The 237,816-nt window shown below is 51.3% G+C and overlaps 5 protein-coding genes, 2 long non-coding RNA genes and 2 other non-coding genes across 20 annotated transcripts; 4 read left to right on the forward strand and 5 right to left on the reverse strand.

The window, feature by feature from the left end:
* Nucleotides 1-2,361: 2,361 nt before the first annotated feature.
* On the reverse strand, nt 2,362-53,067 carry MOK (MOK protein kinase). Of its 7 annotated transcripts, none has more exons than XM_004754668.3 (11): nt 52,849-53,067; nt 32,282-32,396; nt 21,735-21,824; nt 20,261-20,331; nt 10,024-10,102; nt 9,856-9,904; nt 7,913-8,088; nt 6,330-6,431; nt 5,229-5,402; nt 4,648-4,762; nt 2,362-3,213 (listed from the first exon to the last, which is right to left on the reverse strand). In XM_004754668.3, the coding sequence occupies exons 1-11, from the start codon at nt 52,853-52,855 to the stop codon at nt 2,857-2,859; spliced, it is 1,335 nt and encodes a 444-aa protein (XP_004754725.1). In that variant the 5' UTR covers nt 52,856-53,067; the 3' UTR covers nt 2,362-2,856. The 7 variants fall into 7 exon arrangements, with proteins under 7 accessions (XP_004754725.1, XP_004754724.1, XP_044929885.1 ...); XM_004754667.3 differs by having other exon boundaries at nt 7,913-8,091; XM_045073950.1 differs by lacking the exons at nt 32,282-32,396; nt 52,849-53,067 and adding an exon at nt 30,602-30,753 and having other exon boundaries at nt 7,913-8,091.
* Nucleotides 53,068-60,961: 7,894 nt separating this feature from the next.
* TRNAI-AAU lies at nt 60,962-61,035 on the forward strand. The gene has a single exon. It is a non-coding gene; the product is annotated as a tRNA-Ile (tRNA).
* A 3,305-nt stretch (nt 61,036-64,340) lies between these two features.
* On the forward strand, nt 64,341-81,506 carry ZNF839 (zinc finger protein 839). 5 transcript variants are annotated; one of them, XM_045073964.1, is made up of 9 exons: nt 64,573-64,705; nt 64,986-66,268; nt 70,662-71,474; nt 73,967-74,197; nt 75,888-75,980; nt 76,670-76,819; nt 79,407-79,523; nt 79,668-79,803; nt 80,503-81,506. In XM_045073964.1, exons 3-9 carry the CDS (start codon nt 70,701-70,703, stop codon nt 81,378-81,380), a joined length of 2,379 nt encoding a protein of 792 aa, XP_044929899.1. In that variant the 5' UTR covers nt 64,573-64,705; nt 64,986-66,268; nt 70,662-70,700; the 3' UTR covers nt 81,381-81,506. The 5 variants fall into 5 exon arrangements, 2 of the variants coding, with proteins under 2 accessions (XP_044929894.1, XP_044929899.1); XM_045073959.1 differs by lacking the exon at nt 64,986-66,268 and having other exon boundaries at nt 64,350-64,705; XR_006604900.1 differs by lacking the exons at nt 64,986-66,268; nt 79,668-79,803; nt 80,503-81,506 and having other exon boundaries at nt 64,341-64,705; nt 76,670-77,690.
* Nucleotides 81,507-87,234: 5,728 nt separating this feature from the next.
* LOC101672330 (cyclin dependent kinase 2 interacting protein) lies at nt 87,235-110,944 on the reverse strand. The gene is made up of 5 exons (XM_004754658.2): nt 110,827-110,944; nt 99,679-99,847; nt 97,083-97,212; nt 89,687-89,816; nt 87,235-87,712 (listed from the first exon to the last, which is right to left on the reverse strand). The coding sequence occupies exons 1-5, from the start codon at nt 110,831-110,833 to the stop codon at nt 87,510-87,512; spliced, it is 639 nt and encodes a 212-aa protein (XP_004754715.1). The 5' UTR covers nt 110,834-110,944; the 3' UTR covers nt 87,235-87,509.
* On the reverse strand, nt 90,737-90,866 carry LOC123390584. Its single transcript, XR_006605131.1, has one exon. It is a non-coding gene; the product is annotated as a small nucleolar RNA SNORA49 (small nucleolar RNA).
* Nucleotides 110,945-110,949: 5 nt separating the features above from the next.
* On the forward strand, nt 110,950-208,271 carry TECPR2 (tectonin beta-propeller repeat containing 2). The gene is given in 21 exon segments (XM_045073976.1): nt 110,950-111,085; nt 122,877-123,167; nt 139,905-140,033; nt 140,643-140,774; nt 144,426-144,583; nt 152,455-152,767; nt 153,791-153,923; nt 157,211-157,525; nt 158,348-159,345; nt 160,896-161,058; nt 161,061-161,078; nt 163,531-163,704; nt 165,545-165,725; nt 166,785-166,926; nt 169,663-169,903; nt 170,632-170,721; nt 172,288-172,521; nt 180,325-180,473; nt 205,401-205,542; nt 205,992-206,141; nt 206,465-208,271. Coding segments are annotated over 20 exon segments (4,233 nt in total). The 5' UTR covers nt 110,950-111,085; nt 122,877-122,948; the 3' UTR covers nt 206,617-208,271.
* Nucleotides 208,272-214,058: 5,787 nt separating this feature from the next.
* On the reverse strand, nt 214,059-216,918 carry ANKRD9 (ankyrin repeat domain 9). 2 transcript variants are annotated; one of them, XM_045073979.1, is made up of 3 exons: nt 216,685-216,918; nt 215,642-215,706; nt 214,059-215,174 (listed from the first exon to the last, which is right to left on the reverse strand). In XM_045073979.1, the coding sequence occupies exon 3, from the start codon at nt 215,131-215,133 to the stop codon at nt 214,168-214,170; it is 966 nt and encodes a 321-aa protein (XP_044929914.1). In that variant the 5' UTR covers nt 215,134-215,174; nt 215,642-215,706; nt 216,685-216,918; the 3' UTR covers nt 214,059-214,167. The 2 variants fall into 2 exon arrangements, with proteins under 2 accessions (XP_044929914.1, XP_044929915.1); XM_045073980.1 differs by lacking the exon at nt 216,685-216,918 and adding an exon at nt 216,134-216,347.
* On the forward strand, nt 215,757-231,641 carry LOC123390291. The gene is made up of 2 exons (XR_006604904.1): nt 215,757-215,920; nt 231,367-231,641. It is a non-coding gene; the product is annotated as an uncharacterized LOC123390291 (long non-coding RNA).
* Nucleotides 231,642-233,460: 1,819 nt separating this feature from the next.
* LOC106006033 lies at nt 233,461-237,503 on the reverse strand. Its single transcript, XR_001179832.2, has 3 exons — nt 236,959-237,503; nt 236,683-236,737; nt 233,461-233,975 (listed from the first exon to the last, which is right to left on the reverse strand). It is a non-coding gene; the product is annotated as an uncharacterized LOC106006033 (long non-coding RNA).
* Between the last annotated feature and the right edge of the window lie 313 nt (nt 237,504-237,816).

The raw sequence follows: 237,816 nt of genomic DNA on the forward strand, positions 1-237,816 counted from the left end.
CCAGCATTCATCCTGGGATCCTCTGGGCTGGGCTCCTTTTTCTAGAAGTGACAGGTGGAAATCTGGGCATGAGGACAATGGTCACGTGTGTTAAATTTCAGGCTCTGTTGGGTTGGACGCCCCAAACGTGCCCCCGCTCATATCCCTCCTTTCACATCTCTGGAGGTGGGCGGTCCTGGCTCGGCCCCTGGGCTCGGGCTGCGGGGCGAAGCTGTCAGATGGGCCCCGGTTTGCTGTCGATGCGCCTGGAGTGGGAACGGATTTATGGCTCTTGGACCAGGTAGTCCAAGGTGGCTTCCAAATGCCTTGTAGCTGTCCTCCCCCACCCCTGCACACCCCCCTCCCAACTCCACTCCTGCTGCGGACACTGGCAGGTCCCGGGCAGGGGGTCCCAGGCCAACCCCAAGTTCCGTCACCCTCGGAAGCCAGGGAAGGCTCAGCACGACTTGGGTTCGCTTTTACTTGCTGCCTTGAGCTTTCGTACACGTCTGGGGCCGGTGAAGGCGTGCTGCCTGCGAGGCGACGGGTCCAAGGGAATCTAAGAGGGGGCCAAGGCTGCGGGCCCCGGAGTCAGTGAGCCTGCCAGCGGCCAGAGGAAACGCGGCAGGCCCACGAGTGTCCCCGGTGCTGGGGGTTGGGGGGAGCAGGGAGCAGCCGCGCTCAGGTCCCTTGGGTGGCGTCACCTTCGCTCTTTCTACCCCACAAGCAGGTTCACACGTGAAGGCGCTGTCAACGGGAGCTCTGGGACCAGCACCCCAGGCCGCACCTGCACGCCGGGGCAACCGGGCCATGTGTGCTCATGCCCTCTGGGGCTCAGGGCAGGAGGACCCTGTCGGGGAGGAACGGAGGCTGGTGCACTGGGCTTTGTCGCTTGGGAAGAGTGTTGCCCGCAAAGGCTCACCTGGTCTTCAGGTCCCCTCCACCACCTTCCCAGCCTGGAGCTAGCGGAGACCCACCAGGGCCTCGAAAGTGGGTGGAGGCGGCCCCTGGCACGGGCCCAGCACAGGGCCTGGAGGCCAGGCACAGCCAGAGCCATTCCGGCTGCCCAGGGACCGGCTCCCACGCTGAGGGCGTCTGGGTGGGTGCCGGGAGAGCGTGGCCCGCTCCTCCGTGGGTGCCAGCGCACAGGGGGCTGGACTGCCCGCTTTGGGGCCTGGTGTGGCTGCGCTCCGGGCTCCGGGCTCCGGGCTGCCTGCCTCCCAGCCTTGTCCTCCAGAGACCAACATGAAGCCAAAAGAGCTTCAGTGGGTGGACAGGTCGCACCCACAAGGGCCTGGCCTGCCCCAGAGAGGCCCTCAGTGGAGACAAGTCTGCTTTCTCAGAAACGCATGCGGGAGAACTTGAAAGATTTTCCTCTTGAATTTTATACACTTACAGGGGTAACAGCTTTCCTAAATACACAAATTCTTGTCAGTCCTTAAATGGTCCTTAGCCAGTCCTCGAGGACAGGAGCATGCCCCGTGAACCACTGCCCGTCGGGGGCCCGGTTCTCCGGCAGCCTCCTCGGCCTGGGTTCAGAGTGAGGGCACGCAGGCCCTACAGGGCCCTCTGCAATCCCAGGAGTCTGCTCCTGTCCCCCCGGGCCTCCTGCTGCTCAGCCCCAGCGCCACCTGCTCTGGCCTCCTCCTCGCCTCAGCTCCCAGGGGCCCCGGAACTCCCAGGTCTTCTGCAGAGGCAGAGCAGTGCCCCCTTGACCCCCAGAGCTCCCACTACAACAGGGAATCTGGAAGCCTCTGCCAGGGTGTTAAATGGGCTCAAAGGAAGCTCTTTCCAGCCCCTCCTCATGTGCCCCCAACACATGAGGTGTCGTTTCTGGTGCTGAATCTGCCCTTCGGCCGGGCCGGCCTGGGACCTCCGGGCTGCCCCCGACCTAGCAGGCAGGTCAGAGGCGGTGGCCACTGGAGAGCGTGTGGAAGAGCATCACGGATTTGTCTTTAAAGAGGGAATAAGAAGACTAAAACTAACCTGGGAAATTTGCTTTCTCTTAATGGTGTACATTTGTGAAGATAAAACGAAGGCGTCACTACCCGACATCCCAAGACAAAAAGGGGCTCAGGAGGGGCTTGGTGTCTGCCCAGCAGGCGGGTCCGCGGCAAAGCTAAGCAGCATCTCTACTGCGGAGCCAACACCAGAGGCCGCGGGGAAACCGGTGCTCTGACGTGCCCCACACATGGCGGCCTTGTCTGGCCACAGCCTCCCAGGGCACGAAGGCCACGTGCACCCAGGCAGAGCCTCTGGCTTCTCAAGTGCCACAAAACTAAGCTGTACCAAAGCCTTCCCAACAAAATAGATTCCCACGTATGTTCCCAAGACTTAAAATAGAGAAATGCATGTTAGGACACATGTTTAACTCAGGAAATATTAAAATATCGCACTGATAGCTTATTCTTTAATAAAACTCCGACAGCATGATGTAACTGCGACATGCCCGTGCGACTGGTGACATCTAAAGAAGGCACGACGCGCAGAGCCCGTGCTGAAACCAAGCCTAAATAACACAGTGTATAAACTCCGACTTCTGTTTTGATTCAGATTAAAAAAAATTACAAAATATTCTCTGCCCCAAATCTCTCGGTTAGAAACATGAGAAGAAAGCCCGGGCTGAGGTGGTTTTACGGATGTGTTGGCTGGAGCACAGGACAGCCGCTTTCAGGACACCCGGAGCCGCAGGCTGGGGGTCCAGGCCGAGGGGGCACCAGCTGGCCGGCGGGGCCGTGCCTCCGGGGACGCCAGGCTCTGCGAGGGGGACACGCCAGGCCTCACCCCGCAGCCCTCCCCTGGGGGCTCGGTGGCGATCCACGGGCCAGCCTGGCCACACCCAGTCTCCGCTCCCAGGGGCGAGCCAGCGGGGGCCTCTCAGCGCCCCCCGCCCTTCCTCTGGATCGAGGGCAGGCAGTACTGCTTCAGGTCGGGCTTCGTGTCCTTGTGCGCATCCGTCTGTCGAAGGAAACAGACACTTGGCGGGGCCGGCCTGAGAACCGTGGGCCACGGGGAGAGAGCGCGATGCGCTACCTTCTGGCGGGCGCCAACACCCTCGAGGGGCCTCAGCCCCAGCACTTTCCTGCCGGGCCCCGGACCAAACACGGGGTGCAGCGCGGGGCTAGGATACGAGGATGGTTCGGTCACTCCCGAAAGCTTCAGTCTGGGCAGTTCCGTGACGTAGGCTGGGCCTGGTCTCTTGGGATGGTCCTCCTCTGGCTTTAGGAACTGTTTCTTGAAACAAAACACAGGGCAGATGAACGTACAATGGTGTCTCCTTCATGGAAATTAGGAAAAACAAGAGAGGCTCTTTTGCACGACTTCGGCCTAATGGAACTTGACCAAGAGGTGTGGCCATACGGCGACTGGACGGTATGCCCGCCACCCAGGCCCCCCGGAGCGTCCCACGGTAGTTTCACATGGAGTCCGCCCCGCGGGGCAGCTGACTGCGGCCTGGCCTGGCCTGACACGACAGAGGACACGGAGATGGTCACAGCCGCACTCCACGGGCCACGGCTGTGCTGGTGGCCCTGCTCTAACTCCGGGTTGGCCAGATCTGCCTGCCGTCTTGCTCTAGTGTGGCTGATGAGCTAAGAATTTTTTTACTTAAAAAAAAAAAAAAAAAAAGATTCTATTTATTCATTTATTTGAAGGGAGGGAGAAAATCTGTAGCAGATTCCCTGCCGAGCCCAGAGCCAGACGTGGGGCTCGATCCCAAGACCCCGAGATCACAATCTGAGCCAAAACCAAGAGTTGGACACTCACTCAACTGAGCCACCCAGGCACCGCTACATTTTCTAATAGTTGCAAATAATTTCGTGGCACATAGCAGATGGAATGCCATCGCAGTGCCCTAAGTCTTACTGGGAAAGAGCCCCACGGTTGGCTGATGGACCACCCACGGCACCAGAGAAAAGAGGGCAGCTGTGATGGGACCTTATGGCCCACAAAGTGGGGAAGGCCTCCCATGTGGCCCCTCTCGACACGGGGGGACTGTGGTGGGTGCTGGCTGGAGCGACACAGACAAACGTTTCCCTGGCGGTTGGGAGGCAAAATAAGGGGGCTCAGGTGGGCGGGGGCGTGTGTCACCATTCGGGGCCCGAACTGCTGAAAGGGAGCCACCTCCACCCTTAAAGGGAAGGCCTGGGTAGAAAAGCAGGTTTGGGAGAAGAGAGTGGGGGATTGGGTCTGAACCACTCGGCCTATTAGCCGAAGGGAACCTTCAGCAGGCGGCTGGAAACAGCAGTCTGGAATTCCAGAAAGCAGCCTGGCAGCAGACATGTCAGTGACCTCAGCTCCTAGCACGAAGTGACACGCAGAGATGCTGGGACGAGTGACCAAAGGGCTGGTGGGGCCCAGTGGCGGGGGCCACGTGGGGCGCTCACCGATGGAAAGACTGCGGAAGGAACTTGTTGATTCTAAAGCAAATGATCTGTGGGCGTGGGGACCGGTCACCGGCTTGCCGGGTCACCCGGGGCCAATTTACCTTCTCCGTGTCCCCTGCCAGGGTCAGTCAGAGGGCACAGGAAGGCATGGGGTCAGGCCTCGAAGACGGGCACCCTTCCAGGCGGGGGCGGGGGGCACGTCCTCCACAGAGACACGGGCCACCCGAGGGCATCCTGGCCCAGCCACAACAGCCGTTCGCAGCTCACCACCTTCACTCAGTACCTGCTGGCTGTCCTCCTCGGCAACGTGCCAGAGGTTACTGAGTAGTTCTGAAGCCACGGGGCGCTCTGGAAAGAAAGCTCTTCTGTGGCCAGCCAGAGCCTGCTTCTCAGCCGCCCTGCAGGGAAGGGAGAGGGAGAGCGCGCGCCCCTGAGAAGGTGCCCAGCACAACGGCGCATCCCTCTCCCTGTTCCCAAGCTGGTCACCTCCGCCCTCGCCACTATGCTTGCCCTGGCACAGGGCCCTGAGGTGTGGGGTTAGACGCCCTCAGGCAGCTCCTCCTGTGCCAGGTACCAGCGTGCCCCCAACCCCACAGCAAGGTCCCCTGCTGTCACTGCTGTGCGCCAGGCCCCTCCTGGAGGTTTGATCACCGGGGCCTCAGCATCAACCTCAAAGCAGCCGCCGAGCCCTCCTCGAGCCCTGCCGCGGGCCACTGACCACCACCTCCTGGAAGGCCACACCAGCCAAGAGCAAGGGGGCCACCTCGGGGGTACCCGGTTCAGGATAGAGCTGTTCCCAGACCTACCCACCCCTGCTCCAACGGCCCAGCTCCCGCCACGACCCGGAGCTGCGCAGGTGCCCACCTCTGCTCCTGGAAGTAGGGGTGTCGCAGGGCCTGGTGGGCAGTGATTCTCTCATCGGGATCATAGGCCACCATTGCGTGCAGGAGGGAGAGGCATTGTGGGGACAGACTGGCTGTCAGTAGAGGTATTCCTGATCCCTTTTTAAAAGGAAAATCAAAACTCATAGCTCTCGACCTGTATTAAAAGCCCAATGATAATAAACGATCATGCCATGATCTAAAGCACGTGGCCAGCCGCCGTCATGATTCCACAGGGCCCTGTGCTGAGGACAGTTTATGCACTAAGCAGGGGTGCAGCCACACTGTTGTCCAAACCCAGAGACGTGCAGCAGCAGAGGGACGCCCTCTCATGTGAGCCTCAGACTCGGGGTGATGATGTGCCGGCATAGGCTTGTGAGTGGGAACCGACCCGCCACCCTGGCGCAGACGGTCACGGTGGGGGAGACTGTGTGGGCCCCAGCTGGGATTCCCCTACAGGGGATCTCTGTGCCTTCCACTAAGTTTTGCTCTGAACTTGAAACTGCTCTAAAAAATAAAGTCTGGTTTTAGAAAGGGGCTGGGGAGGAGGTCTGAGAAGTCTGTTGTGCCGTCAATGCAAGCACACAACTTTCCTCTGAGCAGACTAACAGCACGTTCCTAGCTGAGAAGAGGGAAAACTCGCGCCTCCCTGCCCGCCAGGGCCCAGGAGCCGCTGCACCCCAGACCACACCAAACCCTGACCCGTCGTGGCCCGGCTGTCAGGGCTGCTGACAGCGCTAGGTGACCGTCACACGGACGCCTCACCACGCACAGCCAGAGTGTGGGCACCTTCTCCACCCAAAGGTCTCTCAGTCCCGGGTAAATATTCGGAGGACGAGCCCTGCCCGCCAGGCCTTCAGCGAGGCCGACTGAACTCCTCCGTGCTGCTGGAGGGCGAGCAGTCCTGGCAGGGCCCCTGCGGGATGACAGCCCGGAGCAGCCCCTTCGGTGGCTGCAGGGACCCAAGCAGAGGGAGGGTCTACAAGGGCAGGAGAGGCACGGCCTGGTCCCCTCGGCTGGCGGCCACCACCAGCCCTGGCAGGGAGCAAGTTCCACGGGACTCTGGGGCGCACGCCACACTTACTGTGTGAACTTGGCGAGGGTCTTCCCAGGAGGCGTGCCGATGACATCATGGATTTTTGAGATCTGGTCTAGCTCATCAGCTCCGGGGAAGAGGGGCTGCAGACTGGAGAGCGGGACGGGGCTGCGGTGAGCACAGGCCTCCTCTGCCCGCGTCCCCCTCTGCCGGGCGGCTCGCTCACACGGAAACCCGAGGACACGGTCCCACCCGCGTGCTCCTGCCTGCAGCCGTGGGGTTTCCAGTCCCCCTTCGGCTCGGGTCTGCTTCTCCTTTCCCGACAGGGGGGTGTCCTTCTGAGAGGCAGCTCACGTTCCTCTGCACACCCTGGGGTCTCCGCGGTGAGACGCATCAGCCCCACAAGTCTCCTGTCACGGGAGGTTTTCCTACAAAACTCCACGGTGGGCCGGGTCTGGTTCTGGGGACAAATGAAGTCCAAGAAACATTTTGGTTTCCGGAGTGTTTATGGATTTTGGAATTGTGGATGAAAGCTTTTCGGCTTATATAAATAAATTCAATTTGCAGGACGCGCCACAAAGAGTTTGAGACGGGAGCCCTGCGTGGGAAAGCCACCATGTCCGTGGCTCCAGGAGAGAGGAGGAGCGTGCCGGCAGGCGGGGAGCAGCTCTGAGACGGGGCGGGCGGCAGGGCTGTGTGTGGCGAGCCCCCTCCCCGCACCAGCCATCATGTTCCCAGCACCGTAGTCCACTCCCCGGACGGAACTCAGCGCAGCAGGAAGGCCTGTCTCTGCCAGTACTTAAGCGTCCGTGAAAAGCGCCACTCAGCTTTCCAAAAATAACAAGTCGATTCTCAGCCGGTGTGTCCTGAAGGACACGCACGTCTGTACTGATGAAGTGGGCAGCTGAGCTGGCGAGAGCAGATGACCCGCGTCCTCGCCTAGGCACGTCACCCAGATGTTGAATTCACCTGCTCGTCCGTAACAGTCCACTCCGAGCAAGCGAACACCGGCCCACCTGCTCCGTGGGGCTCTTCCACCCCTAGTAGGGGTGAGCCCTACTCACCCCTGCGTGCGATCAGCCCACCTCCCTTCTTCATGGGCCACAGTTCCACCTGCCGACTAGGCACGAAGGCTGAGGGGCAGGGCTTTCTAGAATCCAGCTGTGCCACAGGTGACCCACCCTCACACCTGCGACCAGCACATCCTACACACTGTCTCAGGGTAGGTCCCAGGAGCAGGGACACTGCTCTTGCGCCCCCAAGGTGGACCCCAAAGGGTGGCAATAAGCACGTTTCTACTCTGGTCCTGAACTCCCGAGTCAACCGTCTCACTGGCGAAGCCGAGCAGGGAGCCCCGCCGGCCGCCGGCCAAGATAGGGAGGAAGAAACCGATGCTGTTCTGCACTTAGTCATGTGCGAACAGGACAAGTATTTGACGAAAAGGAAAATGAAAGCCGAGTGTGTTTTCTGTCACGTGAAATAGTCCCGTCGGCAGGACGACGGTGCAGTCTGTCTGGTAAAGGAAGGGCCTGGCCTGAAGCCACCCGGTGGGTAGGCCGAGCCTTGCCAGGCGGCCCGCTTCGGGACATCGGCCTGGAGGCCCGCGGGCACGAGGCGGGCCTCAGCTCTACCTGGCAATCTCGTAGAACACGCAGCCAGCGCTCCACAGGTCCATTTTGTAGGTGTAGAAGCCGTCGGTGAGGAGACACTCCGGGGCTCGGTACCAGCGGGTGGAGATGTACTCCGTGTAGGGTTGCTTGGAGTAGACGCTCCGGCAGGATCCGAAGTCCCCCAACTTCAGGACATCCTGCTGCAGGGACAAATGACATCTCACCAAGCAGCTGTTACAGTAGAGACCACTTCAAATATTTATGTGCCGATGGGAAAATTACGAGCACCGAAAGCAGCTTATAAAATACAAATGACTTCATGAGCACGCACGAGGGCCTCTAACACGTACCAGAGTGGGGTTTCTATCCAGTAGGTTGCGTTTACAAATATCCTGGCTCTGTTTTACAAATATTTCCAAATGTCTATAGGTCTTGGGAAATTTTAAGTCACAGCATGAGTCTACAAATGAATTAAAAACACCATAGTGGTTCGTTGGCTCTATTGTGTCTCTAACTTCCATCTGTCCAACTCTTCTGGCCCCTTTGTTCTGCCCCTGGGGATGGGGGAAGTAGTGGCCAGCTCTCTGGAGCCACGGGTTCTTTGGGTCAAGTCAGAAAGACCAGGGAGACATGTTTCAAGATATCTCTCCCATTTTGTTCACCCCTCACATTCGGGTAATAACATACACGATGTCAACAAATTTGGAGTCTCTGTGCCTACACCTATAGCAAACATTAAACGCAGCACATTTCCTAGCCAGGTTATCAAGGAACTTCATTCCAGGCTTTCACCTGATCCCATCACCCAGTGCGTCATGTCGGACCTCCAACAAGATTGTAAGTCTTGTTAAAAGGCAAGAAAAACAGTCTGGGGGACAAAGCAAGCATCAGAACCAGCTTCAGACATGGCATACAGTTAAGAATTTTGGAATGACTCGTCAGGGAATTTAAAATCTCTACAAGTGAATAGTTAAGGGCTCTAGTGGAAAAAGTAGATGATGGCCAAGTTCAGGGAAAATTCACATGGGAAATGCAAGCAGAGAGATGGAACCTCTAAGAATCAAAAGGAAGCACTAGAAATAAAACCACTGTGCCAGAAATAAAAAATGACTTTGATAAGCTCATCCACAGGCTAAACAGCGGAGGAAAGAATCAGCAAGCTGGAAGACACACCAACAGAAACTTCCAAACTGAAATGCAGAGACAACAAATGGCGAAGACAGAGAACAGCCAACAACTGTGCGACAACTTCAAAAGGTGCGGCACTCCACACTACGGTGTGGACAAATGTCAGAATGGCGACGTGAGGGACAAATTCAGACCAAGAAAGAACACATACTACAAATGCCATTTAGAGAACATTCTAGAAAGTGCAAACTAAGGCCTGGGGACAAGGGGACAGCGGACAGGAGGGATGACCAAGAGTATGAATAACCTTCCAGAGACAAAAGGTCTGTCTGCCTGGCTGTGATGATGGCTTCATGTGTGTACACATATCGCCAAACTTACCAGCCTTCACACTTGGAAATACATACAGTGGATGTGGCTGGAGTATGGGACAGACCTGAGTGCAAATCCTGCCTTTTCTGCTTTCACATGCACAGAGTTTGGAGTGATAATATGAATGGAGTTTATTTATCTATTATTTTTTAAGTAGTGTTTATACTCAACATGGAGCTTGAATTCATGATCCCGAAATCAAGAGTCACACACTCCACCGACTGAGCCAGAACCACACCCCAGCGGTTGATTTTTGTCTAGAGTAAGAAGAGAGTGCCTAAGATTATCTCCTTCCAGATGTAAAGTTGTATTGATGGCACTTATTAAATAAACCACTTCTTCCAACGGGGAGACAACAACAGTGGAACAAACGTGGTGTCCAGCGGACTGAAAAGCCTCCCGAGCACAAAGGCTTCCCATTCTTCCTTTCTTCTGATATAATTTTTTTATATAGAAGTTCTTACCTTTATTAATATATTTTCTGGCTTTACATCTCTGTGAAATATTCCATTTCTGCATTCAATATAAAAGGATAGAATTAATTTGTGCCTCATTCAAATTTTTACATTGAATTTTTAATGAATGTTAATACATTTTATCAATTTGGAGCTGCTAATTCTCCAACAGCATACCTGTGCATATGATCAAGGGATTTACATAACTGGTACATATAGTGCATAATCTTTTTTTCTGATAATGGGTGTCTTCTCCCTGTGCAATCAAGGAAATTGCCGATATGGTTACCAATGATATATAACCCATTTTCTGAAAACAAAAATAGAATCCAACAATTTTATTTAATGATGTGTGAAAATCTAAAAAACAACTTTTAGTAACTTCAGGAAATACAGAGTGCACACACTAAATCCACCATTTAAAGTTCTACATATTGAGGCGCCTGGGTGGCTCAATGGGTTAAGCCTCTGCCTTCGGCTCAGGTCATGATCTCAGGGTCCTGGGATCGAGCCCTGCGTCGGGCTCTCTGCTCAGCGGGGAGTGTGCTCCCCACCCCCACCCCGCCTGCCTCTCTGCCCACTTGTGATCTCTGTCTGTCAAATAAATAAATAAAATCCTACATACTGGCATGATCTCATGTAAAATCCCCCCTGCATGCCTTCGGATCACAACAGCAGTACAGAGTAATAAACACGTGCGCAGTTTGGTCTGATAAGCCCCACTCACTGCCCCCAGCCCCCACCGCTGGGGCAGGTCTTCCGGGACACGCCCTTCCAAACTGCTGAGATGTCAAGAATAACTTGGAAATCCAGGGTTTTCCTTGGCTTCCAGTCCGGAATTTTTAAGATTTTATTTATTTGAAAGAGAGCTTACTGGAGCGCAAGTGGGGAGGAGCGACAGGGACAAGCGGACTCCATCTCACGACCCTGAGATCAGGATCTGAACTGAAACCAAGAGCCACCATTTAACCAATGGAGTCACCCAGGTACCCCTGGGGATTTCCATCTTGAAGGGGGATGGATCACAGTTCCACAGAAGTGGGTTTTAAATGGAAGAAGACCCAGGACTGCTTTGAATTTCACAGGCCACTCTCCTCGTCAGGCACACCTGCTCCCCGGGCCGCCCGCCTGTGGGTTTTTGTGTCCCATGACTCTTAGCAACACACTCCCGCACGGCGCTTATCCTTGTTCCAGAAGATGGTACATCCTACTCGACTTTAATTTCAAAGGGGTGCGTTTTATTTTTGAATCAGAAAAACCACCATTCCCGCTGACAAGCCAGGAAGCCACTTTCCCTCTGTGAGTGCACATCCCCTTTGACCTCTTTGCTCCTTTGTTTGCCATTTCTGTTGACAAATTTATTCTTTTTCTCTCCCTAGACAAGAATATTTTCTGTTAATAGAAAGTAATTTAAATTGCAAAATGTCTAAGTATAATTAACTTTTGTTCATAATACTGTAATTTTTTTGTTGTTTCAAATAATTATCACCAACTTTCTAGAATTTAAAAGAACTAAATGAAGACTTAGTCCTCTCTCCCTAGCTTGAGTCATTCTGTAACTTTATATTAAATTCCTATCTGTTTAAGAACCGAAAGGAAGCAAAATTTCTCTTCACCATCACATGTGCCATTAGATGAAAAGCTTCCTGAAATCTGGTTCTTGTCCTGAACTAGCCCGGCACTCAGGACCCCTTCCTCCCAACGGGGGGCTCTCAGGCTACAGGGGCAACTGAGTCTCCCGGGGGCTCACAAACACCTGTGATGCTCCTCCCACCTCTAGGCATTTTGGTTCAGGAGGTTCTGCTCGGGGCTCCAAAAGCTGCCTTAGGAACAAGTTCCCAGGTGCAGCTGCCTGGCCTGGACCCTCACTTGGAGGGTCCACGCCCTACCACATCCCTCTTGTCCATCAAACGTTTCAGCCACATTCCCCTGTAGATGCTTCCACACATGCTTCCAAAGCTCTCCTGCTTCACCCCTGTGCTCAGGCTACTCTGTTCTAGAAGCACCTTCCGGCCACGCCCACACGCCCAGATCTCCCAGCACACACTTGTCAGGACCGTCATCCGAACTTGCACTCAGGAAGGTGGAGTCCTCCATGGAAAGTCTAACCCACCCAGTCTCCACCATCAACGACGGATGCTTTAAAATGCCGACTCCCGTGGGGGCCTCTTGGTGGCTCAGTTGGTTAAGCCTCTGACTCCGGTTCAGGTCATGAGCTCAGGGTCGTCTACTTGTCCCCCTCCCTCTGCTCGTGCATGTGTGCTCTCACTGTCTCAAATAAATAAAATGTTTTTAAAAATACAATACAATAAGATGGTGATTCCCAGCTGCAAACCCAGACCTAATGAATCACAAAACAAAACATATGGGCCAGGAATCTGCATTTCTCGGCTGCCCTCAGTGCCCCGAGTAAGCGCCCTCCTCGGTACTGACCCTTCCTTTCCTCTTTGTCCCCCCCCCCCACTCCGAGTCCTGCAAGTAAGGACGTGGCTCCCTCCACCCCTGTGCCCCTTTGTGAGAATCCCTGCCGACGTGAAGGGGCTCCTGAGGGAGGGAGGGGCAGTGTGAACTGCCTGGAACCTTGGTCTGAACAATCTCGGAATCCACACCCTTGACCAAGAGGGGGCTGACGATCCATTCCCTACAATGGTTTTTCAAAAACAAGATCCTAACTTTCTAGACCTGAGACTCTACCTGATTCCCAATAGATTCTTGTTCTCAAACATCTGGCAACAAGGATGAGAATTAATCAACCACTCGTAAGCGCCCGTGTACCCTCCTGAGCGCCAGCAGACCGTGACTAGTGCTTCCCTGTCTGCTGTGCCTATCCCGACCAAGTTAATTTCGGCTAGCTGATTTTTTTAACCAAATATCCTCACTAAGAAGATTCTAAAGAATGTCATGTACAATATCTGTCATGTAAAAAGTATTTCCGGGAACACAATGATAGGCTGTGGCATTGGCTGCAGGGGCTAACTAACTGAAGGAACGTGGCTACCAGTGTAGTCCACCCTGTAACACAGTATCTCGCACACACCCCCTCCCACGAGAGACCCCATCCGCAGGCCTGTGCCAGGCTCTCCCGCTCAGGCTCAGAGGGGCGTGCTGGGGTCCAACATGGCACTGGCATATAAATGGTCTACCAGCTACACCTTGGCCCAGAGGCTGCACCCGGGGCACCAGGCATGCACACCAGTCTGCATTATGGCACATGGACTAGGGTTAGAGACGCGGACCTTCTGGGGGTAGCAGGCGGGACATCAGCCTCAGCAGGCGCCGGAGCCATCCCCAACACCCCTCCCTTATCAACCACGGAAAGACTCAAGGACGGCTCCTCTGGTTCCACTCTAGGAAGCCAGCTCACCTTCAGCGAGCGCTGGACCTTCTCTGAAATCCCACTTCCTCACCTCTGCCCCGGGGGCGAGCACACAGGATGGGGAAGACCCGAGGCGGGCCCGTAGCGCACGCGCACTAACCAGCGTGACCGTGGTGGGGACGGACGAGGAGGACAGCAGTCGCTTCACTGAAGGCCGGCCAGGCGGCCACTGCTCTAACGGCGGCAGCGCTGCTGTACGGGACTCCCCACAGCCCCCCGAGGAGTTAGACGCTGGCATCATGCCCACTTCACAGACAAGGCCCAAGGCTCACAGGCCTGACCCAGACCCGCTATCCTCAGACACGCAGGGCAGGGGAGCTCTGTGCCGCAGCCACACAGCCCACCTGGGGCCGCACTTCCAGAAACCACAGCATCAACACTAACAGGCTGGTGGCATGGACTCCAAGCAACAAGAAGGCCGCATCGCTCTGAATGGCAGAGCCCTACTGCGTAAGGAAAATGAAGACATCGGTCACTGGGTCAAAATGTTCCAAGGAAGTGTTAGGAACGACGAAAGATTCATTTCACTGCCACTTTCCTTTTTATATAGCCATGAACATGATCTGGGTGGAAACTGCCTAAACAGACCCAAAGAGCTCTTTTCGCAAGGACAGAAGTAAAATTACCGGGTAGGTAGAGAGCTATGCGCCGGAGACGAAGGCCCGTGTTGCCGCTTCCGCTCGTATGTAACAATGCTGCGTCTTACAGTCGGTCGGTCAGGTTGATGTGACATAAAAATAACACCGATCTGATCCGACAGGGTGACATCTGTCACAGGTGATAAGACACACTGCCTAAGCTCTTCACGGAAATGAACCGTGCTGTGTTCATCACACTTCAAGTCAAACCACACTTCATTCCCCAATATCACGGATTTACTTCAGGGTGCCTGCCCGACCCCTGGTACAACCCTGGGACGCCTGGGTGGCTCAGTTGGTTGGACGACTGCCTTGGGCTCAGGTCATGATCCCGGAGTCCCGGGATCGAGTCCCGCATCGGGCTCCCAGCTGCATGGGGAGTCTGCTTCTCCTTGCTCATGCTCTCTCTCACTGTCTCTCTCTCTCAAATAAATAAATAAAATCTTTAAAAAAAAAAAATGAAAGGTACAACCCTAAGGGGACAAGGCCCGGCCCACTGGACCTGCGACAGCCAGCACCCCAGCAGGGGGCCAATGGCCAGGACTTCTGGGCCTGGCCCATCTGCTGCCAGTGAAGGCTCCCAGGGTCTGAGTGGCCACGTCTGCCAAAAGAAGAGGGGAGGGACAAGCAGACGAGGAGGGGCAGGGGACCACGTGGCTCCATGGGGGCCAGTGGTAGCCTTGACAGCCAGACCTTTCCCGGTTCCACCTCCCAAGAGGCCTGACTGAGCTTCCGGCAGCAGATGCAAGGTTTGACCATAAACTCCCTCTTTTGTATGGGAACCAGCTGAATAGCATGTGCTCCCTGTGGTAAAACCAACCTACAGCCCGTGATGTCTATAGCCACCAACTGGTAGATGACACCATGTCACACAGGCAATAGTGCTGGGCACTAGGAGGGCACCCATGCTGGAGCCAGCAAGGCCTCACTGTCTGAGAGTGAATGGTTCAGTGGCCAGAGGGGGACACACAATAAAGCAGCAGATACACGGAAACGAGAGCGAGATGCCACGGAGCGGGGCAGGGAAGCTGAGGAAGCCGGCACCCGAGGCTCCGAACCAGGCACCGCAGGGTGGGGAACAGTGACCTAGCCACTCAAAAAGCAGAGGAATTTAACTTGAAACAGTTAAAAAAAAAAATCAGATACAAGTTAAAATAAGAGATGCCTCTGGGGGCGCCTGGCTGGCTCCGTGGGAAGAGCGTGTGATCTTGATCTTGGAGTCGTGAGTCTGACCCCAGCTTGGGTGTAGAGATCACATAAACAAGGAAACAACAGACGCCGCTATAACCAGGTTACCGTCTTCACCAGCTTCTCCTAGCAAACTTCCAGACAGGCTTCCCAGCTGCAGGGGGCAGATGCTGGGCGCCGCAAGCACAAGCCCCCGAGTCCACCCACCAGCACGGCTCATGGCACCCTGGCACGCCAGCTACTCGCCCCCGCCAGGGGTGCTGCCCAGTGCACGGCGGGCAGAGAGGCTCCCCATCTCCGGGCCGCTCTCCCCTCGCAGCTCATGGTGCAGACCCATCCCGACCCCAACCTCGCAGGCCGGGCGTGAAAGCCCAGAGCAACGTTCCTCAGGTTGTTTGCGGCTGGGAGCTCCAGATGGGGCTGGGTCCCGCCTCAATCCGACCCCTCGAGAACGAGGCTTCAGGCCCACCTTGCGGGGCCAGCCGGGAGCAAGGGGGCATCCCGTGTGAGCGCAGACGGTGGTGGGGCGGGCTTCCTGGCTCCGGCAGAGGCGACCCAGTTCCAGAGCTGGTGGCGGCAACAGCAGCCTGTCTGTGCAGAGGCAGCAGCCCCTGCGACAGCCCAACCCTGCAGGATCGATTTCAGTAGCTGCTTCCCGGATGCCACATCCGGAGCGTCTCCTCAGCCTGACCGGTAACTCCGTGAAGCCGTCCAGACCACACACGTCCCTTGGGGTTAAACAGGCGAGAACAAATGCTGCTCATTGTCCGTGGTGGGAAGGGTCGACCGATACGTCCACCTATGGCCTGTTTGCTCTTTAAACAGTCTTTAAACAGAAACGTTCTCTGAAAAGCATAGTCTCTGAACTGATGCCGGTCCAGGAGCTGCTTGTTACTGGGTTAAGATATGACACGACCAAGAGCAACCGGGAACCTCTACGGTGATTCAGCGCTGCTGCGACATCGAAGCCCATCACCATTTTTCCAGTACTTAATTTTTATGTATTTTATAAAAGTTCTGGTCCACAACAGATTAGGGGGGGAAATGAACACACTAAAAACTGATGTTCCACTATAGATAGTTTTAGAAACACTGGTCTGTACACCAATCAAAAGATGCTTCTCCCTGCTTTAAAACCCACTAATGCTTCCCACTGAACATAGAATAACCTGAATTCTTACTCTGGCCCTACCCACCCCACTGGCCCCTACCTACCTCACTGCCTCTAACTCTTGTGCTCCAGCCACACTAGCCTCTTAACATCACAGTGGCCTCAGGATCTGCACTAGCTGTCTCTATCTAAAATACTCCATCCCCATCACTCTGTGATGGGACATGTTTTGTTCACTCAGAACACTTATCCCTGTCTTGAACTCTTTCTTGATCATTTCTGTACTCGGCGTCTCTCTCTTCCTCAGAGGGTGGGCCCACATGGGTGAGACCATGTCCATCCCCAATATGCCCACTTCCAGAGCAGCGCCTGGCACGTGGCATGAAGGAGACGTCCTCTCCCGCCTCTCTTGCCTACCCCAGCCGCTCTTCCAGGAGCAGCCCAGTCATCTCCGCCTCATCTGACACCTACTGGACGAAGAGAAAATTACCCCAAGCAATTCTTTTTCTCTAATGACCATGACTTTCAACCGGTTCCTTCTCTTCAACAGACTCTACACCCTCTATGAAAAAATGCATCTTCTCCTCTTCTCCTCTGCCTCCACCAGCCCTCGGCCATCACACGCATCAAGCAGACATCCCAGTAAGCACTGTGGCCATCCTCGAGCCATCAGCTGGCTCCTTGAAATCTGACAGGGCTGCCGTGAGAGCAGTCACTTAAGAGAAATGAACTGTCATTCTCGTAGGAAACGCTTTAGTGATGGATTCAGGTCTCAGTAAGTCAGTGCCGTTCTCAACAAGGACAGATAACTAGCAGGTGCACGTTCACTGGAGGGCGCTGAGTGGGGAGCCAGCAGCCCGGACCCAGGATAGTGCTGGAGTGGGATGGTTAGCGTTTCAGCCAAACTGGAGTATAAGTTCTGACTCTCCTATTTATTAATAACTTAACCTTGGGTTCTTACTCAATCCCTGAAGGCTCGATTTCCTGATCCACAAAACAGAGACGACGATGAGGGTAATGATGAAGATGGGGGTGATGCCGGGCACCTCGGGCTGTTGAGAGGCTGCGTGCGTGATGGTTAAGAAACCCCCGCTGAAAGAAGCTGGCCAAGTCTAAACCCCATGTCCACCACTCACTAAGTACATAACCTTCGACAAATTACTTCTCTCTCTGCTTCCGTTTCTCCATCTTTTAAAATGGGGATAGTAACAGCGTCTGCCCGAACGGCTGTCGTGAAGGTAGAATGAGTTAATTCCTACAAAGGGCTCAGAAGAGCGCCTGCCCAGTGGTCAGCCTTGAGGAACTGTTGGCTGTTACAGTGATCACTGTATTGCATCGCCGCTCAGGCAGGTTTTTCCCCTCACATTTTAACATCTCTGAAATCCCGAGGCAATACTGCCATATTTAGTATCTTACAGTGACTGCACGCCGGTTTCCCCATCTTTCCACATCTCTAAAACTAGGATACCCCTCAGCATCTTAGACCCTGTCCACTGAGCACAGCACTATGGTCTATGGAAGACACTCAACATTTACATGATGAGTCAATGTCTATTGATCTAAAATATAACATTCTCTCTCTCTCTCTCTCTTTTTTTTTTAAGTAGGTTGCATGCCCAGCATGGAGCCCAACAAGGGGCTCAAACTCACGACCCTGAGCTGAGATCAATATCAAATACTCAACCGACTGGGCTACCCAGGAACCCTGGAACATTCCACTTCCTACAATCTCTCTCTGTAGACAAATACTGTAAGAAATGGATTCGATTTCTTCCATGATATAATTCTTCTACTACTGGCAACAGAAGATATTTATTTCTAAACCAAGATTTCTCAAATGTCTAACTACATAGAAACTTGCTGGGAATGATCCCCGCCCCTTGAATTTTGAAATTTCACACTCTCAGAAGCAACAATCAGAATTCTAACATAAGGCACATCTCACACCAAGAGGCCTGCTACTAAATTACAGGAAGTGATTATGTAGGTTCATTAAGAAGCAAAATGTTGGTTCATTGGTAAGAAAAAAAATTATCAATGAAATATTAAGGTTTGGTGGTTGTTTCTCTTGATTGTATTGGGGGCTCTGTCCTGATGGACAGACGTACAGACAGGATCAAAGAGCACAATCTATGTCAGACAGAATATATGAAAAAATGTAATCACAGAACACCTCAGTTATCCAGACTGTTTGAAAAAGATGCTTAAAATGTGAAAATTTCAGGGGTGCCTGGGTGGCTCAGTGGGTTAAGCCAATGCCTTCAGCTTAGGTCATGATCCCAGGGTCCTGGGATCAAGCCCCGCATCGGGCTCTCTGCTCAGCAGGGAGCCTGCTTCCTCCTCTCTCTCTGCCTGCTTCTCTGCCTACTTGTGATCTGTCTGTCGAATAAATAAATAAAATCTTTTTTAAAAATGTGAAAATTTCAGATCAATAAGGTCTACTCCTTGAACTTCACGTGAAACTCTTCTCTATAGCCATCTCTTTCAGTGCGGATCTTTTCAAAACATATTCTTTTTTGGGGCGCCTGGGTGGCTCAGTCATTAAGCATCTACCTCTGGCTCAGGTCGTGATCTCAGGGTCCTGGGATTGAGCCCCACATTGGCTCTCTGCTCAGCGGGAAGCCTGTTTCCCCCCTCCCACTTCCTCTGCTTGTGTTCCCTCTCTCTTTCTCTGTCAAATAAATAAAGTCTTAAAAAAAAAAAACCATTCTCTTTCTTCACTTTCCTACTTCCTGTGTCATGCTACTGGCATGGCTTGCTGACCACCGCCTGCCACGAGCTTGGGCACTCTGTGGCGCCCCCCCGCGCCGCCTGCCCGCACGGCTCGTGCTTGTGCTGCTGCTGTTGCAGACGTTCTCACGCTTCATATTGTCGGTTTCCTCGCCCGCGGGGGGACTGTCACCAGTCACATTCTGTTACTGCTGATGGGCCACGTTCTAGAAGCTCCTTCTAACCAATGGCTCTATTCTTAACAGGCTTTAAACCAAGCAACCTGATAACTAACTTTGTTAGAATTGGACTTAAAACATAGTTAAACAGATCCCTGAATGATGAGCTTACCTGTGAATAAAATGCACAAGGTCTGTCACATAAACAGCATTTAGTCCCAGATACACGGCCAACTCCTATTTTTTTCAAAAAGATCCTAAAGTTTTTAGATCCAAAAGCTTTTCGCATCTACAGATGTATAAAACTTGCCTGTCTATGCTATTTATTAGTAATTTACTAAACACACATTTCCAATCACATAAAATATACTAGTTTGCTAATAACGCTTTTTTCCACTTTCCCACGTGGTAACCATTTTATTTGAGCTCTTCGTGTGCAACTAAAACTCTGTTCCAAGCCTTAACTAGTCCCTCACAGAATACGGAGCAGCCAATTTGCTTCCATGTGTCCAAGAAGCACAAGGCGATGTGTACAAGACCACGCGTCCGGGGCGCTACCCTGGGGCATCTCCGCGGCTCATGTGTCCCGACACCTGACACACCTGTGCAGCCGCCCCCCCCGGGGATACTTGCTGCACGGGCCGACTGTCTTCTTCTTCTGTCCAGTTTCCTGCAGTGACCTCTCGAAGCCTCCAGGACCAGCCCCAACTGAGGCCGGCTCAGGCGCACGCGCTCCCCTCCACAGTGCTTTAGTTCAGAAGGTGAGGCGCGAGCACCCTGGGGCGCGGGAGGGCCTGTGCGAGGATGCAAAGAGAAGGGCCACGCATCTCTTTGGGGGTCACGCTTGGGGGTAAGCCCTGCCTTGTTCTGAGCCGCAGAACAGGCCGCTGACCATGGCAGAGCCAGCAGAGCGGCCCCGGAGGGACCTGAGGCGAGGAAGGCCTGAGCGGTCTCTGCTGCCCCGGGAGCCACCCTCAGCCAGCTCCTGGCCAGCCTGAAGGCACAGGGCTGCACCCGTCCCACCGGCAGCCCTGTGCCAGGTAGACAAGAAGGCCCAAAAAATACCTCCCAAGTGCAAAGGAGCTCAGTACAGTGTATTTATAGGAACGCCCGTACTCTGGTGACTAGCGATTCTGAGGAGGAAAACAAAGCATATGGGAACTACAAGCTTTAAAAGGAGATCTTAGATTAGCTCACAAATTATTCTACGTACCTCGTATTAGCTCATAAATATTCATGTCCATAAGTTCACATATGAGTGCAAGAGAGCCAGATTTTCTGTCACTGAGGAAGAAAGCAGGTTTGTAAGAATGTTTTGTCTTAATCAGAAAACAATCAAGTACTTAACTCATTGGCAAACATCTCCGGTAGACATGAAGCTCTCCCGGAGCAAAGGCTGAAGGGTCCTGACTGAAGCAGGCGCTGTGATTTTCAGTCAGCACTTCAGGTGAAATTAACTTAAAATAAGAGTAAAACCTTCACTTGGAGCAAAAATTCTAAACACTTGCCCCCTTTGTAATGAGCTGTGTCTTAAAAATATAAAATTAATTACCAGCAGACAGGAGAAAGGAGGCTAAAGAGTTGGCTGAGCAAAACAGGAAAAAGAATTTAATTCATCTCCGTGACTGCAAATTTAGCTTTAATTTACCTAAACTCCTTCCATGTAATTGGGATAAATTATAACGGGGGAACAAAATCCACAAAGCGGTCAGGGGAAAAGGGAGAAAGATGGGTCACAGCAGACCTGTGGGGTGTCTAGGCCTTGCCCGGGCTGGGGACAGAGGCCTCGGGCCCAGTGGGTGAGCCCCGGGTGGAGAACATGTCATCCCAGCCCCCACTCAGGGCACATCCAGTGGGGCGGTGTGTCAGGAGGGCCACACGAGGTCCCAGGCACAAGTGTCCGTGAAACACGGGACACATGGGCAGCGTGCTGACAGCCACCCTGGCTGCTCCAAGCACTGCAGGCCCGGAGGCCACACAGCTGTGACAAGATATTTCACACGGAGTCCTCTGATTAAAACCTGCCGCACTTGAACTGTCAGAGACCTGGCTGGTTTTAAAGCAGCGGGGAGAGCCACCGAGGGGCTTCACCCAGCGTGCATCCCCTCAGGACCTATGAAAGGCCGGTCCCAGTACCCTGGGTCTGAGCTCCTGCAGAAGTGCTGGCATCTGGGGAAGAGCTGTGCTCTGCCTTCTCGATGGGCAGCTTAGCCTTAGGGAAGCTGTTCTAGAATTAGAACAGAAAAGTCCTCTGGATTACGTCAGCTGCAGGAAGGCAGCAGCTCCCACTGCCTGAGACGGTGCACATGTGGCAGCGGGCAGGGAGAAAGCGAGTGCAGCCCCAGGCATGCGACACCGGGGCTCTCCCACGAGGCCACCATCCACCCTTGAGGTCTCGCCCGCCCAGGCCGCTGTCTACGGAGAGGCCTCCCCGAGCTGCGCGAGAGGAGCCATCTGAATGCTGCATGCTCTGGTGACATGGAGTCACCCAGATGAAGGCACAGCAGCAAGAGGGATCAGTCACGCGTTTGTCCCAGGGAATAAATACAGGACTTAAAGTGAAATGAAAATGGTTACTCCCTGAGCCACAGAGCAAATATTTTAAACATCTACGCGGTTTTTCTTAAAAAGTGATGTAATCGTTGTTATCAAATTGAGATAATTGGTAAAGTCCCCAATATACTTACAAAACCACTTCGTGCAACGTAAGAATGTTTGGGTGCGGATTCAGGCGCCTCAGAGCTTGTATCTCCCGCAGGTTGTTCACGTGCTCGATACTATTGTGCAGGGAAAAGAAGTAACTCGCTTTTAATTTAGGTCAGCTTTCATTAGGGTTATTCAGTCATTATCTGTTACCTGCGATCACAACCGAAAACCTCACAAACATTTCAAGCAAGTTAATCGGCTTCCATTTCTCCCGTCAGCAGCTGAAGTTCAGCATGTCTCGTTCTGGTTATTATCTGATTAAAAACCAAGCGTCTTATAGCTTTGGACATACATTCAGATCTTCCCCACCTAAGCTCCTGAAAGAATACCTTGGTAGTTTCTTTTATGATTAATAAACATACATTGGGTGCCTGGGTGGCTCAGTCAGTGAAGCGTTTGCCTTCGGCTCAGGTCCTGATCCCAGGGTCTCGGGATCGAGCCCCACATTGGGCTCTCTGCTCAACAGGGAGCCTGCTTCCCCCCTCTCCCTGCCTGCCTCTCTGCCTACTTGTGATCTCTCTCTGTCAAATAAATAAATAAAATCTTAAAAAAAAAAAAAAAGAAAACCAGCTATCATACCCCAAAACATACTCTGCTTATTGTGACATAATTCTTTCCTGCCTCTATAGACACTTCACTCAGAAATAATGAACTAATAGATTTAGAAAGGCAATTTCCTCTGAGCATCACTAGCCTTTGTTCAAATAAAAAGATTTTTATCTTCAGAGAATATAAATCAACTCTGTTCTCTTTTAAAAATCATGAAAAAAATCTAAAAGACTGGAGTTAACTATGTTTTTTAAAGATTTCATTTATTTATTTAACAGAGATAGAAAGCACACGAGCAGGGCAGGGGGCAGGAAGAGAGAGGGAGAGGGAGAAGCAGACCTCCCACCGAGCAGGGAGCCCGATGCAGGGCTCGATCCCAGGACCCTGGGACCGTGACCCAAGCTGAAGGCAGATGCCAAATGACTGAGCCACCCAGGGGCCCCTGGAGTTAACTATTTTTCTCTGCCTTGGAGTTGCTTTGAATCTTGTGGTCAGGTGACATTCAGGGGCTTTTTTTTTGTTTTCACTGTCCTACTGGACACAGAAACAATCATGGGATTGAACACAGAGGAGTACAGGCAGCCTCTGTTCCAAAAAGAACCAATGATATCTGCCACAAATGGATTTTTTTTTCTGCAACTGGAAAAAATTCTAATTACCAGATCAAAGTCTAAAAAAAAGAGAGAGAGTATACATGAGGGGTGGAGACCTGAGGAAGAGGGGAGCAGAATCCCCCCTGAGCAGAGGGTCTGATATCATGGGGCCCGATCTCTGGACCCAGAGCATGACCTGAGCCAAAACCAAGAGTGGGACGCTTAACAGACTGAGCCATCCAGGCGCCCCGGTTTATCTAACTAATCCAATGTGTAAGAAGAAAGTCCTGGGGCGCCTGGGTGGCTCAGCAGGTTAAAGCCTCTGCCTTCGGCCCAGGTCATGATCCCAGGGTCCTGGGATCAAGCCCCGCATCAGGCTCTCTGCTCAGTGCAGAGCCTGCTTCTCTCTCTCTCTCTCTCTGCCTGCCTCTCTGCCTACTTGTGTTCTCTGTCAAATAAATAAACAAAATCCTAAAAAAAAAAAAGAAAAGAAAGTCCTTAAGCTGAAGGGAAAGAAGAAGCAGTTATATTAATATTAGACCAAACAGATTTCAAAATAAAGGTTATTCCTAGCTATAACAACTTCATGATGATGGGGCAGTACACAGAAAAGATAGGACGATGTGCTGAATAGGACGGCTTCAGTACACAAGCAGTAAAGACTGACGGTGGAAAGCAGAAGGAGCTGGAAGCTTTGGGACCCCTCTACATCACTGAGAAGGTCGGCAAAGATGCACAAGATCCTAACGGCACTGCTGGCCACCTTGACCTAACCAACCTTACACTGAACTCACATTTAACACCTAAGCACAACGTGCTCTTTACTCCGACGAATACGCTAGACCCAAAGATAAGTCTCAGTAAACTTTCAAACACAAAGACTTACAGAACACGTTTTCTGACCACAATAGCTTATGACAGTAAGCAAGCTAGAAGAGCCCCAAACATCTGCAAATTAAACAACACTCTTGTAAATAAACACGGGGAAAGAAGAACTCACAAGGAGAATTAAACACATTTTATTTCATTTATTTAAAACATTTTTAAATTTATTTATTTGACAGACACAGATCACAAGTAGGTAGAGAGGCAGGCAGCAGGCAGAGAGAGGAGGAGGAGGCAAGCTCCCTGCTGAGCCGAGAGCCCAATGTAGGGCTCCATCCCAGGATCCTGGGATCACAACCTGAGCTGGAGGCAGAGGCTTTAACCCACCGAGCCACCGAGGCGCCCCTAGAAAACATTTTAAACCAAGCAATAAGAAAACACAACATATCAAGATGCACAGAATGCAGGAAAACAGGGCTTAGACGTGTATTTGTGGCTTTAAATGCTTATGTTAGGAAGAAATGGTTAAAAATAAATTATCTGTTTTCACCTTAAGATAGACTAAGAAGAGCAAATTAAACCAATGTAGAAGAAAAGCAACACTAAAGAAGAGAAATTGATGGCACAGAAAACAGACAAAGAAGGACGCCTGGTGGCTCAGCCGGTTGCCGACTGACCCCTGCTTTTCGCTCAGGTCGTGATCTCAGGGTCATGAGAGCAAGCCTTGCGTTGGACTCTGCACTTAGCAGGAAGACCGCTTTGGACTCTCTCTCCCCCTCTTCTACCCCACCCCCACCCCGCTCTTTCTCTCTAAAAATAAATAAATAAATCTTAAAAAGAAGAAGAAGACGACGACAAAGAAGAAAATAGACAAATAATAGAGAAAATGAACAAACCTGAAGCTGGTTCTTTGAAAAGATTAATAAAACTGATAAACCTCTACCAAGATCAACGGAGGAAAAAAAATTATATAAAACACTACCACCACCAAACGATATCAGGAATGACAGGGACCATCACTAGAGTTAGATATTAAAAAGATAAGAGAGGGGGGCACTGGAGTGGCTCAGTTCGTTAAGCATCTGCCTTCAGTTTGGGTCATTATCCCAGAGTTCCGAGATTGCGCCCTGCATTGGGCTCCCTGCTCAGCAGGGAATCGGCTTCTCCCTCTTCCTCTCTCTCAAATAAATACATAAAACCTTGTTTTAAAAAAGATTTTATGTATTTATTTGACAGACAGAGATCATAAGTAGGCAGAGAAGCAGACAGAGAGAGAGGAGAAAGCAGGCTCCTTGCTGAGCAGAGAGCCAGATGTGGGGCACGATCCCAGGACCCTGGGATCATGACTTGAGCCGAAGGCAGAGGTTTTAACCCACTGAGCCACCCAGGCGCCCCAAACCTTTTTTTTAAAAAGGACAAAAGGGAGTATTATGAACTTTATGCCAATACATTTGACAATTTAAAAAGACAAACCCCTTGAAAGACATAATTACAAAATCCGACACAAACTTGAAAATCAAAGTAGCCCTATGTTTACCAAAGAAACAGAATTTGTTATCAAAAGCCTCCTCACCTGATGGAAGTGTTCCAAAATGGTATTACGGTGATAGCTGTACACCTGTATAGCTTTCCTTACAGCGGTGGACTTTCAGGGTATGTAAATTATATCTCAATGAAGCTTTGAAAACCTTATAAAAATCCAAAATCATTTGGTTCTACTTGACTCTTCAACATTCCATGGCCCTGATACACCGCGGAGCCCTATACTGCGTGGTGGGGGTGAACCTTCCCCACAAAGGAAACTTCTAGGCCCAGGTAATTTCACAGGGGAATTACTTCAAACATTTAAGAAATACTCACACGTTTCACAAAAGAAGGTTTGTGAGTGGCTGGTAAGCACACGAGTGAGTATCCATCATCACCAGTCACCAGGGCAGTGGAAACTAAACTAAATAAGGTACCACTCGCCAGGGTGGCTAACACCTAAGACTAACACCGCCAAATGCTGGGGCCATGCAGATCGGTTGTGACTCTCTTTCATTGTTGGTGGGGATGGAAGCAGGAAAAGTGCATTGGAAAAGGGCTCCGTCATTTCTTCCACAAAACTCCTACTCTTGGCTCCGGCGGTTCTATTCTAGGGAGTTGCATGAGAAAAATGAAAACCTAGATCCCAACGAGGCTTGAGCACGAGTTTTAACAGTAGCTTTATTCACAGCAGCCTCCAACCCAAACCAGTAAAAGTCCATTGCCAGGAGAACGGATAAACAGCTGGTGTGTTACTAGGTAGTAAACAGGTATAAACTACGGGCGCAACAGGGCAGAGGAATCTCCAAGACCTCCCGCTGTGCCAGGAGAGCGGGTCACCGGAGCATGGTGGGTGCTTTTGCTTTCGGTGGTTCCATTTAGTACGAACTTCTAGGAGAGGATGAAGGGAAAAACCCAGAGCAGTGACTGCCTGGGATGGGGGTGGAGAACTGCCATGAAGGAGTCTTTTAGGTGACAGAAATGTTCTAGCTCTTAATTACATGAAAGCAGCCATTTGCCAAAATCATAAAAAAAAAAATGTGCATTTTAACGTATGAAAATTCCGCCTTAAAAAAAAAAATGGTGCACGGACAAGCAAGTGGGAAAGCAGCCCGTTGGAGACGCACAAGAAATGAACATGACAGCCATGTTGATTCTGGCGGCCGGATACCTGGGGTCCGTTATACTGCTCTGTTTACTTTGTATACGTTTGAAATTTTCCATAATTATATTCTTTTTAAGTAAAAGAGCTTTTAAAGTGACTCATTAACTTCTTATCTTTGTTTTAACTTATAACCTTCCAAAGCAGAATTTATTTCTGCAAAAGTGATTTGAGGACCACGCAGTGATGGGACGTCAGGAAAACCGTGTGCCAAGTCAAGACCAGACCAGACCGTCTGCAGCAGTGAAGAGCGCCGCGAAGAGTACTGGTCCTTCCCTGGGTCCCAGGCTGGGCTCCACTGCTTGCCGGCTCGCGAGGAAACTCAGCTCTCCGACCAGGCTTCCCCAAGGCAATGACACCATCCATCTTTCCTCTCGGGCTTCAGTGAGGACTCAGGGCTCTACACACATAACTCGCCGGCACTGGGCCCAGCGCCAGACACGTGGCCAACAACCATTGTCCTCTTGTCATGATCCCTGCTATCGCCCGCCTCACTTTTCTAAAGTCTTGAAACCCCACTCACCTGCACTGCCCCACGGCAGGCTGATCTATGACTGTGGATCTCAGGGCTAGCGCTGCGCTGAGTGCCCACTGGCCTGACCCCTCACCAGGGTCCTGCGAGAGACATCCTCTGGGTCTTCGCATGGCACACACAGAGCAGCTGACACAGAGACTGAGGAGCTGTCCAAGGTCCCAAAACTTCAGAGCCCGAGCTTGTCCTTGTGCCGACCAGGAGTAGCCCGTATGTGTGTCTTACTGCTTCAGGACACCAGAGAGATCTTACAACTATCAGGACTATGGATTTTTTTTTTTTTTAAAGAAACCCATTCTGCTTCTTTACAGTATTTCTATAGGAAGAATACAAAATAAAATCATAGCAAAAAAGAAAAAGGGGGAGACCTGTAATGAACTGTTGCCCTGTGGTAAGGACAGGTGGAAACCAGGGTATCCAAAGGACTGGGTCACACCACAGGCCTCCAGCAAGTAAGTCATTATCTCCAAACTGAGCCTCTGCGCCACTCTGCCGGAGAACAAGAACAGAAGCTCAAAGTGCCTTCCTGACCCAGTACTAATGAACGGGCTTCTCTGACCTCACCCGGACGTCACATTAGCAACTATTACTGCAAACGCAGTCAATTTCTATTTTTGTAAAAGTGAAAGGAAGGGACTGGAAGTAAGACTTGGAGGGGGTGGGAGTCAGAAGCTCCAAATACCAACCTCATTCTGCCCGTGTGACTCAGCGTGATCTTCCTCATTTCTCATGCCACCCACACAACTGTGCAAGGTGACTTTGAGCATTTACTTAGGCGAGGATAAATCAGCAGAAATGCATTTTTAAAGAACCCAAAATTATTCTTCAAATGAATAAGATTACACTGTTTAATAATGATAGACACTCCAGGAATCCAGAAGCTAGAAATATTATTTTCATGGTTTAAAAAAATGCTTAAAAACCCCCATTAAACCTCTGGATCAAGTATCAGTGACACTAGAGCTTCCAACAAATTACTGGCAATCTCTTTCTTGAAGTGACCACCAAGGCAGTTGTCTTTCTTTTAGAACTTTCTTCTAGAAACTATAAGGTCATTTCTTCCTATAAGTCAGAAATAACAGTAAAACCTTTACTAGTGAAGGGAGCTTAGGAGCAATAGGGGTCAGTACAGATCACCAATGGTTAATTTTATTTATTTTGCTTTTTTTTTTTATTTTTTTTTTTTACTTTGAAATCATTTTAGACTAACAGAAGAGTTAATAAGATGGTACAGAAAATCCCCATAACCCAGCTGCTCCTAATGTTAACACCTTATGCAATATTTATCAAAACTAAAAAGTTAATATTGGTACAGTACTATTAACTAGACACTTTATTTGGATTTCCCTAGTTTTCCTATGAAGGTCTTTTTCTCTTCTAGGACCCAGGACACCTCATTATAATTAAGACCTCCGGTCTACGACACTTCCTGTCTTTGTTTTTTTACTACATCGACAGTTGTAAGGGGTGCCAGGCAAGTATTCTATAGAATGCCCCTTAGTTTGGTCTGGTCTGATGTATTCTCATAATTAAATATTAAATATTAAATAACTAACGGTTATGGATCTTCAGGAAAGAGCACCATGGAGATAATATGCTTGCTCTTTCAAACCCATTATATCAGAAAGTACATGGTATCAATATGTCTTACGACTGACGATGTTAATCATTTAGTTAAGGTGATATCTTCCAGGTTTTTCACTGTAAAGTTACTATCCTTCCCTCCCTACTTTCTATCCCTTAGAAGCAAGTGCAGCCCATATTCAAGGGCTAGGAAATTAAGCCCCATCTCCTGAAGGAAGGATTACCAAACCATGTGTGGACATATGTTAAAACCACCATAGTAATTAATAAATAGTTAGGGGGGAACTCATTTGAGGCTCTGCAGAAATCCTGTTCTTGTTAAGTTTCATCTACTTATTTTATTTAAGATTTTATTTATTTATTTGTCAGAGAGAGAGAGCACAAGCAGGCGGAGCAGGAGGCAGAGGGAGAAGCAGACTCCCCACTATGCAGGGAGCCTGATGCAGGACTTGATCCGAGGACCCTGGGATCGTGACCTGAGCCGAAGGCAGACGCTTAACCCACTGAGCCACCCTGGCATCCTATCACCTACTAATTTTAGTATCCATCAGCTTATCCTCTCTGAAGAAATTATTACTGTTATTCTAATGATGATTTTCTATTTCCATCATTCTTTCTATATTTATTAATTGGAATTTTTCTGAAAGGAAGAATTGTCCCCTCCTCCCAATTTATTTATTCACTCATTTATTTGTCAGTATGGACTCATGGTTATTTGAAAAGATAGATGGGAGGGTAGACAGAGAAAGAGAGAGAGAGAGATGTGTGTACATACAGACTAGTGTACAGATTAGTTCTGTCTGCTGAGTCCAGGGGGATCGACATTCCAAGAGCAATGAGCACATCTGGTGCCAAGATCTTGTTTTCTAAATACCTTTCTCCAGTAAAAGGAACCAGGGCTCGTTAGAGAAATGGATGATTCTAGGGGCAGGAAAAATACAAGATGAGCCTAGAGAATTTTGTGGCGCCAAAAATTAAAGCGTTAAAGAAGGAAAGGAAAAGAAAAAGGATGGAGCATATCAAGAGAACACAGGAGCCAACCTGAAAGAGCCTCCAAAGCCACAGCTGGGATAATCTAAGCGGAACAATGATTAAATAATGATAGTACTGGGTCGTAATCTCTGCTAGTTGTGAACATATGTATCAAGAGCAAATTAGGACTCACAAGAATAAACCCAAAACCCAGTTACTCTCAGGTTTGGATTACGTGGCTGGCAGATACCTGTCAAAACCAGTTCAAGACTCTATCGCTGACTCCGTACATCAAACAGCGACAAAATTCCACCAGCCCAGAATAGGTGTACTTCTTTTCAAGTAAAGCCAATACCTGAAATTATGATTTATACAACAGAAGCTAAAGCCTTGATAATCCCCTAAACGTACACAAAGTTTTAAAAAAAGCAACACTGGGATGCCTTGCTGGCTCTGTCCATGGAGCATCAGACTCTTGATCTTGGGGACCTGAGTTCAAGCCCCATGTTGGGTGTAGGGATCACTAACTAAACAAACGAACAAAACAAAATAAAAAGTAACTCTGATTCAGCAGTATTTTATTAAAAACCTTTACTTATTCTGAGTTTTTAAAAGAAAAACAGGTGTTGTAATCAACCACATTTTTAGATTTTATTTTTTAAACTTTTTTTTTAAAGATTTTATTTATTTTACAGATGGAGATCACAAGTAGACAGAGAGGCAGGCAGAGAGATATGGAGAAGCAGGCTTCCTACTGAGCAGAGAGCCCGATGAGGGACTTGATCCCAGGGTCCTGGGATCATGACCCGAGCCAAAAGCAGAGGCTTTAACCCACTGAGCCACCCAGGCGCTCCTAAATTTTATTTATTTATTTATTTATTAATCAGAGATAGAGAGACAGCGTGCACAAGCAGGCAGAGCCGCAGACAGAGGCGCAGACAGAGGCAGAGAGGGGGAAGCAGGCTCCCCACTGAGCAGAGAGCCCCATGCGGGGCTCGATCCCAGGACCCTGAGATCATGACCCCAGCCGAAGGCAGCGGCCTAACCGACTGAGCCCCCCGGGCGCCCCGATCAACCACCTTGTCAGTCAGGACGAGGAGCACTAACCTTCGGAACTCGCCGGGAAGGACGGCTGCAGCCGCCGCCCGCGCCGCCTGGCCCCGCCTCTCTGCTCGTTCCCGCCGGCCGCTCGCAGCTGGCGGTAAGGAGGCCGGCAGAGGCGACCCCGCTGCGCACCGTGGAAAGCACGTCGCGTAGACCAGCCTCTCCCGCGGAGCCGCGGTCACAAGACGGTAGTTCTCCGGCTAAAACTGGGCGTCCCGGCCCTCAGAGGGCTGCTTCTTGGAGGCAAACCTTTCTGCGTCCGGACGCCTCCACCTCCCTGAGGGGCGCCGGGGCCAGCACGACCGCAACAAGCCCCTCGGACGGCCGGTCCAGCGCGGAGGCGCGTCGCGTCTGCCGGCGTCTGTCCCGGCCACTCTCCACGTCACGACGGCCAGCCCCGCCGTCTGTCGGTGCGTCTGCCCCCCGCCCCGACGGTGGAAGCTGACGGGGGTGCCCGTCCCGTCCCGCCGCTCCAAGTCCCTTCCCGGCCAGCCCGGGCCGGCGGCGCGCGACCGAGCGGCGGGCCCGGCAGCTGCGCTCTTCGGCTCGCGGCGTCTGGAGGCCCCCCGCGAACGCCCGCCGCAGGCCGGTGGAGCCGCCGCCGCCGCCCAGCGAGCGCGGACGGAGAAGCGAGGCACAGCGGCGAGGCCGAAGACGCCGCGGCGGAGGGCGGTCCCGGCCCTGTGAGATCCGGATCCACATTCGGCTGGGCCGGCCTCGGGAGCTGCGGCGCGTGTCGGGCTGCTTCGGATCTCTAAGCGCCTCTCCTCGCGTGCGAGACAGCAGGGGGGCCGCAGACACCCCGTGGGGGGTCAGGAAGGGACACGTCTGTCCTCTCTCTGACGGGAGGGACGGCCAGCGCCCCAGATCTGAGAAACGCTGTGTGGCGCGAAGAGGCTGACGTCAAGGTGCAGACGAGCGCGGCCGCAGGCTGTGGGCCACGTGGCAGGCGCCTGTGGTGTCTTACAAGCAGCAGCCCCCGCTGAGAGACTCGGATTCCTGGGCCGTCACAGGCCGAGCGTCACGCCCGCCTGCTGAGAGTTTCCCGCTGCCGCGAGGCCAGCCTCCGCCTCCTCATCCTGACAGAGCTTCCTAGTCACGCCGCGCCCAACTCATGCCGCCCGGGAAGCAGCTGCGAGGCCGAGGGGATGAGGAGACGCTCTGAGGGCCGGAGCCTCCACACTGCTCCGGGGGAGCGCCCTGTCCACAGCGGCTCCTGCCCCCTCCCCGCCCCCCAGGGGATGAACGTGCCCAGCCCCGCCCGGAAGCGCTTCCCGCATATTAACTGCCGCACAGTTAGTGAGATCAAAAGCGCCTCCCGCACGCCGAGACTGAGGGCGCGGATCTAAGGGCCCCACATGCACGTTCCAGGAGCACAGCGGCTGCGTGAAGGGAGGCCCGCGGGGACAATGACATGTTCTGTGGCCGCTGACCGCGACACTGCAGTAAGCCCGGACGTAACCGTCATCACGACCGTCACCGTCATCATGACTATCACCGTTTCCGGAAGCAAGTAAAATCCCACACGCGAGCGGTTCAGAGGTCAGCCCCACTCCTCTGCCCGGAGGTCGCGGACTGCGTGTCACGCGGTGTCACATGAGTACGTGTTTCCCGCGACGACAAGGGGCCCTTCAGGCTCTAACCCTGCAGTGGCCAGGCGGCACACGCGGCCCGCCCGCCTACCTTTCGAAGCGCTGCTTCATCTGTTTGCAGGCGTAGTAGCCGCCGTCCCTCAGGCTCTGCATCTTCGTCACCTCGGAAAACGTCCCCTCTCCGATTTTGCCAACTGCTTTATAGCCTAGAACAAAACAGCCACAGGGATAACCGCTGTGTGTGCGAGGACTGTGCTCAGTTCCAGACGGCGGCTCTTTCACCCAGACGGTAACCCCAGGCCGGCACCCCGAGGACTGTTACTCCATTTTTCTTTTTTTTTTTAACTTTTTTTATTCAAGAGTGAGTAAGAGAGAGCATGAAAGGGGAGAAGGTCAGAGGGAGAAGCAGACTCCCCGTGGAGCTGGGAGCCCAACGCCAGACTCGATCCCGGGGCTCTGGGATCACGACCTGAGCTGAAGGCAGTCGCTCAACCACCTGAGCCGCCCAGGCGCCCTACTCCTACTTTCTAAGGTCTGGGGCTCCCCTCGGCTCAAGGGAAGCTGCCAGCAGGGGGAACTGCAGAAGAGGGTCAATGGGGCCAAACTTCCAGTTCCAAGAGAAGGAAGTACCGGGGATGGAACACCCCACAAGGTGACCGACCACAGCTAACACCCGCCGCATGACATACAGGACAGTTGTTCAGAGAAGAGTCCCAAGAATGCCCATCATGAGAAAATTTTGTTTCCTTTTTCCTTTTGATTGTATCTGCCGGAGGGGATGGGCGGTAGCTGAACGCATCGTGGTCATCATTTCTCCATCTGTGTGAACCAAACTGTCATGCTGCCCGTCTTACACTCGCACAGCGACACGTGCCCACTGTCTCTCAATACAACTGAGAAAAAAGTGAACAGGACTTTCACACATTGGGGAAAAAAATAGGCAGCTAGGTTGTGTATTGGCAATGAGCAGCGTCTCCTCCCTGGCTGTGCTCCCCCTCGTACAGTGGGGAAGCTCCCCGCCTGGACCCCGCCTGCAGGGAGAGGCTCAGCGCCCCGTCGGAGCGGAAAGCAGATGACCTGAGTGGCGAGGCGGGCTGGAACTCTCTAGCAGGAGCGCTCAAGCTCGGGCTCTGTGGAGGCGTGGTCTTGCACCAGCAGCCTCCGAACCTTCCCCAACTTTCCCCTGAGTGTCAGCCTCGGGGTCCTGCAGAAGGCCCAGCTGATCTGTGGCCGGCTCCTGGTGTTTAGCATTTCCTGACTTTGGGAAAGCAGCTAGCAGCTTTGCTGGCTTTGCTGCCAACGCCACCATTGCCACTCTGGCTCAGAAGACAGCTTCATAGTCGCCGATTCACTACATTAAATGCCATGCTGTCTGAAGTCCCTAGGGCAGTGGCTGTGTCTCAGACCAAACCCTGACAGGTGCAGGAACGAGGATCTTGAGCTAAGATGCCGGGAACAAAAAATGTAAGAAATACAGTCAGGTGGCAGACAGCAGGCTGGGGTGCTGGGGAGTCTGGCGTGCCACGCCGAGGACCCAAGTCCCTCCTGCGGTGACTGCTGCCTGGCATGCAGCAGTGTCTCCCCAGCCTGCAGGCCTCTGGAAAGCAGTGCGAAGGGCCAGGGAGGTGGGGCAATGTTGACTACTGACTGCCTCGGCAAAAGGGTTCCAGACAACAACGAGCTCAGCGCACAAATGCTACTTTTCAAGCAGAGATGGAAGGAACGAGAAAAACCCAAAAGGAAAAAGTCTTACTGGGTTGAAAAATTTTCTTCAGTCCAAGTAAGAGAAGAGTAAGATAGTAAAATACGTTGACAGAAGCAGTCTGTGAGACTTCCCAGTTGCACAAAGGGTTCAGCATGGCACCAAGATCACAGAAAGGCAGCTACTCCCCACCCCAGCCAGGCACTGATTTGGGGGAGCTTGAAGGGAGGGCCTGGAGATCGGGACGAGACACAGAATGCAAGGCCCCAAACAGGGCAGCCTTTCGAACTGTGTCTAGGAAAGAACCAGGAGTATGGAGCAGATCAGAACCTGTTAAACAGACCTGGACCACAAAAAGCCCCACCACCTCTGGGTCCCAGACCTACACGAGCACAGAGCAGACTTGTACAACAGCACAGCCCCAAAGGAGGCCGCCCCTTCCAACACCTCTCTTGGATAGGACACATCTGTAATGCCCACATGAGTTCTGATTTGAACAAACCAGTGATAAAAGATAGTATTTTTTTTTAGAAGTAATAATGTTTCTTAGAAACATGTATAAAAATGAAAAAAATTCTCTATTAGCAAGAAATACTGAAGTACTGCCAGGTGAAATAATAAGGTGTGTGAGATTTGCTTTAAAATGCTCCTGTGGGGGCGCCTGGGTGGCTCAGTGGGTTAAAGCCTCTGCCTTCGGCTCAGGTCATGATCCCAGGGTCCTAGAATCGAGCCTGGCATCGGGCTCTCTGCGAGGCGGGGAGCCTGATTCCTCCTCTCTTTCTGCCTGCCTCTCTGCCTACTTGTGATCTCTGTCTGTCAAATAAATAAACTTTTAAAATGAATAAATAAATAAATAAAATGAATAAAAAATAAAATGCTCCTCTACGTTCCCACTGGCCACTGCTGAACATGTACATGGGGACAGTCACTTGGAGGGCAGTCTGACATACCCGTTCCATCTGTAAGACATCCATACCCTCTGACACAGCAATTCCAAGTGGAGAAAAACACTTGCTCAAGTAGGTATGTTAGTTCAACATTATATTAATAGGGAAAAACTGTTGCCCCCCCACGTGGAACTAGATAAATTACGTACAGTTTATCCATATAATGGAATATATTGAATATATTTAAAAGAATGACCCAGATTAGGGGTGCCTGGGCAGCTCAGTCCATCAAATGTCAAACTCTTGGTTTTGGCTTGCGTCGTGATCTCAGGGTGGTGGAATGGAGCCCCATGTCAAACTACTTGAGAATTTCTTTCCCTCTGCCCTCTCTCTCTCTTTCTCTTCCTCTCAAAAAAAAAAAAAATTGACACAGAATATTATTCCCTTTAAGATAATACATTTAGTGCTCTGAGGGGTAAGGTTACCAGTGTCTCCACACCTAAGTTAGATATTTTCCATAATGACAGCACCATTTTATTAAAAAGCAACAATAAAAACTATAGACTCCAGGCAGGGATAAGAATGGCAAAATGTCATCACTGTAGAAACTAGGTAATGGTACACAGGAGGGCTCACTGTATTATTTTCTCTACCTCTGGCATGCTTGCAGCTGTCCATAATAAAAAGTCAGAATAACAAAATAAAAGCAGAGGAAATGGCAGTCGCTGCGGCAGCCACAGCGCGCACCAAGACAGCAGGCAGAAAAAAGGAAAAACCAAAACGCCCCCATGCGACCCCCCTCCCCACACAAGCTCACACCCCTCTGACCAGCCAGGAGAGAAATGAGCCCCCGGGAAATCTTAGCAGATAGAGATGATGGAAAAGCTACCAGGAAAGACTCCCGATGGGGAGCACCCACATAGGACTTGACGTGAGCGTGAAAAACACCTTTCTTGTGAAAGCACTGGAAACTCGGGGTTTTATGTATCCGTTATAGCACCTCAGGAGCATTACCTTAATATACCTGATATATAAATATCATGTCATAAAACAGAAGCAATGAGAGACTTTTGAGAATTTGTATTTATAAGATTTCACAGAAAAGTCATCTTTTGGGGGCGCCTAGCTGGCTCTGTCAGTGGAGCCTACAACCCTTGATCCCAGCTCAGGTCTTGATATCAGGGTCGTGAGTTCAAGCCCCACACTGGACTCTATGCTGGGCATGGAGTTCACTTAAAAAAAAAAAATCATCTTGTCATTCAATATTCAGTGACTTTAGTTACAAAAATTCAGCCTGTGCCTAATTTTTCAGAACAAACTTCTCCCTGTCTGAGATTTTACCTAATTATAAGTTACCAAATTAGCCAGCTCCTGTTTCATGAGAACTGGCGGAAGACACAGCGTCTTGCATCAGAGACGAAGGACCTTATCACTCACAGTAGAGCCGAAGTCTCATGGTGGTGACACGATGGGCCCAGATGACATGTGTACATGCAACCGACTGCTTTACCGGAGAGGAACCCAGGGCCAGTGGCCCAGCCCTTCTTGGGCAAGCAGCTCAGAGACGAATAAGCTTGCCATCTGGCATACTCAGCAAGAACTTGCAGGGAAGCTCAGGGCATAGAGCAAAGTGCTTCCCCCAACAGCTCATTACAGGGTTAATACTCACGGCAGCCACTGTTACTGAGACCGTACATGGTATGGTATTGTTCTTGCCTGTAAGTATTCCTATATATGTCATATTGACTTTACTGCTACCTTTCAATCTTACTCAAAATAACAATTTCAGTGCACATTTTCAAATATCTTAGCTTCAGGCCACATGAGATGAGAAAATCCTATTTGTAATTACGTATTTGTAGAAATTAGAAAAAATGCTTCTCCCCAAGAACAGCATCTCCCCATGTTATTACCATTCAAAATGCCACACACCGCCACCATGCCATAATGGCTACCACGGGAGGAAATAAGGACCTGTGACTGCTGTGCATCTGGGAGACGTCAGCAACTTGTGCAGGGGAAGACTGAAGAAACAATTGTTTAAGTTGCTCACAAAAATTTATTTTCAAAAGAGGACTTCTAAGGAGGGAGCTAGAAAGCACTGAGAGTACCCTAAATAGATAGGCCTTCTTCCTAACCCCTGGCACCTGTGACTGTTACCTTATTTGGAAGGTCTCTGCAGGTATAATTAAGTGAAGGATGTTGAAATGAGAACATTCTGGATTACCCAAGTGATCCAATGGCAAGTCCTTATAAGAGATACAGAGATAGAGCAGAATAGTGGTTGCCAGGGCCTGGGGAATTGTGATTCAGCAGGTATGGAGTTTTAGTTATGCTGGGTAAAAAAAGTTCTAGAGGTTTGTTGTACAATAACATGCACATTTAGCAATTCTATACACTTAAAGGTTTATTAAGAGGGTAGAACTCATGTCATTGTTTTTCACAACAATAAAAAAAGGGAGAGAGACACACACATAGAAGAGGAGGCCATGTGAAGACAGACGCAGAGCGCCAGAAGCCTCTGGAAGCTGGAACGGGGGAGGAAGGATCTGAGAGAGCACAGTCCTGCTGACACCTTGATTTCAGACTTCTGGCCTCCAGAACTGGCAGAGAATACATTTCTGTTGTATGAAGTCCCCAAACTTGTGGCAGCCCCAAGATACAAACAGCCCCAAGATACAAACATAACCAGTATTTTTTTAATCTAAGGAAAACTTTTTTTTCCATTAAAAGTAAATATTTTCTAAGTTTAACAACAGTAGCACTCGCTCTGAAAAGACTGATCTGCTTGACTACATAAACACATAAAACTCCAGCACCTGGGGGCGCCTGGGTGGCTCAGTGGTTTAAGCCTCTGCCTTCGGCTCGGGTCATGATCTCGGGGTCCTGGGATCGAGCCCCACATCGGGCTCTCTGCTTGGCGGGGAGCCTGCTTCCTCCTTTCTCTCTGCCTGCCTCTCTGCCTACTTGTGATCTCTGTCTGTCAAATAAATAAATAAAAATCTTTAAAAAAAAAAAAAAAAACTCCAGCACCTGAAAAAACACTATAAAAAAATGGCTAAGTCAACTATGAAAATGCCATACAAAGGACTGTTTATAGCAGATATAAGGAATATGGTAGCTCTGTAGCTTCTGACAGGGAAGAACCTTTTCAGATATATTATTAAACAAAAAAGACAAATTAAGGAACAGCATGTCAACTATGTTAACTTTTGTTAAAAAAAAAAAAAAAGGAAAGAAAGAAAAGTATACCCACAGTATCCAGCAGAACGGCCCCCCAACAGTGTCCCTGTCCCTGGAAATTGTGAATGTTAGGCTGCATGACAAGAGGGAATTAAGACAGCAGAAGGAAATGTTAAGGTTGCCAATGAGCTGACCTTAAAATAAGAAAATGATCCTAAACTTAGCAGGTAGGCCTTGTAGTGACAAGGTCCTTACAAGCAGCAGGAGGCGGCAGAGAGGACCGAGTCAGAGACTAGAAGATGTGGAAGGGCTGTAAGTCTAGGAACGCATGTGGCCTCTAGAAGCTGGAAAAGGCCCAGAAACAGACTCTCCTCCAGAGTCTCCAGAAGGCACACAGCCCTGCCAACAACTTGATTTTAGCCCAGTGAGACCCTTTTCACACTTCTGACCTCTAGAACTCTAATATAATAAATTTGTGTTTTTTTAAGCCATTGACTTTGAGACAATTTATTACAACTCATCTACACACAGAAGGAACTGGAAGGAACATAAGAAAGCGCCAACAGTGGTCACCTCAGGGGAGGAAATCTAGATGACTGGGGACAGGAGCTGAGAGGAGCCCCACTTTTCCCCATATGACCATCCGTGCTCTTTTAAAGTTATACTTTGTACTGGTATTGCTTTTTCAAAGAAATAATCAATTAAAAAAAATTTAAGGGAAAATGTGATGTTTCTCTCATGGTTCCTTTAAGGAAAATGGATTATGAAATTAAAAACTAAGCATTTTGTTTAATACCATCTTAAAGCAAATGGCAATCCGTGAAATAAAAATAATTTATGAGAAAATTTAAAATAACAAAATGTAAGATACCCCTTCACACCCACTAGAACAGCTAGAATGAAAACGTAAGCTAACAAGTGTTGGCGAGTGTGTGGAGAAGGGGGGCCCAGGGCTGGTGGGAGTGGAAAATGGTGTGGCCACTGTGCAAAACTGTTCAGCAATTCTTCACGATGTGAAACAGAGTTACTCTGTGACCTACCAATTCTACTTCCAAATATATACTCAAGAGAAATGGTCATTTACATCCAAACAATAACCCGTTCACAAATGCTCACAGAAGCATTATTCCTAGCAGCCGAAGGAGAAGCAACCCAAATGTCCACCAGCTAATGAACCGATCGACAAAGCATGGTCTACCCATAAAGGGAAGTATTATGCAGCCATAGGAGGAATGACATCCTGACACAAGCTACATCATGCATGAACCTTAAAAACATTATGAGAGAAGCCAGACACAAAAAGCTATTTATATGGAATGGTCTGAAGAGGCAAATCCATATGCACAAGGAGTAGATTAGGGGTTCCTGGGTTGAAGGGTGGTGAGGAATGGGGAGTGACTGCTAAAGGGGACGGATGCCTCCGGGGGACAAGGAAAACGCTATCAGAGAATTGCACGATGGCTGTTGGACAACTCAGTAAAAATACCTAAAATCACTGAATTGTACATTTCAAATGGGTGAACTTTATAGTATGTAAATTATATCTCAATAAAGATATTCAAACAAACAAACAAAAAAGATATTCAAACAGACAAATTTCTGGCATGGAAAGTCAGAACACTGGTTACCCTTGGGAGGTGGTGTCACTGGAACGGACCCAAGGGGACTCCCAGGATCCTGGTAGTGCGGAAGTTACTGGTAGTAACACGGGCGTGTTCACTTTATGTATAAGTGGACCCACAGTTAAACCTGTGTTGTTCAAAGGTCACCTTAGTCCTGCCATTATATAACACCAAGACAGAAACAAACAACCAGAAAAACAAGGCAAGTTTCGGGCCACAGGGTATTATTATTTTAAGACTATTCCCTTAGGAGTCGTGATCCCAGGGTCCTGGGGTTGAGCCCCAAGGCGGGCTCCCCTAACTCAGTGAGGAGTCTGCTTATCCCCTCCCTCTGCTCCTCCTTCTGCTTCTCCCCCCACCTCCCCGCTCATGTTCTCTCTGTCTCTATCTCTGTCCTCTAGACTTTGCTACATGAACCTTTTTCCTTCTTCATCTTGCTGTATGTCCTCTCACTGTAGTAAATCATAGCTCTGAGTAAAACCAGATCCTGAGTCCTGTGAGTCATCCTAGCAAATCACAGAAACTAGGGGTGGTCTTGGGAACCCTCTTCCCCAACGCTATTTATTCACACTTCAGCCTAAATAAGTCAAACATCCTGGAGGTACGACCACCTCCTGTGGATGTCAAGCAAGATTTATTTGGCATCTGCTACGCACCAGGCACGGTGCCACGCGCTGCGGACACAGAGATCAGTAAGACATAACCCTCACCTGGAAGACTTACAGTATGTTCCTCATGTCCCTCATGTTGGGTCCTTTTCTTCAATAAAAGAGAGGGAGGGCCACACACTTGTGTGTAGATAATATTAAGGTCAGATTAGGGACGTCTGGTGGTGCAGTCAAGCATCCGACTCTTGGTTTTGGCTCAGCTTGTGATCTCAGGTTTGTGGGATCGAGCCCCATGTCGGGCTCTGCACTTAGCGTGGAGCTTGCTTCAGATTCTCTCTCCCTGTCCCCCTCCTGCTTGTGTGCTATCTAAAATAAATAAAATCTTTAAACAATAAAAAATAAAGGTCAACCTAGTAAGTGCCCGTGTATATTATTGAGCACGTGGTGCTTTAGATTCTAATCTGTGGGACCCACCTAGTGGGCCTTAAAACAGATGTTTTTCCCTCATTCTGAAGGCACCGGCTCCTCTGTTACAGAAAGGCTCACGTTCCACTTCGCAATTCTCCCAGGAAGGCCCGAAACCCCTTAAAGGGGAAGGTCTACAATCTGTCCTCTTTGTGCCCTGTGCACTCAACAAATGAATTCGAGAAAATGCCTGGTCATGTGCCTTACTCTAATATTCCTATAGTCCCCCGGACACATAGGGTGGGAGGAACACCACTGACAAGGGAATCACAAAATTATGACTATTGACCAGCGGGCAACCAATCCTTTTCTATTCATCCCCATCTTTACGCTGAGTATCCCCAGGGCGCGCAGGTGACACACTTGCTTAAGCATCAGATTCGTGGTGGCGCCTGGGTGGCTCAGTGGGTTAAGCCGCTGCCTTCAGCTCAGGTCATGATCTCAGAGTCCTGGGATTGAGCCCCGCACCGCACCGGGCTCTCTGCTCAGCAGGGAGCCTGCTTCCTCCTCTCTCTCTGCCTGCTTGTGATCTCTCTCTGTCAAATAAAAAAATAAAATTAAAAAAAAAAAAAAAGCATCAGATCCGTGGTTTCGGCTCAGGTCCTGATTTCAGGGTTGTGGGATCCAGCCTCAGGCAAGGCTCTGCACTCAGCAGAGTCCGCTAAAGTTTCTCTCTTCCTCTCCCTCTGCCTCTCACATCTCCCCACCTCACCCACGCATGTGTGCGTCCTCACATTCAAAACAAATGAATCTTTAAATATTGGGTATCTCCAATCCCATTGAGAGGGACCTCTTGTCTCTTAGATACTTCCTTTCCCAAGTCAGACCATCCATATAAATGCAACAGTGAGATGAAGAGGATGAGGAGGATAAAGTGGCCAGAAGACTCCTTAAATTATCTTCTAGAAGTTTTATAGTCCTTCAATAAGCTGTATTTTAGGATATGTTTTTCCCAATCACATGCCAAGAAAGGATGCATAAGGTAAATTCAGCCTTATTCCGGCAGATCCCCGGAAACATAAAAAACAAACAAAACCAAGTTAGGTGATCATAGCTACCATTGCTGTGCTGTTACCATATGTTAAGCACCATTCTTTTTTCATTCTCACAATCCCTGCTTTTTTTTTTTTTAATTTCTTTTCAGTGTTCCAGAATTCACTGTTTATGCACCACACTCGGTGCTCCATGCAATACGTGCCCTCCACAATACCCACCACCAGGCTCACCCAACCCCTAATCCCCCTCTGCCCTCCAAAGCCCTTAGTTTGTTTCTGAGTCCGCAGTCTCTCATGGTTCATGTCCCCCTCTGATTTCCCCTAACTCCCTTCTCCTCTCCATCTCCCGATGTCCTCCATGTTATTCCTTATGCTCCACAAGTAAGTGAAACCATATAATTGACTCTCTCTGCTCGACTCATTTCACTCAGCATAATCTCCTCCAGTCCCGTCCATGTTGATACAAAAGTTGGGTATTCACCCTTTCTGATGGAGGCATCATACTCCATTGTATATATGGACCACATCTTCCTTATCCATTTTTCCGCTGAAGGGCATCTCGGTTCTTTCCAGAGTTTGGCTATTGTGGCCATTGCTGCTATGAACATTCAGGTACAGATGGACCTTGTTTTCTCTACATCTATATCTTTGGGGTAAATACGCAGTAGTGCAATTACAGGGTCACAGGGAAGCTCTATTGAGTCTCCACACTGTTCTCCAAAGTGGCTGCACCAACTTGCATTCCCACCAACAGTGTAAGAGGGTTCCCCTTTCTCCACATCCTCTCCAACACAAGCACCATTTTTAAAAATAAACTTTTAACCTTAGAATAGTCTTAGATTTACAGAAAAATCCACAGATAATATAGAAATCCCCATATACCTCATATCCAGTTTCACCTACTGTTTTTTAAAGATTTTATTTATTTATTTGACAGAGAGAGAGAGATCACAAGTGGACAGAGAGGCAGGCAGGGGGGTGGGGAGCAGGCTCCCTGCCGAGCAGAGAGCCCGATGCAGGGCTTGATCCCAGGACCCTGAGATCTTGACCTGAGCCGAAGGCAGAGGCTTAACCCATTGAGCCCCCCAGGTGCCCCTCACCTACTATTAACAGCTTACATTTGTCATAAATGAGCCCATACTGATACATTATTTCTTTTAAAGATTTTATTTTTTAAGCAATCTCTACACCCAACGTGGAACTCAAACTTCCAACCCCGAGATCAAGAGTCGCACCCTTTATCGACTGAGACAGCTAGGGGTCCTCGACACATTAACTGAAGTTCATGCTTTATTCAGATTACTCAGTTTTTACCCAATATCCTCTTCTGTCCCAGGATCCCATCTAGGCCACTGCTTTACAGCTAGTCATCCTACATCCTTAGTCCCCTCATGGCTGCGGCAGTTCCTCAGACCTTCCTTGGGTTTGTGACATGGACAGTTTTGAAGTCAATGGTCGGGTATTTTCTAAGATGTCCTTGTACTGGAATCTGTCATCATCTTCATCATTAGACTCAGGCTATGGGTTTGGGGAAGAAGACCAGAGTACTGTGGTGCCATATTGGCACATCATATCGAGGCCCATGTCATCAGTGTGGCTTGTCACCATTGACATTGACCTCAATCAACAGGCTGAGGTCTTGTCAGTTTTCTCCCCTGTAAAGTGACTTTTTCCCTCCCCCCTTCTATACTGTACTCTTTGGGAAAATTTACCACACATATTCTGCACTTTGAGTGGGAAATAATATTCCTGTGAGGACAGAGCATCCATTTAAATTATTTGGAATTCCTTTTTTTTTTTTTAACATTTTATTTACTCATTTGACACAGAGAGAGAGATCACAAGTAGGCAGAGAGGCAGACAGAGAGAGAGGGGAAAGCAGGCTCCCCGCTGAGCAGAGAGCCCGATCAGGGCCTCGATCCCAGGACCGAGACCATGACCTGAGCCGAAGGCAGAGGCTTAACCCACGAGCCACCCAGGCGCCCCTTTGGAATTCTTCTATATAAATAAACTTCTCTATATGAGAAGTTTGTCTATTCTAATTAATCATTTATATTATATGAACCTATAGATATTTATTTTATGCTTTGGGATTATCCAATACTATTTTATTTTGCTGCTTAAATTGTTCCAGGTTTGGCCACTGGGAGCTCATTCACAATTGTTCCTGTGTCCCTCTGACATGCCCCATCAATAAAGGGTTTGTTTTTGAGTATTTTCTTACTTCCTGGTACTACAGAATCCTGTGTATTTCCTGTCTCAGTCTGAGGATCAGCCATTTCTCCAAGATGCCTTTTATAAGAGAATGGTGTTTATTAAACACCAAGCTCTGAGTACTAGGAGTCAGGCACCATTTTACACTTAATCATTTCAACAATCCCACCCAACAGGGTACCCCATCAGCCCTATCTTACAAATGAGGTTAAGCAGCCTGCTCAAGGTCACATCAATAAACAGCAGGGCAGGGCTTTAAAAGCAGGCAGTCTGACTCCAGAAGCCATTTCCTGACTACACTACCACTGCTGTCCCCCAGGAGCAGAACACTGCCAAGAGGATGCAGATGAAGTCACACTGATGCACTTACTGGAGCACTGACCTTGGCAACAGATCCTTTTCAAAAGCTAACAAGGTCCCGAAAGGCAGAATTTGGGAACCCTCTGCCAACGATATAGGGACACATCCTCTGGGGTGAGGAACAGTGAACACACAAACTCCAGTTGCTGGTGGCTGACCCCTCATCATCAATGACCCGAGTACTGCTTGGTCTCTCCTGCTCTGATAACTTTCAGACTTCTGGTACCGCCAGTCCCTCCGGTGAGCTGGTCACTCAGTATTCCCTGATGTCGCCTACGCTGAGCTGTAACTTCGTGCCTTTTACAACATGAGAGGGTGGTTTAACCAAGTGGGAACAACCAGCTCTTAAAACTTGTGAAAGCACCTCCACTAGAATGGCTAAAATTAAAACACTGAAAATGCCAAGAGCTAGTGAAGATGCAGACTCAGCAGATCTCTCATACATGGATAATGGGGACAGAAAATGGTAGAGGCGCTTTAGAAACCAGCCTGGAGGTTTCTTATAAAGCAAAGTATCCACTTACTGTACAAACCAGCTTAAATACCTAACATCAAGGAATGATCTAATAATAGTTTCAACCACAAGCTGAAATATTATGTAGCCATTAAAATTATTCTTTCAGGGCACCTGGCTCAGTGGGTTAAGCCTTTCCCTTCAGCTCGTGTCATGATCCCAGGGTCCTGGGATCAAGCCCTGCATTGGGCTCTCTGCTCAGCAGGGAGCCTGCTTTCCCCTCTCTCTCTGCCTGCCTCTCTGCCTGCTTGTGATCTCTGTCTGTCAAATAAATAAATAAAATCTTTTTAAAAAATCATTCTTTCAAATAATATGTAATGATATAGGAAAATGTTCACCTATAATTTAAGTGAGAAAAAGATGGTAACAATCACACAAATACACATACACCCAAGAAAGGGAATGGGTATAAATACATAAAATACTTTCTTTTTTTAAAGATTTATTGACTTATTTTAAAGCAAGAGCACAAGCTCTTGGGAGGGGCAGAGGGAGAGGGAGAGAGAAACAAGTGGACCCCACGCTAAGTGCAGAGCCTGACATAGGGCTCAGCCCCAGGACCCTGAGATCATGACCTGAGCTGAAACCAAGAGTCGGACACTTAACTGACTGAGCTACCCAGGTGCCCCCATAAAATATTTTTTAAAGATTTATTTATTTATTTGAGAGGGAGAGAGAATGAGCACATGGGGGTGAGGGAGGGGCAGAGGGAGAGAGAGAATCTCAAGCAGGCTCCTCACTAAGCACGGAGCCTGATGCGGGGCTCGATCTCATGATCCTGAGATCATGACAAGCAGAAAGCAAGAGTTAGACGCTTAACGAACTGAGTCACCCAGGAGCTCAAAATATGTAAAATACCTTAAAGTATCTATGTCTGGGTGGGACTAGCAATGACTTTAGTCCTCCTCATTATTCTTTTCTATATTTTTCAATGTTCACAACGAATAAACATTACCTTAAATGTGTGTGGGTATGGACGTTATCAGGAGGTTTAAGAAATCAGTTAACACGTGGGCTAATCACCAACAGAAACATGAGCTCAAAATGAACTGTCTAGATACTATAACAGCCGTTTAAAGGGAGACAGACATAAGTTCATGGGAAGGATGAAAGGCAGTTACTGCAAGCCGGGCTACGGACTGAGGCATTCAGTTTGAGAAGAGAAGAGAAATTTCATTTTATTTTTTTAAATAATTTTTATTTATTTATTTATTTGACAGAGAGAGAGAGAGCACAAGTAGATAGAGTAGCAGGCAGAGGGAGAGGGAGAAGCAGGCTCCCCGCTAAGCCAGAAGCCAAATGTGGGACTCGATCCCAGGACCCCAGGAACATGACCTAAGCCAAAGGCAGATGCTTAATCAACTGAGCCACCCAGGCGCCTGGAGAAGAGAAATTTTACACAATACATCCTAATTTGTGTTTCATCACAGACAGGCAGACTTACTTAAAAAACAACCAAAACCACACCAGTCAACCATACACTTCGAAGTGGTTTAAGTAGAAACTCCCCATGTGTGCCAGCATCCCTGGCCGGCTCCAGACCATCATAACCAGCAAGTGATTAACCCAGCTGGGGCTCTGGAAATGGCCATGGTGGATAAAGGAGCACTTATTTCCCTAACGACTCTTTCAATAGGCAGAAGGGCTGGGTATAAAACAAGAATGAAAGTTAGGGGAGAGAAAAAGAGGAAACACCCTTATGAAAAAACACCTAGGGAAATAACTTCCTATTCTCTCCAACAGGATCTGGCATATTTTCACATGCCTTTAAAGTCAGATGAGGAACATTAAGAATTACACTAAGCACAACACACAGCTAAGAAGGGTACAGAACTGTGCTAGTGAAAAAACAAATCAAAACAAAAATCCTGCCCCACATTACGGGGAATAGACAAAATAAAGAGTCACCCACCCCCAAAAAAAAACCCAAACCCACACAGACTCAAGGACAAACAGGAGTTAAATAATATAGCTGTATGAAAGGGTAAAAAGAGGAAGGTAAACAAGACTCTTTGCATTACTTAATAGTCTATTCATTTTTAATAAACCAAGTCTTCTTCAAGTGGAATTTAAGCCCTATTTAATGCATGAAAATGGAGGCCAAATTCACTTTTTGTGAAAAGGAACACTTGTAATGCCCAAATCCAAACATTTGTATTTGAGGACTGCTTCTAAAGATCTTAACCAAAGATATCGTGCCTCTGCTCAGGTCATGGATGGAGCCCCAGCTCAGCAGGGAGCCTGCCTCTCCCTCTGACCCTCCCCCTGCTTGTGCTTTCTCTCTCTTTCTCTCTCTCTCCCTGCCCCCCCAAATAAATAAAAATTTTAAAAAAGATCTTAATCTAGGCAGGTGATAGGCATAAACTATGGGACTTCACCAGTGGAGGGATGAAAAGAATTGGGGGAGGTTAATTACGGAGGACACTCTCAACCAGAGTTAGGAGGAAGAGGATTCAGGCTCTAATCTCAATTCTCTTTGAGAAACTAAATAATTCAAACCAAATTGCTAAAACAAGGTCGGGGCACCTGGGTGGCTCAGTTGGTTAAGTGTCTGCCTTGGGTTCAGGTCATGTTCCCTGGGGTCCTGGGGTCGAGTCCCACACCTGGCTCCTTGCTCAGTGGGGAGCCTGCTTCTCTCTCTCCCTCTGCCTGGTACTGCGCCTGCTTGTGCTCTCTCTCTCTCATTATCTCCTTCTCTGTCAAACAAATAAAATCTTTTTTTTTTAAGATTTTTTTTTAAGACTTTATTTATTTATTTGAGAGAGAGAGACAGTGAGAGCATGAGCGAGGAGAAGGTCAGAGGGAGAAGCAGACTCCCCGTGGAGCTGGGAGCCTGATTAGGGATTCGATCCCGGGACTCTGGGATCATGACATGAGCCGAAGGCAGTCGTCCAAACAACTGAGCCACCCAGGCGTCCCCAAACAAATAAAATCTTAAATAAATAAAATAAATAAAACAAGGTCAAGAACCTTCAATGAAGATGGCTGTACCCAATTAATTACTTGGTGTAGGGAGGAAAATTGTGACCCAAATTACCAAACATCATGAAACACAAAAGGACATAGAGTTATTCATAACTGACAAAAATTTTTCATTTAAATTACATGCTTTGGGATGCCTGGGTGGCTCAGTTGGTTAGGCGGCTGGCTTTGGCTCAGGTCATGATCCCAGGGTCCTGGGATGGAGTCCCACATTGGGCTCCTTGCTCAGCGGGGAGCCTGCTTCTTTCTCTGCCTCTGCCTGCCGCTCGATCTGCCTGCTTGTGTTCTCTTTCTCTCTCTCTGACAAATAAATAAATAAATAAAATCTTTAAAAAAAATCACATACTTTAATGAAGTAAATCCACTGCTAGGAATGTTAACCCCTGATAAACGTGAAGAATAACTGAAAAAAAAATCTATGTTCGAACACCTTTATTGAAGAATCCAGCAAGTTACAGTGCAACATATTTAATAGAATCCCATACAGTTTGGGGAATTTGTTTACAGGACAAATATATATTCATGCATAGACACACACACACACACCACACCTATGTATGTATATATATATATATATATATATATATATGTACACACACAGAATGTGCTCAGAAAATTTATGGGAGTACACGTAAGAAAATGTATCTATTTAAAAAAGATTTTATTTATTTGAGAGAGAGAGAGAGAGCCAGAGCACACAATGGGGCTCAGGGGGAGAAGCAGAGGGAAAGGGAGAGAGAGGATCTCAAGCCTTCCCCACGGACTGCAGAGTCTGATCTAGGCCTCAGTCCCACAACCCAGCGATGGTGACCCTAGCCAAAACTGAGAGTCAGACGCTTAACTGACTGAGCCACCCAGGCACCCCACATCTGGGAAAATGTTAACCAGGATTGGCCCTGTCAAGTAGAAGAGGGTCCTGAGACCCACTTAAAACCTGTCACTGTTTCAATTTATCACAAAGACAGTATTACTTTTACTTAATTTTGTTTTAATATAAAGAGAAAAAGCTGCTAGTTGATGCATCTATTTATAAAAACCAAAGGTGAGATGCACACTAGGGAGAAAGAATAAAACAAGATTATTTGCAGTACCTTGCGACTCTGAGTCTATAAAAAATGCACTTATGAGACACACAAAGTTTAAACCTCTGCAGTGACAACACATAATTTAAAAAATTCTCTGTGATATAATTGGAAACTGTGATGCCTTCAGAATGTGTAGGACTTTTTCTCTTTTTATAGGTATGTTTTGAGTAATCCATTAAAAAGTTCAGACAGTAAAAAAGTTGGCACTCCCACTGGGTTAGATAAGGGTAGATTTTTTTCCAAAGCAGGGATCTGTCTTTCTTTCCCCTTTTATTCCCCCACCTTCCATCCACTGGGATAGCAAATAATAATTCACTTATAATTTACCACTTAACCAGATGCTAGGTAGGCTATGAGCTTTATAGAGTTGCTCATTTAATCTTTGACACACTCCTATAAAATAGGTATTATTATGCCCGTTCCTTTTTTTTTTTTTTTTTTTTTTTGAGAGGGAGAGGGAGAAAGGGAGAGAGAGAATCTTAAGCAGGCTCCATTACGCACGGTGCGGAGTCCGAGACGCGGCTCCATCCCACGACTCTGAGACCGTGACCTGAGCCAAAATCAAGAGTTGGACACTTAACTGACTGAGCCACCCAAGTGCCCTGGAAGATTTTACTTTCGCAAGAGGGCAGCTGCTAGATATCCCAGCCCACACGCTCATCTTAGAATGGCCTTTGTCACTCCCCCATCAAGAGGTGGGACCCGCATTCTCTACCCTCCAACCCGGGGGGATGCGAGGTCAGAGAAGGTAACGCTGCTTCCATCTCCCACCTTGGAATGCTGATCCTCAGAACCCAACTGCCACCCTGGGAGGAAGACCGAGCCATGAGGAAACAGTAGTGTTCTGGCTGACAGGACAGGCCACGGTCCCAGTGGGCAGCCAGCATCAATCGCCAGGCATGTGAATGAGAAAGGTTTTGGGTTTTTTTTTATTGACAGGGAGACAGTGAGAGAGGGAACACAGGAAGGGGGAGTGGGAGAGGGAGAAGCAGGCTTCCCGCTGAGCAGGGAGCCCGATGCGGGGCTCGATCCCAGGACCCTGGATTCATGACCTGAGCTAAAGGCAGACACTTAACCAACGGAGCGACCCAGGTGCCCAAGAAACTTTTGGGAGGACTCCAGCCCAGCCAGAATCTGACTGCGAGTGTATGAGAGACTCTAGGTGAAGCCTGCCTAGTTGAATCCAGGCTACCCACAGAACCTTGAGAGAGATTAAGATGTTATGTTAAGCCACTACGTTGGGGGTGATTTGTTGGGAAACAATAAATAACCAGAAAACCAGTTTAAGAAAGGTCAGTATCCTGCAGGAGGTTGCCATGTCTGCCTGGCTTTAAAGCCCATGCTCTCAACAGCTTCACTGAGTTTCTCCCTCCTCCCGACAACTGCCTATGATGCAAAACAAAAGGGAGAAGGGATCAATGATTAATACGTCCCTAAACACGGGGCAATGTCTAGAAAATAAAGTAGAACATACACCTAGAAAACCATAAGATAAAGGCCAGCATGATAAGCTGATATTTCTGCCCTGACTCTTTGACCCCAAGCTAGGAGTCCATTTTCCCCATTACTCGCTTTTTCTATTCATTCGATTTCCACGGCTCTGTCTCTGTGACCTCCTGTTCCGGAATATTTTCTCCACTGTTAAATATTTGCTAAACATTTAACTGATCAGTACTCACACCTGGGTGACAATAGTCCCCCCCCCCAATTCTCGGACTGTATTTTAGGGTAGAAGGCAGAATAAAGATGTAACACTAAACCAACTAATTGAAAACTACCAAAAGGGCCATCTAAAAGAACATATTGAATAATACCTACTAGATATATATATATACATATAAAACAATACCCAAAGGTTTAAAGGATACAAATAAAATGCAAGTACTTACATAAAATATTTGTTTATAATATGTATTGTATTTTGTTACAATATATAACATGCAGCGCTAACATTAGTGTTTAAAAGAGGGGAGGGGGCCCCTGGCTGGCTCAGTCAGCCAAACACAGGACTCTTGATCTCGGGATTGTGAGTTTGAGCCCCTCGTTGGGTGTGGAGATTACTTAAAAAGAAAAATCTTTAAAAAATAAACACACAGGAGCACCTGGGTGGCTCAGTCATTAAGCGTTTGCCTTCGGCTCAGGTCATGGTCCCAGGGTCCTGGGACTGAATCAAGTCCCACATGGGGCTCCCTACTCAGGGAAGAGTTTGCTTCTCCCTCTCCACTCCCCCTGCTTGTATTCCCTCTCTTGCTGTCTCTCTGTCAAGTAAATAAATAAATTCTTAAAAAAAAAATAAAAGAGGGGGTAAATACACATTTACATATGCTTCTATGTAAATATATAGATACACATTTATATATACAAACATACAAATGTAAAAGAAATCGTAAGAGTGGTTGCCTCTAGGAAAGGAGCAGGAAAGGTTTTGAGGCAAAGGTGAATAAATGGAATGATCAAATGATCAAACCTAACTTAAACAAAACTGAGACATGCTGACATCAGGCTGACATCAGACTCTAGATGGGACACACTGATAAGCACCCAACACCCCCTCTGACATAGTCCTGACCAAAATATTTAAGCTAATCATAAGGAAACAATCAGACAAATCCAAATCGAAAGATACATGGCCTGAATTCTTTAAAAAAGTCAAGAAAGACACATAAGGCAGGACGCTGTGCCAGATTAAAGGAGACCAAAGAGATATGACAACCAAATGCAATTTGTGATTTCTGATTGGATTCTGGAAAAATAAAAACACCTATAATGATATTACTGGGATAACTGGGAAAATTTGAAACATAGGCTGCATTTTGGACAACAATGCTATCCCAACACATTATTCGTACTGTGATTATGTAGGAGAACGTCCTTGTTCTTAGCAGATACTTGCTGAAAGCGGTGAAAGGCACTGGTGTCCACTACTAACTCTCAAAAATTAGGCGGAAGTAAATACTGTACGCGATTTAGAGAGCGCAAGTGAGCAAGCACACAAACAAAAGCCAAAACGTGCATCTAAGTGAAAGGTTTATAAATATTCAGAGAATCCTTCTTGCAACTTTCATGTAGATTCAAAAATTTTGAAAATAAAGAGCTGGGAAGGAAAAAAGGAACAGCGTAAAAAAAATATGTGTATACAAGTCCACGCTACAAGTAAAAGTGTAAAGCCTTTTGTAGGCCTGTATTCTAACTACAGCGTTGGGTGCATTAGTGAAAAAGATAAACATGTAAGCAATATCTACCAAAAGAAAAGAAGAATGTCTTGTAAAGGGCGAATGAGATGAATTAATTATTTTAAATATCTTTGTTCCACAATGTGTGCCACAACCAATCACTAACTGATACTGCGCATTCAAGGCAAATTTTACATTGTAACTGTATCTAATAAAATTTAATCTTTCCACGGGGGGGGGGGAATACTAGCCCATTCGAGTTGGATGCCTTTGAACTGCCCAATAGTCCACAGATCCAAGTAGAGGTAAATTGTGTACCCGTCACATATTTTCTAGGACGACCCTCTCCTTTCCCAACTTCCCAGCAACACTCACTTCACCACAAGGTTGTGTCAAAATCCCTATAAAAATAGTTCCCATAAAAACACAGTGTTTTACTGGTTCCCATAAGAACGGCTTGATCCCAAAAGCGAACAGCCCAGCTTTCCTCCCAGCGGTTCCCCGAACCGAGGTCGGGAAAATGCAGGCAGCCGCACAGTGACCGCTCACTACCTCACTGCCGAATGCCCAAGAATCTGGGTTTCACCCAGCATTTTAAAACAACAACAACACAACAACAACACCCTCAAACTTGTAACATAACCTTGTACTGAACTCTGCGGGGTGAGGGCGAGGAGAGGGACTCGGGAGGACGCTGGAACCCCCAGCGCCCCCACATCCAGCCCGAACCCCGTGGGCACCCTCTCCGGCCGCCCCGGGACGCTGGGGGTCCCCCCCCGCGGCGGCCCCCCGACCCCGGCCCTCCGGGTGGCCGCACAGGCGCGCCGGGGCCCCTGCAGCCCCTGCAGCCCCTCCTGCCCCCGCTCACTCTTCATCCTGGATACGGAGGCCGACGACAAGCCGTTGCCGACACCGGACGGAGAAGGAAGGGCCGGAAAGGACGGCCGCCTGCTTCCACTCCTCTGAAGCAGGGTCCGGAGCTAGGACCTCCGCGCCGGCCCGCGACAGAAAGCGTTAGGATACGGCCGCCATGTTGTGTCCCTGTCGCCCTAGCAACCGTCAGGTCCCGGACGCCTCGAGGCTGCCGCCCGCGCGTGCGCGAGACGCCGCGGCCGCGTCCCTCGGCCTAGGCCTGCGCGTGCGCACTGCGACCCGCCTCCTGGGTCTGGCGCCTGAGCAACCGCCCCAGCCGCTTTCCGGGACGGCTCCCGGCCTGCGAGGAGTGCAGGGCGCCCTCCGGCATCGCTATCCCCGTCCGGCGTGCGAATTCAGCCATTTGAGACCAAAGCCAGAGCGACCGTGGAGCTTTAACTAGGCTGGGGACGCACTAGGTAACTGTCAGTCCACACCCGCTCGTCTGCCCGCCTTTGAGCCCCCGCGTGGCTGTTTCTGTTGGGACCGATGCAGTGTAAGACACCCGCACTCTAACTATGGGCTTACGCGGAATCTTTCTCCAGAAACTCTGCGCCCACACACAGAGCATCCGCACAGGAATCTCCTTGCCCCTGACACTTGCCTGGACACAGGATATCTGCTAAGATCCGGAGAAAGATCAAAACATGACAACGTGCAATTTTTAATTCCTTCACGCTTCTCAGTCCCTCTCTCTTGTCCCTCCTTGAGGACATATTCTTCTCTGGAAGCCGGAAGCTTTCTCCTCTGGAAGCCACTGCAAGTGAGACCTGAATGCTTCCAATGGTGGCTCAGCCTTTCTTACTTGTCCCCTACTGTCCGGATCGCATCCTGGCCAGGGACAAAACACCTGCTCAGATGCGCTCTACCCCCAACCCTTCCTTCCTCCCTGTCCCCACGAGACACCTCGTGCACACCCTGCACACCCCTCCACCTTTTTCTACCCACCTCCCCTCTTGCTGGACGCAGCCTCTTCCAGCCCCAGGGTGACCAAGTCTCCACAGTCGCCTGTCGTTTACAGGATAAGTCCCCATTTCTCACCCCATATACAATCTCCATCCACCTGAAATCTTCTGGCCCAACCCTTTGCCCATCCCATCGTCCTCTGACGTCTTCCTGTCCAAAATCATTTTGGTTTAGAAAGTTATTTTTCCTTCCTCAAATAATGTTTTTAATATATTTAACGTACATTTAATTATTTTAATAACTATAAATTATAATTGTATAAATATATTACTTATTTAAATTATTGTATAAAATAGATATTTAATGTTTTGACTATCATGTTTAATATATAATGATATGTAAAATACAGTATGATGTATTATGTTATTTTATAAATTTGGTGGCTATTCTGTGTCATGGTTGCACCATTCCCTATTTAATTGCTCCCCTACTGATGGATATCCAGGTTGTTTCTAATAGTTTGGTCTTTCAAACATTGCTGTGGTGATCAACCCTGTACATACATTATTTCCCGTATGTCCAAGTGTACCTAGAAGAGAAATTCCTAAAGTGGAGTTTCCAAATCACAACTATCTACTTTGACATTTTGGCTTCTTTTTGAAAATGGAGTCAAACTCCTATAACATAGAATTAACCATTTTAAAGAGTGACATTTAGTACATTCACAGTGTTGTGTAACCATGACCTCTGTCTAGTTCCAAAATAGCTCCGTCACCCCAGAAAGAAGCCCTGTAACCATTAAGCAGTCTCAAAAACATGATGCTAAGGGAAAGAAGCCAGACACTAAAAGTCACATGTGTTTAAAATGATTCCGTTTATTGGAAAAGTCGAGAATGGGCAAATCTGTAGAGTCAGCGAGTGGATTAGTGGCTGCCAGGGGCTAGGGGGTGGGGAGAAGGAGGAGTGATGGTTCCTGAGGACTGGATTTTTTGGTATTTTGGTGTTTTTTTCTGGTGATGACATTGTTCTGGAATTAAATTACCCTGGTGGTTACACAACTTTGTAAGTCTACCAATAATTACCGAATTGCACATATTAAATGGTTAAGTATAATTTGTGGATTTTATCTCAAAATAAATTGAAAAAGAAAAAACAACGTTGCTGGTATTTTGTTGACGGTGCTATCTTCTTGGCTCTGAAGAGCCACATGTCATCCCTGCAGCCCGCTGGGATTTGATCTCTCCCTCCTTACCCCGTGTGGCCTTTCCTCTTATTTGGGGACTCTGTCACATTTCTCTTGTCTCTTCCACCTGTTGCTTCCACCCACTGGGGCTCTGAGCTCCCTGGGCGGCCCACGCGTCTCTCCCCCCGCGGCCGGCAGAGGGCGCGGCGGGACGGCCTCCGAGCACCTGCTAACCCAGGAGCCGGCGAATGCCTCGGGCGGGTGAGCCCCAGCCCCGTGTTCCCGACGGCCCGGGGCCGAGGAATTTCCCGCTCGTTTTCATTGCGGGCAAGTTCACTGCGGCTCTTGGGAGTGAAATTGTACAAACCAGGTTGGCCACCATCCTGCAGAGGAGCTCGAGCCCGCCGCGGTCGTCGGGCAAGCGGGGGCTGCCGGGCGTCCGCGCCCGCCGGGTGGCCCAGCCCGTCCCCCGGTGCGCAGCCTGCGCCTCCGTACCCGGAGGAAGAGGGCCTCCAGAAAGGAAGGGCAAAGGAGACCTACGGGGGACCTTAGCAGGGGTCTGCGAAGGCGGAATCAGCGCGATCTCGCCGACAGCGCTGGGTCCTAAGCTTTCCCAGCACCCAGATCGCCGGCCTTCGGGTCGTCGTGATTTGTGGACCCTCGAGTGCCCGCCAGACCCCCAGCGTTTCCGCGTCTGTAATTCTGGGGCGGGGCTCGAGAGTTTGCGTCTCTAAGAGGATCGGAAGTGATGCTGCGGCCGTACCAGGGACCCTATTCTGAGAACCGCTGGTCTAGATCATTCCTTCCTCTTTATTTAATTCTAAACAGACTAGGAAACTTCAAAGAGGAAAAAAAAGAAGAAGAAGCTTGTGAATTGGAACCTCCGGCACCTTAGAGCTCCGCTCCTGAAACTGCTCCAATACTACCTAACTACAGCCGCTCAGGCTTTCTGATTCATTTTATTTTATTTTTTTTAAAGATTTTATTTATTTATTTGACAGAGAGAAATCACAAGTAGATGGAGAGGCAGGTAGAGAGAGAGAGGAAGGGAAGCAGGCTCCCCGCTGAGCAGAGAGCCCGATGCGGGACTCGATCCCAGGACCCTGAGATCATGACCTGAGCCGAAGGCAGCGGCTTAACCCACTGAGCCACCCAGGCGCCCTCTGATTCATTTTATTTATTTATTTATTTTTTTAAATTTTTAATACTTTATTTATTTAGAGAGCACAAGCAGTGGGGAGGGGCAGAGGGAGCAGGAGAGAATCTTTTTTTTTTTATTTTTTTTTTTTATTTATTTATCAGAGAGAGAGAGAGGGGGAGAGAGTGAGCACAGGCAGACAGAATGGCAGGCAGAGGCAGAGGGAGAAGCAGGCTCCCTGCTGAGCAAGGAGCCCGATGTGGGACTCGATCCCAGGACGCTGGGATCATGACCTGAGCCGAAGGCAGCTGCTTAACCAACTGAGCCACCCAGGCGTCCCTCCTCTGATTCATTTTAAACTGTTCCTCGGACAGTCCATCCGGATCCTAGCGTTAACTTTTCCCTCTTTTCCAATATCAAGAGGTTCAGCCACAAGGCCATGGTTAACAGATATGTGCCCTGCTGCTGAGCCTCTGGAAATAGGAAGAAGTTAGGAAGAAAAATTAGAGATGACGAATTTCAAGCGGGTTAACAGTGGGAAGGTGAGCACAGGCCAACCAAACTAAAGATTGGTTCTACTATCTACTAAAGATAGTACAAATTGCGTTCATTTTGGAAGATAATAAACATGTCTCGAAGAACAGACACTAAGCTCACAGGGGTATGAGATAACAAGGAGGGAGCAGAACATTAGCCATTCAGATTAACATGAAGCACCGCCGGTAACAAGCTCCGTAAATGCGATCATGGTGTACTGTGTGATGTGGGTGCAAAAATAGCTCAACTTAAAGGCGTTCAGAACAACAGATGTAAAGTTTAAGAAAAGGTTTGTTAAAGGAGCATAGAAGAATTAAAATTCAGCTGTTAAAGCGATAGACTCACACCAGGTGACCCCAGGCAAATCCCCGGAGCACTGTCTTCTCACTTCTGTGAAATGGGGCTAACAGTACCCCCTCCAAAGGGTGTTCATGCAGATGAAATCAGATGTCTGTGACACGCTTTACAAAACCGCTTGATTTTGCCCAGATGCTCAGTAAATGTTGTTGACTGATCAAGCAGCATCATCCATTGGCACCGGCTGTTAGTTACCTGCCATGTGATTCGGGCCCATCCTCTCAGGAAACAAACCTTGAGTTCTGACAAGGGCGAGCCTGATTTTCAATGATTATTGAGCATGCAGGACAAACATTAACCCTTGATAGGGAAGAATTAAGCAGGCGGACTGACAGGTTGTAGAGGCCATGTGGCCTGTTGTGGGAGACCCGGAGAGGCCTTTGCCAAGATCACCCATTTGCTACGGGCTGTCCTGGGCCCAGACCCAAACTTTGCAGCTTCCAACTCCCTATGCTTCTGCGGCTTTCTTACATCTAAAAGAGACCTTTGTAAAAGCCTTACAATTAATGTACATACCTTAAGGAAGGACACTTTTAATTTTTTTTAAAGATTTAATTTTTGAGTTATCACCATACCCCACATGGGCTCCAAACTCACAACCTTGAGATTAAGAGTCACGTGCTCCACTAACCAAGCTATCCAGGTGCCCCCTGGAAGGACACTTCTTAAAAGTCTCTGGAACCAACGGATTTGTTATAGCAAATCAGAAGCAACATCTGAAAATCCTCTGTTTGTCTATTTTTCTTTTGTGTTGTCTAACAGCTTTGACACTGTACATATTGTACAATGAAGCATTTATTTCTGTGCCATCCCCTCGCGTTTCTTTCCTTTTCTTTCCAGAATCAATTGGCAAGAATTCAGCATCAACATTCAAAGTGTTTTGCTCTCTCCTTGTCTGTGGGCTCCAGGGCGCCAAGTCAAAACACAAAACGTAAAAAGAAGGTTGCAGGGTAGTTCAAGGAAATTGTTCAGAAAATAGACAGTAGACATAGGCCTGGACTGAAGAAAATGAGAGATTCGCCCTCAAAGTTTGGATCTCGGAAGAATGGTGTTCCAGAAAAAGTTAAAGAGGAGATTATCAAATCTCCCTCAGAAATATTCTTCCTCTGAAATGTTGCCAGAATGGAAGGGCATGTTTCTGAGTTGGAAAGTCCAACGGTACAAATTTAATACACAATGGATTTAACATTCATTCAACAAGTACATATTGAACACCTGCTCTGTGCCAGACACTGTTCCAGGAACTTAGGATCTGTGAATGTGGGGAAGGAAGCCACAATCGGAGTGCAGCATCCATGGGCAAGGGAATGCCAACACGGCCAGCCGACCACCAGAAGCTGGGAGGGAGGCATGGAGCTGATTCTTCTTCCGAGAAGAAGGAACCAACCCTGAGGACACCTCGGTCTTGAACGTCTGGCTTCCAGAGCGGTGAGAGAATAAATTTCTCTTAAATCCTCCAGTTTGGGGCTTAAGGCAGCCCTAGGAAACGAATACAGTATATCTTGATTTTCCTACTGAAGTTTCCAATTTATAAGCAGAATAACAAGTTTTACAAGCTGAGTTTAAAGCAAATGGACCATCTAAAAGAGCCCCCCTCTGAAACATTTAAAAACCTGAACAATAACTTTGTACCACTGAATGCTGATCGTGTATGAGTCTGCGTTTTCCCAAGTCAGAGAAAGGAAAGGTGGACTCGTCTGTCTTGCCAGAACTGTAGGATGGAGCGAGGGCGGGCAGGAGGAGTCCGGCGGAGTTAGGACCGCGCGGCTGCTGGAGGAGCCCGACCCCCGCTCACAGCCGACGCGGCGGTCTCGGGTGCCCCCTAGCGGCTGCGCTCCGTCACTGCGTCACCCCGCGGGCCCGCCTCCGCGCGGCGGAGGCCGGGAGCGCTGTGCGGACCCGCCAGGTGATTGGGGCCGCGCCCTCAGGAACCGAGCGTGGAGTTCCGCCGGGTCTGTGTCAGGGCTGGACCGCTAAGCGCTGATCTGAGCTTCGTTCGACAACCCTGGATCGACCCTCTGCTCGGTGCCGGTCACTCCCAGGAGCTGCGCGTGCAAACTGCAGGTTGCGGCCCTCCTGCAGTTAGGAAGTGAGCAAGCCTCGGGCGAAATACAGAGGAAAAGCGAGGCTTCTGAGTGCTGGCGGCGGGGGCCGGGGGAGGTGGTGGTCAGGGAGGCCTCACCGACGTGCGACGTTTAGGCAGCGACGTAAGGACAGGAGGGAGCGCGCCTTGGCAGTGTCCGGTGGAGGGAGGTCCAGGAAGGGGGAGAGGAAGTGCAGCGGCCCCAAGGCAGGGGCAGGGCCCGGCGAGCAAGGTCCAGGACGGAGGGTGGTGGGCTGTGGCAGGGGCAGCGGGGAAGGATGGGGGGTGGCTTTCAGATGGGTGTCGTTCAGATGGGTACAGGGTGCCCAGTTAGAGATGAATTTCAGATAAACAGCGAATACTGGTTTTGTCCCAAATATCGCACGGGACATAAATTATTTGCCAAATCTGGTAGCCTTCCCCGGGCTGGGCCAGAAGGGGAGGGCTCCAACAGAGAAATGCCTGCGTCTGACTTGTTCTAAAATGTGATTTTGCCATTAGCTCATTCATCCACTTTTTAAGTACAATCCCCCCCCCCCTTCCCCGGCCACGTGGAGCTCAAACTCATGACCTCAAGATCAACAGTCCGTGTCCCAGTCTCCAAACACCTGCCGGACCTGTCGCCCCCGGGACAGCTTACAACAGGGTGTCTCCGCTCACGTTAACAGCTGGGTTTGCTCAGCGGCGGGCTCCACGAGCCGGGCTCAGGGCCGCTCTCCTCACAGCTGCTTCCCTGAAGCCAGGGCACTGCTAACTGCGTGTGTGTGGACTAAATCCGGCTCAGCAGCCCTCCTGGGGGCAGGGCGAGCTGCCTAACCTCTTTCCAGGAAGACCTGTTCTGCTAAGACCCGCCTGACGGGGCTCTGCTGTTTGCAACAAGGGACAGGGGTGACACCTGCCCGGTTTGGGGCGGTCAGACCGCAGGGATGGAGAGTGTGAAAGCTGCATGAGGCTCCCTTCTCTTGGGGCATTTGCCACCGCAGCACGGGACATCCGAGCCTCGGGGACCAAGGGGCCTCTGGGACATGTGGTTGAGGGAATAGAGTTTTGTCTTCCCGGTTATTTTTAGCTCCTTTTTAACCCCTCCCCCCCCCCTTTTTAAACTCCCAGTGTATTTGTAACTCCTTATATTTCTAACTTTTTTTCCCAGACCCCATCCCTTTGGAGTGGGTACTGTCAGTGGCCCCCCCGGCCGCTGTTTTAGGATTTACTCCAGTGCTACTTAACGAGAGGGCAACGTGACGACATTTTCCAGACGTTAAAAAAGAGGGGGCGAGGGGCAGTGGCTCCCGCCGCGAAGGAAACACTGAGGAGCCACTGAAGACGACACTTGCGGTCGCTTCGGGAGGGTGGCCATGGGACGGTGGGTGCAGGAGAGGAGAAGCTCCATCCCCGGGAGCGAGGCTGGCCCGAACGCCGGATCGGTGTTCCTGCGGCCCCTGCGCGCGGCGGCCAGCGCGTCGGGAAGGACGCCGGGGCCCCGGCGCGCCGCGCTCTCGGGGCGGTGGGAGGCCGGTGGCTCTCCGGTCCCCAGCGGGCTTTCTGCCGTTTCTGAGCGTTACCGACCGCACCGGGAGCTCTCGGCCCACGAGGTTTCCACGCTGGAAAGTCTCGGGGACACAGAGTCGCGGCGCTCGAAACGCTGTTCCCCAGCCGAGGCCCGAGGGCGTCGGGTGTCGTTCGCCTCCCCGGCGAGAGCCCGGTTCTTCGGGAGAAGCCCCTCCCCCTCCTTAAAGAGCCGCGGTGTTTTCTTCTGGCCAATGGGGATGACGGCGGCCCTCGCAGGACCGGAAGTCCTTAGCCGGTGCCGGACCGCGCAGGCGTACAGACCTCATAGGCCGAGCAGCTGCGCCCCGACTCCGAGTGGCCGGTTAGCTCAGTTGGTTAGAGCGTGGTGCTAATAACGCCAAGGTCGCGGGTTCGATCCCCGTACGGGCCATGGGAACTGCTCTTTTCTGCTTTTTCCTTTCTTTTTTTGTTTTAACCCGTGCTCCCATTTCTCAATTCATTTTACCTTTTTTTTTTTTTTTTTTTTTTTTTAAATCCCTTTAAATACGCTTTTCGAGGGCTGTGAGCCGCAGACGGGAGAGAGTCGCGGAATCGTTCCGGACCCAGCCGCGAAGTTGGCGCCGGCAGCCCGCAGGGAGGAAGGGCAGGATCCCGCGCGTGTCCATCCCTCCAACTCCCCGCAGGCTGTGCACACCTGCCGCTGCCGTTGCATTTTGTTGTTGTTGCTGTTGTTGTTATTAGGATGCTCTCGGATGGCCCCCGCGCCCCAGTTGCTTCCTCGCGCAGAGCTTCTGCGGGCCCTCGGTGCAGGCTCCCGCGCTCCCGGTGTTCTTGGACTTGAAAGTCCAGGCCTGGGATCAATTGGACAAATGCTTACTGCCTGCCCTTCCTGACTCCAGCTGGGAAGCAGAACCGTGGAAGAGAGATACAGATCCCCACCACCCCGGAGCAGTGACCCACCAGTGACTGCCATGTTTTTAGGGAGGTCTTCTGCTTGTGGAAGCATCTGGAAACCTTCTCTTGCTGCTTTCTTGCTTTTCAGAGATGTCTTAGGCTTCACTTTTATTCCTCTTAGTTCTGCAGTTTGCAACCAGAAGGCGGCGGATGAATTTCTGTCTGGCGATTCAAGTCTCCAGGTGTGGTCAGACATGCTTAGTTTAACACAAAAGCCAGTTATTTTAGGGTTAATGCCATTTTATATCAGAGTCTGGCAGGAGTTCTAGCCATGTTTGAAAAATATCCAGGAAGGACGTCTATCAAATCTTTCATTCTTTTCTCAAATTTGTGGGAAGCTCTGATGGAATTCAGTAATAGCTCAGGGCCACAGACCCTTGGCAAGTGCTCAGAGCGCGTCAAAAGTGAGCACTGAATGCCAGTGATGGGACCCTTGTTCCTACCAAAGGTTAGTTAGAAGGAGAACTAGGGGCTGCTGACCAGTGCTGACACTTTGGATGTCACGCTCCAGAAATATGTGCCAGACCTGAAGGGGTCCGGAATAAAAATTATTTTGAGCAGAGGCCATCTGAATTTCTGAAAAGTCTTATCTGTCTTAAAGTAGATCCTTCCCAAAGAATTCAAAAGAATTCAATTGTCATGAAGTCCTCTTCCCTGGGAGCAATCAGGAAGGATGGACTCTTGTCACTGGAGAGATGTTGCCATCACACCTACACAGGCATTGTCACAAAACTCATATCTCCTATCTGCCCTGGTAAGGGTCCATTTATCTTTCCTAAAAGGTACCCGTTTTCCCATAAATGCCCTTCCCTGCTTCTCTTTCCCTATTAAGATAGTCTATAGGTCCCGTGTTCTACCTGCGCTTTGAGTTACATTTTTCTGTGAATTTCATAGGTATATGAATAAAAATGCACAATTAAATTTTGTCTTTTCTCTTGTTAATCCGCCTTTTTGTCACTTTAATTTACAGGCACCTAAAGACTGACCCTAATTGCATAGAGGAAAAGTCCCCCTTCATCCCTGGACAGGCTCAAAAACATGGTGAAATGGGGTACTCTGCTCCCAACAAGAAGGGCAGTTCTTGGCTTAGGGGCCAGAGGGGACCCTTCCGATACCTGAGGATGAGAAAATGAGAAAGTCTTTCTTTCAAAGTTGAAGGAAAGAATGAATGAATGAATTGAGGAATTGAAACAAATTCCACAAATCGAATCTCGCCTCTGGCCACCTTCATGAAGCCATTAATGAATTAAATTAGAACACTGCACGGAGCTTAGTGAATGCAACATGATTATTGATTATGATGATGATGATGGCCCTGTGGAGAGAAAAATGATCAGGTCTACCAGAAGCTTCTCGGACATCAGCCTGGGTTCCCAGTCTCCCCCTTTTTTGGGCATCAGGAAACTCACAATATTCTACTGTACATGCCAGTTTCCTTCTCCTCTTCCTGCCTAGACTATATACAAAAGGCAGGACACCCTGAAGGCAGGGAACCTGAGTCACCCAGCAAGTGCTTACTGTTTGTCACCCTATGGCCCTTCCTGGGGAGGGGAGCCGAGAAAGGAGCACACACCGGCAGCTGCAAGGCTTGGTGGGAAGAACACACAGAGCCAGGAGAGTAAAGAGGAGGGGGAGACTGGGAAAGGCTGGCTGAAGAGGAAGTGATGGAGCAGGGATGGAGGGGGCTGATATGTGGAGAGGGTGGGGACCTCCCTTTCCTTTCCTCCCTCCCCACTCCCTCCCTCCCCCACTTCCTACCTATTTACCCATGCATCACTTATTCCCTAATCTTGGGCTCTGGGTTGGGGCCTGTGTTGAGCACTGAGTAAAATATCATCTTGGCCCTTAAGGTGCGTCCAGTCTGGATGAGTAGGTGGACCTGGGAATAATTTGGAGTTGGGTGCACTGGTTAAAAATGCACAGTTTGGGGCGCCTGGGTGGCTCAGTGGGTTAAAGCCGCTGCCTTTGGCTCGGGTCGTGATCCCGGGGTCCTGGGATCGAGCCCCGCGTCGGGCTCTCTGCTCGGCGGGGAGCCTGCTTCTTCCTCTCTCTCTGCCTGCCTCTCTGCCTACTTGTGATCTCTGCCTGTCAAATAAATAAATAAAATCTTTAAAAAAAAAAAATGCACAGTTTGCGGGGGCAGGGGGAGAATCTGGGTGGCTCAGCCTCTTGGGCATCAGATTTGATTTCTGCTCAGGCCCTGATCTGGGTGGTGGGATTGAGCCCACTTAGGATTCTCTCTCTCCCTCTCCATCTGCCCCTACCCCCCTTAAAAGATGCACACTTTGGGGGCACCTGACCAATTGGTGGAGCGTGTGACTCTTGATCTCAGAGTCCTGAGTTCAAGTGCCACATTGGACAAGGAGCCTACTTAAAAACAAAAACAAAAAGCCCTAATTATTAAAAAAGAAAGAAACAAACAAACAAAACACACTTAGGGTCCCTGACAGATCTGTTAATCAGAAGGTCTTAAGGTGGGACCAGACCGGGTCTTCCGGTGGTTCTAAGGCACATGACCTTGAGAACTTTTGGCTAGTGTGATGCTAGACTAAAGGGCCTCTGCAACTCCAAAGACCTAATCCTGGGAGCCCCTGGGCAGCTCCTGGAAGAGCGATATCTGAAATTTAAATACATTTGGGACTAAGGAGAGGAAAAGTCTTCGGCATAGAGGCGAGGGGGCGAGGCCAGCTCAGGTCCCCGCCCACCGACGTTCTCGCCCAGGTGCGGTCGCCTTCCGAGGTGTCTTGGCCTGCGGGGCACTCGTAGTCCCCACCCACCCTTTCCCAGGTGACGCACATTGGAGCCGCCGTCGCTCGGCGGCGCGGGTTCGAGTCCCAGTGTCAGCTGCCATGGCGGACGCGGAGCCCGAGGCTGAGGACGGCAGCGAGGATGGCGGCGGCGGCGGCGGCGGCCGGGCTCCCCCCGGCCAGGGCGGCACCGCCGCTCGCGTGGCCCCGCTGGGCCCCGAGCAGCTGCGGCAGGTCCTGGAGCAGGTGACGAAGGCGCAGCCGCCCGCCGAGCCTCCGCCGCCGCCCTTCGTGCTGCAGGACGCGGCGCGGCGGCTGCGGGACGCGGCGCAGCAGGCCGCCTTGCAGCGGGTCCCCGGCGCCGAGCCCGCCCGCCCGCCGCGCCTGCTGCCGCCCCAGGTGAGGCGCCGGGAGGGACATGGGGAAACTGAGGCCCGGAGGGGGCCGAGGCCTCGCGGCGGACCCGGGCCCGCGTCCCCTCGTCGGCCCTGAGCCGGCCGGCAGGAGAGGCCGCGTCCGCCCCGACCTGTCACCAACTCCTCCCGCGCGCCCCTGCCTGGGACCCCTCCCGCTTCGCAGCGCTGCTCGGGGCGCCTCGGTGCTCCCCGGCGCCTCTCTCGGGCCTTTGTCATGCATCCCGCGTTTGCTGAGCACTCGCTGTGTCCCAGCACTGCCCTAGGTGCAGCAGGTGCAGCCTTGAACACGGCCCTTGAAGGACACAAGCAACGTTCTGGGAGTGACCAGGGGCTGCTTTAGAGGGAGGAGTCCTTAGGCCCTACACGGCCGCTGAGACCTGAATGCCCTGAAACGAACCAGCCTGCGGAGCTTTTCCGGTGGAAGGTGTGGCCCGCGCCAACGCAGGGGCCTGGGACAGAGTTAAGCACACTCTCTTAGTCCTAAGTCCTCTGGTGCAGGACTTACCAGCCCGAGAGGCAGTGCCCAGCACAGGGCCCGACATAGACTTAATGAAGGAAACACATTGAAAGCACTCCCTATACTACAAAACATTTCTCGGTGTTAATTATTTCGTGGGTCACACAGCTCTTGGCTACTAGGGAAGTTGGAACTAGGGCATGGTCTTCCAAGCCCAGAGGGTCCCGTGTAGCTCCTGAAGCCAGAGGTCCTTCACATCCTCTGTAAAGCCACATCCCCTTTCAGAGCTGAGGTTGCAAATGACACTGGCAAGTCTCACCCCCAAGTTGCTGGAGAGAAGCTGCTTCCACTGGAAGAAAAAGATGGAGAATAGAATCGACAGTGTTCCTTGTTGTCATTGTTGTTATGAACAGTCTTCATTGTTATTTTATTGTTTTTTCCACGGAGTGATTTTGGCTGCTTAGAGTTGTACCCACTTGGTGATCAAAACTGGGACGCTGTCTTGCTAAAGTTGGAGAAGACAGCTATGATTCTGTCCGAACGATTTCCTAGTGGTGTGACCTTGAGTAACCCAACCTCTCTGGGCTTTGCTTCCTTTATTTGCAGGAGGGACGGGTTATTGGACAAGCCTCATAGCTCACACTCTGCTGAAGAAACAAAGGTCTCATGCATAGGGGGCGCACAGCAAGTCTGGAGTCAGGAGGGTGACAGCGGCTGCTGTTTGCAGAGCCTCTGCCCCATGCGTGGCACCGTGCCAGTCCATGTCTCAGCAGGCTCATGAACGTGTTTGTATCAGCGTTTTACAGGGAGGTTGAGTGACTTTGCCCAGGTCTCCTAAAGTGTGGCTGCTCTCCACCTGTTGAGTGTGACCCCGGCTTTTTGGGTTTGGTCTGGCAACTTAAGAGTCCAAAAATGACAGTTTCCACAAAACCTAAGCAGAATGCAGCAGCATGCTGGTATTCCGTAGCTGATCTCATTGGGATGGCTTAAATTCTCCCTGGCTTCGCAACAGCGTAATTTTGCTGTCTGGTCACCTGAGATACCCTTTGAGTCCCCGCTCTTCCTTGGGAGGCCAGAAAAGCAAAGCAGGTGTGTACCGTGCATCTAAGGAGGTTTTGATCTAATCATCAAGGTAAAACATGACTCAGGCAACTTCTAAGCAAGGTCAGGAAACTAGAGATGAAGGACTGGTCTAAAGAGATGGCCTGAAGAGAGAGAGAAGTCATTTCTGGCTGAGGGGATCTGAAATGACTTTGTCCAGAAGGGTGAGTCCCAGCTGAAATACGGAGGAGGACAGGCAGTGGTGGGGGTGGGGCGGAACATGCATTTAGAAAACCCAGGCCTGTGGTTCTCTGTGTGTGTGTGTGTTGGGGGTGGGGTGGGTGTGGATCCGAAGGCTTAGACCAAATGCCCGCACTCCCATGGGCCAGATTCTGTCTCACGTCCCTCCGCATCCTCCCTGTTCCTGTGCCACAGAAACATTTCCGGTTCCTTCCAACGTGCCCCGCCCTTTTCCATGTGCCTGTGCATTCACACATTTTCCTTAGAAAGGTAGAAAGTCTACCCTTTTTTTAAAAAAATATTTTATCTATTTATTTGACAGAGAGAAATCCCAAGTAGGCAGAGAGGCAGGCAGAGAGAGAGAGAGAAAGAAAGGAAAGCAGGCTCTCAGAGAGCCCCATGCAGGACTCGATCCTAGGACCCTGGGATCACGACCTGAGCCGAAGGCAGCGGCTTAACCCACGGAGCCACCCAGGCGCCCCGAAAGTCTAGCCTTCTACCTGGCTGAAATTCTCTTGGCCTTCTTAGGTCCCCTCCCCGGGGAAGCCAGGCCCTCCCCCACCCCACCCACAGGGCCGCCTCTCCCAACTGCACTTGTCGCTCGGTGATGTCATTGTGTCCTCAGGGAGCCTAGTCAGCCTTCTGAATCATCAAGGGAGCTTTTGAAAAGCACAGATTTCGGGGTAGGAGGTCCTGATTCAGCAGGTCCAAGGGTGACGGGCCTGGTGGGGGAAGCTGCCCACGTCCTTAAGGATGAGGCTAGGACTTGGCTTCTGTTTTTTGTGTTTTTTTTTTTTTAATTGAACTATAGTTGACATACAGTGTTAAAATAGTTTCAAGTGGACAACGTGGCCATTCCACTAGTTTGTCCGTTATTCAGGCCCGACCACAGCAAGTGGGGTCACTGTCTGTCACCATACAGCGTGTCACAGTGTTACTGACTGTATTCCCTATGCTGTACTTTGCACACTCATGCCTTTTTTTTTTTTTAAATATTTGTATTTATTTGACAGAGACACAGCAAGAGAGGGAACAGAAGCAGGGGGAGTGGGAAAGAAAGAAGTAGGCTTCCTGCCAAGCAGGGAGCCCGATGTGGGGCTTGATCCCAGGACCCCAGGATCAGGACCTGAGCTCAAGGCAGACACTTAATGCCTGAGCCCCCAGGTGCCCGGACTTACTTATTTTATAACTGCTAGTGTATACCTCTTAATCCCCTTCACCTGAGTCTTCCTGCGCCTCACCCACATTGGCTTATGACACATAGTAGACGTTTGCTAAGTGACATACATACGTAACAAAGTATCGAGTATAATACCCATCAGGTAAACTAGTCTGAAACAAATTTAAAAATTAGACCAGTTTTGCCTGTTTTTTTTTTGTTGTTGTTGTTGTTTTGAAGATTTTATTTATTTGACAGAGAGTGATCATACATAGGCAGAGAGAGGAGGAAGCAGGCTCCCTGCTGAGCAGAGAGCTTGATGTGGGGCTCCATCTCAGGACCCTGGGATCATGACCTGAGCCGAAGGCAAAGGCTTATCCCCAAATAGTAGGATTTGGGGAGTGTGTGTGTGTATATTGATATTATCTGGTGATATCTCCAGAGGTTAGACATTCTAAGTGCTAGTAATGTGAAACAAGTATGATCGTTAAAAGATCATTGTCATTTGATCCACAGGTACCCCAGGGTTGGTCCTCATGGGCCCCTGGCACCAGCCCTGTACACGGCCTCATAAACTGGTACACTGAGTCATCTCTGCTGTTTGTGGTCGAGTAGCACGTAGAGACAGACAGATGGACTCCAGCTTGATTTCAGTGGGAGGTGTCATTTTCATTGCCCCTCCACGTGGTGTAGGGGTGATCCAGACAGAGCCTGTTGGTGGCCCCAAATCAGGGGTTCTCGACCAGGGGGCGATTTTGCCCTATGGAGGTGTTTGGCAGTGCCTGGAGACATCTTTGTCCCAAGCTGGGGGCTGCTGCTGGCGTCTGGTGTGTAGAGACGGATGCTGTCAGCTTTCTGCCATGCCCAGGACGGCCACCACAGCACAGAATGAATGGTCCGGAGTGGCCATTGTGCCAGGGTTGGGGAGGCCAGCTCTGGATCATGAGGTCGGACAGAGATGCTGATTATTTCTTCACTGTGAGGCCCTGAGCCTTGTCCATTTTGCTGCCTCTTCCCTGAGTCCATGACCCTTAATCTCTAGCACCTGTACGATTGTCCCCGGCACGTGGTCATTGCTCAGGGATGATTCGTGGGACATCATTGATGGCAGCCCTCCCCTTTGGTGGGTGCTTTGCTTCTGCAGACTGTGCTGTCTTGAACCCCCAAGACCTATTTGCACCTATGCTTTCTACCTGTTTTCTTGATGGCCTCCCAGAAGTGGATGGAGTTGCTACATCAAAAAAGCATGCGCATTAAAAAACATTATTTTAAGGTTTATTTATTCATTTTATTATTTTTTTTTAAAGATTTTATTTATTCATTTGACAGAGAGAAATCACAAGTAGGCAGAGAGGCAGGCAGAGAGAGAGAGAGAGGAGGAAGCAGGCTCCCTGCTGAGCAGAGAGCCCGATGCGGGACTCGATCCCAGGACCCTGAGATCATGACCTGAGCCGAAGGCAGCGGCTTAACCACTGAGCCACCCAGGCGCCCCTCATTTTATTATTTTTTTTAAAGATTTTATTTATTTATTTGACAGAGATCACAAGTAGGCAGAGAGGCAGGCAGAGAGAGAGGAAGGGAAGCAGGCTCCCTCCCAAGCAGAGAGCCGGATGCGGGGCTTGATCCCAGGACCCTGGAATCATGACCTGAGCCAAAGGCAGAGGCTTTAACCCACTGAGCCACCCAGGCGCCCCTATGTATTCATTTTAGAGAGAGGGAGCACACAAGTGGGAAGAGGGGCAGAGGGAAAGGGAGAGAGACTGAAACAGACTCTCTGCTGAGCGTGGAACCCAGTGTGGGGCTCAATCCCACAACCCTGAGATCACAACCAGTGCTGAAATCGTGTCAGATGCTCAACCAACAAAGCCACCTAGGCGCCCCCTAAGATTTTGTTAGATGTTAAGAAGTTGTTGAAGGTAAGCACCCCACTCCTAGGTGTGTGTCCTGGAGAAACTCACGCGTATGCACACACATCCATGAAGGTTCTGAGCACAGCGCAAGAGCACGAGGTTGGAGACACTTGTCCATCAGCAGGAGAGCTACACACCTCGATGAGGGTGAATTTCATACGCCGGATCAGGGAGTGAAAAACCTGAAAAAGCCCCACCAATTTGCAGGAGAGGATACTCACTTATATGAAGTTTAAAAACATGTCAAAACTGAACTGCATACTTTTAGGGGTATCTATATATATAATAAAAAATGCATGAGAGGGGCACCTGGGTGGCTCAGTCAGTTGAGTCTGACTCTTGGTTTCAGCTCAGGTCATGATCTCGGGGTCCTGGGACCGAGCTCCGTGCTCAGCCGGGAGCCTGCCTGAGATTTTCCCTCTGCCCCTCCCCACTGCGCATGCTCATTCTCTCCCTCTCTTTCTCAAATAGATAAATCTTTAAAAAAAAAATCCATGAGAACGATCAGTAAACTTTCAGGCTAGGGTGAAAAAGGAAGAGACCACGCAGATTAGGAGAAAGCAGAGAGCTTCCCCGTAAGGGTGATGCCCCATGCCTTGAGGCAGGTAGTAGGAACCTGTGTTTCGTTGCTTTTTAGCTTTTTTTTGTTTCTAGAATTTCATTAACTTTTCAAGAAAGTGAGCCTATGTATTGAATTGAGTTCAGTTTAGAGTACTAGGAATTCCAAGTCAACACCAATGTGATAAAACCATAAAAAAGGATATTTCTTATTGGGTCATGAAGTCAATTTAGTGGATTATGATTAGTATTTTTTAAAAAATGATGTGGAATAGATACTATCAGAAGGCATTTATGTACAAATGGTAAATAGTTTTGTGAATTTTAATTTATGTTTGCGTATGTTTCCGTGTGCACATGTGTAAAGCTTATCACTGGCCTGTCCAGAAAGCTTGAGAAAAACCATGGTAAACAGTATGGGTACATTAAAAAGATTTTATAACAATATAACAATATAAATATAAATATAAAAATTTATAATTTTTAGAAACAATTTCAATAATACATTTAAGATGAGAGCAGATTTGTAGAAATGTTGATAAGCATAATGCTTTTTTCTCCTTCTGTATTCAAGCAACTGGAAGCCATTTGTGTCAAGGTCACATCTGCAGAAATGAAAGATCAGGAAAGGCCAGTGCCCCCACTGGCCACCATCCAGCCCAAGCCAGCCCTGAGCCAGCTGCCCGCCAGGACTTCCAGGGTGCTGGGGCTCCGGCCGCAGCCCCTCCTGAGCACCGGGCCCCGGCCGCGCTTCCTGAGCAGCTCACTTCCCGTTCAGCTGTTGGTGCAGGGGCCCCTGCCGGCCCTCCAGCCCCTGGCTGCCAATGGACGGGGTGCCACACCGGCCCCTTCGCTGGCCCCTGACACACCGGCGCTCGCGTCTGTGTCCCCCAGCCCAGCGAATTTCTTTCTTTCCGGCTTGCACACAAAACACACCGAGAAACTCAAAAAGTCCTTAAAAGTGAAAACACGTTCTGGGCGGATATCTCGACCTCCCAAGTATAAAGCTAAAGATTATAAATTCATAAAAACGGAGGATTTGGCCGACGGGCACCCGTCCGATTCTGACGACTATTCCGAACTGAGTGTGGAAGACGACGACGAGCAGAGGGAAAAGCAGGTGCTCTTCGACTTGTCCGGCTGCTCCCTGAGGCCCAAGACTTTCAAGTGTCAGACGTGTGAGAAGTCCTACATCGGAAAGGGGGGCCTGGCCCGGCATCTTAAACTGAACCCAAGCCACGGCCGGTTGGAGCCTGAGGTGTTGATGTCTGAAAAAGCCAATGGGAGCGTGACTCGAGGCAGGACCGCTGGCCTGACGTCACCGGAGCTGTCCACACCAGCCCTTCGAAGCGAGGAAGGGGCCCAGTCGCCAGGGGCTGGCCCGCAGGTGATGTCTGTCTGCTGACAGTGGCCTTCCTGCCAATCCCGAAGTTTACCTCTGTGGTATCTGATGGGGTTTCGGGGGAAGGCTCAGGTAGAACCAAGATCCCCAGAGCAGGGCATCTGACAGTCCCCTGCCCTTGTCCCCACTGCCACCGACAAGCCAAGAGATGGGTGTCCTGTGTGTGGCATGTGGCGCAGAGTTTGCTGAGCGTGTTCCATGGGAACAGAGCAGCTAGTTCCTTAGATCTGGGGGTAGAACTAATCGCAGAGCCCTCTGGGCTGATGCTGACCCAAAAGCAGGCCTTGGGAAGGGTCTGAGTTGGGGGGCAACAGCCCACAGGGGCGCTTCCTGGAGGGTCAGCAGGAACATGCTGCTTCCGCAGGTGTCCCTTCGGACACTCACGGTCAGACAAGGCAGACAGCAGTCACCCTGAGTGTGTGTCACCACGTCCCAATTTACTGACAGCTGTTTCACATTCCTAAATGTGTGGTGTGTGTTCCTCTGCCGTGTGCAAGAGGTCACCCTCCCCCCTGTTGCTAGAACCTTCCTTCTTCCTTTCTGTTTGACTGGCAGTGGCTGTCGTTTCTGGCTGTGCTTGCGGCTGGGTGATTGTATTTGGAGATCCTAAAATGTTCGAGAAACCAGCATTGGTGGTTGCTCAGTGGGAGTTTGTGATTTTAGTGACTTGATGTTGAAAGAGAGTGCCTGTCTGCACTGGGCGCCTCAGGCCCTGCTGTGGGACAGGGTCCCTGAGGGAGGGGTGAGGCTGGCAGGGGCTCTGGCTTACAGATCAGCTCCTTGGGGCCGGAGCAGGTGTTGTGTGGGCCCAGCACATCCTTCCTGGGTTCTAGCGCTGGAACCACGGGACGACCCTGTGCTAGGATTCAAAAGTACTACCTCCCCCGTCGCATTCGCTTCAGTCACAGTACTCTTGGTTGCACGTCCCCTTTGGGCAGGAGTGTTTTCAATCTTCCAGGACCCTGCCAGGTGGGAATTAGACTTACAGGCTCTGCACTCAGCAGGGAGTCTGCTTGTCTCTCTCTCTCTGCTCCTTCCCCTGCCTGCACTCTCTCTCTCTCTCCAATAAATACATAAAAGTCTTTTTAAAAAGATAATGAAATCCTACACCACAGCAGAAGGAACCTGTAGTTGCTTGACTTCCTGAATACAGGCACTTGGCCCTGGACGGGGCGGCTGTCCAGATCGCCTGTGAGGAGTGCCTGGGGCTGCTGGAGTGGGGAGGGATGTGCAGGCCTGTGTCTGTCCTGTCCTCTCCCCGGAGCAGACTCTGGCAACTAAAAGCATAGACAGACCTGGCATCCATCCCGGAGTGCCACTGTGATGAAGATTTAGAGGGAAAATTCTTTAAGAGTTAAGAGGACACACTTGATGCTAGCTGCCACGTGAAGTGTGTTCCTTGTATTGATTTATCATCCCATCAGTCCTGGGAGGGATTACTCCGGTTTTCAGAGGGGAGTGGGCACGGAGTGAGGAAGTAGCTAGACAGTGTCAGGCCCGGGGACTCTTCAAAAGCCACGAACACAGTAGCTTCATGGCTCTTGGGGCCTGGGGACAGGGAAGAATGAATGATGCCAGTGGGTACAGGGGTCCTTGTGGAGCAGAGGCTGGGGGAGACATACATGTTTTGGTGACGCCTACACGTCCTTCTCAGTGTACAAAAGGCTGAACTATATATTTTTAAGGTATGAAATTTATGGTGTTTGAAAAATATCCAATAAGAGGTGATTTTTTTTTTTTTTTTAAGATTTTGTTTATTTATTTATTTGACAGACAGAGATCACAAGCAGGCAGAGAGGCAGGCAGAGAGAGAGGAGGAAGCAGGCTCTCCGCCGAGCAGAGAGCCCGATGCGGAGCTCGATCCCAGGACTCTGGGATCATGACCTGAGCCGAAGGCAGAGGCTTTAACTTACCAAGCCACCCAGGCGCCCCAAGAGGTGACTTTTTAAAGTCATGGGTAGGGGTGCCTGAGTGGCTAAGTTGGTTAAACCTCTGCTTTCGGCTCAGGTCATGATTCCCGGGGTCCTGGGATAGAGCCCCGCATCAGGTTCTCTGCTCAGTGGGGAGCTTGCTCCACCCCCCGCCTGCTTCTCTGCCTACTTGTGACCTCCGTCTGTCAAATAAATAAATTTTTTTAAAAATTAAAAAAAAAATAAAGTCATGGGTAATTATGAATGACCAAATTTCAGTTTAATTTATAAGATGACAGTGCTGTCACAGAAGTTCCTTATTTCATTTTGGGGAACACCCAGGGTTATGGTTTGTCAGCTCACTCAAACTCACTGGGTGTCTTAAAGGGGGACTTTGTGGGGAAAGTTTAAGATGCGTTGATTATAGTTAACGCATCTTGATGATGCAAAGAAGACCTAATTCAGCAAGCTCCTTGCTTTTGACTTGACTTTTTTTTGCCCTAAGGTCATCATTATGGTGTATAAAACTTTATTTTGTTTTTGTTTTGGGTGCACAATGCTATCTAGAATAGCCAGTCTCTAGAAGTTGAAGAGGCCTTGGTGTCTGAACCAGAAAACGGAAGTTACTCAGCCCTTTTGGGATCCGAGAGACACCTAGACCCCAGAAGTGACTTGTCCGTGGCCCTGACGGAGGCCAGCACAGCCGTCGTCGGGCGAAGCAGAGCAGCTCACCCAGCCAGGGGTGCCCGTGCAGCAGGGGTACAGAGCGCTTCAAGAGCCCGAGCTGGGCTCAAGGAGGTGCGTGGCTCCAAGACCCTATTCTTGAAACCCGTGTCTTTGGCCTAGTGTATGACAATTCACTATTAGGGTTCTGAATTAGAAGTGAAATACGCAGATCAACTAATCAGTCACCTGAAACGTAGTTGGATGGAGGTGCATGAGCTCAGGGACAGTATTACCTGAAGCGACTCTGAGCTTCCCCGTCTGAAATGACCAGAGGGCTTTGGGGATAGCAAGAGCTGCTCGCCTTTGCAAGTTTTGGAATGATCATAACCTTTTCATAGAAGCATTTAGAAAACAACAGAAATGGTTTCTGTTTTACTGCGAAGAGTTTTAAGGCATAAATATGTTTCAGGTTCTCAACCCTGGACTCTCTATCCCAGGCCCTTGAGAGTAGACTTAGTGAATGTAATGGGGTTGATTTAGAAAAGTGGAACCCTAAACGGAGCCAGATCACCTTTGGCTAGGATGTGTTTAGCTGCCGGTAATGGCCAGGTGAGTATCTTAAGGAAAAGAAGGGACACACAGCTGATCTTCAGGTTTTAAAAATATCTGTTGATAGATGAATTTAAACGTGTGAATTACCTGAATTTAAATTGAAAAAAGGAAAGAAGTGAAGGGTAGCAGGCAGCGCGAGGTGGCGGGTTAGTGAGACACGGGGTCAGGGTGCCCGTCGGAACCGGGGCCTCCACACTCACCCACAAGGGGAAGCGAGAGGCTTTCAGAGAGGAAGCGGGTTTCTTAGAAATCATCATGAGCTTGCATGCTCTAGCGGGAAACCTAAGCCCTGGTGAATTTGCTTTTCTCTCATTGGGCTGGTGAATTAATCCTGGGCGACTAATACTTGGGAGTAGGAGGTAAGGTAGTCCTTGACTTGATTCATCCCTTGACATCCAAATTCCCATCTGCTGAGCGCCCCGTGCAGTCCAGCGCAGCCGCCCGGCCCCGGCCCGCCCCTGGTTTCCCTCCTTCACTCTCTGCTTAACAGATGAGGAAGCCGACGGGTTCGCGAGCTCCCGAGCCCCTTCACGGCTCCGGTCTCTGCGATTGCTCCCTTCTCTCCCACGCCACTGTTCCCCTGGGTGCCCTCGGCCCCCTGCGGACACCCACGTCCTGCCGCTTCGCCCCGTTCACGTCTCCTGAGCCCCCGAGCTCTGATTTCAGACGGCGCCGCCGGGGCGTCTGTCCACCGCTTCACCTTCCACTTCCCACCCCCACCTTGTCCAGGGTCGGCCTGGGCTCCAGCTGGGAACCCGGACTCATTCCCGACTCCCCTTCCCCCTTCCCTGGCTCCTCCCCTATCTTGAGGACCTTGCCCTTCCGGCTTCCCCCCTCCCCGCCACCCCTGCGTTCAGCTGGGTCCTCCTCTTCCCCCGTGGCCTGTTCCTTGGCGGTGGTCTCCAGACCGCAGGCTGCCCGGGACTTGCTTGCTCTGGAGTGTCCCGGGAGAGTAGGGAGCACCCTTCCTGACGCAGGGCCTGGCACTCACTGTGCCTGGGGAGTCACGGGGTGTCGGACGTGCACCGCAGAGGGGGTCATAGCCTTGTTTGGGGGCAAACAAGTGAGATCCTCAGCACACGGAACACTTACGGGTAAGAGTTGCTTCATCGCTGAGATTTGGGGAAACTTTACATCTCTTCTGTTCTTTGTTGCACCGGCTTGTCGGCCACTGGGACATTCAGAGCTGTCAAATGCTTCCTTCCGGTAGTTTCTGCACCAGTGTGACCGGGACGCGCTGGTAGAGTTGGCGCTGCCTCAGCTGGCCCAGGCCGTGAGCGTGTACGAGTTTCTGCTGATGAAGGTGAGTCGCTCGGCAATTCCAAACGATGAAGGGTGATTTGAAGTTCTTTAGAAAGACATCCGTCACATTTATTTTAGAAAAAGCCAGACCATTTGGGATCCTTTCCGTTCCCCAGGACAGGGCCGGAGCAACTGCCCGCTGCCGCCCGCTGCCCCCCCCCCCCACTTCCGGCAGACACCTGCCTGGGGCCGTGCCTCCCCTGCCTGTTTTAACTTGGTGTGCGAGGCCAGAAACCGGTGGTGGCAAACTGTGTCCAGCCCAGGGCCCTTGTCACCTTTCTCCCTTGCCCTCACCCGCCTGGTCCACGAGGCTCTCCTCCCTGGGGAGCCTGTTCTGACAATGCAGGAGGCCCAGCAGAGCTGCCTGAGGACTGAGGACCTGGTGCTCCTCCCGCCTGTCCCCAGGACCTTTCTAGTCCCTTGGTGATCCCTGGCCATGCCTCCTCTGGAGCTCTGGCCCACCGTCCTCTGGGGCCATCACCCAGGCGGTGGTTTGCTCTCTGGCCTGTCCTGGAGTCCCCACTGAGCACAGTGCTGGGCACACAGGGGCTGTCACTGGGAAGTGGAGGAGAAGACAGGCCAGTGACAGCCTGAGGAGCTTGTCTCCTTCCCTCCTTGAAGCAGCTTTCTGTTCTGGCCGTTTTGTCGCCTCTGGTTTAAACCTTTCTTATCATCTTTATCTTCACCAAGGTTGAAACAGGTCATCTAGCAAAACCTTTGTTCCCAGCTGTGTATAAGGAATTTGAAGAGTTGCATAAAATGGTTAAGAAGATGTGTCAAGACTACCTCAGTGGTGCTGGTCTGTGTTCCCGGGAGCCTCTGGAAATAAGCAACAGTAAGGTAACAGGCTCACAGAGGAGGAAGTTTTGCTTTTACATTTGCCAAAAGAGGGATATCCATTTGAAGAAAAGAATGGTTTTGTTTTTAGTTATTATTTCAAGTAATCTCGACACCCACCATGGGGCTCGAACTCACAACCTTGAGATCAGACATCGCACGTTCCACCGACAGAGCCGGCCAGGCGCCCCAGAGGAGCATGTTTTCAGTAGGGACAGAACCAACTTCTTTTCAGCTCTCTCCCATCATGTAACATTTCTTAACTATAAAAGCAAATGGCGCTTGTCTGGGGAAACTCAGGAATGCGGAGAAGCTGACGGCAACTGGACAGCCCCATTGTCTTCCCTCCCACTGCTGATGTCGGGGACAGTGTGGTCGGTAGGCGTGTGGCTTCCGCTCACCGTGGGCTGGGGAGGTGACCGGGTCACAGACACGGACTGTGGTGGCTCTGACAGAAGCCTCCTTTCTCTGTCCTTGTCGTCATGCAGCGCAGCCTCTGGCTCTGTTGGGTTCTGGATAAAAATACGTTTAGAACGGCTGTGGTTTTACTTGTTTTGGATGAAACCTTTGCTGGGCACCACATGCCCTGTGTGGTCTGGTCATTTGGGGGTCCCCGCCGGGCGGGCCCCCTCGCCCCCACCTTGAGGCGGAGCGCTGAGCAATGCCGTGGCTGTTTACTCAGGAACTTGCGCACACAGCTGTAGCCGGCGCGCGGGGTCCCAGCCCACCGGGCTCGGCCGCTCGCCGCAGACAAAATCCACAGGCAGAGAGGCGAGTGGTGGGCACACAAGAAAGGACTTCGTGTCAGTGAGTGACACCAGGATGACCACGGACTAGTGTCTCAGAGTCTCCCAAGCCCTGAAGATCCTCCCAGGTCTGTCTAAGGAGAATGTGGGCCGAAGAGGGTGGCGCGTGCAGGGGGCAGCGAAGGTCTGGTGTCGCTGTCGTGGGCCGGTCAGGAGGGGTCTTCCTGGCTCCGGCCGTCCTTGTCGCTTAAAGGGGTAGTTTCGGTTCCCCTCACGGGATGCTTTGTCCTCAGGGTCTTGTGCTTGAGCCAAGAGGCAGCTGGAAAGAAGAAGCCGACTAGCAAGTTTGAGGTCCAGGGGAGCAGCCGCTGTCCTCGTTCACAGCCATAAGGAATACTTGGGCCGTGTTGCCCTGAGCTCTGTTGGCGGGTCCATTGGCCTGGTGACGGGTCCCCACCCGCTCCTGGCATTAGTGTCCCAGAGAGTATGTTAGTTCCAGAGCGAGCTGTCTTGAAGCGTGCTGAACACGGCCCATGGTTTTTTTGGGTTTTGGTTTGGGGGCTGTTTTGGTTATTAGTTTTATACAAATTCAATATTTAACATTACCTAATAATTTTTTTTTATTTTGTCTTCTTGAACTACTTATTATAGAAATATAATGCTTTTTTAAATTTTTTTTAAAAGATTTATTTATTTGAGGAGGGAGGGAGAAGCAGATTCCCCACTGAGCAAGGAGTCCAACTTGGGGCTCAGTCCCAGGACCCCGAGATCATGACCTGAACTGAAGGCAGACGCTTCACCGACTGAGCCATCCAGGCGCCCGTAATGGGTTTTTTCTAAGTCTCATACAGATGCCTTGGTGGGCAGGAATCACATATGTGGGCTTTTTTAGTTTTTGTTTTTAAACATTTTAGAATGTTTAGGGTAGGGGATGGGGAAGGGGGAAAGGAGAGAGAATCCCAAGCAGACTCTGTGCAGCCCAGCTCGGGGCTCGATCCCGTGACCCAGAGATCATGACCTGAGCCAAAATCAAGCATTGGACGCTCAGCTCACTGCACCACCCAGGTGCCCCTCAACTTACATGCTTCTTAAACTATGAGCTCAACAGGTGTGTCATCCTGCCACAGGGCGGACTGGACATGCGCTGCTGTGCATGCCCCTGGGGACCCAGCTTTGCAGGCAGCTCAGGCTGAGCCACAGCCTCCTGGGAGCACAGACAGTGGCAGGTTGGGACACAGGCTGGTTGGGAGGCACTGAACTTGAGGGGCAGTTTTCTCCCCAGACTCTGATCTGCTGTCGCTCCTTCCCTGCCCCTGCCCCTCCTGCTCCGCGGTGTTCCCGTCCTGCATCCGTGCATCAGTGACAGTTGTCACTTGTCTCCTTTATCGGATCTTCACAGACTCCCCCGGGCAGCTGCAGTCCCCCTGACAGGATCAGGAAGGTCCCCTTGGCTGGGAGCAGGGAAGCCGGGGCCCAGCTCGGCCCCCAGGGCCCCCACACCCTCATCCTTGGCACTGCCTGGAAGAGGAGGCCTTGTTCTGGAATGGGTAGGAAGGTAGCCATGAGCATTCGGAACAGGAGAGGAGTCAGGGGCGAGAACTCATGTCTGACTGACGCTGAAGAGAGCAGAGTGAATTTTTAAAAAAATTTCTCAGTGTCTGCTTCTGCGCTGGGCGAGCACAGAACCTTCCAGTGCTGGTAAGGACCCACCTTCTCCCCAGCTGTTCCGTCAAACCCCACATGCACCTTTGTGTCCATCAGTGTTTAGGGGCTCGCCGCCTGGTGGGGCCTCCCCGGCCCACTCGGTCCTGTACCTCGGGTTGACGTGTGTCCTTCCGCCTCAGGTGGCCGAGTCTTTGGGACTCACTGAGTTCCTGAGGAAACAGGAGGCACACGTGCAGTGCGGGGAGCCGGGCCTGGCCGAAGCGGAGGACGGCCACCAGCAGAAGCGGGGACACGAGGTGGGCACGCATGGCGGGGGCGCTGGGTGACCCGCCGAGCCCCCTGTGCTTTGACTTCCGCCGCTGGCGCTAGGCTCCAGAAAGGAGAAGCGCGAGCTTGCTTGCTTCTTCCTCATCTGAGCTGGTTGCCTCTCCCCTTCCCAGACTGCAGAGGAGGGACTGGCCTGGGCGAAGAGGACCAGAAGAGAAGCCCCAGCCCCGGCCCCAGCCAGCCCAGAGCCTCCTGCCGACCGCGGAGGCCCGCAGAAGCCCCCCGCCTGCGCCCCGGCCTCCAGCGAGGGTAAAGCGTTCGTGGCCCTGGGTTCTGACCTAAGAGAGCCTGGTTTCTCAAGTTTTGTCCCAGCCTGCCCGTGTTCTGTCATCCCCTCGGGTTCCCCGTGGGTCTTGAGGTCTGGGAGGCTTCCTCGGATCTCTTACCTAAATGAAGAGTCCCAAGTGCTGGTGAGCAGATCGCTCTCGGAGGGTCGCGGGGACACAGCTCGCGTGTGGCTTGGCTCTCTGAGGCTGGGCTCCAAGGGCAGTTGGGATTTAACGTGGGAAACAAGACCCACTCTGGTTTTTATCCTGCTCCAGCCAACCTGTCAACTAGACATTGGACACACGGCCCCGAGAGTAACTGTGCCATTTTCCAAGTCGCCTGATACCCTGCTTGATGCTAAGGTCTCCAGCGCCAAGAGGCATCCTCCGTTTTAGAACTCCCTACTGAATTCTGCGGAAGGGGAGGGCAGATGGGTTCTGGGGGAGCAGGGACACCCCTGGCCCCTGTTTGGTACCCGGCCCCCCTCACCTAACGAATCCGTGTCGCCTCTTGCAGCCTCCTCCATACTTGGAAGCTACCAGTACCGAGGACAAGGAGAGTCTAGGTTTCTATTTGTTTTGCCAGAAAATTCATTTGGATTAGCCTGTTTGGGACAGAGAGTGCAGTGAACAGGCCGTGCCACAGTACACGTATGCTTACCTGTTTTTCTGAACTGTTTAGGTTGTGCCCCTCACGTAAGTGGAAGCGGCTCTTACGACTCAGCAGAAAGCCACACGACGCTGGTTTCCAAGAGTGACAGAAGCGTGTTGCCTGCAGACCAGCAGCTCAAAGCCCTTACTGACTTAGAGGCCAACAGTGGGTCCACAGCTCCTGTTCTCTCGTATCAGCACGTCGGCGGGCCGAGTCTTTGTCCTCCGTTAGAAGAGCCCAGGACTCAGACGCAGGGACAGGTGGCAGCATTCTCTGAGGAGAATGTTCCGGAACACTCTCTAGCCTGGAAGGTGGGGGACAGCCTCAGGCCCCGGGCTCTCTGCAGCACCTTGACGTCCACTGGAGGAGCAGACTCCCTGCCGCCTTCTGGGTCTGGAAGCCTCGAGATGCAGGACTCCCCCCAAAGAGGCCAGCGGTCCAGCCCTAGCCACGTCCTGCTTATGGAAGACACAGGCCCTCCACCGGCGAAGGTTCTGTCTGTGGACACGGTGCCGGCTGACTGTGCCCACAGGACTGTGCGGGAGCGGGGGCTGGGCCAGGCGGGGTCACCGTCCTCTGACGGGGGTCAGGGAAGTCAGGCAGGGGATTCACACCCCTTCCCCTGTGGGCCCGAGGCCTGTGCTGAGCAGGGAGTACTGGAGAGTTTTATTGCTGTGGGTGAAGCTGTGGCTTTTGAAATTACCCACGGGTGCCATGAGTTGTTGTCTCAGGGACAAGAACCGCTATTTATTCAGAGCTCTGATGGGCTGATCTTGTCCCATCCGGGTTCCCTAGTGTCTGGGGAGGAGGACCTCGTCCTGGTGGCTGGTGCGGATGGGCCTGCCCTGCACACGGGCCCCCGGGAAGGGGCCCCCCCAGAAGGCACAGAGGCAGAAGCCACACAGTGAAGTCGGACCGCGGTCTGGACGTGTGGGTATTTTAGCTGGAGAAGGTCTACTTGAAGTAATGTATATTTTTCTATGGTGAATACGGATGCAGATGAAAGTCTTATTTATAAAGATAATGTCTTTCTACTTGACTGTCTCCCTTCTTCTGTGTCTACCGGCCTGGGTTCCTCTGAGGAGCGAGTCCCTGGAGGCCTCTGACGACTGCCACTGGTAAAGCCACCGCCTCCTTCCTCGCCAGCCCTGCCCCCCCCCCCCCCCAGAATGGTGTCCCCTTCCCTCCTGGGCGATCTGCTGCTTTTCTACCATGTCTGGGTTTAGGAACTACATAACCAAGGGGCCATTCTGGGCAGCACTGGGAGGGGAAAGAAAGTCGTTTCTGCTCGCGTGTCATGGGTGCAGGAAGCGGGACCCGTGGTGTCCGCAGCGAGGTGCCAAGCTCAGCCCCGGTCCTCGAATGTCTCCCCTGCTGCCACCTGGCCACGGCTCTTTGTTGACCGTCCCCCTTGGCTTTGTCATGGGGAAGGAAGGACAGGGAAGGCCCTCTGTCCCTCTTCAAGACAGCACAGGCGTCCTCTGCCCGCACTTGCAGGGGCAGTGCTGGGATCACAGCTGCACCCCCTCATGCTGCGCTCTTTCTGGGGCCTGCTGTGGAGGTGCAGGCTCTAGTCTCGGGCATTTTCCTGTCCTCTCGCTTGGTCTCAAAGCTGGATCCACAGAACAGAAGGGCAGTGTCCTAGGACCTAGTGGCTATAGCAGAGAGCCAGCCGCGGTGCCCCACGAGTGTCAGGCTCCCAGGAGGAGGCGGTGGTACCCGCTGTGGACTCAGGGACACTTCTCAGGAGCCTAGAGTGAGTCGCGTCCTGGGATCCTGGAGTGAGGACAGAGCCTCCTGACTGGGAATTGTTCACGACCCTCATCAGGCGAGTCACGCAACAAACCAAGTCAGGTCTGGACCCCCACTCCGGGGTCTGGACCCAGGCCCTGTCAAATACAAGTTTGTTTTCTATTTACAGGACATTCCCAAACCCCCCAATACAGCTTAATGTCACCACGGTGGGTGTGCTGTTACAAACAGATGGTGGAGTAAAATCTCCTTGTCCCACGAAGCAGGAGGCGCTGGCTGTGCGCCCGTGAATGTGACCTGTGCCCGTGGAGGGACAGCAGCTGCCTGGACTGACGGAGATGCCTCTGTGCTGGACACCTGTGCTGTACCAGCCAGGGCAGCATTTACAGGGTCCCTAGACAGATTTATAACATAGCTTCTACCCTGCAGTGCTGCGCGAGCAGACACACCTTATTCCATACGTGGCAAATGAAGAAAACTTCCTTTTTTTTTAATAAAGATTTTATTTATTTATTTGACAGACAGAGATCACAAGTAGGCAGAGAGGCAGGCAGAGAGAGAGGAGGAAGCAGGCTCCCCGCTGAGCAGAGCCAGATGTGGGGCTCGATCCCAGGACCCTGAGATCATGACCTGAGCCAAAGGCAGAGGCTTGTATATATACAATATATATAGGCATGTATATATACACGAGGCATGTATATATACAATATATACAATGTATATATATATATATACAATAAATATTGTATATATATATACACAATATATTCAATGTATATATACAATGCAGAGGCATGTATATATACAATATATATATGTATATATTTTTTTAAAGGTTCTGTTTCTCTACTTGTCACAGGGAGAGAGAGCACAAGCAGGGGGAGAGGCAGAGGCAGAAGCAGGCTTCCTGCTGAGCAGGGAGCCCGATGAGGGACTCAATCCCGGGACCCTGGGATCATGACCTGAGCTGAAAGCAAACTCTTAACCGACAGCCACCGGGTGCCCCATACATAGTTCTTATAATTTGAGATACTCAAATTAGGGGCAGGAGTGAAGAGGCATCAGGTCACAGACCCGGGGACACATACCACCCAAGCGACTCCCACGGGGTGACTGGTGTGGACTCCAGTTTCCAGCATTTGTCATCTGTCCTGGCACCAGGTCCCTGTTCAACTACTGTCATTCCTAAGTGCAATGAAAGAAAGCCCTCTATTTGTGTGTTCTCCGGAAAGCGCTGGGCCCTGCAGCTGCCCCGCCAGGCTCATCCACCTTGGCCTCCCCAGGGGTCACGGGAGTGGGGAGAGCTGAACCGGAAGAGAGCCTGCGGGGAGCCGGTCTTTAATGTCCTCTGAGGCCTACATGTTAAAGAGTAATGTCTGTTTCCAGCTAGAGGATAATAACTATGTCTTGTGAAATGCCCAAAGCTACCAGAAGTGCTGCCAAGCACAGCCGGCCCGACTTCAGCCCTCCACCCCTAGGCCAAGGTGAGCACTTTCTCCTTTTGGTGATTTACCTCCATGTGTCCAAGTTATGTCTCTCTCAAAGCTGTCTTGACTTATTCGTGTTCGATGGCTTCGTGGGACACGGGACATGGCTCGCACACCTCCCCGCTCCACCTGCGGGTGTCTCTGTATCACAGGGGGCATTAGGTCAGGATTTAATGCTCACGCGAACTATAAATACGGCTCATTGCTGAGTCTGCTGGTGTGCTGGGATGACTCTGACTTCCAGAAGCTTTCATTTTTCCTAGAGAGAACTGCCTTGGGTTTTTTCATTTGCTTCATATCTTGCTTGCTTTTCTGCCATTTGTTGTTGTTTAAATTCTATTTATTTATTCATGAGAGACAGACAGAGAGAGGGGGAAGTGGGACGTGGGACTCAATCCCAGGACCTCAGGATCATGACCCAAGCCGAAGGCAGATCCCCAACCGACTGAGCCACCCAGCGCCCCTGTGCCCTTTGTTTTTAAGCATAATTATATGTGCATATAGTTTAACGGGCCAGTTCTCTGAGACTTATGTTTTAAAAGAGAGCAGCCCCTCCCCTTCCTCATCTCTTGATCTGCTGTTCATATGGCACCAGGATCTCCACCGATGTGTCAGCTAACGCTTCCATCACACCACGTAACTATTACGTCATTTCCTCCAACCTCTTCGCATGGTAGCTACCTCCAGCTCTTGTAGCTGTGTCTTTGGCAGTTCAGCCTGTATCACTGCGTAACAGGCTAAAACTGTCACTTCGTGATCGACTGGCTCCCGGAGGCCGAATGCACCCATGCTATCCCCGCCACCATCACCGCCACCCACGCGCACACTTGCCAGCCTTCCCCTTGGCAGGGGATCCGCTGGCTGCTTCTACAGAGGTAGTGGGGGTAAGCGACTTGAAGGAGCTGGCATTTTATTTCTCCCTCATCTTCGTCCGTTCAAGTGGCTCTAAGGGAGTCACAGACTGAGACTCCCAGAATCAGCAGGGGCTCGCTGCTCAGTCACGGAGGCTGGAGATACGAGGGCACCGGCATGGCTGGGGGAGGGCTGTGTCCCAGCCGGCGCCTTCTCGCCGTGTCTTCACACACTGGAGGGGCCCCGGGGAACCCTCTGGAGCCTCTTTCATAAGAGCGTGGATCCCACGCATGGGGCTACACCACCCTGTTGTTAACCATCTCTGCTGGGGGTTACGATTTTGACATAGGAGTCCGGCGGGGACATGTGGAGACGATAGCACCTCCAAGTGAACACGTGAAGGCACTCTGGAACTTGAGTGGCTTTGCTGCAGAGGTGGCCCAGGCCCAGGGCCCAGGGGGCTTCCTCACTCCTTGGAGGGATGAGGGGGTTCATCACCCTCATGTCTGCTCCATCCCCCAAGATGTGAGGGGCAGAAGGGGCACACACGACTTGAGAACCAAATGCACGTCTCAGTCATGTGGCCACAGCTGGTGACAAAGAAGGTTCTGGAACCTACTAAGCTGGTAGCCGTGTGCTAGCTAAAACCCAGATGAAGCAAAAAATATGGAAGGACTACATGGTCTCTGCCGAACCCCATCTCCCAGGACGGTTAGAACTTTTGTGGGTCGGTCTGGAGAGGTGGGAGTAACAGCTCTGGAACCTCGCCAGCTTCAAACAATGGAGGTATGTGTCTCCTTGTGCAACGTGTCCCTCATAGGCCAGGGGACAGCACTGCCTCAGCACAGCCGGGTCAGGAACCCAGCGGGGCAGCCACATCTCAAACTCTGCCAATGGCCAACTCAGACAGAGGAAACCAAAGGGAGGGCTGCCCTCCCGTGGCCAGAACCTGCCCTGTGGTCACCCCCAATGGCAAGGGAACCAGAAGGACCAGCTCTCGTGGGTCACAAAGGCAGGACTCCAGGAATACTTGGTGACCAACGCAGACGGCTGACCCACTGTCAGGTCACGTTATTTAGGATGAGAAAGTGTGGTATGTTGTGACCACTTCGATGCTTTCATATAAGCCTTTGGGTTTCCTGGAAGCTGGTTTTTTTCTTTTTTTCCTTTTAATGAAATGTACTTACCATGAACTGCCCCCAGAACCCTTCCCTCAGGCCTGTTTCTGTGGACTTGCCCTTTGCAGGCTCCTTGGCTGTCTACTTTGGCAAGATACCTGGAGGCACAGAACCATGTCAACAGCCTCCATGGTTTAAATTTTTTTTTTTTAGACTTTTAAAAATTTATTTGACAGACAGAGATCACAAGTAGGCAGAGAGGCAGGCAGAGAGAGAGAGAGGAAGGGAAGCAGGCTCCCCACTGAGCAGAGAGCCCGATGTGGGGCTTGATCCCAGAACCCTGGGATCATGACCTGAGCGGAAGGCAGAACATGGTTTAGAAGCCTGTCAGCTCTCTAGAGACTTCACTGTTGTGTAGTGAGTGCAGAACTCAGCAAATTCAACCACCAGAGGGGTCTTCCTTTAATTTGATGCCTCTTCCATTTCGTGAGGCATCTCTGGACCAATGCCACTGGATAATTTGTCCCTTAGCTCTTCCGTGTCTGCTTGTCCTTTGCAATGTCAACCCTTTCCATGGCCTCCCCTGGACCACTTGGGGGTCTGAGGATAAAGTGTCAAGAACCCATGGAATGTTCTAGAAAGGCCTGCTCACAGTATCAAGTCCTTCACTGCCTTTTTTTTTTTTTTTTTTTTTTTTTTTTAAATAAGCTGAACTCCCAGCATGGGGCCTGAACTCACAACCCCAAGATCAAGAGTCGCACACTCCACAGACTGAGCCAGCCAGGTGGCCTGAAGAGCATTTATTTTTTTAAGTATGCCCGAAGCATAAAACTGCCAATGGATCTGGGGGCCCAGTCCTGCCCACCCGCCTCTGGGGCTCCTGACAACAGCCTGCCAGGCAGGGCAGCCTGGAGCAGAGCACCCTTCCCACTGCATGCTAACCGCGGCTTCCTGGCTGTGAGATGTGTGAGGGCAGCCTTTACAGTAGTGAGCCATCAGCGAGTGCCCCAGGGGCAGAGGAAGGAGATGCTAGGAAGTACTGCCTTTCAGTACTTTCTGACGTATCACTTTGCACAGCGAGGGAGGCTCACTTTCTCCCAAACGAAATCCCTGTCGTGTAGGGTCTTTACTGGAGCATTTGCCTCTTTGCCTGTTGCTGGGACACTGCAGCCTCCATGAGAGGAGGGCCACATCCTGGGTCACGTACCCCATCCGTGCTGTAGCACCAAGTTCCTCACGGTTCTGCGGGAAGCCAATGGTAGACTGGAGCCCCCAGGGTTGGGCTGCGGACGTTGTCAGACCCTAGCGCTTGTGCCTGGAAGAATCCCGTGGCCTGCCTCATCCTGTCTGCAAACACAGGCGACTGCTGGAGGTAGTTTTCACGAGCCGGTCTCTCTCACTCAGTTAGCTCTACGTACTCGTCAGCTGTAATTACAAAACCTACGTTTATTTGTAGAGAAATTTAATAACGGATAGATACAAAGTAAAAAATACTGAACCAGGGGTTTTCTATATAAATACGGCTAATTGACAAAAATGAGGTGACACAGTCATCCTGGTAGGGAACTCCTTTATTTCACGTGAGGTCCCCTTGGGTGACAGGTTCACAACAGGCGTGGCCAACATGGCAGGGAGCACGGCTCCCAGCAGTCTAGTGTTGGGACAGGCCACGGGGAGCCACTAAAGTGATCCAGTCCGGAAGACACTAAGGCCGGAGGGCGGCCGCGTCACAGCACTGGGTCTTACGTGAAAGACCGTCCATCATGGGAGCCACAGAAGCATCCGGCGGTCCGGAGCCTGGGGGCTCAGGCTTGGCTATGCCGGGACGTCACAGGGCCCGGTGCCCCGTTTCCAGCAGCATGCTTTCCAGAAGCATCGTGCTGTTGGTCTCCACATAGGGCTGGTGCAGCCACATTGACAGGTAGCTCAGGATGAGGTCGTGGTCTGCGGCGTGTGCAAGCTCTTCCGTGATCATGCGCTTCAGGAGAAGCTCCTTCTGGTACATGTCGCACAGCTTGCGGGAGACCTCGTCTGAAACCAATGTCTCTCTTTAGAGGCAACAAAGTCACAGAACCGTTCCTGCCTGGGGGTGGGTCCCACTCTGGAAAGCTTGTTGAGAACTAGACTCGGCGACAGTGCAGGGGTGAAGGAGGACCGGGCGGGTCCGGGTCACTCGGGCTCGTACCCATCAGTAGGGTCACTCGGGCTCGTACCCATCAGTAGGGTCACTCGGGCTCGTACCCATCAGTAGGGTCACTCGGGCTCGTACCCATCAGTAGGGTCACTCGGGCTCGTACCCATCAGTAGGGTCACTCGGGCTCGTACCATTCAGTAGGGTCACTCGGGCTCGTACCCATCAGTAGGGTCACTCGGGCTCGTACCCATCAGTAGGGTCACTCGGGCTCGTACCCATCAGTAGGGTCTCGGGCTCATACCCATCAGTAGGGTCACTCGGGCTTGTACCCATCAGTAGGGTTAGTGGCATGATAAGGGCCATGAAGTTAATGAGTAAGTCTAGCCTCTGCTCAACTCTTGGGTCCCGCGATGATTATAAACAGTAGGTTCACCTCAGACAGACAGTATTCCTATAACACATTACATCAAATGGTTTTACCCTTTTCTTCCTTACTTAAAAGTGAGGTCTCAAGGCACCTGGGTGGCTCAGTGGGTTAAAGCCTCTGCCTTCAGCTCAGGTCATGATCTCAGGGTCCTGGGGTAGAGCCCTACGTCAGGCTCTCTGCTCAGCAAGGAGCCTGCTTCCTCCTCTCTCTCTGCCTGCCTCTCTGCCTGTTTGTGATCTCTGTCTGTCAAATAAATAAATAAAATCTTAAAAAAAAAAAAGCGAGGTCTCAAATTGGCAACAAATAATGAGACCCTTCTTTTGAACTAACAAAGCTAATGGTAACTCTGAGGGGCGCCGAGGTGGCTCAGTCGGCTGAGCATCCAACTCTTGATTTTGGCTCAGGTCACAATCTCAGGGTCATGGGATCAAGCCCCATGTCAGGCTGTGGACTCAGCAGGGAGTCTGCTTCTCTCTCTCTCCCTCAGCCCCTTCCTCTGCTTTCATGTGCACACTCACTTTCTCTCTAAAATAAATAAATCTTAAAAAAAAAAAAAGTAATCCTGATCTTGTAGAACTTAAGAAATGAATTCCATGTTCCCAGAACATTCCATGTTCTTCTTTTGGGGGTTCAACTGACCTCAGTTTATCTTTTTTTTTTTTTTCTTCAGTGCTGGGCTTGAATTCATGATCCTGAGATCAAGACCTGAGCTGAAATCAAGAGTTGGAGGCTTAAGTGACTGAACCACCCAGGTGCCCCAAAACCTATCTTTCTAAAAAAGAAAAAAAAAAAATCTGTCTCCGCAGAGGCAGTAGAATTCGTTCTACCCTTTTTTTTTTTTTTAAGGTTATGTACTTGCTTTTTTAAGTAATCTCTGTGCCCAACATGGGGCTTGAACTCATGACCCCAAGATCGAAAGTCATAGGCTCTGTGGACTGAGCCAGCTGGGTGCCTTGACCACTTGGTTTTAAAGGGCTAATAAGGGGGCGCCTGGGTGGCTCAGTAGGGTAAGCCTCTGCCTTTGGCTCAGGTCATGGTCCCAGGGTCCCAGGGTCCCAGGGTCCTAGGGTCCTGGGATCGGGCCCCGCATTGGGCTCTCTGCTCAGCAGGGAGCCTGCTTTCCTCCCCCTGTTCTCTGCTTGCATCTCTGCCTACTTATGATCCCTGTCTGTCAAATAAATAAAATCCTTTTAAAAAAATAATAAAGGGCTAAATGTGTCTCTAAAACGCTTCATGTGTCTCTAATTACATTTAATATTCTTTGCTGATTATTAGAGGCAAGAAGAAAGGCCCATTTTAAGATGCCCCCAATCTCCTTTCCTTCCAATGGATCCTCTCGAATTGAACTTCAGACTCTGTTACGTTCTTCAAGTACCACGTCTCAAGAACACAAATGCTCTCATAATTTCTACTCCTGAGAATCAGTAAAAAGAGAACTACTTACAGAAATGGGCTGTGGGCCATGTGTGAAATAGGGGGGGGCGGGGCCTCCCATCCCGGTAATGGTAGTTCTCTAGCTCACAAACCCCCTTGGTGGTCGAGGACAGCTTTTCCATTTTCATCTGTATTTTGGCCTGAAAAGATATTAATTGGGAATATGAGAACCTTATTTGAAATCTACTGCAGTCTCAGATTCAGTAACTGTGAGCTTTCGAAGCTCAGAGGCAGAAGTCCGTTGAGACCCAAAGTCCAATAACTCAACACTGTTCACTCCACGCGCTGCACATTTCCAGGCAGCTGGAGGCAGATGGTGGCTACGATTTCTTTAACTCGGATTGCTTCAGAAAAAAGCCCTGGCTTTCCGGGCTGGAGAGAGAAAGCTTGCGGAGTCCCACTTCCCTAAGATTTCTGAAGGCGCTATTGTTTTAGCCCCAAGACGTGGAGGAATCAAAAGGCAGGCTCTGCCTTGATGGGGTGACAGGAGGAGGGTGTTAGATGAGTTCATTTCTGACTTTTATGAACTGCCTCTGAGTTTACTGAAACCTCAACGCCCGGTTTCCTTATCTGTAAAACGGTGGTCAGGAAAGGCAGCCCCACACCCTTGACACAGGAAGTGAGGAAAGCGGACACTGACGCGCCTGGGGGTGGGGTGGCCTTTGCAGGAAGCCCGGCCACCGCAGGGGACATGGACACCATCCCTGCTGCACAGACAAGCCAGCACAGTCCGCTCTGACAAACTGCCTACACGGCAGCGAGAAGGACGAAGTACTTGTGAAGAACCCGTTGGCGCTATGGAAGGATTTGTTACGTACAGGGACCATGTAACTAAGACTTCAGACGTCAGCAGCACAGACCCACTAAAACCACATTTCTGACCCCTGTGTATACTTCACCCCATGTGCACAGGCGTGAATGCACAGAGATCTAGAAATTGTCAAAATCTGAATTCCTTACACTTGGCCCTTCGGCCACTCTCCAATTACGCCGGATGTGGTGTGCGCTAAGTTCAGCTAACATTGATTTTTTTTTTATTTTTAAAATTTTTCTGACATGGACTGTCAGCTCAAGCTGTAGGCCCCAGGAGAACACAGAGTCTTCCTGGGGAGGGACATGCGCTTGGTCCTGTACCCTCAGGCAATGCCTGGGCCTTCACAGCAAAAGACCCAGGAGTAAGGCTGAGGGAGCCGCTAACATTGAATTTTTTTTTTTTAAGATTTTATTTATTTATTTGACAGAGAGAGATCACAAGTAGGCAGAGAGGCAGGCAGAGAGAGGAGGAAGCAGGCTCCCCACTGAGCAGAGAGCCCCATGCGGGACTTGATCCCAAGACCCTGAGATCATGACCTGAGCTGAAGGCAGCGGCTTAACCACTGAGCCACCCAGGTGCCCACTAACATTGATTTTTAAGGCACTATGCTCCTTTCCCAATCTTTTTAGGTTTGATCTTTCATGTGGCCCCACCCCAAAAGAGAGGACTCAGCATTTCTGCATTATAGCTGAGACAATTCTCAGGGCTGCTGAGCTAGGGAAGGTCAAAGCCAGCACCCCTGCACCACGCTTCCTGACCCACGTCTCTTGGCCAACCCACGTTCTCTGCATCCTGCCACCTAATTCAAAGAAAAGCTTGTAAATGATCGGGAGGGCAAGGAAAATCCTGGAGCCTGACACCGGCCGGCAGTGCCGTGCAGAGGTTGGTCATCAACAGAGAAAAAGACCACACGAGGTGGGCAGCCCTGAGCCGGCAAGGCACACACGGAGGTGCCCACTCCCAGGGCAACCTCAGAACACCTCCTCCCACAGAACAAACTGCAAAACGTTCGTCCACGTTAGGGAAATGGTGCCTCAAAGCCCCCTGCCACAGTCAAATTCATTAAAGACACTTAAAGCCAAGTCTGGAAAATCATTCTCTCCAAAAGCTAGAGAACAGGACAAATAATATGAAAAGCCTTATTCCATTAACTTCTGGTTTTGAACACAGAACGAGAACTTTTTTCCAAACCACTTCAAAATAGAATAAATTCCCTAGAGCAGAGCATTCCAGGGCCTGACAGCTGGCACCCAGACCTGGGTTTCTAAAACCATCCTCCAATCAGAGAAACGAGGGCTCCTTGGGGAAATGGCTGATCAGAGGCAGGGAATACACCAGATGCGCCTAGAATGTCTTGAAACGCTAGGAAGTAAGGAAGTGTTCAAAAAACCCCAAACCAAAAACTCACAATGATGGAAGCATGTTAAGAGGAGGAACAGGAGCCAACGGAACTCCTACGGGCCAAAGCAGGGACAGTCTGAGGACAAAATAAAGCAGTATTCTCTGACAGCCCAAGGTGGAGAACAAGTAACCACGAGTCCCCACTGCTAGAAATGAATGGTCCAGTAACTCACAGGCAGGGGGCGAGAGACATGATTTATGTACATGTTCTGCCCTCGAGGAGGAGGGGCAGAACTTCCCACTCTCCCAGTGTGGGCTGTGTGGACAGTGCGAAAGGAGCTCCTTTTACAGAGAAACCTGACAGTCACGTGGTCAAGGTCAACACCCAGAGTGATGGGTGTGGTCACACTCCCTGTCCTCGATGGGATGATGAGACTTCGTCTCCGTCTCCGCAGTCTCCCTCGAAAGAAAAACCCATGACCCTGGCCAAATCATGAGAAGGTCATCAGACAGACCCCAAGTGAGGGGCAGCTGCGAAATGCCTGACCTGTTGTCCTCAAAACTGTCACTGCTAGAAAAAACAAGCGAAGTCCATGAGACTGGGGCGGCCACAAGGAGCCGGAGCCGACGTGGTGACTACATTCACTGTGGCGTCCGGGGTGCAGAGAGGGCGGTAGGGAAAAAGGAAAGAAATGTGACTCGACTGCAGCTTCAGTACTGCCTCATGAATTACGACGGACGTGGCGTTCCAATTTGTGATTCATAGGATGGGCACGTCTGAAAAGAGCTGCAGGCTGGGGGTAATTTACGTAAACTCTCTGTCCTAAAAAATCAGGTGTCCCCAAAAAAAATAGAGAATAAATCCACGGAAGCAGGACACTGTGGCCTGGGAGACTGTAGAGACCAGGGTATCTGCCTCTTCCCAAAGCCACCGGGCCTTAGCATCAGCAACCCCGCAGCACGCAGTACAGCCTGTCTTCCCACTGGGCTACTAGCCTCGGGCCTGTGTGCGTCTCTCTCCTGCTCCAGAGGTCCCTTTGAAAGAAAGAAAACTTCCCTTCTTAGGATAAAGGGAGTCAGCCCCAGGCTCAAAGACTTCGGCGGGGAAGCAATACCCAGGTAACAGTGTGTATAATGTGATTTTACACTTGATCTTAGCCAAAAGACCGAGAGGTGATTATATAATGTGATTTTCAACTGTATTATAGAAAAACGTTAATGAACAGGATGGGATTAATATGAATTGTGAAGCAGGCCCAAGAGTGAGGCGTGCGTGTGCTGGTGCGGTTCCGCCCGGGAGCAAGCATAGTCCAGCCCTCTGGGCACACATTTCCCACCTTGGGCCACACCAGCTCCGCGGGAGCCCCTTCCAGCTCCGGACAGGACTTGCCACATTGTTCCCTGGTGGGAGCCAAAGCTTCTGCCAGTACCAGGGTCTCCTTTGTCCCCTGAGAGGCCTCAGAAAACCAGTGGACCCTTTTCGGTTCTTGGATAGCCTTTTGGCTGTGATGGCAGCTGTTTTGTCTGCTGGTTCCCCCTTTCCCGGGCTACAACTCCAGTCCCTCCAATAGCTTCTCCCTGATAATGCCTGCCCCCCCGACACCCCGCTCCAAACACGCACCATGCTGTCTCTGTCTGCACTGATGGCTGGGCCCATCATTTTGTTGGCTGTCAGGGACACAGCCCGGCCTTTATCTGAAGGTCCTGGGAACTCGGCTGACCACAAGCAGGTGGCCACCTACAACCCAGCGGCTACTTTCCCCTGGCCTGCCTCACCCTGGGCCTGAGCTGCAGGTCAGAGGGACCAAGGGCACGTGCCCCGCCTTTCCTCTGCTGCTGCTCAGTTCACCGAGCCTGCTGGCTGGGTTTTTCGGACCTTGACTCTCCCCACTAACGTCTTACCACGCTGTCCCTCCTCAATGCAGGTCAGTGGGGCAGAGAACAGAGTCCCAGGGCACCAGCCCAGCACTGGAGGGTGAGTGAGCCTAGGACAGACAGACACAGCCAATCCCTCCTGGCGTGCCTGAAATGAAAGGCACCCCCGCTCTTCCCCATCGGCCGCCCCTCTGAAACTTCTTCCTGCGGGGCCTACGTCTAAGTGACAGATGAGAGCGTGTGCTCGAACCAGAGCCAAGTGGCTCTTGAAAACAAAATCCTTTCAGATTTTTTTACATTTTATAAAAGTCACATCAGTATGTGTTGAAAATGTTTCTCGTTCCAACACAGCTTTGAGCTTCTGTGACAGGCTGTCTCCTGGAAGGGGACGAGGGATGGAGAGGCTCTGGCGGGAGGCAGTGAGCGGTCGGGGCCGGAGGGCAGCTGACTGAGCAGCACATGTGCTCGGCTTCTGGGCTCTTCACATTATTTTAAGACTGGAACTCAGCTACCTGGTTTCTTTTAGGAACAATACATGCACCTGCTTTTTGTTCAAACAAAAGTATGTATTTTTTTTAAAGATGTTATTTATTTGACCGAGATTACAAGCAGGTAGAGAGGCAGGCAGAGAGAGAGAGAGGAGGAAGCAGGCTCCCCGCTGAGCAGAGAGCCCGATGCGGGACTCGATCCCAGGACCCTGGGATCATGACCTGAGCTGAAGGCAGAGGCTTTAACCCACTGAGCCACCCAGGCGCCCCCAAAAGTATGTATTTTTAAAAAATCTATTTATTAGAGAGAAAGGGAGAGACAGAGAGAGAAGGGGAGAGCGTGCATGGGGAGAGGGGGAGAGAGAGAGAGAGAGAGCGCGCGCGCGAGAATCTCAAGCAGACCCGGCACTGAGTGAGAAGCGTGACATGGGGCTCCATCCCACGACCCTCAGATCACGACCTGAGCCGAAACCAAGAATCGGAGGCTTAACCCAGTGTGCCACCCAGGCGGCCCAAACACAAATACTTGCCATGATCAAACGGGTTCATTTGGGAAAAAGAAAACAAAACAAGTGGGCAGTTTTCCCCAACTTAGAACTTTGTCCCTTTCAATCGCGTATTTGGCCTGTGTCCGCTCCCCACTGGCCAGGAGCTCCATGTCCGGACCTCACTCGCCAGGGACACAAACAAAGACAGTGGACCTCACGTAGCCCACACTCTTAATTCTCTTGCCTTCCTGAGTGGGGGCCTAGACACGGAGTCGATGACGCCTGTCTCGTTACCCGCTCAGACAGCCTGCGGAGGGCAAGTGCTTGTCATCCCAGCACAAGCCCGGGGCGAGGGAAGGCAGAACAGGAGGATGACAGACACCTGATCATCTACTTGGAGAAAACTGTTTGCTATTTAGCCCCATAAGAATCTTAAATATCCCAAAGACACTACTGATTTCGATCATAAAAGGCCAAATTACCAAAATGTCCTCAAACATTTATTTTCTCATTTTAGTGTTCCTGAAACTATAATGCATCTTACAGTTGATGTGTCTAAAAGGGTAGTGTCGGGGCGCCTGGCGGCTCAGTTGGTTAAGTGTCTGACTTTTGATCTCAACTCAGATCTTGATCTCGGGGTTGTGAGTTCAGGCCCCACATTGGACTCCATGCTCAGTGTGGAGCCTACTTTAAAAAAAAGAAAAAAGGTAGTCTTTCTTTCCTAAAAAGTCTTCTATTTATTTATTTTTAAAGATTTTATTTATTTATTTGACACAGAGAGAGCGCAAGCAGGGAGAGCAGCAGGCAGAGGGAGACGCGGAAACAGACAACCCGCCGAGTAGGGAGAATGTCTCGAGACTCGATCCCAGGATCCTGGGATCATGACCTGAGCCAAAGGCAGACACTCAACTGACTGAGCCACCCAGGTGCGCCTCCTGAAAAACTCCTTTAAACCGACAGCTTTGGAACAGTTGGAATCCTAAATCTGAACAAGTAGTATCTTTAAGAAATACAATCACACTCCACATAATTACATTCCACATATTCTGTTTCACAGGCAAGAAGTCATGTCAAAGATCAGAAACATTTCCATCAAAGATTAAAAGATAAAGATTCTTCCATGTTCAGGGGTAAGTTCTAGTTACCCAAGTTCGAGTCTGTGCCCAGCGAGGAGATGTGGAGTTAAGTGTATGTTTGGTGGCAGGTGCGGTGGGTACTGGTAATGGAACCCGTCATTAGTTCGTTACACACTGAGAACATCTCTCGTGGGCCAGACCAGGGCCCAGACCGAAGCCAGCCCACACACTACTTTAGTATGGCTCAAGAGCTCAGAATGGGTTTTATATTCTGAAATGCTTCAGAGAACCGTGTAAAAAGAATATTCTACAACACATCAAAATTACGTGATATTAAAATTTCAGTGTCCATGAATAAAGCTTTATTGGAACACAGCCACACGGACAGAAACCTGAACTACGTCCATTTGGACATCCTATGACAGGAACCAAAACTACCCCCTCAAGCAACAACAACTGCCCAGAGCCAGCAAGACCCCGTGCGACCCTGCCCCCCAACCCGGCAATCACGATCAACGTTTTACCGCCCACCTGCACGTACCCACCAACCTTTGTCCCATGTCTCCTTACATAAACCTGCAAGTCTTTCCAGCACTTTCCAGAGGGTCATTGAGACGCTAGTCTGCTGCCCTCCCAGTGTGGGCCTCACCGAAGCAAAGTCCTTTCTTGTGCCTCCACCACTCGCTTCTCTGCCTGTGAGTTTTGTCAGTGGGGAGTGGCCGAGCCTGGTCTATTTGGGACCCTGGAGGCTGGTGCTCACGCGCCCCTGCGCGCCAGCTAGGCCGCCATTCACTTCTACATGGGGAGCCCAGTGATGATGAGACACGGTAGGGCCCACAAATCCCGAAATATTTACCATGTGGAGCCTTCAGAAGTGGGTGAGATGGGCGCCTGGGTGGCTCAGTGGGTTAAAGCCGCTGCCTTCAGCTCAGGTCATGATCTCAGGGTCCTGGGATCGAGTCCCACATCGGGCTCTCTGCTCAGCGGGGAGCCTGCTTCCTCCTCTCTCTCTCTCTCTCTCTCTCTCTGCCTGCCTCTCCATCTACTTGTGATCTCTCTCTGTCAAATAAATAAATAAAATCTTTAAAAAAAGAAAAAAAAAGAAGAGGGTGAGATGGACCCAGACAGCACATGGGGCGGAAAGAAGAAAGGTCTAGGACAGCGTCCTGGGGGGCACTGAGATTTAGGAGGCAAGTGCAGGAGGCTGAGGACAGCGTCTGGGGGACAGCGTCTCCCACCATGTGCACACCTGCCGAGCGCCGAGAAAGTCCCAAGTCCACCTCCCCCACCCCCCCACCGAGGTGCCAGGGGCTCTGGATCTCACCAAAGCCTCCAAGGTGGTCTGCAGCTCCTCACACAGCGCCTCGAGCTCCTTGCTATATTCTGGAAGCGTCTTTTCCGCATCTTCCCCGGAAGCTGGGCTGCTGCCCTGTAACTCTGTCTTATCTTCACTCCTGGACAGAAGGGAAAAGAGTGGAAACTAAGCACACCCTGAAAGGCACCTCGCTTCCTTACGGCAGAGCCCAGAAACTGCGATCTCCACGTAAGGGTGTCAGGCGCCTATTTGGCCCAGGTGTACTTCATGTGGATGCGATACAGGATTCCTTATTACTTATTATTCATTATCATTCCTTATTACTTCTGAGCCCAAGGAAGACGCCCAGCCGCTCTGCGCTGGAGGGAGTCGGCTGAAGGCCGTCCCGTGGTACCTTTGGCCTAGGGCTCCGTGCTCGGTGTACGAACAGGAACGCGACGTGCCCATTTCCCCGAGTTCACCGTCTGGGGACTGTTTGGTAAACCGAAGGCTGCGGCCTGTGGGGCATGAAATTAACCTAGTGGGGTCACAACACTTAGGAAAACGAAGCACGAACAGAACAGTCTCAGCTCCGCGTGCAGGAGGGCGAGTGGGCGAGGGCCGGCCGCGTGAGACCTGCGGCGGGAACTGGCCAGAGCCCGGGGCCAGTAGTCCCCTTACAGACAAGGACATAGGAACGCGGACCTATAACTTTGAGATAAGAAATGACACGTGCAGGACGTGCAAAGAATAACGAGGCCGACCCCCACAGGAACTGGCCGCCGCCGACAGTTTCCTCAGGACTCCTTCGTCTCTTTATGTTTTTATTTTCAATTTTATTTTATTTTTTCAGTGTTCCGAGATTCACTGTTTATGTACCACACCCAGTGCTCCATGAAGTACATACATTTTGGCGGGTGGCGGGGGAGGGGGGCGGCTGGGTGGCTTAGTGGGTTGAGCGTCTGTCTTTGACTCAGGTCACTGTCCTGGGGTCCTGGGATCAAGCCCTGCGTAGGGCTCTCTGCTCAGCAGGGAGTCTGCTTCTCCCTCTCCCTCTGTCCCTCCCCCTGCTCAATCTCTCTCTCTCAAATAAACAAATAACTAAAACATCTAAAAAATAAGAAATTATGGGGCGCCTGGGTGGCTCAGTTGCTAAGCGTCTGCCCTCGCTCAGGTCATGATCCGGGGGTCTTGCGATCAAGCCCCGAGTTCGGTTTCCTCCTCAGCAGGAAGCCTGCTTCTCCCTCTCCCACTCCCCCTGCTTGTGTTCCGTCTCCGGCTGCCTCTCTGTGTCAAATAAACAAATAAAAAATCATACTTTAAAAAGGACCACTTGGTCTTAAGTGAAGAATGATTTAATAAAAAAACACACAGAAGGAAAGAAATTGCTAAGGAAGAGGACACTCCTAGCTCCCTCTGCTCTCCGTCTCCCCGACTGCCGACACCCGCCCACCAAAGGCAGGGAGTGAGTTTCTCCACGCCAGGGGCCCTCACAGCCCGCAGACATTCTCGCAGTGTCCGCGCAGAAACTCCCTACGGGAGACGGTCCGATCCCACACGCCAGGGCTCGGCCCCGCGACACTGGCCCCGCTCAACTCCAGACACCAACGGCAAGTCCAAGGTGTTAGCTGTGTTTCTGACTATAATGCGCCGTGGGTAAGAGGTTCCCCCAAGCCGCCCCCTTGGATCTGAAGGATTTGCTGGAGCGGCTCACAGAACTCCGGAAAATGGTTTCCTTACTGGATCGCTGCTTGGTGACAAAGGATATTAAGGGACAAGAAAGAACAGCCCGATGAAGAGGAACACTTAGGATTGTCCAGGAGGGTCCTGAGCACAGGGGTTTGGTCCCTGTGGAGTCTGGGGGCCACCCTTCCAGCAGGGAGAGGTATTAACTATTTCCCAGAGCAAAAGCTCTCCCGACCCCATCTTTTTGGGGTCTTACGGAGGCTTTGTTAGGTAGGCACAATTGACTAAATCACTGGCCCCTGGGGACTCCTCTCCCCTCCCTGGGAGGTGGGGTGAAGGGGAGGGGCTGAAAATTCTCGCTCTCTAATCCCCTGCTCGTTCCGCGGGGCTGGCCGGAAGTCACCTCCCTAGCCTGAACTCAGGACACTCCTTTCACCTGGGTCATTCTGGGGACAAAAGACCAGATATTACAGAGGATGCTCCTAGTGCCCTTATCCATGGGGAAGTCGGAGGGGTTTTCAGACCTGTATGCCAGGAACCGGGAGGGAGACCAAAGAGAAGGAGCGCCCGTACTGTCCATCACAACGTCACAGAAACGAAGTACAAGGTCGTGAAGTCCAACCCTGCTGACCTCCCACCCAGCACCCACCCGTTGGGAAGGGGCCGAGTTTCTCGACCGGGCCCGTCCTTCCAATCCATTTCTATAATTTTATATACAGACATAACCGCAAACAGTAGGTAGCACCATTCTGTGTTTAAAATGGACATGCACAGTTGACGGGTGCGCACACCGTTTCACCACTTGCTCCTCTTCTCAACGTGAGGTCATCCGCTCATGCTGACGCGGACTGCCATTCCCGCCCTCAGAGACCCCCGGCGGACTCTGCCCGATCAGTAAGGGCGCGGAGCTTAGAGCACGAGGACCTCCACACACACTCACCGCACCCGGGTCTTCAGGTTGGCAATGCTGTTTGCAGTAGCAAAGCCCGCGTCGTTGAGGGTTTCCCATTTCAGGATTAAATTATGCCAATCAGCTGCATTGTCCTTAATTTTTCTTGTGCTGACAGATAAGACAGGTTTTCTGGGTGTTGCACTTCCAGGAGTGTTTGCTGACAGGGAGTAAGAGAAACACAATGATTACAAATTTGTGAAATAAAAAAAGGAACCTCATTTCGGAGGGAGGCAGGGAGCCGTGAAAGGGCGGCTCTCACACACGTGACTTGCTGTGGCCTGCACAGCCCGCAGAAAGGAGAGGAGAGGAGTTATCACGACAAGGGAGGCCACTCTTCACGTAGGAATTTCATTTCCTGCTTTGAAGGAAAAGAAGGCGCCTTCCCCCACCCCAGCTCCAGCAAGGGCTCACCCACCAACCACCCCTTGTAGCCGATGAGAAACCACTGCAAACCTCGAACTCTTGTTCTCCACGGAACTTGGGTTCAACCCTCCCCCACTTCCCCCTAAAACCTAATTAAAGCTGACCTTCCCCTGTCTCCTCCGACTCGCCTAGGATTCGTCACAGGGAATTGTCCTGAACTGCAATTTCTTTGCAATTCCTGAATCAACTCTTTTTTTTTTTTTTTTCACTTAGAGATGTTCTTTGCTCTGTTTAAAGTTTCTATTACTTGGCAGTTAGAGTGGGATCTGAAGGAGAAGACCCCACGGGACCAGGCGTCTGCATGGAGGCCTCGTACTCACCCCTTTGGAGAAGGGGTGTTTCAGATTCCGCGCCCGACTTTATTCAGGATCTGTTTGAAGCACTCACTTTCGCACCCCAGATTTTGAGTAATGGGATTTTGATTCTCCACACTCTCTACGGAGGGTCCTCTTTTTGGGACCCCATCAGGTTTTAGGTTTAAAAGCTATGGTCTTAGGGCCCCTGGATGGCTCAGTTGTTAAGCGTCTGCCTTCAGCTCAGGTCATGATCCCAGCGTCCTGGGCTCGAGCCCCACATGGGGCTCCCTGCTCAGCAGGAAGCCTGCTCCTCCCTCTCTTGTTCCCCCTGCTTGTGTTCCCTCTCTCGATGTGTCTCTCTCTGTCAAATAAATAAATAAAATCTTAAAAAAAAAAAGCTACAGTCCCTCCTTGTCTGCTTTACTATTATTTATGTACTCGTTGATTTGCATTTGAGTATATTAGCACAGTGCTGTACTGGTTTCGTGTGTTCCACCTAGTGATTCAGCACCTCCATACCGACCTAGGACTCAGCACAAGTGTGCTCCCTAATCCCCATCACCTGTTCCCCCATCTCCCCAGCCCCTCCCCCTCCCCCCGGTACCCATCAATGTGTTCTCTGTTGTTACAAGTCTTTTTTGTTCCTTTTTTCTGTTTGCTTTGTTTCTTAAATTCCACACATGCACGAAGTCACATTGTATTTATTTTTCTCTGGTGGACTTATAAAGAAAGGACACAACTCAACAACAAAAAAACAATAATCCAATTTAAAAATGGACAGAGGACACGAATACACACTTTTCCAAAGAAGACGTACGGACGGCCGACAGACACATGAAGAGATGCTCAGCATCACCCAGCATCAGGGAACTGCAAATCAGAATGGACGTGGGAAACGGAGGCAAAAGAAACGTTATTAAATTTCCTTACTACTTACAGCCCATGGGTAAGTGCTTAAAACAGGCCGAGTGACATTCCTCTAGGAAACCAGCTGCCTTGAAGCTAATCCCTTGCTAAAGGCATAAGGCAGTCTTCCCCTGACTCCCCTCTCCCCTCAGGATCCTGTAAGTCTTAAATAAAAATTCCTTTAGAAATTTCCTTTTTCTCTAACCCTGAGATAGATGTTGGCAATCACCCCTCCAAGCATATGGCCCACTGTTATACATCTGAAGGGTCTCATGGATAAGGTGACCTTTTCCCAACAACAGCTATCCCCCTCAAGGTCCTGGAAACCTTGCTTCCAAAATTCCTTAAAGACTTACACTGTCCCTGACCTCTGCTCAACTTGAGAGTATATAATGGGCCATTCCTCATGACCCCAGTGTGGCTCTTTCTGCCCATAGGTCCTGTCCCTGTGCTTTAATAAAACCACCTTTTTGGACCAAGAATGCTCCAAAGACCAAGATGTCTCAAGAATTCTTTCTTGGCCATTGGCTTCGAACCCTAACATCTTTCCTACATCCAAACCCACGATGAGATATCACCTCACACCTGTCAGAATGGCTGTCATGGAAACGACAAGAGGGGCACTGAGTTGGCTCTGTCAGTTAGGTGTCTGCCTTGGCTCAGGTCACCATCCTGGGGTCCTGGGATTGAATCCCACATCGGGCTCTCCGCCCAGCAGGAGTCTGCTTCTCCCTCTACCTCTGCCCCTCCCCTTGCTCATGCTTGCTCTCTTTTTCTCTCAAATAAATAAAAATGTTAAAAAAGAAAAGACAAGAAATAGCAGGTGTTGATGAGGATGTGGAGAAAAAGGAGCCCTCGTGAAGTGCTGGTGGGAAAGCATTTTGACTAAATGTACCAACTTCCCCAAAGATGAGTTCAAACTTCAACAGCCACTATGGGGAACGCTCGACCTCACCCCCCCAACTTCTCTCAGAACCTAATTAGAAAGCTCTGACTCTACAATTAAACAGACTGCATGGGATGCCGATTTAATGGGTACCTGGAGGCTTCTAACAGAATTTCAGGACTCTCAAGTCGCCTCTTCACAAAATACGATTCCAAATTAACCAAACAACAATTAAAGGAAGACAAAAGTCATCTGAGGTCCCTTGCTCCCCGCCTGTCCTCTTGGTCTCAGGGCACACAGCTCACCTTCACAGGCTCACGGCCACCCTCCCCGTCCCCCTGCACGGCCGCTCCTCTATGCCCTTGCACTTCCTCATTCCTCTGTCTGGACATCCTTCCGTCCCTCTCCCAAACCTATGAAAACCTGCCCCATTAAATTCAGACCCTCTGAGGGTCCACATGCGAACCCCCCGATTTCTCGTGTGACCTGGACTGCAGGCGAATTAAGAGCTACAGTCAAAGACTTCCCCAAAGTGAGATTTGGGACGCTCCGAGTTGCTGACGGTCCCCACAGATCCCCCCAGACTGGCTGAGACGGCGACACATCAGCTGGGTTTCTCAGATTCAGATCCGCGATTCCACAGGCCTGCTGTCCGGGACCCGTCCCATCACTCGATGAGCTCGCCACGCTGGTAATCCTGGGGAGGGGAGGATGTCCCTTCCGACCTCGGTCAGTACTTCTACATGACTAAGTTCTTCTTTTCAGCTTATCTCTTAACTCCGTAACTCTGGAAAAGAGCCAGCTGGCAGAGCAGCCCGTGAGGGGAACCGAGACTACCCCCTCAAGTGAGAAGGATGGCCGGAGCCAGGAAGACCCCTCCTGACTGGCCCACGACAGCGACACCAGACCTTCGCTGCCCCCTGCACGCGCCACCCATCTTTGTCCCACATTCTCCTTAGACAGACCTGAGAGGATCTTCAGGGCTTGGGAGACTCTGAGACACTAGTCTAGGGTCCTCCCGGTGTCACTCACTGACATGAAGTCCTTTCTTGTGTGCCACCACTCGCCTCTCTGCCTGTGGATTTTGTCCGCGGTCAGTGGCCGAGCCCGATGTGTTGAGGTGCCGGGGCCAGCTGCTCCACGGAGGGATCTGTAGAACCACAGATGGGGTCCTACCCACGCTTTGCTATATGATTGAGCTCCTGCAGGCACTAAATGCTTTTAGCAGCAATTCCTAGGGCTTTCCCAATCCCTGCCAAACACACTTGCTTCAGGCTTGTACTCAGAAACCCAATGAACCCATGCACGATGATCATAGTTGTCTCCGAGTTACTGTGGGGATTTTTTTGTTTAAAGAGAAAATCTTAGGCAGGCTCCACGCTCAGCATGAACCTGATGCAGGGCTTGATCTCATGACTCTGAGATCATGACCAGAGCCAAAATCAAGAGTTGGATGCTCAACCAAATAAGCCACCCACGTGTCCCTCCAAATGGTTTTTAAAGAAAATTCTGATCTTCCTTTAAACACCAATTCGACTTGGGTAGCCTGAACTCTGTGTTCATTACTGGGCAGGTCTTTCAGTTCATTACTGGGGTGACCTTCTAGTTAGGAGGACCAGGATGAAGGATGCCTGGGCAGCTCAGTGGGGTAAGCCTCTGCCTTCGGCTCAGGTCATGATCTCGGGGTCCTGGGATGAAGCCCCACAGTGGGCTCCTTGATCAGCAGGGAGCCTGCTTCTCCCCTTCTCTCTACCCCTCCTCCTGATGGTCCTCAAGCGTGCATTCTCTCTCTCTCTCTCATGCTCACTCTCCCTCTCTCTCCCTCAAATAAATAAATAAAATCTTAAAAAAAAAAAGAAAGCTTAATAAATTCCCCTGCCCTTGGCCATCCCAGTGATCAACTGCCTTTTTATACATGAATAGGAAGGGAATTCCTTGGGGTTACTCACCCCAAACACAAGGATCCCCATCGACCCCACAGGGCATTACGGCCAACAGCATGCCACGTGGCACCAGTCACCTTGCCTCAGAGCCATTCCTGCCAACACCCTTTTGGCTAAGAGCAGCCAGGAGACAGTCCCGGGACCCCCGCAGCCATCCCCATGCCCGACGCAGTAGAGGCCCCCCTCTCTGCCACCACCCCCCAGCCAGTCGTCCCCCTCCTGTGAAATCCTCTCCTAACCACTCCTCCCAGAACTCCTCGCTGCGGTCACCTCCCTGCTCGTGCCTGACTGACGCATCACCTCCTGACTCCCTCCCGTGACGACTGACGTCCTTTGGAGGACACTGACTTCTCATGGTTCCCTGATGGTTTTCATCTGAGAGGCAGATATGGCGAATGTTGTGCTGGATATGCACTTGCAAACGCCTCTGAAGGAACTGAGTGACACCATTACCTTTGGCCACTTCACCGCAACAAGCCGAGCCGTACACCCTCCCATGGCGGGCGTGCTTGCCAAGGGCACAGCTGCCCACATTTACGCTGACAGCAAATATGCTTTAGGAGTGGCTCACAATTTTGTAATGTCATGGAAACAGGCTGGCTTCCTATTTTTAGCAGGGAGAAAATTTTAAGTGGGTCTTACGTCCAGAATATATTAGGTGCTATATTCCTCACAGCTGCTCTGGCCATTATCATCATCATCATCATCATCATCATCATCAGAGAAAGGGCACGAAGGGGCCCGCATTGGGTTCCATGCTGGATGTGGAGCCTGCTTGAGATTCTCTCCTCCCTCCCCTGCTGCTTGTGTGCACGCGCACATTCTCTCTCTAAAAAAGACGAAGGAGGAGGAGGAAGAAGAGGAAGAAGAAGAAGAAAAAGAAAGAGGGGGCGGAATTAGAGTTTCTGGCATGACAGGACTCCTGCAGGGCTCAATCTCACAACCCTGAGATCATGACCAAAGCCAAAACCAAGAGGTGGATGCCCAACCGACTGAGCCACCCAGATGCCCCTCGCCCTCTCTTGAAAGACAGTGCCCTACTCACATTTCCCAATCCCCCACAAAAGGAGGAAAGCTTTCTGACTATTGCACCTGTCACCAGAAGCTCTGACCTGTTCACAATGTCAGACACCTATAACCTATATCCAATTTCTTTGTAGTCCCCAAATGCCATGGTAGATGACACCTGCAAGCCAACAGATGTCACCCACTGCTACTCTGACCGGCACTCTCGCACTTGTTTCAGCCTTTCCCCAGTCATGACTGTACTAACTCAGTTAAATCCCTGCATTTTTGCCATCGGTCAATCCCACATTCTTTTTCTTACGTAAGTGTGATCTCTCTCCCTGCACCCAAGGGAAATACAAATACGTTTATGCCTCTTTGCAAAGTTCCTATAAAAGACCCCTTCATGAAGGGATAGCCTCTCGCGGAATATCATCTCAACTCTTCTGATCCCTGGCTTGAAAAGGCTAATCAGGAAATTCCAGCTAATAAATCACACTCTAGACCTTAGCTGGGGTCCCCGCACACCACATGGTTTCATTTTTGTTTATAGGAACAGCATTTCCCAAGTCATATGAATGCTTAGTTGGCAACTTGGAAGTCAATGTTTATTGTTTATTGTTAACTTTCATAACAAACCATAGGCCTCCGCTGCCCTGCCTCATTAGGCTCCATGGCGCTCTTAACCAGGAACTTCTGGGGGCATATATCACTCCTGGTGTGGCTCTGTAGAGAGGCTTTTCCCTTTGGGTCAGAGTAGTGCCAATGAACACATGATCCGAAATCTCTCTCTACATTAGGAGAGGTAGCTGATTCCACAGCCAAAGCAAGAGTAGCCCAACGGTGATCATGGGACTTGTTGGCCGAAGGAGTTTGGGACGAGGTGCCCAGGTGGCTCAGTCGGTTAAGCCTCTGCCTTTGGCTCAGGTCATGATCCCAGGATCCTGGGATTGAGCTCTGCATCAGGCTCCCTCAGTCTGCTTCTCCCTCTATCTCTGCCCACCCTCCTGCTCTGCTCTCTCTCTCAAATAAATAAATAAAATCGAAAAAAAAATTTTTTTTAAAGGGGACGCCTGCGTGGTTCAGTGTGTGAAGCCTCTGCCTTGGGCTCAGGTCATGGTGTCAGGGTCCTGGGATCGAGCCCCGCATCAGGCTCTCTGCTTAGTGGGGAGCCTGCTTCCCCCTCTCTCTCTGCCTGCTGCTCTGCCCTACTTGTGATCTCTCTCTCTCTCTGTCAAATAAATAAATAAAATCTTTAAAAAATAAATAAAAATAAAGGCATTTTGGACAATCTACTTGCTGAATAAGGAGGCATTTGTGCAGAAATACCACCAGTTGTATCTAGGCAAACACCTCTGGAGAAACAGAAACCCACTTATACGAGATCAGGGAACAAGAGCACTGATTACAACGAATTACCCCAATGACCCCTGGTCTTCTGATCTATTTAGCTGGTTACCTTCAGGTTTGAGCTCCTGGTTTAGAACTATCAAGCTGGATTTGTTATATTATTTTTAATTCTGCCCTTTTAAAAAAAGATCTTATTTATTTACTTATTTACTTATTTGACACAGAGAGAGAGAGCACACAAGCAGGGGGAGTGGCAGAGGGAGAGGGAGAAGCAGACTCCCGTGCCGAGCAGGGAGCCTGATGTGGGACTTGATTCCAAGACCTCAGGATCATGACCTAAGCCGAAGGCAGATGCTTAACTCACTGAGGCACCCAGGTGCCCCAAGGTAGAGATTTTAGATGGGAAGGACTGAGGTCTCCCTCCTACCCTTTTTTGTCACTCACATGTGGCCTCAATGGCTTCCAGTCATTATGCACTTTCCCTCTGACACAGGATAGGACAACCAGGAAAGTGGACAAAACCACTAAATGCAGGCAGGAAAGCTGACTCTTGATAAAGTCATTTTTTTTTTAAGCAAATTGCTCAAAAGAGGGAAATGTGAAAATACAGGAAACCTCATTTAAAATGGAGTCCGAAGCCCCGGAGAGGCACGTGTTCAGGCACACACTACTTGCTGTAGCCTCCACAACCAGCAGGAGGAAGGCAGGCAAGAATGACTTCAACAAGTGAGGACATACTTCACAAAGGAATTTTATCTCCTGCGTTTAAGAAAAGGAAGGAAGAGCCCCCGCCATTCGCCCCGGCAATAAATGTACTAACCACCATCTCTCACTGTCTCACTGCAGCCAGTGCAGAAACCACACTGCAGAAACCACGACAACCTTGAACTCTTGTTCTTCTCGAATACATTTTTATTTACGATAACTCTCCAGTTTCCCCCTAAAAACTGAAGGAAAGCTGACCTTCCCTTTGTCTCTTCCAACTTGCCAGAACTCATCATAGCTTGCCTGTCCCATATTTGCTGTTTAAAGTCAGCAAATTTATGGTCTTAGTTGCAGAACACACAGACACACACACACACATATATGTGTTATATATGTCCTCACATATAACATATATGTGTTATATATGTGTGTGTGTGTTCTGCAACTAAGTATATATATGTATATATATATACATATACATATATGTATATATATGTATTTTTCCCCCTCCTATTAGAAAGAGCCAGATAGGGGCACCTGGGTGGCTCAGTGGGTTAAAGCCTCTGCCTTCGGCTCAGGTCATGATCCCAGGGTCCTGGGATCAAGCCCCACATCGGGCTCTCTGCTCAGCAGGGAGCCTGCTTTCTCCTTTCTCTCTGCCTGTCTCTCTGCCTACTTGTGATCTCTGTCTGTCAAATAAATAAATAAAATCTTTAAAAAAAAAAAAAGAAAAAGAAAAAGAAAAAGAAAGAGCCAGATAGAAGAGATGTACAGAGCAGGGTTTGTGGAAAGGGGTATGGAGTCTCTGAGCACACCACTCTCCTCAGATCTCCATGTGTTCACCAACCTGGCACTCCCCAAATCCCATCTTTGTGGGCTTTTACAGAGGCTTCATTGCACAGGCATGGTTGATTAAATCTTCGGGCATTGCTCATTGATTCAATCTGAACCCCTCTCCCCTGGGGCCATGGGGGAAGTACGTGGGACTGAAAGATCCAACCCTTTATTGATTGATTGATTGATTTTTAAAGATTTTATTTATTTATTCGACAGAAAGAGAGAGACAGTGAGAGATGGAATACAAGCAGGGGGAATGGGAGAAGGAGAAGCAGGTTTCCTGCCAAGCAGGGAGCCCAATTCGGGCTCAATCACAGGACCCTGGGATCATAACCCGAGCCAAAGGCAGACGCTTAATGACTGAGCCACCCAGGCGCCCCAGTTCCAACCCTTTAATCATGTGACTGGGGGGTGCGTATGTGTGTGTTTGCGCATGGGAACCAGCGCCCATCCAAAGGCTTCCCAAAAATTACTTCATCAGTATAACAAAAGACAACTTGCTCATTCTCACACGAAGGAAATACCAAGGGTTTTACCTCTCTGCCAAAAACAGGACAAAGACCAAATATTTACTTGTTAGTATAAACCGCAATCACACCTGTTATGGAAGTCCTGCCAACCAGGCAGGACTTCTCCAGCTTCTCCCGGCTTGCTCTCTATGCCTTAGGGCTAGCCCTGTGCAAGCTCTGACTTTGACCTAGAGTGTACCTGCTGGCCGTGTATGTCCCCACTCACTTGGCTAACTCCTAGAGTCCTTTAAGGCTCTGCTTATTTAAACATCCCTTCAGTCTTTATACGACTCATCAACAACATGCCAGACACAGGGGATGAAGGGACTGACTGAGGTGTACCAGGGCCATTTTCATGGAACTTTGCAAAGAGGAGGTGGATAATAGAGAACCAGATAACCATGATTGATTCAGATTGTGGTAAGTGCTACATGGAAAAGAAAAAGGGGTCTTGTATTACAGTGAACCCCTGAAGTGATGTCATTTAGGCTAGAACCTGAATGATGAGAGGTCAGCAGTAGGTCCTAATGTGAGAATGAGCACTGTGAGTCTGAAAAATTAAGCAAGACCAGCGTGTTTATGACGAGGGATAGAAAGCAGAAAAATGTAAACCTTTAGCCTGGAAGGCTGACCTTTAGCTTACCTAGTTCCAACAAAGATCAGATATGTGCTGGTTGCTTCACTCTTTTTTTTCCCCTAAGATTTTATTTTTTCATTTGAGTGAGAGAGGGAAAGAAAAGCACAAGCAGAGGGAGGGGCACAGGGTGAGGGACAAGCAGTCTCCCTGCTGAGCAGGGAGCCACACAAGTGTCCGGTCCCAGGAACCTGGGATCATGACCTGTGCCAAAGGCAGCAGCTTAACCTACTGAGCCGCCCAGGTGCCCCAGTTGCTGCATTCTTAAAAGGTCTCATGACTGCTTATAAATCTCACCAACAGTTAATATTGAACTGAATGAGAAGCACCAGAGAAATCTTGCTAAAGTATTTTTATCAGTAGAAATTCAAAGAAAAATTTATAATACTCCCAGCATGTCCCCTCCCTCTTGACCACTGAGCAAAAATGCGGCCTTTCTGCCCATGGATCCTGCCCCATGCTACCTAAATAAACTTGCTAAGTTGCACCATGCAACATCCCAATAATTCTTTCTTGACGTTTGTACTCGATGATCCCACATCATCTAAAATAGAATGGTGGTGGGAGGGGGATGGTGGAGGGGACAGTCAAGCAACTGGAACCTTAAAGACCAAGACAAAGAGTTTAGATTTATTCCAAGTCAGTGGAAAGGAAGCAATAAGCTCTGAGTAGGAAAGTGACATGATCTGATTTAGGTTTTCAGAAATCACTCCTTCCACAAGGACATCTTCCTGGACCTCCCAGGTTGGGTTAGGACTCATTGCCCTGGATATCTGAAACAACCTCTTGGGCTATCACTGACACTCACCAGCGTGGTATATTTGCTGGTGTAATGTTTATATTCCCCGCTGACCGTAAGCCCACCTGGGCAGTGACTATGTCTTGCTCCCTCTCCTAACCTCAGCACACAATAAGTGGTGAATAAAATGTGTTAAATGGAGAAATAGTCCTTATCACCTGCCCTATAAATTCTAAGGGTTTCTCTTCTCCAGGAGGGGCTCCTTGAGGGTGAAGACCCCGTCCGATTCATCGTCTGTCTGCTCCATTCCCAGCACGCACTTAGGAACCCAAAACACAGTTCTGAGTTCAAGAAACTGGGGCCAGTCGGGAAAGAGACCAGTAATGGGAGTCACAGAACAGAGCAGAGTGAGGTTAGCGGCCCTTCCGAGCCGCGGCCCCCAATCCGTTCACATCGCACACGGGATCCCTGCGGGGCTCTACCGCGCTGACCCACGTAAAGCACTTGGGACTCTCCTTGGTGCTCGCTGCGACAGCTCTGCGGCGGGTAATGCGGAGGGGCATTCAGGGGAAGGTTTGGGAGGAGCTGGGCATGCAAGGCTTGGCACGCAGTGTCCTCCGCTAATGCTGGCTGACAGTGACAGTCACGCTCTGAGCGCCGGGATGGGCAGACCCGCCTGTCCATACCAGTAGCTTCTACACGAGAAAGGAACCGAGGCTCAGCCAGACTGACTGGCTCCCGGGCGGACCGCGAGCCTGCGCGAGGCCGGCGGATGGGCTGGGCCAAGGCAGGGACCCCCGCACACTCCCTCAGGCCTCGGCCCCCGGCCCCCGGCCCACGTCGCAGGCCCAGCGGGGACGCGCACACCCTCCCGGTCCCCCGGACCCGGCCCGTTGCACGCACCTGCCATGCGTCCGCAGATATCCCGGGCAGGAGCCCGGAGCCCCGCCCACGGCCGCCGGAAGCGCGCTGACGTCCTTCCGGCGCGCGCCGCTGGCTCGCCGCCGCTTGTGGCTCGGCTGCTCCAGCCTCCGGCTGTCGCTGCGCGCAGCCGGCCCCGTTGCCCGGGGAACGGGCTCCCGGCAGCCCCCGCGGCCCGGAATCCGTCCCCGCCTCCTCCGGCCGGGCGGGGCCAGCGAGTCCTGAGGGGCCGCCGCGGGAGGTGAGTCCGGCGTCGCCGCTGTTGGCCCCGCTGCCCCCGCCGGCCAGCGCGCGCCCCTTCCTCCGTCTCCCCGCCGCCGCTCACGCCTCCCCCAGGCCGCGCTTCCCTGGCCTCGGCGCCTCAGGGTCGCACGACCCGTCTCGCCCCCGTTCCCAGCCCCCGCGTCGCCCGCGCCGGGTGGCCGAGCCCGAGTGCCATAGCACTGGCGGCGCCCGGCAAAAGCCCGCGGTCCGCGGTGGTCCACGGTCGTCCGCCCCGCCGGCCCGCCGGCACCATCCCCGGGCCTCGCTCCTCCCACTCGGCGCCTTCGCTCGCGTCGGCCGCACCCTGGCCCCTCATCCCTCCGCCGTCATCCCTCATCCCTCCGCCGTCGTCCCCCGAGCCCCGTCCCCTGCCCGCCGGCCCGCGGCTCCCACCGCCGGCGTCTCATGGCTGACTTTGCGTTCAGTCGCCCGACCCGGCCGGTCCGGTCCCTCCGCCGCGCACCGCCGCGGCCGGCACACACCTTGGCACGTACCCAGTAGGTGCTCAGGAGGTGGTCGTTAAATGGGTAAACGGAGGACGCCTGGTCAGTGCTCCGCTGGGGCGTGGGAGGCCGAATAGGTGCGGAGGCTTCAGGAATGGGGTACCCTGGAGTCAGACCCGCGTTCCGGTCACAGCACTTGCCCCTTCCTAGCTGTGCGCTCGGGGCGAGTGGTACCGCCTCGCTGCGCTGCTGTTTCCTCGTCGGTCGAAGGAGATGGTAACGGTTTCTGCCCCTGGGTTGGTGGGAGGAGCAAGTGGGTCAGTGCCTGTAAGTGCTGAGGGGCACAGCGCCTGGCACCTGACACACTTGAGTAAGGCGCGGCCCCGCTGCAGTTGCCCCCAGGCCCTGCTAACACTTCTCTTCCCCGCTCTTTGTTCTCCCTCACTTTCTTGCCGAGACTCAGGAATCTTACTCTGTTCTGTCCCTTCTGTTCCGTCTGTTGGCAGAATGTGGGGGTCCCAGCCTGGGCCCGCGCACCCAGCACGAGCAGAATCTGGGAGCGAAGCCCCTCTATTTTGTGTGGTCACCATTGTCTCCTGGTCTCCTAAGCTTTTTGCACTCTTCCACACCCAGCAGAGTGCACCTTGATAAGCTGCTGACCTTGTGGGTTTTTTGATAGCCCGGCTTACATCCCATGTTTGTTCACTCACCAGGTATTGTTTGGGGTCTGTTGTATGTCAGCAACGTTCGGGGTTCTAGGGATGCTGGAGTCCCAGTCCCTGCCCGCAGGGAGTTTTCTAACCTGAGAACCAGCCTGTGCAGGTATAGGGGTTGCTTTACCTCGGTCTTCAGGACTGGCTTTGAGACTGCGGTGGGGAAGATGGGATAAGGTAGTCTTCCGGAAGGGGTGGCCCGTAAGTAGCCTTCTTAGGTTTAAGTTACTTTGTAGCAATCTTGTCTTTTCCAATAGAATATGGGCCTCTACTGGACTTGTTTTCTAGTCCTCTCCTAGAAGGGTAACCCTTCTGAGTCTGAGGAAGTCCATTTTATATTGGCTTCTGTATGGTGTGGACCGGAGGGCTACTGGAACTGGGGGAAAGGAAGGACACGGCGTCAGACGAGCTCTGTTGACTGAGCTTGGGAACGTGAAGGAAAGATCAGCTAACAGTTATGCGTATAATGAAAACAAGCTTTGGTTCAAGCGTGGAGAGATTTCTAGATACTGCAAAGCACAAGGAGCTTGGTAGAATCGGGAGGGAGTAGTTAACAGTTCCGCGACTGCTGAGGTGGAAGTGAGCCATGGTTCAAAGTGTGTGTTCAGTTGAAACGGATGGGCCTGGGCTTAAGAGACCAGTGAACTTTTGCAAAATGGTGGCTGCAACTGAGGAAGCGTGGTCTTGTATTTTGGGTTGTCATCCTTGGGGAATCCTGGCATAGTGTTCTGAGAGCTCAGTTGACCAAACAGTGGTTGAGGGCTGGTTGTACCAGACACTGGTGGTCTTTGGAAGCTCTGCAAAGCATACAGACGAGAAGGCCATGGGTGAAGACTACTACGAGTCCATTAGAGAAGCTGGAAAACAAACGATGGGCTGCTGTGTGATGATGAGGTGCGGAATGTTCTCTGAGAGCCGAGAAGGACCAACGAAGTGTCAGAGGCAGTCTGTGAAGGTCTCCTAGGGGAGAACTAGCTCTTACAGTGTGTGTGTTGGAGGGAGCGGGAAAAGGAGGACCGGGTCTTTGCAAAGGCCTGCGGGTCTTGGCGTGTTCAGGGACTGTGGCAGGAAGCCCTTTGCAGCTGCACTGTGGAGTGTGTGGAAGGAAGAGCGGCCTGGCATCAAGCTAGACACAGACCGTTCGTTTTTCTAAAGCTTTATTTATTTGAGAAGAGAGAGAGTGTGGGGGAGGGGCAGAGGAGAGAGTCGCAAGTAGACACCTCACTGAGCCCAGACCCTAGATCATGACCTGAGCTGCAGTCAAGAGTCGGACACTTAACTGACCACCCCCCAGTGCCCCCAGACCATTTTTAAAAATGTTCTCCTCCCATGCTTTTGTCTGGCTAGCCAGTGACAGATGTGGCAGCAGGGAAATAACAAAATTTAATCTGGAGGGTAAATGACTGCTTCAGTCTCATTACGCTCAGCCGTGAAATTTTAACACTTGAAAGAATGATAGATGTTGTGGCCAGACTTTAAGAATAGACTATACAACAGGGACATTATTGTCTTCCTAGAGACTTGGGAGATAGTCCTTAAACCATTTGAGTAGTAGAGTGCTCGGGAAACTCATGGTTCCTGTAGTACTAAGTGAATGATTTAGACTATGTACTGATAGCCTTGCTCCAGTTTTGAAGATCTGCCCACCGAGGTGGCATTAGGGTGCTGTCAGTCAGCATGAAGATCCACTGACCCCCTTGCAGGTATAGGGGGTTGATGGTAGGTACCCCTGGGAGAGGGAAGCATCCTGACTAGAAGAAGAATGTTGCAGAGTGGTGTCTTGTCATTTTAATGGAAATATTTGTGACCAAGGAAGCACTATTGATTTTAAAGATTGGATGGGGAATATTCTTTTGCTGTAAGACCTGAAGTTAACATTGTATTATTCATTCAGCAAGTCTTTATTGAGTATCTACTCTGTGCCAAAGCTATTGTTAGGTTATCAGGGTTTACATTTGTTGCTTATATTTTCAGGAGTGATGATCATTAACCTGCTTAGCAAATAAAGGGAGTGAAGCTTGTGATGAGAGTATGAAGGATGTACACACAGTGACGTGACAGAGAGGAGGGGCCGAAGGACTGCACGCTGTGCTCGGGGAGGCCTTTGTGAAGGCAGGTTTGGAAGTGAGGAAAGATCACTGGAGTAAAGGGAATAGAGGCCTGAGTAGGGAGAGAGTGGGTCAGTGCCGCAGGAGCTTGGCAGACAGGTTGGGAGGGACAGGTATGTGAGGGACGGGCCAGGAAGGCTGGCCACGCAGAGCCTTATGTAGGCCACTGAAAGGCATTGGGTTTTTCTGGGAGCACTGGGGAACCCCTGAGGAATTTTGAATCAGATGGTAGTATGAGACCTACCTCTTTCTCTTTGGAAGAACTCTTATTAAAAAAAAAAAAAGACTTTCTTCAAAGCAGTTTTAGGTTCACAGGAAAGTTGAAGAGAAGGTGCGGATTTCTCGTATATCCCTGCACATGCTTGGTCTCCCCCAGTATCAACATTGGAACATCTTTTACAATTGACGAACCTACACTGACACATCATAATCAACCAGAGTCCGTCATTTAATTATGGGCTAACTTTTGGTGGCGCACATCCTGTGGGTTTGGATGAATGTGTAATGACATGTGTCTGTCATTATGGTATCAGTATTTCGCTGCCCTAAAAGTCTGTGCTTTTTAAATTTAGTTTATTCATCCCTTCCCCTCCCCGCACAGCCCCTGACGGCCATTGATCTACTGCCTCCATAGTTTTCCCTTCTCCAGAGCGCTGCATTGTTGTAATAATACAGGATGTAGCCTTTTCAGATTGGCTTCTTTCGCTTAGTAATATGCATTTAAGGTTCCTCTCTCTCTTTTCATGGCTTATAGTCCATGTCTTTTTAATACTGAGTGATAGTCCATCATCTGAATATACCGTTGTTTATTTATACATTCACCTACCAAAGGGTATCTTAGTTGCTTTCAGGTTTTAACAATTATGAATAAAGCTGGTATAAATATCTGGGTGAAGGTTTGTATATAAACATAAGTTTGCAACTCTTTTGGATAAATACCAAGGAATGTAATTGCTGGATGATATAATAAGATTATGTTTAGATTAGTTTTTTTTTTTTTTTTAAAGTAGGTTCAGTGCCTGGTATGGGGCTCAGACTCACGACCCCAAGATCAAGAGTTGCATGCTCTACAGACTGTGTCAGCTAGACACCCCAGATTGTTTAGTTTTGTAAAAACAAAACAAAAAAAAAACATTGTTTTCCAAAGTGACTGTACCATTTCACATACCCACCAGCAACGAATGAGAGTCCCTGTTGCACCACATCCTCACCAGCATTTGGTGTTTTCAGTGTTGGAGATTCTGGCTGTTCTAATAGGCATATAACTCATTTTAATTTTCATTTCCCTGATGACATATGGTGTAGAACACCTTTTCATATGCTTGTTTGCCATCTGTATATCTTTTCTGGTGAGGTGTCTATTAGGTCTTTGGCCCATTTTTAAATTGGGTTGTTTTCTTATTGTTGAGTTTTAAGAGTTCTTTGTATATTGTGGGTAGCAGGCCTTTGTCAGATAAATCTTTTGCAAATATTTTCTCCCAGTCTGGCTTGTCTTCTCATTCCCTTGAGATTGTCTTTTGCAGAGCTTTTTAGTTTTAATGAAGTCTAGCTTATCAATTATTTCTTTCATGGATCATGCCTTTGGTGTTGCATCTAAAATGTCATCACCATACTCAAAGTCATCCATGTTTTCTCTTGTGTATTTTTTAAAGATTTCATTTATTTATTTGAGAGAGAGAGTGAGAGAGAGAACAAGCAAGAGAGCACAAACAGGGGCAGCAGCAGAGGGAAAGGGAGAAGCAGGCTCTCCGTTGAGCAGGGAGCCGGACATGGGACTCAATCCCAGGACCCCCAAGATCACTACTGAAGTCAGACATTTAACCAACTGGGCCACCCAGACACCCCTCTCCTATGTTTTCTTGTAGGAGCTTTATAGTTTTGTGCTTTACATTTAAGCCTGTGATCCATTTTGAGTTAAATTTTGTGAAGAGTATAAGTTCTGTGTCTAGAATCTTTTTTTTTTTTTTGGTATGTGGATGTCCGCTGTTTCAGTATCATTTGCTGAAAAGACTGTCTCTACTCCATTTATTGCCTTTGCTGCTTTGTCAAGAATCAGTTAACTATATTTGTGCCAGTCTATTTCTGGGCTCTCTCTTTTGTTCTGTTGTTGTATTTGTTCTTTTGCCAATACCACACTATCTTGATTACTATAGCTTTATAGTATGTTTGGTAGTCGGGTAGTATCAGTCTTCTAGCTTTGTTCTTCTCCTTCTACTATGTTGGCTATTTTGGTTCTTTGCCTCTCTATATAAACTTCAGAATAGTTTTGTTGATACCCACAAAATAATTTGCCTGAGATTTTGATTGGGATTGCATCAGATTTGTAGAGCAAATTGGGAAGATTTCACATCTGGACAATATTGAATCTTCCTGTCCATGAGCATGGGATATCTTTCCATTTATTTAGTTCTCTGATTTTGTTCATGGGAGTTTTGTAGTTTTCCTCATATTGATCTTATAGATATTATGTTAGATTTATATTTAAGTATCTCAATTGGGCAGTGCTAATGTAAATAGAATTGTTTTTAATTTCAAATTTCATTTGTCATAGGTGGGTGGTATATAGGAAAGCAGTTGGCTTTTGTATGTTAAGTTGTAGTATAATCTTGATACAATTGCTTATTAGTGTCAGGAGTGTTTTGTTGATTCTTCAAGACTTTCTACATAGATGCTCATGTCATTTGCAAGCAAAGAGAGTTTTATTTCTTCCTTCCTAAACTGTATACTTTTTATTTCTTTTTCTTGTCTTATTGCATTAGCTGGAACTCCAGTATAATGTTCGAAAGGAGTGGTGACATGAGGTCTTTCCCTTGTACCTGATCTTTATTGGGAAGCTTTGAGTGTCTTATTAAGAATGATGTTAACTGTTGCTTTTTTAAACTATTCCTTGACAGCTTGAGGAAATTCCTCTCTATTCCTGTTTACAGAAGTTTTTAGGATGAATGGGTGTTGGACAGCTGTTTCTTCTCTTTCTCCTCCCTTTTTTTAAAGAGATATAGTTTACATACCATAAAATTTACCCATTTAAAGTGTACAATTCAGTGGTTTTTAGTATATTCCAGAGATATGAAACCATCACTACAATCAATTTTTTAAATTTTAAATATTTTTAAATAATTTTTTATTTTCTAATGAACATATATGTATTATTAGCCCCAGGAGTACAGGTCTGTGAATCTCCAAGTTTACGCACTTCACAGCACTCACCATAGCACATAACTTTCCCAGTGTCCATAAAGAACTTTGTCATTACTCTCAAAAGAAACCCCATACCATTTAGCAGTCACCCCACTCCCATCCTAGGCAGTCACTGATTTACTTTTTGTTTGTATAGGTTTGCTTATTCTGAGCATTTCATATAAATGGAATCAATATGTGGTTTTGTGTGTCTGTCTTCTTTCACTTAGTGCCATGTTTTCAAAGTTCATCATGTTGTAGCATATATCAGAACTTCACTCCTCTGATTCATATTCCATTGTATGGATATACTGTTATTTTGATGGATAATTGGTATTTTTAAACATTTTAACTTTTAAAAAAAAAAAGATTTTATTTATTTGACAGAGATCACAACTAGGCAGAGAGGCGGCAGAGAGAGAGGGGGAACCAGGCTCCCTGTTGAGCAGAGAGCCCGATACAAGGCTCGATCCCAGGACCCTGAGACCATTACCTGAGCTGAAGGCCAAGGCTTAACCCGCTGAGCCACCCAGGCACCCCTTAAAACATTTTTCTTTTTTTTTTTTTTAATTTTTAAAGATTTATTTATTTGACAGGCAGAGATCACAAGCAGGCAGAGAGGCGGGCAGAGAGAGAGGAAAGGAAATAGGCTCCCTGCTGAGCAGAGAGCAGATGTGGGGCTTGTTCCCAGGACCCTGGGATCATTACCCAAGCTGAAGGCAGAGGCTTTAACCCACTGAGCCACCCAGGTGCCCCAATATTTTTACTTTTAATATTATTACCTTCATAATATTTTTGTGTAGATGTATGTCTGTATGTGTTATTGTGTTTGTATTGCTGGGTTATGTGGTAACTCTGCTTTAACTGCTAGGCTTTTTCATAGTGGCTGCCTTATCATTTTATTTTCTACCGGCAGTGTATGAGGAGTTCAGTTTCTTTACATTCTTGCTAATATATATTATGTCTTTTTTTTATTATTATTACTATAACTATCTTAGTATTTAAAGTGATAGCTCATTGTCCTTTTGTTTTGCATCTCCCTGATGATTAATGATGGTGAGCATCTTTACTGTGCTTATTGGCCATTTTTATGTCTTCTTTGGAGAAATGTGTACTCAGATCCTTTGCCCATTTAAGAATTGTTTCTTTATTATTGAGGTTTAAGAGATTTTTTTTTTAATACATTCTGGGTACAAATGCATTATCAGATATGTGATTAATAAATATTTATCCCAGTTCTGTGAGTTGTCTTTTCAGTGTGTTGGTAGGGTGGTTTTTTTTTTAGGAGCACAGAAGGTTTTGATTTTTTTTTTTTTAAGATTTTATTTATTTATTTGTCAGAGACAGAGGGAGAGAGAGCGAGTGAGCACAGGCAGATAGAGAGGCAGGCAGAGGCAGAGGGAGAAGAGGGAGAAGCAGGCTCCCTGCTGAGCAAGGAGCCCGATGCGGGACTCGATCCCAGGACCCTGATCATGACCTGAGCCGAAGGCAGCTGCTTAACCAACTGAGCCACCCAGGCATCTCCAGAAGGTTTTGATTTTGATGAAGTCACAGAGTTCATTCTGACTGCTTTGTAAGAGCACAGGTCCTAGAGATCAGGTGTGGAAGCAGGAGAGCCGTCAGAAGAATGCTATAGAGGTTCAGATGCGATGTGTGATGGCTTCATCTTGGGTGTGGCCACAGAGATGGTGAGAAAGGGACAGGTGTGACATAGGTTAGGAAATAGAGTGAATGGAGTGAGGTGAGGAGTTGTTGTAGGGGTGAAGGAGAGGGAGAAGGAGAAGTCAGGGCTGAGCGCTAGGATTTGAGCTCGAAAAACTGATTCAGAATTTGATTATACAGCCCATTATCTGCCACAGATTTGTGATCATTTTTTTAAAAAGATTTTATTTATTTACTTGAGAGAGAATGAGTGAGAGAGAGCATGAGAGAGGAGAAGGTCAGAGGGAGAAGCCGACTCCCCAAGGAGCTGGGAGCCCGATGCGGGACTCGATCCTGGAAGTCCGGGATCATGACCTGAGCCGAAGGCAGTTGCTCAACCAACTGAGCCATCCAGGTGCCCTGTGATCATTTTTAATCTCTGCTGAGACCTGGTAAGTGAGGGAGGGATCCTTATACATTTTTGCAGCTGATAGAATTATTATTGATTGTGCCAAAGAGATGATTCCAGGGACTCTGACCTTCTATATTATCCATTAGTACCTACTAAGCCACCACAAATAAACATGCAATCCAAGTTAGAACAGCGTGCCTGCTCTGCAGCTGAGTTTCAGGATGAGTCCTCTGGCCCTCTTCGAACCAGACCTCAGTCTGAAATCCCCTTGCAGAGATTATGGAGCTGTCAGTTAATAGTATCACATCAAGTGAATTAATTTTTAAAATATAAATGTCATATTTTGACAAAGCTACTTTGTGGAAAATGCCTTTTAAAGGAGGAAAATTGTACCAGCTGACATTTGTGAACTGCTTAGTATTTCCACTTGCTTCCTAGGAGGCCTTGCCTCCTAAAGTAGAAAGTAAAACATTTTGGTTGGGAAATTTTTGGTTTATGTATACAGTGTGTCCTCTGCAGTTTTTCTATAGAGTCTTGAAAAATCACGTCCTAGGGGAGAATTTAATGACAGGGCAAGTGCTTGTGATTTATTGAGTGTGTGCCTGCGTGTCTGTAGCCATCTGTATACATAGCGCATCTCTGTGGGGGGGTGGTTATGAGTGGCATTTATTTAGTTCCTTGTAATTTTCCATATTCCAGTTTTTTTAACAGTAAACATTTATGACTGTTATAAAAGAAGATTTCATTTTAAAAACATTATGTAAATTATGCAAACTTATCAGTGTGTTTGCATGCACAGACTCATTGAGGTAACAAAGCCTTTTTTTTTTTTTAAATTTTTATTTATTTGACAGAGATCACAAGTAGGCAGAGAGGCAGACAAAGAGAGAGGAGGAAGCAGGCTCCCAGCTGAGCAGAGAGCCTGATGCGGGGCTCCATCCCAGGACTCTGGGATCATGACCTGAGCCGAAGGCAGAGGCTTTAACCAACTGAGCCACCCAGGCGCCCAACAAAGCCTTTTCTGCTCCTATTCTTCTCTGATACTTGAAGATGGAAAGAAGATTGTTGAAATGGGAGCAGTTTCCTCATCTCAGAAATGGAGGCAACAGTGGTCCTGAGCTCCTAGGATATGTTGTGAGGATGTCATGAGTTAGTGTGCTAAGGATCGTTTCTGTGATGTGACATCAGTAGCTATTACCGTTATTGCTGCTGCTGTTGGTGTTTTGGAGTTAGTGGCCCATGTCCTTGAATGACCTACCTCCTTTCCCTCGGTATCTGTCAGCAACTGTTCTCACGTGAGTTTGCCTAAAAGCCATTTCATTTCCATTTGATTTCTGCATCATGTGAACCTTGCCCACCTTTCTGGAATACTTGCATAAACCAAAGATTGGTCTTGCTCTTAAAAAGTTCTAAGTTTATGAGCTGTGCTGCCGTATGAGCAGAACCAACATTCTCATCCAGATGCCTGTTGCACTAGGCATTTAAAGCTATGGGAGCTTGGGCACATTTCTGAACCTCCCAGAGCTTCAGTCTCTGCTACAAAAGGGTATATTAAGTAAGTTTTCTTAAACATCACAGAGGGATATGATTCTTTTTGTTACCTTTAGGAGGGCTCTCATAAATCACCCTGCTTGCTTTACTGTATTGACTGTTGTGATTATCAAACAGAATAGGAGTCTGAGAATGTTTGCAACACTGGATATGCCATACACATCCAGGGGTTATTATTCCAGCATTGAAGTGGGGCCGTAGTGGCGAAAAGATATTTTGCTGGTCTTCCATTCTTGTCACTCATTCCTTCCTTGCAAATCTTCCTTTTGTATAAATCATTCAGCTATTCAGTAAATACTTACTGAGTGCCTCTGTTATGCCTGATCCTTTTCTAGGTGCTGGGGACTATAGGGTGAGTGAAGCAGATGTGATCCTATTCCTGTGAGCCTTACGGACCAGTGATGGTAGGGGGGTCAGGCAGAGATGGCCAGTCAACAGCAAAGAAAAAGGAGATGTGAGAAGGCAAAGCAAGGAGAGGCGAATAGACAGTACTCGGTGGTGGTAGGAAGCCCACTTTAGGGGGTGGGCAGGTGGGGTCTTGTGGAGAAGGGGACATTTTAGCAGAGACCTACATGCCGAGAAGAAGCAAAATCTGAGTCACATCTGGAGAAAGAGCATTCCAGTAGAAGGAACAGCCAATGCAAGGGCTCCTGGGTGAAAATGAATTGGGTGGGAGTTTCATTATAAGAGAACTTGGAAGTTGATTGGTCAACTCTATAGGAATAGAAAACCCACAGTTCCAAATCCAGCATCCCAACAAGTTTTTACTAGAGGGGCTTAGTCTCCATGGAACTGAAGGAGTGAAATACGCTTCCAGCTTGTATCAGGGACAAGACACCCATCTGTAAGCTGCTACTTGTCTGTTAGAACGGTGACTCTGGGATTGGAAGGGCCCAGGACTTGGAGGGAGAAGACCTAGATTCAGGTCTTGGCTGTGTGGTCTTAGGCAAGTCTTGTGACCTTTGTGTCCTTAATACCTTCCTCTCAAAGTTGGGGCCGACACCACTGATCTTACAGGTAGGTAAGGATTCAACGAGTGATTAAGCACATCATAAATTACACTGCGCTATGTGAGGACTGAGTATCCTTATTGAGGAAGTTTGAATTTAGAGCGCCAAGAGGTATTGGTCTCATGGTGGAACTGTTGTATAACTGAGTCTCTGGATGTCAAGGAGGCTGCAGACATCCAGCTGGGGGACACGTTTCTCTGCTGTCTCAGCAGTGAGTGTGTTTCTCCATAAGGACTGGTTCATTGTTCTCCTGGTACAGTGTCTTTCCTGTTGCTCTTTTCCATGTTCCGTTCCTCTTGGTGGGCTTCATAGTTCAGGATGTTTCCAGTGAAGCCTTTTCCACATTGCTCCGTTCCTCTTCTCATCAAGACCCACAGATTAGCACTAACCACATGAGGTTTTGTGTATCTTCACTGTTTCTTTTGCCCGTCTGGCTATATCATAAACTGCTTGAGAATAAGAACTGTTTTTAATGTTCTTCCCATTCCTCCACAGTACTTAGCACAATGTGAATTGCAGGGGCCCATATGCATTGAGGTGCCTGTTGAATTAAAATGCTCAAAAGTGATCTTAATGAAACCAGGTACTTTGTCCATTCAGTTGAGCTCCATGTACAATTTTACCCACCCTCAAGTTCCTTCATCCCACTGCTATACATGACTTCTTTTTGGCATGACTAGAGGTTGAAAGAATTATAATGCCTTGTTCTTTAGCCCCCAGGTTTCCCCAAATGCCAAGTAAACATTCCTTTTCCTGCCTGAAGATCATCTGTGACAACCTTGGCCATGGCATCAGTATCAGAGCCCATTACATTCAGAGAGTTCTGCCCCTTGTACTATCTCCTCAATGCCATTCCCACAAAGGTCCAGAAGGGCTTCCGCTCTATTGTGGTCTACCTCACAGCTCTCGATACCAATGGGGACTACATCGCTGTGGGCAGCAGCATTGGCATGCTCTACCTGTACTGCAGACACTTCAACCAGATGAGAAAGTACAACTTTGAGGTGAGTCTTGCTTTTCTTTACTCCTTAGCATGCAGTCACCATGGCTAACATTTAACATGCTCATGTGTTCTAGCATGGGATAATTTACTTCTAATTTGGCCTTAGTGTCTCACTCAAACAATACTTTAAAACCATCTTTAATTGAAGTGGACTGTAACTAAAAACACTTTTTTAACCTGCCTCCAAAAATCTAGCATCACTTTAAAAGAGAACATTTTAGTGTTCAACGTGTAATAGAAAACTTTGGAAGTAGGTATTTTCTTTTTGAAGTACATTGATTGACTCAGTTAAATAATCTCTAGTTTTTCTGCTGAAATTATTATAAAAAAGGGATTAGTGGGGCGCCTGGGTGGCTCAGTGGGTTAAAGCCTCTGCCTTCGGCTCAGGTCATGATCTCAAGGTCCTGGGATCGAGCCCCGCGTCGGGCTCTCTGCTCAGCAGAGAGCCTGCTTCCCCATCTCTCTCTGCCTGCCTCTCTGTGTACTTGTGATCTCTCTCTCTCTCTCTCTCTCTCTGTCAAATAAATAAATAAATAATCTTTAAAAAATAATAAAAAAATAAAAAAGGGATCGGTATCAATATTGGCCAGCTCCTAGAACAGATGTGTCTTAAATAAGATCACTTCTGTAGAACACTGCCGTTGGGATCTCAACTGACCTCTGTTCTTCATTGGCTGACTTCAGGCATGGCGTGTCCGTGCGTTGTAAGTGCTGGTAGGCAACACCTGTTGACGGATCAGCGTTGAGTTCACCCACTGAGCCAGTAGCTGGCGTTTATTGAGTATGTGGCTTTTGTGAGAAACTCAAGGGTGACCGACTTGTGGCTCCTTCCTCATGGCCTTGTGGGGCTCTATTCTGTGGTTAGTAGGCTTTTCTGGACTAAGACAAGGCTTTTGTGTTTAAGTGAAATGCTTACAAACATTTGTCTTTTAATAAATATTCAACTTATTAAAGTTTTATCTCAAAAAGTTAGTTTTTCTTGGGACACCTGGCTGGCTTAGTCGGTTAAGTGTCTGACTCCTGACTTCAGCTCAGGTCATGATCCTAGGGTCGTGAGATCAAGCCCCCACATAGGGCTCTATGCCAGGTGTGGGACTGCTTAAGATTCCCTTTCCTGCCCCTCTGTCCTACTCGTACATTTGCATGTCCACACATTCTCTCTCTCTTTCTTACAAAGAGTTTTTCTTAAGCCTTTATACTCAATTTAAAATAACAAAAATTTCTGGCATGCGTATAACACTTACTATATGCCAGGGATTCTACTAAACCTTTTTGTATATTAACTCATTCATTCTTGTAAAAACTGTATGAGCCAGATACTGTTTCATTGTCCTCACTTTACCAGGGCAACAACTCAAGCATAGAGAATTAAGTAATTTTTTTTTTTTTTTAATTTGACAGACAGAGATCACAAGTAGAGAGGTGGAAGGGGGTGGGGAAGCACACTCCCTACTGAGCAGAGAGCCCAATGCAGGGCTCAATCCCAGGACCCTGTGATCATGATTAAGCTGAAGGCATAGGCTTTAACCCACTCAGCCAACCAGGTGCCCCGAGAATTAAGTAATTTACCCAAGTCAGGCATTCAGTAAGTGATAGCACCATTGTCTGAAGTTGGGCAGATTGGCTCTATAGTTTATATTAATGTTCTTGTATAAAAACTGTTGCTCTTGCTTTTGTTTAGTTTGGTTAATAGCGCATGACTGATTAAATTCCCCAAACATTTAAGACCTTTTCATAGTTAATCTTTGAAAATATAGTTATGCATTAATATATCTAAAATTTCTCCAGTACTTCAAACAGTTAAGAAGGAAGACTTATGAATCTGTCAGCAAACTTGTAACAGCATAAACCAAAGAAAACCCTACCCAGATACCTCATAAATTGTTAAAAACAAAGAGAAATATTGAAAGTAGCTATGGAAAAATGACATATTACTTATAGAGAACAGTGATTTGAATGACTGCAGATTTCTCCTCAGAAAGCATGGAGGCTAAAAGACAGTGGTATAACATTTTTAAAGTTCTGAAAGAAAAGACTTGTCAATTTAGAATTCTTTACCTTGTGAAAATATCTATCAGGAAAGGAGGTGAAATAAAAGTATTCTCAGCTGGAGGAAAACTAATGGGGTTTACCCTTTTACCAGGGGTCTGGTCTGAAGTAATTCCTTGTGTCAGAAAGTCTTTTAGCCAAAAGAGAAATGATACCAGAAGGAGACTTGGAGGTTAGTAATGAAGGAAGAGGAAGAGTAACTCTCTAAGTAAATAGAACAGGCTCTTTCTCTTCTCTTGCATTCTCTGAAATAATTTGACAGCAAAAATTATAAAATTGTCTGTACTATAAGGGAACTCTATAGTGATAAGTTTTCTACATTCTACCTGAAGAGGTGAAATGTTGAGTCTAAATAAATTTTGGAAAGTTAAATACATAAAATTGTAATCCCACCACTAGAAAACATAGTATAGTAAAAATTACTATAAACCAAAATGGAATTTTTTTAAATGTTCATGGAAAATTTTTCATGGAAAATGATAGACCTAATTAAACCTAATTAAAACACATCAATAGTTATATTAAATGGAAATGATCTGTAAATATCAGTTAAAAGAAATGACTGGATGGGACAACTGGGTGGGTCAGTTGGTTAAGCGTCTGCCTTCGGTTCAGGTCATGATCCCAGGGTCCTGGGATCAATCAAGTCCCACATCAGGCTCCTTGCTTGGCAGGGAGCCTGCTTCTCCCTCTGCCTCTGCCTGCCACTCTGTCTGCTTGTGCTCGCTCTCTCTCTCTCTGACAAATAAATAAATAAAATCTTAAAAAAAAAAAAAAGACTGGAATAGAGAAAAAAATCATGAACAAACTATATGTTTTCCATAAGAAACTCAATTCAAACTTAACAATATAGGTAGGTAAAAATTAAAAGGATGAAAAGATATCATGTAAATACTAATTAAAAGGTCAGAATGACTATATTAATGTCAAATTTTTTTTTTAAAAGATCTTATTTTTCTGATGGAGAGATCACAAGTAGGCAGAACGGTAGGCAGAGAGAGGGAGAAGCAGGCTCCCTGCTGAGCAGGAGTCCAACATGGGGCTTGATCCTAGGACCCTGGGACCATGACCTGAGCTGAAGGCAGACACTTAACCAGCTGAGCCACCCAGGCACCCCACTGTCAAAATATTTTGAGCAAAGAAATAACCAGGGATAAAGAGAGCTGTTACATAATGGTAAAAGGCCCAGTTGACCGAGAAGCACAGCAGTCTTAAATGTGTATGTACCTTAACAACAGGGCTCCACGATATACAAAGCAAAAGCTGTCATACCTGAAAGGAAAAACAGAGGAATCCACGAGTCTAGTTGGAGACTTTAACACTCCTCTTTCAGTGGTAGAAGGATTTGACAGAAAACCAACAAGAATATAGAAGAACTGAGCAGTGTCATCAACGGACACTGTCTAGTTGACATTTAGAGAATGTTCCATTCAGCAGCAGCTGATGATGCATTCCTCGTCGGTGAACCTGGAACATTCACTGAGACCATATTCTGGGGCATAAAACATCTCAACAAATTCAAATTAGAGCAGACCTCTCAGGTTTTCTCTGTTTTACTTTGTTTTCTCAACTTTTTAATTGAAGTGCAATTTACATAAATACACAAATCTCAGTTATACAGCTTGATGAATCAGTGTATGTATTCATCTGTGTAATCACCTAGATCAGGATATAGAACATTTTCAACAGTCCAGTAGACTCCATGGTTTGGTTCCCAATCAGTGCTCTTCTGACCACTAACACTATAGAGTAGTTTTGCTAGCCCCTTAGGGGTTTTTTTCCTCCCCAAGATTTTATTTATTTATTGGAGTGAAAGAGAGAGAGAGAGAGAGCGCATACAAGCAGGGGGAGGGGCAAAGGGAGAAGCAGACTCCCCGCTGAGTGTGGAGTGTGGATCCTGATGTGGGGCTCACGTCCAAGACCCCAGGATTGTGACCTGAGCTGAAGATAGATGCTTAACTGACTGAGCCACCCAGGCATCCCAGCCCCTTAGGTTTTAATTCACTATTAGGTAATCTTTGGCATTAAGGTTCAGTGTTGGAGTGAGTGTGTGTGTGTGTGTGTGTGTTCCAGAAAGTATATTTGATGGAACTGGAATACAGAGCAGGACACGGAGTGCTGTGAGTTAAGGCCAGACAGGCAGACAGGGTTTCCCACATGAAACTGTAGGCTGGAGTCTGCTCCTTGGGCAGGGTCAGCTCCAGGACCCTTGTGGGCTTCCACCACGTGGAAGGTACTAGGGTTCCTTGCTCAGGTTGCATTACAACCCAGTTCTATTTTGTCTCATTGATCACCAGTTTATTGTCGTTTTTTTAAAATATAACTATATAACTATTTTTTAAATTTCAGCCTCCACACTCAAAAAAACTTAAGGGAACAAGTTTAGTGTTCCCTAGAATGAAACTACAATTACACCTAATTGTCTATTTTATAGTTTTACCTAGAATTAGCATCCTGTTTATCATATGATGAGCCCTATGAGCTTTGAAGGAAAATGATGTACTAGATAACCTTTGCAGGGATGACCAGAATTTGAGAGAATCTAGTACAAATTCTTGGAACCAGCAGACAAAGAGGGCACTCCAGGAAAAATCCTATATATATATATGTGTGTGTGTGTATATATATATATATATTTTTTTAAAGCTCTTTTTCTGTTACTGAGGAATCAGAAAAAAAATGTACTTTACTGGGGCCAAAATCCATTCTTGAGCAGCCCTGACTATCAAAAGTGTTTTTCAAGCATCCATTTGGTATAGAATACAAACCTAGAATTGTGGAAGATCACAAAAGGAAGTACAAAATAAAAATTGTTTTGGAAAGAACACAGAATTTGGAGTTAGATTATTAGGGTATGAAAGGAAAGCTAAGTATCTGTATATAGAACACACAGGGAAAGATCTGGAAGAGTATCCCTGAGTATCCATTGATGTGATACTCTCAGTCTCTGCGGGAAATGATAATGGGATAAGCTAAGGGAGGGAATATGAAGAGGTATCTTTTTGTTTTCTTTAAATACTGTGGAATTATTGGAATTTTTTGTTAATGTTTTCATTTATTACTTGTGTAAACACAACACAAAGATCTGTTCTGAGCTTTGGCTATCAGTCATTAGCTACGTGATCTAGAGATGGATTAACTAAGTTGTTGTTCTTGTCATTTTGTCTTCAGAGCTGGCTGGGTTTTTTTATTTATTTGACAGACAGAGATCACAAGCAGGCAGAGAGGCAGGCAGAGAGAGAGAGGGAAGCAGGCTCCCTGCTGAGCAGAGAGCCCGATTCGGGGCTTGATCCCAGGATGCTGGGATCACGACCTGAGCCGAAGGCCCAGAGGCTTTAACCCACTGAGCCACCCAGGCGCCTCTAGAGCTGGCTGGGTCTTAAAATAATGTGGTACAATTGCCATGTATTTCAGATAAAGAAATGGTAAGATTCCTGCTCTAGGCCACATAGCTGCTTGCCTAACCATTAGGCTCACTTCCTGTGAGAGAAGGCAGGACTTCCATAGAAGTCTGGATTCAGAAGACAATAGAAACCAGAATCAGGGTCTCTGGAATTTCCAAGTAAAAACTGAGAGAGGTATCAACTAGTTTTGTTTAGTGGAAATCTAAGATTTTATGGGAAGGTAAGTAAAAATAAGTCAGTTTACCCTATAATAAACCTGAGGATGGCATGGATGAAAGATCATGTTTTTAACTGAGGTTATGTTTCTGAAGAAGAAAGCAGACCTTATATATGCTAAATATAGCCTGTCATGTGTTTTCAAGAATAATGCTTTTAGAAACCTTTTTTTCTAACAGTGGGAGAGGGCAGATGGAGACATAAAAAGTTCTTCTAGCTTGTGCCAAAAGCACTAAGGAAATGTGAGGAGCTAATAGCAAGTACAAAAATGTTATAAACTTGTTAAATATATGATGTGACATACATAATAGACCAGAAAGATAACTTGACCTGAGCTTCTCATTTTCTGTTTTGAAAGTAATTGCATGATCTTTATTCTTAGCATTCAACAAGTTGTGGAAATTTCATGGATTTGCCCTCAGAACCTTTGCACTACCTACAGCCATGCTAGCTCTCATTTCTGCATCTTATCCACACTTGCTGTGTCTGTAAATTCATTCAGTTTTTCTCCAGTTCTTACTATGTACTAGCGCCATTTTAGGTCCGGGAGAAGCAATACAGACTATGGCAGGCAAGGTCCCTGCCTTCAGGGACCTTAGAGTCTAATAATGAGGAGGAGACGTCAACACACAGACAGACAAGAAGGGAGAAGCCTGGGGGGTGGTGAGGAGCACCAGCAGGAGTGGTTGCATTTTATTTTATTTATTTATTTTTAAAGATTTTATTTATTTATTTGACAGAGAGAGATGGCAAGTAAGCAGAGAGGCAGGCAGAGAGAGAGAGAGGAGGAAGCAGACTCCCCGCTGAGCAGAGAGCCCTATGTGGGACTCGATCCCAGGACGCGAGATCATGACCTGAGCCGAAGGCAGCGGCTCAACCTACTGAGCCACCCAGGTGCCCCCGGAGTGGTTGCATTTTAAATAGGACATTCAAGGAAGGACTCACTGAGCAGGTGACAGCTGAGCAGAGGCTTGAAGACAGTGCGCAGCTGTGCTGATAGCATCTGGGGTAAAGTACTCCAGGGGGAAGGAAGGAGCGGCCTGAGCATGGGAAATTGTCTGCAGTGTTTTCCAGTTGGAAAACTCATGCTTCAGAATGGTATGAATATTTCATTGACTTTTACCTGGTATATTTTTTAAAGTGATGCAGAAATGAGAGTTTTGGTCTCACCACATCAGCCAAAAGTGCATTTGACTCATGGCTTCCCTTGTCATTCCCTATGGAACCCATGATGTAAATTCTGGCATGTCTTTGGCATTACAGTATAGGGCCTCATGGGTCTACTTCTTAGGACAGATTGCTTCAGTTGATTGGCTAATGGTAATTTATTAAAATTGTATTTGCAACTGTAATGAGTCAAGAAGAGTGAAGATACTAGTGGAAAAAGAGCAAGATGGGAGACGTTGCTCTACCAGGTTAACAAGACTTACAGACCTTCTGTAATTAAGCCAAGTGTGGTTATTAGCACAGGAATAGATAAGGAGGTCAGTGGGACAGAATAGAGAAGCCAGAAAATCCACATATATATAACTCATAAACACTTGAGTTTTTGCAAAGGTGATATTAGAGTTTTTTAGTAAATGGTATGGGACATTTTGATGTGAGCATTTGGGGAGAAGTGAAACTTGATCCCTACCTCACTTCGTATGCTTCTTTCATCTTGGCACTTTAACTGTATTGTACCATCTCTCAGCTGCTGAGAGGCTTCTGCTGGCTAATTGATTCCTTTATAGGTAATCCCTCCCTCCCCCCGTTTTAGATCTTCTCTAGTGGTAGAGTCCCAGGCCCTAGGGACCTCCTGCAAGTCTAGTGGATGTTTCTTACTCCAGTTTGTCCTATGGAGTAAAGGAAATTATTCTAGAAAAGCAGTGTTTTTGTTTAACTTGTAGATCATTCAATAGTTACCTAATTATTTAAACTTTAAACCATGGTTCTTTGTTAGTAAAAGAGGGATAAAAGTGAAACAATTCTTAGAAATTTAATGAATTCATATCTTATTTGAGTCTTTTTAAATATTTCTAAGTATTTCACATCTGTTAGTTATTTGATATGCTAGCGGCTTCAACTGGAGGTTAAGCTGTGGCATATCAAAAGAAGCTCATGATGAAGCCTTGTCAGACTCCACAATTGCCAGGAGCTTACTCTCAAGGGGCACTTCCCCTCCATGCGGTTGTGTCTCATGTCTAGGAAGGGGAAATGGCCTGCCAAGGAGCCCGAGGAGCTTGGCTGGATGCTGTCCTAATGGTGATGTGTTTGTCCAGAAAATCGTTACTGGCGTCTTTCAAATCAGTCTTTTTTTTTTCCTTAAATTTTTAAACTAGATTTCCATTTGAGGAGATTAAGTCGCTACAGGGCAACAAGAAGTGCTCCCTAGCAACTTGGGAATGAGGAAAATGTTAGCACTAAACACACACTAGCTGAGATCTGAGATGGACAGAGTCTCCTTAAAGAGACAGAGGAGGCGCGCCTGGGTGGCTCAGTGGGTTAAAGCCTCTGCCTTTGGCTCAGGTCATGGTCCCAGGGTCCTGGGATCGAGCCCCGCATTGGGCTCTCTGCTCAGTGGGGAGCCTGCTTCTTCCTCTCTCTCTCTGCCTATGTGTGATCTCTTTCTGTCAAATAAATAAATAAAAATCTTTAAAAAAAAAAAAAAAAGAAAGAAAGAGAGACAGAGGAGTGGCCCCCAGCCCAGAGTGAAACTGAATTGTCCCCATATCAAAAGGAAAGAGGAAGGCACCTGGGTGGCTCAGTGGGTTAAGCCTCTGCCTTTGGCTCAGGTCATGATCTCAGGATCCTGGGATTGAGCCCCACATTGGGCTCTCTGCTCAGCGCAGAGCCTGCTTCCACGCCCTGCCCCCCCCCCCCGCCTGCTGGTGATCTCTGTCTCTCTCTGTCAAATAAATAAAAATCTTTTTAAAAAATTTTTTAAAAAAGGAAAGAGGATATGACTGAAGGAAGAGAGTGTATGGTTTGCTGTGCAACATGGGAAAAATCAGATTGAGCTACCTATGCGGTAGGGCAGTGGGGGGTCCCTTTGAGAGCTGTGATCTCTTTGGAATGGCTGCCCTCATGCTTGCAGTGGCTTGATCAGAAACGGCTCCGTGCTATCCGGACACCTTTTCACTGAAACTTGCTGCACTCCCATGTACGTCAGCCAGTGGTGGAAGAATGTACAGGTCATACCGACCTGACTGGTTTGTATGACTGTTAATTCATTATAAAATGATGAATTGACTTTTTGGCTTCAACTCTAACTTCTTGTGCATTAGGTGATCACAAGACACCCTCCCTGGGCACTAGACATGGGACCAGGACACTGAAGAAATCTGGGTCAGGGAGGTCAAGGGCCATTCATGTTTCTCCAGTTTGAATTTCTAGGTTGGGCACATCTGCGCACTGTGGTGCATGAGGACACTTGTGCACCTGCAGTACAGGGGTGAAAGGCAAGGGCATAATTAGCCCCAATGTCAGCGTAGTGGTTCTGGTGACAGGAGGGCCTGCAGTCAGGGAGAAGGGTCCAGTGGCTTCGAAGGTGTGCTTTTTTTTTTTTTTTTTTTTTTTTTTTAAAGATTTTATTTATTGGGGCACCTGGGTGGCTCAGTGGGTTAAAGCCTCTGCCTTCGGCTCAGGTCATGATCCCAGGGTCCTGGGATCGAGCCCCGCATCGGGCTCCCTGCCCAGCAGGGAGCCTGCTTCCCCCTCTCTCTGCCTGCCTCTCTGCCTACTTGTGGTCTCTGTCTGCCAAATAAATACACAATCTTTAAAAAAATAAATAAGTAAAATAAAAAGATTTTATTTATTAATTTGACAGACACCTGTCCGAGCTGACCACATTCTACCTCTGAGCCGCCTGCACATGTGTGCTTGGCTCATGGATTTGGTGATGAGTCTTTTCCGTGTCCTGGACCATGAGAGCCCCTGGAGGTAGCCCATCATTTGTGTCCTTCACAACAAGCACCATGAGGCCATAAGTAGACCCTAGATTGCTCAGTCTCTGTGCAGGTCATTTTAAACTAGCAATGCTTAAGTAGGGTACTCGATGTTATTAAGGCCTGCCTCTGTTTGCAGACTTAAGAGAAAAACAGTGCTAGATCAGTATTTTAATGAAGCCAGTGTGGTAAGAAGAAAATTCCATTTTTAAATAATGTCTTACATTATTTATCTGTGCTTTTATATCCAAAGTGCATTTCTTTTCTTTTTCTTTTTTTTTTTTTAAGATTTATTTGACAAAGGGAGAGAGGATACACAAGCAGGGGGTGTGGGAGAGGGAGAAACAGGCTCCCTACTGAGCAGGGAGCCTGATGTGGGGCTTGATCCCAGGACCCTGGGATCATGACCTGAGCCGAAGGCAGATGCTTAACCAACTGAGCCACCCAGATGCCCCCAAAGTGCATTTCTTGAAAATAACATAAGGTCAGGTCTTACTTTTCTATTCAGTTTGACAATCTGCCTTTTTTTTTTTTAAAGTAAGCTGTACACCCAGTGGGGGCTTGAACTCATGACCCCAAGATCAAGAGTTGCATGTTCCACCAACTGAGCCAGCGAGACACCCCAACAATCTCTACCTTCTGTTATACCAAATTTAGGCCACTTATGTTGAATATGATTATTAGTATGGTTGGGTTTAGGTTCCATTTCCTCAACCTGACACTACTGACTTTGTGGTCTGGTGGTGCTGTCCTGTGTATTGTAGGATGTCAAGCAGCACCCCTGCTTTCTCCCTACTAGATGGCAATAGTATCAACCAAGTTGCAGCAGCCTCCAGACATTATCAAATGTCCCATGGCAGGGTGGAAAACATAATTATGCCCAGTTAAGAAGCATTAGTTAAGTCTACCATCTTGATAATTGTTTTCTGCATATCCTACCTATTCTTAAATCTTACTGATTTTTCTTTTCCTATTGTCTTCTAGACTAATTATTTTTTCATGGTTCTATTCTATGTCCTTTGTGGCTTATTCGGTCCTATCTGTTTGATTTCTTAGTTATTTTTTTAGGATTTACAACATTTGTCCATCTATTCTCAAATAATATTATACCACTTTACAAATGATATAAGAACAGTACAACAATTTATTTTCCTTTCAGATTTTTTTGTTGCTGGCCTATAGAAATACAATTGATTTATGTACATTTATAGATTTCTTCATACATTTATAGATTTCTTGGGGTTTTCTACATAGGTAGTCATTGCTGCCTGTGAAGAAAGTGTTTTACTTCATCATTTCTGATGTGTATGCCTTTCAGTTTTTTATTTGATTTATCAACTCTATTTGCTAGGACCTCCAGGGTAATGTCCACAGAACAGATGTCTTTACCTCAGTGTGTACACTCATTAGGGTTAGAGTCCTCATAGATCTTTTTTATTTCTACTTATTTCTATTCCTAATTTTCTGAGTGTTATGGTCATGAATGAGTATTGAAGTTTGTCAGATCTTCTTTCTGGATCTGTTAAGAGAACATGATTTTCGGGACGCCTGGGTGGCTCAGTTGGTTGGACGACTGCCTTCGGCTCAGGTCATGATCCTGGAGTCCCCGGATCGAGTCCCGCATCAGGCTCCCAGCTCCACGGGGAGTCTGCTTCTTCCTCTGACCTTCTCCTCGTTCATGCTCTCTCTCACTGTCTCTCTCTCAAGTAAATAAATAAAAAAAAGAGAGAGAACATGATTTTCTTCTTCTGTTAATATGGCGTATGTATTGAGTTTGATTATTAATTCAGCTGTGCATTACTTATATAAACCCCACTCTGTCATGATGTAGTATCTTTTTAAAAATCGTGCTGTAGTCCTCTCAGTAATAGTTTATTATAGTCATTTGGTATCTGTATTTATGAAGGATAAAGGATATTGGTCTATAGTTTTCTTTTTTTTAAGATTTTATTTATTTATTTGACAGACAGAGATCACAAGTAGGCAGAGGCAGGCAGAGAGAGAGGGGGAAGCAGGCTCCCCGCCAAGCAGAGAGCCCGATGCGGGGCTCGATCCCAGGACCCTGGGATCATGACCTGAGCCGAAGGCAGAGGCTTTAACCCACTGAGCCACCCAGGCGCCTCTGGTCTATAGTTTTCTATGATGTCTGTCTGGTCTTTCTCATCGTACATATTAAGTGTCTTGTACGGTTGACTTTTTGCCTGAATGTCTTTATGTCTATGAGTTTAGACAGGCATACATTCAAAGCTAATGGTTTTTCTCTGTCAGCATTTTGAAGATGATCTTCCATTGTCTCCTGGACTCCATCGTTTCTGTTACGAAGTTTTGTTCAGTTTTGTGAAAGACTTTATCTTTAATCTCTGCACCCAGGGTGGGGCTCAAACTCACAACCCTGAGATCAAGAGTTATGTGCTTTACCAACTGAGCCAGCCAGGTGCCCTGAGAATTTTTTTTTTTTTCATGGTTTGTTTTCTTGTTTTTTGTTCATTGTATTTTTTTTAATTTTTAATTTTTTATAAACATATATTTTTATCCCCAGGGGTACAGGTCTGTGAATCACCAGGTTTACACACTTCACAGCACTCACCAAAGCACATACCCTCCCCAATGTCCATAATCCCACCCCCTTCTCCCAAACCCCCTCCCCCCAGCAACCCTCAGTTTGTTTTGTGAGATTAAGAGTCACTTATGGTTTGTCTCCCTCCCAATCCCATCTTGTTTCATTGATTCTTCTCCTACCCACTTAAGCCCCCGTGTTGCATCACCACTTCCTCATATCAGGGAGATCATATGATAGTTGTCTTTCTCTGCTTGACTTATTTTGCTAAGCATGATACGCTCTAGTTCCATCCATGTTGTCGCAAATGGCAAGATTTCATTTCTTTTGATGGCTGCATAGTATTCCATTGTGTATATATACCACATCTTCTTGATCCATTAATACTTGTTTGTATCTGGTCATTTGCCTTTCGTCTGACACGGGACAGTCATCTCCTCGTCTTTAAGGTGTTGCTGTGTCACCACACAGTGTGTTCAGTGTATTTCTTTCCTTTAATCTTTGTCAGGGCTTGTGCTCCTGAGGACACAGGCCTTTCATCAGTTCTGGGCAACTAATGGTCCTTGTCTCTGAACATGTTGCCTCCTGTTTATCCCCTTTCCTTCTGGCGTCCCGATTAGATATAGGTTGGACCTTTATATCTGTCCTCTAGGACTCTGCTCTTATTTTTTATCTTTTCCTCTGTCTTTCTTACATAGGTCTGTCATTTAGTTCAATAATTTTCTTTGAGCTCTGCTATTTAATCACCACTAAGGTTTTAAATTCTTTTGATTCTTTTTCATTTCTTTTTTTTTTTTTTTAAGATTTTATTTATTTGACAGATCACAAGTAGGCAGAGAGGCAGGCAGAGAGAGGGGAAAGCAGGCTCCCCGCCAAGCAGAGAGCCCGATGTGAGGTTCGATCCTAGGACCCCGGGATCATGACCCGAGCCGAAGGCAGAGACCCCAACCCACTGAGCCACCCAGGCGCCCCAATTCTTTTTCATTTCTTATAGTAACTTACTGTTCTGTTTTGAATTCCCTTTTATGTTTTTTTAAAATTTTAAGCATATTTCTTTTATGTTCTGGGTCTCTTCAATCTAAATGCAGTACTTGAGTGGGGGCAAAGGGTTGTCCAATTCTATTACTGCTTTTTTTTTTTTAAAGATTTTATTCATTTATTTGACTCGCAGAGATCACAAGCAGGCAGAGAGGCAGGCAGAGAGAGAGGAGGAAGCAGGCTCCCTGCTGAGCAGAGAGCCCAACACGGGGCTCGATCCAAGGCCCCAAGATCATGACCTGAGCCGAAGGCAGAGGCTTTAACCCACTGAGCCACCCAGGTGCCCCTATTACTGCTCTTTTTAGTTGATTCTTCTTCATGGGGCCTTTTTCCCTGTGGTGGTTTCTAATTAGGAGCTCTGTGGCTGGTCCCAATACTCGTGAAGGCTGAGGAACGGGGGTCAGGACTGTGTCACACAGATGGGGTTTGTACTTACTGTGCCAGGCCCCTTGGACTGCTGCTCACATCCAAGCCCTTCAGATCGACTGCCTGTGGGAAGGAAAAAAAATACATTCAAACTCGAATGCTGAACATGGCAGGCTTGGGATGACAGATTCTTGAGGAACGTTCTTCTTTTTTTATTTATTGCAGTCAACGTCTGAGAGAAGACAGAGTTCCTTGTCAGCTCTGTCTGCCAGCAAATGGATTTTTCACTGTTGACACTTTGAGGGTCAGAGTTTCAGGGATCCTTGCCGGGCTTCTGCAGGGGACACCAGTCCCCACTTGTCTGGCCTGAAGCCTCATCCTCGTTAGCTCCACTCAGCTCAGGACACCGAAGCTCTGGGTGTTGGCGAGGCGGTCCTGGGGTGGCCCGTAGCTTCAGGGTTTGACAGTATTTTGACAATATTCTTTTGGGGTTTGGACCTCTAGAATTACTTTCTAGAGGTATGCAGTTAAAAGGATATTTTATGGGGGGTCCTGGTGGCTCACTTAGTTAAGTGTCCAGCTCTTGGTTTTAGCTCAGGTCATGATCTTGGGATTCTGGGATCGAGTCCCACGGGCTCTGTGCTCAGTGCGGCGGCTGCTTGGGATTCTCTCTCTCCCTCTTCCCCTTCCTCCAGCTCCAACGTGTGTGTGCACACACATACATTCTCCCTCAAATAAATAAATAAAATGTCTTTTTTAAAAAAACGTTATTTTATGTATCTTACTCAGCACTTTGAGGTGTTTGGAGGGGAATGTTCTTCAGAATAGCTTGACTTATACTGTAGGCAGTTGAACCTAATTTTTTTGCTTCTATAAGCTAAGTATTGATAATCTGATTCTTGGGATGTTTTGGTTCTTAAGTCAAGAACCGTAACGTTTATTAATGATTATATTAAATAACATTAACTCAAAATGTTGACATATTAAAAAGCGTGTGTACGAGCGCCACACACAGATTTTCAGGCTTTTGGCCCATGTGAGTGGTGGTTTTTATTTTGAAGCCTTTCATTCAGAAAACGTACACAGCCGTTTGGAATTTGTCTCACGACCTGGCTCAGTGTCCGGTAAGGGATTTTAATTCCTGTTGTGGCAGCAATTCCTGTAAGTACACCTTCCCAGGATGCTGTTCTCCAGACGGGGGCCACCCTGCCAGGACTACCTGCGTGTGAAGTGGGTTCTGTCCCGGTCGTCCCTCGGAGTGGCACCAGTGGGTCCCGCTCATGGACCCGCCACTCGTGTTGGCCGCAGTGCGGATGACGATGTCCTTCCTTCCCCTTCCTGTGCTCGCGCCTCCCAGCTGTCCCTCTGCGGGGCAGCCAGGGAGGGCCAGGATCCCTTTGAGTCCTCCAGCCGTGTGTCCTTAGGCAAACGGGGCGACCCCAGCCCACCCCGTGCTGCTGCGTGAAGAGTCAGGAACATGCCGCATGAGAGGGCGGACCAGCGTGGCTGGCGCCCGGAACGTTCCGGGAAGGGGGTGGCTGTGCCGTTCTCCTGCAGTCCTCGTGCCGACCAGGTCCTGACAGTCTCTTTCCTCATCAGCCTTTGTGCTCGCTCATTTGCTGCTTCTCCAGACGAGGCCCGTGGTGCCTCTGGCCTGAGCCGCCACAGGAGGTTCCCACCGGGCTTCGCACCTGCACACTCTGCTCATCATCCTCGTGCTGTGCCGCGCCTGGTCGAGCTGACCAGAAACCCATGGGATGGACACAGGGCAAAGGCAGGAATCTTCCAGGGCTCCCCTTTGCCTTCCTCTAGCTTAAGATCCAAGTCCCTTACCTCCGTCAGGCTCTCACCAGGCATCTTTATAGCCCGGGAGAGCGCCCTGAGAGCTGCGGGGCTGGACGGAAGTGTGTGTGGTCACCGCTGTCATCGCCGCCCCTGCGGGCTGTACATGCTCACCGCCACCAGCTGCGTGAGCCTGCGACCTACTTTACTTTCTGTCACCGCAGCAGCTGACTCAGTCTCCTGAGTGTGGAGGGTGTGCTTCTGCCCTTGACAGACCGCTTACCGTCTAAGTTACTGCAGCAGAATGTGGTGATCACGGTAGTTCAGTGCAGATCTCGCCGTCTGTCTCAGCAAGGCCAAGTGGTGGTGTGGTTTTTCTGAATGACCAGTTTCACTCAATGGTCTGGAAGCCTGAGTTTCTGTGTGCCATGCTTGTGCATGTGCTTTTTCTCTTCTCTTCTTTCTTTCTTTTTTTTTTTTTTAAGATTTTATTTATTAGAGAGAGAGAGAGCGTGCGCATGAGCAGGGGGCAGGGAGAGGGAGAAGCAAGCCCCTTGCTGAGCAGGGAGCCTGACTCGGAGCTGATCGCAGGACCCTGAGACCATCACCTGAGCCAAAGGCAGATGCCCAACTGACTAAGTCCCCCAGGCACCGCAGTACATGTGCTTTTTATTTTTTAATAGGCCAGTGGGGCTCCTGGGTGGCTCAGTGGGTTAAGCCTCTGTCTTCAGCTCAGGTCATGATCTCAGGGTCCTGGGATCGAGCCCCGCATCGGGCTCTCTGCTCAGCGGGGAGCCTGCTTCCCCCTCTCTCTGCCTGCCTCTCTGCCTACTTATGATCTCTGTCAAATAAATAAATAAAATCTTTTAAAAAATAACAATCTTTATTTTTTTAATAGGCCAATGTATGAAGCTTGGGTTGGTGTTATTTGATTACTGATCTAAGAACAAACCCATTTACAAAGTGCTTTCAGATGCATCATCTCCTTGTCCTCGTGGCACGCGTGGGTGGCACAGAGACCGCGGACTGCGGTGCTGGAGTGGCATGTCTGAGTTGAGAGAGAAGAAAGAGAGTTGGGGTCTGGGGGAGCTCTTCTTACTCCAGACTCCCGTTCTGGACGAGCTCTCCAAGCGTCTTAGCATGCTCGCCTTGATAGCTTAGAATATTCTCACTTGATTGATGAGCATTTCCTTTATTAGAAATGGTTTTTTATTTCATCATTTCAAGATGAGAGACCTAGAAAGAAAAAAGAGGGTCTAACAGATGTAATTATTTTCCTGGATTGCATGCATTTTCAGTCAGGGCTTTGCAGAGGCCGCAGCCTGATGCCGGGCTTCCGCCTCCAGGGGTAATGTTTCCCCTCTGGAAGCTGGCCTTGTCTTGAATGTTTGCTCTTTTAGGGGAAAACGGAACCCATCACGGTGGTGAAGCTGCTGAGCTGCTTCGATGACCTCGTGGCTGCAGGCACCGCCTCTGGGAGGGTTGCTGTCTTTCAGCTTGTGTCCTCGCTGCCAGGGAGAAACAAACAAGTAAGTGGTAGTCTCCCTGGCATGTCTTACCTTCTTGGCACATTCCTTGCGGATTTTCACAGGAGAAAGCCTCACCCGCTCAGAAGATACATGCTCAGAAAAATTTCACCCTATGCTCTTTTTTTTTTTAATAATTTTTTTTATGATTTTATTTATTTATTTGAGAGAGAGAGAGAGAGCAAGCATGAGAGGAGAGAGATCAGCAGGAGAAGCAGAGTCCCTGCTGAGAAGGGAGTCCGATGTGGGACTTGATCCCAGGACTCCAGGATCATGACCTGAGCCGAAGGCAGTTGCTTAACCCACTGAGCCACCCAGGCGCCCCACCCTATGCTCTTAATACTCAATAATATTTTGGTTCTTGGGAGGACACTTGGCAGAAAGCACGTTTGGGTAATTTAGATTGTGCCTAACGTTCTCCGGCTGCCCTCTGTCCGCTTTCAAGGCAACTAACCAGAGGGTTCCTTGTGCAGGGTTTTGCCTGGAAAACCAGGTTGGGGAGACCAGCTCCTCCAGGAGCAGGAGGGACTCTGTACCCCTGTGCCCACAGAGCGTATCTCACAGTGCCCACCCCTTTCTCTCCCTGTGCACGTGTCTGTCGCTCGTTCCCAGCTTCGGAGATTTGATGTCACCGGTATTCACAGAAATAGCATCACCGCGCTGGCTTGGAGCCCCAATGGAATGAAATTGTTCTCTGGTGATGACAAAGGGAAAATTGTCTATTCTTCTCTGGATCTAGACCAGGTATGATTATTTCCAGAAATATTTTTGGCCTTCTTCTATTTGGGGAAATTATATCCATAATCATCTTGTAGCCAGTCCGTTTGTATTCCCAATCATTTGTCCCTTTATAATCTCATTATTGTTTGTAACAGTTTCCCTCAAGGACTTCTCTAACGTTTTCTAAGCTGCTTCTGCTGTGACTAAAGGGTTGGCCCCTGCTTGCACTGGCCCCTTCCCTCATGGTGTCCATTCTCCTGTTGTCTCCTGCTGCTCCTTCGAACGGAAGCCGCTGTCACTCTTCTCTCCTTGAAGGGTTTGTAGGAGCCATGCGAAGCCTTTCATAATCATAACTGTGGACAGAGGTCAGTGCGTTCAGGGGGCGGAGAGCTGGCCCCCACCAAGCCTTCTCTCGTGTGGGAGGGAGTGGGCCGAGGACGAGGAGGCTTGGTGGCAGTCCAGTGCCCAGCCACCATCCTCATGTTTGTTGTCCTGTTTAATCCTCACAACGCTGCCCTGAGCTGCGTGTGCACTTCCCTGTCAGTAGATGAAGAACCCAAGGTTCGGTGACCCTGTCACTAGCCCGGGGTCACAGGCCAACACCTGGTAGAGCTCAGCTTCAAACAGGTTCTGCTCTGAAGCCCGCATCTTTTCCACCGCTCGTGTGCCTCTGTGCAGGCCTGTGCTTCGCTGGGTCACATGTCTGCCCAGCTGCACTGAACACCTTGGTACCAGCCTTTCCTTTCCTGACGCGTAGCCTTCATTCCTCATGCATAGCAGGAATTCCGGAATTACTAGCCAAGTTGCTTTTTTTTTTTTTTTTAAGATTTTATTTATTTATTTATTTGACAAAGACAACAAGAGAGGGAACACAAGCAGGGGGAGTGGGAGAGGGAGAAGCAGGCTTCCTGCTGAGCAGGGAGCCCAATGTGGGGCTCGATCCCAGGACCCTGAAATCATGACCTGAGCCCAAGGCAAACGCTTAACAACTAAGCCACCCAGGCGCCCCTGAGTAGCTTTTAGTCCCTCCGATCCACGACTGTCCTATTATAAGTTATGTCTAGCGGAAGTTCTCAAAGTGTTTGGTCTCAGGAGGCCCCTACACTCTTTTTTTTTTTTTTTTTTAAGATTTTATTCATTTATTTGACAGAGAGAGATCAGAAGTAGGCAGAGAGGCAGGCAGAGAGAGAGGAAGGGAAGCAGGCCTCCCAATGAGCAGAGAGGCCGACATGGGGCTAGATCCCAGGGCCCTGAGGTCATGACTTGAGCCGAAGGCAGACGCTTTAACCCACTGAGCCACCCAGGCGCCCTTATTAATTTTATTTTGAAAAAATAAACCTATCACTAGAAATAACTTTTATGAAAATAACTATTTCAAAACAAGTGATAAGAAAGACAGTACTTTACATTTTTGCAAATCTCTCTAACGGCCGGCTTGGCGGAGGACAGCTGCATTTGCAATACATTGTTTTGGTTGGAGCGTATGAAGAAGATCTGGCCTCTTACAGACCTGTAGTTAGAAACAGGACAGTATTGTACGAGCCTTTTTAGAGAATTGTGGATATTCTTCGTGAATCTTATCCCCAACTGATGGATGGTGGTTTCCCTAAGGTCAGTTGTAACTGGGAAGCTGAAACTGTGTGGATGGATTTTTTTTGTCCTCTTACAGCGAAATCCAGCAGCCTGCCTGGCACTTTGAGTGGCTCTTTGATCCCTGTGTGATTTTGTAATATCATGTGTTGGTCACTTGGAAAATATTGATCTTACTGAATGATGCAGATCTTTCCAAATGTTGAAATTTAATTATATAATATCAAAGAATGTGTTTTTGTCAATAATACCATCATTCTGATCAGAAAAGGCTATAGAACTGCCCAAGTTCACAAGGGTTGTTACAAGCTTTCAATTCTAAGCCTAATTTGAGAACTTGAAATTTATTATCAGCAACAAACACAATTGTTTTCACTAAAGTGACAAGGCCACTTTGTTCCATCAGAGAAAATGTCTGCCAAATACCCATGTTTGAGTAATTATAGTATGTCAAGAAAAATGGCATTCTGGGGCGGGGGTTGGTGGGGAAGGCAGCTGGTTGCGCTCCCAGCTCTAACAGTCAAGTGCTTTTCCTTGAGAACCAGAGTACCTCAGTGTGCAGCAGCAGGACTGGGCGTGCCTGCCCCATTTTATCACACAAGATTCTAAACTGTGTCTCCCCAAGAGCCAGGATTTAATGAAATTATAAATGTTCTGCATCAAAGACCATCTTCAGTGAAATGCACATTTTTTCCCATGAGTGGTGGCAGAGGACACAGTGACGATTAGTGGCATTCAGTGCCCTGCTCTCCCCTCCATGGCTTTTGTGTCATTGCCAATGTCCGCTCAGTGAAAAAGGCAGATGCAATCTAGTATTATAACGAAAATAGTCTGGGCCTTGCAGACCCTGTGGAAAGGACTGCGGAGCCCGCTTGGAGAACCACTGTTGTGCAGGAAAGCATTGAGGTTATTAGGAGCCCCTGTGTTGTTCCTTCCTTCTGCTCGGGCCTGCAGGCAGCGCCAGGCCCGCACCGCTCCCAAGCCTGCATTTCACAAAACGGAGAGAAAGCCACATGTAGAAAACAATGTCCTTAGCGTGCTGGGAACTTACTTCCCACCTTTATTGAGGTTCTGATAGTTGTTGTTGTTTTAAATACAAGTATAAAGAGATTTGCCAAAAAAAAAAAAAAAAAGATATGGGAGGTTGAGTGTTTTTGCAAAATTCATAGAATAAATTTAGTTCATTATAAGCTAAGTCTAAAACTGAAAAGCTACAGTTTACATAACTACAAACGTGGGAGGAAAATCTGCTTTAAAAGTACTTGATGTTTGGGGGTAAAGAGAATTTCTCTATCTTCACTGTGTTGGTGATTGTATAACTGTATGCATTTTTCAAAATCCATACAACCATCTATCTAAAAAGGGTCAGTTTTACTGTATGTAAATTTTACCAGTAAATCTGATTGCTGCTCTTCCTCCTACCCCCAAGAGGTTTGTGAGAGAGCATCAGGATTTCTTAAACAACTGAAGAAACAGGTTTGGGAGAAGAGTAACTTGTAGAAGCAGATTTTTGACACCAAGAAATAGAGTTTGTGCCGGCAGTAAAATGCCTTCTGGAGTTTACCTTTGTTCTTCAATATATTTAAAGCTGTTTGAATTTCTTTCTTGTTTTTTTCTGACCCTTTCAGTTGGCATGGATATAATGTCCCCAAAATTGCCTTGAACTCTTTGTGGGGGAAGGGTGTAATGTGACCTTAGGTGATAGTTGCCACAATAATTTTATAGAAAGTCCCATTGTGTTTGATTAGAATAAATAATAGTGATGGTGTAACATATTTCCTATGGACTCTTCTTTGAACTGCCTCCCGAGAATGTTTTAAAAGAAATTACATAGTATTCTTCATGTTTCCTGCCAAACTTGATATAGGCTGAGAAAGGTTGTTAATGTTGTTTTCTCATTAGTAAGAACTTTTCCAAACAATTTTATCACAGTGGGTTGACACTGAATCTGTTGAGACTTAGCCACATACGTTTTAAGGTATAAACTGACCTGAATACAAACAACAGAAGGATGTTTCCCGTTACAGAGGAAGTCGGGTTGCTTGAACTCTGCACTGAGTTGGCTTTAACTGGACTCTCTCACAGGGCGTGTGTAACTCGCATCTGGTGTTGGAGGAGCCGTCTTCCATCGTGCAGCTGGATTATAGCCAGAAAGTGCTGCTCGTGTCTACACTACAAAGAAGCCTGCTTTTTCACATGGAAGAAAAGTCTGTCAAGCAGATTGGAACACAACCAAGGAAAAGGTGGGCATCGCAAGTGCCCCAGCCTGGTGGTTACAGAGGGGCTTTAAGTTTTCCTAGGTTTCCTGTTTGCCATCTGCAAGCCCACAGCTGCTCTAAGCCTGGGGTGCCCAGTGGGTCCCTAACCGGCCTAGGGCACCTTGTCCCAGCATCAAACAGGAACAACGCATCCCTCTTGTTCTTCTGGGAGAACGTGCAGGCGTGGCCTTCCTGCCTTGAGTGCCAGGATCTGGGGGAGTCTCCAATGTGGTCTGCTTTGGGTCCACTCCTGTGCAGGTGCCCCCCTCCCACAGTCCCAGTCAAGGGTCAAGGCCCCGCTGCACCGTGTGGGCTGGGCCAGGCTTCGGGATAAGAGGCAGACAAGGTAGATAGGAGCCCACCATCATGAAAACTTAATAAACTCAGCAGGAAAGTTAATTGTTGTGTTACGTGCTGTGGAGCAGCGTGCGGGGTGCTGGGAAACTTCTCCCCAGCCTGGAGCGGCAGGCGGACTCCCTGAAGGAGTGGGCAGGGAGCAGTGGAACTGGACAAGAAGAGTGGGAGGCTTCCCGGCTGAGAGATTGTCCCCCGGTGACCTGCCACCCGGAAGGACAGCAAGAGAAGGGGTAGGCCGAGTCCAGTCGCCTCTCCGCCATGCGGGAAGAGGCAGCAGGAGTGCATGGGGGGTCTCCCTGCCAGAAACACGTGTAGAGCCCTGGGCCCCAGTTTACCTGGGGGTGGGGCCAGTGAGGAGGGGCTGGGTAGAGTGGTGAGGCCACCCCCTCATCCTGAGAGAGAGGGGCAAGAGCCACGTGGGGGCAGGAAGAGCCGATGGGCGCCGGCAGCTTGTGGATTGGCAGCGGGATTTGGAGAAGCTCCTGGTAAAAGGGCACTGTTGCCTGGAGAGGATCAGAGGGGCTGGTGGCAGGTGGGCTGGGGAGTGGGGTGAACAGGCTGACAGTGGGATGCGCGTTGGCTGCGCGAGGGAGGGAGGGCCCATGGAAGCTGGTGGTGACAGCCAGGCGGGTGATGGATGGCCCGGAGACGGGGAGGTCACATGGGCGGAGTGTGGCAGCCCTTAGCTATTAAAAGACCTGGTCAAGCTTCCCTTTGGCTTCTGTTTTCCATGCTGAATACCCCCTCAATCCATCAACAATTTAGCCTTTTTATAGCAGTAGTCTCCCGGTTGGCCCCTGGAAAACACAGTGGAATTTGGAGTTCTGGCTTAGGGGTTCTGCACGTCTTCATCTTGTCTTTCCCTCTGCCGCTGTCTCCCTCTTCTGCCTGATGCTTTGTTCTGACTTGGCGTCAGTGTCTCACTACACTCTTTTTGGAAGGGTAGTGCAGGATAGAGAGGTAGGAAAACCAGTTCCTTTTCACGGGGAGCAGCCAATAGTTCTTCTCTTAAAACCTAGTCTTCCAGCCTCCAGTGTGGAAACCTAAGCAAGTTTCCAGAAGCCCCTCCTGGTGCACATGTGTGATCGAGTCTTTTGGCCTATGCTGGGCACTGTTCCAGGCTGCGGATGCAAACAAATGTCTCCCCTTTCTTCCTGGGAGGTCTGTTTCACTGAGCCCTAGAGGAGTGGGGCTAACACAGAATAAATGGAAAAGTTGGTCATCCCTGTGTCTTAAAGATTGTTTTTCTGATGCATGTATTTGAGCTTGTGGTTCAGAAGGGGCATCTGGCGAGTCTGCCCCCTGGAAGCCGTGTGTCATCCAGCACGTGTGGGGCAGTAGTATGCGGTGGGCAGGTGGGCAAGGGACAGGGCTCTGCCCCCAAGCAGAATAGCTGTGTAGGCGGCAGTGTGTGCTGCAGAGAAGGCAGTTGGGGTGAAGCCTGGCGGGGGGGAGCGGGCACGCTCTCTTAGAATAGACTGGAAAGACTTCTGTGGGGAAGTGATATTTGAGCAGAAGCCTCAGGCATGGGAAGAGCTGCTGGAGGAGAATTCTGGTCTCAGGAAACAGCGAATGCCAAGGCAGCGGATTCAGCCAGGGCTTCAGCATTCGGGGAGCCAGAGGGGGCCGGGTGACCAGGGAGCAGTGGGTTGGGTGCACTGGTAGAAAATGAGGTTGGAGGGGTGCCTGGGTGCCTCAGTCGGTTAAGCGTCTGCCTTCAGCTCAGGTCATGATCCCAGGGTCCTGAGATCGAGTCCCACATCGGGCTGCCTGCTCAGTGGGAAGTCTGCTTCTCCCTCTGTCCCTGCCCCTGCTCGTGTTCTCTTTCTCACTGTGTCTCTCTCTGTCAAATAAATAAATAAAATCTTAAAAAAAAAAAAATAAAGAGAGAAAGAAGATGAGATTGGAAAGGAGGGCCGGAGCCAGCTTAGGGGCAGGGCTAGAGCACCACGCTGGCTGGCTGTTGCCCAGCTTATCCTAGGCATAACCAAAGGCTCTTAAGTGCTGTAGGCAGGAGAATGGCCACGTGAGCGCTGTTTCAGAGCTCACCCAGTTCTGCGTGGAGACTCGACTGGAGATGGGCAGGAGCGGGAGAGGAGGGTGCTGTGGGAGTCCTGGGAGCGGGCGTGGGGGCTGGCCCTGGCGGTGGCCGTCAGGAGACCGGGCGATGCAGGGAGCTGCAATTAGGATAATGCAGGATAAAGCAGGATAATGCTTTCCCTGGGGCAGGGTAATGGATTGGATGTGGGCAAGGGGAAGGAAAGAAGAGAAGGTTTCGTGCCAGTGGCTGCGGCAGCTGCTGTGGTGGAAACACAGGGCGAGCCCGGGTTTGAGGTCTGGACAGCCATTCGGTTGGGGGCATTATTGAGCTGGAGGTGCCTGTTAGGTAGTAGTCAAGCAGGAGTCATCGTGAGGACTGACATCTCCAGGCCCACAGGTCGTTAGATGCAGGCGACACTGAGACCCTGACATCGGGGAACAGTGTTTTTCACGTGACATTGAAAAAGCCTCATCGAGTCTCTGCTGTGTTCTGGGCACCCTTCTCCATCTGAGGTGATAGCTGTGACCTGGGAAGACCTCTCATCTCAGGAGGCTCATATTCCTGACGGGGGAAACCAACATTAAATAAATATGTTCTAGAATGTTCGGGAGTAATCAGGATATGGACTACAGAGGAGGGAGCAGGGGACATGGGTGCATGCTCTAGATAGGCAGGGAGGGACAGCTCTTCCGCAGGAGGGACCAGAGCAGATTCCTGAAGGAAGGGCAGAAAGAGCCAGGACTTTGAAGAGAAGCTCTTGAGGCAGAAGCAGTGTGTGCCAAGCGTTTGAGTGTTTGCAGAGCAGCAAGGCCACGTGGGCCTTGGTAGGGTAGGGCCAGGGTAGGACCCCGTCGCGTAGGCTTTGTGAGCCTTACGCGGGGCTGCTTTATTCTAGCACTCCAGCAGTCGTGAGAGGCTTTGACCAGGGCAGGTCACGTGACCCTTGCTGCTCTTGGGAGGGGACAAGAGTGGCAGCTCAGGGGGCCAGCCGGGGGCTCAGGCCAGGGTAGGGTGGTAGGAATGCTTGGAGGGCAGAGCTGCAGGTTTGCTCTGGTGGGTGAGGGAGGGAGATGAGTCAGAGGCCGTGGCTGAGCTCTCGGGTAGGGGGTGGCGGCGCTCTGGCCTCCAGAAGTCTGGCAGAGAGGACAGAGGGGCTGTTGCAGACAGGTGGCATAGTCTTCCTCCAGGGGGCAGCCAAAGGGGCAGGGCAGCAGGTGTGCATCTCAGGAAGCAGGTGCGGCCAGAGCCTGTAGCACGTGGACGGTCTGGACAAGCTCTGGGACGATGAGCTCGCCGCGGGTGTGAGCATGGTTTGGGGGCGCGGTTGTCTCTGTTCTGGGCATCGGCAGAGACTGGGATGTGAGGAGGGGTCAGAGGAGTGAGAAGTCGGAGGCCACATGGAGGAAGTGTCACAGGGCCAGCCACTGTGTCAGAGCTGCTGACTACCCGGAGAGATGGCCTGAGATAGACATTTGGATACAGCGACCTGGTGGCTACACACGGTCTTGCTCAAGGAGAGGGGCCGAGGGTGAAAGGGCTGGAGGGGACAGGATCACCGTGCTTGGGGATAGCTTTGCAGGAGGCTGGTTTTGTAGAAGGGAACGCAGGAGGGGGCGCTTTGCAGGGAGCACGTCTGCTGAGAGCTTTGTGAGATGGGCTGGGTGGCTGGCGCTGGCTGGCACGGAGCACGAGATGGCGGTGCCTGTCGTGACCTCCCTGGAGCCTGCTGGTGGGTGACAGAGTGGCCTGAATAGGGCGGGAGCGTTCTCAGCGGGCAGCAGAGCGTGGGCACCCCGAGCCTGCATCTGCAGGCAGGGGACCGCAGTGTGGGGGATGGGGTCGTCCTTTTCGGATGGAGTTTGTGAGCCTCCTCAGACCGGACCAGATAATGCATGTTACTCCCAGAAGACGTCAGAGCCCCCAGCTGTCCCCAAATGTGTTGTATCTTTGCTCTCCTCGGGCTCTGTGTTGCACTATCTCATGTGGGAACCCTCTCCCTACCTATTAGGTGTCCCGTGGCCCTGTCCTCAGGGCCCCTGCGCAAGGCCATCCGTGCATGTGGATGTGGGGAGTCTACCCCCGAGCAGAGCCAGCACCAGGTTCTGGAACAGGGCCACTGCTGTCGTGCCTATGTGGTAGTCTGTGGGCAGTTGGCTGCTGAGCCTTTTGTCACCCATCATAGACTTTCATTCTCTTGCCTCAGGCTCTCTGTCCATGCTCAGCATTTCAGGTCTGGGGTACCAGCGGATTATACAGCTCGTTAGAAAACACTCCTTCCAGGGCTCCCAGCTGGCTCAGCAGTACAGCACGAGACTCTTGATCTTAGGGTTGTGAGTTTGAGCCCTACACTGGGGGTAGAGAGTGCTTAAAAATAAAATCGTTTAGGGGCACCTGGGTGGCTCAGTGGCTTAAGCGTCTGCCTTCGGCTCAGGTCATGATCTCAGGGTCCTGGGATTGAGCCCTGCATTGGGCTCTGTGCTCAGCGGGGAGCCTGCTTCCACCTCTCTTCCCTCTGCCTGCCTCTCTACCTGCTTGTGATCTCTCTCTCTCTCTCTCTCTCTGTGTCAAATAAATAAATAAAATCTTTAAAAAGAAATAAAATCGTTTTAAAGTCCCAAAACAAAAAACTACAACTTTCATGTTAATATGACTTATAAAGGGAATTAACGTATTTTTTTAAAGTCATCAGTGATTTTTCTGCAAGTCACCTCCATCAAATTAAGAAAGTGGGTTGATGAAGTTATGATTTTAGAGTCCTGCAGTGCCTGGGCCTTGAAAGTTGGGGTCTGAGGGTCCGCTTCAGAACGACTGCAGCAGGTGCTGCACCATCGTGCTGCCGGCAGGTGGCGCTGCACCTGCCCTAGCTAGTTATCCCCGGCTTAGCCGCCTCCCCCCCAGTCTCCCTCCCCCACCACCAACCACACATCACATGTTCCAGCAGTTCCGGAGAGCCAGCTGCCCGCCAGGACCCTCTCGCATGCTCCTTCCCCCACAGTGCCCGTTCTGTCCTCAGCCGGGAATAGTCCCTGGTCTAGTCCTCTCCTGCCCCAGTCAGATGCCTCCCGTCTGGACCACTCATGGGGCCCTTTGAGCCTCAGATGGTCTTGCACTGGTTCTTACCCACGCACACGTCTGCCTGCGCCTGTTCTCAGCCAGGGCCAGGCTCTCGTGTCGTTTCTCTTTCACGTTGCCCATGGCACTGGGTCTCACACGGGGCAGGACTCCCTCGGTGTTTGTTCAAGTGAGTGCTGCAGTTATCCAAGGTGAGCGGATCAAAGTGGAAGGGACAGGAGGTTTTTAAGAGGACCTATAAATAGAAGGAAAACATTTAACAAGTGGGTCACCAAACAGAAATCGATTGGACAGGAAGGGCAAGGGGAAGAGGTTACGGACTGCCCTGTGATAATTCCTTTGGGTCTATTTAGAGAATCTTTCCAGACAAAATCCACCAAAGGCAGTAATCAAACCCGAGGCCGATTATAGAGTTGTCTGGGAATGATCGACAGTGTTAGAACAGTCTTGGTTCATCTAACAATCTTCGTCTCAAAGCTGAATCTGATATTCAGTACTTTCCTTGGGCCTCATCCAGAGGGATTTAGTTACTCTGCACCCAGAGGGACCTAGAGAGAGACTGACTGGCAGAGAACGTCCAGATAACTCTGTGTCACCATGTGAGATGGGCTCTGGAGACAGCCTTCAGGAGGACCCATGTGCTGCTGTGTGCAGGGAGGGTGAGGAGAGAGGCACAGGGCTGTGTGTGGGACCAGGGGCCCATCCCAGCTGGGAGCACCTGGAGCCCGGTCCGGAGGGTTACCACGTCAGCAGCAGCACTTCTGTGCCCTCCTAAACCGGCTCACTTAAGCTTCACTTTAACCTTTGAGATGGGAAGGATTACCCCAGAAGGAAACTGAGCTCCAGAAAGTTCACATAGTAAATATTTCTATTTATTATTTCTACTGCTTCAAGTCCCAGAAGCATTTTGAACTCTTGAACTCTGAGCTCTGGTAGGAGCCCGAGATTGGACAAAGGTGTGGGACCATGAGAACTCAGGAGAACCCCTCCGCCGGCTCAGCTGGGGAAGCATGCAACTCTTGATCGTGGGGTGTGGGTTCAAGCCCCACATTGGGTGTAGAGATGGCTTAAAAATCCCTTTGGGGGAATAAAAGAATTCAGACTGCTGGTGGGAGCAAAGGTTGGATTAATCATATTGAAAAAAGTTTGAAATTATCTTTCAAACCTGAATGTAGTCAACTCAGCAACCCAGCAACTACCCGACAGCGCAGCAGTTCCATCTCCAGGAGACCCGGGCAGACTCTGACACACCCGTGTGCTAGGAGGAAATGCTCTTGGTATTGTTGTTTAAAATAGCAAAGTAGAAATAATTCAAATGCCCATCAACAAGGGAGTGAGTGAAAAAAAATGCGGCATGCTATGTAGCAGTGAGAATGAGCTATAGCTGTTTTGTCGGTAAAGGTAAATCTTTAATCAATATTAAAAGCAAGTGGCAAAAGTATACAAATAGCATCATTACTTTTTTTATGCAAATGGAAGATGATACTAAGATATGTAGCGTTTAGGGATATATAGGTATGTGGCTAAGCTATCAGTAGTAGAAGCAAGGGAATAGCAAACGCAAAATTCAGTCTGGTGATCACACCTGGGGAACGGAGGGGCAGGGACATTAGGAGTGTGGGAGAACACCACCTGCGTCACTGATGATTTATTTCCAAAGTTGAGGGATGGGCTCCTGGGTGTGCATTTCATTTGTTAGGCTTCATAATTTTACATGCCTTTAAGCATGTGTGTGTGCACCTGTGTGTATATATGGTATAAAATGATATGTGTTATTTATATAAAACCTACATTTTGTGTTAGGTATTTCATAATTTTAAAAATAGAAAAAATGACACCCCCGTGGACTGGAGGGGAAGCTGGTCCCTGTGACGGGTTTAGACTCGGTCATAGGCGTGACGCTCATTCAGTGGGATGCTGGAGTGAGTACAGCAGTCAGGGTTAGGATGAACAGAACTTCCAAGCAGGGAGAGGATGGTTGGACCTGGATTGTCCGTTTCCACCTCCATTTCCTCTTCTCTGACCCGGGAGCTGTACCGTTTGCCTCGTGGCACTGCTGCGAGGATTGAGCCAGAGGGTGGAGACGAAGCCCAGGGCACAGCCTCATGACGGTTGCCAGGAGCTGGGCTGCCTTGCCGGCTCAGGGGCACATGCTTCCGAGGGGCTACAGGGAGGAGGAGGCACAGAGATGACCATGTCGTTGTAGTAACAACAGAGCAAACCATAGAAGAGGGTTTGAAAAAACATCAATCTTATTTAGGCTTATCCAAAAAATTCTTGTTAGAGTTGATGTCAAGGGCTGACAGTTATCACTTTAAATCAGTTTGTATCTGTTTCTTCTTCTTCTTCTTCTTCTTCTTTTTTTTTTTTTTTTTTGTAATTTCAGCACTGGGAAATTTGGAGCTTGTTTTATACCAGGACTTTGTAAGCAGAGTGATCTGACCTTGTACGCGTCACGGCCTGGGCTCCGACTGTGGAAGGCGGACATCCATGGGACTGTTCAAGCCACGTTTATCTTAAAAGATGTCTTTGCTGGAGGAGTCAAGCCTTTTGAACTGTACCCACGTCTGGAATCCTCCAACAGGGGAAGTTGCAGCTTACCTGAGAAACACCTGGGGCTTGTTTCATGTTTCTTTCAAGAAGGCTGGGTGTTGAGTTGGAATGAATATAGTATTTACCTTCTAGACACAATCAACCAGGTAAGTTGCGTGATCGCACCACGCCTTTGGTGTCTTTATATGTTTATCTACGGACGGTCTCTCATAATGGTAGAAGAAACAGCATTAATTCTAATGCTTTACTTTTTCCTTTGCAAGGAAATCAGGTAAGGGTCTAATTATGTTATAGATTTGGTTTTGGTAGAACCTTCTAGCTGTTCTGCCTCTAAGCTGAAGTGTCGTCTGCCCGGCATGGCTTCCTCACCTGGAACCTGAGGGTAGGGCAAGGGGGACTGGGGCCACCAAGCTGCTGTTTAACCCTGAGTTGGTTTCTCTTCTGAAGGAACACTTCGAAAGGCATCTCTGTATTCTTCACTTATAGACAACTTAAGTTTTCTTCTTTCTCTGGGTACTCTTTGAACTTGATGCACACTTAGTAGTGAGTGGGGTTGAGAGGTTTGGTGACTTTGTATCAGTTCCTTTCTTCTGAGCCCTTACCCCAGTGCTTTCTGCGACAGGTGGCATTAACTTCACGAGACAAAGGGGCTGTCCACATGCAGATGTTGTGGCTTCCATCAGAGTGTACACAGCACCATGATGGGCAGCTTTCAGACTAATCGCATGCTTCTAGATGTTCATCAGGATTATTAACTTCTCTCTCTGCCTACTTGTGATCTTTGTCTGTCAAATAAATAAATAAGATCTTTAAAAAAAATAAATTTTTAAAAAAGATTTTATTCATTTATTTGACAGAGATCACAAGCAGGCAGAGAGGCAGGCAGAGAGGGGGAAGCAGGCTCCCTGCTGAGCAGAGAGCCCGATGCGGGGCTCGATCCCAGGACCCTAAGATCATAACCTGAGCCGAAGGCAGAGACTTTAACCCACTGAGCCACCCCGGCACCCCTCGCATTTGTCACTTCTAAGCTGGTTCAGAAAGAGCCTGGCAGAGCACAGGTGTCATCGGACTCTTCCGGGCTCCTGCACCTTTGTGACCGCTTTCAGCCGTTAATATTGCCTGGTTGTGTGATTTTCTTTTTCTTTTCTTTTTTTTTTTTTTTTGGACAGGCCACAATTGCTGGTTTGGAAGGATCAGGTGACATCGTGTCTGTTTCCTGCACAGAAAATGAAATATTTTTCTTAAAGGGAGATAGGAACATTATAAGAATTTCAAGCCGACCTGAAGGATTAGCATCAATAGGTTTGTATTTGTTATAAAATGTGCTGTGTATACGTAATTGTAGTTTATAACTGATAAAGCTTATTAGCATTACTTTGTTAAACAACTGTAGCTTTATCTGAACAAGGAAGTATTTGGAGGGTTTCCTATGATTCTTTTTTTTTTTAAGATTTTTTTGTTTTGTTTTGTTTTAGAGAGAGAGTGTGTAAGAGCAGGGGGAGGGGCAAAGGGAGAGGGCGAGAATCTTAAGCAGACCACACACTGAGTGCGGAGCATCACTCCAGGCCTCAATCTCACGACCCTGAGCTCATGACCTGAGCTGAAACCAAGAGTCAGATGCTTAACCCACTGAGCTGCCCAGGCCTCCCTCCTGGGATTCTTAAAATACGGTTTACAGTGCTCTTCTTGAAGCTTATCTACTTTAAGGCTCACATCAGACAGCCTCGCATTTGGTGAAGTGGTTCCATGGGTCTGGAAGGTGGGGGCTGGACGAGTAGTGAGGAGAACTCAGCACCCACGTGACTGGCCACCGGCACCCTGAGACTGCCTGTGGGGTTGATACTTCAAAGCACAGATTTGCCAAGATTTTAGGACATTGAAATCTGTTCTCTGGAACGTGTCCTTTACCCTCCACGCAATTCTTCCGTATGACACTGATCGTTCTCCGCGCTTCTGTCTGCTTGTTCTAAGTCCCACAGCCCCGGTTCTGGCGAGCATGTTCCCGTGCACACATCATGATACTTGGTGTATTTGGGGCTTGTCAGTGAACTTGTCCCCGTGGTGACAGCAGCCATGTGGGGAGCCCCTCCTCCTCTCTGTCCCTCGCTTTGTTCTCACTGTGTTCCAGACACTTCAGAGCACTTAACAATCATGACCTCATAAAATCCTGAACACAGCCCTGCATGGAAGGTACTGATTCTCCAGACGAGCCTGGGGCTGTGGAAATTGCAGCGGGTCCCGAAGACACCACTGCTGGGGGGATGTGAGCCGCACGCGGGGGACATCTGTGTGGCCCCCGAGGCCCCGCACATGTGTAGCCTCGAGTTCACGGAGCAATTTCACAGGCATCTTGTTTGATGCTCAGGACAAGCCTGCCGGAAACATGAGGCAGGTGGCCCTGCCCCGGCCTTTCCCCAGCCAGTCCCCCTTCTCCCCGGGGCTGGGAACGGCCTCGTGCCTTCCTCGCTCACTGCTCCGGTTGCCACCATGTCCCAGGTGGTGTGCAGGGCACCCCCACCCCAGCTGAGCGCTCCAGGTTCCTGCCACCACCCCCGTCCCCAGCACCCCAGGCGGGTCTGAGTGCTGGCTGTGTGCCCTCCCTGACGTGGCCTGCTTTAGCCGGGGCTGCCCTCTGCTCTCAGTTCAGGTCTTCCTGTATCTTTGACACTTTCCCTGAGTGCTTCAGTTAAGTCGGCCTCCCAGTCTTCGCTGGAGTTCCCGGGGCCTTTCCTCCTACCGCTGTTGCAGCCGGGGGGCTGTTTCCTTACCATGTCCTTCCCTCACCAAGTAGTAAACCTTTTGGTTGCGAGGATCTTGTAGCTCAGCTTTGTGGCCCCAGATAGCATATGGCACACAGAAGCCCCGAGTGAGTGTTTCTTAATCCGCGGCGTCCCGTTTCAGATTAGAAAACCAAGGACTGGGGGCGTGGGTAAATGACAAGCCCCAAATCCACGAGCCCCGCCTTCCGACTGCTGCTGCAGCCGACGCTTCTGCTTCTCCTGCCTGGCTACGTTGGTCAGAAGTGTGGACCTTTTGTCAGAGCGACGGGCTTAGGGTATCTTGACCCTGGAGGCATCCTTGCTCTGCCTTCTCTCACCAGCACTAGCTGGTGTCTGAGTCACTGCAGGAGAGGCAGGGGAGGGAATAGAAGGCCTGGACCCAAGTGGGTGGGCCAGTTGCAAGCCCAGGGCCTTCTAGAGCGGGAAGCAAGGCAGGAGCAAGGCAAGGGAAGGGCCTCCAGGCGGCAAGCCCCTGCGCCCCCAGGCATTACTAAGGCCTTTGTCCTTTTGTAATGTTAGAATACAAAGTCTGGTTAGTAGGAAAATATCCCAAAGAGCCTCTCAGACCCAGATATTTAGGACTTGAAAAGATGAAAATGTCCTAAGGGGTACCTTGGCCCCCACTTTACTGCCTCTTACAAGATGGCGGGGCGGGCGTGGGGTGGGAGTGAGATATGTCTTGGGTCAGAGGGTCGGTCAGGGTAGCTGTCACCCCAGGCCGCAATCTCTGTGGAACAGGACTAAGCTCTGAGTCTTAGTTTGCGGAGCTGGCATCTGCATGGTGTGGTCAAGGGCGGGCGGCTCGCGGGAGGGAAGTGCGGGGGGCTGCTCTGTGTCCGCGCCGTCCCCAGTGGCTGCCGAGCGCTTGCAGTGTGGGGAGCGCAGCTGCGTTTACGTTGTGCTCGACTTTGAGTTTAAATAGCTGCACATGGCAGTGACTGCTGTATTGCACAGGACAGCTCTAGACCGAGACCTGCCATCGGCTCATGTGGTCTTTAACAAGTCACTTCCCTGGCCAGGCTTCGCTCCGTGCAGAGCCCTGCGTGTCCGTCCCCAGCTCGCACAGAGAAGCCCCTAGTTTGCCCCGGGGCCACCCCCATTAGAGGACAGGAGTTCCTGTCTGACTGGTGGTCCCCGAACAGTGCCGGGCCCGTAGTGGGTACGTGCTATTGGGATGGCTGAGTGGGTGAAGTCGTCCATAGTCCTGTGTACGGGGTCCTGTGGCTGGAGCCCTGGTGGCCATGGCGACTTGTGCTATTGTGTTGAGAAGGACGAGTCCGTGAAGGTGAGAAACTCGCTGGCTCTTGGTCGTGGGTACAGAGCAGGGTGCCTTGAGCCTCTGCTGCCACATCCTCATGCCGCACTTCTCTGTCTTGCGTTTGTTCTCATGGAAAATGCCCTTTCTCTTCTTAAATTTCAAGAAATATAGGTATGCATATATTTTTCAAGTGCCTTTTGAGCTCTTTTATGTTTAAGGTGTGATCTAAGTAGGGGCTATCACTAAGCCCTCTTCTTAGAAACAGGTCATTTGTCTTCTTCAGGAGTTATTTCTGAATTGGTGTAAGAAATGCTGTATGCTTAGTAGTGTTCCATTCCTATGAGCTATTTATAGAAAATCGCCGTGACGAGTCATTTTCCTGATTGTGTGAGCTCCCCGGAGCACAGAGCCGTTGTGGACTGTTATGTGCGACCTTCCCGCTTCAGCAGTCTCTCTATGCCTAGCGGGCGGGGATTTAGGGTTAGCAGACTGAATGAGAGCTTGTCGACTTCCTTAGACAGCCAGCAGTGACCCCCAACTCTCTTTCTCAGCGCGAGATGGTCTGGAGACACCGGGATGCGCAGAGCAGGCCCCTGGGCAACGTGGGGAGAAGCCGTTGGGGGCCCCGGTTTCGGAGACAAGGCTCAGGGGCTCTTCCGTGGCCAGCTCTGTGGCCAGCGAGCCCAGGAGCAGGAGCAGCTCGCTCAACTCCACCGACAGTGGCTCTGGGCTCCAGGCAGCTCCAGAGCTGGGGAGGGGAGGCCAGTCCGCCTCGCAGAGATTCAGCGTGATCAGCTCCGAAGACTTCGACCAGGAGCTTGTCGTGAAGCCTCTGAAAGTGAAAAAGAAGAGGAAGAAGCGATCAGGTACCGTCCTTCACAAAACGCACACTGACTCCTTACGCAGGGTCGTTCTCGCACAGTTTTGGGGAGTGCTCCTTGCCCTGCGTGAGCATTTGCCCATTTGGTGAGAAGCAGAGAAGGCTTCAGAAGACATGGGTGCTCTTTCCTCGGAGGAGTTTTACCGTGAAGTATTTCATATGTTAAGAAAGAGTACCACACACACCGAAAGCACCTTCGTGGGGTGTGAGTGATACAATAACACACACCTGTGTACTTACCACCCTGCTTGATGGGTCTGGGGCTGTAGTTAAGTAAAATTTTAGATGTATCCATGTAAAGCACGTATTAGACAAGAGACACTATGAGCCTGGATGGAAAGGCTCAGAAATAGAAGATTATGCTGGTGTCTAGATGGGTCGTTTTACGTTTGGTGTTGGATAGATTACCGACCATGGGATTTAACATAGAAATGGTTTAACTTTTTACTCCTTCATTCCTGTTAGGCCTCTCGAGCTACACATACGTACCAGATATTATTAATATTAACATGCTAAGCTTGTTAATAATTTTAAATAACTGGTCTACTGTCCATCCTTTCCTTTGTTTTCCAACATTAACATTTCTTGAGCGAGGCCTAGAGCCCATCACTGTCTCTGATGTTTGCATCCATTTAAGACATCTCTGCATGGGATAATTCGTACTTGAGAGATGCATTCCTCACCACTTAAATATCCTTCATTTGAAATGTACTTTTTCCCTTGAGCCAAAATTGTGTTTTTTAGTCTCTTACTATTTATATGGAGTCATACCCCATTTTAAACATTCTTATTTTAAATTTTAAATTAGAAGGTGCAAGCAGGAACACCTGCCACAGTTCCCTTGAATCAACTCCCTGCTATGAGTTTCCGGGTGACAGTCCCCAGTCCTTGAACACGGACCTGCTGTCTATGACCTCAAGTTTGGGCAGCATCGTGGATCGGTTGAGCACAGAGTCTCCTGACCAGGAGAGTAACCTCAGCAGTGAGGTGAATGGTGTCCTGCAGGAAAATATTGACCCCGAAGCGTTCAGTGTCCTGGAGGTGCCTGAGCCCGCCACTGCCATCCTGCATGAAGGGAATGGCGACAGACCTGGACTCCCACGATGTGACTGTGCAGAAGACACAGGGTCGCACAGTGGAGCGTGGACTTCACTCCTGGAGCTGAGGGAAGCTGTGGAAGGTAGTGATGTTACAGAACTCAGAGAGGAACCTTGTCCCACAGATGATGGACTGAATAGCAGACAGTCGCCCTGTGGAGAAAAGGACAGCTCTGCAGAGGCCCGGGAAGCAGGGGATATGGAGCTTGATGACCCCCAAAGCACTTTTTCTGAAGCCCCTTTCCTGGACTCCCCCCCGGTGCCTTCCAGCCTCAGCTGGGCCCCCCGTGCCGAGCCGCAGCTGCCAGGGACCAGAGCTGACGAAGGCTGTGCCGAGGAGCCCAGCAAGGAGCAGGGCTTCCTCACACGCATGGGGGGCCCCAGCCACCTCGGCTCACATCCCTGGCACACTGTCACCGACAGTGACACGGGCCTGAAGGAAATGGTTGCCTCGGGATGTGACTTGGGGAGTGTGAGAGGGCGGCTGACACCCCCAGTCTCTGCCTTGGCGGCTCACACCCATGAGCCTTGGCTCGAGCAGCCTTCACGGGACCCAGTGTTGACATCCAGTGACGAGGAGGACATCTATGCCCAGGGGTTGCCTTCCTCTTCCTCGGAGACGAGTGTGACAGAGCTCGGTGGTAGTCGCTCCCTGCAGGACCTGAGCCAGCCTGGCACGGAGGACACCGGGCTCCTAAAGTCAGATCAGGTATGTGGGTTTGGGGTGGTCGGTGTCCTGGGGTCCACCCAACCCACGTAGTCAATGATGATAATTCCTGATCATTTACATAACAGATTGTTTTCAAAATGCTTACTTTTCTTAGCAAGTCATTATTTTTCAGTGTATTTGGTTTCGAGACTAATCAGGTCTTATAACTTGTCCTGCTAAGTAATTGTGGGGTGTGGATTAGGAGTGTGAACGTGCGTGTGCTTCCCCTAAACGGACCACTAGATTCTCCCAGCGCTAACGACACACGTTGTTCGGGAAGCTCTTGCCGCTTGCCAGGCACCACGCTAAGCACTTTGTAAGTTCAACTCATTTCCTTCTCCAAGAACAAAACAAAAGTAGGTAAAGAAGTAGGTGCTGCCGTGGTCCCCATTTTACAGCAGAGGGAAGGAGTCGTAGGGAAACGGCTCACACAGGTCACATAGTGAGTGAAGGGCACGGCTGCCCAGGACCCCACTCCCCGCCTCTGTGCTGTCCTGCATCGGCAGAGACATGTCCTGCTTACTTGTTCTGAGACAAATGCCGGAAGGTGAGACCTTCCACTCCGTCTCGCCTGTGCTCAGCATTTCTTGAGTGCCTTTGGCTGCCAGGCTCTGTGTTTGGTGTTGGCTGCTGCGGGCGCAGATAGCCAGTCTGGATCCCAGAATCTCCAGGGAGACCCAGACGTGCCTGCCGATCGTCTCAGCTGAGCACGACTCTTGGCCGATGCTGGCCAGCCAAGTCAGGGCTGTGGGAGGCCTGATGGGCGGGCTGACGTCTCGTGCAGGCTGTTGAGATTGGGGGCGAGAACTTTAGAAAAGCCCTCCCCTAGGTGAGAGGGGACCTGGTGCTTGGAGGACTGCTTCCTCCCTTCATGACTGCTTCCTCCTCCCCATCCAGTAGCTGGAAAACCAAGAGATTTTGTGGCATTTGCCAGGGGCGTGGGGCACTCGTCATGGGGAGCAGGGCTGGATTGAGAAGGGGCGGGTGCCATTCTCTGTGAAGCAGCGAACTTCCATATTTGGGTGATGGTGCAAGCACTTTGATTCCTTCTGCAGTTTAGAAAACTGTTAAGCTGCAAAGACTTAATTTAGCTCTTTTTTAAAGAATCATGGCAACAAACCATCAGTCTATAGAATTCAGCCAGACTCAGTATCTTGGCCAGATTTCCATTAGCCGCATGATGGGTCCATGCTTAAAACCCAAGGGCGAGGGCACAGAGCCGGTGGCAGGGCTGCTCATCTGCGCGCCTCGGCAAGGATCCGAAGCACAGAACGTGGGTTTGCATGTGCGTTGTGTGTTGTGCAAGAACTAGGTTGTTTTAACGTCAGGACCGCATTAGGAAGGGTGTTCTGACTTGACGGGGAGCTACCCAGGCGGGCTCTCCCGGGGGACAGTAGCCCCCATTGCAGAGCGCTTCTCTCAGTACAGTCCAAAGACAGCAGGCCCCCGCTTGGCTTCTCAGAGACCCTCCGCCCTGTGACTTATGGACAACCGCCCAACAGCGCGGCTCAGCACTCTGCTACGGAACTCACCAGCTCTGTCCTTGTTAGTTTGCAGAAAGCTGGATGGGATACTCCGGTCCCGGCTACGGCATACTCAGCTTGGCGGTCTCCGAGAAGTACATTTGGTGCCTGGACTACAAAGGCGGCCTGTTCTGCAGCGCACTGCCGGGCGCGGGGCTCCGCTGGCAGAAGTTTGAGGACGCCGTCCAGCAGGTGCGGTCTCCCCCTCAGGTTGGCCTCCCCGGCTCCCACCTCCCTGCTCCTGCCGGTGTAGTGGCCCAATAGTGGCCCAAAGCACGGTGGGCACAGGGCGGGCACACGGGGGGGGGGGGGGGCTGCCGCAGCACCATCCATGCAGCATGTGACCAGTGCATGCACGTCTGAGGGTTTTCTCCAAAGAACAGGGGTCGCTTCATTTGACATTGATTAATAAACATCCAGTAAATGGATGTTCAGCTTGAATCTTGAATCTTGGTTCGGTTTTTTTTTATTAATTACAATGTTAACACATTAACATGTTTTTATAAGCTATGCAAACTGCTTGAATTTTGAGGGATTTTTTTGGAGAGAGATTAACATATGAATACCTTATAAAAATGTGTCCCTATTTCTTTTATGGAAGGAGAGGGGCAGAGGGAGAAGGAGAGAGAGGATCTTTTTTTTTTTTAAAGATTTTATTTATTTATATGGCAGACAGAGATCACAAGCAGTCAGAGAGGCAGGCAGAGAGAGAGGGGGAAACAGGCTCCCCACGGAGCAAAGAGCCCGACGCGGTGCTCGATCCCAGGACCCCAGGATTGTGACCTGGGCTGAAGGCAGAGGCTTTAACCCACTGAGCCACCCAGGCGCCCGAGAGAGAGGATCTTAAGCAGGCTCTACACCCAGCACGAAGCCTAACACGGGGCTCAGTGTCACAACCCTGACATCATGACCTGAGCCAAAATCAAAAGCTGGACGCTTTACTGACCAAGCCACACAGGCGCCCGTGTTCCTGTTTTCTTGTGTTGTTTTAAAGCAACTGAACCAATGGAGATAGACTTACATGGATATAGATTATTGGGGTTCCTTTCTAGAAATTTTTTCTTTAATGAACGATGTGTATGCTTTGGCCAGATCATCTCCCTGAATGTAAAAGAAAAATGCGTTCATTCGTGCAAGCCATGGTCTGGCTAACCATTTTTAGTGAACCGGAGCGGACATTTCCTGAATGATGCTCTGCTAGGCTTTGAGCCTGTACCTCCCTTCCCTGTCCAGAATCATTTGCGCATCTGTTTGTCATAATGTTGGCCACTTCACCTGCTGGGGGGTGCATAGGTAGAATAGAAGTATTCCTGTGTATTTGCCTCTTAGTAACTCCCCCCCCCCCTTTTGTAGAGATTTTATTTTTATTTGACAGAGGGAGACATAGTGAGACAGGGAACAGAGCAGGGCGAGTGGGAGAGGGGAAGCAGGCTTTCCTGCTGAGCAGGGAGCCTGATGTTGGGCTTGAACCCAGGACCCTGAGACCATGACCTGAGCCGAAGACAGACACTCAACCACTGAGCCACCCAGGCACCCCGCATAGTATCTTCTTATTGTTAAGACACGAGCAGAAGTCAGACAAAATGTACTCTGTGACTTTAGACTTATCCCCGTAATTTTACTGTGTTTCTGATGGATTTCCTTGAATTCTTCCTGGTCTTTGTCACTATTTAAAATAGCGGTTTGTTCAAGGTTGTTTTATCTCTTTGCTTATTTGAAAAATAATTTTCCTTTAGCGAGTGGCTGAGATCACAGTCTAGTCTTTAACTCTCGTTCCGTGATTGTGCGCTTTAATTCTTTCTCTGCCGTTTACTTCTGTTCACCTTCCCAGCCGCTTAGAAGCCTTGGTTCTGTCCTGATTCTGTTGATGACTTTGTGTTTCCAAAACCTGTTGGCCCTCGCAATCTCATAGGAATTCTGTCCTCACCAGATCGGTGTTCTTGACTGAGTCGCCCTGCAGTGTCCGCGTCTTCAGGGGCACCAGCGCCCCACTGTGTTCAGGGTGTGCTTTGAGCTTAGCCGTCTGGCTTTTCTCCTCTTACCTCGGCTCTTACCTCAGACCCTCTAGTCCAGCCTGTGGTCTTGGTGATTCTCAGGTGGCTGCTTACATGCGGCCGCCCGGCCTGCGCCCCCCCACGCACACAGCACGCCGCCCTCCTTCCTCCCCTTCATCTGCTTGTCACAGTCCCTTTCTGAGTAAAAAAGGACAGCCCTGCTCACGTGCCTCCTGTCTGTGCATCGTAACCCTCAGTTGGTCCAGAAGTGACCCGTCTGAACCCCCAAGGACTTTTCAACTTCTCATGGGGGACGAGTTGTGCCTCCTGACGTGTCCACGTCAGGAGTGCCTGAGGGCTGTCCGGCTCGGTGTGCCATGTCACCGATCTGTTCTCGCCTCCAGTTTCCCTAGCAGCCCTGTAGGTACAGAGGAAGAAGTCCAGCATGGAGAGACAGTAGGTGACTTGACACCTGAAGCCACACAGCTGGTGGGAGGTGACGAGGAACCAAACCTTGGCTCTGTGGGCTCTTTCCCCAGTTGGGGTGGAAGCAAAAGGGGGAGAGAGGTTGTAGAAATCTCTCTCCCCCACAGCAACCGGGATGAAGTGCTTTGTGTAAGTAATTCTCTGCGGTTATTGGATGGGGAACAGAATTTTTATTTCTACAGGAGCCCTTCTCTGGAAGATTGAGCAGAAATCAAACCGAGCTTTTGCTTGTGGAAAAGTGACCATCAAGGGGAAGCGGCACTGGTACGAAGCCCTGCCCCAGGCAGTGTTTGTGGCCCTGAGCGATGACACGGCCTGGATCATCAGGACCAATGGAGATCTTTACCTGCAGACAGGTAACGGGGGTGGTCCTCCAACTCCTGTGGGGTGGGGGGGTAATTGCTTCCTACTGTCCCTCACTTTGTTAGGGGCACACTTAGAGCCATCACAATGACGAAGGGGCTAAAAATCAATTGAAGACAGTCTGCCTTTGGAATATATTAGCAGTTTCCTGCTACTGACTCACATCCAACCCGGACAAGTTTAGGGCAAGACTTAATAGAGTTATTCAGTGAGATACAGAAACAGACTCTTACTCTCCTTACGGCTAACCATTGCCTGTCACTTGTGCTGCAATATCAGATCTTAAGGGGAAAGAATAACGGGGAAGTGACATTAGAATCATTTTTTCCTTTAGGTTATGGCTGGACTTTTTTCAGCCAGGTCATCGTCCTGTCCCCGTATACTTATTTACATGTGGGTCAGGAAGAAACAAGAAAAATCATTTGATCTAAGTAGCAGTTCATTTCGTCCTAATAAACTGCCCTGAGGGGAACCTTCAGCTGCCAGAGGAGACTCAGTGGGACTTGTTTATTAAAAATAAACTGTAATGAGCGTGAGTGTTTATGTCAGCAAAATAGGATATAACTTTCCAAAGGCGACATGATTTCTCGGCGTATGGAAAGGGGGTGAGGTGGGAGCTCTCTTCTGGCTGTCAAGAGGTTGTACTGGATTTATGTAAAGATCAATCTTCTCACCATCTAATATTGCTGATTTGTGGAAACTGTTTTAATCTCTGTTACGAGCTGTCAGCCGGGGTGATGCTCTGAGACCAAAAGTCTCTGCACCCCTGGCTCTTCCTCACACGTGGGAGGGCCAGCATCTCCTAGAAGCCGCTGCTTGAGCCCTGGTGGTCAGCCTCGCCAGCTCCTGGCCACGTGCAAATTCTGGTCTCTCCCTTCAAGTGGTAATAGCTCTGGAAAGGCAGATGCATATCCCGTTTCCAGGAGCACTTGAGTTTTGTTCCTGGTGAGGAGACAGAGTGCCTCTGGCCTGGGGTTGAGGAACGGGCACCCTCTTAACCAGTAGTAGCAGACCAGCCGTGTTCGGCTCCAGGGCTGGCCTGACGGTGTGTAGTGTAAGCAGCCCAGCAGGTGACTCCCCCTGGTTGAAGGTGAGGGAGACAGCTGAGAACGTGGGACCACGGGGCTTCTGTGAGGAGTCGGGGAGCACGCTGGGGCACTGAGAACTGAGTGCACGCTGATGCCGCAGAGTATGGGGTTTGAGTTAGCAACTGTCCCGGCAACTCCGGGCTGCAGACAGGCTCCAAAGAGGTGGGGGGCAGGAGTCCTGGATGGGGCGTCAGCGACTCTGAGCTCTGGCCCTGCCATAGCCTTGCTGGGTGAGGGACATCGCCTTTCATGTGGGGAACCAACCCCCCAACCAGATCCAGAGCAGGAGAGGGTGGCTGCTTCGTCGGAGCTGCTCTGCAGAGGGCGGGGGGCTCAGATCCTTGCCATCCACAGCTGCCCCAGCTCTGCTCTCCCCGAGGCTCTGAGGGCACAGCCACAGAGCATGTGTTGCTCTTGGCCTGGCTGCTCTTGGCTCAGGGTCTGGCTGCTCTGCCCTGGGCTTTCTTGTTCTTCGGGAACATCTTAAGCCACTTTGGGATACCCGCAGATTCTGAATTGTCGTTCTTCAGTTTTCAGAGAGCATTTGAAAACACTTCAAATACATGCCCTATTTAAGCACAACCTAACTATTTTTTGTTAACTAGACCTTAAAAAGACAGAATGCTTGCTACACAAGAATATAGCAGAATACCAAAAGAAGAAGAAGAAGGAAACAGCAGAATACAAATGAGGTGCAAAGTCCTGACTGTGTGTCTTGGGGGCTTCCTGTCTGTCTCCCTGGCAGGTCTCAGTGTGGATCGCCCTTGTGCCAGAGCCGTAAAGGTCGACTGTCCATACCCACTGTCCCAGGTCACAGCCCGAAACAGCGTGGTGTGGGCGCTGACAGAGCAGAGAGCCCTCCTGTACCGGGAGGGCGTAAGCAGCTTCTGCCCCGAGGGGGAGCAGTGGAAATGTGACATCGTCAGGTACCGGCAGGAGCAGGCGCGTCCTCCCCATCTCGCTTGTCCCACCCTTGGTTCTTTGTCACCCTGACTCCCCTTAACGCGCCCCTGGGAGGCTGCCCCTGGCAGAGCTGCTTCTCTGAAGCTCTCCATGGGGATAGTGTTGTCTGGAGTCGGTGGAGCCGATGGCCGCAGCCTGACCGCGGGTTGCCCTGTGCCTGCCTGTGACCGGCAGACTGGGCGCTGGGTCAGGGCAAAGCTTTTTAAAATGCCGCCACCCTCTCGTGTGACCTCAGGCATCACACGATCACGGGTCTTACGACAGTTTCCATTGAGCACTGCCAGGCCCTGTCAGGTGGTTTCTGTGTAGAATCTCAGTGATTTCAGGCCAGACGTTTTTCCTTCATTATCATCAGTGGTAATTTATCTCTAGTAATTTCTTTGGTGACTTAAACCACTCAAAATTTTAATTATAGAATTACCATCAAATCATTTTGCTAATTAGAAAAATTAGACTAGGATCTTTTTGGTTTGAACCTAGCACCCAGTCAGCTTGAGCGAGTGGCTCCCATGAGCCACAGCAGGGCTGGGCTGGGTGTGCGACCAGGCTGGCCCCAGCCCTGCTCTCCCCCAGTGCCGGTCAGCGAGGACCTTCCCGTGCCAGAGCAGAGCTGAGCAGGGGCTTTTCCCGAGGGGCGGGAGGGGGGAGGGCACCGTGTGCGGAGAGGCAGCGTCCGCCCAGCTGCTGCTGCCCGACACAGCCTGGCACACGGGGCCCCTCCGCTGGCTCAGTTGTGTGAGAGGAGCAGGGAGGCCGAGGCGCCCTGGTTGTCCACGCTCTCTCTCGCTCTCTCTCGTAGGCTCTTTCCTCCCAGGGGTTTCCCGCCATGCGGGCTTTTCAGTGTGTCTTTCAGAAGCTGCCACACATTTAAACAACAACGTAACTTGAAACTCGAGCTTCCATCCATGGAACTTGGGGGTGGGGTCTAAACCCACCCGGGAGACACTTGAAGCCCACGTTCCCAGTCAGGCTGGGCACTTGGAGTGTGGGCGCTGACTCTCCCTTCTCTTCCCTGTTTCCAGTGAAAGGCAGGCTTTGGAACCCGTCTGTATAACTCTCGGGGACCAGCAGACTCTATGGGCCCTGGACATCCAAGGGAACCTGTGGTTCCGAACTGGTATCGTTTCCAAGAAGCCCCAGGGAGATGACGACCACTGGTGGCAAGTAGGTGCTCGGCTCGGGGGGTGCTGGCCAGGATTCCTCTGCTCTGCTCCTCCTTTTACAGCCCTTCTTCTCCTTGAAGAGATTGAGGAGGTTGGATTAAATGAACAACATTTACTTTCACTCTTCGATGAGTTAGTCTTCACTATTTGAACGCGTTAGAAGTATCCGGGGTTTTCATTGTAGGAAGTAACTTGTAGAACTCTCTTTGCTTAAATGTCCAGGCTCTGTTTATTACTTCTTTTTCCATTTCGGTATTATTTAGAAATTTATCCTTATGTGCTAAATAAGCCCAGTGATATCCTTTTGCAGACCTGGGTAGTAATGACGTTGAATTCTGAACTCATGGGCTGAGAAGAGCTAGTCCGCAGGTTTGGAAACCCGGCCTATAATTAAAATTCATCTCTGCCCGCTGGTTCCAAAGTCCTCTAAGCAAGTGGCATTTCAACAAAGAAAGGAGAATGTTCCCACACACTCCCAGAAAAGGAAACACTCTGTGTAATAGGAGGGTGTAAGCAAGCTCACTTCTCATGACTTGGTCCCAGCCAGGGTGGCCTAGAATGTGTTTTTCAAGGGGTTGTTCCTGCCCCTCTTTGGTACGGTTCAGTGTAGCTGTCACTCCCCCAGCTTCCCGCAGCAGCCGGCGAGGTGGTTCTGGCCCTCAGCTGCTGGAAACGAGGCAGCGTCTCTGCAGTGTTTGTCTCCAGTAGCTCAGGCCCTGTCGCTGCCTCAGACTTGCCACGCGAGGGCAGGTCGGTCATTAGCTGCCCTTGGTCTGTCGGATGAGAATGTGCAAAAGAAGTTGTATTTGTCCTTTGATGAGTAAGTATATGTGTACAAAGGTCTCTGATATGTCTGATGCTCCGAAAAGTTGTACAAGTGATTTTCAAATACCTTCTCCACGCTGGTAAGCATACTTGGGTTTACACACGCATGCGTGTACTCACACACTCTCTCTCAAATGTGTATATGTACCACGTTCCATTTTTAAGTAGCCTAAAGAAAGTTGGATACCATTTTATCATCATATTCAGAACGTTATCTTTAGAGAAATTTGACAGAATCTTCTTTGAGGTATTTGGAAGCAGAGTTATTTTAATTACTCCTAAGACTGATTTCTCTGTAGCGCCAGAGCCAGCTTTATGTTTGGCTGCTAAACCTTTTTTTTTTTTTTTAATTTGCATCCTGCTTATCTGCAAGTGTTGGGCACTGAGACAGCCTGTCACAGGCTTTCTGTGTGGCCTTGGCATGTGCACTCTCCGAGGAGGCCCAGCAGCACACGTGGTGAGCCCCAGGGCTCCCTGCCTGGCGTTCTGTGGGCTGTGACGAGACCATGCAGCCAGGCTGTTGGATAGCAGGAAAGGGGGCCATGGGGTCCGGACATTGTAAAGCAATTCACTGCATTCTCAGTTAGGACAGTGCAGGTCCTTTCGTGGGTGAAAAAGTGCAGATTTGTACATTTAAGCACTGATTTTTATAGTAATTTACTTTTTGTTTTTGCTTATTAGAATTAAGTTCCCTGTAGTAAGTGATGTCCCTTTCACTCAGCATTTTATTGTGCAGGACCTGGGAACACAGCCTGTGAAAGGGTGTCCTAGGAGTTAGGGAGCAACATTCTCTGTGACCAAACCCAGCAGGGCACAGGTATACATGAAAGTCACGTGGAGGCAGATTTTGACCAACTTAGAACTTTCTGACAACCGGAGCTGCCAACAAGAGAGAGATTAACGGGCTGCCTGAGGGGCTCACCGTTGGCTCAGGTCATGATCCTGGGGTCCTGGGATTGAGCCCCGTGTCGGGCTCCTGCTTGGCGGGAAGCCTGCTTCTCCCTCTCCCTCTCCCCCTGCTTGTGTTCCGTCTCTCACTGTGTTTCTGTCAAATGAATAAACAAAATCTTTAAAAGAGAGAGAGAAAGAGAGAGGTTTTCCTCAGAGTTACCCGAAAGAAATGTCTTTCAGGAATGTTAGAGGAGCGGTTTGCACACCGGAGCCAGGCTGTGCCGATCGTGTCCAGGGTGGGGCCCGGTTTGCACTGTTGAACTGACATATTTATCGACAGTCCTGGTCTAGATCATCAAGTACCTCCACCACCCTACTTATAGTACCTTTTTTAACCCATATTACGATTCTAAGGATTGCATGCTCTTGTCCATTGGAAATATCTAAATTTAAAAGCAAAATGATCCTTTCTTATTGATTAGAATAAAAGGCTTCATGGGTCTAAGGAGGGATCATAGATAATCACAAAAATAATACCTGCCATTGTGACAGACCCACGGTGGATAAAAATGTATAAAACAGAAGGTGAACAATTTCTTCTGTCCCTCTAAATCTGACCCTCAGAATTACAATTAGTGGTTTGATAGTGCCTTGCTGGACTTTTTTGGTCTTACACAAATGCGTGCGTGCCCATGAGTGCTAGGTATTTGCCGGTTACGGACCCAGTCTTAGCTCCGGGTGGTGCGCATACAGAAGGCACTCATAGGGGCGCCTGGGTGGCTCAGTGGGTTAAGCCTCTGCCTTCCGCTCAGGTCATGATCTCAGGGTTCTGGGATTGAGCCCTGTATCAGGCTCTCTGCTCAGCAGGGAGTCTGCTTCCTCCTCTCTCTCTCCCTGCCTGTCTACTTGTGATCTCTGTCTGTCAAATAAATAAAAAGAAAAGTCTTTTAAAAAAAGAAAAAGAAAAAGAAAGCACTCATCGCTGCAGTGAGAGAAGGTATCTTTCCGTGCCCCCCTCTAGGTGAGCATCACCGACTACGTGGTGTTCGACCAGTGCAGCTTATTCCAGACCATAATCCATGCCACGCACTCCGTGGCCACGGCAGCCCAAGTGCCCGTGGAGAAGGTGGCGGATAAGCTGCGCATGGCGTTTTGGTCTCAGCAGCTGCAGTGCCAGCCAAGCCTCCTCGGGGTCCACAATAGCGGCGTCTGGATCTCCTCGGGCAAGAACGAGTTCCATGTCGCTAAAGGAAATCTCATCGGTGGGTGAATCTGTTTTCTTTTCGCATTGACTCAATCCGCAGCTTCATTTTAAAGCCAGCACTGAAAGAAGAGCTTTAAGACTCGACTGCAGAAGAGAATTTGGTGCCAGTGTGTCAAGTGTTTGTGACGGAGGCATTCTGCACGCTTTGTGTCAGTTTCCTTTTGTCACTCTGTCAGTCCTACAACTTGGGTACCAGCGTTTGGATGGCATGTGATCAGTTTCTCCTGGGAATCTGTGACCATGCAGGAAGGGCAGATGGAGCTCTTTTGTATGTTCATAATTCACCTTTAAGTGAAAAGACCCACCCAAATGTAGAGGATGTCGTAAGAGGGACTAGTCCATTTCCTGAAGGAAAAGTTCTTGCTCTGTGGAGAATGCCAGTCTCTGGCAAGATCTGTGATGGGTGGTATAATCCGCAAGTTCCCATGCGGGCTTCATTTCTGTGAGGGAGGCCCTGCTTTGTGAATTTCTCCAGCTGTCCTCCCTCTGCATGACCGCCCCCCCGACCCCGGCCACAACCCTGGGTAAGACTGAGGCTCTGCTTGCCCACGTAGGAGGACGAACAAGGGACTGGCCTCACAGCCCTGGCTGGCGTGGACCTCTTACTTTAAGGACATCCTAGAATTAGCTGTAAGAGGTTTTGAAGACCAGTTGTCGTCTAGAACTAAAGCTCTGGAGTGTGTTCTCTTCTTCCTTCTTTAACACGCTTCCTTTGGTTCCTTCTAGGCACTCACTGGAATCATGTTGTTCCCCGTGGGACAGCTTCTGCAACGAAGTGGGCCTTTGTGCTGGCTTCTGCTGCTCCCTCAAAGGAAGGTTGGTTGAGAAGTATAGTGCGTGGGTTGGCAGTTGAAAAGTGAAAACCATGGTCTGACCATGACCTAGTTGAGGTGGGGCATGGCCGTGTGGACCTCAGAGACAATGCAGTGGCTTCCCAGATAAGCAGCCCTTGTTGGCTGAGCCAAGGCCCCCCGAAGCTGGGTAGGCCTGAGCAGGAGAGAAGGCTCTGGCGTGGGGATGTTGAATGAATCTAAAAGCAGGTTATCATTCCGAAGGAGAGGAACATTCTGTGTCCCACTAGGGCCAGCCCCCAGAGACTTTGGTGACATGTCACAGGGCCACAGCACTGCAGCCAGTGGACACCAGCCTTCACGGGATGCCTTCCCATTTCCCCTTGTGAGGTCTTCTGTCACCTCCCTGCAGCCTCTTTCAGTCTGGTTTACAGCTTCTGGCTAGTCTAAGTCCCACAGTTGTGCCCTGTTAGTACAGGGGCAGACCTCCTGGTGACCAGTCGGAGCTCCCTCCCCTTCCGGAACATGGGGATTGGAGCCAGGAGAGGCAGTGCTGCAGCCAGTGAGCCGGGAGCCTGGGCAGTCAGGTGACCCCTCTGCAAAGTGACCAAAGGCCCCTCCTAGGATCGCCCATGGCCCATGGGAAGACGCCATGAAGCCTTTGGTTCAGAGGATGCAGCTGGTTAATTTGAGCAGTTAGTCCCAGCAAATTTGGCCCACTTGTCAGTACAGGAAAAGGTTTTCTGACCAGAATTCTGAAATCTGTAAGCTCTGAAAACTGTAGGCTATATCCAGAGATTGGCACAAAAATCTTTGGCAGCAAAACCTAGCCCGAACTGCTGTGGGGTCACTTGCTGACCCATCGATCACGAACACACACATTGTGCGGCTGGAACACTATTACATTTCATTGCTGCTTGGCTTCCCGAGGCTGCTGTTAGATATGTGGCATACTTGTGACCTTATGTTTCCAAAATCCTCAGAAGTTGTGAATTCTAAAACTATCTGCCGCAAGTTTTAGATGATCTATCTTATGATGGAAACTTGAAGTTTCCCAGAGACTGTCTGCATTTTAAACTCGTTCTGTTAAGTCTAAGGGACTGTATAAAAATGGTGGCGAGGAGGCGAGGGTGGATTTTGAGAAGAAGTTGGGGAGAGAATGCTTTCCGGCTTTCCGAGCCTCCCCAGCAGCCTCCCTCGATCTGCCCACCCACACCGCCCCCACCAAGACCAGAACAGGGGAACTGTGGATCCATCCTTCCGAGGGATTGCTGACCTCACTCCCTCCAGAGCCCCAGTCACACTGAGTTAGACTCCCCAGCCCTTATGAAACGTCCAAGGTGAGAGCTACTGAGCTGACGTAGTAGCCTTCCCCGAATCTCCTGAGCCCTGCTTTCTTTCCTCCCTTTAGAACATCTCAGGCTTCTGTGTTAACTGGCTGGCCATGGGGTGCGCCTCCAGCTTCTGACTTCAGGTCCGTCGAGCACGTGCACAGTGGCGGCCTGGGAGCCAGGAGCAGTGGCATCAGCCGCCCAAAGGCCAGGGCTCCCTGCTGCATCTTGTCAGTGACGAACCCGAACCTTTTCTGCAGGAAGCTCCTTGTGGCTGTGCCAGAGCAGCAAGGATCTGTGCAGCGTCAGCGCCCAGGATGCGCAGTCCCGCCCCTCCACGGTGCAGCTGCCTCCCGACGCCGAGATGAGGGCGTACGCCGCCTGCCAGGACGCTCTGTGGGCCCTGGACAGCCTCGGGCAGGTGTTCATCAGGACACTGTCCAAGAGCTGCCCCACGGGTATGCACTGGACGCGGCTGGACCTCTCCCAGCTAGGTACGGCCCTCGCGTTCGGCTCGTGTGGGTTCTCACGGGACGCTGTGTGGGTTGCTGGATTTCAGGACGTGGATGGGCCACTCTTGCAGGTTAAGCGGGCTGCTTCTTTGTGTCGGGAGCCGTGCTTCCCCACCGTGTCAGCTTGGAGGGCGTGCAGAGCCCCGGAGGAGTGCAGGCTCAGAGGAAGCTGCCGCTAGAACGGCCTGAGGAGCTGCCTCTGCCCATCCAACTCAGCATGGCGTATCGCTCTGTGCCCTCTGAGCCTGGACGGACAGGCGTGTCCTGCATCAGCCTCTGCAGCCCTTCTCCTGGCCCTCTGCAGCTAGAACCCTGCCCAGCGAGCGTCCATTCTCACTCGAGCGGCCCAAGGAGTTGCTGTGCATCTCTGGGTGGCAGCTCTTCCCGGAGCCTCCCCTCAAAGGCTACGGAGCCACCCGAGGGGCGCGACCCATGCACAGTCATCCACTGGTAGTGCGGGAAGCCGGATAGTAGAGGCAGCCCACGGCGTGAGGTTATGCTGCAAGCGGGTTCTTGATCGAGGGCAGCTTATGTGTGGCTAGTCTGATAGCAGAGACTTGTCTGAAGGCAGAGGCTGCTCCTGGCAGCTCCAGAAGGTCCACATTAGCCGTAGGAACACTCCCCTGCCACACAGGGTCCCATTTTGATAAATGGACAACCCGTGTTTTTTGTGTGGTTGGTGGTAAAGTTGAATTGTATGAGCATTTAGTGTTTGAGAATTCAACCCCGTGTACTCGTTAGAGAGAAGGGGGAGAGGCACCTGGCTGGCTCAGTCGGTAGTACACGTGACTCTTAATCTCTGACTCATAAGTTTGAGCCCCACATTGGGCTTAGGGTTTACTTCAGATGTGTACATACATAGGGGCGCCTTAAGTGTCTGCCTTTGGCTCCGGTCCTGATCTCACGGTTCTCGGGTCAGCCGTGTATCGGGCTCCCTGTTCAGTGGGGAGTTAGCTGCTCCCTCTGCCTCTGTCCCTCCCGCCCCCAATTTGTACTCTTTCTCACACACATGCTCTCTCTGTTTCAAATAAATAAGTAAACTTAAAAAATACACACACATACACACGTGTGCGCGTGCCTCTCCAGCAGCCCCTGGCTGCGTCTCCGGCTGCCAGGGGCCTCTCCCCATCCCATGAAGCAGGCCGGGCTCTGCTGCTGTCAGCTTGTGTGGCCCCTGTAAGGCACCGTATAGGAGGACCGTCGTTCTTTTGTCTGGCACGGCCCCGGATAGAATCCGGCTTAAATGGGGGGAGGTTGGCACTCAGCTGCAGAAGCAAACTGTCCCGAGCTGGGGATAGTCTAGGGTCGTGCCCAGTTCAGCAGCACAAATACTAAAAATAGGAGTTTCCTGGGGACATTTGGATGACCTCATCCCTTGTCCTTTGAGCCTAATCCCAGCCCTGGGGCCATCACTTTCCAGCTTTTGAGGATTTACCAGCCACCATTACTGACAGTGACAGACCAGACAAAGCTGTGGCTGCTCATGGCCCTGGGTGCAGTGATGGGGGGCCCTCCTGTCTGTCCCAGGAAGCCTTGCCACCATCCAGAGATCTACTGGCCAGGGCCTTTCTCTCGCAGCCCCAACCAGACCCGTTTGGAAGATGTTGCCGGTTCCTTCTGTAGGTCCGAAGGCCGGGGCACATGTGCTCTCCCACCACTGAATCTTGAGGCATGTGGGAGGCCCTGCTCTTCTGCACAGTCTGGGTGAGAGGTACAGCTGCGTCCGTGCAGCGTCCCCTCCCCGTGTGTCAGAGGACATCATGTGCTACAGTGGGCACAGAGTGGGCGGCATCCTGACAGGCCCCACGGAGCAGGAACCAGCTCTGCCTGGGCCTGCAGGCACTGGGCCCACAGCTCACGGCTCCTTTCCGGCTCAGTCCGGTCCTCCCAGCACAGGCTAGCTGCCTCGATTCTTGCAGGTCTCTGAGTGCCCATTTGGGCTTCACTGGGCTGGTGGCCATTCTTTCCAGGGGAGAAACTCAGCTTTGGTGGGACAAAGCCTCAGTATCAGAGACCTGATCCTGAGCAGGCTCCAGGATCCTGGGCAAGCTGCTAGCCTCCCTTATTTAAAACCTCAGCTTCTCCCCTTCCTGATGGGAGGAACAGCCCCCGCCGCAGAGAGACGATGCAAAGAAGCATCCGGGGTCAACATGAGCTTCTTGGGCAGGTATCCCATGCGGGGTCCCTGTCGAGCCCACATGAGCTGCATCGCTCCCCAAGCCGGCGGGGGCCAACTAACCACGTGCCTGGTGGGGTGATGGTGGGAAGCACAGTCGTAAATTGTTCATTTATCTGGGTCGCTAGCAGACACTGAAATGATAGAGAAAGAATCCTTTCACCGTTTTCTAAACGTAGGAAGATGCAGCATGTCCTGAGTTGGTGGGGTTCTCGTTGGGCAGAGGAGGTGGGAAAGTGCCAGCCTCCTGCTGTGCCGGGGGTGGGGAGGGCAGGAAGAGGCAGGCGAGGACCTCTGGGTGTTGTGTTACTGGGCGCTTTCCAAGGATGGTCTTTGTGGCCCGTGGGACAAACCAGTGAATCCAGTGCTTTAGTAAATTATTATTTAAATGAGGGGATGAAAATTTTAAGTTCAGCTGTGTGCTTGCTGCCCGGACCCCCACGTGGGAGCGCCCTTGGGGGGCTGGCATAAGGCAGCAGGCATCGAACAGTGAGTGGAGAGTGCGGTGACGGAGGCAGTGTTCCTGCTGCCGTGCGTTCCTCATCTGGGTTAACTGAGATGCTTCGTTGTTCTTTAGAAATTGGCCGTGGGAGTGCTCACGGCACCGAAAGGAAGCGCGACCTTTCAGGGCTATGACTGCCGCCGAGGGTTCGTTCAGTAAGAGACTTCTCTTTCCCAGACGTCCTCTTCCCAATATCACCCTTCTCCCACCAGATTCTCCCGGAAAGGGCAGAACACCCGGTGGCTGTTTGAGGCCGGCGCCTCCCTGGCGTGTCTTCCATCTGCCCCGGGGGTCTCCGAGGCTCTCGCCCTCGCTGCCCTCTCTCCACGGCCATCATGTGCGCCCCTCCCCGCCATGGTTGCCAGAGCTGCCTTCCTAAGACAGCTGGGGGGGGGGGGCAAACCCTCATCACAAGAGAGCGCCATGGTGCGCCCGCTTTGGGGAGGCCCCCGAGGCCGTCACAGCCTGGCCCAGTCTTCGCCGGGCCCGGAGCTATGGGACCGCCAGCCCCCAGCCTTGGCTCTTCCCTGAGTGCCAGGCCCCCTTGGGCCCGGGGCACGCTGGCTTTGCCATGGCCTAGAGTGTTCGCCGCTCTCTGTCCTTCCCCTGGCTCTTCTTCCTTCAGGCCTCTGCCGAGACTGTCCCCACCCCACCCCGGCTTCCTTCAGGGCCCTTGCCCCCCACATGCCGAGAGCCCTGCGCCTACTCTGTCGCAGCCTTTGCAGCCTTTTCCGGCTGACCCCATGCGATGACTGCACGCACGGGGGGTCCACGTCCATGCCCAGAGGGAAAGTGGTTATTACTGGTAGCTCCTACTTCTAAGTAATTCTGGGACATGAGGGGTTTTGGTTTTGGTTTGTCTTTGGTTGGTTTGTTTTAAAGATTTTATTTGTCAGAGAGAGAGCTCAAGCAGGGGGAGCAGCAGGCAGAAGGAGAAGCAGGTTCCCCCCAACCAAGGAGCCCGACACGGGATTTAATCCCAGGACCCTGGGATCATGACCTGAGCCAAAGTCAGCCATGTAACCAACTGAGCCATACAGGCCCCCTGGGATACGAGTTTTGATCCTGTCTTTGGCCTTGATACTGATAATCACTAATAAAACTGCCTAACAGGCAGGTACAGGAGCCATAATTGGTTAGTCCACCTCCAAGTTGCCACCATCTTGTTCAGGGATGTGATTTCTCTGTGCTGTTCTCTGCAGTCCTGGCCTCCTCTTCACAAGCATCCCGACCCCACCGACATGCAACACGAAAGCCCATCTTCCTGGTGCTGACAGTGAGGTGGGGGGTGCGGCCCACCTCATGCCGGCCATGCCAGGTTCTTGTAAAGTCTGGAATGTCACCAGCTTTTCCATTGCAAGCAGAAATTTCAGTTTTAGGGCGTCTGGGTGGCCCAGTCAGTTAAGCTCAGGTTGTGATCTCCAGGTCCTGGGATCCAGCCCCGCATTGGGCTCCCTGCAGGGAACCTGCTTCTCCCTCTCCCTCTGCGCCCCCACCGCCACTCATTCTCTCGGAAAATAAATAAATAAATAAGTAAAAACTTTTAAAAAGAAAGAAAAGAAATTTCAGTTTCAGGGATGACTTTTGCAAAGTATCAAGTTATGAATGTGATTTCTGCTCATGTCCTGCTTAAGACCTAACATTGCTCTTTTCTGCCCCTAGTCAAATAAGCAAGTCAGTTGCTGCTTTGAGATTAAATTAAGAGAATTCTTAAATATCTGGCTACTAAACCCAGCTTTAGAGATTGAATATAGAATTTTGTGATCTATTGCATTCCTAGTTTTTGGAAGAAAATTTGCATCATTTAGCAGGTATTTAAGATGCTGGTAACATTTCATTTCCCAGTATACATAAATATGCATTCTGTTAGATGTTGGAATGTTTAACAAACTAATGCAATTTGTAATTTAATTTATCTGGTCACAGCATTTAATGAGGAAATATTTAGCATCAGTTTTTGCCTTCAGGTAACAAATAGAATTATATTAGGCAGTAATTTATGCAGAAAAGTGTTTTATAAATAGTAAAACACCAAATAAATGTTATTTGTTGTCCTAAAATATATGTTGAAAAGTAATTCGAAAGGGAAAATGTCTCCTCTGTTGAATAAAGTAATTAAAACTTTTTTTTTTTTAATAGAAAAAACATCAGGGAAAGGCAAGAAAATTGTAGTGTGTCCGTGTTCATCAAGCTGATAGCATAGTAACGGTCCGGAAATATAATGTTGCTTCTCTGTTGCCATGAACTTGGTTCTGACCTTTGGCTGCAGTCTCCTAGGACTGTGTCCCTTGGGTGGCAGCTTGCTGGTCCTGTGGCAGAGCTCCGTGGCTTCCCTGTGCTGGTCACCACAGTGGGGACAGCTGACAGGCTCCTTGTCAGCTCCCTTATGCCTCAGTTCACGAGTGGCAGGCAGATCGCTTCTGCCCACAGCCATCATCTAGACTGGAGACAGGGCCCACCTAACTCACAGGGACCGCAGGACGGCGTGGAGCATTTGGGGAGGGCAGGAGTCTCTGGCTCTGTCCTGACCATCACGGCAGAGCAGTGTCTGGAGAGCTCTGTGTTCAGACGGCCCGGGGGTCCTCTGTGAGCTGGAAACCGCCGCCTGCAGTTACCCGTGTTCTTTGATCTGTCTCTTCTGTTCAGAATAAGCTGTTGTCTGTCCTGACATGTATGTTCCAGTCATCTTGACTTTCGTCCTGAAAGGTTATTTCTGTAATACAAACGCGTGTTCTGGTAGCAGTGGTGTTAGTCACTGCTGACAGGGCTGTGTGCCCCGTGTGTCTTTGTCACCATGTAGCTGTTCTCACCGTCCGCTCTAGTAGGGCAGATTGAAGACTCCAGCATAAAATTAATTTTCATTAAACATTTTAATATCAGTATTTGTTTCTCAGCTATTTCTGAAATTTGCTGCTGAAGGTACTGTATTTTGATCGGTACTCGTCTTCCACTGTGGAATGTCAGAGCTCTGGGAAGTCTGCTCGAACTCCCTGCTAAGATATTCTGTAATAGAGTAAGGAAGGAAAAACCCCAGTCAACTTCAGTGCGTGCACAAAGGAATACCGAGAATGGTTTGTGTCGTGGTCAGTTAATACTTTCCAGCTGGTGTCCTAACTGAAGGCACCTGGCGAGATCGTCACGTAGCAGGATCCGTGCCTGGGCTTCAGGGCAGATCCGTGGGCTGCTGTCCGCTCCCAGTGACAACTGGCCGACAGGAGCGCGGCCATGGGACGTAGCTGTGCGACCCTCTCCCCCGCTTTAAAGTCAGAATGGCCCATCCCAATTACAGCCTCAGCAAAAAACAGTCAAGAAAATGAAAAGGCAAGCCACGACTGAGAGAAAAGAGGCACAAAGTGTATCTGACTAAAGACTTGTATCCAGAATATGCAAAGAAAGCCTCGAACTCAGTCACCAAAAGATAGACCATTCGATTTGAAAAATGGGCAAAAGACTTGATTAAGCACTTCACAAAAGAAGATAAGATAATTATGCACGTTATGCCCCATAAGCACATTACCAGATTCTCAGCATCATTAGTTACCAGGGAAATGCAAGTTAAGACCATGCATGACACGATACCTCCTCGCGCCTACTGGAATTGGCGACGTGCGAAAGATGGCAAGACCAGGAGCTGGTGAGGGTGTGGGCCGCGGCACGCACAGCCAGTGGGCGTGCAGAATGGCATGTGTGCACCCCTCCCTGCCCCATGGCCCTGCACGTCCACTCCTAGGTACCACTCGGGCCAAACAACACACACTCGCAAGTCTTGTACAGGAATGACTGTCGCAGGGAGCAGACGTGGCGCAGATGTCCCTCGCCGAGGGCTGGTAGGGTGCCGCGCTGGCGGGCCGTGGGGTGGTGCTCACAACACAAAGAAGCGGCACTGGGGACGGATCCTGCGCACGGTCCACGACTGACCGAAGCCTCGAGAGCGCACCTGTGGTTGTCTCTGCGGACCCCTAGACCAGACTGAACTAACCCCTGGCGGTAGAAATCAGAAGGGTGGCGGGTGCCTCAGAACCGAGGGGATTGACTAGGGGCTCCAAGGGGCGATGAAAGTGTTCTGTAACTTGACAGGACATGTGTTCCCTGGGTCTGTTCACATGTCAAAACTGACTGGGCTGAACATCCGATCCGCGCATTCGCTGGCGTCCCAGAGGCCACATGGCTGGTGTGGGGGAGTCGGGCTGGCCTGACTTGAGACCTTTGCCTCCTGGCTCAGCTGCGTCCTCACCCTGGGACCTTGGGCAGGTCTCTTCGTGTCTGAGTCCCGATGATGACCTTGTGTGTGACCTGAGATAATAGTCCCCGCGAGTCACTGTGGCCGGGCTCCAGGTGAGGGTGAGGCCAACCCCTCGGCCCCACAGCAGTCGCTGGGTCACCACCTGCTGTGCTTCTTGCCAGGCAGACTATTAATCAGGTGTGATTTGCCTTTAAAGCCTCCGCCCATTTCCTTTTCTCTTAAAATTGGTTTCAGGGGCACCTGGGTAGCTCAGTGGGTTAAGCCTCTGCCTTCGGCTCAGGTCATGATCTCAGGGTCCTGGGATTGAGCCCCGCATTGGGCTCTCTGCTCAGTGGGGAGCCTGCTTCCTCCTCTCTCTCTGCCTGCCTCTGCCTACTTGTGATCTCTCTCTGTCAAATAAATAAAATCTTAAAAAAAAAAAAAATGGTTTCAGCCCTCAGATGTGTGAACAGAAACATGGAGGTTCTAAGAGACTTAGTGACTTTGAGTGAATTCTCCCCCGGATGAGTGTTTCCGATAAAGAGGAGTGCCCTTCCCGCAGATGCAGAATTTGCTGGTGGTCTGCGCAGACGTGTGGAAGCCACGGACGAGGCCCCCACACCTGCTAAGCCGGCGCTCCTTGGCTCGGGGCCCAGTGCCCACAACGTCCCGACGGCTTCGCCCGTGGGGCAGGCGAGCCACCACAGGGTGCCGCAGGTGGCGGGACAGCCGGAGGCCTCGCTGAGCCCAGACGGCAGGAGCCACGGCAGAGGCAGCCTCACCCTCTTTCTTTGAAGGATAAAATCAAAGTCCATAGATTAAGTGAAGGATTCGTCATTTTACAAAAGTCGTTAGTGTGTGGCCTTTTCCTTTACTTGTCTACAGGAGCTGTAAAACTGACGAGCTTGGCGTGTGGCAATCAGCACATCTGGGCGTGTGACTCTAGGGGTGGCGTGTACTTCCGAGTGGGGACCCAGCCTCTCAACCCCAGTCTGATGCTTCCGGCCTGGATAATGATTGAGCCGCCAGTCCAGGTAAGCAAAACCGCGCTGACCACAGGCTGCTCCTCCGGGAGACAGAGGCCGCCACAGCGCAGTTCCTGGAAGCAGGGCCACACCCACTTGCGTAGGCAGGTGGGGGCAGAGGCAGGAGTCCCTGGAAGGGCAGCCCCCCGCGGGTGCTCACTCATTGGCATCCCAGTTGTGGAACTGCGAACTGAACACCTCCTTAAAGGTGATCTAAGTCAGCACTTAAGAGACTTTTCCTCTCAGAATAAAAATAGTTTAACTTCTTACAAAACCAAAATCGTTTTTTAAAGAAATAAAATTGGGGGTACCTGGCTTGTTCAGTCAGTGGAGCATATGACTCTTGATCTTGGGGTCGTGAGTTCAAGCCCCATGCTGGGCATAGAGCTTACTTAAAAATAAATAAGTAAATAACATTAAAATCAAACAGTACCCAAAAGTATAGCAAAGAAATTAAGAGTCACTTAAAATCTTGTTATGGAGACCGTCTATTATTAGCATTTTGTGAGTGCCTTTCCTGTTTCCCAACCCCTCTGCCCTGGCCCCTCCCCAACCCCTACCGTATTTCAGCTTACCGTGTGTCCTACATGATTTTCCTCTTCTCTTGACTGTTCCACCACCCATGTTAGAAGCACAAGCCTGATTTTAGGGCACTATTTAATTACTGTTTAGATCCTTTATAAAGATCTAACGGGACTGGTCGCTATACTAGGTATATTTCTGTTAAAATTTATAATCAGGACCTTGTGATTTCATAAGAATTATCTGCTCCAACTCCTGCTAGTCCCTACTTTGTGACTTGGAAAAAACGAAGTTGCAGAGGTGCCTGGGTGGTTCCGTCCCTTAAGCATCTGCCTTCAGCTCAGGTGATCCCAGCATCCTGGGATCAAGTCCCTCATTGGGTTCCTTGCTTAGCAGGGAGCCTGCAAAAAAAAAAAAAACAGAAAAAGAGTTCTAATTCACGTTTTTCATATTGTATAAATCAGGGGGCTTTATTCACAGAGTTGAGCAACAGTCAGTGTCCAGTTTCAGAACTTTCTCATCACCCCAAAATGAAAATCCATACTCATAAGTGGTTAGCTCCTTTTCTCCTGGAACCTCCCCTTTCCCTCAGCCATAAATCTCCCCTCTGTGGCTATGCCTTTGCCTGTTCTGGATTTGTCTATTTTCTCTACATAGAATCATACAGTATGTGGCTACCTTTGTTGTCTTTCATTTAACGTCATGGTGAGAAGTGCTGTGGCATGTGGTAGCGTGTGTGAGTACATTGTTCCTTTTATAACAGAAGAATGCTCCATCCGTGGAGGGACATGGTGCTTAGCCGTTTGTCAGGCGATGGACATTTGGGTTGTGCCCAAATGTGAATGTGCTGTGAACGTTCGCGGATGAGTATTTGTGTGGAGTTGTGTCTTCAGTTCTGTTGGGTAGAGACCTTTAAAGGGGATTGCAGGATCTGATGGTGAATGTATGTTTTAAATGTTTAAGGACCTGGGCGGCTGTCCAGCTCAGCTGATGGGGCATGTGACTCTGGATCTCCAGGTTGTGGATTTGAGCCCCAAGTTGAGTGTAGAGATTACTTAAAAATAAAATCAAACAAATAAATGAATGGTTTTCTGCACAGTGGCTGCATCATTTTATATCCCACCAGTAAAGTATGAGGGTTCTAATTTCTCCACATCCTCACCAAAAACTTTACTTGCCCATTGTTTTTATTCTAGCCATGCTAATAGTTGTAAAAATGATATCTTCCGCATTTCCCGAATGATTAATGATGTTGAAGATTTTTCCATGTGCTCTTGGTCATCCGTGTATCTTCTTGGGAGAACAATACATTCAGATCCTTTGCTTATTTTTCAACTGGATTATTTGTCTTTTAATTATTGAATTTTAAGAGTTCTTGGGTGCCTGGGTGGCTCAGTGGGTTAATAAGCTTCTGCCTTTAGCTCCGGTCATGATCTCAGTGTCCTGGGATCAAGCCCCACATCGGGCTCTCTGCTCAGCGGGGAGCCTGCTTCCCCCTTTTCTCTGCCTGCCTCTCTGCCTACTTGTGATCTCTCTGTCAAATAAATAAATAAAATCTTAAAAAAAAAAAAAGTTTAAAAAACAAAAAAAAGAGTTCTTTAGGTATTCTAGATACTAGACCCTTATCAGATATGTGCTTTACGTAAGACTTTGCTGATGTATGTATAACTGTTGCCTATTCCAGGGTCATGAAGATTTGCATCTGTATTTTCTTTTAGACATCTTATATCTCTGGGGGCACTGGGTGGCTCAGTCATTAAGGGTCTGCTTTTCAGCTCAGGTCAGGATCTCAGGGTCCTGGAATCGAGCCCCACATTGGGCTCCCTGCTTAACAGAAAGCCTGCTTCTCCCTCTCCCACTCCCCCTGCTTGTGTTCCCTCTCTCACTGTTATCTCTCTGTCAAATAAATAAAGTAAAATAAAATAAGTAAAAAAATAAGGTAAAAAAAAAAAAAGAGAGAAAAGTAGTCTTATATTTCCAGGCCTTATATTTATTTTTTTAAGATATTATTTATTTGAGAAAGAGGACGCAAGCAGGAGGGCAGGGAGAGTGGGAGGGGGAGAAACTGGGACTTGAACCCAGAACCCTGGGATCACGACCTGGGCTGAAGGCAGATGCTTAACTGACTGAGCCGCCCAGGCGCCCTCTAGCCCTAATATTTAGGTATTTGATTTATTTTCAATTAATTTTTATATGTGGTATGAGATAGATGTCCAAATTCATTCTTTTACACATTGATATCCAATTATACCAGCACCGTTTATTGAAAAGACTTACTTTTACCCATTACATTCTCTTGGAGGTCTGTCAAAATTAATGCATCATAAATTTTTTTAAAGCACCAAAAATTAAGGTTTTTCACTTTTGTTCCATTTCAGTGACCTGTGTATCTATCATTATGCCAGTACCCATATTGTCCTGATTATTTAGCTTTGTTGTAAATTTCAAAACCAGGAAGTGATTTTCCTTTTTCAGGATTATTTTGGTTACTCTGGATCCTTTCCATATGCATATGAATTGTAGGATCAGTTTGTCAATTTCTTTTTTTTTTTTTTATCTATTTATTTATTTGACAGACAGATATCACAAGTAGGCAGAGAGGCAGGCAGAGAGAGAGGGAAGCAGGCTTCCCACCGAGCAGAGAGCCCAATGCGGGGCTCGATCCCAGGACCCCGAGATCATGACCTGAGCCGAAGGGAAAGGCTCAACCCACTGAGCCACCCAGGTGCCCCCCAGTTTGTCAATTTCTGCAAAAAGAAGTGCCCGCTGGGATTTTTATAGGAATTGTGTGAATCTGTAGATCACTTGGGGGAAGTTTTGCCATTGTCATAGAATTAAATCTTCCAATCCATGAACATGAGCTTCTTTGCACTTACTCAGATCTTCTTTAATTTCCTCTAGCAGTTGTGTGGTTTTCAGAGTATGTGGTTTTTTTCTACCTTTGTTAAATGCACTTCTGGGTCATTTATTCTTTTTGATGCTATCGTGAATGGGATTGTCTTCTCAGTTCCATTTCGGTTTGTTCATTGCTAGGATAAGTTTCTGTATATTGATCATGTATCTGGAAAACTGGGTAGACATTTCTTCTAATAACTCTCTTGTGGATTGCTTAGGATTTCTTCTATACAAAATCATGTCATTTACAAATAGGGATAATTTTACTTCTTCCTTTCCTATCTGGATGCCTTTTAATTCTTTTTCTTGTTTACTTACCCTGGCTGGAGCCTCCTGTACGATGTTGAGAAGTGTCGAGAGCTCGTTTTGTTCCTGATCTTAGGAGGAAAACATCCTTTCTTTCACCATTAAATAATGATATTAGCTGCGCATTTTTTATAGATGCCCTTTTCAGACTGAAGAAGCCCCCTTCTATTCCTAGTTTGTTGAATTTTTTTTTTCCACGAAAAAACTTTGGATTATGTCAAGTGCTTTTTCTGCATCTACTGAGATGATCATGTGGGTTTTTTTCCTTTATTAATGTGAAGTATTGTAGGGATTGACTTTTGTATGTTGAACCACCTTTGGTTTCTGGGGTAAATCCTGCTTGGCTATGCTGTATAATCTTTTATATATACGTTGCTGGATTTGGTCTCCTGGTATTTTGTCACGGATTTCTGTGTCCACAAGGGAGATTGGTCTTTGATTTTCTTTTCTTGTCATGTGTTTGTCTGGTTTTGCTCTCAAGGTGATGCTGACCTCTTAGGATGAGTCGAGAAGTGTTTCTTCCTCCTGTTTTTTGGAAGAGTTTCTGAAAGATGGGTGTTAATTTTTCTTTAAGCATTTTTACAGCTCCTCGGTGTAAGCCTGGACTTTCCTTAGTGAGATGGGTATTGATTCCTGATTCAGTCTCTTCGCTTGTTCGGGTCCATTTAGAGTTTTCTGTTTCTTCTTGATTGAGTTTGAGTAGTTTGTCTTTCCAGCGATTTGTTCACTTCGCCGCCTTTACATAACTCATCAGTACCCACGTGTTCATAGTATCCCCTGTACTCCTTTTTCTGTGAGGTTGATAGTTCCGCTCCCTCTCTCATTTCTGATTTTAGTGGTTTGAGCCTTCTCTCTTTTTTCCTTAGTCAGTAGAGCTAAAAGTTGTCAATTTTATTGATCTTTTCAAAGAACGTCTTTTGGTTTTGTTGACTTTTTTCTATTGTTTTTTCTATTCCTGAGTTCATCTGTTTTCACTGTAATCCTTGTTCTTCTACAGCTTGTTGTGCACAGAGTTCTGCTTGCTAGTGGTGTTCCTCTGAGAGTTCCCAGCAGTATTTGTCACATTATCACATGCTATAGAAGACGTAGAATGACCAGAAAGGTGTGCAGAATCCCAGCACGGGGCCATGCGAAGATCAGTGGAGGGCTGCTGAGGGCGAGAGTGAGGTCTGCAGGGTGGGAGACCCGGCTGGTGGTTGTGGGGGGGCGAGGGGTGGTCAGACAGCGAATGCTACCGGTGGTGGGCTCCAGCCAGCCTTGCCTCTCTTGGGGCCTTCTCTGCGTCCGTGGGCCGCTCGGGTTACATCAGAGACTCTGGACCTGCAAATTGCTCTTGTTTTCTCTGTTTAGATTCTAGAATAGCCTCTAGGAAGTGGAGCTCGAATTGGGGAGAGAAAGCCTTACTTGGAGTGCTCGATGGACTGTAGCATCAACAGCTTTGCCCAGGAAAATGGCCAGTAGAGCAAATTCATATGAAAGGGCCTCAGCTGTGCTCTGGATATAGTAACGATTGCTAGATGGGCCGTTAAACACTATCTATTCCAGGAGTCCACTGACTGGAGCCACGTTTTATGACTCAGTTAGCTTTTAGTGCACTGGAGAAGACATTCACTTTCTGTGGACTTTGAAGATTCAAAATGCTTTTCAAATTGGTTCCTGTGGGGAAAAAATCCAGGCTTTGCATTTGCCCAGGCTTTTATACCATGCTTTTTCCGCCCTGAGCTGCCGTAGTCCTGAATTTACCACAGGACATACGAGTCAGGAGTGGCTCTCCCCACTTGGCGGAGGAAGCATGTGACTTGGGACAAACGAGTGACCGGGTGGAAGCACCACTCTTGTGAGTGACCAAGCTGAGACCCAGCCCCGGGCCTGCTGTGCTCTGCCAATCGGCAAGGCCTGCCTCTCCGCAACGGCTGGCACCCACCGCACAGCTGCAGAGGGCCTGATGAGAGGAGTGTGGCAGTGGGGAAATGCCGCTTCCCCTGGAGGGTTTAGAAGGTCAGGGCCATGTGGCTGGATCCGAGCATTAGAGTTTAATGCAGTCATGATCAGCCTTGCCCCGCTTCATCTTACTCGTTCTTCCGCGTGGGCTCCCGGCCAGCGTGTGGAATGTGTTCGCGGTGGACTCAGAGGGAGGCGGGTCGCAGGTGCCGACAGGCACAGTGGGGTGAAGCACCAGAAACCCGTCACAGCTAGCAGTGCCGACTCTATTTCTGTTTCTTTTCTCATCCCCGGGGAAAACCTCCCCCCTAGAGTAGTTTTGGGGTGAAGTTTTCACGAAGTACTCAAAACAAATGACTCAGTTTTCAGACTTACTAACATATGGAAGGATTTGGAGAAAATATTTATAGTTGTGTTTAGGATTTTTTTTTCTTTTTTGGCATTTTTGCTTTAGTGAGAGAATGTTCTGTCCGCATTAGAGGGTAGTGCAAGAGCAAGGTCGGTTGGCGATGTGACATCTCGCCTGACTGTGGGCACCGAGGGCCCCAGGACAAGATGAGGAGCGTCTTGGGTAGGTTTGGCCTACCTCTTCTTTCGCCGTCCACTCGCTGCCCTCCACCTCCTGGTCCCCTCTCAGGACTCCCGAGCAGACTCTGCTCTTTGCTGAACCTGGCGCGGCGCCTCACGTAGAGGGAGGCTGCAGCCCACCCCTCCTGCGTGGGCCACTTACCCATTCTCTGAGGCTCATCTACTCTGCCTGCGCTATGGCCATGTCTGGCAAATGGTCCAACTAATATTTTAAAAATCATTTAAATTCAGTTGCTTTAGGTATTTTTAGCTATATGAACAACAAAACAATGAAATAAGTGTATAAGTATGATAGTAGATGACCCCCGTGGGAGTGCCGTGCTCCAGATCTGCCGGTAGGGATCTGTTGCGTGATGTGACTTTACGCATGAGATCTTTGGAAGAGTTCACACCTAACCACAGGAGAACTGTCGCCCGACAAGGGCTCGCATTAAGAGGAGACCCCCCACCTGAACTGGGCCGCCCATCGATTCCTCAAGATGAACGTCACGTCACTGCAGGACAGCAGAGCAGAGAGCAGGCCGAGGAGGTTTCCCTCTCCTTACCCCCAGTCGGAGGCACAGCTGAGCACCCCCGATGACACTCTCACTCGTACCCTCTGGTGGCACCCACGAACCTGGCATAGGTCACTCTCAACAGGGGACAGAAGGTGGAAGGAGGGGGCACTCCCAACCCAAAGCCAAGTTCGTGGGTACAGCTGAGAATTTGGGGGGTGTTCTGATGGATGACTAGTGTTCTGTCCTGAAATACAAATGCTAGTAGGCCCTCGGGTGAGGAAACCAGGTCCCTATTGCCTCACTGGGGAGGCCATGGGTTAGATCCTTCTCTTGCGAAGGCATGACGCTGTACAGCAAGTCAACCTCGTGCCTCACTGGACTTTCCCCAGCACAGCTCGTCCTCCTCGGGCAGCGGGAGGGGTTTTTCTCTGGGACCGGGGCCCCGAGCTTCACACGCCAGAGCAGCAGACGGAATCCCATTTGAGAGTCCTGGCTTTGAAGAAAAGAAAGAAAAAGACATTGCTAGTTCCGTGTTTAGCAGCTAGGAGGGCTCTGCCCTGGAGGAGAGGTGTTACAGGGATTTGCCCGGAAGGAGCCGAGTTAAGCTGTGAAGTGTTCATTCAGGGAAATCCCCAAAACTCACCTGTAGGACTCCACAGAGGACTTTCTGTTCCCCTGGAGAAGCAGCACATTGTGGAGTAAAAACGTCAGTTACAAAACATGTTCAGTGATTCTGTTTTCATTGAAAAAAATGACGTATACGCTGAAAACTCTATCCACAGCGGGTGATAATGGGTGTGTCCAGGTGGTGCTGTTGTGGCTGATTTTTTTTCTTCCTTTTGTTTACTGCTGTTTTCCAAAAATCTGGCAGTGAACTTACATTGTTTATGGAATAAGTAGTTCATGACTCTGAATGATCTGAACAAGACTCAGTGTTAGGGAATAATCAAATATGTTCTCAAAGCTGTTTGTTGCCAGTTGGTAGCAGGGTGAACTTGACTCTTCTGCTGGTGCCGCGAGGCTGTGTGTGGTGAGGGAAGCAGGGGCAACACGGGGTTCTGCTTAGCACATCAGTGCAGTGGCCGTGGTTATAAATAATTAAGGATGTACTCTGAAAAGCCATTTAAAATCGTGTCCTGGCCAGGGGTGCCTGGTTGCTGCAATTGGTTGAGCACCTGACTCTTGGTTTTGGCTCAGGTCATAATCGCAGGGTTGTGGGATCGAACCCTGCATCCAGCTCTGCATTCAGTGGGGCGTCTGCTTGGGATTTTCTCCCTCTCTCCCTCTGTCCCTCCTGCTCTGTCTCCCTCCCTGTCTCTCTCTCTCTCAAATAGTAAATAAATAAAATCCTTTCTTATTTAAGAATTTTATTTTAAGGATTTTATTTATTTATTTATTTATTTATTTTTTGTTTTATTTATTTATTTGCCAGAGAGAGAGAGAGCAAGCAGGTAGAGTGGCATGGCAGGCAGAGGCAGAGGGAGAAGCAGGCTCCCTGCCGAGCAAGGAGTCCAATGTGGGACTCGATCCCAGGACTCCAGGATCACAACCTAAACTGAAGGCAGTGCCTTAACCAACTGAGCCACCCAGGCGCCCCAATAAATAAATACATCTTTTTTTAAAAAATCATGTCCTGCTGAGTATTGATAAAGAGATTTGTTCCCAGTGGAGTGGTGGCCCTAGCGGCTTTGGAGCTGGCCTTTGCCAGCTAGCAGAGGTGACAGCTTGCCCGCAACGACTACAGTTTGTGAGGCTTCCTTATCGTTCCAGTTACAGGAAACTCTAGAGCAGGTCAAACTGAACGGGTCTTGGTGGCGGAAATCAGAACCATGGTTGCCTGGGGGGACACAGGGCGGGGAGGGGGGTGATTGGCAGCGGGCTTGAGGCTGCTTCCCCGGGCGATGACCATTGCCGACACTCAGGGACTGGTGTGCCTGGTGTCCGTACACTTACTGCGTGTAGCCTCCACCTCAAGAGAGAACTGTGAACTGACATTTACTGTAGTTGGTGATTTGCATGTCGAAGGTTTTGGGAGAAACTCTGCTGATGTCTGCCACGCTCCTTGAGGCCCCTTCAGAAGCGGGGCGGACTCGGCGGACAGACGGACGGGCGGGTCCATGAGAAGGCATGCGCGGGGAGGCGTGGTCGGTAGTGAGTGTACGGGTGTTTCCGTAGAATTCTCTCAGGTCTTTTGTATGTTCCAAAATTGTCATAATAAAGCTCGGGTGAGGGCAGGTGGGTATTCCGTCATGTGTGTAAAGTCACCGGCGGAAACGTTAATTCACCTCCTTTACTTTCCAGCAGAGTCAGGAGAACAAAAAAGCCTAAAATATTCCCTCAAAAATACTTTCCATCTGTGTAGAGCAAATACTTGCCTCCAAGAGTGGGGACGCAGGGGCCCAGCTGATCTGGGCACCGTGATGAGTAATGCTGCCTCCCTCTGCCATCCCCGTTTTGTCCCAGGCTCCCTCGGTGTCCCCCCACATGTGTGCTCACGCTGCCGCAGGTGCCTGCTGCCTAGCACGTGCTCTGCGGTCTGTGAACGCGGCGTGAGCTCTAGAACGTTGTCTTCCAAATGCCCTTCTTCTAGGGAGACTGATAGCTGACATTCATAGGTAGCTCTCTCTCAAGTTAAAATACATGACGCACAGACAAAATACCTTGCACAACCCATGTACACAGGAGGGATCATCACTCGAACATGAAATCTGAAGCTTTCGGCCAGTCAAATAAACTGCTTCCAGCCAGTACAGAGTAACAGGAACCAGATTTACCCTCCTGCCTGAAGTAGCTAAAATCCGGACAGATTGCGTGAAACTGTGGTTTTCAAGACTTTGGATGTCCAACAACGAAGGACAGTGACCTCCTGGGAAATAGAAAACAAATGAGGTGAACCCTATAGCTTTCAGGCTGTTGGAGTGGGAGGGGGACCCTAGGTAGGGGCTGGCCGAGCCCAGCCTGCTCCTTAAGTTGAGGACATAGCACTGGGACCATGGGAAGTGCAGGCAGCAGGACCTTGGGCACAGACTGCGGAGCTGCAGAGGCCCAAAGGGCTTCAGCCCAGGAACTGACCAGGGCCAGAGAACCACCTGGAAGCGGTAGAAGGAGCATGCCTGGGAGCTCAGGCAGAGCCAGGAGTGGTTCCTGATCTCCCCATCCAGAGTAGGAAGCCTGCGTCCTAACCATCCAGGATTGGGTTACTCAAGAGCATTTGGCTTCGGTGATGAGGCAAAAATCAGCCCCATGGTCAATGCAACTCTGCTACTGGTGACCAGAGCTTGAAATAAGCAAGAGCTGGAAGGATCAAACTATTTCTGAGTAACTTAGTGGCATCCTAGAACAAAACTCAAGAATATTTATAAATTCTGAAAATACCCAGTACCGACAAGATAAAATTCACATTGTCTTTTTTTTTTTTTTTTTTAATTGTGTTTATTTGAGAGAGAGAGAGAGCATGAGAGGAGAGAGATCAGCGGGAGAAGCAGACGAGCAGGGAGCCCGATGTGGGACTCGATCCCGGGACTCCAGGATCATGACCTAAGCCTCAGGCAGTTGCTTAACCAACTGAGCCACCCAGGCACCCAAATTCACATTGTCTTACATCTGATCAGGACTCTTCAGGCAAGCAGAGAAACAGAAAAATATCCCCTACAGCGAAAGGAGGGAAATCCATCAACAGAAACTGACCCAGAAATGACCCAGATGATAAAACCCATAGGGTATTAAAACAGTTGTTATAACTTTACCCTTTTCGTTCTAGATACTTGGGGAAAGACTGCATACATTAAGCAGGAAACCGGGGTATATAAAAAAGACCTAGATCACACTTGCAGGGATAAAAATTACAATGTCTGAGATGGAAAATCCTCTACGAGATCGATGACTATGTAGACGTTTCAGGAGTAAAGGTCAGGGAACTCAAAGATGCAGCAGTGAAGCAATTCAGGCTAGAACAGAGAAAGCAAAAGAAAAAGGCTGGAAGAAGCTGAGAGCAGCAGTTAGCGGGGTAACCTCACAAGGCCTAGTTCACACGCAGCCCTCCCCAGGAGGAGGAGCAGGGGTGACTTGCAGAAATACTGCCAAAAGGTTTCCAAATTTGATGCAGTAATTATGTTGAGTGAAGAAGCAAGACAGAAAGGCATACGTATTGTGTGATCAAGTTATAGAAAGTGTAGAGAATGCTCGCTGCTGTGTGTTACAGAGAGCAGTGGTTGCCGAGGGACCGGTGGGCGGGTGGGTGGATTTATAGAGGAGCGACACAGGGATGATGTCTTGAGTCCATACGTATGTCAAAACTTAATGAGTCGCACACGTTGGATGTGTACATCGTGTGTATGTCAGTGACACCTCCGAGAGCTGGTGAGCACCTGGATCAAGCAGTGAGCAAAAGTCAGGGAGGAGGACCGCCCACACTATGTCGTGCTGGGGATGCAGAGGGAACAGAAATGCACGAAGCTGCCTCCAGACGTGAGATAAGGGATCATTGACTCAAAGAAGAGGGTAAGGTACGTTATGCTCACAACCACGGAAACCGCACTGATCGCCCCCAGTGGCCATCCCTGGCTTCTGTGGGCCACATAATATCTGAACTGGACCCTATAGATACGGGCATTTCCAGTGACCAGCAAGCCACGGGTTTGGCCTGGTGTTTCTGAGTAGGGAAAAGTGCTGCCCCTTTGGACAGGACAGTCGGTGGCTGGGGACCATCCTGAGCACTGGGGGGCCTTAGTCGCCTGTACCTTTCGGCACTGAATACGGTAGCCCCCGAATGAGAACTGGGACTGTAGGGTGCAGAGAACGTATTGCATGAAGGAAAGATTCAAGGTGTCCTTTGACCCACAACGGTGCAGAAGCTGAATGAGGAAGGTTTGCAGGGAGCCTGGAAATTCTCTGGCCTGGTTCCATGGGTCTGTTTGCACATCTGAGAGACAAGGCTGAGTTGGAATGGAAGTGGGAACCCTGAGGTAGAACGCTTTTGCGTGAAGAAAGCCGACCCGTGCTGGAATCCAGCCTTCTCTCGGGGACTGGACCAGTCCCCCTGCGTGTGCCTGCTGGCTCTTTGGGTGGCCCCGCTCAGGTCCTGTGGAGCCAGCGGGGCCCGAGTCCATGGTGCAGCTCCATGGTGCTGCAGGAGGCTGCCCTCCCAGCCAGTCTGCACACGCATGCATGCACAGACCCGGCGGGACGCGGGTGCACAGTCTCCTGCCCGGCCACCTGCAGTGGCCTCCGCTCTTGGGGCTAGGGTGCGTTGCTCTGGGAAGCTGTGACCTCCAGCCGGGACTGTCCCCACCTCTTTTTCCATGAGACCAAGAGATCTTGGGAAAGTTGCCCAAACTTCCCGGCCCTTCATTTCCTGACCAGTAGAGTGGAGAATCAGAGCCACGTGAGGCCCACCTGAGGCATGTTTTCAGAGGTCCTGGCATAGGTCCCTCTCCTGGAGATAAGCTTAGCAGGCTGCATCAGGCTCCGCGGTGCCTCGGTTGGCTAGTTTTAGTCCAGGTCACCCTCATCAGGACGGAGGTTAACGTATCACCTAGAAGAAGCTCTAGGAAACAGGCCTCCCCACCTGTTTCCCCCTCCCTGGAAAGCTACTTCCCTTTAACTTTCTATCCCTGAATGACCGCTTAGGGAGCAATATCTCGTTCCTTCTAGCTCTAAGTGTTTTCAGGTGAGGTCCTCTCTATCCTGGACCCCAGTCTTCCTCTTCCTTTCTTTTGGTGAGCTCTGTCCTCCAGTTGGTTCCTGAGAATGGCTCATGGTAAGTAACTTGAAAGTCTTCTGCCCACATTCACCCTTGGCCTTGGCTGGGTAGAGTAATCTGGCTTGGAAATCGTTTTCCTTTATAATTTTGAAGGGTTTCCTCTGTCATCTGGTGTCCAGCATTGCTGTTGAGAAGTCTGAGCCATTCTGATCCTTGATCCTCGCTCTCCAACCTGCTTCTGTCTCTGGTAGTTTGTAAGGTCTCCCTGTTCCCAGTGTTTCCAGAAGAGACCGTGACAAGCCCTGAGGAGGGCCTGTTTTAGCCCCTGTGCGGACAGGTCTCCCAGCCTGGAGTTTGTGTCCTGCCGCCCCCCGGCGGTCGGCTTCCCGCCCCTGCCCTCCTGTTTCTCCGTTTGCCCTGCTTCTGTCCTGAGGACCTCCTAACCGGCAGCCTCCACTGTGCTTCCCTCCTGTTTGCTCCTCTGGCTCTTGTCCTACTTCCTGAAGGACCCTCTCAGCCTCGTCCTGCGCTCCGTCGTTGGATGACTTTGTGGGCCTCTTTTAGTTCCCGTAAGCCCCTGTTGCTCTCCCACTGTCCAGCCCCCTTGTGTCCCCACCCTACTCCAGGGTGTGTCTGAAGTTTCTTCTCCCGTGCGGTCTCCGTGCTTGTTCTCTGTCTCCGTGCTTGTTCTCTGCGTCTGTCTCATCTTCTCCGTGGCAGATGCTGGCCTCAGGCATGGGCAGTCTCGGTTCTGAGAGCAGGGCACACCGCTGGGAGGAGCTTCGCCCGGGGCTCCCTGCGTGGTGGCTGGCTGGGCGGCGTTGCTGGGCTCCCTGCATACGGTCGGTTGCTTTCAGCCTTCTGGCCCCACTAGGGCCTTTCCTGCTCCCCAACGCCTTGCCACTTCCTCAGGTGGCCACTTCCTCAGCTGGCCGCCTGCTCCTCTCGCTCTCCCAGCGCGGAGGAGGTTGGAGCCTGTGTGAGCTCCTGTTCACTCTGCGTGTCTTCTCACTGGAAGGGAGGTGTAAGAAGGGAGCTCCCTCCCTAGAAGGGAGCTGTTCACACCGTGTGTCTTCTCACTGGAAGGGAGGTGTGAGCTCCTGTTCTCACTGTGTGTCGCGGAGGGAGTGAGAAGGGAGGTGTGCGTTCACTCTGCTGTCCTGGCCCAGGAGGCTGTGGGGCTTAAGGCTCCGCAGCTGATCTGAGCCCCTTGTGCTGAGAACCTGGGTGGAGGCCACCTTGTTTCAACTTCACACTCCGCGGTCAGGCGCTCGGGGGATGCCCACGGCCCCTTGACACGCTCCTTCAGCCCTCAGAAATCGGGGTGGTGGTTAGGGTGGGCACAGCAGCCGGCCAGTGGGACCGCAGGGCCGGGCCTGTGAGCGGCTGCCGGAAGGTCAGCTGTCAGACGCCCAGAGCCCCGTGCCGCCGGGTAGTGCCTGCGGGCTCCCAGCATCCTTGCAGCACGGAGCCCCAGTGCGGACCCCGGCCCAGGTGTCAGCCTGGCGTCGGGCAGGGTCTCCAGCAGTGGACAGAGGAGTGGCCGCAGTTGGCTTCGCCAGCCTCGCCTGAGGAGGAGAGAACACAACAGCTGCCTAGGAAAGCTGCCTCTGTGCGTGCTGTTCGACACTTCGCCTGCTCTCAGCAGATCAACTCGCCGGCTTCCCCGTCACACTTGAGACCAGATGCGGAACTGTCCGAGATCGCTGGGGCCAGTGCGGGAGTGGCGGGGACAGGGTGTCCGGCTTTGCCGTCGGCTGACCAGGGAACAGAAGCGGGGGAGCCTTTCTCCTGTGCAGAACCGCAGACCCGGCCTCTGGTAGCTCTGCTCCGCTGGGCCAGCAGTTTGCAAACATTCTTCACAGCGGAGCTCGCTCTTCAGGTAACAGCTCACCCTTCAGCCTGATGCGTTCAACATGTCCCAGCAGAGCTGTCTGGCAGCGCTGGCCAGGAAGCCGTCACCGCAGCCATGGGGCGGCTCACAGGGCCAGCACTCCATGGGCCTCCGGTGGAAGACCTGCCCTTGGTCTCCGGCAGCGAGGCCAGAGCACACGGCCTGGCAGTCAGAGTCGGCTGCGACCTGGCATCAGAACACGAAAACCCAGAGTCAGGAGCCTGGCGGGTCATCTGACTCACGCTCGGAACAGGGACATGGAGCCCGAGGGGGACGGCATCTGCCTGGGGCCCCATGCTGAGTGGGAAGAAAAGACAGCAGGGTCCGTGTGTCGGAGCCTCGGCGCTCACTCCCCCTGACAGTCTGCTGGCGCCTTAAGTGCAGGCCTGTTAATACCCAAGTCTGATTCTCAAGCTTCAGAGATTCGAAGGAAGAGACCAGAAGCAGGAAGGGGATCCGCAACGGGGGAGACACAGAAAACCTAAAGGGACCACACAGAAGTCCAAGCATACGAGAACCGTGGGGCCACGGACAGAGGGCCAGCAAACCGCGCGCCGGAGGACCTCACGGCGGCAGCTTCCGCAGTCCCTGCACACCGAGGAAAAGTGATGTCACACGGTGTGTCACAAGTGCGAGGTGGATTGACGAGTCAGTAAATGAGAGATACCAGGAGGGAGACTCCTGGGGGCGATGGGGAAGAGTCCAGAAGGTGGTGGCCGTAGGACTGGTCCCTGGCCCTGCCCGGTGCCTCCCGTGGTGACATGGGTGCATGTGCCACCACTTTGCTGCCTCTCTGTGTTCCTGAAATATTCCCACTGAATTTTGTCGAGGTTCACATGAGACCCGTACCTAAACGATCTGTCCAGACAGACACTTCCTTTGGCCATAAAATTTTCAATATTTTTTTCCTTTTGTCCTCGGTGTATTCACATTCTGGCTAGAGGGTCTGTGCTCACACCTGTGTGAGTGTGTGTGTACATATGTGCATGCACTTCTTAGGGTAAAAACTTCACCTGCTAGAAGTTGGAAGAACTCTGATCTGAGCCCCCAGAGCCCTGAGCTCCAGGCTTAGCTCTAATGCGGGCCCTCCCCGTCAGCGCCAGAGTCATCACTCTCCTCACCTGGAATTTGAGGGAGTCGGTTTAGCTGGTCTGCTGGGTCCCTTCCAGCCCAAAATCATTTGAGCAAGCCTTTAAAACAGGAAAGTCAGAGATTTTGTTAGTAAGAAGTGCTGTTTCCATGGAACCTGGAGTCAGCTGTACTGCTCTCCCTCTCACTGGGGGCAACCTTCATCACCATCTGGTTCCAGAACATGTTCGTCGGGTTTCAAGAAATCGCTCTGCCCATAGCGGCCACCCCCCAGCCCCCTTCCCCAGGCCCCTAGCAACCACGAATCTGCTTTTTCTCTGTACCCATCGTCCTCTTGCGGACATTTCCTATAAAGGGACTGCTATGCTAGGTGGCCTTCTGTGATGGGCTCCTTCTCAGAGCATTGGGTGTTCAAGGTGTGTTTGTGTTTTTCTATATTAGTTCTTCTGCTGAATGGTACCCCCTGTGGACAGACCACGTGTCACTCAGCCACTCGACAGCTGATGGGCCACTTGGGCTGCTTCGACCTTCTGACTGTTGTGAAGACTGTTGCTGTGAACACTTGTGTGGGTGCTGTTTGAACATCCGACCCAGCTCTTCAGGCTTTATCTAGGAGTGGGATTTCGGGGTCATGCGGTCATTCTGTGTCTAACCTTTTGAGGTTAAACTGCCTGTTTCCCACGGTGGCTGCAGCACATCAAGTAGGAGGGTTCCCATGTCTCCACATCCTCTCCACTTGTTATTTCCCATTTTCCTTTTTCTAGTCCTCCTAGTCGGTACAAAACGGTACTGCGTGGCTTGACTAACGATGTCGACCATCTTTTCATGGTGGTGTTGGCCATTCGGATGTCTTCTTTAGATAAATGTCTGTTCAAGTCCTTTGCCTGTTTTTTAAATGGTTCGTTTATGTTTTTGTTGGTTCTAAGAGTTCTTTATTTATTTTGGACACTAGACCCTTATTAGATATGTGGCGTGCAGATGTTTTCTCACATCATGTGGGCTGTCTTTACAGTGTTCTTTGATACGCAGAAGTTCTTCATTTTGGTGAAGTCCAGTTTATCTCTCCTCTTTATCGCTCATGCCTTTCGTATCATATCTAAGACACCTTTGCCAGATTTAGCTCTCTCATTTATTTTTGATTCATTTCCAGATGATTTTGTATATGGTGTGAGGTAAGGGTCTGACCTCCCTCTCTCACACATCTGCTCTCCAACTGTGCCAGCACCACTTATCGAAAACACTGCTCTTTTCCCACTGAATGATCTTGGCAGTCACTTGACTGTGTGGATTTTTTTCTTAACTCTCAGCTCCATCCCATGGACTTCTGTGTCTGTCCGTGGGCCAGTACCACACTGTTTGAACACTGTAGCTTCATAATAGTGTTGAAATCAGGAAGCGTGAGTCTTCTAAATTTTTCTTTTTTAAGATTGTTTTAGCTACTCAGGGTCCCTTGCGATTCCACATGAATTTTAGGATTTACCTTTCCATTTCTGTTGAACTGAGTTGGGATTTTGACAGAGCTTCCTATACACTGCTTTGGAAGTATCACCTTGCCTACTTCTTGACAGAAGGGCAGAGCAGTTTCTCAAAAGGTAACCCACAGAGGGGCACCTGGGTGGCTCAGGTGGTTGACCAACTCACTGTTGATTTTGGCTCAGCTCATGATCCTCAAGGTCATGAGATTGAGTCCTACATCCGGCTCCTTCTCCCTCTCCCTCTGCTCTTCCCCCTCCATGCTTTTCTCTCAAATAAATAAATAAAATCTTTACCAAAAAAAGAGGGGGAGGTAACCCACAGGTAATCGGAACAGAATTGCCTGAGCTGTTTGTTTTATGAACAGGTCATGTCTGGGCCCTAGCCCCGGAGTCTGATGCAGAAAGGCTGACTCAAGCCCAGGAATGTGCCATTTGTTCATTCATTCATTCATTCATTCTGTAATATAGTTCTACTTAAGTTCCGGTCCATTACCGTACAGTGTTCTCTTAGTCTGAGGTGTGCACTGGGCCGATTCGGCCCTCCCACACGTGTCCCGGCGCTGCTCCCACGGGTGCTCCTTAAGCCCCATTCCCCGCCTCCCCTCGGTCTGTTCTGTTGTAGTTACGGTCTGTTTCTGGGTTCCTCTCTTTTTTTTGCCATGTGCTCACACATGAGTGAAGTCATCCGACATTTGTCTTTCTCTGACAGACGGATTTCACTTAGTATAGTGCCCTCTGGCTCCCTCCTCAAATGGCAAGATTTCATTCCTTTTTTTTTAATGGCTAAATAATAAGGAATGTGCCATTTTAATAAGTTCCCCACACAGATCCTGGGGACTTAAGGTTTAAGAACCACTGGACCCGCTCTCACTCACCTTCCCTCTGGAGGGGCTTGGGTTCAGCAAAAACAAGCTTCCTGCTTTGAAAACGGCCCATGGGACGCGTCGTCTTCACAGCCTGCTCCCTGTTCACCCCACCTCGGCGTTTGCTTTTCCACGTGTCGGGACTTCTCCCGTCGCCATTTGGGAAACCCTGTGTCTTGGACCATGTTCGAGAGCCCTCAGAGTGGTGGCAGAGGGCGAGTGACATTGATAGAACCTTTGCTGCCTTGTCTCCCCCAGGAGGTGCCTGTCTTTTCCATACGGCCTCCAACTTGACCCTTTTCTCTCAGAGACCAAGGCGCCATGCCCTCAAGTCAGCCGAGAAGTCTTTTGTATGTGGCATCTTGTTTCTTACCATCTGCCCTCAGGGACCTCCTCCAAGCTCTCCTTCTCCGAACACCTTCAGCCTCAGAGCCCTGGGCCCCGGCGAACCTTCCCGCCCTGTATGAGGAGGCAGGCCTTGTGCAGTGCCGCCCCGCCCTTCCCACTCCAGCCGCCTGGCGCGCGCGTCCTGCCGTCCTGGCCCCCGTCTGACGCACACCGTATGTCCTCAGAGCACCTCACACTGGCCTTCCCTGTTGGAGTCAGAATTCTCTTTCTTTGTGGGACTTCGCGATGAACGATGTATCTCTCACCAGACTTTATGCCAGCGGTCAGGAAGATTGAGTCCTAGCACCTCGCACCGGGCCTGGCCCATGGCAGGTGCTCAGGGGAAGCTCTGTTGGCTGGGTTGGTGACCTGGGAGTTGGTAGGAGCGTGGTGGAGGCACAGGGGTAGGCAGGTGTGTGCTGACGGGGAGGTAGGTAGCGGGGTGGGTAGGCGGCAGAGGGCCCGGCTGAGAGGCTGGCAAGCGCCAGTCAGTGAGTTTCCAGAGCCTCCGTTCTCTCCGCTTCAGCAAGCATTCCTCAGGGCCTGCTGTTTGGTTGTCTTTTGGGAAACGAAGGTCACTAAGACACAGTGTGTTGTCGGGACCCTGGTGTCCCAGAGACTGGTGGAGCTTGTGGGGCGGGTAGCGCTTGGTGCCTGATGGCTCTTCTGCGAGGCCTCCTCCCTCCCTGCGACAAGGCCCCTCCAGGGAAGAAGTCCTCCGCTCCTCCGGGCTAGGACTGGGCTCCTCCGGGCTAGGGCTGGGCTCCTCCGGGCTAGGGCTGGGCTCCTCCGGGCTAGGACTGGGCTCCTCCAGGCTAGGACTGGCCGCAGGCCCTGAGGCTGCCTCCGCCTGGGCTTTGCCGCCCTTCCCCCCCCCCCCCCCCCCCGCCTTCCCCTCCCGGTTTGCTGTCTTCTCGCTCTTAACCCTTCTCAGTTGGGTCCCAAGGCCCCAGGCCACTCCCGGTCTGCCCAGGTCTCCAGGGACAACTAGGGACCTCATTTTGTATTCCTCCTGACCTCTGAGTCACACTCAACACCCATGTCCAGCCCCTCCGCTTGCCACTGTTGTGTTCCTATCCCATCGGTTGCAGATGCTTCCAATACTCTGCCTGAGAATGACGGCATCACACATGCCAGGGACTGGCCCTCCGGAGAGCATCTGATGCGGGGCCCAGGTCTGTCTTCCAGAAAGCACTGAGTGACTGGGGAGGGCCCCTGTTGGAATCACAGCTGTGGCGGCCTGGGGAAGGGCTTTGGATATGGTGAACTGAGCCAAAAGCAGAACACAAAATGACATAAGCCAGATTTTTTTTTTAAATAAAGAGCTTGCCATAGGAAAAAAGCTAAAAATAAATCAAAGTATTAACAGTCAATGTCCCCAAAATCACTTTTTACAATTCCTTCTGATTTCGTTGTTGATGTTTCTCTAACGAGCCTGTAGGAGTATAAGGCCCAGGGGCTGTGATTTTGTGGTGTTCACTAGCAGGCGGCTGGGACCCTGAGTCATGCCTACTCTTTCCAGAAGCCTCTGGTATGCTCGGTTTGACCTGCTCAGGCTCACTTAGCCCCAGACTGTGGTGTCCCTCTCTCGCAGCCACGCAGCCAGTAGACCTGAGGGCCCCGTGCTCAGCCAGGAGCTCTCGGGTGCCCTCCAGGAGGTCCAGGGAGAGAGACAGCCTTAGGGGTGGGTGACGTAGGTGAGGGCGATTGAGAGGCACAGACTTCCATTTGTGAAATAAGGAAGTCCCGGATGTGGGAAGTACAGCACGGCGGATGGGGTCAGCGGCACCGTCAGGACGCTGCTTGATGACAGGTGGCGACCCACTTCCTGCGGGAGCCCTGGGGGAACGTGCGGAGTGGTTGAGCCGCTGTGTCGTGCGCCTGAAACGGATACAGCACCGTATGGTGACTCTCCTGCAGTTTAAAAAGTTGAAACAGTAGTCTACGGACGAAAGAACAAATCCAAAGTGACCATTACCAAAGAAAATCTAAGTTCACCAAATAAATCCTGCAAAGGTCCAGGGAGGCGGCTGCTGAACTTGGGGACAAGCCCTTGCTGTGAGTGAGCGCGTGGCGGGGCCTACTGTGGCTCATGGTGCGCGGGCTCCCGCCGGGAGTCACCCTGACACCTCTTAGCACCTTCTGCTCCAGGGAAGCAGGAAGTCCGTTGCTTTTAGCTGTGGCGGTTTTCCCGGTTCCTGGCCCTAGGACGTGTCCAGCCCCACCGGTCTGGCCGGCCCTCAGGTGCTCACTCGCGACTCTGCGGGGTGCCCGAGCCCCGCGGCTGACGGGCCGTGTCCGCTCCCACCTCCTGGCTGCTGGCGTGGCCATTCGTTTCCTCCCTCTGGGAAGGGCATGAGTGTATCTCGCTGGAGGCCTCTCTCTGTCTTCGCACTCTGACTCAGCAGCCACTCTGCTCACGTGTCTGTTTATCAACCCGCCTGTGCAGGGGAAGGATCCAGATAAGCAGCAGCCCTGCCCGGAGTGACGTGGCTGGCACCTTGCATGCCTGCCCAGAGATGGTCCACTGCCACCCCTGGGCTGGGCCATCTCTTGTCTCGCCAGGGTTCCGAGCGGGCCTCTCCGAGGTGTGTCCTCCCAACGTCCAGGATTATATCGCGTTACCCCTGTTTTCACAACCGTCTAGTGGCGTCTCACCTCACTCAGCATGAAATCCACTTCCTCCCTCCGCCAGTGGCCCGCCCTCATGCCCTCTGACATCTCTCCACTCTGTCTCTGGTCACTGGGCTCTAACCACCCTGTGTCCTTCCTGCTTCCAAACCTGCACCTGTCTGTGGGTTCTGCCATCACTGAGCCTATCCAGCATACCTTCCCGGCGTGGCCAGGTCAGGCGACTCCCCCCGCCCGGCCATCCACCCCTCCTGCACCAAGGCTCTCCTAGCGCCCCCTCACCCAGCCCTCCCAGTAGACTGAAAGCCCCCGGGGGCTGGGGTGTGTGGTTTGTTTGCACTGAGGTCTCCCCAGTGCCTGGCACAGGGCCCAGTGCACTGCAGGTGCTCCTCGTCCAGCAGGCAATTGCGGGCCCCCCGATAGACGTGTTCAGGAGGCAGTGGTTCCGAGAGCTCCGGCAGCATGAGCCCCCCACCATGGGGCTGGCATGGGGTTCCGTGGGACCCAGTCTGGGAGTTGCTGCAAGATGATCCCCTTCATAAGGACGTTCTGCTCTTCCTCTTCCAGTGCACAGTTACTCCCTGTGCGCTTTCATTTGGACCATCTGTGCTCCTCTGTCCTCTGAGACTGGGCCTGCGGCCCTCCCTCTCCCCGCAGTCTCCCCTGGGCTGTCCTGGGGCAGGCCTCCAGCTGCTGGGGAGGGCCGTTACCCATTTCAGAGGCCTCTGTGCCGCGGCCTCGGAGTGAGGTTCGCGTCCTGTGTGGGGTGTGGAAAGCAGGCAGGGTGGTAACTGGGTGCACAGCCAGGCTCCTGTTCAGATTCCAGATCCGTGCTCAGAGTGTGAAAACCCAGCAAACTATACACTTAGGATTCATGTGCTTTTTTGGATGCATGTGAACCTTCGATAAAAAGTGAGTGGGGTGGGGCTCCTGGGTGGCTCAGTGGGTTGAAGCCTCTGCCTTCGGCTCGGGTCATGGTCCTGGGGTCCTGGGATGGAGCCCCGCGTCGGGCTCTCTGCTCAGCGGGAGCCTGTTTCCTCCTCTCTCTCTGCCTGCCTCTCTGCCTACTTGTGATCTCTCTCTGTCAAATAAATAAATAAAATCTTTAAAAAAAAAAAAAAAAAGAGTGGGGTAAGCAGGTTTCCAGACGCCTTGGATTCTGGTATACCTAGCAGCCCTCAGAGCTGGAGCAGGGCCAGGTGCTCTGTAGCTTTGTGTGTGGTCCCATGGGATCCAGCCCCAGGCCCACAGTCCTGGCTGCCCAGCGGACAGGGGAGATGGCAGGTGCTCCCTCGGAGCTCACCTGTGCATCTGCAGCCTGGTGCTGGGGAGTGACTCGGGGTTTTACGTGCTACTCTGGTTTTATATTGGTGGCCGTTGTCCGGGTTGGTGCCAAGCCTCAGCGACATCTCAGCGGCCTGATCCTCCACAGGGACTGGTTTGGTAGCACGGTCACAAAAAGCTTGTAGAACCAATCGCACAACCCCTCCCCCCATACACGTGCTCCCCACTGAGCCTCCCTTGCGGGCCCTTCATCCCCCAGCTGCTGTGTGCCCCTCAGGCTGGATAGCTACTGTCACAGGGCTGTCGCCCGTCACGGCGCTCCTTTTATTTCTTGATAGCCCCTATCCTCCCCCTGAAACCAGCCTTCAAAAACCTTACGATTCTTGCCTGACCGATCCGTGCCCCGCACAGGCAGCCCAGTCTGCCCAACTCTCCCAGGCTCCCCGGGCCTCGGGTCTGCAGGCCTGATGCACTGAGCCAGGGTACCCTTGCCTGTGGCCGTAGGACTCGGGACAGATGCCGGTTCTCTCTCGAAACGCCACAGATGGACAGATGGCCTCTGCTGTGAGGCTGGGAGCGCGTGGCCACTCGTGTGCCCGTGAGCTCCATATAAGGGAGAAATTTGGAGCAGCCAGAGACGGCCCCAGGTCGGGAGAGGAGGTGGGAAGCTCCTGGCGTCCCGAAGCATGCTGGCAGCAGCTTCAGGGCTCCCCCGCTCCGAAAGCACAGGAGGCTATTTTGAGGGCCGTGCAGCAGGCAAGGCAGAGATGCCAGGCGCCCAGTGGTGAGTGACAACGCAGTGCGAGGAACCTCTGTCTGGACGGTGGCTGCTGTCCTCCGTGTGCCCTGGTCTCCCATCGGCTGAGCCGCTGGGCACCTGCTGGCCCCCCTGCTCAGAGGCTGGCTCATCCGTTCATGAATCAAGCGGGTGGGAAGCCCCTGCCCCGAGTGGCCGGTAGTGAGACCCGGAGCCCCTGGCCCCCTTAGTGGGGTGGAGGGAACACGAAGAGCCCCTCTGCCCACATCCCTTGAGGGGGTCTGGTGGCTGGCTTGGAGGTTATGTGATGTCAGCGTGACAACAGGAAGCCCCTCGTGCGGCTATGTCTTGAGCGTGAGGCATGGAGAGGGACCGCGTCCACCACAGCCCGGGGGAAGAAGCGCGGAGTCGCGCGTCAGCGCCAAGCGCCCGCCGGGGGCTGCTTTGGGTCCAGTTGAAGCAGCCCGGGAAGGCAGGGCCCACCGAGGTCCGGGAAAATGCACAGTGTCGGTCAGTAGGGGGAGGACAGTCAGACCCCAGGCTCGGTGATCACCAGCACTGCCGGTGACAGGGCCGGGACTGTACAGATGGCTCTGTCCTCACGGGCAGGGAAGCGTCCGGCTAAGGGGCGGGCAGCCCTGGATGAACCAGAACAGGTCAGTAGGTGGCAAACACGACACTGAAGCGGCTTCCCCTTGTCCTATGAAAAGTGGACAAGGGACCAGGAGCTATGGAACATGGGAACGTGGCCCCAGGCTGACCAGGGAGTAGGGCAGGGCAGCTGGCATTGTGCCCTCTTGGGGACGGGAAGCCAACCCAGCGGGGGATGTCACTGCCCAAGGGGACATGCTGGAGGGCAGCTCAAGCCCAGAGGTGTCCTCCCGTTGGGTGGCAGCACCCAGGCCAGGTGGGTGGCTCCAAATGGGCCCTTTACAAGCATGGTGCCTAAAGAAGAGACAGTGGGAGTTAAATGATGCCCTGGTTCTTAGCTGACATTGGTCATGAAGCCACCAAGGGCCAGGCCTGTGCCTGGTGGGCAGAGTCACTGGCCTTCTGGCCTGCCAGTCCCCACTTCCTGCTGTGCACACAGAGGCTCTCTCATGGTCAGCCTTGCCCTCGCCCTGTCCCACCTGAATGAAAAGCAGCGTGGAAGGTAGGGCTCAGAGTGCGTGGGGCAGCCCGCCGCGACACCAACCTCGCCCCCCCCCAGGCCACCCCGCCCCCCCCCCCATGGAGTTCCCGGGGGCTGGCCGAAGCCTCCTTCCGTGCACCTCTGTCGCCGTCCCACGACAGCAATAGCATATCTTGGTGGGTTTTATTTGTATAGTTTTTTTTAAACATTTACTTACTTATTTTAGAGAGAGAGGGGAAAGGGAGCCACGGGGAGTCGGGGAAGCAGAGGGAGAGGCAGTCCTAAGCAGACTGCACTGAGCACAGAGCCTGATGCGGGGCTCAATCTCACAACCCTGAGGTTATGACCTGACCCAGAATCAAGAGTCAGGTGTTCAAGCAACTGCACCACCCAGGCACCCCATTTCTATACTTTTTTAAACTAAACTTTTTATCTTGAAAAAACTTCAGGCCAACAGAAATCCTGCAGGTATATTTCAACAAAGTCCCGTAGACCCTTCGTCCAGATTCAGCCACTAGTAATGCCCTGCTGGGTTTGCTTTCTCTCCGCACAGAGCTCTGGGCCTGGGGCCGTGTGCTTATGCATGCGGGGACCTCCGAGGCCCGGGTTTCCCCAGAGCCCGCCTTCCCTCGTGGGGCCTCACCTGCCGTCAGGCAGAGGCATGGACAGTGGCCACACCAGCCTCTTCTGTTGCTGCCCATGGCCACCACCTGCCCGTCCCAGTGCAGGACCCTATGTGCACCTCTGGCGTCCTCCTGCTCTCTGGCCTGTCCCTGCCTCTCTGTCCCTCAGGACACGCTGCTGCTGACGCGCTGGGTGGTTGCTCCATCTGGGTTCGCCTGACGCAGCAGGGATGGCGTCTGTCCATGTGAGGTCCTCTCCACCTCCCCTCCAAACCCCTCTGTCCCTGCTGTCTCCAAAAACGACATGCCCCGCCACCTCCTTTCTTAAGGAAAGTCTCTTCCCGCTCGCAGCCCGCGGGGGTCACATTGGTCAGCGTCCACTGCAGTCCCAACGACCAGATGTTGTGGGCGCTCGACAGCAGGTGGAACGTGCACGTCCGGGCCGGCATCACCGAAGAGATGCCCGTGGGGACCGACTGGGAGCACGTGCCAGGTGGGAACTCAAGCTGCCCCCTCCCGCGGGCACCTGCTCTGTCCAGCAGCCCGGCCTCCATGGCAGGCCCAGCCTTTGCACTCGGGGTTTCTTTTCCTTTCTGCTGTCCCACTGAGGAGGCAGGTGACAGCAAGGACCTAACCGAACACCCTTTGTCGGAGGGCGTAACCCTGTTCCCTTGGAGTTTTGTGTGGGCTGATTGCTTCCAGACCTCCTGGGCCCTGGTGTGCCCTGGCCTTGGGCTCTTGGCAGCTTTGCTAGCTCTGCCCGGTGGGTGGGGCATCCTTTCCCTCGGCCACCATTCCGAACCCTGCAGTGCAGGGCACTGTCCGCACAGAGCCCCCTGGTCAGCAGGACCCAGTGGTGGGAGGGAGCAGACTCATGGAAGAGGGCGGTCTGGCCTGTCCTAGCTGGGGGCTCAGGACAGACGGCACCTTGTTGGCGTGCAGGGCTGCAGGCCTGCCAGCTGGCACTAAGCACCAGGACCGTGTGGGCCCGCTGCCCCAACGGTGACCTTGCCCGACGGTACGGCATCACCGACAAGAACCCCGCGGGAGACTACTGGAAGAAAATTCCTGGCAACGTGACCTGTTTCACAGGCAAGTGCTCGGCTCCGTGGGTTTGGGGCTCCCGTGGACGAGGTCAGTGGGGGCTCCACAAGAGGCTGCTCCCACGGGGCTCGCTCTCCCAAGAGCCGAGGGTCACACCTGAGGGAGGGCACCCAGCACCCTGCTGGCCAGAGTTGGCCGGAACTGGGCCATCCACTTTAGAGCTGAGGGAACTGAGGCACAGATTGGGGGTGGCGTGTCTGGGGACACCAGCTAGAAAGTGCCACGGCAGGACGGGGAGCCGGCCAACTGCACCTGTGCCCGCCGCCCCGGCAGGTGACTCACGAGCGTGCATCTGCCTCTCGTCCCTGCAGTGACCTCGTCAGATGAGCTGTGGGCCGTGGGCCCCCCCGGCTACCTCCTCCAGCGGCTGACGAGGACTTTCAGCCACTCGCATGGTGCCGCGAGCAGCCATGCCACCACCCCCCACCCCGAGGACCTGGAGGACGAGTGGGAGGTCATCTGACGGAGCCTCGGGCCAGGCGCTCAGGAGTGAGGAGGCCGAGATGGGGGGTGGACATGGTGGTTTTGGAGTCACGGGCTCTTGGCCACACCTCGTCGGCTCCTGTCCAGACATGTCGGGCCGACTTAGACCGCCCACACTTGCTTTCATCCATGTTTGTTTCCGTCTTGTTCCAGAACCCACAGCCTCAGCCAAGCGATCCGGAGCCCTTGCTGGCGCGGCCGTGCCTCTGAGCTCCTGCCGAGGCCGCCTCCGAGCGCGGCAACGCCGGCCTCCTCCCGGCCTTGCCAGGGCCCCCGCAGGCATGAGCCAGGCAGCCGGAGGTCAGCGCGCTCCCACCGCTGAGAGGGTCCTGCTCAGCTTCACGGTCGCCACAGGGACTTGAGTTCTAGCACATTCCACGCTGGACACCCCGGCTGGGAAACCCAGCCCACGTCAGAGAGGTGGGGCACTGGTCTGTGCCAGCACACAGTGTACGCACACACACACACACACACACACACACCCGGCCCGTGCCCTCCCGGCCCGCTCACAGGGCACCGCACGCTCACTTCCTGGAGAACACACTTTAGCCAAAACAATACTGGTCGGTGGAGGACACGGAATAGAAATGGTACACGTGTTTCCAAGGCAGCCGTGGCCCCGGGAGGCGCAGCGGGCCGTGGGGGAGCCCAGCCGGGGTTGCTCACTGAGCGTGCTCGTCGCAGTGCTGTGCAGCGCTGCTGGCGGCCGTCCTGGAGCCCAGAAGCGTTCTCCCAGGATGCGTCTACTAATTATTGCCTTTTTTGTTTGTTGTATTACAAACCTGCATAAAATACCTCATTCGAAATCAGCTCTTATAAATTTAGAGGAGAAATCTATTCCCTGAAACCAGCGGAAGGCCTTTCGTTCCTCCGCGTGGTTTGCCCTGCGCCTGCCCAGTCCTCCACCGCAGCTTCCCCGAGCTCGGGCACCCCTTGTGGGACCGTCGTGGGACCTGCCGGCTGGCTCCGAGCGGGAGCAGCACCGTCGCAGGGCTTGCGTGGACGCCTCCAGGGAGTTCCCGATGGGGCCTGCAGTGGCCTCGCCAGACCTCAGTTCTTGGGGTCCTCGTGGGCATCTGGGCCATGGGCTCAGCAGCCCCACCACGGGTCCACCCCGGGGTCAGCGCCCCCCATCCCGCAGGTGGCTCCCAAGCAGGACTCCAGCCTCGCCGCTTTTTTAGTCTGCCTTTGGCCCGGGGCCCAGTTACTCGACGCCTGTTTTCTCCTAAGCAAGTGTGTCCGGGAGCCCCCAGGCCACAGCTAAAGAGCGATCAGATGGGTTCGCGGACGGAACCCAGCCGGCCGCAAAGATGGGGGTGTTCCCGGTCTAAACAAGGACAAGAGTCTGAAATCCCAGACCCTACTTCACACTCCACTTTTGGAGAATCCTTGTTTTCGGAGTTCAGTCGTCACTCCTAGGCTGGCTGCGGCCCCTCTCTTGTATGTTGTGCCTTGCCTGGCCCCCCTCAGACAGCAGAGTTCCCCTAAACCCACGGGACTTTAGTGCAATTAAACCTAAGTCTAGTTGGATACTTTTAAACTACTTTTAGCTTCAGTGCTTTGTATGGTTTTTCCTTCTGGTTTTAATTTTTAGTTGTGCTTTGAGACAGTGCAATAAACTAGACTTTTTCCAAACCTGGTCGAGTCTGGTGTTTGGGCTGTGAGAAAGGGCCCCCAGCAGGCACTCATGAGGCTGGCCTGCCCACCTGTGCTGGAAGAATCTGCCAATGGCGTCGGCCAGCCCAGCCCCACAGCCAGGAGAGCGTGGTGGACGTGATGTTTAAATATTCACCAGCGTCCCCAGAGCGGCCGTCCAGAGGTAGATGTGCCCCCGGTCGCCCCTGGGAAGGACGCCGTCAGGGGAGGCGGAGCACAGACCTGTCTCCACTTGGAGGCCCGCCAAGGCTGGGCTGCCACGGGCAGGCTTCGGAAGGGTTCGAGCCCCTGGGCCTAAGACTCCAACCAAGAAACAAACCCAAGTGTCGGCCACGCCCTGCTGGAAACCAGCATGTGGGAGAGGATCCCATTCATAGCAGCAGGACATGCTGATGCCACAGAAGACCTGAACGAGGCGTGTCCGGCTCCTGTCAGGGACTGTCACACTCCACAGAAGACGGCGGAGAAAGTTTGAATTCAGAAGACATGTCTGATGTCCCTGATGAAAGACAAACGAAACTGTAGACATCCACCCTCCCCAAAGCGTTTAACTCCGTTTGTCAGAACGCTTGGTGGAATGGGGCGCCTGGGTGGCTCGGTGGGTTGAGCCTCTGCCTTCGGCTCAGGTCATGGTCTCAGGGTCCTGGGATCGAGCCCCGCATCGGGCTCTCTGCTCCGCGGGAAGCCTGCTTCCCCCTCTCTCTCTGCCTGCCTCTCTGCCTACTTGTGATCTCTCTCTGTCAAATAAATAAAATCTTTAAAAACAAAAAAAACCTCTCGGTGGCTGGGGGCCGGGTGGCTCAGTCGGTGAGGCGTCTGCCTTCGGCTCGGGTTGTGATCTCAGGGTCCTGGGATGGAGCTCTGCGTCGGGCTGTCTGCTCTGTGGGGAGTCTGCTTCTCTGTCCCCCTACTCTTGTGCTCTCGCTTGCTCTTGTTTCTTTTTCTCCCTCCCTCTCAAATAAATAAATCTTAAAGAAAAGAACCCTCTCTGGGACGTTTTGTCAGGGGAGGCAGGGAAGAAGTCCCAGAATAATGTTCGTGCCCACAAGTGCCCCGAATGCCAGACATGTGCCTGGGGCTCCTGCACAGCTCCGTGTCCCCCTAGAGCCCCCTGAGGGAAATCTTGTCAGCCTTGGTGACAGGGAGGTTCAGTAACTTGCTGGAGGTCACACAGGGGCCACTGGGAGTGGAGCCCAGTTCTGTGGAACTCCAGACCTGGGAAGACACAGGTGGGAATTACCAAGAGTGCTGACAGCCGCGGGCGACCCAAGCATGGCGTGGGCGGGCTGGGGACGACAGGCGGCCTGACCGGCCCAGCGGGGAACTAGCGTGATGAAGACACATCTAGGGGAGGGGACAGGCAGGGGAGGTCACAATTGATGTGCCCCACCCCTTCATTATGTGGACAAAATAACTATTAAATGGATTAAAGAATCTAAATCGGGCGCCTGGATGGTTCAGCCAGTGAAGCCTCTGACTCTTGATCTCAGCTCAGATCTTGATCTCAGGGTCGAGTTCAAGCCCCACATTGGGCTCCATGCTGGGTGTGGAACCCACTTTAAAACTAGGGGAGTAGTATCTGATTTCTGGAGGACAAGGGCTTTCCCACAGAGGAAATTAAATATATAGTTTGATTTCCTCAAAATAGTAAAATACTACAAATTTAAAACCCCACTTAAAGGGGGGAAGTTGCGACATCACCGATGGCGAATATATACCTTAAGAACGTGTCCATACCAGTCAGAGGCACACTTAAGGCCTCTGTATGGACACGGATGAAAGGTGTTGTTCAGCAAACGCCTGGCACGCAGGCGGGGTGCGGACGGAGCAAGGGGAACGGACTTAAAACCTGCAACCCACCAAGTCTGCCTCTGGGACCCTGTCCTCAAGAACAGATCCTAAGTCAGGGGCAGACGTATGACGCAGGCCGTCCTGTGACCCCAGCGCCTAGGAGTGGCCTGACGAGTTCGGGCGCTGCCTCACAGGGCAGGTGTCCTGGGGAAACAGGCCACGGCGTGGCTACGTCCACGCTGTTGGCCGTGCGTAGGGACGTGGCTAGGCCAAAGACCGTGCAGAGGGGGTGAGAGAGATTGAGACCCGTTTAACTGCCGGTGGGTTCACTACACAGCCGGTGGTTTCACTACACGGCTGGTCGCAGTGGTTGCCTGTGGTCTAGACCTTTTTGTATCTTTTGAATTTCAAGCCATGTAAATGTATTATTTCAAAAGAAATAAAATTCACATTTTAGAATCAGTCCTAACATTGACTCCTTACGCCATCAACACTAGTGAGTCAAATGTCACAAAGCAAACACCAAAGACCTCTGAGAAATCCCACTTACACAAAGCATTTTACAATATAGGAAAATGCTTATAGTAAGTTTGAAGTTGGCCCCTTTATTTGGCGGCCTCGTGGGGGGCGGGGAGAGCAGGACGCCCCTGCCCTGTGAAGCCCAGCCACGCCCTGCCCTGGTTTCTCCCTGCAGTTCCAGTGGTCCACCTGGAATTCTAGAAGCAGAAATTCATTTTACAAGTCACTGAAGACAGAAATCTCTGTCTTGACTGGGGTGGTTACATGTGTGTAGACATTTGTCAGAACTCCTCATGACACAGGTGAGGTCTGTGATTCTCAGGGCACCCAGCTGGCTCGGTGGGGACAGCATATGGTTCTTAATCTTAGGGTCTTGAGTTCAAGCCCCACGCTGGATGTAAAGCCTATTATAAAAAGTCTTAAAAAGGCCTCTTCCCATCGTTTATTCTATATATTCCATCTATATATATCCCAAAATATATGAAATGTGCCTGTCATAGGTCGATCATGCCTCCATTTAAAAATGCAGCCGGTGGGACACCTGGGTGGCTCAGTGGGTTGAGCAGCTGCCTTCGGCTCAGGTCATGATCCCAGCGTCCTGGGATCGAGTCCCACATCGGGCTCCTTGCTCCGCAGGGAGCCTGCTTCTCCCTCTGACTCTGCCTTCCACTCTGTCTGCCTGTGCTCGCTCTCGCTCGCTCTCTCTCTCTCTGACAAAAATAAAAAATAAAAATGCAGCCGGACTGAACCACAGGGGAGCCGCGGCAGCAGCCTCTCGCTTCTGGAACAGGGGCAGACCCTGCACAGCTTGCCCTGACCGCGCCCAGGAAGCATCCTTGTTCTGAACAGGACGGGCCGTCATTTAGGAAATTGCTCTCAGCCCAGTAGTTGAAGCTGGTGAAACAGAAGGGAAATCAGAGTAATTCGCATCGAGGTGGTGCAGTCTGAAGTCCGAGCGCGGCCCTCACTCCCCTGCCCTCACGGCCACCTCCCCCAGGCCACCCCAATAGCTTGGGCCATCCCGTGATGGCCATTCCCTGCCTGAGATCACGGTCGACCGCTCTGTGGGGGAGTGGCCTTGCCTTCCCTGTCCCCCTGCGGGGGACCGCGATTCTGGCCCCCGAGCTCTAGCAGGCTGGGGTTCCTGGGCTGCCAGGTGGGCGCGGGGATGGCAGTCCTGGGTGCGGTCAGGTTTTCCATAGGAAGACTGGAGTTGGTGAACCCAAGGTGCAAACCAAGGTGCCTCACTCCGGAGAAAGGCGGCCTCGTCGTGGGCAGAGACCGGTCGCCTCTGAGAAGCCACCAAGGCCACCTGCCAATGACTGAGAGCTGAGTCGCCGGCTACCCTTTCTGGGGCCGCAGGGCCCCAGGTTCTGATAAGCCCAATGCTAGGTACTTCCTGCCCAGCCTCCTGCCCTCCCTCTGGCCAGCAGTGGCCACCAGATAACCCTGGCGTTCCACTTATCACCCTGCACCATTTCCCTAGGTCCTCTGCGCTCACAGACGCCTGCAGTGCCCTGAGCCAGGCGGCCCCCCGGGAGTCTCCGCGGGAGCTGTGGCAGGAATCGGGCCCCACTCTGCAGCCATCGGGCAGTGACGCCGGCCAGGCCTTGGTTTCTGTGTCCCTCGGTGCAGCTCCAAGCAGAGTGAACGCCACTACCCTCCCGGACCCCGTCCCACTCGCCCACAGTGAGGAGGACATCAGGGGCCAGTGCCCCGGGAACCCCTCCTCCTGCCCTCTCAGCCCTCCAAGGCCTAGAGGCCCCAAAGTCACCCAGCCAATGACGGAGCAGTCCCCACAGCTTCTGCTTCCCGGCCACCCTCCAACCAAACCACCCCATTTGGGCCCCTGAACTTTCCCTGAACATGTGCTCAGGCTGGGTCCCCAGGCGGCAGTGCCCAGAACAATCCCGCCCAGGTCCTGCCTCCTGTTTGCCTGACAACGGGTTCTGTGGGGCGCCCTTCCACAGCCTCCCAGGGAGGCCCAAGGCCGGGCACCTCCCCCAACTCTGCATCACCCCAGTCCCAGCCCGGGGCCCTCAAAGGAGCAGCTGTAGGTGTAGAGTGGAGGGGAAGAGGGGCCCAGGAGGGTTAACCCACTGAGGACAGAGCTGGGCCTGGGGAGACAGGACAGGAAGTCTGCAGGCCCAGGCAGAGACTGCTGGTGGCTCCAGGCACCAAGGTCCCCCACAGGCCCACGGCCCAGGAGCCACCCATTACTCTGAGCCACTCTGTCTCCATCTCCATCCACCCCAAAGGCAACAAGCCCTCCCCCCAACAGCATTGCTGATCTGAAGACCCGGAACTGCCTAGATGAGCCGGGGGTCCTGATGCCCCAAGTTGTGAGCTGGGAGAGAGGTTAGCATCCATTTGCCCCCAGTGTCAGTGTTCAGAGAAGCTCCTTAACTGACCCACAGGACACACAGCAGGGGGAGGAGCCCTGGGCCTCCTACTCCTCCATTCTCCCTTCCTCCCCACCACTGGGCCGACCTTCAGGCTGCGGCTCCCGGCAGGACATGGCGGCCCTCCAGCCTGGGCTGGCACAGGTTGAATTTCATGGCCTGTGGAATTCCCCGGGCAGAGCCGCCTGGCCGCCCTCCCTGGGCTCCAGGCTCCTCGGGGCACAGAGCATGCTCCTGAGGAGCAGTGGCACATCTGTTAACAGGTCATCCGCAGAACCTTCTGGCAGAAGGCAACTCCAGGGGCTAAGAGCCCTTGGCCACCAGGAGCTACAACTGCCCCGTCAGCCATAAGCACTGCCGAACACCCACCAGGGGCTGAGCCGGGGGACACAGGGGAGCCCATACCCAGGGCTGGAGGGCGGTCCGGCCTGGAGAAGGAACATCCAACCCACCTGAAGACGGGCGGGAGCCAGGGGCCAGGGGCTCCACAGTGGAGGTGAGAGAAGCAGGGGCCCCAGGACTAGATGACTGCTACGTGCCAGGGAAGAGCAGAAGGGACAGGGACAAGTCCAGTCGCTGTTACAAGGATACCCAAGGCCCGGCAGGGGGCCAGTGTGGGAGGGGGGAGAAGCCTTCTGCCCTTCTCTCCCCCCAAGGCGAGTTTAAAAGGCTGAACGTGCCTAACGCAGAGGAACTCCTAGGATTTCACAAGACCTGCTCTCAGCTTCCGCACAAGCTGTCCCCACCTGTCCCCACCACGTGCCACTGTCCAACTCCTTTGCTCAGCTGTTGTTGCTCCCTCTAGGACACCTAGTCCTAGAAGCTCTAGATCAAGACAGGCCACTGGTCCTCACCGCCCTTGGTGGCTAGCCAGCGAGTGGAGGGTTGGGCCTGGCTCTAGAGAGTCACATGACCTCTGAATCCTTGCAAAAAGTTGGGGAGCGGAGTGCAGTGGGGAGGTGAGCTCAGCCAGCCCCAGGAAACCTGCAGCTGGGGGCCCACCTGCCCGGCCCGGCCCAGCCCACAACGCACACAACATACGAAGCAGAGATTCTCCCGTACAGAGACCAATATATGTAAAGTGCTGGGTACATCGCTCCGAAAAATAGATTTTCCAAAAATCCAGCGCCCAGGGGGTGTCTCCCCCCAACCCCCGGCAAGGTCTACCCCTTGCCCGTGAGGTCCAGCGGCTGCAGGAAGGGCGGCAGGGGCAGCTCGTCCAAGGCCTCGGGGAAGCGTCCGGGCGAGATGGCGGTGACCAGCACCTGCATGGCGCGCACGAAGAGCGAGGGCGGCGCCAGGCCCGCCAGCCACTGGAACTTGTCCTCGCCCAGCAGCCGCTGCCAGCGCGGCCGGTCGCCCAGCAGCTCCCGGCGGGCGGGCGCGGCGGCGCCGGCGGGTGCATACAGCGCCAGCAGGTCGAGCAGCAGCAGGCGGCGCTGGCGCGCCTCCCCGGGCGCGGTGGGCACCCCGGAGGCGGCGGCGGCGGCGGCGGCAGCATTGGTGGCCCCGGCGTCGCCGCCCAGCTGGCGCAGCAGCAGCTCCAGCGGCGTCAGGCCGCCGCCGTCCCGCAGGCCGGGCGACGCGCCGTGGCCGAGCAGCAGGAAGAGACACTCGGGGCGCGCCAGCTCGCAGGCCACGTGCAGCGCCGTGCCGCCGCCCTCCACGCGGCCGCAGCCCCGCCGGTCCAGCAGGCGCGCGCGCTCCTCGGGCGGGAAGTCGCGCACGGCGCGCAGGATGCGGCGCAGGATGCCCACGCGGTTGTAGCGCACGGCCAGCGCCACGTGCGGCCCGGGCGCGGCGCAGCAGCGGAAGCCGGCGCTGGGCGGCGCGAGCGCGCGGCGCGGGAACGTGGCCAGCAGGTAGTGCGCGTACGCCTGGTGGTCGTGCACGAGCGCGTAGAGCAGCGCCTCGGAGGGCGAGTAGGCGGCGGCGCGGCCGCGCTCGTCCCAGTGGAAGGCCTCGCTGGCCCGCATGTCCTCGAGCAGCCACACCGGCAGCAGGTCGCGGACGGCCTGGTAGAAGGCGAACGACGACTTGCGACACTGCTTCTGCGCCCGGGAGCGCGCCGCGCCTGCGCCCTCCGGCCCACCGTCCGCACCGCCGCCGGGCCGTGCGTCCCAAGGCATGCTGGTGGCGGCCTCACGGCATGGGCCCGGCGACTGACCACCTGCGGGGAGGACACGGCGGTAAGACTCCCACACCCCCACCCGCCCCGGAAGCTCCAGCTACTCTTCACAGCTCCCCTCTCTCCTGGACCCATAATCACCTCCCTACGTCCTTGATCAAGCTACACCTGATCTCCCAGTCTTTTTGTGTCTCGTTCTCTGGCACTTCTGCTAGAGATGCCCTTCCCTGCCCCCTACCCTCACAACCCCACCCATAGTCAAGGACACCCTAAAAACCCACCAATACCCCTCCTCCAGCCCAGGGACCCCCTGACCTGGTTGACCAGGTACATCCAACCCCAAACAGAAAAGACCAGGTAGGGGGGTAAATATTGTAATCCACAACTCCACCTGGACCAAGCCCCACCTAACCATCACCCTATCCCTCTGAACTCTGACCACAGATAGGGGCTCCTAGACCCTCCCCCCATGGGGCCAGGCAGGGTCAGAGCTCTAGACCCAGACCTACCTGGTTCCTGGGGATCACAGGACGTGAGTGTATCACTTTCCTTCTCTGAGCCTCAACTTCCTCATCTGTAAGAAAAGGGTGGGAGGAATAAACACTGAGCCCCAGCAGGACGAGGTGGGGTGGAGCCTTCCAGCCCAACCTGGTGTTTGCTGGATATCAGCAGCCCTAGCTGCTGGGAGGAGGAGGGAGGACAGCCTAGAGCCTGAGCACAACTCTTCACAGCAGATCGCCTCCAGATCTGCTACTTCTCTTGAGCCTCCCAACTACTAGATGAACCAGGTACTGTCATCCCATTTTCCAGCAAGGGGCAAGCTTGTCCAAGGTCAGGCAGCAATCATGGTACAGCCAGGCCTAGAACACAGATTCTGTCCCTCCCGATTTGGGCTCGTTCCAGAAGTGGGGGGACGCCCAACCCACAGGGTGCCCAGCTTGATCCCTGCCTGGCCTTGCCCTCTGAGCCCCCAGCCCCAACCTTGAGCCCTAGCCTCTGACCCTGGTCCAAGCTCCCCACTGCCTTCCCTCAAGGATAAGTCCTTGGTTGCAAGGGGGCTGGGTCTGCGGACAGGCCGCGTCCACACACACTGGGTAACTAAGTTACAGAGACGGGCGCGGTCGGGGTGGGCTGCAGCCAGAGTGCTCTTCCGGGGGGCCCCATGACCGGAGCAACGCCCCAAGCCCGGCACTCTGCGCCCCAGGTGTATGTACCCCGTGTGGATACCCGTGGGGCGCCAGGCGGGTTACGTAAAGTTGGACAGCCCCACGTCACCGGGCAGCGAGTCACCGCCGCGGCTCCGTGAATGGGGGGTTGGGCCACCGAGGGCTGGGCAGTGCGCCCGGGGCAGCCCGCCAGCTCCTCCCCGTCCCCTCCCGGCGGCCGCGGGTCGCGGGGGGCGAGGCCAGGGTGTTTGCCGACCGGCGGCCAGCGCAGTGAGGGCTGCACCTGCGTGTGCATGTGCCCAGCGAACACGAGGGGGCGGCGGCCGGGGGAGAGCGCCCGGGGCGGGGGCTGCGCGCCGAGCGGGCCGGGGGAAGCGGGGACTCACCGTGGGGGGGCGGCGGGGTCGGGGGCCTGACGTCCCGGTCCCGGCGGAGGGCCGGAGCGCGCACCGATCCCCCGCGGGTAGGCGCGCAGGCGAAGGTCCCAGGACGGGCGGGCCGCTGCCGCCCGCGCCCGCCGCAGCCGCGGTCTGAGCCACCGCGGCCGGATAGCTGGGCGGCGGCGCCGGCGGCGGGCGGGCGAGCGGGCGGCGGGCGGCGCAGTGCGGCCCCGGCCCGGCAGGACCGCGGGACCGTCCGCCGCCGCCATTGGCCCGCTCTGCTGGGCCCCGTCGCCGCTCATTGGTCGCTACGCTGCACCATTGTTGCGTCACCAGCTGGTGGGCGGGGCGCCCGGCAGGACCCGCGGAAAAGTTGGGAGAAACTTGAGGGCGCGCGGGGGGCGGGGTTGGCTCGGCCGGCACGGGGCGGGGCTCCTGGAAACCCGAGCGGCCGGCGAGGACGGGATCCCCGTGGCTCCCCAGCCGGCGGCCGGGGCCCTGCGGGATCGCGGGGCCCCACGCTTAATGCGAGTCTCCGCGGACAGTGCCAGCCTCGTCGTGCCAGGAGTCGTATTCCACCTCCCCTCTGCACTGGCCCTTTATGACCTTGAGGGAGAGCTCCGGGACTGTTTTCCCGACTGGCTATGGAGGGGGTCAGGAGGCAGAGCTGTGACGCCTAAGGGCCCCCCACTGCGTTCTACCCGGCCAGGATCCGGTACCGGGAGCCCCTGCTCTAGGCTGACGTTCCCGGGAGCCGGCGGACGGCCGGCCGTGAACGAGCGCGTCCTCTGTGCCACTCTCTGTGCTGAACAATTGATTTCATTCTCACAACCGGGAGCGGGGGCAGTTATGACCCCCAGTTCACAGGCCAGGGGATGGAGGCTCGCGGGGAGGTGGCCTCCAAGTGAGGAGCAGCCCCAAGGGAAACCAGGTGCTCCCCCTGCTTTTCTTCAGACGTTCTTGGGGGGGATCGGACCCCAAACTCTCCACAAAGGGTCCCAAGGTTGGGGGTGCCACACATGCAGGCGCCCAAGGTCATGCTGAGACCCCCACCGAAGCCTGCCCCACCTAGGCGGGGTGTGGTCTCATAGGCCCCGCCCTGAAGCTTTCAGGGGGTCCAGGGTCATCACCAGATTTAAAGGTCATTTAGAGGTCATTGTCCCAGGAATCTGGGATCCACCTACCTCACCTCAGCTCTTCCCTGCTGACCTCTTTGGTCCCCAGTTGCCCTGCATTTTGTCCTAGCTTTCCCATTCTGGCATTTCTGAGTATGATGGGGGGGAGGGGGACACTGTATGGAGAGCCTGGGGTTGACAATTGGCCTTTTGGAGCACCGCCCCCCCCCCAGGCCCTGGGAGACAAACTAGGGAAGTGGTGCCCCAGGTCAACTATCTGGAGCTCAAGGAACCTCCTGGCTTCCTCGTCCTCACTTCTAGGGCTGGAGTTTCCTCTCCATGACTACTGATGGACTGAGGATGCCAGGGCATGGGCGGCGGTTGCCAGTGTGTGCAAAGGGCCTCACCGCCGGTCTCTCTCTACCTCTCCCCGCCGCCTGGCCTCACCCTTCAACTTGCCCTCCTCACGGGGACTTCTAAAGGCATCTTGCTAGAACTCATGTTGGATCCCACTTCTCCACCACTTAGAAGCTTCCTGTCCCTGTGGATTAACCAGAAAGACCAGGTGGGGCAGAGGAAAGGCATTCCTGGCTGAGGCACAGCTGGAGCAAAGGTCTAGGAGCGGCAGAGGGAAGCTTCAGAGGTCAGCTGGGAGAGGCCAGGCCTTGGACACTGGGGCAAGGAGCCCGGGTTTGTCCTGAGGATCTGGAAGTGAAGGCAGAAGGGGTTTGGAAGTCAGTTGGTTAGTGAAATATTTCAGGCATACAAAAATAATCACAATGAATGCCTGGGAGTCATGGTCCAGTTTCAGAAATAACAGGTGGGTAAAACTGAAGGCCCGTGTGACTGTCCTTCCCCCAGCCCAGCTCTGGGTCTTTCCCATGGTGGTGGCTAACATTGTAACTCTGTCCATCATGCCACCAATCAGCCCTCCCTTTCAGTGGCTTGCTCTCTTCTCCCAAGATTGTTTTCAGACTCATCTTCAGGGGTACGTGCCGCTCTGGGCTGGTCTGGGTTGCTGAGGCATCTTCTGCTGGTGGGAGCTGTTACTCTGTGCCTGAGCACATGTGAGGCCCCCAGCACTGCTAGCCTGTGCCTACTTGGGGGCCACACTGGGGCCCAGACCCAGGGAGGAGGTGCCAGGGTAGGTTAGACCTCCTACAGCCCCTTCTTAATGCCAGACTGCTTCAGGAACAGTGTGATCAGGGTGCAAAGGGGCAGCTTCCCTCAGAAAGGGAGGATGGACTTGGGGGGTGAAGGGTGGCTGGGGCAGAAGGGAGTGAGGGGGGCTGCCTTCTTGGTATGGGGTTTGACTTTTGACCCTGTTATGTTCCCTCTGGAACCCAACCCAAGTCCATTCCCCTCTCTCCTGGGAGAGCTTGTCCCACAGGGCACCTGGGTATGCCCAGGCAGGAAGTAGAATCAGGGCCCAGTTCAAGGTGTGTGTAACAGGTAGAGGGAGGAGTGGAGGGAGCTTCCTGGGGGAGGAGGCTGGTGCCAAACATGCTGGGATCTAATCAGCTACTCACCAGCTGTGGGGACTTAGGCTCAGTAACTCCACCTGTCTTCAGTCTCTTATCTGTAAAATGCATCAGGTAGATTTTCAGATCTCAAAAGGAAGAGTAGGATTGGCAAGGCCAGATGCAAAATGGCCAGGACCAGGAAAGAGGATGGGGTACCCCCTGCCCCCACCTCACCTGGGTCCTGAACTTCACCTGGCTGTGCTAGGCCAAAGCCCCCTTGGCCTCCAAGGGTCCGTTCCACAGGTGCTCTCTCCTCCCCTTCCAGCTTCTCTCCTTGGATGGCCAGGCTTGCCTCCCCCCCATGCACTCAGGTTCAAGCTGCCCCACAGAACTTTTCACATCATCCAGTTGGTCTTTTGAGGCTCAGCTTGAGATGCCAACACAGACTAAAGATAGGATAAAACCAAGGGGAGACAAATGATACCCTGGGAATCAGAGTCCAGCATGCAAAGTGAAGGGCTCACAGTCAGAAGAGGTGAGCATCTCCAGTGATCCAGTGAGAAGCACCAACCCAGGAGGGAAATGGGGGAAGGGCATGAACAGGCAACTCCCGCAGTGGACAGTAAACACACGACGGTCTTCAGCTTGGTAAGAAATCAGTAAACATTTGAGAGGGTGAAGAATTAGACCCTCACTCTCAGGCAGACGAGGGGAGGGCACCTCCAGGCACTGACCCCTGCGCTGAGCAGGGGAGATGCTATGCACTTGGGTCCAGCAATTCTGGTGGGGGAGGCATCTCATCCCACAGAAGCACTGGCCACACGCCAACAGGTTCCGTGTCCAACAGTCACTACTGGGGTTCTTATCCTCTTGCTTACTCCTTTAGAATTTTAAGAAAGAAGTTAGACTTTACTTCATATCTCTATCTACTTCAGAGTTCAACCTTTGAGGAGAACACAGGTGACTACAAGCAACAAGGAGGTAGTGTGCCTGCTGTGTTTAATAGTGACAACCTGGACACCATGTAGGTGACCGGCCAAAGGGGAAGGTCTAACATAATCATAATTCACCCTTCCCAGCTCTGATTTTTGCCAAACAGCAGCTGGTCCCTGCTCCTCTCCTGGGCTTGTAGAGAGGGCTGTGGGCGCCTGAAGCCTAGGGACCAACTCCCTCGTATGGCCGAGACTCCACTCTTGCCCCTCACCCCCAGCAAGTTCCCCTGGCATCCCTGGGTCCCTGTAGGGTCTTTGGATCGGGCCATGCTGCATCTCGGGCTTTCTCATTGAATGAGCTGGTGGATTCTCATTTTGGCGTAGGGCCCCTGGAGGCAGGGCCCATCCCTGGAGAAACCTGACTTGTGCAAGTATTTACCTGGGACAGTGCCGGTCATGCTGGAATAAATGTGACAGTGTCCCCTTCCCTCTCAATGGGTCCTGGTTTAGAAGGTGAGTCATATGGCTGCCTTCTGCCCAACACGCACACCAGTATTACGGGGCCACAGGCAAGAACAGAGAGCCTGAGCTGCCCCTTCGTCGTGGGGAAAGGAAGGACCTCTGCTACAGAGAGCCGTCCTGAGGAGACACCACGCTCTCACAGGACACACTTATGCCTGGCACAGAGCTAGCCTCAACGACTCGGCATTTTTAAATATTCTAACCTAAAAATGGGAAAAGAAAAGGCATACATGGGGCACCTGGGTGGCTCAGTGGGTTCAAGCCTCTGCCTTCGGCTCGGGTCATGATCTCAGGGTCCTGGGATCAAGTCCCGCATCGGGCTCTCTGCTCAGTGGGGAGCCTGCTTCCTCCTCTGTCTCTGCCTGCCTCTCTGCCTACTTGTGATCTCTGTCTGTCAAATAAATAAATAAAATCTTAAAAAAAAAAAAAGGCATACATGTTGTTTGAAAAATGCTGGGAGCCACACATGGATCTATCGCCAGCAGAGCCTCCTGGGGAGAGAATCAGCAAAAAGGAGAAAGGGACCCTTTCTCTTTTTATTCTCTGTACCTTCTTGGTGGTTTGAATCTTTCACAATCTTTCACAAGAGTATGTACAAGGGTACATACCTAGATATTACTTTTGTAGTTAAGGTAATTTTTTTTTTTAAGTAAATTCTACCCCCAACATGGGGCTTGAACTCATGACCTTGAGGTCAAGAGTTAGATGCTTGATTGACTGAGCCACAGGGCACCCCAAGATCAGTGTTTTAAGAGGTAGTTCCCATTGGCAAAATGTGATCTTGTGGCCATCACTTCACTGACTTGCCCATAAAGTAAGTTGGACTGTCAGCCCGCTTTACAGGTAGGGAAGCTGAGGCTCAGGGTACAGGGCTTTGCCCACAGAGGTCGAGCTAATAAGCTTCATCTGGACCCAAGAAGGGAAGGCTTTGGTTTCGTGAGTTCCAAGGCGCCTTGGGGTTTCAGACTTCTTTGCGAGAGCTGATGAGAGCTGCGGCCCGTCCTCCTAGAAGTCTCTCTCCCTCACAGAAGGGAGGCCTCAGACCCAAGTTGGGGTGTGGGTCAGGGCCCCTCCATCCAGGGCCCGGGGTGTCTGGCAGCCAGCGAGCATTTCTAAGCAGCTTCACTCAGTAACCTTTCCAACGAACAGGCCCTTCGAGGACTAGAGGTGAGTGGGCACGAGAGACTTCCAGGAGGAGGTTACCTGAGATGAGGGGGAGTCACACGCAGCCCTTGTGTCATCCGTCAGGTCCCTTGGGCTCTGTGTCCACACACTGACCCCACGAGTCTGCACTGCTCCATCCCACCTCCCGGACCCAGTCTGCCCCCCAACTCCTGTGGAGCCATTTTCAGCCCCAGCCTCCTCCAGCCCAAGAGGGATCCTGTCAAAGCCACAACAGGTGGGGCCCTCTTCTGCTCAGAGCCTCTCTGCTTGACGATGCTGCCCATCTCAGACTAAGACCCCTGCTCTGCCTCAAGGCCAGACCGTCTCATGTTCCACCCGGAGCCTTGGCCAGGCCTGCTCAGGTCGCCAGGCCCTTGCTTGTGCTATTCCCTCGGGGCTGGACGGCCAGTCCCCAGAAGTCTGCATGGCTTCATTTTAGGTGTCACCTGACTAAAGGAGCTCCCCCAGCCTCCCTGGGTCCCTACCGTACTGTCCTGCACCTCTGGGGGGTTCTTCTCTGTCAGACCATAGGGAGGGGGGCCGGCCTGCCCCTGCGGGAGGATAGTGGGTGCCACATAAATGCTGATGACTTAGTGGAGAAGGAGTGAGGTGGGTGCATGGGGTCAGGGCACCCCGGGGGTGGGGGGAGCAGGCAGGGGCGGGAGCCTAGCAGGCCTGGCTGGTTGTGGGGAGTGTGGGCAGGTCCTCATGCCTGAGGTGCCCCAGAGGGTAGGGAGCAGGAAGTACAGGGTTCATCCAGGCCCCAGAGCCCTTGCACTAGGAAGCCCCAAGCACAAGGCCAAGACTTCAGCAGAGGCCCAGCACCAGAGCAGAGCAGGGGACACAGAGCTGGCTGCTCAGGTGGAGGCCAGGTGCAGCTGCCTTGGGGATAGAGGTGGCAGGAGGGGAGCTGGCCAGCAAGGACAGCAGGGGGCACGGCCAGAAGGCTGAGCTTGCTTCCTCCCCCAGCACCCCCACCGAGGGCACAGTACAGCCCCCTGGCTCCATGACCTTGAGAGTGTCGGTTTCCCCTAAGGGCCAAGAGGTACCTGACTAAGCCCTCCGTGGGGCAGCAGCTCCTCACTGGGCTGAACCAGGGCCATGAGGACAAGCACGTCCCCCGTTGTCTGAGCCTTCCGCCTTACTTTCCACTAACCGATCATCTGTAGAGAGCTCTGGCCTGCAGTGAAGTGAGCCAGAGGGGGACGCTGAGGCCGTAGGGCCAGGCCTGGCACAGGTCGCACAGCGACCCTTGTGTGCCTGCTGAGTGTGGGAACACTCCCAAGGCCCCCCAGCCGTGGGCGTCGGGATCCCCGCTTCTGAAGAAACCCTTTCTCTGTAGTGACAGAGGCAAACAAGTTTGGGGAGGCGGCGCCACTCGGCAAGGGGCCAAAGCAGGTGCATGGAGGGGCCCGGACGTTGACTTGGCTTGTGGCACCCATTGGGTGCAGGGCTTGGGAAGTTGGGTCCCTGCCCCGCGACCCTGGGGAGGGGGCCGTCACTAGCCGGAGCCAGTGTGGGTTAGGCGAAGTTGCCCTATGGGCACGAGGGACCAGAGCAGGCAGGGGGGTGGGCCCGCCCTACCAGTGCCCAGAGCGGGCCGACACCGTCCCCTGGCGGCCGCGCGCGTCTTCGCAGCCTGCAGCCGGTCCCGGGCCCAGCGAGCCTGTGGAGCCAGGTCGCCCGGGGGCAAGGACATCTGCGTGCCCTTGCCCGGGCTTGGGTCTCCGCCCCCGACACCTCATCCCGCTCGCCACTCGCTACGTGGCCCCCGCCAGCCTCTGGGTCTCAGGCTCCGCTGTCAAATAGCCACGATCCTGCCCACTTTACCCCTGCGGCCCGGGTTCGCCCGTCCGCCGGGTCGGCCCGCCCCGCCCCGCCCCGTCCGCCCCGCCCCGCCCCTTCCCCCGCAACCTGCAGCAACCTGCAGCAGCCCCTTCCCGGAGGCGGGGCTCGGGCCCGCCGCTGCCCTGACCCGCCAATCGGAAGTCCCGGGGCGTAGGGGGCGGAGCGGGTTGTTCCGCGAGGAGGAGCGAGAAGCCGCGGGCGGGGGGAACCGGGTTTCCTCGGACCCCGCTTGGGCGCCGCGTGGAGAGGGCGGCTCTCCCGGAGCGGAAGAGGCCGAGGGGCGCTTCGATTTCCGGACCTGGGAAGTGAGGCCGAGCGCTGCTCCCAGCCCCCACCGAGAGTCAGCCTCAAGGCCGTCAGCCCGGCTTCTGCACCCTCCTGGCCTGCAGGCCGCAGTGACCCCGGGCACAGCCTCCGCTGCCCAACCTTAGCATTAGCTGTTCCTCCCCCAGGAATATTGCCCACCCAGCCAGTGGCCACACACACACACACACACACACACACCCGCCCGCCCGGGGGCTTCCCTGACCCACAACACCAGCCCCTTCCCTCACTCTCGCCAGGTGCATTTTTATGATCCTCTTGAGAGCCAGCCCGGTGGCCAGAGGATGCACAGCTGGGACGTGGCCGGCCGGGACCCCAGCCATCCCTGTAACCCACTGCTGGGCCACCTCTCGTCTTACTGTGTTCCAAGACTGTCCTTTGCTTCCACTGCAGGGACCCCCCTCCCCCCAGGACACGCCTTAGGGATCCTACTGAGGGTCTAGTGCTATCTGCTTGGGGAGATGAGGGAGCCCCAGGAAGCCTCCCCTTGCCCAGTGGGGAGCTGTGGTCCTTGAGGGTAAGGAAGGCCTTGCCAAGTGTCACTGAAGTCCTGGACTTTTCTTACGTCCACTGTGCAGGGAGAACAGGACAGGTCAGTAAGGCCTGGGAGGGCCTGGGAGGGTGAATTGGGTGAGTTGCCCACCTTCAAGAGGGATGGGCAGGGGTGAGGAGCGGGAACACTGAGTCGCAAAGGACCGCCACGGGTGTATCAGCTGTCTGCTGCTGTGTAACAAACAACCCCACAGCAGAGGCGTGCGACAGCAGTGAGTCCGTATTTCTCACAATTCTCTGCACGGACTAGTGGGTTCTTTTGCTTTCCATGACATTGGCCGAGCTCATGTATACACCTGCGATGAGCCGGCTGCGGCGAAACACCCTAAGTGCTCTCATGGGCGGCTGGCGTGGGCTGTCCACCAGGAGCTCGGCGGGCGGCCAGCTCCGGCTGTCGTCCCAGATCCTTTGGCTCTCTTCTCCGGGGCCTCTGCAGGCCTAACTGGACCTTCCTCGCAGCACGTGCATGGGCTTCACCGAGAACAAGCCCATGTGCCAGAGCTTATCAGACCTCTACCTCCATCACAGTTGCTCGCATCTCACTGGCCCAAACAAGGGACATGGCCGAGCCCAGAGTCAGTGTGGAACGAGACTTTCCCAGCGCCCAGGACTATCAGGAAGCGTGGTCCCTCGGGCGCCCCCGATGTCACAGGTTGCCGCAGCGGGAAAGAACTGAAGACGGAGACGGTGAACTTCGAGGGCTGGAAAAACCAGGGAGGGCTCCCGGAGGAGGAGGGCCTTGACCAAAGAGGGGCAGGTGCTCTGTTCTCCTCCCTGCTCCTGTCCTGTGGCCCACGGAGGATAACCAACCGCTCTGTAAAGATATGAACTGGGAAATTTTCGGATTAAAGGTGGCGTTCTGTGGACAGTGAAAGTAGGGCGATGCGATGTGTCCTGGGACATGGTGATGGGGCAGCTGCTTTAGATGGGGCGGCCGGGGACCACCTCCAAGAAGGGGACACTGAGGCTGAGCTCTGATGGACAGGTGTCAGACCTGAGGAATGCAGAGGGAATTCGAGTCCAGGCAGAGGGAACCATTAGAGCCAAGGCCCTGATTTGGGAGTGAGCTTGGCACACCTGAGGACCGGAGAGAAGGCCTGACGGGCAGGACGGGGTGGGCAAGGGGGCAGGGTGTGCAGGGCCGGATCGTGTCAGGCCTGTAGGCCTTGATCACGCAGCTGGACTTTTCTCCCCAAAGCGATGGAACAATATGACTGAACCCAACAGATAGCTGCTGAGCCCCTACTCGATGCCAGACACTGTCCTGGGCCCTGGGGACTCATCACTGACCAAAACAGAGAAACATCCCTGCCCTCATGGGTTATGATTTGATTTAAGAATTTAAAAAAAAAAAAAAAGAAAGAAAGAAAGAAAGAAAAAAAACAGGGGCGCCAGAGTGGCTCAGTCCGTTCAAGGTCAGACTCTTGCTCTCAGCTCAGGTCTCAATCTCAGGGTTGAGAATTCAAGCCCCGCAGTGGGCTCCATGCTCGCAGTTAAACAGTTAAACAAAATAAAACAAAACAGAAACACTGCTAAAGGGGGACAAAAGTGGGGAAAGAGGGGGACAAAACTGGGGTGTCTGAGTGGGAAAAGAAAAAGATGAGGAAGTAGAACTGTCAGGCCTAGGAACTGGGAGGGGGGTGAGGGAAAATAAAGTAAATTCAAGAAGGAGCTTGGGAGATAATCTTCATGACTTTGGCATTAGACAAAGAGGTCTTAGATATTTTTTTTTCTGTAGGAAAAAAATTTGATAAAATGGACTTTATAAAAATTAAAAACATTTGCACTTCAAAAGATACCTTTGGGGCGCCTGGGTGGCTCAGTGGGTTGAAGCCTCTGCCTTCGGCTCAGGTCGGGATCCCAGAGTCCTGGGATCGAGCCCCGCATCGGGCTCCCTGCTTGGCAGGGGGCCAGCTTCCCCCTCTTCCTCCACCTGTTCCACCAATTTGGGCTGTCTCTCCGAAATAAATAAATCTTAAAAAAAAAAAAAAAAAGGAAATGCAAGTTAAAGCAGAATGAGACACCAGTACACACCTACTGGAACGTCTAACCATAGACTGAGCACACCCACTGTTGACAAGGTTGTGGAGGACCAGAACGCTCGCCCAGTGCAGGTGGGAATGTAAATGGTGTGGCTGCTTCGGAAAACAGGCAGTTCCTCTCCTGTACTGTATGACACAGCAACCTTACTGCTCTGTATCTGCCCGAGAGAAATGCAAAGTGAGACCCACGCACAGATCTGCACGCGGACATCGCTGCTGAGAGCAACGGATGGAAGCCCGCGCTCACACAGAATGGATCAAGAAGACGTAGTGCACCCGCACCACGGAAAACTGCCAGCCGCAGAAGGGGATGAAAACACCTGATGCATGCCACGGAGTAAACCTCAAACACATGATAAGGGCAAAAAGCTGAACACGCCGTAGAGCCCACGAATGTGCTGTATACTGCAAATTGTGTTAAGAGGGTGGTGGTGTCACAATAAAAGATTCTTAAAAAGTAAGAAACCAAACACAAATATTACACATTGTGAGGTTCTGACCTTCAAGTGTAGGGAAGGGGTGAAGCCAGTGAGAGGTTGCCTGGGGCTGGAGCGGGGAGCAGGGGCTACACCTGGATTGTGCTGAGGACTGAGGACCGCATACACTTCCTGGAAGGCTCTGACCTGCCCTTAAAGCCAGGGGATGTCATAGTGTATAAGTTATGCATCAATAGGGGCTTCGTTGGGGGGCGCCTGGGTGGCTCAGTGGGTTAAGCTGCTGCCTTCAACTCAGGTCATGATCCCAGGGTCCTGGGATCGAGTCCCGCATCGGGCTCTCTGCTCAGCAGGGAGCCTGCTTCCTCCTCTCTCTGCCTGCCTCTCTGCCTACTTGTGATCTCTGTCTGTCAAATAAATAAGTAAAATCTTAAAAAAAAAAAAAATAGGGGCTTCGTTGGTTAAGTGTCCAGCCCTAGATCTGAGCTCAGGTCTTGATATTAGCATGGTGAGTTCAAGCCCCAGGCTGGGCTCCATGCTGGGTGTGGAGCCTGCTAAAAATAATAATTATTATAATATACGTACACATATTTCTTAAAAAGAGAAAGGATGCAGGCCTAGGCCCAGGGAGTGGCCTGCAGCTCAGCTGAGAGCCAGCCCGCACCCACCCCCCCGCGCTGGGGGCAGCCCCAACCTTCCAGGTCTGCCCAAACCCTTGGGGCCTGGGGATTTTGCAGGGTGCCACCTGCTGTCCCTTAGGTCAGGAGCCCCTGCTGGGTGGGAGGGGTGCCCTCTGAGCTGTTTACAGCAAACCTTCCTTGAGGGAATGAGGCCTGTCTTGAATGATAGATGCTCCAAACCACAATCCCCCCAGTCTGCATTCTCCCAAACTGGGGAAATCTGTTTCCTTCCAATAACAAGCTCAGGGCCCAGGGGAGGCCCCGCCCAGGTGCGCAGGTGAAGCGTGCAATTAGTCCCGAACAATTAGAGACGCTCCTCTGTCAGGGCGGGGCCCAGCCCCTGCTAACACTTAAGGGAGGAAGGATCCCCAGGGAGAAGTCTTGACAGCGAGACAGCACAGCGTTCCAGACTACCAGGCCGTGAGGCAGAAACAGCCTCCCCCACCCCAGCCCTGCAGGGGGACAGGGTATGGCTCTCTTGAGCCTGGAGCCCAAGGGCAGGGGTACCCAGAGGTCCCTGTGCGCTGCCACTCACTGAAGAGTCAGTGCAGAGACCTAGACCCCAAAGAGGACACCCTAGGACTTGAGGTCAGGTCAAAAAAAGCACAGGAGCTGAAGTTCTCACGGTGGGGGCCCCCCGAGTGAGAAAAGGGGCGCTGGCAGGCGGGCACAAGAGTGCGTTGCCCAGGAGAAGAGCAGTGTCTGGGGAGACCCTGGAACACCCCCTCAAAACACACCCCCTCTCCTATCCCTACACCAACCAACTCCCCAGGCGCCAAGACTCAGGTGTCTTGTTAGAAAGGGCACCTGGGAGGCTCAGCCCAGATACACGAATGCTCCCCCAACCACCCTTGGTCATGGTCAAGCTTGGTCATGAAGCTTGACCTTCATCCTCCTGGGGCCCTCAAGGTCCCCCCTACCGGCAGCCCCCGTCACACCGCCAGGGAACGTCAGGTGCACAGGAACAGGCCCCGCGGCTGATTGGACCAGGCATGGATGCCTGACCAGGGGCAGCCCATATGGACTGCCCAGTGACCTGTCAGGAACGGCCTGAGGAGAGCAGAGCCAATCTGATGCCTCCCCGGGACCGAGTCAAAACAGAACCAGACGGACCTGTGGGGTAGGGACGGCTTCTGGCCGTCGTGGGTCCCTTAGGCCGGGGAGGGCGGTCGGGGGGAGGGTCACCAGCAGGGTTGAGGCCAAGGACCCTCGCAGAGGGAGAGGCCGGGAGAGAAGCCTGCGGTAGGCGTCCCCTTGACCCACCTCAGACTTCTCCAACCCAAGCCGTACCCAGGCCCATGCGGCCTTTCGCCATCACCTTGAACTCAACCTTGAATGTCTGTCCGTGAATCACCCGAATGGCTTCAGATGCCCACGGCCCCTCACGGCCACGCGCAGTGAAACTGTGGCTCCAGTATGCGGTAGCGTGAAGTCGCCACATCCTGGTCCGCGCACCCATGTCCGTGGCAGCGCCACACGCACTCGGTGGCAGATGGGAGACCCAGGTGTCCGTCAGCAGGTGACTGGAGTGGGGCGCCTGGTGGCTTGGTCCGTTAAGTGTCCTTCACCTCAGGTCATGATCTCAGGGTCATGAGATCGCCCGACTGGGGCTCCTGCACCGGGTGTGGAGCTTAAAATTAAGGTACTCGGGGCGCCTGGGTGGCTCAGTCGTCACGCATCTGCCTTCACTCAGCTCCTGACCCAGGGTCCTGGGATGGAGCTCCCAGCTCAGCGGGGAGTCTGCGTCTCCCTCTCCCTCTGCCTCCCTCCACTCATGCTCTCCGTGTCTCAAATACCTAAAAAAAATTTTTTTTTAATTAAGATTCTCTCTCTCCCTCTGTCTCTCTCCCAGCTTCTCTCTCTCTCAAATAAATTTAAAAAACTTAAAAATTAGGGGCGCCTGGGTGTCTCAGTGGGTTGGGCTGCTGCCTTCAGCTCGGGTCATGATCTCAGGGTCCTGGGATGGAGCCCCGCATCGGGCTCTCTGCTCCGCAGGGAGCCTGCTTCCCTCTCTCTCTCTCTCTCTCTGCCTGCCTCTCTGCCTACTTGTGATCTCTGTCTGTCAATTAAATAAATAAAATATTTTTTAAAAAAATTAAAAAAAAAAAGAAAAGAAAAGTAAAACATTAAAAAATAAAATTAAAAAAAAACTTAAAAATTAAAAAAAAAAAAAAACAACAGTTGAGGGGCGCTTGGGTCTGCCTTCAGCTCAGGCCATTGATCCCAGAGGTCTTGGCATCCAGCGCTGCCTGGGGCTCCTTGATGGGGGGAAAGCCTGCTTCTCCCTCTCCCTTGCTTGTGGTCTCTGCCTCTCTCTCTCTGTCAAGTAGATAAATAAAATATTTAAAAATAACAAATTAATAAATTAAAAATTAAAAAACCCAGATGAATGATAAACAAAATGCAGTCTAGCTGTACAATGAAGTATCACTCAGTCGTAAACAGATGGAAATGCTGACCCGGGCTGCGGCACAGCTGAATGTGGGGGGCACGATGCTGAGGGACACAGACCAGTCGCAGAAGCACGAATCCCGCATGATTCCACTCAGATGAGATACACAGAGTCGTGAAATTCAGAGGCAGAAAGTAGGTTTCGGGGAGCCAGGGACTGAGGGGAGTGGGGGAGTTCTTCCTGAACTAGGCCCTGGGTCCTGAGCAGCAGGCTGAGGAGCCTGGACGTTTGGGCAGCAGGATGTGGGGAGGGAGGGGACCTGGCCCCGGGAGAAATCTCCCAATGGCTTCCTGGAGGCTCAGAGAGGGTAAGTGACCTGCCCAGGGTCACACAGCTGACAACATGGGGGCCACAAATGGAAACCAGTCACTCTGACCACAGAACTCACGCCTTCCTGCAATGTTGTTTCTCAACGAGGAGTTCGATGGGGGAGAATCGCTACAGGGCAGACATGGATCTGCTTCCAGAGCATCGGGCTGACTCAGACATTTCGGGTTGGAGGCGGGGAAGCAAGTGAAGGCGTAAAAACTCCCTTCTTCATTACCTCAACATCATTGCTTCGTTCCCCTGTTAGAAGGGCAGACTGCCACCCCCACAGGGATTCTTCAGTCAACCGAGGGCTTTCGTGCTGGCAGCAGGTCCCATCTTCTGAGTTCACGGGCCTCCACAATTTAGGAAGCATGGTGGGGAAGTTCGAGAAGGTTATGTTCCATCTGCTGCTTCAGGGAGAAAGGACCAGCCTGCCTTGTGACAAGCTTCAGGGAGACTCACCAAATGAAAGGGTCAGTCCCCTGCAACAGGATCAGGTCAGCAAGGGAGCCCTAGGTGGCTGCCCTCCCAAACCCCACAGGTCGGCCAGAGGAACGCCAGCCTCCTGCTCCAGGGTCCTACTTGTTATCTCTGAGCCACAGCAGTGTGGGGAGGCAGACAAGGCCGAAAGGCAGACTGAAGCCAGAGAGGCCAGGGGCCTGGAGAGCACAGAAAGGTCGAGGAAGGGGGAGGGAGAGGACACTGACAGGGACCCCAGAAGACTGGTTTCCTCCTCCTCTATGCTTCCTAGGACCTGCACCCCTACTTCACATACCCGCTACAAAACAGACAATGTATGTCTGCCTTAAAAAGGTCAAGGACTTAGCGACTTCTTTGGAATTTTCCAGCAGGACAGATAACATCTAAGGAGTGACCCGCTGGGTCATCCTTTCCAAGACCACGGACTCACCAAGTCCCCTGGCTCCAGGGCATAACCGACTTTGGGAGGACACCCAAACACTTGTCTTTCTGCCTGGATGCCTGAAGAGATGTGTGCATGGGACCACGATCCTCGTGAATACCCTGGACCCCAAGCAAAGACCAGACATCCCTCTGCTTTCCACGTCTCCCAGACACTCTGTCTCTACCTGCTCTATGTGCCTTCAATAAATTCTGCTCTCGCCTCTGCTGGCTCGCATTTGATTTCCCTCCTGTAAGAAGCCAAGAACCCTCTTGGCTGTCCTGTGTGACGCCCCCTCCCCCCCCCAGGTCCTCAGACCCAACCAGTCTGCATCAAGGAGGCCTGGTGAGGGGGCTGTGGCCCTAGGCTCTCGTGGTCCTCTGGGTTTGACCATGATTCCAGCTTTCCAGCCATCACCAGGCAGTGTCCTGGAGAGAGGACACCTGCTGCTTCTCTCACTTGCCCCAAGGGCCGGGAGAGGGGTGCAGCTACTCCTTAAGCCCTGGGGCCCAGGGTGCCCTGGGGATGACAGAGACTCCTAAGACAGTGAGAAGAGCATTGGACTGAGTCAAACAGATGCAGAAGAACCCCCCAAATGATGGCTTAGACAGGATGAAAGTTTAGTTTTCTTTCTCACTCAAGATGTTTATAGGTGGGGACGCCGGGGAGGCTCAGTCGGTGAAGTGTCTGCCTTCGGCTCAGGTCACAGTCCCAGGGTCCTGGGATCGAGTCCCGCCTCTGGACTCCCTGCTCAGTCTTCCTCTGTGCTGTCTCTTGTATGTATGTATATCTCTCTCAAATAAATAAATAGAAGTCTTGGAAAAAAAAAAAAAGAAAGATGTTTGTAGGTGGCCAGGGATTCTATGTCAAGCAGTATCATGGTGCCAGGAGCCTGGGCTCCGTCTATAGTGTGGCTGTGCCATGCAGAGTTTTCATTTCCAAGATCATTTCGCAGTCCAAAATGGCTGCCGAGGCTCCTGCCATTAGATCTGTATTATAGGCAACCGCAGAAGGAAGGGGAGGAGGGTGTGCCCTGCCCTTTAAGAATGCTTCCTAATGTCAAAAACTGTATTTACATCCAGGCCAAAGTTCAGTCACATGACCACACCTAAGCCTAATGGAGACTGGGAACTAACTTAATTTTTTTTTTTTTTAAGCAAGGTCTTCTTTCTTTCTTTCCTCCTTTTTTTTTTTTTAAAGATATCATTTATTTGACAGACAGAGATCACAAGTAGGCAGAGAGGCAGGCAGAGAGAGAGGAGGAAGCAGGCTCCCTGCTGAGCAGAGAGCCCGATGCGGGACTGATCCCAGGACCCTGAGATCATGACCTGAGCCAAAGGCAGAGACTTTAACCCAGTGAGCCACCCGGGTGCCCCTTAATTTGTTTCTTTTTTTTTTTTTTTTAAGATTTTATTTATTTATTTGACAGAGAGAAATCACAAGTAGATGGAGAGGCAGGCAGAGAGAGATGGGGAAGCAGGCTCCCTGCTGAGCAGAGAGCCCGATGTGGGACTCGATCCCAGGACCCTGAGATCATGACCCGAGCCGAAGGCAGCGGCTTAACCCACTGAGCCACCCAGGCGCCCCCTTTAATTCGTTTTTAAATAAAGATTTATTTATTTCTTTATTTGAGAGAGAATGGGGGCAGGGGGTGGGGGGCAGCGGGAGAGGGACAAGCAGACGCTGGGCTGAGTGCAGAGCCGGACTGGGGCTCCAGCTCACGACTCTGAGATGATGACCTGAGCTGAAATCAAGAGTTGGAGACTTAACCCACTGAGCCACCCAGGTGCCCACAAACTGCTTCTTCTTCTCCTCCTCCTCCTTCTTTTTAATTTAAATTCAGGGGCGCCTGGGGGGCTCAGTGGGTTAAGCCGCTGCCTTCGGCTCGGGTCATGATCTCAGGGTCCTGGGATGGAGCCCCGCATCGGGCTCTCTGCTCAGCGGGGAGCCTGCTTCCTCCTCTCTCTCTGCCTGCCTCTCTGCCTACTTGTGATCTCTGTCTGTTAAATAAATAAAATCTTAAAAAAAAATTCAGTTTAGCTAGCATATACTATATTTATTAGTTTCCGAGGTAGAGGTCAACGATTCATCAGTTGCGTGTGACACCCAGGGCTCATGCCACGCGGGCCCTCCTTCATGCCCGTCACCCAGTCACCCCATCCCCCATCCCCCCCCCCAGGACCTCAGTTTGTCCCTAGAGTTAAGAGTCTCTTAGGATTTGTCTCCCTCTCTGTCTTCAGCGTGGGGTGACCCCAGCTGTCAGGTAGCCGGGAAGGGTGTCCCTGTCACAGCCGATTTCTTAATCGTTTTCCAGGCCTGAGGAAGCACCCAGGAGCACCCGGGTCCACTGAGGGACAGAGTCAGGCGCCCAGGGAAGCAGGAAGGACATTCTCCCGATTTCGAGATGGGTCTCAAGCTGTTTCATACAAAAGTCCTGTGACCTTAGTGATTAAGAACAGGGTTCTGGGCCGGATAACCTTTGTTCAGATCCTGAACATACACGCGTGAGCCGGGCAGCCGCCGCCGTCACGGAGCCTCTCTCCGTCTCCTATTCTTCATCTGCAAACCAGGAGCCAGTGAGGTTAAGTGAGATCCTTTCTTTTTTTTTTACTTATTCTCCCCTCCCCCACCCCGCCCCCGAGGAGAGGGGTGGGGCACCCAGAGGAGGACCCGGATCCCATACCCCTCAGCTACTGTGGAGTAAGCAAGGGAACCCCTCAGGGCGCTGGCTGGGGCGCGAGCATCATGGAGGCCCAACACAGTCCGCCCCTCAGGGCGCAAGGCAGGGGACCGCTGTCCAATCCTGCCGTCAGTCAGGCCCCTAGACTAAGACCCTCGGGGGCCTCCATGGTCTCAGTGGGCCCAGGCCCAGGCCCAACCTGCTCTTTTGGTATCTGAACCCCTCTCTCATGGGTTCCTGACATGAACAACTTCCTTCCTCAGGCAGGAGAGGAAGCAGGACCAGCTCACCCTCCTCCCATGGGGACCTGGCGCTTCTCTGTTCCTCTGTCAGCCTGGCTGTGAGGCCCAGTGCCCAAGACCCACTGACCCCGCTTCAAATCAAGTCCGCCATTTCAGGGCTGTGTGGCTTTAGGCAAGTCACTTAACTCTCTGGGCTCACTTCATTGGTAAAATGAGGATAACGTGGGATTCTTGTGAGGCCGCAAATGGCATCTGTTGACTGCTGTGTTTCTGTACATTCACACTTTCTGGCTTTCCACAAGCGCTTGCCGGGAGGCCCTTGGGGACACCTCCTCCCTGACAGAGGGAGGGCAGTGAGGGGCGCAGAGGGGCTGCCCTCAGGGGAGTACCTAGCTGGGGCGGGTAGAGGAGAAGCAAAGGCAGGAGCTGTGAATATTTAGGAGTGGCAGACCCGCAGAATGACTGAGCAGTGTGAAGGACCTGGCCTTAGGGGGACAGGAGGGGTCTGTGCGGGGAGGGAGGTGCTTTCTGCAGAGATGGGCTGTGGGGGCGGGGGGGGGGGGCGCTGGCCCAGGAGGTCAGGCCGGGGCAAGGGTGACTTTGGGCGCCCAGGATACCTATGGAGAAACAGGCCACGGGCAGAACCGGTACCTGAGCCCTGCTACAGCCTTCCACAGGCCCAGCCTCCCACCACTGTAGGTGGGCGGGCCAGGTCCCCAAGCCCCGCCCCACAGTGGACCTGGATTTTGTAGAAGGTTCCAGATGTTTAGGGGCCTGCCTAGCTCCACCCCTTTGAAGTTCTTGGCTCCAGCCAAGTTCTCTGTTCCACCATCCCAAGGCCACCCGGTTCATGCAGGGAAGCAGGGCCCAGCAGGCCGTGTGCCAGGCTGGCTCTTCCCTGCTGGGAGTGGGTCCTTGAGATGGAGTTGTTCCCATTCCCCAGGCTGGAGACTGAGCCCCGGTGACCTGTGAAACGCTGGGGCTTTGCTCCGTCCCCCAGAATCTTATGTAGTGTAGACCATCAAGCCCCAGAGTGGGACTCTGCCAGGTGGCCAGCTGGCCGGGCCCACCCCTGAGGGCTCAGATCCCGGCCTCTGGGCCTGGAGCCAGCCCCAGGGTCCAGCTCCGTGGGGCAGGGGGGGGGGGTCCAGGATCCAATGAGAGTATCACTTCACGCTCTAGTTAAGGAAGCTCCTCCCTGGCCTGGGATGGGCCCTGGGCATTGCCACACGCCCATGACCATGACTGTCCTGAGGCCCGGTATGTACCCGTTCCCCAGCGCCCCAAGCAGGGGTGGCCAGAGTGCCTGGCCTGGCTTTTCACATAGCCGCAGAGGGTAGGAGTGGGGAGGTCCCCTTCCATGGCCTCCCCTTCCACAGCCCAGCGGCCACCGAGCCTCAGAGGGTGGGAACTGCAGACACGGGGATCCCAGGGCCTGGGCTATGAAGTCCAGGGTTTTGCAACCCCTCTGCGACCTGGAGAGAAGGTAAAGGTAGTAGCTTTGGGGACAGCCTCCTGAATGCAGTAGACCCCAGTGCCCAGGGGCTCCAGAGGCAGCCGGCAGGCAGGGAGCCAGAAGCCCCTCATTTTATGGCGGTGGAGACGGAGGCCCAGGCCTTGGAGATGGCCAGGGATCTGTACCAGAGCTCCTCTGGGCCCTGGAGGCTGGCGAGGGGTACACTAGGAGCAGCACACCAGGGCCAAGACGACCCCCGCCCCTCCTCCACCCGGGCTTTGCCGGCCTCCTAGGGAGAGGGCGTGGCCTCTCCCAGTTGGGAGGCTGGAGGCCCTTTCTGGGGAGCCTGAGGCACTCGGCTGGCTCCCTCCCCGCGGCTGGCTCTCCCCCGGCCCCAGCCGGCGCTTCCCACCCCCATCCGGCTCCTCCTCCACCGTCTGGCTCCTGCGAGAACGCCCACGGCCCGCCAGGCCTGGCAGGGAGGCGCCCACGCCCGACCCCACCCCCAGCCTCCACGGTGCCTCTTGGTTCCGGGCCTGTCTTTCTGGAAGAAACTGAGGCCCGGAGGCGGTCAGTGCCCCCCGCCCCCAGCCTCTGAGGGCCCACAGGAGTTTCCCCGACACACTTTGGAGGACGCTGCACTTCAGCGAGGTCTCCTGGCCACCTTCTCTGCAGCGCGTACCCTGAAGGGAGGCAGCTGGGGTCGTCGGGGGGCAGGGGTCACCCCCATCCATAGCGGGATTCTCCCCGCAGGCTGGGAGGGAGCTGGGCCCAGAGGCGAGCAGGGCTGCCCAGGAGGCCTCTCCACCGCGCCCTCCCAGGCTGTCCTGAGTGGAGGGTCTTGATGGCACTGTGGGCTGGAGGGGGCAGGCCAAGCCCATCTCTTACCAAGGGCAGGCTCTGCCTCTCTGGCTTTGTCCCAGGCTGTACAGGCGGGCAGCGTCTGTAAGAGATTGAGATCGGAGGAAGCCAGATGGGAGGGGGCTGGAGAATTCCGTCCCCTGCTCTGCGTCTCTGCACAGGTTGCCTGTGTGTCCCCGTGCAGTGTCTAAGCGAATGCCTGCGTGTCTCGTGGAGTGTGCTAGGTGACAGTCACTGGGGGCGTATTCGTGTGTAAGTGGCACTGTTCCCCCAGGTAATAAATCTCAGTATTGGGATACATACCTAGGAAAGACTTCCTGCACCCAACACTCCCCTGGGCCTTTCATCAGGCTGTCGAACTCCTCCGAGCATCTTCTGGGTAGAGCAATACATTCCCTGAGAGAGACCGGCCGTCCACGCCTGGAGAGCAGGTCCTTGGATGCAGCCCCTCGTCCACCACCGAACCCCTCTAACAGCAGCTTCCTTGCCTGGAAGGCAGGTGAGCGACGCGTCCCCAGGTCACAGAGAAGCACTGAGGCAGGAAAGTGCCCAGCGGCCTGCCCCAGGTGACTGGGCTGTTGACAGGATTTGGGAAGGCCTTGTCCCTTGTCCTGCTCCGCTCCTAACCTGGGAGGCTCGACCTACCACAGAGAACTCCCCGGGTCTCTGTTTCACCAACTGAGAGTGAGGAAAAGGTTTCTTCAGCCAGATCTCTCTTTTTCAAAGGTTTCCTTGTATGACTGACTCATTTGGCTCGGTGACCCCTACTTTCCTTCTACCCCCTTAAAAAAAAAAGATTTATGTATTTATTTGACAAGCAGAGATCACAAGTAGGCAGAGAGGCAGGCGGAGGGAGAGGGGGAAGCAGGCTCCCTGCTGAGCAGAGAGCCCGATGTGGGACTCGATCCCAGGACCCTGAGACCATGCCCCAAGCTGAAGGCAGAGGCTTAACCCACTGAGCCCCCCAGGCGCCCCTCCTTCTGCTCCTTTTAATCCTTTTAAGCTGCTCCTGAGGCCTGGACCTTGCCGGCCTCCATTACGCTGTGGGTCAAGTGCAGAATGACCATCAGAGATCCCCACTGGACAGTGGATGGAGGAATCGGGAGCCCAGCACCCAGCCTGCATGGCTCCCTAATGCTCGCTGGGAGTATATGACCACTC

This window comes from Mustela putorius, unplaced genomic scaffold, assembly GCF_011764305.1.
Source record: "Mustela putorius furo isolate JIRA1106 unplaced genomic scaffold, ASM1176430v1.1 tig00000129_pilon_pilon_pilon, whole genome shotgun sequence".
NCBI lineage: Eukaryota > Metazoa > Chordata > Mammalia > Carnivora > Mustelidae > Mustela > Mustela putorius.

What these genes read in the sequence shown, in the direction of transcription:
- MOK (XM_004754667.3), bottom strand. An exon ending in ATGAAGCAGCGCTTCGAAAG is followed by an intron (nt 21,825 to 32,281) that starts GTAGGCGGGCGG and finishes CCTGCACAATAG; the next exon opens with TATCGAGCACGTGAACAACC. An exon ending in ACCCTCGCCAAGTTCACACA is followed by an intron (nt 5,403 to 6,329) that starts GTAAGTGTGGCG and finishes CTTTTAATACAG; the next exon opens with GTCGAGAGCTATGAGTTTTG.
- ZNF839 (XM_045073959.1), top strand. Translation starts at nt 64,409, where the DNA reads ATGGCGGACGCGGAGCCCGAGGCTGAGGACGGCAGCGAGGATGGCGGC. An exon ending in CCCGAGCTGGGCTCAAGGAG is followed by an intron (nt 74,198 to 75,887) that starts GTGCGTGGCTCC and finishes TCCTTCCGGTAG; the next exon opens with TTTCTGCACCAGTGTGACCG. An exon ending in CGCCCCGGCCTCCAGCGAGG is followed by an intron (nt 79,804 to 80,502) that starts GTAAAGCGTTCG and finishes TGAACTGTTTAG; the next exon opens with GTTGTGCCCCTCACGTAAGT.
- LOC101672330 (XM_004754658.2), bottom strand. An exon ending in AACCTGAAGACCCGGGTGCG is followed by an intron (nt 97,213 to 99,678) that starts GTGAGTGTGTGT and finishes CCTTCTGTCCAG; the next exon opens with GAGTGAAGATAAGACAGAGT. An exon ending in ATGGCCCACAGCCCATTTCT is followed by an intron (nt 87,713 to 89,686) that starts GTAAGTAGTTCT and finishes CATTGGTTTCAG; the next exon opens with ACGAGGTCTCCCGCAAGCTG.
- ANKRD9 (XM_045073979.1), bottom strand. Translation starts at nt 215,133, where the DNA reads ATGCCTTGGGACGCACGGCCCGGCGGCGGTGCGGACGGTGGGCCGGAG.